This window comes from Equus caballus, chromosome 1, assembly GCF_041296265.1.
Source record: "Equus caballus isolate H_3958 breed thoroughbred chromosome 1, TB-T2T, whole genome shotgun sequence".
Classification (NCBI taxonomy): Eukaryota; Metazoa; Chordata; class Mammalia; order Perissodactyla; family Equidae; genus Equus; species Equus caballus.
The window spans coordinates 1,002,643-1,273,809 of record NC_091684.1 but is presented as its reverse complement, the minus strand read 5'-3'; the positions used below and the strand labels follow the sequence as shown (position 1 = coordinate 1,273,809).

The 271,167-nt window shown below is 53.1% G+C and overlaps 13 protein-coding genes, 3 long non-coding RNA genes and 3 pseudogenes across 59 annotated transcripts; 10 read left to right on the top strand and 9 right to left on the bottom strand.

Moving 5' to 3' along the window:
- The first annotated feature begins 31,101 nt into the window (after positions 1-31,101).
- LOC106782066 (uncharacterized) lies at positions 31,102-37,090 on the top strand. 2 transcript variants are annotated; one of them, XM_014733432.3, is made up of 2 exons: positions 31,102-31,412; positions 33,049-37,090. In XM_014733432.3, exon 2 carries the CDS (start codon positions 33,110-33,112, stop codon positions 34,355-34,357), a length of 1,248 nt encoding a protein of 415 aa, XP_014588918.1. In that variant the 5' UTR covers positions 31,102-31,412; positions 33,049-33,109; the 3' UTR covers positions 34,358-37,090. The 2 variants fall into 2 exon arrangements, with proteins under 2 accessions (XP_014588918.1, XP_070131418.1); XM_070275317.1 differs by having other exon boundaries at positions 31,176-31,412; positions 33,077-37,090.
- Positions 37,091-44,991: 7,901 nt separating this feature from the next.
- CALY (calcyon neuron specific vesicular protein) lies at positions 44,992-55,467 on the bottom strand. 13 transcript variants are annotated; one of them, XM_023636411.2, is made up of 6 exons: positions 54,982-55,467; positions 48,231-48,385; positions 47,064-47,177; positions 46,237-46,350; positions 45,436-45,749; positions 44,992-45,125 (listed from the first exon to the last, which is right to left on the bottom strand). In XM_023636411.2, exons 2-5 carry the CDS (start codon positions 48,363-48,365, stop codon positions 45,459-45,461), a joined length of 654 nt encoding a protein of 217 aa, XP_023492179.1. In that variant the 5' UTR covers positions 48,366-48,385; positions 54,982-55,467; the 3' UTR covers positions 44,992-45,125; positions 45,436-45,458. The 13 variants fall into 13 exon arrangements, with proteins under 13 accessions (XP_023492179.1, XP_070131483.1, XP_023492204.1 ...); XM_070275382.1 differs by having other exon boundaries at positions 45,432-45,746; positions 54,982-55,385; XM_023636436.2 differs by having other exon boundaries at positions 45,436-45,746; positions 54,982-55,345.
- LOC138925341 (uncharacterized) lies at positions 52,877-61,558 on the top strand. The gene is made up of 3 exons (XR_011441363.1): positions 52,877-53,013; positions 59,315-59,514; positions 60,373-61,558. It is a non-coding gene; the product is annotated as an uncharacterized lncRNA (long non-coding RNA).
- Positions 61,559-62,473: 915 nt separating this feature from the next.
- On the top strand, positions 62,474-67,102 carry PRAP1 (proline rich acidic protein 1). 2 transcript variants are annotated; one of them, XM_023636446.2, is made up of 5 exons: positions 62,474-62,610; positions 64,883-64,949; positions 65,773-65,825; positions 66,596-66,696; positions 66,826-67,102. In XM_023636446.2, the coding sequence occupies exons 1-5, from the start codon at positions 62,603-62,605 to the stop codon at positions 67,038-67,040; spliced, it is 444 nt and encodes a 147-aa protein (XP_023492214.1). In that variant the 5' UTR covers positions 62,474-62,602; the 3' UTR covers positions 67,041-67,102. The 2 variants fall into 2 exon arrangements, with proteins under 2 accessions (XP_023492214.1, XP_070131536.1); XM_070275435.1 differs by lacking the exon at positions 66,826-67,102 and adding an exon at positions 65,297-65,490 and having other exon boundaries at positions 66,596-66,682.
- Positions 63,783-75,931, bottom strand: FUOM (fucose mutarotase). Of its 10 annotated transcripts, none has more exons than XR_011440265.1 (8): positions 75,601-75,873; positions 75,170-75,264; positions 74,427-74,495; positions 72,385-72,455; positions 72,071-72,169; positions 71,351-71,424; positions 65,239-65,805; positions 63,783-64,725 (listed from the first exon to the last, which is right to left on the bottom strand). XR_011440265.1 is itself a non-coding variant. In XM_070271946.1 (8 exons), exons 2-8 carry the CDS (start codon positions 75,252-75,254, stop codon positions 64,420-64,422), a joined length of 699 nt encoding a protein of 232 aa, XP_070128047.1. In that variant the 5' UTR covers positions 75,255-75,264; positions 75,601-75,736; the 3' UTR covers positions 63,783-64,419. The 10 variants fall into 10 exon arrangements, 9 of the variants coding, with proteins under 9 accessions (XP_070128047.1, XP_070128093.1, XP_070128228.1 ...); XM_070271946.1 differs by having other exon boundaries at positions 65,754-65,805; positions 72,385-72,438; positions 74,427-74,455; positions 75,601-75,736; XM_070272127.1 differs by lacking the exons at positions 63,783-64,725; positions 65,239-65,805 and adding an exon at positions 69,317-71,071 and having other exon boundaries at positions 75,170-75,282; positions 75,601-75,647; positions 75,767-75,928.
- A 1,876-nt stretch (positions 75,932-77,807) lies between these two features.
- On the bottom strand, positions 77,808-85,178 carry ECHS1 (enoyl-CoA hydratase, short chain 1). The gene is made up of 8 exons (XM_023636400.2): positions 85,019-85,178; positions 83,736-83,933; positions 83,113-83,240; positions 81,943-82,042; positions 80,845-80,949; positions 80,228-80,347; positions 78,765-78,832; positions 77,808-77,967 (listed from the first exon to the last, which is right to left on the bottom strand). Exons 1-8 carry the CDS (start codon positions 85,104-85,106, stop codon positions 77,902-77,904), a joined length of 873 nt encoding a protein of 290 aa, XP_023492168.1. The 5' UTR covers positions 85,107-85,178; the 3' UTR covers positions 77,808-77,901.
- A 4,030-nt stretch (positions 85,179-89,208) lies between these two features.
- On the bottom strand, positions 89,209-91,851 carry LOC138925343 (uncharacterized). The gene is made up of 3 exons (XR_011441365.1): positions 91,737-91,851; positions 89,942-90,268; positions 89,209-89,557 (listed from the first exon to the last, which is right to left on the bottom strand). It is a non-coding gene; the product is annotated as an uncharacterized lncRNA (long non-coding RNA).
- On the top strand, positions 89,942-99,723 carry PAOX (polyamine oxidase). The gene is made up of 7 exons (XM_014733411.3): positions 89,942-90,168; positions 90,696-91,182; positions 92,201-92,400; positions 93,538-93,790; positions 96,086-96,198; positions 96,727-96,884; positions 99,320-99,723. The coding sequence occupies exons 1-7, from the start codon at positions 89,985-89,987 to the stop codon at positions 99,461-99,463; spliced, it is 1,539 nt and encodes a 512-aa protein (XP_014588897.2). The 5' UTR covers positions 89,942-89,984; the 3' UTR covers positions 99,464-99,723.
- Positions 99,724-101,781: 2,058 nt separating this feature from the next.
- MTG1 (mitochondrial ribosome associated GTPase 1) lies at positions 101,782-116,098 on the top strand. Of its 6 annotated transcripts, none has more exons than XM_023636335.2 (11): positions 101,782-102,059; positions 102,684-102,748; positions 105,416-105,520; positions 107,588-107,668; positions 108,152-108,208; positions 108,569-108,659; positions 110,230-110,291; positions 110,861-110,957; positions 111,358-111,439; positions 115,209-115,321; positions 115,553-116,098. In XM_023636335.2, the coding sequence occupies exons 1-11, from the start codon at positions 101,948-101,950 to the stop codon at positions 115,714-115,716; spliced, it is 1,029 nt and encodes a 342-aa protein (XP_023492103.1). In that variant the 5' UTR covers positions 101,782-101,947; the 3' UTR covers positions 115,717-116,098. The 6 variants fall into 6 exon arrangements, with proteins under 6 accessions (XP_023492103.1, XP_070131332.1, XP_070131329.1 ...); XM_070275247.1 differs by having other exon boundaries at positions 101,808-102,059; positions 102,684-102,750; positions 105,418-105,520; positions 110,212-110,291; XM_070275238.1 differs by lacking the exon at positions 101,782-102,059 and adding an exon at positions 102,070-102,569.
- Positions 116,099-116,242: 144 nt separating this feature from the next.
- SPRN (shadow of prion protein) lies at positions 116,243-120,421 on the bottom strand. Its single transcript, XM_023636358.2, has 2 exons — positions 120,294-120,421; positions 116,243-119,428 (listed from the first exon to the last, which is right to left on the bottom strand). Exon 2 carries the CDS (start codon positions 119,410-119,412, stop codon positions 118,969-118,971), a length of 444 nt encoding a protein of 147 aa, XP_023492126.1. The 5' UTR covers positions 119,413-119,428; positions 120,294-120,421; the 3' UTR covers positions 116,243-118,968.
- On the top strand, positions 119,331-161,309 carry LOC138925318 (uncharacterized). The gene is made up of 3 exons (XR_011441292.1): positions 119,331-119,462; positions 122,843-123,002; positions 160,687-161,309. It is a non-coding gene; the product is annotated as an uncharacterized lncRNA (long non-coding RNA).
- On the bottom strand, positions 131,370-132,340 carry OR13A30P (olfactory receptor family 13 subfamily A member 30, pseudogene; annotated as a pseudogene).
- On the bottom strand, positions 138,670-143,231 carry OR6AE1 (olfactory receptor family 6 subfamily AE member 1). Of its 2 annotated transcripts, none has more exons than XM_023636271.2 (2): positions 141,410-143,231; positions 138,670-140,736 (listed from the first exon to the last, which is right to left on the bottom strand). In XM_023636271.2, exons 1-2 carry the CDS (start codon positions 141,492-141,494, stop codon positions 139,766-139,768), a joined length of 1,056 nt encoding a protein of 351 aa, XP_023492039.1. In that variant the 5' UTR covers positions 141,495-143,231; the 3' UTR covers positions 138,670-139,765. The 2 variants fall into 2 exon arrangements, with proteins under 2 accessions (XP_023492039.1, XP_070131305.1); XM_070275204.1 differs by having other exon boundaries at positions 141,302-143,206.
- A 1,892-nt stretch (positions 161,310-163,201) lies between the features above and the next one.
- On the top strand, positions 163,202-168,184 carry LOC100066831 (olfactory receptor 287-like). Of its 3 annotated transcripts, none has more exons than XM_070275253.1 (3): positions 163,202-163,342; positions 165,074-165,233; positions 165,356-168,180. In XM_070275253.1, the coding sequence occupies exon 3, from the start codon at positions 165,361-165,363 to the stop codon at positions 166,294-166,296; it is 936 nt and encodes a 311-aa protein (XP_070131354.1). In that variant the 5' UTR covers positions 163,202-163,342; positions 165,074-165,233; positions 165,356-165,360; the 3' UTR covers positions 166,297-168,180. The 3 variants fall into 3 exon arrangements, with proteins under 3 accessions (XP_070131354.1, XP_070131352.1, XP_070131357.1); XM_070275251.1 differs by lacking the exon at positions 163,202-163,342 and adding an exon at positions 164,133-164,233 and having other exon boundaries at positions 165,356-168,184; XM_070275256.1 differs by lacking the exon at positions 163,202-163,342 and adding an exon at positions 164,140-164,233 and having other exon boundaries at positions 165,580-168,180.
- Positions 168,185-203,960: 35,776 nt separating this feature from the next.
- Positions 203,961-204,917, bottom strand: OR6B13 (olfactory receptor family 6 subfamily B member 13). The gene has a single exon (NM_001391251.1). The coding sequence runs from the start codon at positions 204,915-204,917 to the stop codon at positions 203,961-203,963; it is 957 nt and encodes a 318-aa protein (NP_001378180.1).
- Positions 204,918-220,897: 15,980 nt separating this feature from the next.
- SCART1 (scavenger receptor family member expressed on T cells 1) lies at positions 220,898-232,099 on the top strand. Of its 13 annotated transcripts, none has more exons than XM_023636299.2 (14): positions 220,898-221,152; positions 223,170-223,487; positions 224,194-224,490; positions 225,357-225,665; positions 226,053-226,358; positions 226,504-226,821; positions 226,892-227,206; positions 228,625-228,942; positions 229,122-229,190; positions 229,264-229,578; positions 229,848-229,883; positions 230,599-230,736; positions 231,255-231,449; positions 231,908-232,099. In XM_023636299.2, exons 1-14 carry the CDS (start codon positions 221,086-221,088, stop codon positions 231,982-231,984), a joined length of 3,078 nt encoding a protein of 1,025 aa, XP_023492067.1. In that variant the 5' UTR covers positions 220,898-221,085; the 3' UTR covers positions 231,985-232,099. The 13 variants fall into 13 exon arrangements, 8 of the variants coding, with proteins under 8 accessions (XP_023492067.1, XP_070131286.1, XP_023492063.1 ...); XR_011441267.1 differs by having other exon boundaries at positions 220,904-221,152; positions 230,599-230,740; positions 231,255-231,445; XR_011441266.1 differs by having other exon boundaries at positions 220,904-221,152; positions 230,599-230,740.
- A 6,106-nt stretch (positions 232,100-238,205) lies between these two features.
- On the top strand, positions 238,206-239,676 carry OR13A32P (olfactory receptor family 13 subfamily A member 32, pseudogene; annotated as a pseudogene).
- LOC119645420 (olfactory receptor family 13 subfamily A member 32, pseudogene) lies at positions 238,556-239,525 on the bottom strand (annotated as a pseudogene).
- Positions 239,677-261,536: 21,860 nt separating the features above from the next.
- OR12J2 (olfactory receptor family 12 subfamily J member 2) lies at positions 261,537-267,391 on the top strand. Its single transcript, XM_070275133.1, has 2 exons — positions 261,537-261,610; positions 262,511-267,391. The coding sequence occupies exon 2, from the start codon at positions 262,992-262,994 to the stop codon at positions 263,997-263,999; it is 1,008 nt and encodes a 335-aa protein (XP_070131234.1). The 5' UTR covers positions 261,537-261,610; positions 262,511-262,991; the 3' UTR covers positions 264,000-267,391.
- The last annotated feature ends 3,776 nt before the right edge of the window (positions 267,392-271,167 follow it).

The window sequence follows — 271,167 nt, the reverse complement described above, 5'->3', positions numbered from 1 at the left end:
TCACTCCAGGGCAGGACCACCAGCTCCCGGCCTCCTCCAAAGACTGCACTTCCCAGACAGTGCAATCTCCAAGGAAAAGCCGAGCTGGAAACCACCAATTTATGCCTCATCCTCTTACATCATTGCTGTCAGCTTCGGCCCCAGACAGCCTCCCATTCATCCTGAAAGGCCAGGGCTGCTCCCCTCCCCAAAGGCATTTATTCATGTTGGAGTCTTTGACATTTTCCTTCTCAACTTACTGGAAAATTGTCCAAACACAAGAGGCACTTTACCCATAACTCTGGACAGAGAGGGACCAGTTAACAAGAGCTCCAGCAGCTGGCAGGTATGATAAAGCAGGGCAGGTGGGCCGTGGGTGGGCTCCAGGTGGGACATGAGGTCCTCCAGCTGAGACATGAGGTCCACCTGGGGATGCTTTGGCATCACTCAGGAGAGGAGCTGCTCTCATCAGACGAGGCCTGTGAGACGCGAGAGGCTCAGATGCAGGTTCATCCTGTGGCCCCCGTCCCTTCATGGCATCTCCTCCCTTCTTTCCTTCTCCTGCTCACCTTCTCATTTTTCTGCCAGTTTACTTTCATACTTACTCTTTACCAAACTTCCTGAAGGGGGTAATCAGAGGAGAAGCCCGTCTGTATTGAGCGACCCCCTATCCAGAGAGGCATGTGCATATAAGTATGTCCAGTACAGAATGAACCCCAGGACGTCCACAGCCTAATCCCCAGGCCCTGGGAAGATGTCAGGGTCTATGGCAAAGGCAGGATTAGGCCTGTTAATCAGGTGGCCTCAAGATGGGGAAGTCATCCTGGCTTTCCAGGTGGACCCAATCGAATCAGAGGGTCCTTGAAGAGGAGGGAGAGTCGGAAAGAAGAGTGAGAGAAGGACTCAGCCTCCAGTGCTGGCTTTTGTGGGCAGCCTCTGGGAGCGAGGAACTGGGTTTCCCCTGGAGCCTCCAGCAGAAACCAGCAGCTGACAACCTTGACTTTAGCCCAGGGAGGCCCCTTGGACTTCTGACCGCCAGAACTGTGTGACATAAACCTCTGCTATTTCAGTCACTCAGTCGTAGCAACTTGCTACAGCTGCAACAGGAAGCCGACCCACCCTCCGAGGCACCTGTCCTCACCCCCTCTTTGTGGGAGAGGGAATTGAGGCTCAGAGACACAGGTGACTCGGCGGGGGTCAGGCAGAATGGGCCCGCCCTGTGTGCCTCTGAAGTCAGTGCTGTTTCCTCCATACACTGCCCGATGGGGAGGTGGACCTGGCGCTGTCTCTGGAGCTCAGCTCTCCTCCCAGCTTCTCCCCTATGGCTTAGCCACAAGTCAGAGGTAGGAGGGAGCAAGGGCCTGTGGCACACTGGGACCTTTGCTCTGGCACCAGCCCTCCTGGGAGCCCAGGCCTCCGTGGCGTGTCCTGGAGGCTCCCTCCCGGCCTCCCTCACTCTGCCTGCCCAGCCCCATCTCCACAGCCCCTTAGGTGGGATGTGCTTCAGGTGCCTCCACTCTGCTAAACCAAGCCCAGGGTGCTGGCTGACCCACTCCGGTGACAGAGGGCAGGTGGCGGGTGGTCTGTGTCTTTGTGAGGGCCTGGCACATCTGCTGCTGTCCACTCCGAGACCAGCTGGGTGCCTCCTGGACTTAAATGCCCTGGGCCCAGGCCTCAGGACCCCAGGGCTGGGGCAGGGGCTTGGTCCCCTGAGGATGGATGCTGGCTGCTCAGAGGGGTGGAGTGGGACTCCCTCCTGGTTTGCCAGCCCCAGAAGCTGCTTCTGTGCACCTGTCTGTGTGTCTAACTGTCTGATAATCTCTCTCTCTGTCTTTCTCATTGCCCTGATCCATGGTGTGGCACTGGCTGAGCTGATGAACAGATGTGGTAGGATGTGCACGTGGGGCCTGGGCACAGGGTCAGGGCCTGGGGCTTTCCGAGCACATGCCTTGCCCCTCTACTGCTCCCCATTTCTCTGGAGGCCTTTCTCCGGTCCCTCTCAGAACCCCAGGGTTCTGGCCCCTGCCCAAGGCTCCTTGGACAGTCACTCAGTCCTTCCAGCAGTGGGAAGCACTACCACAAATTCTCACTTGCCAGGCAGTCGTCCCCTTAAACGCGGATTCCTGGGCTGTGATGCCCAGCTGGGTCAGACGTCTGCAAGGCCAGGGGGCCATGGCTTTGGGTGGCTGGTGGGCAGCAGTCCTGCAGCCAGCTCACCACATACACGGTGGTCACTGTGGTGAGGCCAGAGAGAAGTGGGGAGTGTAACAGATCCAGGGGACGGGCAGCTCTGTGGGCCCTGGGCATCCAGGGATGTGGAACCTCATCCAGGTCTGAGGGACATCTGCCCAGTGCTCACCTCACCACCCATGCTCAAGAAGCTGCTCTGCGTGCCCCTCGCCACACCCCTTGCTCGGCCACGAGGCCCCGGGAGCCTGGCACTGAAGGCTGTGTGCAGCCCAGCCACAGCTCAGCCCTCCCGCCTCCCTCCCTCCCTGGACACGCCAGCAAACTGAAAAACAGCCTCACTTTCTGGAGGGGTGAGGGTCTGGGGCTTGAACCCCAATTTCTCTTCTCATGTCCTCCTACTCTTTTCTTCATATCCTGGGGGGCTTGGGCCTTCCCCAACCCTGACTGGGGCAGCTCAGTGCTGCGCCCCCAGCCACCTCTTTATCTGTGGAGTGGTGACTGGCTCTGCCCTGCTTGGGGTGCAGGTAACCTGGCCTCCTGAGCTGGCGTCTGAGGTGAGAGGTCCGTCCTGCTCCTTCTGGGCCTCCTGTCTGGCAGAGCTGAGTGTTGAGGGGTGGCCACCGGGCCGATTGCCTGTGTCCAGCAGGGGTGGGGCTCCGTCTCCTGGGGGAACTGGCTGTTGGGGGTCCGATTGCAGAGACCAGGCAGGGCTGGGGGGCCTTGAGTGGGCACAAGCAGAGTGGCAGACCAGCCAAAGCCACCCCTGTGCAGAAAGAGCATCCACCTGGCGTCCCACCCAAGGACAGGGCTCATGGCACAGTCCCAGGTGTGGGACGGAGCTCCGCAGATATTTATGGGATGTTTTTTTGTGATTACTGAGTTGTAAATATTTGTTTTATTTTCGGGATTAACAACTTTGCTTTGGAGATGCTTGAAAACAAGGGGTTGGGAGGCCAAGACCATTCAAGAAGAGACAAGAATGAATACAGGATGGTTCGGAAACAGGCACAGCCAAGCTGCCGCTCCAGGCTCGGTGCTTTGGCTCTGAGGCCCCAGAGGGGACAGTAGTTAGACCCAGGGCTTTGGGCACATGTGCCGTGGGCCCCTGCTCTAAGGCATGCTGGACAGGCAGGACTGTGGCATGAAGGTGAACAGAGAACCCATGGAGCCCGCTGGCCCAGCTCTGTGGGCAGCCGGGGTCTTGTCAGTGCTGCTGGTCCCAGTGACCAGTGCTCAGGGTCACTGACGTCATTGGTTCCTTTCCTCTGCTTAGTTTGGGTTCTGTTTGCTCTTCTTTTCCAAATTTCCAAATGTGGAAGCGCATCACTGATTTTTAAACTTTCCTTGTTTTGTAATACAGCATTCAGTGCTATGAATTTTACTGCTTTAGTGGCATCTCACAAGTTTGATATGTCTTCATTTTCACTCAGTTCAAAATACTAGTTTCCTATTTGGTTTCTTATTTGACCCAGGGTCACACAGAAGTGCGTTATTTAGTTTCCAAGTATTGGGGGATTTTCCAGGGATTTTGATTTTATGTTGATTTTCAGTTTACTTCCATTGTGGGCAGAGAACACACTGTCTGACATGAGACCTTTTACATTGATTGAGACTCGTGTCATGGCCCAGAATACGGTCTGTCTCAGTCAGTGTTCTGTTGTCCTTGAAAAGAACATGGTTCTTCTGTTGCTGGGCAGAGTTGTCAGTAAAGGCCAGCTGGGTCGAATCGGTTGATACACACCTGTCCACTGTATCCTTGCTGATTTTCTGCCTCCTTGTTCCATCAATTATTGAGAGAGTGGTATTGAAATCTTCAGCAGTAATTGTGGATTTGCCTATTTCTCTTTGTGGTGGTACCAATTTTTACTTCAAGTATTTTAAAGCTGTCTTATTAGGTATAATAAATATTTATTTATGGGTTATTTGGATAAACGTTTAAGATTTCTATGTCCTCTTGAAAAATTGACTCCTTTATCAATACGAAATGATCTTTACATCTGTACTTTCTCGGCTTTCAAGTCAACTTTGTCTAAGGCTAGTAGAGAGACTCAAGCTTTATTCTGACCGGTGTTAGCATGGTCTATCTTTTCCATGCTTTCACTTTTAGCATAGTTTGTCTTTCTCTTGTTTTTTTTCCTCCCCAAAGCCCCAGTACATAGCTGTAGATTCTAGTTGTAAGTTCTTCTAATTCTTCTATGTGAGCTGCCGCCACAACATGGCTACTGACAGACGGGTGGTGTGGTTCTGCAACCAGGAACCAAACCCGGGCTGCTGGAGTGGAGCGGGCTGAACTTTAACCATTAGGCCATCAGGGCTGGGTCAAGTTTGTCTTTATCTTTAAGGAGTGCTTTGTGTAGGCTGCATGTAGTTGAGTCTGGCTCCTTTATCCATTCAGACGGCCTCTGCCTCTTAATAGGTATTTAGGGCATTTACATTTGGTGTACTTATTGATATAGTTAGGTTTAAATCTATTATATTACTAATTATTTTATAAATGCCCATCTGTTCTTTGCTCCATTTTTTCTTTCTTTTGGATCAATTGAATATTTTTAAATTATCCAACCTATCTCCTTTCTTGGCTTATTAGCTATACGTCTTTTATTATTATTTTAGTGGCTGCTTTAGGGTTGACAGTAAAGATCTTCAATTTACCACAATCTACCTCCTGGCGATATCATCCCACTTTGTGTGTAGTGTAAGAATTCACAAGAGTGTCGGGTGTCCCCATTTCTCCCTCCAGCCCCAGGTGCTGCCGTCGCGATACTTTTTACTTCTATGTGTTATACACCCCACACTGCACTGAAATCATTTCTGTTTAAATGGTCAGTTATCTTTTAAAGAGATTTAAATAATAAGAAAAAATCTTTTCCATTCCTCTATGTAGTTACAATTTCTGGTGCTCTTTATTTGGTTGTACACTCATATTTCCCTCTGGTATCACTTTCCTTCTTTCTTTAATATTTTTTGCAGTGCAAGTCTGCTGATAAATTCTTTTAGGTTTTGTATGTCTGAAAAAGAGTTTATTTCTCCTTCAATTTTTAAAGATATTTCCTGGGCATAGAATTGTAAGTTGACAGGTTTTAGTATTTTGAAGATGTTGCTCTACTGTCTTCTCATTTGCACTGTTCCCAACAAGAAATCTGCTCGGTCTTTATCTTTGTTCCTGTGGCCATGAGCTGCCTTTTCTCTCTGGTTACTTTTAAAATTTTATCTTTCCTGTTGGTTATGAGCAGTTTGTTTATGACAGGTCTTGGTGTAATTTTATTCACGTTTCTCGTGCTTGCTTTTTGTGGAACTTCTTGGATCTGTGATTTAGAGTTTTCATCCAATTTGGGAAATTATCAGCCATTATTCAAACACTTTTTATGATTTCCTCCTCGTCTGGGGATGCTCTTTACATGTATCTTGAGCCTGTTAAAGTGGCTCCGCTCATGCTCTTTTCACTTTTTAAAAAACTGTCTTTTCTTTCTGTGTTGTATTTTGGGCAGCTCTTACCACTGTGTCTTCAAGTTCACTAATCTTTTCTTCTGTGAGGTCTACTCTGCTATTGATCTTACTCAGTGTGTTTCTGACCTCAGACATTGTAGTTTTCACCTCTAGAAGTTCTATTTGGGTCTTTTTTATATCTTCCTTGTCTCCACTTAACATTTTTAACAATGGAATATTGTTATAATAACTTTTTGCTAAGTCTATCATCCATTTCAGTTCTTGGTCAATTTTGACTGAATTTTTTTCTTTTCATTAAGGGTCCTATCTTCTGCTTCTTTGGTTCTTTGTAATTTTTGATTGGATGTTACACTTTATGAATTCACCTTGTTAGGTGCCCGTTTCACATTCCTATGACCGTCCTTGAGCTTTGTTTGGGGTAAGTTCCTGGGAACTTGAAGACACTCGGTGCTCCGAGTCTTTTTGATAAGAGATGGCGGGTGGGGGAGGGTCTGCAGCAGTGCTCAGCTGGGGCTAATTACTCCCCGCCTAAGGCAGGGCCTTCCATCCCCTCCCTAAGCCCACGGATCAAGGAGTTTTCCGTCTGGCTCTTGGGAACAGGCACTGTTCCCAGGCCTGACTGAGCACCAGGCTTGCCACTCTAACCCTTTTGGATGTTGTCACCCACTACCTGGCTGGTCTCCTCACACGTGTACACCGGTCAGTCCTCAGCTGAATCTCAGAGGGGCCTCGGAAGAAGCCCAGAGTCCTTGCCCTGTGCAGCTCTGCCCTCTGGTCCTCTGTCCTGCTGACCCAGGCTCCTCTGTCTCCCCAGACTCTCAGCTCCATCTCCTCACCCAGGGAGCCCATCAAACTCCACCTGGCTCCCTGCATGCACCCCAGCCGTGAGCCAGGGTGATCATAGGGCTTACCTTGTTTGTTTTCTGTCTCTGAGTAACCACGGTCTTTCATGGCCTGATGTCCAGTCTCTGTAAAACTGTAGTTGCATATATCTTGTCTGCTTCTTGGTTGTTTCAGGCAGGAGAATAAATCCTGTCTCTGTTCCTCTGTGTTGGCCAGAAGTGGAGTCACCTAGACTGTGTTCTAGGTTGGCACCCACATGGGTGAGTCCAGGGAGCAGGCAGCCAGAGCTTGTTGGGACTACACCCCAGCATGGCACAGTGACACCTGGCAGGCATCTCCCATGTGTTTTCTAAGAGATTCTAGCTTTGGGGGGGTCAGATAGATGCTCTGCAAACTGGAGTGGGAGAAACTGCTTAGCAGGTGCTGACAAGTCCCCGAGGGTTGGATCTCTGCAGGTTTCCGCAGACACACCCAGTAGTGTGGGAGCCAGCCAGGGGTGCCAGCTCACGTGGTCTCGCTTCCTGCCCTGCAGTCGGGCCTGTGCATCCACCTGTCCTGGCTCCTTCCCAGCTCATCACAGGCCACCCAGGCGTCTTCAAATTATGTCACTCTTGCTGACCAGCCCCTGATACACTGGAAGTTTAAGAAAATTGTCAGTGCAATTCCTGGGTCTGTGTAGTTTAAGCTCAAAAAGTAGCCATTTTTTGAGGTGTTGCAAAGAAAACAATTATGATTGGGACTTGAAATGTGGGAGCAAGAACTGAGGCCAGGGTTGGAACAATGGTCAAGCCGTGGGTGCTTCAGCCAGTGAGGAGACAGAGGAGAAGGTCCTGGGGGCTGGGCCCCTGAAGGGTGTCCCGGGGTCCCCCATCACCAGGGATAGGGCAATGGCACAACCTCTGAGTGCTGGGGACCCTGGACAGGCAGCTGGGGGTACCCTCATGGTGGGCCCCCACCATCCTGCATGGAGCAGCCCCCATGGGGCCCTGAGGTGCCAGCTGGTCTTAGCCCCCACCCCGCGCCCTCCTGTTTCCTCCCATCTTAGCAGAGAGCTGGCCTGAAAACTGGGTCTGCCTCCCGTTTCAGTGGGTCCCACAAGAGCAAGGAAGCCCTCGTGACGGGTAGGAATGCCGCGAGCGTCACGTTTCTGGCACGGGATTTATTATAAACATCTCTGCCCCGAAGAGTCACCAGAGGTTGTGGGAAACTCCTCCCTGGGGTGAGTGTGCTGAGTTCTTGCCATGAAATCCCGTCCTGCCCTTTCACCTGCACTGCTCAGAGCAGAAACTGCAAGGAGGCCAGCACGGCGGGCGCTCACTCCCACCTGCGCCCAGGCTGAGCGTCCGTCCTGAGGGGCCAGGACGTGCAGTGCAGCCTTTGTACAGGCATTGGCTTGGGCAGAGGAGAGGGGATGCGGGAGCACAGAGAGCGTTGAAGGAAGAGGCCAGGCCACGGTGCTCAGAGAGGCGGGGCCAGAGGATCCACAGGGGAGGGGCCACGAGCTCCAGCGGGGCGGGGCCAGAGTGCTCAGAGAGGTGGGGCCACGGGATCCAGGGAGAGGGGCTACAGTGCTCAGAGGGGAAGAGCAGGTGGTAGCTCAGAAGCCTGTCGAGGCTCTCGATCAGTGTTCTCCTGGGAGTTAAAAAGGGCTCCCAGAGTGTAGGGGACAGAAGAGCGCGTGTTGTCCTGGCCATCTCTGGACAATGCAGTCCACCACGGACAGTCTCTCTGGGGGAGAGTCCTCCCTCGAGACCCTCTGCTGAGAAGGGGCTGATGGGAGCAGCCTGGAAATGTCGGAGCAGCAGGAGGCCCTGTGGCCAGAGTGTAGGGAGTGAGGGGAAAGCGGGCGCTGGGGCAGGGCGCGTCCTGGGGCTGCCCCGGCCAGGTCAGGGCTCTGTTCTGGAAGCACGTGGAGGGACGTTGCAGGCCTGCCTCGAGGACCCTGTGAAGTCCAGGGAAATGTGCGTGGCATCTGGCAGAGGGATGGTGCTGCCCGGGGTGAGGGTAGAGGAAGTAACAGCCTAGAGTACGAGGCAGCCCCCACCTCGGGGAAGGAGAGGGGAAGTGGTCGGAGGCCTCACTGCGTTTCTTTTCTCGGCGCTGCAGGAAGAACCGGCAGGGTCACCCCCTGCTGCCTGAACCAGAGCTCAGCACCCCCGTCCGGCCTGCCCCGGCCTGCCCCTGTGCGTGAGCGCGTGACAGGTGGTCCGGGGTCTGCGTGGGGATCGGCGGCTGCCTCTTGGGAGAGGGGAGGGGAAGCGATGTGGGCGGCAGCGTTTCGGGTGGCCCCCCAGCCATCTCACTGTGGAAGGGACGCCCATGAGCCCTTCGGACCGTGGACGGAAGCGCCCTGGACGGGGCCAGCTCCGGCGCGTGGGTGGGGAAGATAGAGACCAGGGGTCCTCCTGGGCCTGGCCCCGCTCCTGGGAAGTGAGAAGATCGGTTCGTGCCCCCATCCCCCAAGCTGTCCGGAGCACGCCCCCGACCCCGGACACGGCGGCCAGGACCCCGGCGCCCGGCACCTCTCCTAGAGAAGTTTGCCTCCGAGCTTCTGCCGAGGCGTCCAGCCCCTTAAACATGGCCGGCCGGCCGAGGCGGGACTCCCCCGGGCGTGCCCCACAATGCGGGAGGAGTGTTCAAAGGGCCGGGTAAACAGGCGGCGCGTCCCGGACAATGGGCGGCCGGGTCTCCAGGCGGGGAGGGCCCGGTGGAATCCGCGTCGGGCTGCCGACGAGGCGCCGCGCTCGGCCCGGACGCGCTTTGTGCTCCGGTTAATGAGCTGGAAACTGCCGTCGCGCTTCCCGGCTGTGAAAATCGCTTCAGGAGCAGCGGAGTCACTTAGCTGCTGCGAGGCCGCGGAACTGATTTCCTTTGTTGTCCGAGGGCCCAGCGCTTCCCCGTGGGCCAGGGGCTGGGCCTCCTCCCAGAAAGACCCCAAGCAGCCCGGCTTCCGAGGGACTGCGAACACAGCCAGGAGCTCCGCGAATGAGAAGGCTTTCCAAACAAAGAGAACAGCAGACGCCTTTCCCCTGCCTCCCCATTTTCCAGAGCCGCCCCTGCCCCAACTTCTGGCCGGAGTAACATGTCCCTCCCTGTCTGGAGGCTTGTGGCCCGGTCCTGGGAGGACGGCACCTGGCCCTGGACAGACTCCCAGCACTGCGCCTGCTCTGGCCCCTGGGTCTGGACACTGCGGGAGGCCCCAGGTGGCCTGGCCCTTTCCAAGGGGATCAGTTGGGCCAGCCCCATGGAGAGGCCAGGAGAACATGGTCATGCAGCCCTGCCTCTCGCCCGGCCAAGCGCCACGTTCACTGCAACAGACTCCCCAGCCCACAGGGCGTGTTGTTCTGGATGGACCTCGGGGGAAGTTTCCTAACCACTTCCGAGATTCGGGGTGGTGAATGTTGAATGGGTTTCTGAGTGGTGCAGAAGGTGCCTGACACCTCTGTGATGGCTGCCTCCCATCTTTCAGGCTGACCCAGGGTTTGGCTTTAGATGTTTATGAGTTTCGAGGGCTGGTTTCTGTGGATGACTTGAAAGAACATGTTCTGGAAGAAGTCTGTCCATGTGATGTGGACAGGGCAGGGGGCTTCAGAATTCTCGGTGGGCTTGCTGGTGGTCTGTGGACCAGCCAGGCTGAGCCCTGGCGTGGTGGGCTGTGCTCGGGGGATGGTCCCCAGGGCCTTCACCTCTCTCTGCTGCAGAGAGGCTGGACGCCAGACCATGCCACAGAGGGGCCACCAAAAGCAGTTGACTCAGGTCTTCACGTAGAGTCCAGAGGGCCAGTTGGTCATTTTCTTCTTGAGCCTGGAATTTGGAGCTGAGACCCTGATTCCAGAGCCTCGTTCCTGTGATTTCCAGAAGCTCAGAGAAGCTAAAGGTAGTTTGAGGCCTGCAAGGGTCAGGGGAGGGAGTGGGGGGTGTTGAGGGGCCTCAGCAGGGCGGGGCGTGGAGTAGGACACATGGAGGGCGGGAGTGCAACCCCTCACAATTCCCTGACCACGGGAAGAGGGAACCCCACAGCCCTGGGGACCAGCATTCCCTTGTTGACGTTCAAAACCAGGTAGTTTCAGACAAATGCAGACATAATTTTGGCATTTTCATTTCCTTCCAAGGTTTTCCATGTCCCTCTGCCTCCACCCGAGGGGAAGATCTCTTTTTCCTCAGTAATCAGCAACATGAGACTGCTGGAAAGCAGCCGGAAGCCTGAGCTGGGGGATGTGCTGGGAGGCCCTGCAGAACTGCCCTCCGCCCAGCTGCCCAGGCTCCAGGCCGGATGCCAAGCGCCTCGCAGCACCTGGGACAGGCGCAAGGTTCTAGCTGCTGAGGCCTGTGGGCATGAGTCAAATTGGACGGGGTGCCCACATCTCAGACCCCCACCCACCTACCCTGAGCCCCACTCTCCTGCATCACCCAGCACTGTGCTGCCTCTGGTCACCGTCACCTCCTGGAGCACAGAGCTGATCCAGGCAGAGGCCAGGCGCTGGTTACAGATGGGACTCAGAGCGGGTAGGAAGGGGATGAGGGGAGGTGCATGTGGCCTCTGGACTGCGGTTGCATACTTGGTTCTAGTCCTGGCTCTGCTGAGGGGCTATGCCACCTGACCTGGCATCTTAACCTCTCTGGGCCTCAGTGTCCTGTTTGGTCTCCCCCACGTAAGCCGAAGCAGACTTACAAAGAATTCCATTTGGTCATGAAGGTCCCTGTCCACTTCCCTCCCTTCTGCTCAACCAGGCCCAGAGGCACTGTGGGAAGGCGGGCAGCCAGCGACAGACAGCAGCAAGTGGCCAGAGGGAGAAGACACAGGGGCTGTTCGGTCCTGCTGCTCAGAGGGAGGGAAAAGTGTAGCTATTCCTGACCTGGCCCTTGGTGCCACTGGTGCTCTCTCCGGCTGCCCGGGCCTTGAGTGAGGAATGCACCAATGGCTGGTCTCTGGGTCAGCAGGCCAATGAGTCTGCTCTGTAGACAGAGGCTCTCTGCCCACCGAGAAGTGGCGGCCCCAAAAAGGTGCCCCCTGTCCCGCTGACCCGCCCTGCAGTAGGGACTGCTCCAGCCAGGATGGGTGGGCTGCTCACCCTCTGAGCTTCTGCAGGGCAAGGCTTCTGGGGCTTGTAATCCGGCCTAATCCTGTCAGGCCTCAGATCCCTGCAGGCGCGGAGGAGGGCCACACGCAGCAGTCTCAGGCTGATCCAGGCCTGGCCCTGGTGACAGGCTGGAGGAGCAGCTCCCTCCCAGCCTGAGGGTCTGGATCCAGGACCAGCGCACACAGCACTGGGCACATGCATGGGCCAGCCTGCCTCTCTGTGGCGGACCCTCAACCCTGGTGAGGTCACACTTTTGCGAAAGGCAACACTGGCTGGCCTGGCCTAGGTCCAGGGCCTAAATAAACCAAAGCTGGGACCTCCCCAGCCACCTTGCTTGGGTGGGTCAGCCCTGGCAGGGAGGCGCTGAGGACGTTCTGGCGTGTTCCTTCACACTGAGCAATCCACCTCAGAAAGTACGCAAAGAGGAGTGTGGACTCTGCTCCTGAAAATGGCCAAGTTGGAGGCACTGACATGGTGTGAGAGCCAAACAGCCCAGCCCAGAAAGGGCTAGCCGTCCCAGCCCACCCCACCCCACCCCACCCCACCCGAGCCCACGGGCAGTCAAGGGGAAGGAGGGCCTTGGGCTGCTTGGGCCCTGTCCACCCTCCATAGTGGCCACTGGGCAAGTGCCTCGACCTCTCCAGGGACAAAGTAAATGAGGGGCAGTGAGGGGCCAGACGGTCACACCAGCACACTCCCCAAACACGGGGAAGTGTTAGGGCGAGAACGTGGCCCCCAGCAGCCCTCCCGCCATGATGGCAGAGAAACGAGAGGGACAGTCAGGTAGTGTGGTCAGGGAGACCCGAAGAGGGAGATCTGAGCAGACCAAATGCAGGAGTGCTGTGGGGACAGAGGCAAGGCTGACGGGGAGGGACAGGATGCAGTCATGAAAACCATGGACTTTGAGTTTGTGGCAAGTTGGGGGTGGGCAGTACAGGGCCAGGCACGAAGCTCCAGATGCTCCCTCTGGCCTCAGATCAGAGGCTCTAGCAGCCATCTAGTCCTGCCCAACACACCCGGAACCCTCCCCGTCCCCCACCCCGCCCTGCTGGTCCCCTCAGTGGGTGGGAAGCAGAGGGGGCTGCCATCAGGAGCTCCACCAAAACTAGGGGCCACTTAGGGCCTGGTGAGCCTGTGGAACTCCTCTTCTAGATCAAAGAGGGCAAGGAAGTAACTCCTGTGCATCTGTGGACAACTCAACAGCCCAAGGCTTGTTATGTTTGAAAACAATCATCTAAGATAGAGGGTAATTAACCATGGAGCATCTAATTCAATCCTGGTCTGAAAGACCACTTAGGATGACCAGCTGAGCGAACATTTCCACAGTGGGTCTGACCACCCACGTTTCTTCCCCAGTCCTGGGGGAGGGAGTCTGGGCCCTGGGCCTCAGTCAGGAGGGAGCCGAGTGGGGCACACTGTGGTGCTCCCAGACCCCAGACAGGACGAGACGACAGGCACACAGCGCCAGGAGCTCACTACCAGGCCTGCACGGAGGGCAGCACCTGCCTGCCAGAGTTTAGTTCCCAGATGGACGGCCATCCTGAGTCCTAGACCTGGACCCACACATGTGGCCTCTGTGTCGGGCCTACCTTGGATGGTGGGGTCTTGTGTGGAACCTGGGATCTGGATTGCTCTTTACTTCCTTGGTGGCCAAGCCTGAGTGGGGATCCCATTCTGTGCGCCCTTGTTAGACTGTCACCCCTGGACCCAGCACCAAGTCACTGGACTGTCTCTGAGGCACATGTGAAACCTTGGAGGTGCTTATCCACCCAAAAGCTGGCAGCAAGGGGCCTGGGATGCTGGGGAGCCAGCAGGGTGGAGGCCGAGGGCTCCCTGTGCTCTGACGGCTGGGGAGACTTGCTGGGGGTCGCGGGCAGGTGCGGGACTCTCAGCCACGGTTCACAAAGGGGCTGAGGCAAAAGCTAAGGGATGTCCCAGGCTTGAAGGCTCTAAGAGCCTAGGCCTTGCGGCCATGTGACCCTCCGTCACCTAGGACGAGCCTGCCCTCTTCACCCAGCCAGGGCAGGACTAGGTGGTCTGCAGCCACGCATGATCCAAAGAAGGACAACGCTTCCTAGGTTCTTGCCTGCGAGGTGTGCTGAGCCCCAGGAGGCAGGCAGCCACTCCTCTGCAGCCCCACGGCCTCGGGGCTACAAAGTGCACCCCCCTGACCAGGATGGGGTGCAGACAGCCCAGCTCAGGCAGCAAGCTGAGGCTGGGTCCCAGATCCCTGGGCAGTGCAAACACACTCAGATGTCCCTCCCCAACGCCCCCAACCATGTCCTCAGCAAAAACACCTTGGTGAGGAGCATTTCTACTGTCCTGCCTCTCCCCAGAGGGCCCCCCCCCCCAGGTCAGGAGGTGCTGCCTCCACCTGGTGTGGGGTTAGGAGGCAGTGGCTGCTGAGCTTTGGGAGGACAGTGACCCTGAGCAGGTCCTGCACCTCTGGGTCTGTTAAGCTGCTGGGGAGGGCGGCTGTGAGTGATGCTTTTGCCTCCCCCAGGCTCAAACCCTGGACTTGCAGAAGAGTGTTCAGCCCTTTGGACCTCAGGGTTGGGGTGGGGAAGCGGCTGCTTGTCCGGTGCTCCCACTGGCAGTTTCAGGGAACAGTGAAGGAAAACCAGGCTCCCTGCTTCAGGGATGCTGTGGATCCCCAGCCTCAAATTCTCCTTTGTGGGTCCTGAACAGGCAGCTCTGGTTTCGGCAAACACACGGTGCTGACGGCTCTGGCCCAGATGAGGCACTCTCGGGAGAGCCGGAGCCCTCGACCCTCGACCCTTGGCTTCCCAGCAGGAGCGCCTGGGGTGCAGGACCGGGAGAAGCGCCCGGAGAGGCCCGGACTCCACCACAGGGTGGACCGGCCACAGTCGACTGCACCGGCCGCCCTGCGCACGCCCTGCCGGGACTGTTGGCCTGGCGGCCCGAGCTCGCGGCCCCTTTGTCATGCACATGAGGGCGCCGAGGCTGAGAAAGGGTCCCCTTCAAACACTGAGTCACCAATGAAGAGCACTTTTCTTTCCCTGTCTGCGGGCTTGGCACATGCCTGCTGTTTCCAAGTGGCCTCTCATTCAAAGGGCCGGGTCCCCCATTCTTCGTCCCCCTAGGTGCCCGGCCGACAGCCCCTGGCAGCTGCTGCGCTTTCAAAGGCTCTATAGAGCGTCTCTGCAGGTGAGCCCTCCTGCCAGGGAGTCCCGTCAAAGGCTCTTTGAGACGGCGCCAGGGAGCGGGCTCTGAGCGGGTCGCTGCTCACAGCGCGGGCACAATGGCCGCGCCACTCAACGGGCGACCCGCCGCGCCCCGCCCGCGCTTCCGCGGGGGCCGGTCCCGGGTGGAGCGCGCCGGCTCCCCAGCTTCCCGGGCCTCCCGCTCCTTCCTCCCCCTCCGCAGCCTCCCGCCCGCGTCCTCTCCCCTCCCCCACCCGCCCCTCCCCACCTCGCCGCGACTGCCTCTCCCCGCGCCTCTCCCAGCCTCCCGCTGCCCGCCTCGGGTAATGGCTCCTTTGAAGCCCCGGCCGGCGTCGCAGACCCTGCGCGCTCCCACCCTGCGCGCGGGGATGCCGTCCGGACGCTCCTTTCAGCTCCTTTTCATCCTTTCCTTTTCAACTTTATTAAAACCAGCACCGGGCTCCGGGCGGCCGCTGAGCGGGCAGGGCGGCCGGCTGGAGGGCCAAACATGAGCTCCGGACAAGCCCCGCCCCCGGCCCCGCCCCACGCGCAACCAGAGCCCCCGCCCCTGGCCCCGCCCCAACCCCCCACCTCGCCCCAGGCCCTGCTACGCCTCAGGCCACGCTACGCCTCAGGCCACGCCCCCAGACAAGGCCACGCCCTCAGCTCCAGAATGCACGGGCAGTTTTCCTGCCTTGGGGTTTTGGATTGGGGATCAGTCCTCAGGGGCTCTGGGAGGTCAGGCACCACTGTCCACGGACTGGGTTGTGTGGTGAAGACCACAGGGGGCACCTCCTGGCCCTTGAGGGGTGTGAGTGGGCACCTCAGACCGCCACGCTGCAAGCCCGATGGCCCCTTGTCAGAAGCATGAGCACTCGGCTTCCCCATCAGACCAAACATGGAGCGCTGGTTTGCAGGAACACAGTGAGGTTTGATGCTTATAAAAACCGTCTATTTTTATTGTTTTGAGGAAGATTAGCACTGAGCCAACGTCTGCTGCCAATCCTCCTCCTTTTTTTTTTGATGAGGAAGACTGGCCCTGAGCCAACATCCACATCCATCTTCCTCCACCTTACATGTGGGACGCCTACCACAGCATGGCCCGCCAAGCAGTGCCGTGTCTACACCCGGGATCCAAACTGGCGAGCCCGGGCCACTGAAGCGGAACATGCGAACTTAACTGCTGTGCCACCAGGCCGGCCCCCCCCAAAAAACATCTATTTTTAGAGTAGTTTTAGACTACAGGAGGTTGCAAAGGTGGTACAGAGGGTTCTGTGGGTTCCCGGACACCCTGCACCTGCGAAATGTACTTTTAAAGATTATTTGTTCAAACTTGGGAGCTTGGCCCCCCTGCAGGGAGGAGGGGGCCAGGATGGAAGGTGACCTGAGGCCTCAGAGAGCAGGGTCCTGTTTGTTACATGAGGCTGCTGGTGGCCCAAGGTGGGGAGGGGGTGGGAACCCTGCAGTGTCCAGATCCAGCAAGGCAGGCCTGGCCTGGCCATGCTCTGGAGAAGCCCAGGGGTGGCGCTGCTGTAAGAGCTGCCGGAGGATGCTAAAGAGCTGGCTACTCAGACCTGTGCCTTGTCCTAGTGAGGTCCCATCCTCGCCTGCCCCTGGGCAGGCAGCCACGGGCAGGCCCAGGGGACTCTGTCCTTGCTGGCCAGGCCCCTTGCCTGGGAGCATGTCCAGGCTGTGCAGCCTGGCGGGGGCAGCATCCAGGACCAGGTGTGCAGGCAGCACTGGCAGGGTCCAGCCCCTCGGCCTCCAGCCCACCAGGATTCCCTGGGGCCTTCCCACAGCGGCTGCCCCAGAAGCTTCTGCACAAGTGTGGTCACTCCCAGCACCTCTGCTCCCTGGCCCAGGAGACAGCTGCCTCTTGTTAGCTCAAGGAATGAGGGTTTCCCAGGCTGATCCTAGATCCCTGCCTGCCCTCTCCTCTGAGCATCACCTGCCCGACCCACTCCCCCTCACCCTGCTCTCCTCCTCGCAGCCCCTAAACCCTGGCCGCACCCCCTGCAGGCTGCCATTCCCCTTGCCCTGCATGCTGGGCTCGGGCTCCAGTGACTACCTGGGTGAGCATGAGCTCCCAGGGCTTGCTCGGCTGCCCACTCAGACCACTCAGAACAGCCCCTTATGGCCAAGTGAGTGATGGTCAGGACCCAGACACCCACCTTCCCGGTCAGAGCCAGCCCGTCTCCCTTCATGGACCCAAGATGAACACCGTCCAGACACTGAGCCCCGGGTGGGCTTGAGTGCTGGGCTGCGTGGCCAGTGTGGGGTGAGCAGCCTGGTTATGCCCCACTTCCCCATGTCCAGGCCCTGCAAAGACTGACCCGGATGTGGTTCCTTTGTACTCTGCTGTGTGGTCATCATCCCAGACCCTGGAGCCACCAGCCTTGATAGGCAGTCTGTGTCTGTTGGACCAGTGTGGGCAGCTGACAGAGCAGAAGCCCCTTGGGCCCAGATGTGTTAGCCAGCAGCTGGCTCTCGTTTGCTGTGTCTAGCAGGCTGGCCACAGCGGGTCCTGAGGGAGGTGAGGCAGGAGCAAGGCCAGCTTGTGTGTCTCTTGGTCCTGGTGTGCCACCCATTTAGAGGCCTTGGCTGTGGGCACGGCTCCCATTTGAAGCTCTTTGGGAGGCTCGTACCAAGCCCCTTGTCTGCATCAGGGCTATTGGATGCCTCTCTCAAATTTCCTCAGCTCGCTCCTGTTTGTCATGGCCCTCAGGGTTGGGCCTGTGGGACCGATGGTGCCATTAGGCTGAAAAGGCCCAGGCGACATCCACTGCTGGCAGCCCCTCAGCAGCCTGCACCTGACTAGGCTCGTGGGAACAAGGATGAGAAGCCAGCCCCCGATCACTCCTTCTCTCCCTGGCCCCTCGGTGCCTTCCAAGAGGCCCTGCAGAGAGGAGCCCCCTCCCAGGCCTGACGTCTCGGTGTTGCTCCTGCAGCAGCGTCTTGCTTCCTTTTCCCCTGGGCCTTGTTCACCCTCCAGGGGTCGGGATTCTTCTTTCTCTCCCTTTTTCCTGCAGTTGGGCATCACAGAACTTCATTTCAGGTCACTGGGAAGGCCTCTCGGACCGTGGCTTTCCCCCTCTCCACACACACCACACACCTGTGTGCATATGCAGACACACACCACACACACCCACAGCTCCTGGGAGCCTGAGGACCCAGGGCAGGGACCACCGCACAGAGCTCCTAGGAGGTAGTCTTGGGAATGTGGCCCTTGGGTCTGGCACTGGCCTCCACCTTGTGATGGGACCCAGGCAGAGGACAAGGAGGGGCCACTTGGCCACAGGCATTTCTTCTAAATCTGGGACCGTGGATGCGAAGACATCATCTGACTGGGGCACGCCTCCATCGGCGAACTTCAGGCTGTCTAGATGAGGGGGCAGGGCAGATGCGGGCACTGACCACCACCCTGGCCTCCCGTGGGGCCTCAGCTGGGACTGTGGCAGCACCCAGCAGGGGAGGACCACCCATGTCTCACATGCCAGAACGCATAACTGGAACCCGGGGTTCCCCTTAGTCCCCACAGCACCCACGGTCCCCTCTCAGGTCCCTTCATGTGCACAGCCCTTCCCCGCGTCACCTTCCCAGCAGGGTCTCCCCTGACCACCAGTCCTGGCAGCCACACCCTCCTGACCTTCCCAGCCCTTAGGACCACTATAGGATAACCCCTCCCTTTTGTCTGTCTCCTGATTAGAATGGACACTCATGTGCTTGTTGGGTGCCCCTTGGTGGAGAGCTGGGAGGTGCTCAGCAAACATCTGTTGATGAATGCCTTTGTGTAGACAGTGGGTGCTTAGAACATGCTGGGCTTGGGCACCTGCTCCCTGTGCACACCCTTGGGAACCAACTGGGTAGTGGGAAGCACAGCCCACTGGTGAGTTCAAAGGATGTCCAGACGCCTGTCACCGGGGCTCCTTGTCCCCAGGGACACCCCATCCCAGCATCTGTTGGAGCTTCTCTCAGAGGCAGCCATGACTGGGAGCTGCTCCAACACTGCTGCCCCTGTGCATCTCAGCCCCCTCCCGGCCCGCTGAGACAGTTACCAGGCTGGTGGCTTGCTGACCAGCTGTCCTTGTGGGTGCAGGGGTGTGGTGGGGGGCAAACCCCGCCACCCCTTCTCTATTCCCTCTGGGGTCAGCTGTGCCCCCCAGGGGTGACATGGCAGCTGCCTCGCCATCCCTGGTTCCTTCTCACTATGCTCCTGACCCTGACTGCCATCTGACCCCTGTGCCATGAGGCCCTTCCTCCCACGGAGCCCCCCCCCAGCCCCCAACCCTGGTCAGGGCCAGGGAGCAGCAGGGGGCTTTGTGACCAGGCCTGGCCCACTCCCACCAGGTTCAGGTGTGAGGCCTCAGTCCAGCTTCCTGAGCGCCTGGGGGACACTGGAGTGCAGCAGACCATCACCAAGGCCTCCTGACTCAAGCGGGGAGAGCTCATGGGCTCCTGGGGTCCCAGGTCAGGCCCCTCCCTTGCTGGAGGCTCTCCCAGCAATGGCTGCTGAAGGGCCAAGGGTCTTGCTCAGGCCCTGAGCCCCTCCTCGCTCAGAGGTGGAACCATTCTGTTTAAGGGGAACTTCCCAGGCTCCTGCTACCAGACCCTTGTGAAACGAGAGCGAGAAACCTCCACTCAACTGGATGGGAGGCCTGCAGGGGGAGCCGTCCCCCCATCCCATATCCTTATGGCACCAAACAGGTACAGAGGACACTGCATCTCCGCCAGGAAGTACAACTACTTTACTATGAAGGAAGATTTCTCTCCACGAGGCAACAGCCCAGCCAATGAGAAATGCCACAGCTCAGCCAATGAAAAAGGCTGCAGCTCAGCCAATGAGAAACGCCACAGCTCTGCCAATGAGAAATGCTGCAGCTCAGCCAATCAGAAACACCACAGCTCAGCCACTAAAAAATGCCACAGTTCAGCCAATGAAAAAGGCTGCAGCTCAGCCAATGAGAAACACTGCAGCTCAACCAATCAGTAATGCCACAGCTCAGCCAATGAGAAACACTGCAGCTCAGCCAATGAGAAATGTCACAGCTCAGCCAATCAGAAACACTGCAGCTCAGCCAACAGAAGCTAATGCCGCCCTAATCTGTTACTCTCTCCCAATGGACTTTCCCTAGAACAGCCCCTCCCTCTCCCCCTTTTCTCTATAAAAGCAGCTCCCTTCTTTATTTTCTAGATTTATCTATGGTTCACCATTGCATGCGCATCCTGAATTGTAATTATTTTGGCTAGTCCCAAAAAACTCATTTTAAGGGTAAAATAACAGGTGAATTTGCTTTTTAAGTTGAAATCCTGTTGGGAGGTGCCAAGGCTACCAAACTTCCCTGTGGATGCAGCCTCAACTGGCCTGTGTGGACAGCCGTATAACATCCACATTTGCTCTAATGAGAGTCAATTCTATCTCACATGTATCTAGAACACATGTGGCAATAAGCATGTTACATTAAACAATAATGTTGTAAAGTCTGCCCGGCTTATGATGCGGAACGTGTGCAGCATGGCATGGCTGGACTTTCAGTGTATGGCTCATGCTCGCGGTCAGCCCCACCCATGTATAGACACGCCTTCCTGTGGGTCTTGCTCACGCCCTGGCAAAAGGCCACACTGGAGGCTGCACACCCTGCTGAAGGGGTGCTGCAGCCCTTGTGTCAGGTGTGCCCTCCAGCTCCGGGCTGCCCAGCGGCCACTACACTCTGGCCCCTTCCTCAGCAGGGCGGCGGGCACGTGACTGAGAGTCTCAGTTCCCCCTGACAATCAGCTAGGATGCAGCTCAGGTGGGGTTGCCTCGGACTCCACCTGAGGCTTGGAGACACAGGCTCACATGCTGCTTCTGCATGTCTCAAGTGGAAGTAACTTAGCTTATGTTAAATAAATGATTTCCTTTGAGGTGGAGCAAGACTGGGCCACCCTGCTGTGGGTGCCAACCAGCATCAGGTCACCAGCAAGAGCAGTCGACATCCTCCGGTGGGGCGTCATGTCCTGGTCTGGGGGCCAGTCCCCTGCCTGCTGGGCAGTGACCCTGAGGCCCACCCCAGCCCTGCGTTTGCTCTGAGATCCTGAGCTGCCATGCCTGAGGGTACTTGGCCTCCACTCCTCGCCTGAGTGTCCAGCTGCAGGCCTGGCTGGGCAGGGCAAGTGAGGTATCCTGAGGGCCTTGGATCCTGGACAGACAGACAGACCCAAAGGGACACAGATGGAGCACCTGGAGCTGGCCTCAGCACCCATCTGTCCTGGGCTGGGGAACAATCCAGCAAGGGGGGCTCTGCCCCTCTACCTTGGCCTGAGTCTGGAGGCTTCCCTTGGCCACGGCATCTGCAGGCCCTACTCCCCGCCTGGCGGGGATGGCTCAAAGCTGGGCCTGTTTCCAAACCCATTTCAGGGAACAAACAGGGGAAGAATGGAACATCATGTGTCTGCAGCAAATTAGCGAATTACAGCTTGGATCACATGAGTGACTGATGCCTTCAGGAGCCCTACTGTGCAGCTGCCTGGCTCGGAGACCAATTAACATTGACACAAAGTTTCTCACAATTCCCATCAGTTCCAACCATAACTATGTGCAAAACGAGCTCCACAGCAGGGTTTCTGTTTTCTGTGTGAGCCGTTGTTCTCGGTCTGGAAAGAGGTCGGACGCAGTGTTTTGATGAGCACCGAGCAGATGTGATCTTGCCCTCTGGCTTCAGACCTGGGTGTGAGGGCCGGCTGGGCGCCCTGGGGCCAGGACCTGTGCGGCCGGAGCTGCAGCTTCAGGTCTGACTCACACATCTTCTGGCTCAGTGAAGAGACCTCAGAGCGTGTTGCTTCCAGCCACAGTGAACACTGTCGGCAAGGAGGGGCCTGGCCTTGGCCACTGGGGTGAGCTGGAGACACTGCTGGCCTTTGACCTCATGAGGGCTTGGCAGAAGGAGGAGGGTGCTGGGAGCAGACAGGGTTGTTTGGGTGCCTTCGCCCCCAACTTGGGGGACAGGAGCCCCAGGAGCCCCATCTGTGCAGTGGGGTGGCGGGGGAGAGTCAGCGACAGGCCCTGGCCCAGAGTCTAAGGACATGCAGCCCTTATGGGGACACTGAGCCCAGAGAGAGCACTTGTCCAGCTCAGCCAGAATGGGGACGGGACCCAGCTTCCTCCGACTACAGAGTCGTCCCAGTCTTTAGAGTGACATGCACGGTGGGGTCGGGACCAAATCTGGGCTTGGGCACAAGGCAGGTGACCTGGTGTGGTGGAGCTCCACTGGGAGGTCGGTGGAGGCTGTTGCTGGGGTGGGGGTCCCCGGCAGGGGTGTGTCGCCAGCGCTGGCCCGCCCTCGCGTCCCGACTGAGCCCGCATCACAGGCTCGTCGGCCCTAAGATCAGCTTCCCAGGAGGTAGACATGTTTCCCTGTCGCTAGCTTTGGGGAAGGGGCAGAAACACCACAGGGTGGTGGGCACTGGGCTCCCTGAGGGCACTGCCCCGCCAGGGTCTCGGGCAGGGCTGTGCTTAGTCTGTTTGCAGTGGACGCTTTCTGTGTAACTCTCCTCCCAGGAGGAGCCGTGTCGGGACCAGCCGGGATCCTGCAGCTGGAAGCTGCCTGGCACCCAGTGATGGCCTCAGCAGCTGCACCAGGCAGGGTGTCCTCAGCCCTTTCTCTGGCTTTTCTCAAATCGCATTCAGACTTGACCTTGACCAGGGCGAGCAGCCCCCTCGTGGGTTCCTGCCCTGCCACTGGCCTAAGGTGCCAAGCAGTCTAGTCAGCACCAAACGGCCCAGGGGTGTGTCAGGATGGCACTGGGGCCACTGAAAAGGAACCCCTCACGTCCTTTCCGCCCTCTGACCTCACGGCCACCTGGGCCCGACCTCCTCCTAGTCCCACCCTCACACATGGGGCCACAGAAATTCTCGTGCACCTTGGTGGGGCAGTGGACGTCCTTCAATCCCTGGAGTGAATCCTTTGCAAGGATTGCCCAGGAAGGACCAGAGGCCAGTGCCTGGAGGGACACCCCAATCGCAGGCCTCCCCCTGCTCCCCAGGGCCTCAGGGCTGTGACCACGTGGTGCCTCCTCTTCCCTTTTGGTTGTGACTGATGAGGACACCTGGCCCTTGAGTGACCCCAACAACCTCCGCCACACCAGCCCGGGCTGTGGGCAGCGCACTCTTGTGGAAATTAGTAAAGAGAAACCTCATTTAAAATGGAATCAGGGGGCCAGAAGGGAGAGCTCCCAGCAGCACCACTGGAGGTCTGTTACAGGAAAGACAGTCACTCACCAACCCCAACAGAAGTCGTCAACAGGAAAGAATCATCAATTACAGGGAGAAATGTACATTGCATCCCAAACAGAAATCAATGACCCAGCAACTCAGCCAATGAGAAACCATAACTGCGAGAACTCTGACGGACTTCTGTTCAAAACAACCCCTGCGAACTGCCTCCTTTTTCTCCATAAAATAACGTTCTTCTCCCTGTTTGCTGGATTTGCCTATAGTCTGCCACAGCACGCACGTCCTGAAATGCAATTCTTTGGCTATTCCCAAATAAACTCATTTTGTTGGTAAAATAACTGGCTGCTTTATTTTTAAGGTTGACACTCACGACAGGCCACTGGAGGAGAGCCCAGTGCCTGCTCCTCCAGTTGACAGGAAGCTGAAGCCGTGCTGACTCGCCCACTGGCTGCCCGACAGGAAATGCAGGACCCGGGGCAGCATCCTGCTGCAGCCTTGAACAGAGAGGAGGCCAGTGCCTGCTGCCCACGGTGTGAGCTCCTCAGGAGCTGAAAGTGAGGGGCAGTGCTCCATCGGGGGTGACACATGCCCCCCAAGCCTGCTGTGTGGACGTGGGGGCTTCCTTCCCTCCAGGATCTGGGAGGATCCAAGCCCCCTGTGTTCTGGGGCACAGCTCAGCATGGAGCAGGGCACCAGGCACAGCTTCTGACCATGGGCCCGCCTCTCTCCACCTGCCCTCACTTGGACTGGGCCTCCCTGGGCTGCGCAGGGCCCAGGGTCCCCTGCTGCCTCTCGGAGGGCTTGGAGGCACAGGACCGCTTCTACGGGGTCTGGGGGTGTGGGGAGTTGTGGGGGGCTAGGCCCTGGCCCAGGGGGATGGGGCTGCAGCCCACCTAAGGCCTTCCCTGGGCCTGGAGCTACACAGGTGCGGACACAGCTGACCACTGGCCGGATCATGGCAGGGGAGCCTGTCACAGGTAGAGCTGCCCCCAGCGTGGTTTTCCCTCTGTCCCCAAACACATCCCTGCTCGGCAGGCTGGGCCAGGCAGGGCTGGGGCTGGGCACACTGCAGCGGCTATGTCCCCCTCATGGAGCCCAGCCACGCAGGACCAGTGGGCTGGGACACAGTGCCTGTGCTGGGGGCTGTTGGGGAGGGGAGAGATGTCGTGGGGGCTAACTCAGAGGCTGAACCAGGGATCTGGAAGCAAAGAGGACAAGGACGTCCGGCAGAGGGAACAGAGGCTTGGCAGAGCAGGTGGACTTGAGTGGAGTGATTGTCATGGCCAGAGCCCTGGGAGTGAGGGGCACCGAGGAGGAGGGGGCCATGGGAGCCTGGGAGGAGCCCAATCTGGGGACTCCACAGGCCAGCAGAGTCCCGATAACCCCTCAGGCAGTGCCCTTGGCATCCTGACACTGTTCAGAGGCTCAGACAGCAGCAGACTGAGGTCATCCAGTCCAGCCTTAACGGGAGGGAAGGAGAGGAGCCGCCCCGTGTCCCAGGAGCTGTGCCGGCCAGCCTCAGGAGGGGGAGAGATTCGGGGGGTTCAGGATCTGTCTGAGGGCCACGTGGAGAGTCGGGGCAGAGCTGGGTCACACCCTTAAAACTTCCGTTCTTCTTCAGCCCTGCTTGCCCTGCCTCAGACCTTGACAGCCACGGACTGAGAAACGGTGTGGCCACCAAGTGACCAGTCACCTGGTGCTGGGTGGGGCCACCCCGAGGGGACAGAACTCACCTCTTGTGTCCAGCCCTACACATCCTGATCTCAATGTTGGGAGCACAGTCTTGCTGTCCAGCCTCTGTCCTCACTAACCCGAGCCAGGGAGCCCTGGATGACCCGGCAGGAGGTCAGGCGTGGACACAGCTTCCCCACCAGGCAGGGACCAGCTGAGAGGTGGCCTCCCTGTTAGCCCCCTGGCTCCAGGGAGTCCCGCCAGGCTCCTCCCAGGGATCCGACTTCCTCCTTAACCCTGCGGCTCCTGCAGCTGCCTGTCCTCCGAATTCCAGGCCTATGGAGAGCACGTCTGCCCTGCTGGCCCCACGTGGCATCCCACAGGCACCTCACCAGCTTGCTCCAAACAGACCCAATCTTCTCCCCCGCGAAGCCCACGTGCCCCAGCTAGGCTTTCCCGACCCAGGACAGGCTCATGTGGACCCTCCAGCTGCCTGACAGCCCGTCTCCTCCTCCCACATCTGACCATGCCCAGACCCGAGACCGTCCTGTCCCTCCAGGCCCCATGTGTGACCAACTGCCCACATGCTGGCAAACCAGGCGTGTGGTCCCAGCTCCTGGCCAGCACCTGGCCCAGGTCCACCTTCTCACCTGGCCCAGCATGGCCTCCACCACGCTCCCCTCTCCTGATCCCTCCCCCACCTCATCACGCCTGTTTCCTGTTAAGGCATTTTTATTATGAAAAGTTCCAAACACACACAGAGCACAGCCTCGTGTGTGTGTGTGTTAGGGCCAGACGTGGCAGTGGTTGCCCCAACCCGCCAATGCGATCCACGCCGGCACACCGCAGCCAACTCCAGACCTGGCGCCCACAGCAGGTCTTTCCCTGGAGAGCCCCCAGCACCCAGACTGCTCGAGGGCACCAAAAGCCCTGGTGGGAGGGACGAGGGGACAGAGTCACATGGGACTGCATGGCCCTGGGGGCTTCTGGGTCATTTCAGGATGCAGTTGGAGACCTCTGCTGCGCCCCAGGCACAGATGGGGGACAGGTGTGGCTCAGGAGAACCAGGGACAAGTTGCTGGGTCCTCACCACCCGCTCTCCTGGCTGCAGTGTTTACCCAGCGCCCTCTAGCGGCCTGGCCCCGCAGACCCCAGCCACTGGGACCACACCTCTGCACAGCGACCCAAGAAGGGGCTCCCACAACACCCCATGTGCATATCCCAGGGCCAAGGGCCCAGAGCTTCCCCTGAATCGTGTCCCTGGGACCAGATGGGTCCACACTGCTACTTTCAGGCAGATTCACAGGGGGATGGCCCAGAACGTGCCCACCTGCAGCCCTGGGCCTCACTGGGCGTCCACTGTCAGGCACAGGGCTTACCAGCTGCCTTGCTGAGAGATGCTGTGACCCCAAAGAGATGGTCCAGGGGTCAGGGTGTGCAAGGGCCAGTGGCCCTCGGACTCTCCCAGGACTCGGGAGACCCAGAGCCAGCCTGGCTGGAAGGGCAGGCGGGGGTCAATGCTGAGCAGGAGGCCCCAACTCTGGCCAGCAGCCTGGAGATCACCAGGAGCTGTCTCAAAGCACCGGCCTGCCTTCCTGGCACTCTCCTCCCACGTGGCTTCCTTCCCCCACCATCCTCCGCTCTCCTTTCCTGCCACCAGCACATTTAGGATGACCAGGGCCTGGGCCTGCCCAGCCTGTGAGAGGGATGGGCCGGCCCATGGCTGCCCTCAAGAGGCGGCTGCCCACTGCTGACTAGAACTCGCTCAGAGCCGCTCCTGAGGTTCAGCAGGGACTCACAACCCAGTGGCAAGGCCCTGTCCAGGCTGAGTTCTCCAGGAGGCCAACGAGGAGAAGACAACATATGCTAAAGTCCTGCAGCAAGAAGATCCCAGAGGCTATGTTGGGGTGGGGTGGCCGGAGAGGTGGGCAGGGAGGAGTAGAAAGTGGGTGACACCCCAAGTGCCCCCTGAGAACTCACTCTGAGTGGGAATGTGCTGACCTGGCAGGAGCACCTGTCCCAGGAGAGGAGGCAACTCAGACAGGGCTGGAGTGGGGGGGACAGCTGTCCAGGAGGGTCGAGGGAGGGGAGAGGCTGCACAGGGGGATGGGAGAGGGGCCTGGGAACCCACGTGGGAGCCTGGAGGGAGGTACCAGCCAGGTTCCATCAAGGATACGCAGATTTTTTCTTTTTTTAGTGAAGAAGATTTGCCCCGAGCTAACATCCATGCTAATCTTTCTCTATTTTCTAGTACGTGGGTCACCAACACAGCGTGGCAGCTAACAGAGCAATGTAGGTCCACACCTGGGAACCGAACCAGGGCCACCAAAGCTGAGCAGGCGGAACTTAACCAGTAGGCCACCAGGGCTGGCCCAAGGATATGCAGATTTGAACCCACCTCTGCAGGCATCTTCTTGGGGATGCTCCAGGACACACCCCACCCTGACCCCCATCCCTGTCCTGGGCCTGTGGTCATTACAGGAGGAGACAGAGGAGGACATAGAAATGAGTCACATGTCCCCTCATGCCCACTCAGCCCTCACCCAGCCCTGGGACCCTTCCCTTAATTCAAAACAGACTGGGGCACAGCAGGCGATTTCCTTTCTCTTCCTACAAAGCCCCTTCTGATCTTAGGGGCGAAGAGCCCAATGCAGCGATCCAGGCACACATCAGATCAGCAGACAAGCTCAGAGGGCAGTTTCCAGTCCTGGAGATGTTTCTTCCTGTGCCCTTAGAGCCCTGGTGCATTCTGCCCCTCAGGCACAGGATTAATTTTGCATTGTTCCAACTCCGGGCCAGGATTCTTGTCTCCCTGGAACCTGCTGCTGCATAGGGGGCATCTTCTCACGTCACCTGCCTGGGGAGGAGTTTTGTCTCCATGGCCCCTAGCAGCTTCATGTGTCTCCAGTGGGACAAGGCCCCTGGGACTCACGTGCAATTGTTCTTGAAGAGAAAACAAAATTTTTACTTACCTCACTGAAACTATTAATAGCTAATGTTTTCACTAAACCCCGTTAAAAGGCAGAAGAGCTACTGTCGGTGTCACAATCCAATGTACACATCAGGATAGATGTGGAGAGGGCTGATGGCCACTCTGAGTTTATTATAACCAGCGTTTCAATATATACATAGTTTACAGCTGTTGAACATACACAGGTGTTCTGGACAATGTAATTATCGAACGCCAAGAATTCTTAGTGATTTCTCAAGGAACCTTCCCTCGGCCTCTGTTTTGACATTATCATGTTATTTCTGTGCTCGTATATTTTTATCTCGGAGCATGCAAGGCCTCCTAGGCAACGGCCCCTCCTGCTCCCGATATCTCGTTGTCTCCATCTGTGCCCCCAGGAGACCATGCCAGGCTTAGGTTGCCCCGCCCTGGAGGTCTTACCCTTCATTGGCTAACCGGCCTTCTCACCTCTGGGTCACAGTTTGTTGGCAAGCCTTTTCCAGTGATTATTAAGCCTTCCTGCGTCAGGGGCGGCTACAGCCACGTGGGCGGCTCCTTGAGTCAGGAGAAAGCCAGGCGGGGCAAAGAGCTCCAGCACCACCCCCTGCATCATGGGGCCCAGACTCCCTCCTCAAACCAGTTGTGGGACCTGCTCTGTAGGTCATGGCCTCCCCAGGGTCCCTGAGGGAACCCACTGAAGACACTGGGGGAGCATGGAGTCCTTGCCAGAAAACTCCTGAGAACAGTGGGCGGCTCATCAACCACAGGACACTTTCTGGGCTGACCGTGGGAGGCCTGGCCACCTTCTGGGGAAACAGGAGTGGGTAGGCAAAGGGCGCTATGGGGTCAGGAGGGTCCCTCAGCTCTTGAGTGAGCCCCCAGGAATCCAAAATCCAGAGGAGAGCTCAATGCAACCTCCCCACCATGCCCCAGGCCAGGAGGGTGAGTGCTGTTGCACCTGAGCTGGGGTCCCGGGTGGGCAATGACTGGAACAGGGGGCCTGGCCTCAGTGGCTCCCAAATTCCCCAATCCAGGGCTTGCCCCCAGTCATGACCCCCACCATCGCAGGCAATCACCGTTTTCTTGGATTTTTCTTTTCAAATTACACACAGCCCCAGAGTCTGACCTCCCCAAACACCCAAGATGACCAGATCCTGTGGGAGGAGCAGGGTCTTCTTTGGAGAAAAAGAGCAGCCAGATCCCCTTACACTGCCTGGGCAGTCAGCACAGCCCCCTCCCCACCTCTCCCCTTGCTCCCTCCTCCCTTCCCCTTCCCCCCTCCCCATCCTCCCCCCACCTCAATTCCCAAAAACTGCCTGTCCTGAGAACAGACTTTGATAATCAATAAACTGTCAAATGGTAGGGAGGCAGGAACAGGATGCAGAGACCCAAAAGGCAGGAGCCTTGTTGTCTGATCGGGTTGAGGGACACTGGACTCAGAGAAGGGGGGACAGGCCTCCAGAGCATCACAACCCACTGGGAACTGGTAACTTAAAAAGAAAATTCACCTGTTATTTTACCCTTAAAATGAGTTTTTTGGGGAATAGCCAAAATAATTACAATGCAGGATGTGCATGCAATGGTGAACCATAAACAAATCTAGAAAATAAAAGAGGGAACTGCTTTTATAGAGAAAAGAGGGGAGAGGAAGCAGCTGTTCTAAAGGAAAGTCCAGTGGGGGAGAGTAACAGTTCAGGGTGGCAACAGCTTCTCATTGGCTGGGCTGCGGCATTTCTCATTGGCTGAGCTGTGGTGTTTCTCATTGGCTGGGCTGTGGTGTTTCTCATTGGCTGAGCTGTGGCATTTCTCATTGGCTGAGCTGTGGTGTTTCTCATTGGCTGGGCTGCTGCCAGGTAGGAGAGAAATCTTCCTTCACAGTAAAATGATCGTGCTTCCTGTGGGAGATGCAGTGTCCTCTCTTCCTGTTTGGTGTAGTTGACATGTGGGATGGGGGTGACAGCTCCCCCTGCAGGCCTCCCACCGACCTGAGGTTTAGCTGAGGTTTCTGTCATTCACTTCCTCAGAACCTTCTGGAGTGCTGTCCCAGGGGGCTGCCTGGGTGGGCGAGGGCAGGAGTTGGGGACAAGAAGGCAGTGCCTCTCAGGGCCCTGAGTTCTGGGGCCTAAGCTGAGTGGGGCACAGGTGGCAGACGTGCCCTGAGAGTGCTGACCAGGTGTGTCAGGAGCCAGGTGTGGGCTGGGTCCCAACTGGCCGGGTGCCTGGACTGCTGCCGGCCCGCCCACCCAGCCAGCGTCCCAGTGACCTGCGCCTGGTGGGGGTGTCTTCCTGCGGCTGAGCACTCGGAGGAGGGGGAACAGTGGGCCAAGGAGGGTTGGGGCTCCGACTCCCCCACAGGCAGGCGGGACCCTGGGGGAGTGTGGCGGGGAGGGGGCAGGAGCTGATGCCCAGGCCCCTGGCCGTGGCCCTCAGACCCGGCCAGCCCCAAACTGGAATCAGAGCATGGGCAACACCAGCGAGGAGGACTAGGGGTCGGGGTGCTTGCAGCCGGAGGGACCCTGGACCCCCCAGGGCGCTGATCGATCAGGTGGGGAACCAGAGCGCTTTGCAAAGAGCAGAGTTATTGACCTCGGAGGGGAGTTACTGGGGTATGTGTGGGAGGGGCATAGGGAGTCAGCATCCAGGCCTCACTCTGCCCGCTCCCCCCATTCTGCCTATGGCAGGTACCTGTCCCTAAGCTGGGCCTGAGGAGGCCGTGTGTGTGTGTGTGTGTGTGTGTGAGTATATGAGTGTGTGGGTGTCTTGTGAAGTCCTCTGCGGTGCCCCTGAGTCTCCCAGTGGCTCCTGCAGGGAGATGAGGTCTGGGGTCACACCTGCAGAATTGGGTGAGTGTGACCCCCGGGCAAAGGGGCAAGTGGTGTGTATTGGGGAGGGATCCAGGGTGGTGTGCAGAGGAAAATCGGGGTCCCCAGGTGCTGCACCCTGAGCCAGGAGTGGGGTTGTGCAGCCAGGAAGGGCTGTGATTGGCAGACTGACCTGCCCAGCCCCTGGGGTTGGGCTCCCCAGGCTGTGGGTGTTAGGACTGCCCTCCAATGTTGCCCCTGCCCGTGGGGCACCCTGGAGTTTTATGTCCTGGCGCAGGTACCAGGAGCAAAGAGCAGTGGAGCTGGAGTGTGGCTGTTTGAGGAGGGTCTCGCAGCAGCTGGGGTCTTCCCTTGGAGGGTGCTGCCAGCCCCGCGGATGTTGAGAGTGCACTCCTACCCCTGACCCCAGCTAGGCCTGCCCTGCTAAACCCAACCAGGAGCTGTGCCAGCCACCTGCGGCCCCTCCTGTCACTTCTTACAGCTGGAGGGCCTGGCCCAGTGTCCAGCAAGCTGCAGGGCTCCAGCCAAGACGCTCTGTGAGGGCCCAGCATCACCATCAGACGGATTTCGAGAGCTTCCCAGCCATCTTGCTTCCAGTTTGTAGACCTGCTGGGTCAGTCGGCGTCTTTCCCAGCAGGGGCATCAATTGCCACTTGTTCCACTCAAACACATCCCCATCTGGTGCTCGGTGACTTCCTCAATCTGGTTCCTTCTTTTATTTTCCCACTTAGCAGAGATCCTTCTAGAAAGTGTTGGCCACAAACTTCCTTCTGTCTGGGGGCAGCTCTGGGCTCCCTGGCTGCGCCCTGGGCCTCCTCTGAGGACTGGAGTGAGGAGCAGGCAGTGTGGGTGGCCAGTACTGGCCACCGACAGCCTGTGATATTCAGGCCCTTGGTGCCCAGAACAGGGCCTGAGTCACCGTGCGCAAGGACCCAGTGAACAAGCTCCACACGCCTTGTCAGCGGGAGATTCGGTGGAGAAGGAGCAGGCAGCTGCCTCGAGTAGGCCAGGACACAGCAGAAGGAGCGCACTCCCGTACCCGTTTGGAGCGTGCCGGTGAGAGATGTGGGGGCCCCGAAAGACCAGGCTTTCCAACTGTGTCCCCCACAGCCTCACCCATCTGACTCTTAGCTGCCACCTCCTGGAAGGGACGGGGTGGGGGGCTTGGGATGGCGTCCAGGGCACGTGGGCTTCCTGGGCAGGACGGGCAGGCAACGTAGCTTCTTCCAAAGGCTCCAGCTGGGCTTTTCTGGGCTGGCTACGGGGCAAGCACCCTCTCTGTCACCACTGGTGCTGGAGCCTTCCTTGCGGCTGCCGGGCAGAGGAGGTGGGGCCCCAGAGTCCTCGTGGAAGTGGCAGTGGGCATTCAGGCTTCCTCCTCTGACATTTCCCAGAGGTGCTGCTAGAGGGCATGGGGGCCTTGCAGGGCTGGCCTGGCCCCCATGACCCTGTCCCTGCTCACCCAAGTGGGGAAGGTTCTCAGCCGGGGGCCACGGGGTAGAGTGACAGCACAGCCTGCTTTCTGCCTGCGGAGCCAGCTGCATGGGGTTTGCAGGGCTCCAGCAGGCAGGGCCGCTTGCTGGGGCCACTACAGCTGGTTGTGGGCACACGAGGAAGCCCCCAGCAATGAGTCCTGGGGAGCTGGTGCTCACAAGCTTTCCTAGAAACAAGCAGACAGACCCCACATGGCAGCAGTTCAAGCTCAGCCCTCAATCCACAGAGTATGAGCAGCTGGATCTTGATGTGAGGGTCTTGAGAAAGTTCTAGTGCTTTCTGGAAAGTGTGACTGCCCTTCCTGGAGCAAGCATTTCGGAGGAAGACCCCTCTTAGTTTGCTCAGGCCCCATAACAACAGCACAGGCTGGGGCTGAAACAGCAGTCACACGTTTCTCACAGTTGTCGTGTTGGGGGTCCGAGCTCAGGTGTCCTGTGTCGGGTTCTGGTGAGGGCTCTCTTCCTGGCTTGCGGACTGCCTCCTTCTCACTGTCCCTCACAGTGTGCAGAGGGTGGGGGAGCTCTCTAGGGTTTCTTGTATGAGGACACTAATACTGTCATGAGGACTCCACCCTCTCGATGTAATCATGCCCCAAGGGCCCACCTCAAACTCTATGACCTTGGGGGTTAGGGCTTCAGCATACGTATTTTAGGGGGACACGGTCATTCAGTCTATAACAATCCCTCATGAGTGACCACATGAACCGCATCTGATGAGAGAGAAAGGAGTGGAAGGTGTGGCCACCGTGTGCCCCCACCCTTTCAAAGCCAGATGTCTTGTGGACATCACCGAAGTCCCCCAGATGAGAACAGTGGAGGCCGAATCCTCAAGTGCACTGGAGCAGGGGGTCCCTGTCACTTGGGTTTGGTAGAGACCCAAAGGCGGGCAGAGGAGTGAAGATTCATAGAGGAAAGTGGGGCTCAGGGCTGCCCTGATGGGGGCTGGGGGCCCAGGAGGCTGGGACGGGATCTAGAAGCACGGTGTCCTATGATGGGTTCAGGGAACATTTTGACTTTCTCGGGTGGGTCCTGAGTTGGAAGGGGAAGCTGTAACCAGGGGAAGCTGGCGGTCACTGATGGTGTCCTGGGGGTTTCGGCTGGTTGCTGCAGGGGTCCTTTGCAGCTTCCTGGACTGGTTGCTGCAGGTTGTGGACCTGCTTCCATCTTTATCGGTGGTCTGTCCTTGTCCGTCTGTCCAGTCTGTCTGTCTGTCCTGATCTCTTGCAGCCTGAGGGCAGTTTTCTCTGAGACCAGAGGCAGATGCCGGGGGCAGCGCCCATGGATTCCTGTCCCGGGGAGGAGGGTGAGGCTCTGACCATCCCTCCACTGAGGCTGAGCGAGAAGTTCCACCTGTTTGTGAGTTATAGCAGCGTGGACGCCACGTGGACCCACGGGCTCATCAGCCGCCTGGAAGCAGACCACATGGGGCTGAGGGTCTGCCTGCACGAGCGGGACTTCACCCCGGGCAGGAACGTCCTGGAGAACATGGCGGAGTGCATCCACCAGAGCCAGAAGGTGCTGCTGGTGCTGAGCCAGGATTTCGTGCAGAGCCGGTGGTGCCTCCTAGAGGCCGACCTGTCACTCTTTGGTTCCTGCCTTGAGAGGAAGCCGGTCGTCCCGATCCTGCTGAGGCCCTGCCGGGTCCCGCTGCACCTCAGCCACCTCACCTACCTGGAGGCCACAGACAGCCGCTTCTACAACAAGCTGGTGCAGCTCCTGTGCACGCCCAACCACCAGGTGGCAAGCTCCCCGCGGGCCCTGCGCCCTACCTCCCCCCTCTACAGCGGCAAGCCCCTGCTGACCCTCAACTGCATCAACAGGGACAGCCTGCCCTCCTGGAGGGTGGGCACCTTCAGCACCCTGGTCGTCCCGGACCCCTTGAAGGAGGTGTTGGAGGACCCTGAGGTGTACAGGCGTGCCGTGGGCATCCTGAATGGGGTGCAGTCCCCCAGGTCCTGCCTCCGGTATGTGGGCTGCAGAGTCACGCTCGGCATTCTCCTCATCTTTCTCTCCATGGGATCGATTATTCCCCCCCTGATTTTGGGGCTCCGTCCAAACCCTCCAGCTCAGCACCTCCTCTTAATCGCCGCCAATATATTTTTCTGTCCCCTCCTCCTGGTCCTAGCAGTCAGCACCCTGTGCTGGTTCAGAAGGTTTTCTAAGAGGAAGATGCGGGAGGTGGTCCTCAGAGTCGGGGAAGCCAACCTCCTGCTGGCGGGCCACTCGGTGCTGATGGGCTGTGAGACCCTCAACAAGCTGCACTTTGTGTACGTGCTGCTGGGGGACTGCAGGCGGGTCTTCCTGCAGGCCTCCGATGGCGAGGCCCTGTTCCGGGAGGCCCTCTTGCAGTTCTCCTGCAGCTATGCCTGCTGCCTTGCCCACGCACACTTCCCCCTGTGCAAGGACGTCGCGGGAGCACGGGGCCACCAGGAACTGGGCCTGTGCTTCTGCCAGTTCGTCTCTCTGCAGTTGAAGAGACGTGGGGGGCTCGGGGTCAACCCTGTCTGATGGCGGGAGGGGCCCCAGAGCGGCACCTTCTGTTGGATGTCCAGCTGCCCCTCGGCTGGCCCTGCGGACATGGCTGCCATGAGGCCTGGATGATGGGCCTCTCGCCTCTGTTGACTGTGCCAAGCAGGCGGCCTCAGCCCCCGACCACCCAGAGGACCCCACAGCCTGCTCTGAGGGCAGAGGTGACCGCCCACAGCCCACCAGGCCTGTGTCCTGCTCCGGCCTGACAGCTTGGGGAGGGGCTTTGGTCAAACCACCTGAGCATGGGCTGGGGAAGCAGCAGGCTCAACTCGGGACCCTTCAGGTCCCCTTAGAAACTGGCCCACTCCTTGGCAGAGGACAGTCACTGCCCCTCTCTGGATGGCCGGTTAGCAACCAGGGGGCCGGGGCGGAACGCCCTCTCTGGGCAGCTCCTCCAGGCTCCTGCCCCTCATGCTGGAACACGGGGACAGGGAGAACAGGCCAACCCCGAGGGACTGGGCCGCTCACCCTCAGCCTTCTGGGCGCCGACACTCACACACCCCCCGTGTGCCCCCGCCGTCCACGCTGAGCCCTCAAGGTGCCGGCCACAGCTGGCCTTGGCTGGAAATGGGGAAGCTTGCATTTGCCTCAGCTTCGACACCCCTTCAGACCTCGGTCTGCATGTGGCCGCTGACTGCTCGCCACTCCTGCTCCTGCCCTGCTCCCTGCGGCCTGGCTCCACCCTGCCCCGGAGGGAGGAGGTGTGCCTGGGGCTGGAGGCTGGCGGGGTGTCCTCTGTCCTCCTTTCTGAGCTCAGGTCTCAGCATTTCTGCTGACGCTGCTCAGAACAGAGGGGCGTCTGTGGGATGTGGACGTGGATGGGTCCTGGATGCTGGAGACACAGCAGCGAGCAGCACGAGGCTGAGCTGTGTGGCCCCGCAGGGCTCTGTCCCACAGGGGCGGGGGGAGTGAGGCCCCCACACCTCATACCTGTGCCCAGTGGGCTCCACTCGGGATCCCCAGAGACCCCCTCAGCTCCAGCCCTAAGCATCAGGGCAGGACCTTGGAGGTGAGGGGTGGCCCTGGGGCTCTGCCTTGGGCCTCAGTTTACCTGTCTGTGAACAAGCAGTGGCAGACTTGAGGTCTATGCTACCGATGCTCCCTGCACCCTCAGGGAGTCCTCGGGCCCTGGCCTGGTGCTGCGTTGGCGAGAGTTTAGCTCAGCTTCTGTGGTTTTGCTGCCCTGCATCCATTTTGTGTGGCCAAGTGGCCTGCAGGGGCCTTAAACCAACCAACCCCCTCCACAACCACCCGCCTGCAAGTGCAGGCCCAGAGGGGAGCCACATGGTCACAGTGGGTCCGCTTCCTGATGTGACTTCCCCAAGAGCCCTCATGAGCAAATTTCCCCCTCCCACGACCTTGCCCTTGTGCGCCCCTTAGATGAGACCCCGTGGGGCTCGCCAGACCTACTCTTTTGGTTTGAATTGATGGATCCAGCCCTGGCCCGGGAACCCCAAAGCACTCCACCCCCAGACCTACTATAGGCATGTGCTCTGTCTGCCCGCTCTGTCTGCACCCTGCCATGGCCCCCCCACCAGTGGCCTTCTGAGGCACAGCATGTTCCTCTGTAGGACTCGTGAGCAACAGACTTCTCTACTTCCATTCCTCTTGTGGTCTGTTGTTGAACCGCGGCTCACATCTGGCACCCTGCACCCTACTTAGCAAGAGTTCATTGAGCAAAGCCTCATGCCGGCATCCTGCTGGAAGCTGGCACAGAGGCTGGACCTTGTCCCCGGGCCAGGGCTGCAGGGGGAGGGTCTCCCTTGGAGGAGACTGACCAGCAGGCAGGAGTGTGAGAGGCAGATAAGGGGGACTCTGGGCAGGGGACAGTGTGAGCACTGGTGTCAGGGAGGAGCCCAGACCCTCAAGGACCCCCAAGGATGGGTCCTGACATGGCGTTCTCCTGTAGCCGATAGGGCCCAGCTCCCCTGCACACTTAAGTGTTGGAAGCTGACTGGGAGCCAGCATGGCCAGGAGGTGGACACTGCCAAGTGGGCAGAACATCCTGTGAGCCCTGGGGCTTGCTGGGCAGCTTCGGGTGCTGGAACTTTCTTGGGGGCAGTGCTCGGCACCAGGGCCCACCCCAAGGGGTCCTATATCTGGTCTGTGAGATATAAGGGGCACCATCTGGGCCCCACATGGAGAGGGAGCGTCACGGGAGCAGTGGGGGCTCCTGCTGCCTTCCAGGGCCCGCTTGGACTCCACTGGGTCCTCCATCCCCAGGAAAAGTCATGGCGCAGGGCGAGGACCCCAACAGGCCCACCCACACTCACTCTGGGCCGGGGCCAAGCTCGGAGACAACACAGTGGTGTCCATAGACACAGAGAGGCTGGCGTGGCCTAGAGTCCTTGAGAGTCCACTCGGTGCCCAGAATGTGGCTGTGCCAGAGAGCGCCAGAGCGCCAGGCACAGAGCTGGGCAACTGGCCAGGCCTTTTGGGTCCTGGGGTCCTGGCTGCAGCCCTGGGAGGCCTGGGGGAAGTACCCAGGGGTCTGGGGGCCGAGGCCTAGCTGTGTGCACACACTCACACACACGGCCCCACGGCCCCTTGGGCAAGGCGCATGGTGACAGTGGCATTCCTGCCCCGTAGCGCAGCCGAGAGATGGTAGGATAGACAAAAAGGAGGCCACAGTCTGTTACTTCAAAGGGCTGAGCTTTTTAAGTCATGAAATAACACATTTGTGCACACAATAAAGGGAAAACATCTAAATGAGCCATTTCATGGGATGGTTGGTCTTCCGTGCAGCTGTGGGGAACCCAAGTCCCTTTCATCTTGTTCCCGGGACATGACACCAAGGAGGCTGTGTCTGCAGGACCCTCATCCGTCCCTCGGCCTGAAGCCCCGCCTCAGCCAGCCCCTTCTCCAGCTCCCCATGTGGCGTCTGGTTGCCCCCGATTCCTGCGCAGATTCCCCTCCTGGGGCTGGGCAGTGTCGGGCTGTGGGGGATGCTGGACCTCAAGGGGTGGTCTCCTCAGAGTGCAAGGTCTGGAGTGAGGGTCTCTGGGGCCCCCAAGCACCCGCCCAAGGGCTGTGTGACCCAGGCCTGTGGCTCCAGAATGCCGGGACCCCAGCCCAGCTCCCAGCAGCGTGGACACAGGGCTGCCCCAAGTCACACCACCTGCCCTGACCCCTCAGCCTCACAACCCGCACCAGCAGTCAGCATTTGGGGGTCTGGAGGGTCCCTGTCCTCAGGCTGCTGGAGTCCCTGCCCCCAGGAACACCTGCTACATCCAGGAGCAGCAGCCTGCAGAGGGGAGTGGGGAACAGAGGCCACTGTGTGCCCAACCTCAGCTGTCAGCCCCAGGCCAGCCCCCTATCCCTGACCCAGGAGAGCCCCCAAATGCACTGCCCTGGGCAGGTGAGGAAGGAAGGACCTTGGGAGCTCCACCTTCCTCCGACGTCCTGGGAAGCACCTCTGGTCCTGGGCTGGGTCTCAGCAGGCTGGGGCCTGTGGGCCCCAGGGAGGGGCTGAGGTTCTGACCAGCCCTGGGAGCCCCTCATGAGGCTAGGGGTCATAGATGCCACCAGGGCTCCCTAGGCCCCTCCACTGACCCCCCCTGGCTGGCCTCTGCCCTGTGGGTCAGGTGAGCCTCACCATGGACAGTGGGATGGGCCAGAGCTGCCCTCACTGCAGTCCCCCCGGGGGGTCAGAAGAAGGCTGTTCTGGACCTGCCCTGGATGGCCTGGGCGTGGGGTCTGAGGCCACGTGCAGAGTCGTCTCCTTATAGGTCCACCCTGCAGACCTGGGCGGGACTGTGGAGAGGCCGGCAGTTGAGCACCAGGCCCAGCCGGGAACAGAGCGTGAAGGTGGCCCCAGCTGCCTCGCTGAGAAGCCAGGGGCTCTCCAGATGCAGAAGTAGCTGAGGGCCATGTTGGCCAAGGAGACACCTGGAGCCACCTGCTGCTGTGAGAGGACCGGCACAGGGGACAGGGCGGTGAGCACCCTCATCAGGGTGCCCTCAGCAGACGACACTGAGGAGCTGATGGGCGTTGGCACTTCTGGCCGAGCCTTGCTGGCCTCAGGGGCCTTGGAAACCCTGCTGCTGGGTGAGCGGCAGAAACCCTTCACTGACCAAGGCGGAGGGTCCACCTGGGGACGCAGCCCAGCGGGTGCTGGAGGCTGGCTCTGCCGGGAGTCCATTCAAAACACACACAGGTCAGACTCTGCAGTTCAACGAGCCCCCGTTCAACCTCCAGGACAGCTGCCACCGCCTGCTGGCCCACCTACCACCCCTCCTGGGGAGGGTCTCCACCCCAGGAGAACATGAATCTGGATGCATGTGTGGAGGGACATCTGGGGAGGAGGGAGAGTGAGAGCTCGTGTGCATGTGTGTGTGCATGCATATATATGACTGTGCATGTGTGTGTGTGCGCACAAGAGTGCAGAGGGGATCCTGGGAGGGTCACCACATCCTCGGACGCCTGGGTGAAGAGTGTGTGTGTCCTGGCTCCTGCATCCCACTGTCTTCCTCAAGCTGCAACTCCTCGGAGTCACACCTTGGGCTCATGCCAAGGGTCACAGTGTGGGTCACCTTGGGAGGCGACACTGCCAGGTCACACAGGAACCTGAATTTCTAAGAGGCCCCAGGGTGCCATGGCCCAGACGCAGCGGGGAGCCGACCCTGGAGCTGAGTCCCCTCTCGCCGCCCCGCACAGCCCCGTGTCTGGTGTTAGAACCCCAGGCTCAGCTTTCTTCCCTGGGGCTCCTGATGGGTGCCTGGCAGGGAGAAGGTGCTCTGTGCTCCCGGAACCGATGTGGCTCAATTTCTGGGACGGTCCCATTGGCGAGGGGCTGTGATGACCAACTTGAGTAGGGGTCTTCCACCTGCTGAATGTGTCCCTGTGCCCACAGGCCTGGTCCTTAGTCAGGGAGTGTTTACCTGACGGGGGAGGGCACTTAACCTTGAAACCACTGTGAGGACCTGGGCTCCTGGGGCCGTGCTTGTGAGTTACTGTGAAGAGGGGGGAGGAGGTGGGGGAAGTCATGGCTGGAGGTTGTCCTGTGTGGCCACTGACAGGGTGTCTGTGGGCACGTGCATGTGTGTGCGCGTGAGTGTATGGCATGCACGTGTTTGCATGCGTGTACCCCTAGCCGAGTGCCCTGCTCTGTGTTAGCCTAGCATTTCTCACCATGGAAACCACGCCTAACCAAGCAAAATTCATGTTCTGCTCAAATTGCTCCAAATACCTCAGTCACATGGAAACGCATTTTCAGAGAACAAGTGTTGCAGCCAAGCTGGCTGTGCAGCTGACCGTAGGACCGATCAAGGCCTGGAATGAGGGAACTCATCAAGGATGGAGACGTTGCCGTCTGCCCAGTGAAAGCACGGCCCCAAAGGCCGCCGTTCCCCTTGTGTGATGCAGGCTGGTAGCTGAGGGTCCAGGGTCTGTTTTCCCGCTGAGACTGACATGGTGTTAGCGTCACCCCCCATGAGGGCAGAGCCTGAGATGGGACTGCCAGCGGGCCGAGTCGGGGGGCTGGCCTGGTGCTGGGTCCAGGGTGGCGCCCACCTTTGCAGACCATGCTGCACTCTTCCTACGATGACCCACCTCAAGGAACCCAGCGAGGGTTCCACCCCAGGGCATCCGCATTGTGAAATTTTTTGCAAGAGGCTTCTGTAAAATTTGGGTGGGAACAAAATTTAAAGGACGCCTGGAGGATGCGTGGGACCCTGGGTTACAAACCAGAGCCCAACTCTGACAAAGGGGCCAGGCCGACTGCAGGGTCCTGGCAGGGACCCCCAGAGCCGGAGGCTCACCCCACACCCTGACCCAGCTAGAACCCACAACCCCCCCGCTGTGAGTCAGTCCCAGAGGCGGTCACAGCACCAGCCAGCGCCTCTGCCCTCCTGAGGGCGCAGGCAGGTGAGGGAGGGCAGGGAGCCCTGCTCTTGCTGCCTCAGGGTAGGTTCAACCAGAAGCCACAGGAGCCCCCACACGAGCCCCGTAAACCCCTGCTGCTCACTGCTGGAAGCGTGTGAAGCTCTTATGAGGGTGTAGCGCACGTGACTTGTTTTAATTTGAAACGGCTTGAATTTCATCTCGATGACCGTGGGTTTTAGTGTTAGAATGTGAGAGGGTCTCAGTTTACGACGTTCCCGTGGTGTTGGATGTGAGTCATGCACAAACGCTCGGGGAGGTTTTGTCAGAGGGTCTGTGGGTCTGCGCCGTCCAAGGTTCCAGAGCTCAGGAGGGTCAGCTGTGTCAACGCGTGAATATAGCTTGAAATGCCAGGGAATCGAATTCATCAAGCTTGTCACATTTGTGAAATGTCTTAAAAAGTTTAGAGAGACTGAATATGTCAAATGTATAAGTTAGCAGAATGTTAAAGAATAAGTGAAGACATACACTAACACGGAAGTTACTAGATTTATTAGTAAGCTTTTAATTGAGCTTTAAAGCTTGAGAAAAGCTGGTTTTAAATTTATAATGATAAATTATAAAACTGCATAATTTTATAAATTAAAAAATTTTAACACAGCAATTCCACTTCTAGGAATTTGCCCTGAAGGTAAATCTCTAACAATGAAAAATACATATGCATAAATTATTCATTACAGCATTGTCTTTATTGCAAAAATATTGTGAACAGTTTAAACACCCATATGTGGGAGAGGGTTGAGTAAACAGGGTCCATCTGCCGAGGACTGCTACACAGCTGTGACGAGGAGTGAGGAAAATCCCTGTGCACCCATGTGCGTATGTTGTGTACGGATGTGGAATGGCCTCCAGCGAATGCTGTGAAGCGAATGTAGTGAAATTAAAAAGATATTGGGCCTTTGTCCCGGGTTCCTGTGCAGAGCTCCTAAAACCCTTGGGATTTCTTGAGGGACAGGTGTATTTTGTTTCTCATAACCACATCTGAGTTCATGCTAATAAGATGACTCAGGTGGAGCCCCTGGGTAGCTCCAGGGTGGGGGGCTGGTCTCCAGAAAGACCAGAGCATAGTCTGACCTCTGGGTGGGGAGGGGCTGCACACTGGGTTACAGAAACTCCTGAGGGAGGCGGTCTGGCGAACCAGCTCGTAGGTTGGTGAACACATCAGGAGCTGGGAGGATGGGGCCAGGAGAGGCCGTGGAGGCCCCCAGCCCCCACCCCCATACCTTGCCCTGCGGGTGGCCTGGGGCCCGGATCCTTGTGAGGGTGTCTGAGGTGGGGGCAGTCTCGTGGGACTGAGCCCTTAACCTGTGGGGTCTGCACCAACTCTGTGCAGTCGGTGTCAGGTAGGACTGAATTGTAGGACACCCAGCTGGTGTTGGAGAATTGGTTGTCGTTGGTGTGAAAAAACTCCCTTCGGGTGGAAAATGTAAAGCAGAAGAAATAAGAAAATGCACATACATCTGCTTATCTTTGCAAAAAGATACCCTGGAAGGCTGGCCTGGAAACCAATAAGATTGATTTCCTTCAGGGGTTGGGGGGGGAGGGGAACTGACCTCCCGGACACACCTGTATGATTTGCCTTTTGGCACAATGTGTTAATGTTTTACATACTAAAAAATGATAGACTAGAATCAACAGAAGTTGGGGGAGGACCCTAAGATGGAGTGCAAGCAATGATAAGTGACTCCATATATTTCAAAGGAATGAAGCAACCACGCTGACGTGAAGAGAGAGCCCACACCACTTGTGCACGTAGCATTTTGACTCTGTCTCCTCAGATCAAAGACAAGAAGAACTCCACACAAACACCGAACTCCAGTGTGTCGGCTGGTTCTCGTGGTGCGGGTCCCCAGTTCCAGGACGAATTTCAGAGTCTTCTAAGACTCAGCAAATAAATATGTCGAGGATAATAGGAACCAGGTTCCTCCCTGTTGGAGAAGGGAGGTATCCATATGGGAAGGGGGAAGACGAGAAGAAACCCTGCAGTTTGGGGTTGAAACTGGAAGCATCGCTGTGAACTCACGGCGGTTCATGTGCACTGTATACGCATACTCGGCGTGCACACGGCCTGTGGATCTAGTGTATGCATTTATGTGGATTGTGTCTACGTGTGTATGTATTTACTCATGCACACGCATACACACTCACAGAGAGGAGGTGTACCTGTATATATATCCCACCCCCAACCCCAATCCACTGGGAGGGCCTAGCCAGCAGCAGATCCCGGCAGGGCAAGATGAGCCTCGGAGCATCTTTGTGCTCAGAGAATGAGGCGGACATGTCAAAAGGACGACTCCCACCAGCCAAATATGGAACAAGGTGAACATAAAAATAAATAATGACAGTAACAGATTGTAACCCACTGAATAAAACAGGAATCCATGGGTCACACTGATAGAAATAAATGACTCAATAAATAAAGAGTGAGAAGGGAAAGCTTTTGTTACAATCTACTAATACAACATCGACTAGTAAGTGCAGGAGAAATGATGAATTTAGAAAATCACCACTTGGAAAAGACAGTATTATTGATTCGGACAAGAACCGCCAATGGACGCTGCAACTGGGTGGGGCGTTTGGTGAGGAATGAGATAGTCAGATAATCTCAAAGTATCTTCCCACAAAAAGGGAAGAATGGTAACTTTACAGGAAAAAAACCCTGTCAGAAGCCACCTTAGCCAAGCCATCCAAGTTAATGTCACCAGGAATGCACAAGCAGACCTCATGGGCCCCTCCTGTGACACTGAGGAGGACACAGCATCACTTCTGGGGACGTGGATCCTGACGCATCTCTCCAGCTGATTACGAAAACACATCGCGGGGGTCCAAGATGAGGCCAGGCTACACAAATCCTGGCCTGTGTGCTTCAAAACTGTCTTGGTCGTGACAAATAGGCTGAGCTGCCCCAGGCAGAAGGAGGGTCAAGAGAGAAGGCGACATGGGGCCCTGGGCCAGATTTTTCACTTTGCTCAAAAGGACGTTAGTGAGACATCTAGCCAAATATTAATAAGGTCTGAAGATTAGATAATAGTATTGTCTCAAAGTTAAATTCCTGATTTTGACCCCTGCATGGAAGTGATGTAAGAAAACACCCTTGATCTTGGGAATCCACGCTGAGGTATCTAAGGGGGACGAGGCACCTTCCTCTCAAGGGCTCAGAAAACACTTTATACCGAAGATGGCTGGAGAGATGATGTGCTCTGTAGACAGACAGATGGACAGATAATGATAGATAAGTAAACAGAGAAATAGATGATAGATATTGAGTGGTAAGTTGAGGGAGGGATGGATGGATGGACAGACAGGAGCCAAGTGATGAAGGGCAGTGTGCACAGCCAAGCCTTCCCTGACCCCTCCCCCACCCTCCCCCTCGACCCCCACCTTTGCTCCCACCCCCTTGTCCACCTCACCTCCAGTGTGCTCACAGCTTCCCTCGCACACCCATCTCACTCACTTCCTGGGCAAGACCTGCTATTCCAAAGCTGTCCAGACCCCCCATCTTGCCACCCAGGCCTGGAGGCTGGATGGTGTGGGTCCTACCCTGGGTCTGAGTACCAGCCCCATGTCCCCCAGCAGGTCTCTGGAAACCACTGGGCCCCACCACCCTCTGCAGGTCGTACTGGCTGACGCTGGCCCTGGAGGGGGCCCTGATGTCATGGAGACGCTTTGGGCTCTCGTCCAAGTCAGGGGGCTCTGCACTGGGGCCAGGGGGCCTCCCCAGGGACTCTGACCCATGTGTGGCAGGCACCTGCACTGTCGGGCACGGTCACCCTCCATGGAGCAGCACAGGAAACAGAGGCCTGTCCTGCCTGAAGCTGTGTCCCCTGGCCTCATGAGTTCTGTAGGCTCTGTCACCACCACCCTCAAAGCCAGCCCTTAGTGCCAAGGCCTGAGCTCCCCTCCCACTAGGCAGGGTGTCTGACTGGGATCAAAGCCATCGGAGGAGCACAGGTGCCGGGGTGGGGGTAGGCAGGTGAGGGCAGGGATGGCTCACCAGGTGGGAGCAGACATGGGGCCCGCCCAAATTGGAAGGAGAGGGGGAGAGGAAGGGGGAGGGGAGAGGGAAGGGGAGGAGGGGTGGGGTGGCCTGCGTTGCCTGAGGTGAGCCACCATGTGGGAGCTGCCCCAGGGGATGAGGAGACTCTGGGCAGCTCCGGGTGTCCATGGGCCCCCAGACCTGGGGAAACAGGAGGCAGGGTGCTCCTGGAGCGTGGGGCCTACGCTCCCTCCCCAGAGGCCCCAAGTGTCCCTCGGATCAACGCCTTCACTCCTTTCTTCACTCAATCACTCATGTCCGTGGGCACCGCTGCTGGGGGCAGGAGCCGTATGGGGTACCGCCTGGAGCCAGGACGGTCAGATACTCCAGTTGGACCCAGGAGGCAGGCCCAACCTGGGAGACGGGGTGGACACGCTGGGGTGGGGCTGGGCAGAGATCAGGGATGGACCCCAAGACCCGGGGGGCCCCTTGGGTGGGGATGAACGTATTCCAGCCAAGCAATGGACCAGACAAGACCCTGTGCGCGCGGGGCTCTGGCCCTCAGGCTGCCCTACACGGTGGCTCCGGACTCCCAGGGCCCACCCACTGTCCCTCTGCGGCCGCTGCTGCCTCCCCGGCTCCTTCATGGGTCCCTCTGGGCGGGGGGTGGAGGGGGGGGCGCCATGCGGGCGCTCACCCACGTGGGGGGCGGTGCAGGAAAAAGGCCGGCGGGACCAAGGATGCTCAGGACACTGGATACCCGTGGATGTGAATCTTTACTTAGAGAAAAGCGACAGAGCGAGGCTCACGAGGGGGACGTCAGCAGGGAGCCGAGAGCAGGGGCGCGGCCACAGCGGGGGCGGCGAGGCGGTATCGGGGGCCGGCGGGGCGCTGCGGAGACAGAGGCCGGGGTGAAAGCGGGCCAACACGCGACCCCCACCGCCCACCCGCGCGGGAAGACAGGGAGGCTGAGCCCGCCTTCCTCCCCTGCCCGTCACACGCTCCGTCCCCGTCCCCAGGCCCCGCCCCTTGTCCCCGCCCAAGCCCCTCAGGCGCTCAGACGCTGTCCGGGGGCGGCGCGGAGGGACCCCGCCCCCGAGTAAGGCTCTGGCCTGCAGGGCCGGCGCCCCCAGGACCGGGCAGGGAGAAGGGACCCCGGTTCGGAGGCATCGGCAGGGGCTGGGCCCGGGGACGCACCTACCCGGGCTTCGGGCGCGGATCCTGTCACTGGGGTGCCGGAGGCGGCGCGCTGCCCGCCGCCTTCTGCGCCGCCTCCTCTCCCGGCGCCGAGGGCTTCCCGGGGGGCTGAGTGGCTGCCGCCGCGCCCGCCTGGGTGGGCGCCTTGGGCGCCTCCTTGCTGGCGCGGTAGCTCCCCGCCCAGGCCGAGGGCGGCTCGGTGCCGTGCTTGCGGCTCAGTGGGTACGCCCCGATGGCCGCCAGGATGCTGCGGTGGCGCTCGGGGTCCATCTCGGTGTAGTACATCTCCAGGGTCAGCGGGGTGCAGATCTTGTGCTGCTGGAGGGGGACGGGTCAGGGCCGGGGCGGGGACGCGAGGAGGTGGGAGGGGCGCAGAGGTTGGGACGGGAAGGGGGCGCGCGGCGGGTGGAGGGGCCGGAGGAGCTCGGGCCGGAAGAGGCTGGGGCTGCCTCTGCGCTCAGATGTGCGAAAGGCGTGAGTTCTGAATGGAATGGCATCGGCCACGACGTGGGAGCCACGTTCGTGTGCCACACGCGGGGAGGGCGGTCACTTCTGGGGCTTCCTGTCCTTTCTGCTTTTGAACAGTTCAATAGTATTGTAGACAATGTCCCTAAATACGTTTATTCTCCAGAGATTTCAAGTCACCACAGGAGCGGGAAACATCCTGGTGGCCTCTGGAGGTGCCGCTGGATAGGGAAAGGAGGCGCGGCGCCCCCATTCTTCCACAGGGAGACCCCGTGGGACCCTCCCTGGCGCTCTGGCCGGAGGCCTTCCCCACCCGGTGCCCAGGCCTGTGCAGCCTTACCCGAAGCAGGAAGCCGTCGGGGCAGGTGAACTGGTCGTACCAGATGGCCTTGTACATGATCAGGACGCAGCCCAGGAGCGCCATGGCAAAGGCGATCATCCGCGCCGTGGGCAGCTGCGGGCCGAGGAAGGGAGAGGAGCACAGGGCGCAGTGAGGGGAGGCTGCCGCAGGGGCTGGGCGCCGAGCTGGGCCAAGGGGGAAGCTGGGGGCGGAGGCTGGGCAGCCCTCAGCTCCCAGGCTTCTGTCGGGGGCGCCCTTCCATCTCAGAAACCACGGGCAAAGGGACAGATTTTATGCTGAAAAATGAAAGGCTTCAGACATAGTACACTAAAAATGATAAAAGCCATCATTAGTGAAGTTAAGAGCTAAAAAAAAGATGGGAGCAAACATTTGCCAGAGATACTGCAGGAAAAGTACCTTTCCACAGTACCTAGAAAGCCCACGCATCACAAGACTGTGACCACGGGGAAGACTGCACACAACGTGAGGTCCTGCCCGGCCAGAGCAGCCATGGCTGGAACCCTCTGCACACCTCCCGCTCTCGCCCCACATCACAGGGGAGGAAGGCGGGGGGCACGGCCGGCGCTGAAGGCTGGCACCTGGCCTGGGGCTGGCCGGCCCCAAGTCCCTGGAGCCACCCAGACCCCTCCCTGGGCCTCTGGATGGGTGACTCCCTGTCCAGGTCTCCTGGGAGCAGGAGCCTGGGCCAGGGTCCCGCCCGTGGCCCCGAGCCTGGGTGCCCACGGCCTGCGCCACCTGTCCCCCTACTCTGCCCTGACTCCCCGAGGGGCGGATGGAGGTGGCCCGGGACCGGGAGAGTCCGTTACCCTGCGCCCCTCCTCCGGGTGGCTGCAGGTCAGCTTCTGGGCCTCCAGGTCGGGGAACTTCTTCGGCTGGTCCGGGGAGGACAGCTGGTATTCGGTCTGCGTCTTGATGACCACCTGAGGAAAGAGATGAGCCGGGAGGACCCTGGGCTGGGAGGGCTGGGAGGGGAGGGGCCAGGGGTCAGCTGCCCTGCAGTGGTGTGGGTGCTGACCATGTGCCAGGACTGTCTAGTGGCCGGGCTCCAACTGCTACAAGCTGAGGGTGAGGGAATGTGGACGCTGAGATTCTGCTGAGCCCATGGCAGCCCTGGGGCCTGGCCAGGCAATGGATGGAGTCCCTCAGTCTCATGGCTGCCTTCAACTCTTGAGGGTGCCAGCTCTCCCTGCCAGGAGCTTACCCTTCAGTGGCTCCATAGCTGCCCTGACTTCTCCTCTGATCCCAGAGTCTTGAGGCCCTACCACAGGGGGCATAGGCAGGTGCAGTCCTGTGCTCTGTGCTCCTGATGGGCAAGGGCTGAGCCTTCCCAAAAATGGAGTCAATTCTTCCCCTGAGAATCGGGTCCAGAACTGTAGTACATGCAGCGGAGCCTACCCAGATCCTCTGCCAACAGGAGCGGCACAACTGGCAGTGCCTGGGAGGCACCCTGGCCCCACGGTTGGTCCCCAGCGAGTGGCTGACTCACGTGGGACAGGTGGCCACCCCTCCCCTCCACGGGGACAATGCTTGGTGCTCTTCACACTCCAGAGCTCCCGGGGGGTCAGCAGGGCTGGAGCTGAGCTCTGCTCTCACAGGCTCCTGCTGAAAGCTCCCTGTCCATCGATCACCTGCCCCAGGGCCCCTCAGGCCCTGACCCAAGACGGCGACCCCGCCGGGAGGGTGGGCAGTTTTGCTTGCTGGGTCCCTGCTGGGCAGCTCCATGGGCTGGGTGCTGTCTGCAAGACAGCATGTGAATTGTCAAGGTTGCCAGTTCACCCTGGTTTACAGATGAGGAGGGAGCTGCCCAGGGCACGGGGATTGCTTGCGGCTGACTGGGCCTCCGGCTGGCCCAGTCCTTCCTCCACCTGCCCTCCTGCACCTTGGAGGAGGCCACGTCCGAGTAACCCTCCCCCCACCCCTCTGTTCCCAGGGCAGGCAGAGAAGGGCCCCTCATGCTGGCCCAGGCTCCTCACCTGGTCAGGGAATGGTGGCTGGAGCTGGCTGACGTCCAGGGGGCTGATCAGGGGGACGCTGTCCGTGGTAGCCCCATCCTGGTCCCCGGGGTCTTTGCCCGGCTTCCCGGAGAAGCTGCAGCCCAGCTTCACCATGGTGGATGCGGGTCCTCGTCCTGTCCAGAGGCAGACACAGGGTCACTGCCCACTGGCCACCCAGCAGACGTCCATGCCGGCTGGCTCTGGAGTGAGAGGGTCCTGGGGTGGACCCGATGCTCATCACCCAGAGCCAGGATAGGCCATGGGTGACCAGGCCAACCTTCCCAGGGCAGACTAGGTGAGTCCAGTCACAGGTTTCTAGTCCCTTCCTGCTCCTGGGCTCCCTCTTGGCCCCACAGCCACACAGGGGATGGCGCCTCTGACCAGTGACGACCGAGACACACAACTCTGGCAGAATTTTCCACCGGTTGACCTGCTCTAGACGATGTTACAAGGGCAACTGGTCCAGTCAACAGGAAATGATCCCAGATAGAGGGCTGGAGAGTAGGGTGGCCAGATTTAGCAGATGGAAATAGAGGACACTCAGTTAACTCTGAATCAGAGAAGCAACGAATACTTTTTTTTTAGTATAAGTACGCACCATGTAATATGCAGTATAGGACATACTTAAACTAAAAATTCATTCATTGTCCATCTGAAATTCATCTGGGTTTTACGTGGAAACCCCAGTGGAGACGCAGGACATCACAGAGCTACAGAAAGAGGCTGTCGGTGAATGGATCCAAACAGAACAGCAGGAATGGTGTACACGGGGCTAGACCGTCCGGAGAGCTGGATGCCCGACCAGAGCCAGAGCTGGGAGGACATGGAGGGGGAGGACACGGAGGATGTGGAGGGGCCCCAAGGCCTGGAGGAGGACGAGATTTCCCCCAACACCTGGAAGGTGAAGGCGATTTCACCTCTAGACTGACTGCTAAGGGAAAAGGAATGCAGCAAATGACTTCCAAACGCAAGAAGGAGGAAACCAAACATCCTCACTTGAGCCAAAGAAGAAAGAAAAGTCCTGTGTCAGGAGCACAACGACTCTTCCGGCAAAGGGCTCCAGGCCCAGGCGCCATCACCACCGACTTCCACTGATGATGGCCAAGGAGGAAATAATGCAAATTCCACACAAAACTCTTCTGACAAAAGAATAAGGGGGCATGCCCTGGCTCATGAGGCCAACACAACCTTGATCTCAAACCTGGCATGGACACTGTGAGAGGGGACGGTGCAGGCCACCCCACCCTCAAGCATCCAGGCAAAGGCCCCAAATGCAGCACAAGCAGGTGGAATCCAGCAAGACACAAAGAAGTTACATGGTACGACGGGCAGGTTGGGCGTATTCTGGAAATGAAGCTTAGTTTACCATCTGAAAAACAATCAGTATTTTCACCATGTGAACAGAATAAAGGAGAAAAAGCACCGATCAATTTCAACAGCAGCTCAAAAGGTACTTAATAAGATTCAACATTTGTTTACTATTCAAAAAAATCTATTAGCATGCTAAGAGCAGAAAGAAATTCTGTAATCTGATAAAAGGTATCCACAAAAATCCCTACAGCAAAACTTACTGAGCATGAACAGTGAAAGTAAGATCAGGAAGAGGACAAAGAGGCCCTTTACGGTCAGGTCCATAAGTCACGGTGCGAGAGGTCCCAGCCACGCTGCAGGGCAGGAAAAAGAAATGAGAGCCACAGGGCCTGGAGAGGGAGGGTAATATTCTCCTTACTCACAGAGAAAACACCTTTTGTGTATGGAAAATCCAAAAGAATCTACAGATGAGTTCCGCAACTTGAAAAGTGAGTTCAGCAAGGTTGATGGGTTTATGGTATCAGAAATCAATTATATTTCTATTAGTGACAAAAAATTAGAAAATAATTTTTTGAAAGATTCCATTTAAACAGTATCAAGTGCTCAAGAATAGTTCCAACGAGAGGAGAAGGACCTCCACGTGAAAAACCTCAGTTAAAACCTTACAGACCGAGACCAAAGACCTAAACTCCTTAATGGGGACCTAAACTTCCCCTAGATGGGGAAGGATACGGCCATGGATTTTGGAAGGTTCCATGTTTAAAATAGCACTTCCTCCTAAAATATATCTGTAGAATCAATAAATCCCAATCAAAATTCTAACAGGATTTTTTCGTGTGAACTTGACCAGCACTGTAAGTTCTATGGAAGGTGGGGAGACACGAACACACGTGACATCTTGAGAAAGAACAAAGCTGTCCAGCTTGTTACACAGCAGCAGAAACTAAGTCACGTGGTATTGATGTGTGGTAGACAAAGACCCACGTGAAACACCCTACACACATGGACCACGGGTTTATGACAGAGATGATGCTGCAAAGTTGGGGATGGCCAGCTTTCAATAAACAGATGTCCACATGGGAAACAGTGAACCCGATCCCTGCCTTACACCACACGGAGAAACTCCTCCAGGCAGATAATCCTAAATTAGAAAAGCATCTTGAAGATAATATGGGGGAGTATTTTCCTGGTGTCAGGGAGGGAAAGAGCTCCTCAATATAACAAATAAATACTAACCATAAAAGGAAATATTGATAAAAGGACTACATTAAAATTAAGAAATTCTACTCATCAAAACACAGCCTTCAAAGAATGGAAACAGAAACCCAGACACGGAGAAGACATTTGCAATCCATAAATGACAGGGGGCTTGTTGCGGGTCCGACAAGAAGACATGCCCAAGTCCTAACCCCCAGGAGCTGTGAACGAGACCTTATTTGGAAACAGGGGCTTTGCAGCTGGCATCAGGTTAAGATGGGGCTGTACTGGATTAGGGTGGGCACTAATCCAAAGACTGGTGTGCTCATAAGAAGGGGGAAATTTGGGCACAGACACACACAGGCAGGAGGCCGTGTGAAGATGGAGGAAGAGACTGGAGTGAGGTAGCCACAAGCCAAGGGACACCTGGAGCCACCAGAAGCTGGAAGAAGCAAGCAGAGCCTCCCCACAGAGCCTCGAAGGGAGCGTGGTCCTTCCGACATCCTGATTTGTGACTTCAGGCCTCCAGAGCTGTGAGAGAAGACATGCCTGTGGTTTAAGCCCCCAGTCGTGGTGATTTGGTACAGCAGCCCAAGGAAGCCAGCATATGGCAGATATCTAAAACGCACAAAGAACATCTCAAGTTGGTAAAGAAAAAGACAGATAACCCAAAAGAAGAATGGACAGACAGGATTTCAGATGGCCACGGATACTGACAAGGTGCTCACCCTCATTAGGAACCTTCCTCCTTGAGGAAGACAAATTAGAACCAGCATGAGGACACTCTTTGAAGCCCACCAGAACCAGGACAGCACAGGGAGCAAAGACGCCACGTGGGAGGGCAACTTGCTCTGTCTACTGACAGCAAGCCTGGGACCAGCCCCGCTCCTGTGGACACCCAGTGGAAAGGTGGGCGTGCACGAGCGTGTGCAGCAGCACTGCTCCCGCAGAAGTGCACACCACGACGTCATCCAGCATCGAACAAGTAAACGGCATTCCTACACCTGAGTCCGCTGGAGCGACGGAGGTGAGCCAACTCCAGCTATAAACAGGAACATCCCTGAATCTCACAAAAACAGCATTGGTGGAAAGAAGCAAGGCATGAAGGAAGGTTCCAGAACAGGCAAACACCAGCCGCGGCGTTTAGGAACCAGTCGCCCTGTTAGGGGCGTGCGCTCCGTGGGTCCAGGCCAAGGGGAGACTGGGTGGCCCTGCCCTGGGAGGAGGGGAACAGCTTCAGGGCGGGGATGGGGTTTTAGTCTTCACCGGGATGGCCGATGTCTGGAGATTCTTATGACAAATCATTAGGCTGTATGTTTGTTTTATGTTCTCTTCTGAATATTCATTATATTTCAAAACAAAAATAGATTAAAAACAAAACCAACACCCAAAGGACAGCAGGCTGGCAGCAGAGGCACAGCCGCCCCACGCCCTCCCCCAGGACGACCTGATGTTCTGCTGAGCACAGCCGGGTTGCGGCTGGGCAGTGGGGCTGTCTCCCACCACTTCCTTGTGGGGTGAAGAGTAAAGCCCCAAGGCTTGTGCTTCTGCCCTGGCCTCTGAATGTGGCCGCTCCGCACCACTGCCTGCAACCTGCCCCCCTCAGCAAAGACTGCTGTGCTCCTGAACCCCCAAACTCCTCTCCTAGAGTGACCTCACCATGCCCAAGCACCTCCCACTGTAAGGGCCCGCTGGCAGGGACCACTCTCACCCGGCGGCCAGGCCCGCTTCCGGCTCCAGGTGTGGGTGGGCCGGTGGGGATGCAGAGCGGGAGCCCTGCCCAGCGGCCAAGAAATGCACAGGAGAGAGAGTGGAAGGCGCTGAGCAGGCAAGCCAGGGCTGTGTAGGGCGCGTGGGATGGGGTGGAGCTGGCCACTGTGCGGCAGGCAGCAAGCAGCCGCCCGCTGCTCCCTGGAGGAGGGTCCTCTTGGGGCCTGAGCTGAGCCCTTCCTTGGATGTGCGCACCTGACCCGGGCCCTTACAGACCAGCAAAGCACCCCCCACTCCCACCCCTCAGGCTGAGGCTCTTCCTGAGGTGGGCCAGGCCCGGGCGGCCTGGGCTCAGCCTGGAGAAGATGCGCGGGCATCTCGGCGCCTGCCCCAGGCGGGCGGGCAATCGGGCAGTCATTCTTCACGCCGCCTTGCAGACGAAGCCCGCGCTCGGTGAGGCGGAGACAGACGGGCAGCCATCAGAACACCAATGTAAAAAGGTCGGGGGTCCAGTGCGGGAAGACAGGAGAGCTCGACAGCGCAGGTGAGGGGCGGGGGGGGGGGGGGGGGGCGCGGCAAGTACCCCGGCTTGAGGGGAGCTTGCCGGGGGTGGGAGGGGTGTGCCATCCGGGGGGAGGGGGCTGGAGCGGACCCGCACCACTCACAAACCCAGACTGTGGCTTACAGACGAGAGCGCGGAGGGGCGGGGGTGGGTGCAGAGCCGTCAGTCTCAGGCTGGTGGTTTCGCCCGCTGGAGGGCCAAGGGCCGGGGTCTCCCCCCACCCTTCCACAGGAGGCCCCTCCCGATAAGTAGCTCCACCTCTGGGGTCCCCTTTGAGCCAAACGTAAGCTCCAAGTCCTCTGACACGACGTGACGTCCGTGTGACATCATCGCGGGTTTCCATGGCAACGGAGATGGGCCGGAGATGACACGTTTCCACGAAGAAAAGGAGCCTTTTGGGGCCCTCTGGATCCTCTGCGTCTGGCTCCAGGCAGAATGCTGGGGGAGGTGCTGGACAGCATGTGGGACCCCTCCCCCAGAACATTCCTGTCCCTCGCTGAGTCATGCGGACCCCCTGGGGAGGCTGGCTAGGCTCGTTCACTCAACAGAAACAGAGCTCGTGGAATGGGGGGAGGAGGCGGGGGTCGTTCCCACTCCTCCCACTGGTCCCCCTCCCTCCACCCTGCGCTGTAATTGTGTCCTCTCCAGCGGGTCACCCACTCCCCAGGACCCGTTCAACTGCTGGGGTCGGGAGGCGGTGCAAGTCTCCTCTCCGAGGCTTGGGGAGGGGACACAGGATGAGCAGCGAGGCTGTGCGGATGGATGGATTGGGGGGAGGGGACGCAGGATGAGCGGCGACACTGTGCGGATGGCTGGATGGCTGGACGGATGGCTGGATGGATTGCGGATGGGGGGCTGGACCCTTAGCTGAAAGCCCACGGAAGCTCGGCTGCAGGTCACATCACAGACTCGCTTTCACACACACCCCCAACCTGGGATGCTGCGTCACGCGGAGAGGTGCGGGCACAAGCGTCCTGCGCGCGTCTGGCGTGCGTGTGACTGTGGAGCCCAGGGGCCCGCGCACTTTGCAGAAACCCAGCATAGCCCCCGCCCCACACCCCCCGCCGCAGCCCCCACCCAGGTGCGCTCCCGCCCTCGCCCTGCAGGCTCGTCTTGGGTTTGGCTGCTGCTTGAAAGGCAGGTATACTGCGGGCGTCACCAGCCCAGCCCGGAGAGGCCCAGGGATGGGGCCCAGTGGGGGCAGGTGCAGAGCTGCACCCCGCTTCGGCGTCCCGCGTACCAGCCACCTGTGGCCCCGCGTCTACAGCCTGCAGCAGGTGGTTCTAGAGAAATGCCCTCTCCTAGCCTCCCGGCCACCTCTCGCCTGCCACGCAACCGCCCCCACCAGGGCCACCACGCGCTCCCGGTGCCGGCAGCGCGTCCCGGTGCTTTGGTCCGTCCGACGCCCCTTCTGCCTCCCCTCTTCTCCCCTCACCCCCCCTGCACCCCCTCTCCACCTCGGGACTCAAGGCTCCCACTGGTTCTCTTGGATCTGCAGGGGTGGAGCCGGTTCACGGGGAGGGGGCTGCAGTCAGAGAGGGGGGTGATGTCCAGCAGTCCCACCCCCACCCGACCTGCCGCGCTCTGCCGAGGACCCAGGATCCGGGCAGCACGTCGGGTCTCTGCAGGGCTGGGCACCCACTGCCCTTCTGGAACGTCCAGGCGGCGACTGGCCCCATGGAACCCCCCGATCGTCCCGGAGGCCTGGGGACAGTAACCCCTCTCCGCTTAGCAGAGACCCCAAGGGAGGACCCCGGCTCGGTCTGGCCGCCATCGGGTCAGCCGCAGTGCCCCCCTACATTCCCCTACCCCTGCACACGCACCTGCACACGCACCGGCACACTCTCCTGCGCACCCGCGCACACGCACCGGCACACTCTGCGGCACACCCGCGCACACACTCGGCCCCCTCGCCCCCGCTCCACAAGCAGAAATGTGGAAATGGCTCACAGGCGGCTCCGGCAGCTGCAGCAGGACGCGGTGGCAGGGCGAGGATGCGGAGGAAGGATGCGGTTCCAGACGCTTCGCAGTCGCGGGGGCGGGGCGGGGGAGGGGCCGGCCGAGACCGAGGCTGCTGTTGCCAGGAGACGCGGGCCGGGGGAGGGGAGCGCTGCGGCTGCCGCCGCCCCCACTGCGCCCCTCCAGCCGTGCCCTGGGCGCCGCGGCCTCCTGCGCACCTCACACGCGCACCGCACACACACCACACATACGCATACAGCTCACACACTTCACACGCACACCGCACACGCACACCTCACACACACCACACATACGCATACAGCTCACACACTTCACACACACCTCACATACGCATACAGCTCACACACCTCACATGCACACAGCTCACACACTTCACACACACCCCTCACACGCACGCCTCACACACACACCTCACACACACCACACATACGTGTACAGCTCACACACTTCACACACACACACCTCACACACACACCTCATACACATGCCTCACACATACGCCTCACACACAAGCCTCACACATATGCATATAGCTCACACACTTCACACGCACACCTCACACACACACTTCATGCACACCTCACGCACACCTCACGCACACCTCACACACACCACACATACACATACAGCTCACACACCTCACACACACCTCCCACATACACACCGCACATACTCATACACCTCACACGCACACTGCACACACACTGCACATACGCCTATACCTCACACACAACCACACATACGCATACAGCTCACACACTTCACACACACACACCTCACACACATGCCTCACATACACACGGCACATGTACACCTCACACAATCTCACACACACCTCACATATGCATACACCTCACACAAACACCTCACACACACATACCTCATATATGCGTACACCTTACACACACACCTCACACACACCCTGCACATATGCATACACCTCACAGACACACCTCACACACACCTCACATACACACACTGCACATATGCATACACCTGACAGATACACCTGACACACCTCACATATGCACGCACCTCACACATACACCTCACACACACTTCGCACACACACCTCACACATACACACCTCACATATGCATACACCTCACACACACCCTACATATGCATACACCTGACACACATACCTCACACACACCTCACATATGCACACACAGCACACACACATACCTCACACAGACACACCCTTGTCACACACATACACCTCACACACACACCCCTCACTCACCTATACCTTGTCACACACACCTCTCACATATGCATACATCTCATACATATACCTCTCACACACACCTCATATACACATACCCCTCACACACACATGCACACTTCACACACACACCTCGCACACACACACCTCGTATATGCATACGCTTCACATATACACATATGCTTCTCACAGGCACACCTCACACACCTCACAGACACACCCCTCACACACATTGTGCACACCTCACACACACTCACCACCTCATTGTGGGGATGGTGGGGGCAGACAGCCTGGCCAGCTGAGCGCTGGCTACTCTTTGGCCTGGGGATGTCCAGGCTCTGGGACACGACCTTGGTTGCCTGCCCAGACTTTCCATCTCGCCGCGTTTGGGCGGCTGGGTTCATGCACAGCTTGTTTGGCCCCCTCCCACCCAGGGGAGGGCCTCCTCCAGGCTCAGTGTGTAATGCTCCTGGGGCAAGCCTGTCATTCTTGGTCCTGTGCACAGTGCCTGCACAGTGCCCAGCACAGAGAAGGTGCTCAGCAGGCATTTGCTGAGTGAGTGAGTGCCGTGGTGGACGTGACCTTCCAGGCTCAGCCTGGCTGGGGTCAGGGTTCCATATCTTGGTCTCTCAGCTGGTGGAGAACAGCAATGACAGCAGCATGTGTCAGGGGTTCATCCCTTTTTGCTGTTGAATAGTGTCCCACGGCGTGCGTATGCCCTGTTTTATCCATTCACCCACTGACGGGCATCTGGACTGTTTCCAGTTTTGTGTGTTGTTGACAAGGTTGCTACGAACGCTCTTGTACAGGTCTTTGTGTGGACACAGCTTGCATTTCTCTTGGATAGGTACCTAGGAGTGGAATTGCTAGGTTGGATGGTAGATTACATTTAACTTTTTAAGAAAATGCTAAACTTTTTTCCAAAGTGGCTGCATCATTTTACCTTCCCAGCAGCAATGTGTGTGAGCGCTCAGTTTCTTGACATCCTCATCAACACTTGTTGTTGTCTCTCTTTTTTATCGTGGCCGTCTGTGCTAGTCTGCTAGGGCCGCCATGACAGACCACCACAGGCTTAAACAACAGGGATGTGTCTCTTCACAGTTCTGAAGCCTAGAAGCCTGACGTCAGGCGTCAGCAGCATTGGTCTCCTCTGAGGCCTCTCTCCTTGGCATGTGGACGGCCGTCTTCTCCCTGTGTCTTCACATGGTCGTGCCTCTGTGTGTGTCTGTGTCCTAATCTCCTATTCTTATAAAGACACTAGTCAGAATTGATTAGGGCGCACCCATGTGACCTCATTTTAACTTATTTATCTCTTTAAAGATCTTATCTCCAAATGCAGTCACATTCTGAGGTACGGGGGTTAGGACACCAACATAGGAGTTCTGGGGGGAACAGTTCTGCCCACCATCTGGCCTGGTGGATGTGTAGTGATATCTCACTGTGGTTTGACTCTGCATCCCTAATAGCTAATGATGCTAACTAAGCATCTCTTGGTGGGTTTATTAGCCACTTGTATATCTTTGGTGAAATGTCTGTTCAAAGGTTCTGAACATTTTTCAGTTGAGTTCTTGTCTTGTTATTGAGTTGTAAGAACTCTTTGTATGTTCTGGACACAAGTCCCTTATAAGATATATGATTTGCAAAAGTCTCTTCCAGTCTGTGACTTATCCTTTCACTCTCTTGATGGTGTGTTTTGAAGTGCAAAAGTTTGTAATTTTGATGAAGTCCAATGTATCCAAAAAATTTTGTTATCTATCATGCTTTTTTTTTTCCTTCCTGCCCTCCCCCGACAAGTACATGGTTGTATATAGTTGCATGTTCTTCTGGTTCTTCTGTGTAAGCCACCACCACAGCATGGCTACTGACAGATGAGTGGTGTGGATCTGTGCTTGGTAACCAAACCTGGGCTGCTGAAGAGGAGCGTGCCGAACTTAACCGCTAGGCCATCAGAGCTGGTTCTTATGTATCATGCTTTTGGTGTTGCATTTAAGAACTCTTTGCCTAACCCAGGGCTGTGAAAATTTTCTCATTTTTTTCTTCCAGAGGTTTTATAATTTTAACTTTTATGTTTAAGTCTATGATGCATTTTTTTTTTAAGATTGGCACCTGAGCTAACAACTGTTGCCAGTCTTCCTTTTTTTTTCTTTCTGCTTTTTCTCCCCAAATCCCCCCAGTGCATAGTTGTATATTTTAGTTGTGAGTCCTTCTAGTTGTGGCATGTGGGATGCCACCTCAGCGTGGCCTGGCAAGTGCCATGTCCGTGCCCAGGATCCAAACCAGTGAAACCCTGGGCCGCCACAGCAGAGTGTGCAAACTTAACCACTCTGCCACGGGGCCGGCCCCCTATGATGCATTTTGAGTTAACTTTCATGTACCATATAAGTTATAGGTCTAAGTCCTTTTTTTTACATATGGTATCCAACTGTTTCAGCACCTTTTGTTGAAAACACTAACGTTTCCATATTGAATTGTCTTGACATCTTTGCCAAAAATCAGTTATCCGTATATGTGTGGGTTTATTCCTGGCTCTTAATTCCATTTCACTGATCTATGTCTCAATCATTGTGCCTACGGCATATCCTTTTTCACTGTGGTTTTATAGCAAGTTTCGAAATGGGGTAGTGTATGTCTTCCAATTTTGCTCTTCTTTTAGAAAATTGTTTTGGCTTTTCTGAGTTCTTTTCATTTCTTATAAATTTTAGGATCAGCTTCTCGAGTTCCACAAAGAATCCTGATAGGAATTTGGTAGGAATTGCATTGAATCTACAGGTCAATTTTGGGAGAATTACTATCTTAACAAAATTGAGTCTTACAATCCATGAACGTGGAATAGTTCTCCATTTATTTAGGTCTTCTGTAATTTTTCTCAGCATGTCTTGTGCTTCTTTTGTTAAATTTGTCCCTAGGTATTTTATTATTTTCAATGCTATTATGTATGAAATTTTTTTCTGAGTTTCATTTCAAATTGTTCATTGTTAGTATATAGAAACAACTGATTTTTGTATGTTGATCTTATATCCTGAGATCTTGTTCAACTCCTTTATTATCTCTGGTAATTTCTTTTTGGTTCCTTAGAACTTTCCAAGAACGGGATCATGTCACCTGCAAATAAAGACAGCTTTACTTTTCCATTCCAACTCAAGCATCGTTTTCTTTATTTCTTGCCTTGTTGCCCTGGCTGGACTCTCCAGTATGATGTTGAATAGCAGTGGTGAGAGGAGATGCCCCTTTCAGCCCCAGCCTCAAGGAGAGAACGCTCAGTCTTTCAACATCAGGTACGATGTTTGCTGCAGGTTTTGGTTCATGCCTTTTCACCAAGTTTATGAAGTTCCCTTCCATTCCTAGTTTGTTGAACGTTTTTTATCATAAATATTGAATTTCGTCAGATTCTTTTTCCATGTCAATTAAAATGGTTGTCAATACAATAATCAATAATCATTCTATAATAAAGAGAAGAAGAGAGTTCTATTTGAGCCAAACTGAGGACTGTAGCCCAGGAGTGGCAGACTTCCAAGGGAAAAATGTGCTCCTTAAAATTTTTAGCACAGTTATATACCATTTCAAAACAAAGATACATACATCAAGGATGACAGGGGTCCATTCCTTCAAGGGTTCAAGGAGCTGTTTGTTACGGATTAACGTGTGCACAACGGGTCAACATGCCCCTGGCATTGTGGGAAGGGAGACGTTTTCAAAGAGCACTGGCACTGTGAGAAGGGAGGCGTCGATTCTCCTCTTCGAGGAGCACATTCTTTCCTTTAGGGCAACGGCTGAAGCAGATGTACCATGTATGTCTGTATGTCTGACAGGCTGTAAGTCAGGCATCTTAGTTTCAAATAAAATTCAGGTCAAATCAAGTGCAAACCAGGATGGCTTCCCCATACACCTCAATATGTAAGAATTTCCTAATATCGTGGTCATGTGTCTTTGTCCTTCTTTCCATCAGTATAGCATAGTATATTAATTCATTTTTTGAATATTAAACCAACTCTGCATTCCTGGGATAAATTCCTCCTTATGTGTTGCTGGATTTAGGTACTATTTTGTTGAGGATTTTCGTGTCAGTGCTTGTGAGGAATACTAGTCTGTGGTTTTCTCTTCCTCTCAATGGTTTTGTCTGCCTCTGGAATCAGGGTGACACTGGCCTCGTGGCAGGAGTGTTCTCGCCCCCCCTCGCTCTTGTTGTGAAGACTGATGTCACTGCTCACACATTTCCTGCCGGCCTCCGGCGCTCCCCAGAAGAAGTCAGCTGTTGACCGCGTTGCTGGTGCTCTGCGCAGCAGACTAGATCTTCTCTTGATACTTTCAGGATTTTCTCTTTATTGTTGGGTTTCAACAGTTTAACTATGATATGTCTTTGTTTTATCCTACTTGGGGCTCACTGAGCTTATTGGATCTGGAAACAAATGCTACAGATTTGGAATGGTTTTAGCCATTATTTATGGGAATATTTTTTTCTGTCCCTTTCTTTCGTCTCCTTCTAGGATTGTGCATGTATGTGTGGTGGGTGTATGTGTGTGTTTGTGGTTTGCGTGTGTGCGGTGTGTGTATTTGAATGTATGAGGCTTGTGTGTATAGAGTGTGTGGTGTGTGTATGTGGTTTGTGTGTGTGGTGTGGACACACGTGTGTATCTAGTTTGTGTGAGGGGTGTGTGTATGTAAGTGTGTATGTGTCTGTATGTGGCTTGTGTGTGTGGTGTGTGTGGTACGTCTATGTGTGTGTGTGCTTGACACGTGTTATCTCACAGGTCTCAGAGATGCTATTCAATTTTGTTCTCTTTTTTCTCTTTTCTTTAGATTGGACAATTTCCATTGATCTTCCTTTGAGTGCTGATCTAATGTAAAGATAGTACACACTTACACACGTCTTCCAGTAAGCCCGCTAGTGAATTTTTAAATTTTAGTTACTGTTTTTTTCAGTTCCTGAATTTCCATGTGATTCTTTTAAAAATTCTGTTTATTAAGATTACTTAGTTAAGTCATTTCCTCACACTTACCTTTAATTCTTTACACATGGTTTCCATTAATTTTTGTCTACTAAGTCCAACACTTGGGTCCACTCAGAGAGAGTTTCTATTACCTGCTTCTCTCTGAATGTTGATCACACTTTTCCTGTTTCTTTGCCTGTCTTATAATTTGGGGTTGAAAACACTTTTTAATTGGCCGTCAATTATGACAGATGTGCCACCTAACGCAAGCTGTTAATCGCAGGGGAGCAGGCTCGGGGTGAGGGTATGTGGGAACTCTGTACTTTCTGCTTAGTTTCTCTCTAAACCTAAAATTGCTCAAAAAATAAAGACTGTCAATTAAAAAAACAAAGCTAGATGTCTTAGACTGTATATGGTACGGTCTGATTCTGACATTTTTCCCCTGAGAGTGGTGGTGGTTTGTTTGTTCGGCAATTTCCCTGGACTGACTCTGTGGACCCTTGTGGTGTGGGGACCTGATCTCTGCCCAGTCTTCCTTCTCCTGCTCCTTGCTGTCAGCCTGGCTTCCCAGGGGTCACCAGCGTCTGCACAGGTCAAGGCTGTGCTCGCCTCAGGCAGCTTGGGGATCCCACCCTCTGCCAGCCCTGTGCGGCTGGGGAGCCCACTCTCCGCAGTTGGGGACCCTGTCGATGTCAGGGCAGTTTCTGAGGCCGCCCAGGCTTTCACTTCCGTGGGGCCCTCTCCCATCTCCTCTGCAGGTGTGCCCAGGCTTGTGGTGACCCAGGTGTGGAGCTGGCCCGTGCCCCCTCTTGCAGTCAGCCAAGGGCACCAAGGAAGCCAAAGCCCCGCCCCCTGCCCCCTCACCCTGACTGACCCATTCCCAGTCAGGGCTGGGGGCCACCAGGGCTCCAAACCCTCCTTCCGGAGCCACTGGTCTTCCTGCTGCCTGCCCTGTGGAGCTACTGTGCCCACTGACCTAGGGTTGGGGTGGGAGCAGCCCCCCAAAAGAAAGCCACTCGTGTCCTCTGTTGTCCCCCAAGGCTCCGGAGCTCATCTGAGCACTCTGTTCTCAATTGCTCCTGTGCTGTGGGTCACCTTCTGGAGCTCTGCAATGGTTGCGGGGTGCCTGGAGTGGGCGCAGGCGTGTGTGGGGTGATGGGGGAGGTAGAGCTGAGTCAGCTCTGTGCTGAAGTGGGTGGTAGACGGGTCAAGGGGCAGGTTGTGGGTGTGACAGACAGGTAGGGTGGGGCCCGCTGGGTGGACTCAGTCACCTGGCCCCTGACCTCTGTCCGGACACGCCCACATGGGGGCCATAAAACCCAGAGAGGCCTGGGCAGGGCAGTGCAGGCCAGGCGTTTAGATTCCTGGGCGCCAGCTGCCTGGACCTGGAACTACGGCCCCCCAAGCACCCTCTGCACTGAGAAGCGCTTCCAACATGAGCAGGTAACGCTGTGCTCCCGAGGCCAGACTCCCCACCCAAACCCGCCTGCTGTGTGGGCATGTGTCTCAGAGAGCAGCCCCGGGGCTGCTGTGTCCCCAGCCCTGGCTGCTCCAGAGGAGAGAGAGTGGGGGAGGGAGAAGGGGGCTCTGTCCACAGACCCGTGTTTGGCTGGGGTCCCCACGAGTGCTCCGGCTCCCCTGGGGGTGCACAGGGCTCTCCCTCCCGAGTCGCCATGTGGTGTCTGTGTCTGGGCTCCAGCTCTGAGGCCCACCCGTGTGGCTCCCATGAGAGAGTAAGAATGTGTACCTGTCGTTGGGGTCCCCTGACCTGGCGGGGAATCACCCAGGAGCCCCCGCAAGCAGGAGGTGGGAGGCTCAAAGGAGGCAGGTCTGTGACTGCCCAAAGGAAAGGGGGTCAAGAAGATGAGATGAGCCTGGGGCTGGCGACAGGGGCAGGTGCTGCCCTGAGGGGACGTCACACTGGAAGCTGGGGTATGAGGCTCAGGAAGCACTGGGGCTCCTGTTGGACCCTGGGAGGCTGTCCTCCTCCTGTGAGGGCCCCCTCCTTCTGTGGGAGTCCCTCCTCCTCCAAGCCAGAGCTCACTGCTGGCCTTCCTGTCCTTGGGACCCCCCAGCTTGGACCAGAGGTCATGCCTCCCTGTAGAGAGGTGGGCCACTGGTGGCTTGGGGGCCTTGGGGACCCCTTGGTTTCCAGAACTTTCTGCCTGCAGAGGGGCCTACAGGGGGGCCCACAGCCAGGCTGCCCTATGCTCCCCACTGCTGTCCCGCTCCCCGTGCCCAGCAGCACCCCGTCCTGTGAAGTCTTTTCCCAGGCATGGCTGGGCAGTGTGGCGGTGGGTGTGGTATCCAGACACATGTGCACAGGTTCCCAGTTCAGCCTCTGCCCTTTGGCTCTTGTGGTGTGCATGGAACCCCCACTCCAAAGTACTGAGTCACCAGAGAAGGAGTGAAGGTCTCTGTGTGGCTGGAATCCAGGGCCACGGGCCAGCGTGTAGGAAGCCTTGATCCGAGGCCCCTGTGGACCCCTGCGCTCCCCTGCCTCCCCCAGCCTGGGGCCAGCCTGGACCTACCCCGCCGGCTGCAGAGACAGACACCTTCTCTCCAGGACCTGAGGAACCGTGTGTGCACATGGACTGTTACAAGATAAACTGAAGTGCACGAAACATTTTGAGTTTACTTGAGCAAAAATCAGTTCAAATCGGGCAGCATCTGATCTGGCAGATAGAAAGGAGCTCTGAGGAGCTGTACAAAATGAGAGACTTTCGTAGGCAGAAAGTGGCGGAACAAGGAAGTTACACTGGCAAAAGCAGGTGGTCATTCAAGGTGACTTCCTGGAGGGGCTGGCGGGTTGGGTCAGGCGGGTGACCTCACTGGTGCTGGGCCTGGGCTTCCAGACCAGCTGGTTTCCAGTTCCATTTCTGGGACAGTGGAGCTGTGACCAACTCGTCTCCGTCTCCCGATGTGGGGCTTGGTATAGCGACCCATTCTGGGCCTGTTGTCTGTTTTTTTAATAATGCAAACACACACACTCAGATACAGGCGCACCAGTCAGCCTCCTGTCCTCTGCCCTCCTGACACCGTCTTAGACGAGGCCTCCAGGGCCTTTTGCTGCCGAGCCCATCAGTCACCTTCCATCCTGTGTGTCTCTTTGTGTCTCCTGCCTTGGGCCATGGCTCCTCAGGCCCCCTGTGGGGGCCTGGTCCTGGACCTCCTCCCCTTGTGGGCCGCGGCCTCCCCAGAGGTCAGGCTGGCTGTGAGCAGGCACCATCCTTCCCGCCTCCTCCTGGGCTTCTAGCCCAGGTGATGGTACCACCATCCACCACAGCTCTGGGACAGAGAGACATGCGGCCTGGCCCTGAGGGAGCCATGTGCACAGCTGCTCTGCCCCCCTGAGAGGTGCATGTGTGTCCCTGTGCAGCAGCCAGGACAGACGCCAGAAGCTGGAAGATCCACGTGGGCGGCTGGTGCCTGCAGCGTGGGATCTGACCAGAACGTGGGGTGCAGTGGCTGAGGGTGGGGAGCAGCCCCTGGTCTGAGGGCCCGGGAGCAGGTGTGGGCCTGTGGCAGTCCCACCTCTCTGTGGCTGTGTGTCCTGGTCTGTGAGATGAGGAGAAGATAAAATGACCTGCGGACCCGGTCCCAGGCCTCCCTGCTGGGACCCAGGTCTCTGGCTGCACCAGGCTGCACATCCGGCGTCCTGTCTGGAGGTACCTGCCTCTCACTCTCCTCTCGCTCCCCCCCCCCGCCCCCCCAGGCTCCTCCTGGTCACCATCCTGGTGGCTGTGCTGCTGCAGGAGGCAGGCACGGCCTCAGTATCCCAGGTATGTATGGGCTACTCCACCCGGGCCCCACCATGGCTCTCCCTGTTGACCCAGCCAGCAGGCGGGGGGGGGGGGGGGCGGGGGGGGGGCTGGGGGGGTGGTGGAGCAAGCTGGAATAGGACAGAGAAGACGGGGCACCAACGTGACTGCAGGTCCCTGTGCACCAGGGGATGCTGTGGGCGTGGGGGGAACCCTCAGGATGGGAGGAGCGGGCCCCTCTGTGCAGCCTGGTGGGCCAGCCTCGATGACACCAGGTGGCTGCAGATGGAGGGGCCTTGATGGTGCTCACTTGTGCCGTGAAGCCTGGGCACCTCCTCGTGCAGGCCCCTCAGCTGCTCTTCTTGCAGATTACTGGTGTCCGGGGCCAGGACTGTGCGTGGAGCTGTGTCCTCCCCCAACCCTGGGACAAGGCCACTCAGCCCTGCACACCTGGGAGTGACCAGGGGAACAGGGAGGCCCGCCCTTTCCTGGCCAGAGGCACAGGAGGACAGGCACAGCTGCCCCACAGCTGCCAGGCGCTGATGCTCCACTGCGGTCACTGGTTTCATTTGCACCCCTGTCCCCAACTGCCCCACAAGGAGGGCTGGGCTCGGAGGAAGCAGCTCCCCTTCCTCAGGCCACCAGCCAGGGTGGGGGGTGCAGGTGTAGCCCCAACCATCTTCCCTGGTGTCCCCAGAAATCACGAGGCCTCCAGCCAGAACCCAGAGGGCCTGGGAGGGGTGGGCGGGGGTGGGCTGGAGTTGGCAGAGGGTCTCCCTGGGTGTCCTTGACCCTGGACCCCGGTGGAGCGTGTTGAGCCCATACCTGTGACCTCACTCTCCAGGTCCTCTTCAAGACCAAAGGCAGAGGCAGGGCCCTGGAGCAGCACACAGAGGTGTGAGTGTCCCGGCAGCTCCGCCCAAGCCCCCTGCTATCCTCCCTCCCGGGCCCTCCCTGAGCTGGGGCATCAAGGGTGGAGGGGAAACACTGCCCAGCAGCCTTGAGGAGGGGGCAACACTCCAGCCAGCACGGGAGCCCACAGGATCCGTCAGCAATGAGCAGGGAATGGGGCCTGGGCATTCCAGGCTGACCCCTGAGCGGCCCCGCTCTGCTGGCAGCCTCCAGGTGGCTCCTGCCCATGTCCCTGGGTCATGGACAGAGCCGCCTCTGAACTATGGCCCCTTCCCTGCACCCACAAGGCATCCTGGCTGATTTTTACCTGGCTGATTTTAGCTGCCAGGACAGAGGATGCAGCGCCAGTCCCAGCCTGTGTGGCCTGGGCTCCCAATGACACTGGAATTGGAGGGAGTCCTCCCCAAGCTCACGGGGTCCCCGTGGCCCAGTGCCGGTACCATATCCGTCACTGGGGAGCACCCTGGGCTGCAGCCAGGGCAACCTCAGTCTTGGCCTGGAGGATTTTTCCTCACGTCCTTCACCCTCAGGGTTACCCCCCAAGGGAGGCTCCGAACTTCCTAGCGCCCCTCGACCCCTGCAGCTCAGGGACGTGGTAGGGACACTTGGCCCGTGGGTCTGGGTTCCATGGAGGCTGCTTGGCTGTAGTTCTTGAGGGAGAGGCAGCTGTTGGGTGATGGACTGGAGCCTCTGAGGACTCTGGCGGGGAGCCGCCTCCCGCTCTGCATGTGGACCTGACCCGGCTGCGCTCGCAGGGTCTGGGGCGCCCGAGCCGTGGAGCCTCCGGAGGAAGATGACCAGCTCACGCGACTGCTCCTCTCACTGACACTGTCCCCCATCCAGGAAAAGCAGCAAGGTGAGGGCAAGCGCCCCCTCACCCCCCGAGGGGAAAGAGGCCACAGCAGGGGAACCCCTTGGAGTTGACTTGGATGGATGAGGCCTTGGGAGGGAAACTGAGGCTGCACCTCCATCTATCTGTCCCTAGGCACCAAGGGCCGGGCAGGAACGAAGGATATCCTGGGTGGCCTCCGGAGCCCCAGGAGGGGCCCTGAGCCCGACTATGACAGCTTGTACCATCCCCCACCTGAGGAGGCCCAGGAGGAGGCAGGGCCCCGGTCTCAGGTGCTGCTGTCGCGCCAGGTGCTTCGGGGGCCAGAGGAGGATCGAGACCACATCTACCACACTAGCGGGGACTCCTGAGGGTGCTGACTCCTCCCCAATGGGAAAAATAAACTGCAAAGAGGCCAAGTGTTTCTTATGAACAGTGAGCATGGCCCTGGCCTGCTTTGTCTAGGAGACGGGGGTCGTGTCCTACACATCCAGAGCCCCCAGGGCAGCACACGGCTGACTCTTGGCTCCCCATACCCAAGTCCATGTTCCCAGAACTATCTACTCCCCCTAGGCCTTCTCCTGGCATGCTGGGATGGGGCCAGGGGTGTGGCAGAGGTCAGTGGTTGGGACCAGAGAAATGGAGCCGTGGTGGGCTCCCCACAGATGGGACCTGAGAACAGAAAGGACTTAAGAGGGGGAAGCAGAGACAATGGGTGCTCAGCTGGACAGGTGAACAATGGACAGGTTCCCAAGTGAACTAGTGGACAGGTGCACAATGAACGGGTGCTCAAGTGAACTAGTGGACAGGTGCACAGGTGAACGAGTGAACAGGCGCTCAAGTGAACTAGTGGACAGGTGCTCAGGTGCTCAGATGCACAGATGAACAAATGGACAAGTGCTTAGGTGCACAGGTGAACCCAGGTTTGTCCAGGTGACCTCTGGTGTCCTAGAGCTTCCTGAGTCCCCCAGCAGGTCCCAAACTCCCTGGAGGAGTAGAGCGGCAGGCCTCATCCTGAGATGCGCTGCTGGACAGGTTACATGGTCATGGCCTCAGAGCACCCCACAAGGCAGGAGCTTTGTCACCCCCACGTTACCTATGCGGAGACTGAGGTCTGGACAGTGACCTGCTCGGGGTCCTGCCCCCACAGGGGCAGAGTGGGTCCCAGCCTCATCAGTGTGCACCCCACCTGCCATCCTGCTAAGAACAGGGTGGGCATGCTGAACACGCATGGCCCTGCTCCTGCCCTGGATCCAAGGAGCAGCATCTATGCAGAGGCCCCAGAATCGTGTCCAGGTCTCAGGCTGCCCGAGTCCTGCATGGCACATGCAGAGCTCACAGCCCCACCAAGTCATTCCTCTGCCAGGTCAGGGATGGCCACCCCTGAGCAATTCAGGTCCAGATGGTTGGGGACCAGGGAGCCCTGAGGAGCTCAGACCCAGGGTGGTGTTTGTGGCCAAGTCTCTCTCTGGCCTTGGAGGAGCCAGGATCCCCCGTCGGCATTTCCTCAGACCTGAGGGCACAGCTGTGTGGCAGAGTGCACAAGGAGAGGCAGAATGAGCTGGGGGTACACTCTGTGCCTTGTGAGGAGGAGGCACAGCAGAGGCCACAACCAGCTCAGCTGCCTGCGACCTGAGACCCCGGGGCACAGCCCGAAGGGGCCGGGGAGGTCTGTCACCAACATTGGGTGTGGCTCCTTCGGGCCCTTTAGGGAAGTCTGGAGTTGGAGAGGCAAGGCTGAGGCCCACGAGGCTGGCGCCCCCCCCTGCAAAGCCCCTCCCCTAAGCTCTCCCCCCTGACTCTCCCTGTCTCTAGAGGGAAACACACCCTTTGGACAGCCCTGAGCTTGGGTTACCCTCTCTGCTCCCCGTGTCACTAGGCAACACTGCTTATGCAGAGTGACCGCTGGTGGGCGGGTGATGTTGACTAGGAGGGCAGAATTGCTTGGTGTGGGCACCCGCCCCCCAGCCCAACACATTGAATTGGTGACCAGAATCACTAAAGGCCCTGGTGCCAAGAGAAAATGGGCAAGAGATTGAGCATTCGTGTCACCAGAGAGAACAGACGGAAGGCAAATAAGCCCAGGAGAAGATGCTCAGCATCATTAATCATCAGGGAACACAAACTAAAACCAGAGGGACACTGCGACAGGCCCGCCCGTTAGAGCAGCCGACAGGAAAGACCAGCATGGCGGGACTCTGGTTCCCTGCGGGCAGGGACGTAAACTAGGACAGCTACTTGGAAAACTGTTTCGCAGTTTCTTAGAAAATTATGGGTACACTTAACGTATGGCCCAGCCGTTCCACTCCTATGTGTTCATCCAAGAAATGAAGGTTCGCGTCCACACAGGCTTGTGTGTGCTCATCTGTGACGGCCCAAACCCGAAACAGCCCAGCGCCCGCCCACAGGTGAACGCATAGAACATTGTGGCATGTCTGCATGATGGAATACCGCTGGGCAACAATGGGAAGTTATCGATGTGGGCAACAGACACAAGTCCCAGATGGTCACGCTGAGGGAAAGGAGCCAGAGAGGAGCACGCCCGGTACTCCATTCATGCAAAATTCTACCCTTAGTGACAGAAAGCAGACTACGGGGTGGGGGTGCTGCCTGCATGGTTGGGGAGTGTAGACAATACCTAAATGTATTTCGCTGGGCATTGTAAGCGTACTGTTTATTAAGCATCAATTAGACCTCAACAAAGCTGTTTAAAGAAAGGCCTTCGGGTGGCTAGAAATGGCCACGGGGTCAGGGTCTGAGGTAAGACCCTGGCAGTGACAGGCCCAGAATAGGGTCGCTTCCCCAGGCTGAGCCCCAGATGTCCACGTGGTGGGCTTGCCTGCCCCGCAGGATCCTTGATGTCAGGGACGCCTCCCCCAGGCCCTGAGGGATCCAGAGGCTGGGAGCCCCGGTCATCCCAGCTCCTGCACCCATGTGTCCGTAGGAAGGTCTGGAGGGGCGGGGGGGGAGGCCCTCAGAGAGACTTTGGGGTCAGAGACAATGGCGGGTGGAAATCCCTCCCCAGTCAGAGCAGTCCAAGCCTCATGCCGGGAAGCTGTCGCAGCCTTGCAGGCACCCCTCCTGGCTGGCCCTCCACCTGGGCACTGGGTGTTCTCCTGTCCTTGATCCCTGTTTCCCAAGACAGTTCAGGCTCTTGGGCATTCGGGAGGAACTCAGCCACCAGGCAGCTCAAGCCCTACACCCCGCCCTTGCTAGCACCCCGACACACGGTCACCTCCCAGAGCATCCAGACCAGCAGTCACCACCTGCCCTCCTGCCTCTGGGGCTGAAGGAACAGCCTAGGGCCCTCTTCAAGGACCATCTGAGTGTCTGCAGCCCAGGGGACTGATGCAGAAGCCCCACCCCACTCAGAGCTGCCTGGGCAACCACTGTACCCACTCCTGGCCTCCTGCAGTACCCTGTGTGGCCACACCCCCGCCCAGGCCCTCAGGTCACAGCCCAGGCCCTCAGGTCACAGCCCAGGTCCCCAGGTCACTGCCCAGGCCCCTAGGTCACAGCCCAGGTCCCCAGGTCACAGCCCAGGCCCCTAGGTCACAGCCCAGGCCCCCAGGTCACAGCCCAGGCCCCCAGGTCACAGCCCAGGTCCTCAGCTCACTGCCCAGGCCCCCAGGTCACAGCCCAGGCCCTCAGGTCACAGCCCAGGCCCCCAGGTCACTGCCCAGGTCTTCGGGTCACAGCCCAGGTCCTCAGGTCACTGCCCAGGCCCCCAGGTCACAGCCCAGGCCCTCAGGTCACAGCCCAGGCCCTCAGGTCACAGCTCAAGCCCCCAGGTCACAGCCCAGGTCTTCGGGTCACAGCCCAGGTCCTCAGCTCACTGCCCAGGCCCCCAGGTCACAGCCCAGGCCCTCAGGTCACAGCCCATGCCCCCAGGTCACTGCCCAGGTCCTCTGCAGATTTCCTCAGGTGAGGGTCTCTACCTGTGAGGGTCTCATCCCAAGCCCAGGGACTCGCTGGCTCAGGGAGCCCAAACCTACTGGGAAGAGGGACGCCTGACTTCCCACCTGAGGTTCAGGGCTCACGGGGGCTGCTCTCTGGGGAGCCCACAGCCTCCCTGTGCTCAGCACCAAACAAGCCTTTGTGAGTGAGAAGAAGCTGTTGTTTAAACCTTTGGATGGAAGGATGACAATCACTACCCTTTGCCATTGTTATCATAAATTGGGAGGATCTCAGCCTGGTCAGCAGGGCTCCCCAGGACCCGCCACCCCCGGAGCCCCCGCTGGGTGAGGTCTTTGTGCTGCGGGCAGGCCTGCTGGTGGCATTGTTGGGCTCAGGGGTCCAGATCCCTCTCTGGGCCCGGGGCGGTCTTCGCCAGGCCTAGAGCAGCGCATCAGGGGCAAGCACCCCCTTCTTGAGGATGAGGTTTCCGTAGAGGGCCGTCTCCCTGCGTAAGGAGCTGAGCTGAGCACCGAGGTGGGTGGGAAGGCCAGGGCGCCCAGGCTCCTGCTCTGCCACCCGCTGGACAGGCCCAGGGACAGCCCTCAGGCAACCCCCGTGTCCCCTCCCCTGTGGGACATCTAGTCTCAGCCAGGGCAGAGGCTGAGTGGGAGTGGGGCGGGGACGGGCCCCACAATCGGCCCAGACCAACCCGACCTACCCACCCAGGCGGACCCCGGCGGACCCCGTGAACCCGGCGGACCCAGTTGTCCCAGCCAGAACTCACCCAGTTGCTACAACAGCAAAAGCCTTTTTGGCCCGCTCATAAAACTCAAACCTCTCTATCTTTGCCAGGGTGCTCTGTAAGGCAAAATGGCACGGTGCAAGACCCTCGCGGCCCCGCAGGGCAGGGGCACCAGCAGGCGCGGCCTCTTTCAGCTCCATTTCTCTGGTTCTCCTGGTCGGGGGCCTGAGGACACCCGGCCTCTGACCTTCGAGGACCAGATGAGCAGGGACAAGGGGGGCTGTGGTGGGTGAGGCGCCTGCTGGGGGCCCTTGCGTCCTCTGAGCTGCCCTGGAGGAGTGGGGGCCGCTGTGCAGGACGGAAGCCCAAGGTGTTCTCTCCTCAGGTGGGTCCTGCCCAAGACCTCCAGTGGGTGGGCCCAGGAGGGCAGGCCCGTCCCCTCGAAGGGTGGAGGGTCACACGTAGCCTCGGACCAGGCTTCTGACCACAAGACAGGGGCCGGGGGTACCCTGCTTCCCCTGGCTCCACTAGGACAGGCTGGGCGGGTGAGGGCCCCGAGGCAGACAGGGCAGGATCCTGGGAGGGAGGCTGGGGAAGGGCCCGGGCAGGGCCAGCCACACCCCCAGGGTCACTCTTCCGTGGCAGGTGAGCAGGCACCTGCATAACTGTGGGGCGGAGTTTGGGGCCCTTGCTGGGCCCCCCTGGGCCTCCAAGAGGTGCAGAAGATCCCCAGCTCCCTTCCAGTCGGGGCCATGGGCTCACCGTGCAGCCGGCCATGAAGAGGATGGACTCATAGCTTCTCCATACGGGGGTCTGGAGGCCTCTCTCCCAGTCACTGGGCTCTAGCTCCATGACAGCAGCCTGGGGACAGACAGGATCACCCCTGCGGCCTACCCATCTAGCTGCCCTGGGCGCCTCAGGCCCCCTTGTTGGGGGACGTCTCAGGGCTCATCTGATCAGGGTCAGGGCCCTTTGGGGACATATTCCCCCCCAAGGCAAGTGGCCCTCTGAGGTCTGGCAAGGGGAAAACTGAGGCCCGAGCAGTGAGGCGGCAGCACAGTGATGAGGGTCCTCACCGGGCTCTCCACGTAGGTGTCCAGTGGCAGCAGCTTCAGCACGGCCTCCAGGAGCTGTGGGATGCCCAAGCCTGAGGGCAGAGTGCCAGCTTCAGACCCCTGCCCTCTTCCACCCGGCCGCGGACAGAGCCCTCTGCCTGCTGGCCTGTCCACACCTTTCACATTGGGCCTCGCGAAACCGGCCAGCAAGGACAGACTGGGGCCCAGGACAGATGGGGAGCTGCAGGCACCTGTTTGACTGCCTGGTGACACTTATCGAGGTCACACTGGCGCCTCCTTGCCCTGGCCACAGCACCTGTCACTGTCCCAGCACTCGCCATCCCATTCACTCTGCACCACGCATATTGCTGGTGGTGACCCGTCCACCAGGAGGGGCCACCTCCTTGACCCAAGAAGGTCCCTGAGATGACCCTGGGGTTACCACCTTTATCCTGTGATGAGGACATTCGGGGCTGGGAAGAGGCCTCTCTTGCCCAAGGCTGCTCCCAAAGGCTCCACTGGGCTCCGAGGCCCCCCAAACACCCCACTGGGCTCTGAGGCCCCCCAAACACTTCACTGGGCTCCCAGGACCCCCCAAATGCCCCACTGGACTCAGAGGCCCCCCAAATGTCCCACTGGGCTCTGAGGCCCCCCAAATGCCTCACTGGGCTCCGAGGCCCCCCAAATGCCTCACTGGGCTCCGAGGCCTCCCAAACGCCCCACTGGGCTCTGAGGGCCCCCAAATGCCCCACTTGGCTCCGAGGCCCCCCAAACACCCTACTGGGCTCTGAGGCCCCCCAAACACCCCACTGGGCTCCGAGGTCCATGCTCTCCTGGAAAGCTGGTTTCTGAGTGTTGAAGTGGCGCACACTTGCTGTACAAGATCAGGAAACACAGACCCGACGAAGATGAACACCTGGCTGTGGTCTCAGGGCGTGAAGCAAGCCCTGCCACCGTCCGCGTGCAGTTCATTCTGCCTTTGCCTCTGCATTTCTGCATGGTCAGGCCTTTCTGCATACATACAGTTAGCCCTCTGTGTCCGGGTATGAAACCCTCGGAAACTGATGGATGACTGAGGGACATGAGCATCTGTGGATTTTGGCATCTGCAGGGGTCCTGCACCCAATCCCCTGCGGATACCAAGGGACGACTGTATTGACTCTGAACCCTAACAGCTTGTTTTCCACTGATGAGCAGGGTGTGTGCATCACTTTTGGTGGCTGTGGTGTGATTTACTTAAACACTCCTTATCATCCTTTCCCACAGCCCACCTTGTCCCACCTCCTTGGGGAGGAGAGCACCTGGGGTTACCTAGCCCAAGGTGTAAACTGAGGCATGGCTGGCTCAGCTCCCTGAGCAGGGGGTGGAAGCCCAGGCCACTGGGTGGGGAGGGAGCAGCCCACTGTTCAGGCCTGGGACCACTGGCTGGCTCTGTCCAGAGGAGGTGGGTTTACCCCACATCGCACATCTCTGTGCCTTGGTGGCCTCAACTTTGCAGGGAGAGTCCTGTTCCTGCTTCACAGCATCACTGGGGTGGGGTGGGGCAGCCAGGCACAGCTGGAGTCCAGCGCCCATCCAGGTAGGATGTGACTAGGTAGGGTGCCTGTGCCCTCACCCCACATTCCCCGTTACCCTCGGTACTGCTAACTCTGCTCCTACTATCCCCTCAGTCTCACCTCCCATCCATCCCCAAGGGTCAGAGTATCTCAGAAACCAAGTGTGTGGACATCGGGAGCCTGTGAGGCCAGGTCACCAGTGCTGGGATTTCTATAGCACTGTAAGGGCTGAACACTTGATGGGGGTGAGCGGGGGCACCACTGCTCAGCCAACTGACAAGGTACCAGGCCTGTTTCTCCACTTGCAAGAAGTCACCAAGTGGAGTCTGAGATGGAGCAGGAGGCCCAGGCTCACCTCTGGGGCTGGGGGCTGCAGGGAGGGTCTCCAGGGTCTGGCACTGGGATTTCCTGGGTCACTGGTGGGTGCTTGGGGAATGGATGGGGAGCTCGGAGCCAGGACCACTGCCCACCCTCCCCAACCCCACCGGGCAGGAGGTGGCAGCTCACCGTCGGCGCGGATCTCCTCGGGGCCACACCTGCAGATGGAGGAGGTGGGGAAGTTCACGTCTGCAAGAACTGAACAGCCGCCCGGGTTAGGCACTCTCCCCACTGCTGGTGGGTCCGCGCAGCCTAACTTCCCACCGCGCCGGTAGGGGCCGCCCGTGGGTCACTGGACAACGCGACAGACCACACCCACTGCCCTCCCCAGACACGCCGGTCAGAGAGAGGGGAAGAGGAGAAGCCGCTAGGTGCAGAAGAGTCTGCAGGTGTTGCCGGGACCAGGGCGGAGCTCGAACCGCGGCCTCCACCCCAGGTCGGCCCCGCAGCCCCCGCCCCAGGCCCATGGCCCCCGGGAAAGAAATCGCTGCAAACGTTGCGGGGCAGCCCCGGGCACCAGCGCAGGTGGTCCTCGGGGCCGTCTTGGGGAGGGGTCTGCAGTCCGGGCCGCACGCAGGGCCGGGACCTGGACCTGCCTGGACGCAGCCCCGCCCAGACCACGGGCCTCCGCCTTGGTGACCACCTGGGGCCGAGTGAGGCCCGGGAGGGCCTGGCCCCCCGCCCGGGCCTCGGTGTCCTAAGGAATGCGGCCGGGGCGGCCGGAGCGATGCCGCCACCCCAGGACCCGGTTCTTCCCGGGACCCGGCGAGGAGACAGCCTGGGCCAGGCCCCGCGCGCCCGCCCGACTTCTGCCCCCGGGTGGGCGTCCCCGAGGCCCCGCGGCCTCGCCCCCCCGCCCCCGCCGCGCTCACCGATCTCGTCTCCGTGCCCCATCCGCGCCAGGGCGAAGAGCAGCTCAGGGGAAAGTAGCGCGGGGACGCCCTTCAGCACCACCATGCTCTCGGGCCTGGGGGGGGGGCGGGGCCTTGGAGAGGGAGCGGGGCCTCGTGGAGGGCGGGGCCTGGAGGAGGCAGACCCGCGGGAGGAGCCGGGCGGGGACGCGCGCGGGTCCCTTCGCGGTGCGCGAGAACATCGCGTAGCGCAGGCTAAACCGCGGCTGGGGCGACTCCTGGCCCAGCCCCGCAGGCACCTTTCGGGTCTCCCGCCCCTCGCCGGGTGCGAGCCGCATGTGCTTGTGGTTTGGGCTTCCCAGCGCCCCTCCCTGCGCCGACCCGCGCCCCGCCGGGTCCCCGCTGTCACAGGGTGGCTGTGTGGGGCGGGGGCCGGGACAGCGCGGACTTACTCCTTCAGTTAGCATTCTTGACCCGGCCGGAGAAAGCAGCACACCTCCTGGAGGGCCCCGGCAGGCAGGCAGGCAGTCAGGCGCGGCCTCTGGGCTCAGCTGGTGTGCTGGGGACACCCGGCAGGCCTCCCCTCCCTGTCCCCTAGGCGCCACGTCCCTCATGTACCTGGCCAGGTAGCAGCGCCCTGACCTCTGACCCAGGGGCCCCGGCTGCCTGCCCTCCTCAGGGCCGACCCCCTGCTCCACGGGTGTCCAGATGGGCGGGCGAATGCCTCCGAAGTTCCTTCCCCTGAAGAGGGAGCAGCTCGAGGTCAGCTGCCCAGTCTCCTCCCCCTCTGATCTGGCCCCTAGAGGCCTGGAATCTGGGATGCTCCGCTTCCGGTTAACCCCTTCAGAGCCCAGACCACCAACCACACTGTGCTTCCGGTTCAGGGCGCGGCCCCATCCCACGTACTCCCAGCCAGGAGAACATGCCCACCACTCAAAAGGGGCAGCCACAGCCTCTCCATGTCCAGGGCTGTCAGGATGGTGGTTCTCTAGCCTCATCCTGGTTGGAGTATTTAGAAGATTGTGTTTTCCAAAAATGGCGGCAGCACTGTATCTGCCATCCCACAGTGACCTGGACACACCTCCACTGAGAGGTGGGGTCTGTCCCCTTCCCTTGAACCAGGTGGACTCTTGTAACTGCCTCCACCAACAGAATATGCTGGAAATGGTGTGGCCTGGCTTCTGAGGTTAGGTCACAAAAGGCAGTATGGCTTCTTCCTGATTCTCTCTTCAGGACACTCGCCCTGGGAACCGGGAGAAGGTATGGGCAGGGAACTCAGGGCACAGAGAGAGCCCTCCTGGGGGCATTTCAGCTCATGTCCCCAGCTGGTGCAGCATCAACCACCACCAGTGAGTGATCAGTCAGGGGGTCTTGGAGACTCAGCCAGCGTGCAGCGAGGAGAACTGAAGAGGCTGTGCCCACCTACTGCTGATGGGACAGGGCGGGCAGTCCCCACAGCCCGTGCTCCCACACATGCGGCCCTGTGGCTCACTTCTTCAAATTTAACTGACATGGTCGCGCTGAAGTGCGAGGATTCACGCACAGAATGTTCACCACAGTGCTGTTCACGACAGCTGTGATAACAAGGAACTGGCCGCAGTCTAAATATCCAATATCATGGGAATCAGTAAATTACGATACACCCATATCATAAAATACTTCAGGGCCACTGAAAAGACTGCTGGTAGGAAGGTTATTCAGCAATGAAAAGAAATGAAAGTCTACTGCATGCTACAACCTGGGTGAACCTCGATTTACTAAATTCAGAGACAGGAAGAAATTAGAACAGAGGGTTCCAGGGGCCTGGAGAGGGAGGACCAGGGACTTAGTGTTGAATGGGGACAGACTTTCTGTTTGAGAAGATGACACGGATTGGAGATGGATGGTGGGGATGGTTGCAGGACAATGTGAATACACTTACTGCCACTGACCTGTACATTTAAAATGGATTAAAATGGGCAATTTTGTGTTACATATATTTTACCACAATAAAAAAGAATGCTAGACAACAGGGTGCGTTTATACACACCTGTAAGTAGAAAGACAACCAGCACACTTCGCAGAAGTGTGTACTTGGGATACCATTTTTGTAAAAAGAAAACTGAACTACATACCTGTGCATGTGTGCACATGGGCACAGAAAAATCTCTAGACGCTACATAACCTGTTAATGGTGGGTGCCCTGGGAGTGTGACAGAGTGGCCTACTTTAAGGACTTCTGTCTGTTTGAATGTTGTCATTTATAATGACAAAACAAAAGTTTTAAAAAAGTGATAGAACATTCAACTCTAGAGATGATTAAGGATGATGTGATCTCACATTGTCACTCAGGCAGCAACGCATCCCTTTAAGGTGCCTCAGCGAAGCCTTCCCCAAAGGTCACATTCCCAGGCTGCGACCCACATGCCAGCCGACCACATGTGTTCTGTCTGAACACCACGTGCTGTACCGAATGCTGTGTTTGGCATCGAAACTTCCCTCTGTTCCTGAAATGAAGTAAAAACTCAAACACACCGAAGGCTCATGAGCAGTTTCTGATTAGGAATATGCCCAGGTCAAAATGAGAATGTGCTTGATAGCGCTTCTCACAACTGCTGGGTGAGGACCGCCTGCTATGCACAGCCCCGCGTAGGCCGAGGAAAACTGTGTGTCACTTTACTGCCCTTTAAAAGAGAAAGATTTATTTGCCTCTAAAGTTGACAGATTACATTTTCCTCTTCAGAGAGAGGCTTCGAGGCAGAGGCAGCCAGTGCTCACTGGTCTCTGAAGGTGGCCTTCCGCTTCTCCACGAACGCCGCCATCCCTTCCTTCCGGTCCTCCTGTGGGAAAGGGACAGAGCAGAGGCAGACACTCACACATCGCTACTGAGCCGGGGTGTGGGGCTGCCTGTGTCCAGGGTGTGCTGTCGCTGGCCTCCCCCTGCTCTTGGCCCTCACGCTCAAAGGGTGGTCGGGGGGATGGGTGGGAGCTGCAGCGGGATCACCTGGAAAGCTGGGAATGATCTGGATTCCCTGACCAGTTAGGGCCAGCCTGGGAATTGGTATCCTAATGGACGCCCTGCCGGGTGATGGTCACTCAGGAACCACTAACATCCTTTCCTGTGCGCACACACCCATACGCACATACACACGCATCTTCACTTCCTCAAGAGCCAAAGCTATTTGTAATCTTCCTTTTATAAAACATCTAGATAGGACTTTCTAATAAAAGACATGAATTTTAATGACTACTAGAAGAATTATTTCCTTTAAGTTACCGGCAGAAATCCTAGAAAATAATGCTTTGAAGCTTCAGATTATAGTAGTATAATACACTTGAACCCCATTCCAAGTAATTGGAATGATCCAGGAACATTATGGGGGAATGGATCCCATGTAAATACAGGAGCTTGCTGATTAAGGGCCCGATCCATGAGACCTTTTCTAAGTTTATGCACTTTTGAACTTTATTTGCAGAAGTCCAGGCTTGCTGATAGAACACAGGTGACCCAGCTACAGGGAAAGCTACCCTTCTGACCAAAAGGAAATGTACTTAACCATGAAACCTACAAGGAAATTCCCAGGAAGTTCTAGGGCTGGAACCTAACTGATTCTCCATCTGGATGTTGTTTACTCACAGTAGCAAAAGTTGAATAGAAGAGTTTCTTCTCCAGCTTATTTCCCTCTGTTAATGTCATCTCGAAAGCTGAGAAAGAAAACCCTGAGTCATGAACTGAGATGCTTGAATGTGGGAAGGCAGAACGCCTTCCTATGGTGAAAGGAACAGTCCCCAACTCGCACATAGTTTAATTTCACCCTGATTTAACACACAGCCTGGGAAGCGCCATCCCTGCGCATGGCTTCTGGGCCTGCTCCTTTGACTCCCTTTTCTCACGCACCACCCCACAGAGAGACCAGTGAAGCAAACAGCTCAGAGGGCCTCCCACTCCCGGGTCCCCCAAGTGTCACGCAATGGTGGCCTTGAGATGGGAGAGACATGAGGAATTGGATGAGAAGGTGGAACAGCAAACTCTGTCCAACCACAAAAGGATTTGAGACGGCTCGCAAAATTGTATGAAAAAAGTATAAACAATAATAATTGAGGAAGAAAGCCAGAACAGGGAACATCGTGCCAGGACAAAGGTCGGGGCAGTAAGAAAGGCCACTGCTGTGGGCCTGTCCTTCTGCGAAGCAGCAGCAGTGTGCTGCTCTTAGGAAGCAGTGCCCGTGGTCCGAGCCCCTGCAGTGGGGAGTCCTCTGGGTGATGGGTGGAGCAAAAGCAGGGGCCTTCGATTCGACTGTGGGTCAGCAACCCCTTAGTCACAGCAGCGTCCACCTCTCCAATGTGTGCTTGCCCCGTGTCGATGCTTCACAAACATTAGCTCACTCAAGTAAGGCTGGCAGCAACCCAGGGGGCATGACTGTGCTTTCCTGCAGATAACCACGGACTCGAAGAGGCAAAGTGGCTGCCTGAGGACATGTCTGTCCCAGGACAATCCTACTCCAATGCTGAGAATAAACTGCTATGTTAAACTCAAGCCAACTGTGAGGAGGGGGAGGTCAGAGCCGCAGTGCTGGCAGAGAGAGGACACAGAGGCCAGAGCAACAGTGAGCAGCGTGAACTCTGCCCCGGCTCCATGGGTGTTTAGTGAGCCTGCACCATCCCTCAGGGGCAGGCTGCTGACCACTTGCACAGCTCCCTGCCCAGTACGGGCTGAGCTGCCGCTGACAAGATGAGTGTCTTCACCTAGGCTCTGGGAGGTGAGCCAAGTTTCTCAGGACCAGACTTGCTTCCTTCAGGGACTGTCCTGCCCTTCTCGGCTCTTGCCCTGCATGCCAGCGCTTCCACCGTCTGTCCCCAGCGCTGGCCCTGTTCTCGGGTTCTGGCAACAAGGGGAGCTTGGAACATTTCAACAGAATTTGTGAGCGAGCAACTAGAAACTAGAACTCCACAAAGAGCCAAAATCGAAATAGTGAGAATCCTAATTTTTGTCCAGGATGAGGTTAGGATGCGTAATTCAGAGCCCAAAACTTGAAGCCTCACAGCTACCCCTCTGCAGTCCTGGGGGCCCTCTGCACTGTCTCCTGGCAGGATCCCTACCGGCATTCACTGACTCTTTGGCCATCGCTGCGACAATTTTAGAATTGCTGGCAATTTTTTCTGCGCACTGGATGGCTTCTTCGACCAGTGTCTCAACAGGGAAAATTTTGCTGACAAGACCTAAAAAACAGACAGGTGAACACTGTGTGAAAACAGCACTGGCACATTTCTCTTTGAGTCACAAGGACGTTCTGAGAGAGGAGGTCTCTTGGGTGCTAAGGGGGCTGCAGTGACACAGGGAAGGCTCCACACAGTCCCCGAGGCAGCCGATGCCCTTGGCTACCACGGCCACTGGGCTCTTACAGATGCACGAACGGGAAGAAGGGCAGTCACGGGGGTGATGGTGCAGGTGTGCCTGCAGAGGGCCCTGGGGACCCCTCAAGGCTTACGCTGGGCTTTGGTGAAACGTTGTTTTATTATTACTCTTTAACCCACACGTACGTTTTAGTTACCCTTTAGTACATGTGGCATTTCAAATAAGAAAACAAAGGCAGTCAGTCCCCTGGGTCCTCCGGACACCTGACAGTGCTGTGCTGATCTCCCCGGAAGTACCTAGATGCAGCTCTTGCCCCCAATCGGCCCCCTGCGAGGTGGCTCCAGGGGCGCCCTGGCCCTACCTGCTTGCTTGGCATCCTGGGCTGAGATCCGGTCGCCGGTGAGAATCATCTCCATGGCCAAGGACTTTCCGACGGCGCGGGTCAGTCTCTGGGTACCCCCTGCACCTGAGGGCAGAGGGCTGCTGGGCACAGCTGGCTCTGTGGCCAGTGCCAGCCAACATGCCACAGACACACTACTGGCAAGTTCCAGGGGCTGAAGATGGTCCCTCTGGGGGTGTGTGTGGGTAAAACTGAGGCAGCCAGCAGGTGGGGAAGTAGGAGGAGACCTGAGAAACCCCGGGGCTATCAGAGCGAGCCAAGGGGACCACCTGGGGGAGACGCCCACAATCCAGCAGACTCAGGAGTTGCCTCAATGAAGCGGAGACCTTGAGCATTGGTACGGGAAGAGCCCGCAGTCCGCGAAAGTCATATAGGGCTTCCCTTGCTCTCGGCTGACCCAGACATCCTCTTCTGACCCCACAGCTGCTCTCTGCCCACCCTGACTGGCTCAGGTGATGCTCTGGGTTCTGGGTGCCACAGACCCCATAGGGACATAAGCCCAGAGCGCTCATCAGGTGGACCCCAGGGGGCAGAGGTGTCACTGCCCCTGCTCTTGGTGCCCTCCCTGTGGGGGGTCTGAGTTCCTGCTCTGCTAAACTTGGGTGAGGCCATGGGACTTGCTCTGGCCTTGCAAGACATGTGGCCAGACATCTCATGTCTGGGCACAAGCTCTCAGCACTGGCCCATGGTCACCATGTTCTCTTTCCTGAGCTTCTGACCTACAAGGACCACCACAGATGCAGCTCCTGAGCAAAAATCACTGCGGTTATAAGCTACCACATTGCCAGCCTTTCGAAATGGTGTCTGACATGGGATCTGGCTGTCATCAAGGAACTGGCACTGCTCCAAGGCCCCCAGGGCCACTCTGAGCCCGGTGTCCCTTGGGCTTAGTGAGCTGTCGGCAGCCAGAGTGATGTGCGCAGACAGGCAGCCCTGAGCTCCTCCTCAGATGCAGGTCACATGCCTTCGTCTTCTACTGGAGGCCCGAGAGCCCCTAAGATGTGGGCAGATCATGGGAACTACCTGAGGAGTTTCTGCTAGAGATGTCATCACCCTTACCTGGGATGGTTCCTATCAGGATTTCTGGCTGCCCAAACTGGGCTTTCTCTCCTGCATAAATGATGTCACACATCATGGCAAGTTCACAGCCGCCACCAAGCTGAAAAACAACAGGAGACATCACCAGTGGAATGTCAGAAAATCACTCTATTTGCTTATCTAAATTTTATATTAAAATGAAACACACTCCAGGGTAGAGGAGACATTAACGCAGAAGCACAAAATTAGTCATATTCCCATAAATTACCTACAGATGGGTGATGCTAGCAAACTTTTTCTGTAAAGGGCCAGACGGGAAACACTTCTGGCTCTGGGGGTCGTACAGTCTCTGCTTTGGGGGCCCAAAGGCAGCCACAGGGACTGTGAGAACCAATGGCGTGGCTGTGCTCCAGTAAACATCACTGGCTGACCCTGGCTACTGCAGGGAGCTTTATTTTTTTTATTTATTTTTTTTTTTTAAGATTTTATTTTTTCCTTTTTCTCCCCAAAGCCCCCTGGTACATAGTTGTGTATTCTTCGTTGTGGGTTCCTCTAGTTGTGGCATGTGGGACGCTGCCTCAGCGTGGTCTGACGAGCAGTGCCATGTCCGCGCCCAGGATTCGAACCGACGAAACACTGGGCCGCCTGCAGCGGAGCGCGCGAACTTAACCACTCGGCCACGGGGCCAGCCCCTGCAGGGAGCTTTATTACACAATCGCAAACTGAAACACTGTCACCACTTCTTACAGGCCACGACCAGCACCTGCATCTGTGAGCAGCCCACGTGCCTGCATGTGCCCTGATGCACAGAGGACATGGACCTTTCCACGGTGGCAGAAGAGGCTGGTTTACAGGTGCAGCACAGGCTGGAAAATCATTAAACTGCACAAAAACACCAACACCTGCACCTTAACTAGTGGTGGGGAGAATGTACCCAGGGTCCACGGGGTCACGGTGAGGACTGGGGTGGGGGCTTCACTAACAAAAGGATCTGAAAGCCAAGAGCAGAGCACCTGCCGACAAAAGCAGATGCTGAAGTGCCTTCTCTCTGTCGGTCCTTGCTTCTTCAACCCCATTCGGTAGGAAAGGCCTGCTGGCCTGGGAGCCAGACTGAGGCCTTTTCAAGGTAACAATTGCACAAGTGCGGCTCCTTCTAGCATCCAGAGTGAGAGGAGACCGGCCGACACTCACAGCATAACCATTGACAGCAGCTATGACTGGCTTCTTGACCCGGGTGAGTTGGTCCCAGTGGCTCAAGAACTTGCTGGAGTAACAGTCCTGGAACGTGTGGTTCTGCATTTCCTTGATATCAGCTCCAGCTAGGGGGTGAAAAGAGGTCCCGGTTACCAAAGAGCAGGGACTGCACTACTGTCATATCCCCCAAACCAAACAGTGTGCAGGCACTGGGGGCTGCTGGGATTGGGTGAGGCAGGGCCCCCCTCTCAAGGGGCCTGTGAGGGGATGGCCACGTGGACACGTAGCTGGGCAGCGGGCACAGTGGCAATATGCTGTGATGCGTGTGGATAAAGGTGACACAGAGGTACCACAGGACAGACTTGAGGTGGACTCAGAGAAGGCTGGGCTCTCAGCTGTCACCTAAGTCCCCAGCACACACAACACCTGGCCACAGAGGATGGAATCACTCCTCTTTTGCTGGTGGAGCACACACGGATGTCAGATATGCAGAGAGCCTCATCCCAGCAGTTCCCCTGCCCCCTTTACATGTGACCAAACCACAACACCACACGCCCCGCGGGCCGGTACAGACTGCCCCCTGCACACCTGGGCCACCTGCCACCACGTGCCCCCCACACCTGCAAATGCCTTCTCCCCGCCTGTGAGGACAATGGCCCCCACAGCCGGGTCCTTCTCGAAGGCCTCCAGCGCCTGGTTGAGCTCGACTATGAGGCCATTGCAGAGTGCATTGAGCGCCTTGGGGCGGTTCAGTCGGATCAGCCCCACAGTGCTGTTCTTCCCCTTCTTCTCTGCGATGATGTACTCAAAGTTAGTGCCTAGGGAGAAGGAAAAAGGATTTCCATTTATGTAGGCATCTAACCGGGGGGACGTACCCCTCTGAGGGGACAGTGACTCCTGCTCAGTTCTTGGTGGCTGCGGCATGCAGCTTTCAGCCACACGGGTGGCCTTTGTACGACTCTCTGCTTTCATGGGTGTTTAAACAGTTCCTTCAGTTAAACACTCCAGCAGTGAACAGCAGCCTTCCTTCTCCTGAATGCCTCGGTCAGCACTTCCCAGAAGGTGCCCTAGAGGCGGCCTGTGATCCTGCAGAAAGAGGGACTGGGAAATTCTTTCTTTGAATAAGTGCCAACTAGGTGAGGAGAATAGAGCCGGAGCAGAACAGAATCCCGCCATGCTGGGCAGCCAGCTCAGACTGTGGGGGTCAGTAAGAGCTGGAGAGGAAAAAGGCGAAGCTGAGGAGACAAAGGCGCGGGTCTGCGCGTTGGGGTGGTTGCTTTCTCCAACGATACAAGGACCACAGCACCTGCCCCGCGGGCTTGCTTGGGAGGGACAAAAATGACACGAGTGAAGTGTTCAGCAGCAGACACCTGTCACATACGACTAGGACGCGACTGCTGAGTGCAGGCCCGGACGCAGGGAGGGGGTCAGAGAACTCGGAACGGCGGCGCCTCTTGGCGGCGGGGTAGTTAAGTGGACACACGAGCGACGCAGAGGACGCAGGGATTCTCCCCAGCTCAGGGACCGGGCTGGACGCTGCAGGCGCGTGGAGGGGGCGCCGCTGGCGGGGAGGCAGGGAGCCCAGGGCGGACCGGGGGGAAGCAGTGGACACGGGCAGGCCTGTGCAGGAGGCCCCGCCGGAGAAGACGCGCCACCCTCTGCAATTCCAGGGCCCCAACTGTGCGTCCCCTTAAAGTCGTGTCAGCCCGGCGCAATCCCCCGACCGGCCCCTACCGCGGGGCCGGCCGCAGAGCAGAGGCGAGAACAGAGACCCAGGGATCGGCCAGCCCCGGCAGCGGCGCCGGGAGCGGGTCAGGGCGCCCCGCACAGGAGTCCGGGGTCAGGCCCGGGGGTCCCGCGGCGGCCGCAGTGCCAGACCCCCACCCCCCAGCCCGGCAGTCACCCGAGGCGAAGCGGCGCGGCGCGGGCCAGCCGGGCCGGAGGAGCAGCGGCGCACGGACCCAGGACAGCAGCGCGCGTAGGGCGGCCATGGCTTCTGCGGACTCGCCCCGCCCGCCCGCGGAGCCGCCCCCGGCCGCGCCAGTCAGCGCCCGCCCCGCCCCGGCCGGCCGGCGTCGCGAGACCGCGCAGGCATCGCGAGAGCAGCCTGGTGGCGGAAGGGGCCGTGCCTCCCGGGGTCGGGGCGGGGACGGCGCCGCGCGCTCCCACGTGCCCGGTGTGGCGGCCCCAGTTAGGCCAGAGCCCAGCGGCTGTCTTCGGGGTTCGGGGCCCAGAGCGTCTTTACCTGCCAGCTGGCGCCCCAGTGGTGGACCAGACGTCTGGGACCTTCTCAGCGGCCAAGGGGGCTTCAGCTTCACCGACCCTGGGGAAGCGGCCCAGGCACGCGGGGACCTCCGAGCGGGAGCCCCGAGGCCGGCAGCTCCGCGTCAGGCGGCAGAGGGGGAGAGTTTCCCGAAGGGAGAGCTGCCCCTCTGCAGACACGTGACCCCGGTGCACCCCAAACACGCTGTCCCAGTGGACTTGCCAGGGCGGTTGGCCCTTTCCTCGGTAGTCGAGGGATGAGGGCTGCGCGACAAGCCAGGGGTCGGGCAGATAGCTATCTGGAGAACCGCCCTGGGCCCCGCGCTCGAGCTGGAAGTGGCGCTGCTGCCTCCGGGTCCCCGCGGCCCCCGCCACTGGCGCGACCCTCCGGTTTCTTCCCGGGGCTGCGTGCTGCCCCCGCTCCGCCCAGGGACCTGCAGCGCTCTGGCGGGAGCCTCGGGCCTCGGAGAGCCTCAAGGCACCAGCACGCAGCACGCCCGGAGGCCCCTGCCCATTCTCGAGCCGCGCGCTTTCCATGCGGGACTGCGACGCCGTGGACGCGGCCTCCTGTGGAGGTTAGAGGGCAGGGGGTGAGGAAGGGGGCGCGGCATCGGGGAGTGCGCAGCCCAGGGCCGTGGGCCCAGCAGGCTTAACGCTGTGGCAGGCAGTACACGCGCCGCCGTCCGCCCCGCCGTCCTGGCAGCGGGCGCCCTGACCGGCTTGGTTGCCTGTAGGACCAGCTTGAGACCGCTCAGGGTCCAGGAGAGGGGCGGCCTGCAGCCCGAGCTCTGCAGGGATTTTTCAAAGATTGCTTCGGGCCCACGGCAACACCTGTCCCAACATCATCCTTTTAAAGTGCGCGCATCCCTCTCACGCACATTTCACTGGAGAAAACCTACATATATTTGTGTCTCCTTTCTACCTCCCCCCGCGGAACTCCATGGGTGCTGGGGTTTTGCCCGTTACTCAGGGATGAGTCCTCAGCACCTTGAATTATCTGAATGAATAGGTACTGTATTCTCAGGCCTAGGAGACGGTTAGATTCCTGACCCCCTTCTCACATTCCAGGGAGTGGCACTGGTGACTGTCCGGTCCTCCTGCAGCAGCCTGGAAGTCTATTCTCTGCAGAGGGGTTCCAGGAGGGGCACAGCAGTTGAGGGCGAGTCTACCTCTCCACTGCACCCACTCTTTGGACATACCGGGAGCCGGGTCTCTGTGCTCCAGGAAGGAGACTGAAAGACTCTGACTAGCCCGAGGAAGGACCTAAGATAACCTAAGATACCCACGGAGGGTCCCTAACCAACAGCTCCTCTGGAGTCAAGCTCACGTTTGATGGGCCCCACTCACAGACCTGATGTTTCCAGACAGCCCCTATCATTCCTCCTCATGAGCAGACAGAGAAACATTACCTGACATCTTGGAAAGCTGCTTCCTAGAAGACCGAGCCAAAAGAAACAGGAAAGAGATAATTTGGAGCAATGCTAAGCAGGAGAATAGCTTCAGTGTCTCTCATCCTATTCTCAGAGAAGTGAGGACATTGCTTCTGTGAAATGAGAGAGAGAAACCTCAAGTAACTGGGTGGGAGGTCTGCAGGGGGAGCCGTCATCCCCATCCTACATCATCAGCTACACCAAACAGGTACAGAGGACACTGTATCTCCGCCAGGAAGTACAACTACTTTACTAGGAAGGAAGATTTCTCTCCCGCGGGCAATAGCCCAGCCAATCAGGAACACCACAGCTCAGCCAATGAGAAACGCTGCAGCTCAGCCAATGAGAAACGCTGCAGCTCAGCCAATGAGAAACGCTGCAGCTCAGCCAATGAGAAACACTGCAGCCCAGCCAATGAGGAGCGTAGTGCCCTGACCTGTTACTCTCCCCCAATGGACTTTCCTTTAGAACAGGCCCTGGCGCTTTACCTCTTCCTCTATAAAAGCAGCTCCCTCGTTTGTTCTCTGGATTTGCTTGTGTTACTCTATAGCAGGCATATCCTGAACTGCAATTCTTTTGGCTATTTCTGAATAAGCTTGTTTTGAGGGTAAAATTACAGGCAAATTTGCTTTTTAAGTTGACACTTCCATGAAGTGTCTCTTCTCTAAAAGTAAACATTTGTAGAAGAAAGAGCTCTTGGAAATTAAACACTATGACAGCAGAAACGAAAGCCTTGATGGAAGGAATTCCTCAGAAAGCAGAGCAAAAAGATAAAGATGAAAAATGGGAGAGAATACATTTCGATATTTAAGCGCCAATTTCAAAGGTCTGACATCCTAAAATAGGAATTCTGGAAAGAGGTAATAGCAAACTGGGGAGGTGCCATTGGTAGAAACAACTGATTACTGAAATTATCAATGAAATCACTGTCCAGGGCTGAAGGACAGGAGTTTCCAGATTGAGGACCCTCTGAGTGCCCAACACAGTGAATGAAAATCAAGGCACATGGAGTCACCGCATGGTGAAATTTCAAGAGAAGATCCTGAAAACTTCCAGGGAGGAAAAAGCCTCCACTATGTGTAAAGGCTTAGAAATTAGAACGGCTGTGAATTTCTTAACAGCACTAAAAGGGAGGAGACAAGGAAGCAAGGCCTTCCTAGTCTGAAGGAGGAGGTTTCTCACCTAGAGCCCCATGCCCAGGCGAACTACAAATCAAGTGTGAGCACAAAATGAAGACATTTTCAGGTTTGTACTATGTTTAAAAGAACTATCTCCCAGACACCTCGGCTTCACCAAAAACAGGAGAGTGAATCAAAGAAAAAGAATATATGGCTGAGGAGTGCCAACACAAGGAGAGAGAAGGGGTCCTCTGGGAGGTGGAGAGGGAGCTAACGCAAGAGTGTGTGGCTGTGGTCTGCAGGGCCCCCATGCCTGGCCACCCTCACCCCAGAGGGAAGAGGTGGCCCCAGAGAGTCCACAGAGGCATCGCCAGGTGGGTCAGAGCAGCAGAGCCCAGTGTGTGGCTGAGAAGTATGATGCGCCCTAACAGGGTTTACAGGGAAGCCTGATGATCTTTTTAGTATAAGGCAGGACCTTTCCAATCCCTGAAAAGCACTAGAGCACAGACCTGCCTGAATCAGGGGAAGTCCAGAAACGCCTGCATTGCTGGGCGGGAGGAGGGGTATGAGGGACGTTTCTCCTTCACGTCTTGTTTATCCTGAACTTTGTTTTGTGAAAATTAACACAGGGAAACCTCATTTAAAATGGAGTTGAGCAGGGTTGGGTGGGGGCGGCAGTCGCCCTGTGGCTAAGTGGTTAAGCTCACACGCTCCACGTCAGTGGCACCTGGTCGGGTCCTGGGCTTGGACTTACACACGGCAGCTCATCAAGCCATGCTGTGGCTCCGTCCCACATGGAAGAACTAGAATGGCTTACAAGTATGATATACAACTATGTGCTGGGACTTTGGGATGAAAAAAACAAGAGGAGAATTGGGAGCAGATGTTAGCTCAGGGCCAATCTTCCCAAAAAAGCAGGGAAAAAAAATGGACTTAGGGGGCCAGAAGCGAGAGTTCCCAGCAGCACCACTTGAGGTCAATTACAGGAAAGACAGTTACTTACAGATCCCAGGAGAAGTCGTCGGCAGGAAAGAATCATCAATTACAGGGAGAAATGTCCATTGCATCCCAAACAGAAATCAATGACCCAGCAACTCAGCCAATGAGAAACCATCACTGCGGGAAGTCTGACGGACTTCTGTTCAAGATAACCCCTCCCAAGTTTCTCCTTTTTGTCCATGAACTAACGTTCCTCTCCTTGTTTGTTGGATTTGCATGTGGTTCACCATAGCACGTGCATCCCGAATTGCAATTCTTCAGTTACTAGCAAATAAACTCGTTTTGCTGGTAAAATAACTGGCTGTTTTATTTTGAAGGTTGACAAGTACCTCGTGTGTATCACGTCCTTTGGTTATGTAGACATGTGACTACACATACACACATACATACCCCCACATACACAAGTATACACACTACGGAGCACACTGTCATCCCCTGGAGGCTGCCTCACACAGCCACTTTGGACATCTTAAGCTCTCCCCCGTCCCACCCCGACACCACAGCAACCACCAGACCGCTCCTCGGACTTCCATCCATGGGCTCCATGGGGTCCCAAGGTGAAGGCGCTTGCCCGCTTATCCGAGGCAGGAGGGAGGCGCCTCCTCCGCTTTCTGGTCGCCGTCCCCACGCCGCCTTTGGAAGTAAAAACGACACGCCTGGCCGGCCTGCCGATTCTCCCTCCGTCGGGACACTTGCCCACACCGCCTGGCAGAGGGGTACACACACCGACCCCTCCCCGCTTGCCCTCGCCCTCCCGGGGGCGTCCGCTGAGCCCGCAGAACTCCGCCACCATCCTGGGCCCTGGGCTGCGCCTCCAGGGGAAGCCCCAAGCCGGACCCAGAGGGGCGCGCGGAGCCGGGAGGGGCTGACGCGGAGGCCGGCTCCGCCCCGCATCCCTCGCTCCACCTCTCGTCCTTCTCCCCGCGCCTCCTCCCCGAGCCTCTCGCTCCGCCTCCCGCGCCCCCGCCCCGCGCCCGGCCCGCCTCCCGCCTCCCGCCTCCTCGGTGCGCTCCTCACCTCCTAGCTGCGGGGACGCGCGGCGACCGTCCCGGCCGGCGCGATGGAGCCAAGCGGCGGCAGCGTGGAGGCCCCGGGCCGCGGCCTGCGGGTGCTGGTGGTGGGCGGCGGCATCGCGGGGCTGGGCGCGGTGCAGAGACTTTGCCGCCACCCGGCCTCCCCGCACCTTCGGGTCCTGGAGGCCACGGCCCGCGCCGGCGGCCGCATCCGCTCCGAGCGCAGCTTCGGTAACGGCCTCTCCCGGAACTCCTTCGCGGAACCCCTTCCTGGCACTACTTCCCGGAGCCCAACCGGTGCTGCCCGAGCTCTGCCGTCTCCTGGCCCGGCCTGCGCCCGGGTTAACCCTGAGTCAGTCTCTGCCCCACCGCTCTTAACCAGCAGAAGTTCACTGGTCCCCGAAGCTCAGCTGCCCGCAGTTAGCAGGGCCCGCCCCTCCGGGGAAGGGGAGCTGTGGCTGTACACAGTTGCCCCTGGTCCACCCCTGCAGGTAGCTCTCCATTCAGGTCTCCCGGGCCGTCTCCCCACGTGTCCTCCTAAGGCAGGCGCAGGCCCCTACTCCTGCTCAGGTGTTCCCTTAGCCTGGATCTTACCAGGCCCCCCTGCCTGAGGGACTGTGGCCCTCAGGGACCAGGTGGCCCTGGCGCGGGTTTTCAGAGCGTGTTTGGGAAGGGCAGGGCTGAGTGTGGTCCAGAAGGCTCAGGGCTGCCATTTGTGGGGAGAGAATCTCAAGGTGGCATTTCCTGTCCCCTCCCAGGTGGCGTGGTGGAGGTGGGCGCCCACTGGATCCATGGGCCCTCCCAGGGCAACCCTGTCTTCCAGCTGGCTGCCAAGTACGGGCTACTGGGGGAGAAGGAGCTGTCCGAGGAAAACCAGCTGGTGGAGACCGGGGGTCACGTGGGCCTGCCCTCTGTGTCCTTTGCCAGCTCTGGGAGAACTGTGAGCCTTGAGCTGGTGGTGGAGTTGGCCACTCTGTTCCATGGCCTCATAGACCGGGCCCGGGAGTTCCTGCATGCAGCCGAGACTCCAGTCCCCAGTGTCGGGGAGTACCTCAAGCAGGAGGTCAGCCGGCACATGGCCCGCTGGGCAGAGGATGAGGAGACCAAGAAGCTCAAGCTGGCTGTGCTGAACAGCTTCTTCAATGTGGAATGCTGTGTGAGCGGGACCCACAGCATGGACCTGGTGGCCCTTGCGCCCTTCGGAGAGTACACTGTGCTGCCCGGGCTAGACTGCACCTTTCCTGGGTATGTGTGTGATGCTGCACCCAGTCAGCCCACCGTGTGCACGGAGTCCTTCCCTGCACACAGGGGGACCCTCCGTGTGCCCCAGACGCCCCCATCCACCGCAGGCCCCCTACATGCTCACAGGCCTCCTCCATGCACCCAGGTCCTCTCCATGCACACTGACCACCCTCCATGCACCCCGACCTCCCTCCATGTACCCTGACCCCCCTCCATGCACCCCAGGCCCCCTCCAGGTACCCCAACCTCTCACCATGCACCCCGACCTCCCTCCATGCACCCTGACCCCCTTCCATGCACTCCGACCTCCCTCTACGCATCCAGGCCCCGCCATGCACCTCAGACCCTCTCCATGCATCCCAGGCCCCCTCCATGCACCCCGGAGGTCCATTGATCTCAGGTCAAGCTTTGGGAGGCAGGGGAGAGGTGGGAGGGACTCAGGGCCTTTTGTCTTCCCTGTTTTAGAGAGATTGGTTGGTTGTTTCTCTAGTTTGGCTAATTTTAGAAAAAGAAAAGAATTATTTTCAAGAAAAAGTGATTAAAAGAAGGGAATGCACCTCATAATGCTTTCTTCCTCTCTTGGTTCCGAGGCCTCTTATGTGCTAAGCATGTCAACCTCAGATATGGGAAGGCAGGCTCTCTCCTGTGGCTGGCAGCTGTCCCCTCACTGGCACTGTCTAATGGGCTCTACCGGGTGTCCCCCTGGTGTGGTCACTCCAGGCTCCTGCACAGGGGCGGGCACTTGTGACTCAGGAAGCGCTCGGAACTGGAGTGCCGGGCGGTGAGGAGGGGGCCCTGATCACCTTGGGAGCTTCGGTCCATTAGCTCTTTTAATCCTCCTGTTAGCCCTGGAGGCAGGAGGCAGGTGTTCAAATTCCCGTGGTCGACTCCGGAAGCCACAGGGGGAGCCCACTCCCTTCTTGCCCTCCTTCCCAGCGCGCCTCCTGCGGCTGAGCACAGCCAGAGGGCCTATTTCAGTGTCTTGTTCTCTGAACAGTGCCAACAACTTTGTCTCTCCCAGGGGCTACCAAGGACTCACAAACCACATAATGGCCTCCCTACCCAGGGACACGATGGTTTTTAACAAGCCCGTGAAGACTATTCACTGGAGTGGGTCCTTCCAGGAAGCCGCGTCCCCCGGGGAGACGTTTCCAGTGTTGGTGGAGTGCGAGGACGGAGCCCGCTTCCCAGCGCATCACGTCCTGGTCACCGTGCCCTTAGGCAAGTCTATCTTTCGTGTCAGGTTTTCCTCCAGTCCTCATTCCAAGGGCCCCTGGCATCTGGCTTCCTTCTCCCTCAGTTGGTTCTGGGGCGTTGCTTGGCCACTAAGCTTACATTCTCCTCTAAGTCTGGGAGCACATCGTTTTGTTGTGTTTTGTGGCAGTTGCGTGCTTTGGAATTAAGTTTCACACTAAGAGAAAACCTAGGTCAGTGTCCTGCTCCTTTGGAGGTAATTTATGGAAAGGTGGGGCTGCCTCTGGAGGGTCTCCAAACTGTGCTTTCTTGGAGGCGGGAGAGGGCGAGAGCCCAGTCTCAAGGTTAGGTCCTGGCGGAAATCGAGGAAGGAGTCATGTGTACAAGCCTATTTAACTCTAGATCTGAGACTTTAGACAGAGGTCTTTGAGTAGGGGATGGCACTTTGATGAAAGACGGGGAAGGTTGAAAGCCATGTTATGCCTGTGTTACCTTATTGCCCCTCAGGCAGCCTGGGAATGCATCTGTCCACATCCCCCGCCTGACAAATGAGAATAGCGATAAGTCGCTTAATGGCTCAAGTTCACAAAGCTGGACAGACAGGGACTGCTGTGGAGGGCATGGTGAGCCCTCCATGGACCCCATGCCTCATGCCATGGAGCCTCATTTCCTGTTGGGCTGTTCATCCTTTTCTGCCTGATACTCGAGATATCTGTGTCGCAAGGAGATTGGCATGAGCTGTGCAGATTTCATCCCATGTTTGACTTTGGACTAGGTTTATCTTTTTTCCGTACAGATTAATGTTTACGTAGCTTCTAGATAAAGTCTGTATATTTCAGTGCTACCCCAAACTGTCCTGAGCAGTGTGGCCTGCGGAGGGTGGAGGCGGAGGACTCTGGAGCCAGAAACGGTCTCTACAGAGCAGTTTGCGTGGGGTGTTCGCATTGTCCTTGACTGACCATGTGGCCCCGTGGCTTTCATGTCCCTTTACAGTGGTGCTGGTCACCTGAGGCTGAGTTCCGACAGTGGGTCCCTACTGGACAGCGTGTGTTTAGAGGCATCTGTCTCTGACTCCTCTAACAGGGGTCTGGGCGGGTCCCTGTTGCTGTCGATTCCAGTTTAAGAAATTTATGTGGTGTCAGTTGATCCATTCATGAATTCCAGGTTTCCTTAAAGAGCACCTGGACACCTTCTTTGAGCCTCCACTGCCTGCTGAGAAGGCAGAAGCAATCAGGAAAATCGGCTTTGGGACCAGCAATAAAATCTTCTTGGAGTTTGAGGAGCCCTTCTGGGAGCCGGACTGCCAGCACATCCAGGTGGTGTGGGAGGACACATCGCCCCTGGAGGACACTGCCCCTGAGCTGCCGGCCACCTGGTTCAAGAAGCTTATTGGGTTTTTTGTCCTGCCTTCCTTTGGGTATGTATGCCCTCAGGTTTCTCTGAGGAAGCCTCAGGTGTGAGCTCTGAGTGGGGGCTGGTTCGTGGGCCTTGGTTTGGTTGAGGACCCAGCAGTGTGTCAGTTTACCGCGAGGTGTTTCTGGAGGGTTTCATGGGTGGGGACCCCAAGGGCACCCACAGTACTGGTGACAGACACCTTGGGCCTGACCCCTGTAAGGACAGACAGAAGCTTCCTGTGTGCAACCTGTTGGCATCTGTGGGGCCAAGAATGTGCGGTGGACCAGAAGGTGTGTTCAGTTGTGAGGAGGTATTCACTGAAATTCTCACGAAGCTGGGCTGGTAGGTTGCAGAAGAAATTGGAAACAGGGATGTGTCTATAACCGGGAGACAATACTTGAACCCAATGCAATCATTGGACAGAACATCCTTATAAGTCGTGGACTCACAGACCCATAAATGGAAGGCTAATTATATGGCCCAGCTATTTAGCATGAATAAAGTGGCGTGTGGGCTTGGTGCTGACTCAGACAGCAAGACCACGTGCACCTTAGGGAGGGAGGGACTGATCTTCCCAGCAAGAGTTAGACACAGCGTGTTGTGGTCAGTTGACAGATGTGACTCCAGGTTTCTGTGCAGAGATGTGGCAGGATTGGGACCATGTTGGCTGCCTGGAGGACTCAGGATGAGAAGGGAGGTGCGAGGGGCTTGCCAGAGCGCTCGTCCCCAGCACCGCGAGAGCAGGATGGCTGGGGCTGTCTCGCCTGCTCCTCCAGCCCGTGGATGGGGCCCCATGTGTCTCCTTTGCACTGAAGGTAGAGCTGGCATCCAGGGGTTCGGAGACATGCCTAGGGTCTCGGGTGGGCAGTGGAGTGGTGACTGGGTGTGCTCGGCCACCTGCTCCAGGCCCAGCTCTGCAAGCTGTGCTCTGTGCACAGGATGTTGGTGGGGACGACGGTCCCGGGAACACTGGGCACCCTTGTGGGACACTGTGGCCCGGGGCAGTGGCTCTCACACTTTTTGGTCTCAGGACCCCCTTTTATAGTCTTAAAAATTATTGAGGATCCCACAAAGCTTTTGTTTATGTGCATTGTATCTGTACATTCACCACGTTAGAAATTAAAACTGAGAAATTTAAAGACATTTATTCTTTAAAATGATAGTAAACCTATTCTGTGTTGGCATAAATAACATTTGTAGTGAAAAATAACTATGTTTCTAAAACAAAATACACTGAGGAGAGTGGCAGTGTCATGACTTTCTGCAGAGCTCTGTGACGTCTGGCTTTGGGGAAGACGGCTGCATTCTCACGGCTGCTCCTGCATTCTGGTTGAAGTACATGAAGTGTATGTGTAGTTGGGAAAAGGAGTAGTATTTAAATACTGTAGTTTTCAGATAATTGTGGGTATTGTTTGATATTTCACCAAAACTCAAGAAGTAGTAGTTTCTTAAAGGTGGAATGTGGAGTCTGAGCCACATCAGTGCGTGTCGGAACGTGGTTACACGCAGATCCCTCTGTCCATCTCGCACTTTGAGTAGATCTCTTGCCCATCCGTGTTTTGGTCACTTGGAAAATAATGGTTCATGCAGTCTTCCAAATGTTGATACAGTTCATTGTACAATATCAAAAAATTACATTAATAATACCACCACTGATCTCGGAAAAGTCTCTCAGTATTGGGACCTCGTCGAGCTGCTGGTGGCTGATAACAGGTTTTCTGAAATTCTCACTTTTGCTGGAGAGCTTAAATTGTGTCACGAGCAATGAGTCCTCGTGGTAGTTTTCCATACGATGGACACACTTTGCTCATTTTTGAGACAGTGTCTGCTAGACCCGGAGCCGGAACCCCGCAGCCCGGCCGGCCGTTGTCTTTCCAGGGAGATGGTGTCTGAGCGGCCATTCGCAGAGGAGCTTCCTGCCCCTTCTTATCCCATCACATGGAATGTCGGTTAACAACCTAATGCTCCCTCAGGGACCTTCTCAACCGATGCTGGCATCTTTACTGCTTGTCTGTGGCGGGAAGAACACTGTGTTTGCTGTATGGTTTGTGTCGTGGCCTCGATTCTGCTGACGGACAGCAGCTCACCCGTCAGTACAAATGCTGACAAGTGGACACGGCAAATATCCTCTTGGTGTTAGGAAGAGGGTTCTGTCCTCACAGATCCCCTGGGTCTCGGGGCCCACACTTGCAGAACTGCTGACCTGGGTGGTGTTGGGAGCTCCCTGCATGTCACTGGGTCTTTACCCAGAGACCCGGGTGACCGGGGGAGAGCTGGGCGGGAACGTGGCCGTCGCAGTGGTGTTCTCTCCACGCAGGTCTTCCCACGTCCTCTGCGGGTTCATCGCTGGGCTCGAGTCCGAGTTCATGGAGACTCTGTCGGATGAGGAGCTGCTTCGGTCTCTGACCCAAGTGCTTCGCAGGGTGACAGGTACTGAGCACGTGTGGCCACGGCACCACCTCGTGCTCCTTGCTGGCCAATCTCGAAACAGGAACCCAACCTTTCCTAGCAGAGAAGAGCTGAGTTTGGCTCTGAACCTCCAGGGACTTTCCTTCCTTATATTGGGGGTCGCTGAGAGTTCTTGTCTTTGGGGAACTGAAATGGCTTTGCTAACACTTTCAAATTCTCTTTTCTAAACTCTGCCACCAAAATAGATGTGGCTTTTCTGAGAGCTTCACAGATGAAGCAACTTCTGCTCAGGAGAGCACAGTGGCACCCTGGGTCATGCGTGGTCACTCAGCACTCAGCCCCCAGGTGGTGCTCCCTGTTGGGGAGGCTGCCTCTCAGGGTGTTCCCAGTCGAGTGGAGGGGATGAGAGCCTCTTATTCATACCCTCCATGGCTTGGTTTTCTTCCCGGTAGCTCTTTTCATTTTAAACTGCTCAGACTTTATGATGAAAGACCAGCTGCAGACATGGACAGGAGGACTGGGTTAACATGTGGCCTCTCTGTGGTTCAGGAAACCCGCAGCTCCCGGCACCCAGGAGCGTGCTGAGGTCATGCTGGCACAGTGCCCCATACACCAGGGGCTCCTACAGCTATGTGGCCGTGGGCAGTACCGGGGACGACATTGACCTGCTGGCTCAGCCCCTCCCTATGGACGGCAAGGAGGCCCAGGTATGGTGATTCTTGAGAATAATTGTAAAATATTATTCTTTTCAGAATTATACATACACATAGCTTAAAGCGTCAGAGCTTTCTACAGTGCTGGCTAAGAAAATAAAACGAGTCACAGTGGCTGCTGGAGGGCACCCCCAGCGCCTGCTGCCTGCTCTTCAGCTGGGTCTGGTCTCTGCACTGACCATGACTCTGAAGGACACTGCTGTGCTGCCACTTTTTACAAACAGCTACTTTTGGAAAACTCAGATGTACAGAGAAGTGGGCGGAGCCTCTGGCTGAGGTCCAGCTTCATGGCTGCCTCCCCACGTCTCTCCCGCACCTGTGGTTATGAGCACGTCCACAGGGGACTGCGCTTTATCTGCACATGGGTCAGTGAACGTCTCTGAAAGATAAAGGACACCCTCTTAAGATGTGTAACTAGAGTCCTGTCATCACGCTTAAAATTCACAACTTGGCTAAAGAGGAACATATTCCCAACCCGTGGCGCTCAGTCTCCAGGGGCTCTTTTGGTTGGCTTGTTCGATGACATCCCTCCCTGGGCTTTCAGGTGAGGCGTCACCGATCAACTCCTCACCGTGGCAGCTGAGGTTTGAACGTTCTCCCGCCTCTGCCCACCAGCTTGCCCATCTCTCGTCCTCCCTGGGTGGGAGGGGATGACTTTGGGGAGGCCGGTGGGCAGTGTGCACAAAGTCTTTGCTCCAGGGCCATCCACACCGGAGCTGCCAGCGGCCAGGGTTTTTTCTGCCTGTTTGTAGATGTGAGTGTGGGTGTGTCTGTGAGTGTGAACCAGTGTGTCTGTGTGGGTGTGTGCGGGGCTCAGTGTTCTGTGTGCTTCTCTGTCTGGGCTCCACTGGTTGTCTCTGTCATCTCTCCTGCCCCTTCCTGTGCACAGGTGTCTGAGCTTCAGCTTCTGGGGGTGCAGCTGGAGCTTGCCCTGCACCTTTCACGCCTGCCAGGCCCTCAACCAGGACCTTCTTCCGCCACCACTGTCCTGGCACTCCCTGTGCCTTGCTCCTGCTCTGGACCCTGCTCTCTGTTTGATGTCATCTCTTGGTTTGCTGCCTTGCTTTGTGAGAGCGTTTATTCCAAAAGCTTCCTTAGAAAGGGGTGCATGGGAGATAAATTCTTAGAGAAAGTTTGCATGTGTGAAAATGGCCTTTTTTCTACCCAAAGTGCAACTTCAGGTGTTCCAATCCTGATTGCTATGTAACTAACCACCCCAAAACCCAGTGGTGGAAACAACTCCTTTGTTATGCTGACAGATTCTGTAGGTGGGCACAGTGGGATGGCTTGTTTCTGCCCCGTGACACCTGGGGTCTCAGCGGGGAAGACTTGACCACTGGCAGTGACTCGGGGCTGGGGCCGGGTCACCTGAGGTGGCTTCTCTCACGTGGCTGGCCCTGGGCTGGGTGCCTCAAGGGCTGCGCTTGGCTGGGAAGTTGACTGGAGCACCTGCCTTGGCTTCTCTGTGTGGCTAGCTTCCTCAGACCATAGTGGCCTCAGTGCGGTTGCGCTGCTCGTTGCCGCCTGGGGCTTCGGCGCGGACGTCCCAGTGGGGTGAGAAGCCACACTGCCGCCTATCTCTGAGCTAGAGACTCAGCAAGTGCCACTTCTGCCACACTCCACTGGCCGAAGCCGTCACAAGCCTGCCAGACGCAAGGGGGACGCAGACCCCACCTTTCTGTGGGAGCAGTGTCCAAGAATGAGTGCCACGTGAAAGCCCCACATTGCGTCTAAGATCCTGGTTTGAGTCCCGTCCCTCCGGTGAAGACGTTCTTCAGGGTTGTGGTGGGGAAGTGCACAGCCATTCAGGTCCCTTTCCTCCTTGTGTCATCAATGTTCATATCCCTTGGAAGCTCGGGAGAGCATCAGGCCCCAGGCTAGCTGTTGCTCCCTGGGTCCGCTCTCACTGTGTGCCTCACGCTCCAGCACACGGTCCCTCTTCTCACATCTCCCCTGGGCCATGGCTTCCCTGGGAGCCAAGCACTTGGTCGGCGGGAAATTCTCTTGGATTATGTTATCTTCTGTTGTCTTTTTTTTCTTTTCTCTTTTTCTGGGATTTCTGTTGTTTGGATGTTGGACTGCTGGATTGGTCCTCAAGTGTTCTTATCTTTTCCCTCCCAATTTCCATCTCTTGATTTTCGCTCTGCATTTTGGGTGATGTTCTCCACATTGTCTCCCAAACCGTCTGCAGAGTCTTCCACTTTCGGTCGTGTTTAATCCAGGGGTGCTGCTGTCTGCCGCATCCTCGCTGTCATGCTGCTTTCTGTGGTGCCTGCAGCCAGGCCTGCTCTTGTTTCCTGACCACATCAGGCTGTGGGATTAAGGGAAGAACAAAGCCACACCCACCATCAGCTCTGTAGCCACAAGGGACAGGTGTATGCCTTGCACTCGACCCTTGGCGCCCGTTCTAACCCTGCCCGTCTTTGCAGCTCCAGATCCTGTTTGCAGGAGAAGCCACACATCGGACGTTTTACTCCACCACGCACGGCGCTCTGCTGTCTGGCTGGAGGGAGGCTGACCGGCTCATCGCTCTGTGGGACCCACAGGTGCAACCACCTGGGACCAAGCTCTGAGCCCTCTCCCTCGAGCTCTGAGCCCAACTCTGCTCCTCCTGTGCCAGGGGGAGGCCGCACCACCCTTTTCCTGACAGACAGTGTTCAGCCTGGCTTGAGATGTGGGGATGTTCACGTAAGCAGGGATCAGCTCTCTCCTGTCTCACGTCTGTCACTGGAGTCCGGCTAGGGCCGAGCTGGAGCTGGGCGCACAGTCTTCCTGGAGAAGGGAGACCTGGGACACTGACGCTGGCAGCGTGCACATAAAGTATTTTAAATCCTCCTGTGTCCAGAGTCATGCTTATGCCTCAGCGCTACAGCACCTGTCCCTTCTGTCTTCGTCTTTGCCCAAGTCATCACAGGGCCCTATGTCTCCATGTGTGTGGCCCACCTCCCCTGGGTGCTGTGGCTGCCCTGCGCCCCGGGCATCTTCCAGTGTCCCCGAGTTCTCATTGCTGATGCCTGGACTGCAGCGTAGCTGACAGACCTCCCGTTGTCATTGACAGAAGCTTCGTCAGCACCTGCTGTGTGGTGGGATGGGCGAGGGCCAGTGGGTGGGGACACGTGTATGCAGAGCAGCAACTGTCCTGACCTGGGGGCCAGGGCTTTCTGGGGGAAGTGAACAGTGAGGCCTTGAGTGCAGAGGAGCTGGTGGCTGGGTGTGGTGGGGTGAGCGTATCAGGGCGTGCTGGGCAGTGGTGTTGGGGTGAGCTTGTTGGGGCACGCCGGATGGTTTTGGGGTGAGCGTGTCAGGGTGCCCTGGGTGCTATGCTCAGCTGCCCCCATCTTACCTCAGTGCATCCTCAGTGTCCCAGAGAAAGAGTTGCACTGGCCCCGTTTCCCGGCTCAGGAGAGGACAGAATGTCCAGAGGTCAGGTTAGTGATGGCCCAGTCTCACGGCTGACGGCGCAGGGCTGGGGCGTCTTTCCAGAACGGGCCCCGGGGAGGCTGGTGCCACTGCGGGGCAGTGCTCCGGAGAAAGGCGCAGGAGCCGCAGAGGCCGGAGCTCCACGCTGCAGGCAGTGGGGCTGCTGGCCTGGTGCCACCTTGAGGTCAGTGGCTCCTGTCCCTCCTGGTATCTCAGGCTGCAGTCTGCATCCTGTTCCAGGTGGGGGACCCTGGCTCCAGGGTGACTGTGTGCATGCTTGGAGGAAGGGCCTCTGGCCAGGTGGTCTGGGCTCCTCTCCTGCCCCACATGGCAGGCTGTCGCCCATGGTGCCGACACTCGCTCCGCCCCAGCACTCCAGCCCAGCAGCTTCTCATCCTTCCCAGCTCCTTTCAAATCACCCCTCCAAGGGGGCTTCCCTGTCCCTGCCCCAGAGTTCTTAAGGTGTGTCCACTGCTTTGTGTCCCTGGAGTGGTTCTGCTTGGGGCACCTGCTGGTCAGACGGCTGTGAGAGAAATTCAGAATTCAGCACGGTTTTATTTTAGTTTATGGTCCTAGGGCTACGAGAGTGCAGCTTCATCAGGTGCAAAGGGCTGTATTGTTGACATCCAAGGTGACATCTCTGTATCCAGAGACAAAGGCACTTGGGACCCAGGCTGCCCTCTGGGTGGGAGGGTGGCTCTGCCGGCAGGGGCTGGGGCCTCACTCGTGTTTGACTGGTCAGAAGGCTCAGGTGGCGTCACTCAGCTGGTCTTGCTGGTCTCATGTCGGAGGGACTTGTCCCTCATCCCCAGGAACGTTGAGCGCTGAGGATCAGGACGTCCAAGACCAGTGAGACCACAGTAATGATAGTTTTGTGCTAAGAATCCAAACATGCTTGAATTCTAGGAGCTTGTTTCAAGAATTCCATTAGAGTAGCACTCTCATAACCTGATGTGCAGTGGCGTAGCTGCTTAAACGCCTGTTTAAAGTTAAAATTGGACGTCTATCCAGAGAATGGGGGCAGTGAGAATTTCAGACTCATTGTAACAGTAGGTTTAATTTAGCAGAACTGCAGGGTATTTGGAACTGCAGGGTATTTGGAAAGGGTTTGTTTGTTACATTGAAACCTGGAGAACTTGAAAAAAGAAGAGGATGTCATGTTTATAAGATAAATTTAAAATATTTGAAAATTTTAACCAGGTCTGTAAAAAGTGACCAAACAGTGACGGGGGGCTGCTAAGTTTTGTTATACTTAGGATATGCTTAAGGAAGAAGTAGGTTTTTTTAATCTAATGAATGTTAATGTATCTGAATTCCTTAAAAAATCCCGGTGAACTCCGGGCCCCTGAGAACTCCCTGGACTGCGCAGGTCCCTGGTCGGCTCGTAGCCCCGCCTCCGAGTTGTGCCCCCGCCCACTAGGCTCCCAGCCCCACCCCCCACGGCGCCAGGCTCCGCCCCCAACCCGGGGCACCGCCCCCTAGGCTCCGCCCACCGCCCCAGGCAGCGTCGTGCTCACGCGCAGGCCGCGACCTGGAACGCCCGAGAGCCGGAACGGCTGGGCCGGGTCGCGGGCTGGGCGGAGAGGTCCGTCACGGGAGCGTTCCCCCGCGCTGCGCTGCGCTCGGGAAGCCGCGCCATGAGGCTGATCCCGCGCGCGCTGTGCGGCGCCGCCCGGGCCGCCTGGCGGGAGAGCTTCCCCCTGGGCGGCCACGCCGTGGCGCGCTGGTTCCCCGGTCACATGGCCAAGGGTGAGTCCGCGGGGCGCGGGCCGCTGGTCTCGGTCTGGGGCCGGTCCCGTCCGGGCCGCCCACCGCCGCCCCTTCCAGAAGCCGCCCGTCCCTGACTGTTCCTGCGGGGCTTCAGCCTCGGCCGAGGGCGCAGCTGCTGTCACCCCCTCATCCGCGCGGTGTCCCCCGCGCCAGCCTTGGGGCCCTTCCTGCTCGCTCGCCCGCGCGGGCCCGGGAGGGCGCGGGGACGACGGGCCGGGGCGGGGTCGCCGCGGGAAGGGCCGCTCTGCGCTCTTGGCTGCAGCGTCGCCGCCACACCGCTGGGAGCCCAGTGGGTCGTCCGTCGCGTTCCCTCCCTTGTAGCCGAGACCGCGATCCAAGCGGGTGTTACAGACTCCCGCGCAGGCGTCCGGCGGTGGAGACGGGAGCTGGCTGTCCCCGTGGCCTGTGCCGCCTCGGGTGGGCCTCCCGCGTCTCTGCACTGACCCGCCGGGGGGTACCAGCTCTCGTGGCTCAGAGCCCCTCGCTTAGGTGCTTTTTCAGGTTGTGCGTGGTGCTGTGTCATTTTTGACGGTTCAACCTAAATCCTTTACTTCTCTAAGGTCATCGACCCCGTCCCTTAGTTGTCCGTCTTCTGTTTTCCAGGGCTGAAGAAGATGCAGAGCAGCCTAAAGCTGGTCGACTGTATCATCGAGGTCCATGATGCCCGGATATCCTTTGGTGGTTGTGGTATGGGATTTATTGTAAGAAATATGTACTTGGGTTTTGCCCCTGTTCCTGCCACAGAGCTCCTGGAACCCTTGGAATTTCTCGAGATGGGAGTGAAAAAGGTGTCTTTTGTTATGTTAATGAGATGACTTTTTGGAAAGGCCCCAGGTCAGTAAGGGTAGGGGCTGCTTGCCACAGGAACAGACCCTGATATCCGGACCCTGATGTCCGAGGGTTGGAACTTTCAGTTTTACCCCCTGACCTCTGGGAGGGGATGGGGCTGGAGTCTGAATTGATAGCCAGTGGCCATGATTTAATCAATCATACCTGTGTAATGAAGCCTCCGTTAAAACCCAAAAGGATGGGGTTCGAAGAGCTTCCAAAGGGGTGAACAGGTGGAGATTCTGCACATGGAGATTGGGCTGCACCTGGAGAGGGCATGGAGGCTTGGAGCCCTTTCCCACATGCCTTGCCCTATATGCTCTTCCATTTGGCTATTTCTGAGTTATATCCTTTTATAATAAACTGGTAGTCTAGTAAGTAAAATGTTTCTCTGAGTTTTGTGTGCTGCTCTAGCAAATTAATTGAATTTGAGGAGAGGGTCATGGGGACCCCCAATTTATAGCTAGTTGGTCTGAACGCACAGGTGATCACCTGGACCTGGGATTGGTGTCTGAAGTGGGATGGGAGGTAGTCTTGGGGGACTGAGCCCTTCACCTGTGGGATTCAGCTCCATCTCCAGGTTGATAGTGTCAGAATTGAGTTGAATTATAGGTCGCCCAGCCTACTGGGATTAGGTGCAGAGTTGTAGTGGTGCAGGGGAAGCCTTTCTTTCTGAATCAGGCAGAGCTCAAGGAGCAGGAATCATTCCTGGCTTGTCACCTTGTTTCCATCCACCTCCTCCATCTGGTCCCAGCTCTGTTCCAGTCAGCCTCCACAGTGGCCAGCAGCCTCACCTGTCGTCGTTGGCATTTAAAGCAGTGGTTCTCAACCCTCATTACACGTTAGAATTCCCTCGGGAGGCTTTTAAAAATGCTGGTGCCTGGGCGCCTTTCCGGACCAGTTAATTGAAATTTCTGTATGGGGTCCAGGCCTGGTGTGTTTTGAAGCTCTGCATTGATATGTAGGTAGCCTCGTTCATCTGCCTGGCATGCCCAAGCCTTCAAACCCAGTCCAGCAGTAGGATTTTGTAGGTGGGATAGGAAACCTTGATTTAAGTGTTCCTGCCCACTGGGCTTTCCTCCCGTGCTGGAAGTATGATGCGATGACCGCGCTCGTTAGCAAGTGTGCTTTTCAGACCCTGTTTGTGTTGTATTGAGCTACGTTTAGATTCTCCGTATATGATGAAGGTGTTGGTTTGAAAGTTGTTATCATTTCTAGGATGGAGAATGAAAAGCCATTTTCATGATTTCAAAAGCTTGTTGGAACTTCTGCAATAAAGTATTGTTTCTTTTTTTCTTCTTTTTTTTTTTTGCTGAGGTAGATTAGCCCTGAGCTAACATCTGTGCCCATCTTCCTCTACTTTATATGTGGATTGCCGCCACAGCATGGCTTAAGAGTGGTATAGGTCTGTGCCTGGGATCTGAACTCATGAATCTGGGCTGCCAAAGCGGAGCACACACACTTAACCACGAAGCCATTGGGCTGGCTCCTCAAGTTTCTTTACTGTAGGCTGAATATATCAATTCACACAACATCTCATGCTGGTTGAAAGTTTACTGGCAATCACACGTCTGATTATTCAAGAGTAATAAAACCTGTAGTTATTATTCAGTGTATGTGATGAGAAGACCTCTCTTCTCTTGGTCTCTAGACTTCTTATCTAGGACGTGGCAGGACAGCGGCCTGTGAGGGAGTCTGGGGGCTTTTGTGTTCTGAATCAGCACAGGATCCGTTAACCTCCGAGGGAAGGGTCTGATTTATGGACAGTGCCTTTGTTGTGTGCCTGGACACAGGGCACGCTGGAGGCCTCGGGAATTTCACAGCTGGGGTGGGACAGGAGACGAAGCACCAGGAAGGCTGAGTGCTCAGAGGATAAAGATAAAGGCCTCCACTCCTGCCTGTGCTAGTGCCACAGGAGGTGGGACCCTACATTGAGCCCCGGGGCTTCCTGGCGGAGGGAAGAAGGGCCTGACATGGGAGTCAGGAGGCTGAACCCCCATGACGGTCTCCGTGCGGAGCCCTCGTCGCCTCTGTGGTCTCCAGTGGTGGCAGTGGTGGTTTGAGATATGTTGGTTAGGACTTCTTGAGGGATCAGGTCATTCATTTTGAACTCTGGTACCTTGGCAGCTAAACAAGGATTTAGTTATAAAACCTTCTGAGCTTTGTGTTTTTTTTTTGCCACCACCGTTCCTGTTTGAGAAGCCGTGTGAGAGCCGCAGCCCTGCCTGTCCACCTCTTGTCCACAGGAAGCAGCGCGTGGCCTGCAGGGGCACTGAGGCAGTGGGGAGAGGCGCAGGCCTTCCCCCGAGGGAGGGCAGCACTGGGGGGCGGTTTCACAGCATTGAGGCGGAGCTGGCAGCGGACACTTGCTTTGAGACTGGCTTCTTCCTCTGTGCGTCAGTTCCTTCTAGACCTTCTGGCTGAGGAGCTGCTCTGCATGAGGAGAAAGGCAAACTAAATTACCTGCTGGGAAAGCTCTGAAGGAATTTTTCCCTTAATTCCACCACATCCCACTTTCAGGCCGCAACCCTCTGTTTCAGGAAACCCTCGGGCTTAAGCCTCACTTGCTTGTCCTCAACAAAATGGACTTGGCAGATCTGAAAGAACGGCAGGTGAGGCCCCTCTGCAGACGCCTTCAGCACCAGGGTCGCTGGTGTCTAGAGCCTCACTGGTGCAAACACATGGTGTCAGCACGCCCAGGCAGGCTTGCCTAGCAGACCACATTGTGTTTGCAGAGGGCTGCAGCATGGCTTCTCACACTGGCGCTTCCCTCTAACCTTGAACGTGTGACCCAAATGATCCATATGCATACTCCCAAGGGAAGATGGCTGGGATGTGCCGCCAGAGCCAAGGGCCCCATGTGGTAGCCTCTGGCCCCATGTGGCTGCCAGCACTTGAAATGTGGCTACTGCTGCTGCAAAACTGCCTTTTGCTTTCATTAGTTTAATCTTCAGTGGCCGCATGAGGCTGCTGGCTACACACCTAGACAGCGCTGGCCTTGAGGTCTCCTGTGATGGCCTCATTTGTCCCCAGCTGTCCCTGCTGACCAGATCCACAGCCTCCCAGACCCCTGCCTGTCCTGCGGGCTGCCCTCTGCACACAAAGTGTGATCTGGAAGCTGGAAGACCGGGGGAGGCCCAGAGGAGCTAACGAGGTTCTCCAAAGCCAGGCAGGATTGGGGACACAAGTGACCAAGTACAGGCTGTCCCCTCGTGCCTGGAGGTGAAAGGACATGAGGATCCTGGAAGTGTTTCTCTCTGCTCTGCTTGTTCTGCTGTCACACCCTCGCAGAGAGGGCGTCAGAGTCTTGTGCTGCCGCCAGTTTTGCTCAGGTTGTCAGTGCTGAGGGCTTTTCCTTGTGTTGCCCCAGTGAGGGTGCATTTCAGGTTTCCCACTCAACTGTGGTATGTCTGAGTTACTTAAACCCCAACCACAAGCCTCCGCCACAGGTTCTAGGGAACAGCAGGCACTAAGGCTGGGAGACTTTGTTCACTGGGATCCCAGCAGAACGCCCCTCCCCCGCCACCCGCGCCGCCTCATTTGAGTCCCTCCTGCTGTGGGAATGAGGCAGTTCTGTCCTCGGAGAACAAGATGTTCCTGGTTTTCACTGCATTCACAGTCATAGTATTTATTATCACAAACTTTCAATTGATTTTATTAGTTGAGACTTGAGTTATCAGCAGCTGCTCTGCCCTTCAATGCAGATTTTTGTGGCATGGTGGGCACATCGAAGTGGCCTGACACAGGGACTCAGTGGTGTCCCCTGGTTGGGAGGCAGTCAGAGCTTCTCTGAGGTGCTGCTGCGGCCCAGGTTTTCAAGACTGGAGGAGATGGGAGGCCCTCGTGATGGTCCCCCCGCGTCTGCGTCTGCACAGTGGGGACCCATCCTGTGTGAGTTTGCACATTTCAAAGTGTGGCTTCAAACATGCCTTTGTTGTGGTCTGTATCCTAATCTGCATCATCAAAGAAAATAACCAGAATAGGTAACTGAAACAACTGAATCGATGCATGACTGTTCTGTTTGTTGAAGCATCGATCATATTTAGCTGATCGAATAATACAATACTGGTTTTGAAAAGTGTGATTCACATGCTTTCACTTAATGTGAAGACCACTAAATTCATATTAACCTTAGTTTACTTTTGGGCTTTTAAATTATTACAATTACTTTGTAATTGGATTGGGTTCAACCTTAGTTTAAAGTGGAGTTGATTTTGTGAGAACTAGTCAGGATACACAGGAGTGATGAGATTACTAAATGAAGACCAAATCCGTGTAATTTCTGTGCTGGAAGTGGCTTCAGAATAGCCTAGTTCAGCCTCATTTTTCATGACAGTCCTGGCATCCTGAGAGGGCATGCTGTGTCTCTGCTGAGCCCTCGCCCCTGGTGGCGCCGCACGAGGCCTAAGGACCAGCTTGACCACCCCTGCCCCAGGGCCCTTGCCTCCTGTCCTCGTGCAAGAGCCAGCTATCCTCTCGTGTGCCTGTGCTCAGTGCTCTGTGGCCTGTGCCTGCATCTGCCCCTCCTGCTGCCTGGCTCTTCCTGGTCCCCGGACGAGTGGCTCTGAGCCACGAGCACGCCTGGCAGAGCGGAGCCTTCAGCCTCAGATCTTTGGATTTTTGCAAATCACAACACACATGTTTTCATTTAGTATTTAAAATGAAAATATCTCTTTCAGAAAATTATACGACACTTAGAAGGAGAAGGCCTGAAAAATGTTATTTTTACCAACTGTGTGAAGGATGAGAATGTCAAGCAGGTGGGCCTCTCTATTTTGTACTATGATGCTTCTGTTTCAGTATGTTCAAGGGGTACTATAACTTACTCCGTGCTTTCACAAGGAGCAGAGTTTTGGAGACGACCCACGGATTTTAGGGGGTTTCTGGGGATACTCGTTTCCTGGTGCCGAGAGCACAGTGGGCACGGGGTCAGGCTGTAAAACATTCTGGGCTTAGGAGCAGGAAGAGACTTGGGAGAGTCTGGTGTCTTATTTTTCCCAGTCGTGTGGGGGAATTTCACTGGCTGACGTGCATCTTTGTTGGAAGGTGTTTGCTGTCACGGCTGTCGCCCTCATTTGTGTTAGAGGGTCGAGATGGGGCGCAGATGAACCCCACCATAGGGCAGTGTCAATCCGTGATGTGGACAGAATCCCGGTGCTGGAGACTGGCACGTGCCATCTCCAGAAACTGGGGAAGCAGCCAGGCTCCCCTGTGAAAGTGCCTGTGTGGCTCGTTTGTTGCAGATCGTCCCTATGGTCACGGAATTGATTGGGAGCAGCTACCGCTATCACCGAGGAGAGGTTGGTTGGTGGGCCCAGTGCTGGCCGAGGGACAGTCCCTCCTCCTGAGGAGCCCGAGGCTCACCCGCCAAGCAGCAACTGAGCCCCAGGACTACTGGGGCCTCAGCACAAACAGGGGCCTCTCACCTCTGCGCACCGTTGCAGGCACGGAGGAGGGGATGCTGCCTAGCCTGAGGAGCCACCTTGTCCTCCCATTACCCCAGTAGAAAGGGCCGGCAGCCCTGGCGAGGTGGGCATGGCCTCTGCAGTGAGCCCTGACTCACTTCCTTCCCCTAAGCTGGCCTGGGCTTGTGGGTCCGTTGTGTGGGCCCGGTGGGGGTCTCGGGGGTCTCCTGACTCCCTGCTCTCCCGCCTCTGCAGAGCCTGGAGTACTGCATCATGGTCATCGGGGTCCCCAACGTGGGCAAGTCCTCACTCATCAACTCCCTGCGGAGACAGCACCTCAGGAAAGGTACTGCGGGCACGTGCAGAGGCGGACGCTTCGTCTTCCCTGGCCAGCAGCCCCTCTTAGTGTCGTTCTGAGACGGAACTTCACAGCCCACAGCCCCACAGCTCCTTGGGGTGCCTCTTTCCACCAGAAGGACCCAATTAATGGCCTGACGCTGAGTTGAATGGCAAGACACAGTCATCCTGTTAGACATTTTATGCTTCGTTTGTTCTCTCTCTTAAAATATTGAAAGGTTAAGATATTTAATACGTGGGCGGCTTTACTAAACTTTGGTGATGTCGTCTTTGCGTTTGCTTAAGCCCCTTTTGTCATTGTGCCCAAGCTTTGGGCAGTGGATGGGGTCTGATGGGTCAGGCAGGAGGCCGTCGTGACTCAGGAGAGGGCGTGCTTGTCTTGGCAAGCGGGGGCACCGAAAGGCTTTCCACGCCCGCGTGGGGTCGCGCTGGGAGCCCCACCACCTGCCTCCTTGGTTCATGCTGTTCTCCGACTTGGAGTCTCAGGCACCCACGCCACTTGCTCACTGTGCATCCACTCTCTCCTCTTCAGTGTTTGAACATTTAACACCAAGGCTGTCGGCTTCATTCTCCACGTCAGCATGAGTCTCTAGTAACAAACCCATTTCCAGGGCGCAGGCTGCGGGCTGTGAACCACGTGGAACCAGCACGTTGCAGGCGGTGTTTCTGGTGCTCGTTGGAGAGTTGTTACAGTCATCTATTTTTTAAGTTTATTTTTCTTTAATTGTGGCTTTAAAGAGAATCACTGATGTTAAGTACATTCAGTGATGTGCAACCATCATGCATCTATTTCCAGACTTTTCCATCATCTCAAACTGAAACTCTGTAAACGTAACTGCCGACTCCCCCTGCCCCTGCGAGCCTCCAATCTGCCTTCTGTGTCTGGGTCTGTCACGATGTAGTGCTTCATGAGAGTGGAGTCACAGCGTTTGTCCTTGTGTGTAGGCTTATTCCCCTGAGCATCGTGTTCTCCAGGTTCAGCCGTGTCGTAGCCTGTGTCAGAATACCCTTCCTTTTTAAGGCTGAGTGACATTCCATTGTATGGATCGACCACATTTCTTGTCTGTTCTTCTGCCAGTGGACACATGCGCCCCTTTCCTCGAGCTGATTCTGCAGGGGGGAGAATCTGCTTGGGACGCACCCTGAGCAGGGTCCCAGAGCAGCCAGTGTTAGAGCACAGGCCAGCAGCTCCGTGGGGAGGTCAGCCCACAGACGGGCCTGTCACCGGCAGTGCTGGGGGGCAGATTCGCAGGGTGTGGGCTGGGCCTCGGGGCGCAGGGTCACGTCTGGGAGGGAGGAAGGCGACTATGCTGGAAGGAGCAACTCTGGTCTGGCCTTCACGGCCCCCAGCAGGTCTTGGGCCCCTTTCCACACACTAGGAGGTACGTTCTGGTGCCTGGCGTGGAGAGTCCCTGCCGTGAGCTGGTTTGGGGCTGAACACTGAATGCAGGCTCACTGGGGCCTTCGCGGGTTTCCCTGTGTTTCATTGCTAATTCTGTGGCTTGTGTGCCGGCCTTGTGTGTTTAATGCACATCCGACAGCCCCCTTCTGTCCTGCAGGAAAAGCTACCAGGGTGGGCGGCGAGCCTGGGATCACCAGGGCTGTGATGTCCAGAATTCAGGTAGGAGTCCTCAGCTCCTGGGCCCAGAGCTGCACTCACGGACACTGCACTTCCTGATGGCTCGTGAGGTGCCCGCCTCTGTCCGTGCTGTCCCTTCCCTTGCTCTGCGTTCTCACTGAGCGCTCACCACAGGCCAGGCACTGCACCAGCTCTGACACCAAACCTATGGGAGGGCACACTTATGCCTCTTTAACAGATGAGGAAACTGAGGCACAGAGGAGTTACATCACTCACCTGAAGTTGCACAGTGGTCAGGGCAGAGCCGAGCTGAGCCTGTTCTCTCAGCCACAGTCCAGCGTCTGCACACATTCCCTTTTCTCCCTGGGAGAAGATGGGGGCTGTGGGCGCCTGTTGCTTTTATTTATTCTCCCAATTAAATGGGGATCAAATGCTATGGGAAGCTAAGAGCTTGGTAAAAACAGTGACACCCCTTGAGGCAGGTTCCTGGGGCCTCCTTGGAGCCCCAGGAACCCAATATGAGGCTTGAGGGGCTACCCAGCAGAAGGCGCAGTGGGAGGGGCTGCTTTTGGCTTCCTGGGAGCCCAGCCCGACACCCTCTGTGTCCACAGGTGTGTGAGCGGCCGCTGATGTTCCTGCTGGACACCCCTGGGGTGCTGGCGCCCCGGATCGAAAGCGTGGAGACAGGCCTAAAGCTGGCCCTGTGTGGTGAGCGGGCTGCACCCTTAGGGCCTACACCGGGCAGGTGGAGACAGGCCTAGAGCTGGCCCTGTGTGGTGAGCAGGCTGCACTGGGTGGGCTGTGCCTGCCTTTGCCTGGCTGCTGCAGACACTCCCATGGCTGTTGGGAGAGGCTGTCTCAAGCAGCGTCGTACAGTCCTGTCTGACGGCTGACATGTGCCAGGCGTGCTCTGACCCCCCCAACCCTCACAGGTGTTCTTGGAGAGAGTGCCTCTCTTCTCCCAGTTTGCAGAGAGGGCAGAGAGGTCAGGTCAGACAGCCATGGCATGGCTGTCCCTTAGCAGCACCTCTGGCTAAGACCAGGAGGGGCACGCTTGAGGGCACATGCGGGCTGTCTGGGGGTGCTCACCCTGCCTGTCTGTCTGCAGGAACTGTGTTGGACCACCTGGTCGGGGAGGAGACCCTGGCTGACTACCTCCTCTACACCCTCAACCGGCATGAGCTCTTTGGGTGAGTGAGGATGTGGGGCGGGTGGCCCTTCCTCTCTCTCGTCCAGCCTGATGTCGTTAAGAGAAAGCGGCATCGTTGGTATTGAGACCAACAACAGTCTGCACCTCCTGGCTCCTTTACACAGGGAAGGATTCACCCTGAGCTAACATCTGTTGCCAATCTTCCTCTTCCTTTTTTTTCCTCCCCAAAGCCCCAGTGCATGGTTGTATATCCTAGTTGTAAGTCCTTCTAGTCAACTAACAGACGGGTGATGTGGTTCTGTGACCGGGAAATGAACCCGGGCTGCTGAAGCAGTGAAAGCCCAGAACTTTAACCACCAGGCCATCAGGGCTAGCTCTGTACCTTCTTTACAGTGTACAGTCAGAAACATTTCAACACATGGATACATCTGTGACACTGTTAGGCAGTCAAGAAAACCCCTACATTCCTGGTGCTGCTTTGTAACCCCTCTTTGTACCCTTCCTGCCCCTGCCCTGCACCCCGTAGCCACCTGCTCTGTTGTTCTTTGCAGCTTCTGTGCTGGAGTCGTGCAGTGTGTGCTCCATCATTTGGCTTTGTTCCCTCTGCTTGATTGTCTTCAGACTCTTCTGAGTTGTAAGGTGTGTCACCTTGTCATTCCTGTCACTGGCAAGCAGTATTTTGCATACAGATACATGTGGTTTGTTTGTTCTCACCACTGAGTGTGATGTGGGCTGGGGGTGTTGCATCGATGTCCTTTGTCACTTTGAGGACATCAGTCTGGCTAGAAGTTTATCAGTTTTATTGATTTTCCCCTAAGAACCAGCTTTCGGTCACTTCATCATGGCTTTTCATTGACTTTATCATCTTCCTGTTTCTTATTTCACTGTTTACTGTTCAGTCTTTATTATTTCCCTGTTTCTACTTTGCTCACTTTCTCTCTGTTTTTACTATCATTTATTGAGAGAAAGGTATTGAAATCTCCAACTCTAACTGTGGATTTGTCTATTCTTCCTTGCAGTTCTGTCAGTTTTTGCTTCATGTATTTTGAAGCTTTGTTGGGTGTAGAACATTGGGGAGATTGTGTCCTCTTGATGATCTGGTGCCTTTGTCGTATGCAGTGACCTTCATCCTTAGAACACTCTGCTTGGATGTACACCTTGTGTGGTATTTGTATAGCCAGCCTCCTGCTGCTTGGTGTTAATATGGCATATTGTCTTTTATTCTTTTACTTTACTTTTTATTTCTATCCTTCTACTTTGTTTGTGTGGGTATATTTAAAATGTGCTTCTCATAGGCTGCATATAGTTGGGTCTTATTTCTTATCTAATCTGACAGTTTCTGTCTTTCATTTTAGGTATTTAGATCATTTACATTTAGTGTGATTATTGATGTTAGCTTTACATTCGTCACCCTGCTGTTTGTCCTGTCTATGTTGTTTTTCCTCCCTCTCTGTCTCTCTCTGTCTCTCTGGCTGTCTCTCTCTCTTTGGCCTTTTTTAGATTAGTTGGATACTTTTTATGATTCCACTTTCTCCCCTTTGTTAGCTTGTCATCTCTGACTTTGGGAGGAGGTTGCCCTAGGGTTTATAGAGCTCTTTCCAGGATATTATAACACATTGCGTGTAGCGTAAGCTGCTTACAGTAGTATATTTCCATTTTTCTCATCCTGACCCTTGGGCTGTTGTCCTGTCTTACTTTTATGTAGTTTATAAACCCCAGATACGCTCTTCCTGTTTTCTTTGTGTAGATCCCAGTTTGCATCTGATGATGTCTTCCTTTGTCTGAGTACTTGCTTTAACATTCGTTGTCATGCTGGTGACGAAGTCTGGGATTTGCGTGTCTGGAGATGTCTTGATCTCGCCTTCGTTCTTGGAAGATACCTGCCGTGTGTGTGTGCTCCTGGACTGGCAGTCTTGGTCAGCGCTGGATCATCCTCTTCTGCAGTGTCTCGTCTACTGTTCACCCTTCCAGAGTGTGTTTCATGGTGTCCCCTTTGGAGGTTCTGTTTGGGTCATTTTTTTTATATCTTCTGTATCTCTACTTAACTTTGTAACCACATGGAATATTTAATGTCTTTGTCTTGTGATCTAACATCTGGGGCAGTTTCCATTGATTGATTTTCCCTCATGACAAGTCTGTTTTCCTACTGTGCAGGCCTGATAATTTTTGCTTGGATGCTAGGCATTTGGAATTTTGCCTTTTTTGGTAATGGGTAATTTTATATTCCTGTAAAAATCCCTGAGTGATGTTCTGGGACAGCTTTTTGGAAACGGATTGGCCCTTTCAGGCCTGTGGGTCTGGAGCAGTTCCCACGGAGGCCCCCATCCCGTCCCCAGTGCCCTGTGGGTCATGAGGTTCCATCTGTTCCCGGCTCTGAGCAGTGCTTGCCACTCCCCCCTGTCCTCCTGGGGGGTTCTTTTGGTTCTGTCCTTGGGGAGTTTCCTCTGTCATTATCCCTCCTCTGCTGAATATCTGAGGGCGGCTCACTGCAGATTTCCAGAATTCTCTTTTTGGACAGCCTGTCCCCTCTGGTTCTCCCACATGACCTGTAGCCGCCTTGGTCTCCCAGAGCCACTTCTCCAGCCACAGTCATCCGGCTCGGCAGGCTCCCTCCTGGCCTCGTGGCCTGAAGCTCTCAGGGTACCGAGTGGGCCACTCCTAGGTCCCTTGTTCATGTTCTTCGTGCCTGATGGATGATGCCTTGAAAACGTTTGTTTTGTGTATTTTTGGTTGTTTCAGATGGGGTTAAATCCAGTCCCTGTTATCTGTTTTGCATGGAAGTGGAATTTCAAAGGTCGCTTTTTGGCTTCATTTTCGTGGGGGTCAGTTTGGATCTCCACGGTTCCGCAGTGTTTCTGCAGGGTGCAGTGGCCACGAGCTGGCAGGTACAGCTCTTGGGGCATGTGCTAGCAAGTCCTCCTCAGGCCTGTCGCCTCCTGGGACAGCTTCTCGCGATTGCCAGGACACAGGGACCTGTGGGGCTGCTGTTCTGGGAAGTCTGATTTAGGACCTGCATTCCTCAGGATTCAGATGTCCCCTGAGAGGGGGCTTGACGCTCACGCGGGGCCTGGGCCTGTGTCTGAGGGGTGTGTAGCGTGAGGCCAGTCCGAGCCCCTGGCCTCCGTGTGGGGCCATGAGCAGACCCTGCCACTCTGTCTACCGGTCAGGAGGCTCCAAGTGGAGATGTAAGCGACTTGCTGTGTCCCCTGGCAGGCGCGTTGGTCCAGGTGTCCCCGGCTCCCGAGGTTCAGGGAGGGGCTTGTCTGTAGATGACGTTTGTCTTCTTCAGCCACTCGGCCTCAGACGTGCCTGTGCCGGTGCTGGCCTTTCCCATCAGGCCCAGACCTGCATCCTGTGAGGCCGGGGTCCCTGAGAGTCGCTGGGCAGTTCTCAGCAGCGGTGGGGGTGGAGTTAAACCCTGCCGCCACGGGCTACAGAAAATGCTAGTCCGACAGAACTGCCCGTTCTCCAGCCAGCTGGACAGAGTGCGGTGATCCTGGCTGTCCTGACCTGCGTCCTCAGCAGCAAACTGAGCGTGTCTGCTGTGCTGACTGTGGGCCCCGCTGCTGCTCAGGGACGGGTGGATGATGCTTGTGGACAGCCAAGGGCTCTGGTGGGGCGCTGCCCTCAGGGCAGCTGGCCATGGCCACGCAGGACAGACGTCAGCAACTCTGCAGTGGGGCCCCCTGCCCCACGCCCACGCTGTGGTCACTCACACCCACATGCAGAGGGGTCATTTGTGGAGCCGGGCCTGACCTCGCAGGGGCCTGGCCCTGGCCCACGCTGGCTGACCGGCGGTCTGTGTGCAGGTACGTGCAGCACTACGGCCTGGGCGAGGCCTGTGATGACATCGTGAGTGTGCTGAAGCGCGTGGCCGTGAAGCTGGGGAAGACGCAGAAGGTGAAGGTGCTGACAGGCACAGGTGAGACGCGGGCCGGCTGGCGGGTTAGGACACCGTGGGGACATGCGGCAGCCCTGGGAGCAAAGGTCCTGGAGAGGAAGGGGCTCTGTGTGCAGCTGCAGGTGCCGCTCCAGTGCCCGAGCTCCACAGACACCTGCCCAAGGGTCCTTGGGGGGGGGGGGAGGGGTGTGTGCAAACCCTGGGCCTGCCCTGTGTGGAGGCCCCTCCCTCACCAGATCCTCCCCTCACCAGGTGACGTGAATGTCATCCAGCCAAACTACCCCGCGGCAGCCCGTGACTTCCTCCGCACCTTCCGCAGTGGGCTGCTTGGCCCGGTGATGCTGGACCGGGACACTCTGCAGAGCCACCCCTCGGCAGGGGCCCAGGGCCACCGCCCTGCTGAGACGGACCCCTGAACTGGCCCAGCCAGCGAGGGCCTCACTCCTGCCCAGTCCTCGGCACCAGAGATGTGTGGTGTCCAGACCTTCGTGGCCAGAGGTCTGAACTCAGGACTCCCTTTCCAGAAGCTCCGCGCTGGTCACTGTACACCCAGGTCTCCGCTCCAGGAAGGAGCCAGCTCTCCTGTTGCGCCATGGCTGGGCTAGCTCCTGGGTACGGGGGACTGTGCCTGGGTGTGGACGTCAGGGTGGCTGACGTCCCTGAGTGGTCCCACAGCCTGGCCTGGCAGGGAGGCTGTCTCATGCTCAGTGTCCCTTAAGGAGAACTGATGTCGTCTCAGAAAGAGTTGAAGCTATAATCTGTAATTTTTAAAATTTAAATTAAAAGACCTGTCTGTGCTGTTGGCCCATTCATTGCACCAGGAGCACCTGGGACTGTCTTAAGGCCCCTTCCCAAGGGAGAACAGGGTGTGGACTGGTTAGTAAGTAGGGCTCGTGTCCAGTTCCCCATACAGTGTCCTGGGTCCTGCAAGAAGGAACAGTCTTGTTGTCTGCGGAGTGTTTATTTCACAACACTACTAAATGTGCACACAGAGAGGGACAAGAAGTTCCACATAGCCGTGGCAGCACCTGGGGGCCGCCTGCTCATGGCCCAGCTGCCTACAGGCGGGAGGGTCGCTGGTGTGGTCAGGTGAGACCTCCAGGGCTTCACACCGCCTCTGAGCACCTTTAATGGGACCGTCCCAGAGGCCCCTCCCAGCACTGTCGTAATCAGTGCACCTGACAGTCCAGGGATGTCACCCTCCAACCTGCGTTCTGAAGAAGGGCAGAGGAAGGAAAGGTGCTATGTGGAGGCTGCACCTTGTCAGGAGCTCCGGCTCACCTGTGGCCAGTGGTCTCATTGGGCACCTCCCCTCCTGTGGCCCCTCGAGGTCCTCTTATCCCGTGTGGTTGCCCCACGGCTGTGCACACGTACCAGCCCCTCCTGAGAGTACCCACCCCAAGTGCTGGAACCCTGACCAGCAGGGCGGGGAGTATTCGGAGATTCATGGTTGTGCCAAATGCCAGACCCGCTCCTGGAGTCGGGCTGCTGTGTGCAGTCAGCTCCCCACTTAGCATGATGTTTCCATCTCGTCCCAAGTGCTGGCGGCCCCCATGGTGCCCAGCAGTGTGTGAGAGTCTGGTCCGGCCACAGCCCAGTATCCAGTGGTGTAGGAGAGGCTGAGTGCAGCCAGGCCGGCCCCCATGCTCCTGGGCCTTCAGAGCCACCTGGATGCGTCTCTTTGGGCAAGATTCCGACTTCTGCCACCTGCAGATAAAGTGGTAGACTGGTCACACTGCCTCTGGGGCCCTGGGCAGGGCCTGACCACGGCCTGCTGGTCTTTGTTAGCATCGAGCTTGGTCCAGAATGGACAGAGGAGCATCTGGGCTCGCTGTACCCCGAGAATGCTGGCAGCTTAGTGTCCCTCTGGAAAAAAAGGCTTGCTCCAGGGTCTGAGTGATAGCTTGAAGACCCTCACCCTAAGCAGAGGCACGTGCCAGCTGTGGAGAGCAGAGGTGGCAGGGCCCCCTGGGCGGGGCTGGGCTTGGCACTGGTGCTCATCAGCTGAGTTGGAAGGCCCCATGGTCCAGGGGGTGAGGGCAGATTCCGGGATATAGCCCAGTGGCGGGCGAGGCCCCTGCCGAGCACCGAAGGAGGGCGGGATCCTGAGGAGCTGGCCTAGGAAGCGGGCCTACTGTGGGATAAGGGGCATTGGAGCTGGAGGATGTGGTGAAGAGCTGAGGCCCCTGGGAAGCAGGCCTGCCATGGGATAAGGGGCGTTGGAGCCGGAGGACGTGGTGAAGAGCCGAGGCCCCAGGCTGAGCTCGTGGACACAGAACCAGGCTGGCAGCTCAAGGGAAGTGGGCTGCTGGGCACCTGAGAGGCGGAGGGCCGGCCCTAGGCACAGGGGTGTTGGGATCCAAAGACAAACCCTTGTAAGGATCTGCCCGGCTTTCCTTACAGGCTACCTTGGGCGTGGCCTGTCCTCGGAACACCCTCGGAGGTTCAGACAGCCTCCGTGGTGGTGGAGGGAACTCAGCCTCTCACGCTTTCTTCTGTTGAGCCAAGGCGCTTGCTGGCTTCCTCCACAGACCTGCCAGGGGGCTGGTCAGGTGGCTGGGGGTCTAACAAGCTCCTGGCTTCCTTTGTTCGCACCATGCCCTCACCTTCTGAGGGAGGCTGCCCACTGGGAGACGCTGCTGCCTGGGGCAAACCTGCTGGGGGCACGGTGGGCTGTGGCCGGAGGGCTCTTCAGTGGGGTGGCAGTTGTTGCACCTGAGTACAGGGGAGGTCTCTGAGCCTGGACGTGAACCTAAAGTTCAATGGAAATGGGAAGCTCTTGAAGTTTAAACAATGTTGGTTTTTTTTTCAAAATAGGTCTCAAGAAGGGTTAAGTGACTTGTTTCAAGTCGAGCAAAGTGCCTCCAAGGGAGCCCCTGGCAGTGGGTCTCACAGAGCATCTGCCTAGAGAGGAGGATGCGGCCTTGGGACCGAGGGCAGGGGCAAGCTGCGGGCAACCCTTGTGGGCAGGGAGTGCTCTGGGAACCGTGCAGAGAACCGCTATGGGCATGCCTGGGCTCTGAAGTCCGCAGACCATCTCTTCTGGACACATGCTCAGCACCTACAACCCGTGAGGGAAACCTGTCCTCTCTCTTTTCCCTGGGAAACCTCAAGTCCTTTGTTCCACTCTGGCAGCTTCTGTGGGGGAGGCCACCATGGTCCTCAGGGCTGGTGCAGAACCAGCCCAGCCTGATGGCCGCCTCTCCACCTGGTGGTCAGTACTGTCACACCTCTCAGGTGTCCAGGGTGGGGTCGGGGAGCTAGAGTGGCCTGAACAGCCTGGTCTTGGCACCTCTCTTTGAGCAGCTCTGGAGAGATGGTGGGCAGCTGACCAGGATGGTCCAGAAACCACAAGACCCCTGCCTTTTGATGGGGAGGACCCTAGACCCTAACCTCCAAGTGGAAGTTGGGGCATGGGTGGCGGGTGCTGGCGAGGGTGGGAGATGGGGAGGCTGGGGAGGGGCTTGGGCAGAGGGTGAACAGAAGTCGCCTCAGGGCCACAGCTAGGAGAGGCTGCAGCTCCTGCCAGGGTGGCGAGAATCGTCCAGGCAGCGCCTCTGGGCTCGAAGGCTGTGGGCAGCAGACGAAGAGGTGTGGGGTGGCCTCTGGGGTGGGCCTGCGGGGAGGGCGCGGGCTGGGGGCTGAAGTGACCCCAAGCCCAGCTGGGCCTAGGGCCGCAGCAGCCCCAGCGCGCCCAGGGCACCGCCCAGCAGCAGGCAGAGGCACAGGCCGCGCGTGGGCTCCGTGCCCGAAGTCCAGGCGCTGTAGCTGTAGACGCCTTGGCCGGTCCCGTTGCCGCCGGGGGACCCGTCCTCGTCGTCGTCCAGTCCGCGCACCCCCGGCCCCGCGGCCCCACTCCAGCGCGAGCCGGCGGCCAGGCCCACCGCCCCCGCCGCCCCAGCCGCCGCCCCTGCTGCCGCCACGCGCAGGGAAGAGCCCGCGTACCGGGGCGCCGGCCTCACCCGCACCCTCGGGGCCCCGCGCGCGCCCCCGCGCAGCCCTCCCCGGGCGCTGCCGCGAGCCCCCCCACGGCCGCCCTTGGCTGCGCCGCTGTCGCAGAGGAAGGCGGCCGCCAGCAGCAGAGCCCAGCACGTCGCCGCCGTCCAGTTCATCTTTGTGGGGCAGGACCTGCGGGAAGATGGAGGAAGGGACCTCAGCTTCTGTGAGGACCAGGGGGCCTAGGGCCTGGGGCCAGCGGTTCTGACCCTAGGGACAGGGGCCCCAGGGGCGGGGACAGAAGCTTAGCATTTGGCGGTACCTGGGGGCTCCAGCATCTTGGAGGACTGCTGCTCAGGGCTGGGGTGGGCTGGGAGGAGGGGTTCGAGCGCTTGAGGATTAGGGGCCCAGTCCTGGGGAGGGGGTAGGGTCTCTTCAGTAACTGGAAAGGGGTGGGTGGAGGTGAGAAGGTTCAGCACCTGGGGGTTATTCCGTGCCTGGGCGTGGAGTAGGGGCATGAACGGGGCGGGGTGGGGAGTGAGGCCCTGCCGTAAGGGACTCGGGCCTGGGGAAGGGCTCCTTGGCTGTTTTGCAAGGACCAACCCCGGCCTCCAGGGCGCCGGCGAGGCCACGGGGATGGAGGTTGTGTTTGAAGGACGCAGTCTCAGGGACCGAGGCCCCCCAAGGACCCAGACTGGGGTGTGGAGAAGGGATCAACCGTGTGCTTCGGCCCGGCTCTCCCGGACCCCTCGGAGCGGTGCGCACCGGGCGCGGGGCGAGAGCCGGGGGTCCGGGCCTCACGGGCTGGGGTCACTGTGCAGACCCCGCCCCTGCAGGCCGGGACCCAGGGGATGGTCCTTGCCCGCCCCACCCCTCCCTCGACTCCACCCCTCCCCGACCGCCGGGGACGCGGCCGTTCCGGGTGCAGCGATCTGGGCGGCGGCTCGACCCTCCTCCCAGGCCCGCCGGTCTCCCCTCGCGGCTCCTCCATGCCCGGCCCCGCGGATGCCCGCCCCAGCCGCCCGATCCGGGCCTGGATCCCGCCGCTCGGCCTTACCCGCCACGGGCCTCGGTCGGAACCGCGGGCTGGAGTGGCCGCTCCAGGGGCCAGGCGGAGCGGGAAGGGCGGGCTGGGGCGGAGACCCTCCACCCAGCGCAGAGCCTGGATTTTGCGCGAGGCCTCCGCCCTAGGATTAGGGGCGGGCAGACGCGGAGGCTCGTCCCCCGGGAGACGGAAGGGAGGAGATAAAGGCAGGCCCCGCGGAGCGCAGCCCCTCTGCCTTCCCAGCCCCCCCGCCGTCCTCGCTGCGCCTGGTCCTCCTCCCCCCACCCCTCCGTCACCCCTCCCTCACCCCCCTCAGTCCCCATCCTATCTCCCGCTTCCACACGCGTCCGCCCGACTCTGTCTCCATCACGCAGTCCGCACCCAACACTTTCCCATCCCCGCCCCCGTGCACGTGGTGCCCCACCGCATCTCGCCTCACCCCACCCCTCCTCCTCCATCCCACCTTCCCATACTCCATGGCAGTCCTGCCTGCCCCAAACCGTAACCTCTCCCACCCCACCCTCTCCCATTCCTCATCTTCATCCCTACCCCAGGTGGCTGTGTCCCAGACTCAGGGACCACAGGATGCCATGTCAGACCCTGAGCTCCAGATCATGGTGTTCAGGGCTCTGCATTCCAGGCCCAGAGAGGACAGGATGGCTGTCCTGGGCCACAGTAACCGAGGTCCCAGGGCAGCAGCCCCCTCCCCCCTCCCTTTTTTTCTTTTTGAGGAAGATTAGCCCTGAGATAACATCTGCCACCAATCCTCCTCTTTTTGCTGAGGAAGACTGGTCCTGAGCTAACATCCATGCCTATCTTCCTCTGCTTTATGTGTGGGATGCCTGCCACAGCATGGCTTGTCAAGCAGTGTGTAGGTCCGCACCCAGGATCCGAACCTGGGAACCCTGGGCCACCGAAGCAGCAGGCCCTTTTCTGGGCACCTAGCACAGCAGGCCCCCTTTGCAGGTCTGGGAAAGGACGTCTTGGCCCCCGTCCTGCCCTGCAGTGCCCACCATTCAGGTCCCTCCAGGGGGGGCCCTCCAGGTGGCCCCTCCATGGCAAGGTCACCTGTAGCCCCACTGCCCAAGCCAAGCCAGACCCTGCTGAAGTGGACTCTGGGACCCCTTCTTGAAATGGTTTGTCTTGCCACTGGGACCTCTCACCTCCCAACATGTACACTAGGCCATCACCACAGCCCTCTGCCTGGGGACACCAGGTCCTCTTGATGGTTTTAGGGATGTACGTGGGAAGCTCCCCAGCTGCACGAGATTGTTTAATGTGATATGATCTCTCTTAGCTTCCGTCAGATCCTCACCATCCGCTGAGAAACGCCCCCCACACTGGGCAACCTCACTCCCTCTCCGTTTCAAATGCCACATGGGCCACTGGCCTCTCCTGGCCAGGCCGCTGGTCTGCTGCACCCCAGAGTCGGCGGGCACCTCATGATTTCTCAGCTACGGGCCCTTGGCCTTGAGTGCAGGACCTGCTTGGTGACTCCTGTTTTCTAAGAACTTAGCCAGCCACATGGGAGGCCCAGCAAATATTTGATGAATAAATATATTAATATCTTTCTGTCTTCTAACCTTCTGGATAACTTAGAAGGAAACATTCTGGGAATAGAAACCAAGCCTATTCTTTTAAATTATAACTACTGTTAAGAATTGGTGAGGGGCTGGCCCCATGCCTGAGTGGTTAGGTTTGTGCACTCTGCTTTGGTGGCCCAGGGTTTCGCCGGTTCGGGCCCGGACCGGGCACCACTCATCAAGCCATGCTGAGGCAGCGTCCCACAGAGCACAAACAGAAGGACCTACAACTAGAATATACAACTATGTACTGGGGGGCTTCGGGGAGAAGAAGAAGAAGAAGAAGAAAAGAACTGGTGAGAACGCTCCTTGTATCTTAGCCTTTGTAGGGGACAAGTCAACAATGTTTTCCAAACTCCTGCCAAGTAAGGGCTGGAAAAAACTGGTATTTGAAAGAGAGACAGGTCTGCTGGCTCTAGGTCCACCCAGCTCCCTCCCTTCTGAGGCCTGATGGCAATCACAGGAAATAAGTTCACAAGGAGAATGGGAGGGGCCCTCAGGAGATTCGCAGGAGGGTGCTGGCTCATTAGGCACAGGAGGAATCCCCCTGGAACAGAGGGGCAGTGGCCAGGGAGAGAGCTGCACAGCCTCGGGAATTGGGAGTATGATGATGGGTGGTTGGGAGAGATGAGGGCAGAAATGCGGGGGGGTCAGCCAAGATTTGCATTCTCTGGTTGAGCCCCTCCCTGGTCCCACACACAGAAGAGCCCCCAGCAAGCTGCTCACCCCAAGGAAACAAGGAAGTTTCTCTGAAGAAATCAGGGTGAGCCGGGCTGCCTTAACACTTGGTTGGGGCCTGCGGTGGACCGCTGCTGCTTCTGCCACTCAGCATCCATTTTCCCTTGTTCTGGTCAAGGAATCTGTGCGTGTCCTCTGGGGAGCTAGCCCTCTCTTATTTTTGGTCCATGAGGTCAGGCTGTGACCGCCCCCTCTCCTGGCCCTATGAGGCGACGTGATGTGCCGTGTGGTTCTTTCCAGTGCAGGCCGAGGACCACATTCTGAGTGGCTGGGAGACAGCTCGCTCTCCTCCTGTGACCCTGAAGGCTTGAGGCTGAGTGTGGAGCCGTCGCACATGTGGAGCTGTCCCACGGAACCTGAGACGAGCCACCCCGATGGGGCAGGACCGAGGGGAACAGAGGTGGGTCCTGACCCAGTTTTGTCTCCTGGATCAGGCAGTGCCAGAGCCGGCATCTCGGACCTTCTTTAGATGCGTGCTGCATCACCTGCAATGAGGCTCCAGCTGGTGGCTGGTTCACTGCCCCTCGTGGTAAAGGGCCCTGCCACACACACACAGAGCTGCCAGGCAGTCTTCCCCCTGCTGCGTTTTAAAGTACGAATGACAAGGGGTGTTTGTCAGAGTTTCAGGGAGAGCGTCTAGGCAGACAAGGAAGACAGAGAAAAGAAAATGGATCAGGGAGTCTGAGGAGTCAGAGGAAAACCTAACACACAAACATGAGGAAAATACTCTAATTCAGACTTGGGAAGACTGAGGGAGACAGTGTATTTATATAAGAACAGGATGCTGTGAAAAAGGAATAGGTAGGCACTAAGAAAGAACTTTTGACAAAATGAGGTTGAAAAAACCCAACAGGAGAATTGTGTTATAAAGTTAAGGAAGTCTCTGCATGAATAGCAGAGACAGCTGGGAGAAAAGGACATCAACTTGAAATATGGCCAGAGGATCGGCTTCTGGGCCCCCAGCGAGCAGAGAGGAAGGAGAGCCAGTGACAGCATAGGACGAGTGGAGGACGCAGGCCCCCGCTGACTTTGTGAGACCCTAAACCTTTTATCCCAAGATACGTGAGGGAGCACAAGACACAATTTAGACTATTTCATATTTGAACATCAGCATGAAACTCTAAATGAAATATTAGCGCAGTGACCCCAACAGCACCTCCAAAAAGCATCACGTGAGGTCAGCTCAGTTCAGGTGGTTTCCCGTCATGAAATCCATCCACGCACCTTAGTCACTAGTGCCCCAAGGGAGGAAATACTTGTGATCCTCTCAAAACAGGAAGGCAAAGCGTTTGCTTCTTCCTTATTTTGTTAAGTTTTTTAGTTGAAATATATTTGCCATATGACGTTGTATGAATTTAAAGTGTACCGCATGTTGGTTTGATGCATTTGGGTGCTGTGATGTGATTGCCACTGTCAGAGCGTTTGATTCCAGTCAACACTCATTTGTAGGGGCAAGATGCCAAGAAAAGTAGTCATAGACGTGAATTTTTAACTTGATAAAGGCCATATTTCAAAAAGTCTCAGCTGATATTATACTTAACGGAGAGCCTTTAGATGTACTCCTTTCAAAAAATATAAACAAGAAAAGATGGCCTGCCCTCATCACTTCTGTTAACAAGGTATTGGCAGAACAGCTAAGAGGAAGAAAATGCTGCATTGAGGAGCGGCGGGCCCTGCAGACTGGCGGCCCTGACACTCATTCCCGCACACAGACGCTGAGCACCCCACATTACTCAGGGAAGCTGATCCACAGCCCTGCCCTCTGAGGAACACAGCCTCCAACCCCCACACAAGAAACCTAACCAGAGCTCTCGGGATCTCGGTAGCCCACCCTCAGACCCAGTCACAGGGGCATTGAGCAGAGAGCCCAGCCAGAGGCTGTGCATGTGCAGAGACAAGGAGTCACCTCATCTGTCCAGGGAGCTCAGCACACGGGTCTGATTTGATTCCAACACAAAAAGCCCTGCCAGCCCTGGGGCCTGTTCTACAGCCTCAAACGGGCAAGGAGGCTAATTTGCAGCTCCAGTCAAAGCGGAATAGAGGGGCTGGCCCTGTGGCCGAGTGGTTAAGTTCACGGACTCCACTTCGGCAGCCCAGGGTTTCGCCAGTTTGGATCCTGGGCGTGGACGTGGCACTGCTCATCAGGCCACGCTGTGGCAGTGTCCCACATAGCAGCACTAGCAGGACCTGTAACTAGGATGTGCAACTCTGCACTGGGGAGCTTTGGGGAGAAGAAAAAGAAGCCAAATAGAGCCTGCAGTCCGACTCGCTGAGGAAACCTAAGCAGAGCCCCAGGCCTCTCTGCAGCCCACCACACGCCTCCAATGACAGTAGCACTTGAGGAGGGAACCTGGCCTGCAGCAGCAGTCGTCCTCAAAGCTAGGACTGCGGCGCATCAGCCCAGGGAAATGGTGCACAGTTCCACCCAATTTGATCCCAAACAAGAGGCTTGCTGGCCTTGGGCCTACGTGGGGGCCCCGCCCAGTCAGGGAAACTAACTGGGTGCCCTGCCCAGCGCAGAAGACAGCCTTCATCCTGCCCCAGCGGGAAACTAAGCAGAGCGCACAGGAAGCCCCGGAGCCCATCCCACGGTCCTGCTGATGGTGGCGCTTGAAGGGAGCATGCCCGGGGCTTTCCCCATCTGCACAGCCAAACTCGTGGCCCTGTCTGACCAGAGAAATCATTGCAGGGTCTCACCTGATTCAGGTCCCCAAAGCAAGCTGTGCGGTCCTTGGGCACATTCTGCTGACTCCTCAGGGAGAAAGCTTATTCATAGCCCCACTTACTGCTGTGTGTAGCACCCGCTTCCAACCGTGGAGGAAGCCAGACCAAAACCCAAGCAACTGCAGGACTCATCCTACAGCCACACTTGGGGAAGGAGGCAAGCCAGCAGTTGTACCTGACTCTTCTCAGCCAGCGGCAGCCCTGCCAACCTGAGGGCTCGGGCAGTGGCCTCACTCACAATTAGATCCTGATAGCAAGCCCAAGGACATTGCCGGCCGACACATCCAGAACCCCAAGCTGAGTGGACTGGTGAAGAACACAACATAAAAACATGTAAACAGTAACATCAAAAAGCAAAAATGCAAGGGGGAGAGGTAAAAGTGTGAAGATTAGGAACGCTATCAAAGTGAAGTTGTTGTCAGTTTAAAGTAGGGCGCTATAACTTTAGAGTATTCTCTGTAAGCCTCACGGTAACCACGAGGGAAAAACAGAGTAGTTACACAAACAGATGTGACACAGAAGTGGAGCATGAGGATACCACAAGTTATCAAGTCACAACAGAAGACAGCAAGAGAGGAAGCAAGGAACAATGGCTCCCCCAAGCAGTCAGAAAATAACTAACAAAATGGTGATAGTAAGTCCTTACCTATCAATCATTACATGATCAATAATTACTTTATATGTAAATAGATTAAATTCTCTAAGGAAAAGACATAAAAGGGCTGAGTGAATGGATTAGAAAACAGTATGCTGCCTACAAGAAACTCACTTTAGCCTCTTTAAAGGCACACAGAGACTGACAGTTAAGGGATGGGAAATGATATTTCAAGCACATGGTAACCAGAAACGTAGGGGAAGCTATACTTATATCAGACAAAATAGACTTTATACTAAAAACAGGAAAAGAGAGATAAAGAAGGTCATTATGTAACGATAAGGGGGTAACGGCATCAAGAAGATATAACAATTGTAAATATTTATGCACTCAAGATAAGAGAACCTAGGGGCCAGCCCTGTGGCTGAGTGGTTAAGTTTGCGTGCTCTGCTGCAGCGGCCCAGGGTTTCGCTGGTTCGGATTCTGGGTGCGAACATGGGACTGCTCATCAGGCCACATTGAGGCGGTGTCCCACATGCCACAACTAGAGACACTCACAACTAGAATATACAACTATATACTGGGGGGATTTGGGGGAGATAAAGCAGAAAAAAAAAAGATTGGCAGCAGTTGTTAGCGCAGGTGTCAAACTTTAAAAAAAACCCAAACCTAAATATATGAGGCAAAAACTAGCAGAACTAAAAGGAGAAATAAACAGTAATACAATAATAGTTGGAGATTTTAATATCCCACTCTCAACAATGGATAGATCATCCAGATAGAGAATCGATATGAAAACGGAATTGAGCACCATGATAGACAAAATGAACCTAATAGAAATATACACTACATTCTATCCTGCAACAGCAGAATACACATTCTTGTGCACATATGATACATACGTTATATAGATCATATAGATCATATGTTAAGCCACAAAACAAGTGTTAGCAAATTTAAGAAGACTGAAATCATACCAAGTAACTTCTCTGACCACAATGGTATGAAACTCAAAATCAGTAACTGGAGAAAACCTGGAAAACTCACAAATATGTGGAAATGAAAAAACACTTTCCTGGATGACCAACAGACCAAAAATAAAGGGTAAATAAAAAAGTAGCTTGAGACAAACGAAAATGGAAACACAGCACACCAAAACTTATGGAATGCAGAAAAAGCAGTTCTAAGAGGGAAGCTGATAGCTATCAACTCCGACATCAAGAAAATGAGAGTCCTCAAATAGATCACCTAACTTTACGCCTCCAGGAATTAGAAAAAGAAGATCAGATTGAGCCCACAGTTAGAAGAAGGAGGAAATAATAAAGATTAGGGCAGAAATAAATGAAATGCAGTATAGAAAAATAATTGACAACATTAACAAAACTAGGAGCTGATTCTTTGAAAAGATAAGCAAAATTGACAAACCATTAGCAAGACTAACCAAGACAAAAGAGAGAGGATCCAAACCAACAAAATTATAAGTGAAACAGGAGACTTTACAATTTATACCACAGAAATACAAAGGGTCATAAGAGGATACTATGAAGAATTATATACCAAAAGACTGACCAACACAGAAGAAATGGATAAATTCTCAGAAATATACAACTGACTAAGATTGAATCAGGAATAGAAAATCTGAAAGACCATTACTAGGAAGGAGACTGAATCGGTAATCAAAAATCTCCCAATAAAGAAAAGCCTAGGACCAGATGACTTCACTGGTGAGTTTTACCAAACACTTAGAGAAGAATTAAGGCCAGTGCCTCTCAGACTCTTCCAAAAGATTGAAGAGGATGGAACACTCACAAACTTATTTTGAGAGGCCAGGGTTATCCTGAACCCAAGCCAGAAAAGGACTCTTCAAGAGAAGAAAACTCCAGGCCAATATCTCCGATGAATATAGATGGACAAATTCTCAATAAATACTCACACCACAAATTCAGCAGCATCCTGAAAGATCATTTACCATGACGAATTGGGATTCATCACTGGGATGCAAGGATGGTTCAACATACACAAATCAATAAATGTGATACATCACAGTGATAGAAAGAAAAAAATCATATGATCATCTCAATCGACGCAGAAAAAGCATTTGACAACATTCAACATCCTTTCATGACAAAAACTCTGAACAAATTATGTGTAGAGAGAATGTACTTCAACACAACAAAGGCCATATATGTGGAACCCACAGCTAACATCATACTCAACGTGAAAGGTTTAAAGCTTTTCCTCTAACATCAGGAACAAGACAAGGGCGCCCACACTCACCACTCCTATTCAACATGGTCCTGGAAGTCCTAGCCAGAGCAACCAGGAAAGAAAAAGAAATAACAGGTGACAGAACATGAAGGGCAGAAGTAAAATGGTCTCTATTTGCAGATGACATGATTTTATACATAGAAAATCCTAGAGATTCCACCAAAATAATGTTAGACCTAACAACAAATTCAGTCAAGTTTCAGGATACAAAATTAATATAGAAAAATTGGTAGTGTTTCTATATGTGAATGACAAACTGCCTGAAAAAGAAATCAATCAAACGATCCCATTTACAATAGCATCAAAAACAATAAAATACTTAGGAATAAATTTAAGCAAGGAGGTGAAAGAAGTGTACAATGAAAACTACAAGATATTGATGAAAGACATCAAAGAAGACACAAATAAATGGAAAGGTATCTGATGGTCATGGGTTGGAAGAATTAACGTGGTTAGAATGTCAATACTACAGAAGTCATCTATGGATTCAATGCGATCCCCATCAAGTTTCCAGTGGCATTTCTTACAGAACTAGAAAAAGGAATCCTAAAATTTATATGGAACAACAAAAGACCCCGATTAACTGAAGCAATCCTGAGAAAGAAGAACAAAGCAGGAAACAAAACACTTCTTGATTTCAAGCTATATTCTAAAGCTAGAGTAATCAAAGCAGTATGGTACTGGCATAAAAATACACCTTTACCACTGGGACAGAATCAAGAGCCCTGAAATTATCGCAGCATATACGGTCAACTAATATTTGACAAAGGAGCCAAGAATACTCAAAGGAGAAGACAGTCTCCTCAAAAAATGGTGCTGGGGAAACTGGACAGCCACATGCAAAAGGAAGAAACTGGATCTCTATCATATACCACTCACAAAAATTAACTTGAAATGGATTGAAGACTTAGATGTAAGACCTTAAGCCTACAGTTCCTAGAGGAAATATAGGAAAAAAGCCCCTGAACATGGATCTTGGCAACAATTTTTCAGATATGACAATTAACCACAAACAGCACAATCAAAAATAAACAAGTCGGACTACATCAAACTAAAAAGCTTCTGTACAGCAAAAGAAATGATCAACGAAATGAAAAGACAACCTACAGAATGGAAGGAAACATTTGTAAATCATCGATCTGATAAGGGGTTAATAGCCAAGATCTATAAAGAGCAGATGCAACTCAATAGCAGAAAAACAAATATCCAATTAAAAAATGGATATTTTAATTCAAAGGACTTGAATAGATATTTTTCTAAAGAAGATATTCAAATGGCCAACAGGTGTGTGAAAAGGTGCTTCAACATCACTGGTCATTAGGGAAACTCAAATCAAAACCACAGCGAGTTATCACCTCACACCTGTTAGAGTGACTCATCAGAAAGACAAGAAGTGTTAGTGAGGCTGCGGAGAAAGGGAATGCTTGTGCGCTGTTAGTAGGAATGTAAATTGGCACAGCCACTATGGAAAACAGGATGGAGTTTCCTCAGAAAGTTAAAAGTAGACCTACCCTCTGATCCAGCAATTCCACTTCCAGGGGAAATGAAATCGCTATGTCAAAGAGACACCTGCACCCTGCGATCAGCGCAGCATTATTCACAACAGCCAAGGCATGGAAACAACCTCAATGTCCATCAAGAGATGAATGGATGCAGAAAACACACGCACACACGGCAATACCATTCAGCCATAAAAAGATGGAAATCTTGCCATTGCAACAAAATAGATGGACCTGAGGGCATTACGCTAAGTGAAATAAGTCAGAAAGAGAAAGACATATACTGTAAAACCTCAGTTATATGTGGAATCTAAAAAAAAAACAAAAAACCCAAACTCATAGAAAAAGAGATCAGATTAGAGGTTCCCAGAGTCATGGGGTAAGAGGTGGGGAATTGTGTGAAGGTGATCAAAAGGTACGAACTTCCAGTTGTAAGATAAAAAGTACTGGGGATGTGACGTACAACATGGTGACTATAGCCGCCACTGGAGTATGGTATAGAGGAAAGTTGCTAAGAGAGTAGATCCTGTGTTGTCATCACAAGGAAAGACAATATAGTTTTTTCTTCTTTTCTTGTATCTCTAAGAGGTATTGATACAATAAGATAAACTTATTGTGGTAATCCTTTCACAAGGTAAGTCAAGTCATTATGCCGCACACCTTACACTGAGACAGTGCTTATGTCAATTACATCTCAACAAAACTGGAAGGAAGAATACATAAACATACTCTTAAATATAAAAGAAGAAGTTTTCCATCATTGGCTCTCACAACTGGATGGGGCTGGAGGGCTGAGGCAGGTGGCTTTGACTGTTCAGCAAGGTCCAAGGAGGACCCCCGGGCAGCTTCCCACGTCCGCTCAGCATGAGCTCGGCAGTTCCAGCAACGCGTCTGTGCTCCAGGGGAGGCACCAGCTGTCGCTGCACATTTGGATGTCCCTGCAAATGTTAATGAGTGAGAGCTTCGTGCAGATTGAGAATCAAAGAGAACTCTTTCCTGCCACGGCAAAGTTTCTTGGGTGAAGGATGAAGGCGCCCTTTTTGGAGAGGAAAGAAAGCAAGCAAGCCACACCTTTCTGCAGGTCAGTGAATGGAAGGCTGGGTCACATCCTCTCCCACCCTCCCTGTGGTGCCAGGACCATGAAACGTCACACACACAGGGAAGCAGCCACCTTGTGTTTTCCCAGACCTCACACGAAGACGAGTTGGGTCAGAGGATCAGGATGTGGGTGAGGCGTCCAGGGTGAGGGTATCAGGAGACCCCAGTCAGAACGAACCAGGCCATGTGCACACCGGGCAAGTCTGACTCTTGGATCTTTCCTGAACATGGACCCCCTACTCTGAGAGGGGAGGTGGCCAGCAGCGCCATGCAGCTGCAGGGTCCAGCGTTGCTCCAGGTGCCAGGTGCTGGGGAAAACTCATCAGCAGGATGCTGGAGGGGAGGGAGTTGAGTGGGCCCTGCTGGATCTCCTGCTCTTCCCCTCGCCCCTGGCTCTCCCCGGCCTCCCGGCCCCCCTGCAATCCTGACAGCATCCACCCTTCGGGCCTCAGGCACTTGGTTAAAGGGCCACGTGGAACGCAGGCAGCTCCCTGGGGAGGCACATCCTGCATACACCCATCCCATTAGCACCTTCCTGCTCTGGGCTATTGCAGCACACTCTCCAAGTCCTATCTTGAAGTTAGCTGGTTGACACCTGCAAATTCCACCTGGGCCTTTCCCTTCCTTTGCCGGACGCAGGAAGCACCCTCCTGAGGGCCACTTTGACGTCCTTGTTCTGCAGAGAGTAGATGAGGGGGTTCAGGGTGGGGCTGACTGCTGTGTACAGCAAGGCAACCACTTTGCCGTTTTCCATGGAGGAGCCAGAGCCCGGGAGGATGGAGGTGTAGACGACGGTGGAGTAGCACAAGGTGACCACCAGGAGGTGCGAGGAGCAGGTGGAGAAGGCCCGCCGCCGGCCCGCGGCTGAGCGGACGCGCAGGATGCTGGCGATGATGCAGCCGTAGGACGCCAGGGTGAGCAGGAAGTTGACCACGCCAAAGTAGACGTCTGCGATGACGATCGTGATGTCATTCAGGGTCGTTGGGCTGCAGGAGAGCAGCAGCAGCGTGGGGACTTCACACAGAAAGTGACAGATCTGATTAGGGCCACAGAAACTCAGCCTTGTCATCAGGCCAGTGTGCAAGAGGTGCTGAATGCACTGACCGTCCACACACCGCCCACCAGCAGGGCGCAGACGGGCCAGCTCATCAGCCTGCGGTAGTGCAGCGGGCGGCAGATGGCCACGTAGCAGTCATAGGCCATGAGCATGAGCAGCAGGAGCTCGGCCCCCAGAAACCACGTCAGGAAGAAGAGCTGGGTCATGCAGCCCCCATAGGAGATGGTGCCTCCCTTCTCCACCAGGTTCTCCAGCAATCTGGGGAGAACAGTCGACGTGCAGACAATGTCCAGGACGGCCAGGTTGGTGAGGAAGAAGTACATCGGGGTGTGGAGGCCCGGGTGCAGGCTGATGGCCACGACAATGAGCGTGTTTCCTGCGAGAGCCCCTAGGTACAGGGGGAGGAACAAGGCCAAGAAGAGACCCTGCAGCCCAGGGGCCTGTGAGAAGCTCTGCAGGACAAACTCCTCCACGGCCGTGCGGTTGTCTGTGGCCATCGTGAGGCTGGGTGTCTGGACACAGCCGCCCGGCAGAGGGAGGCATGGGGCGGCGGACGGCCTCTGCGGGGGTGCTGGCTCTCCGCACCTTGCTGCAGGAGCACAAAATCAGGGGTCTGCAAGGGTCCTGCTCCCAGGGAGACAGTCAGAGAACAGCATCCACCCCAGAGCCCTGGGCCCTCCCAGGCATGCAGGTACCTCCCCCCTGAGACAACCTGGTTGTTGCCGGGTCAGCACCACCCCGTAAATCACACAGAAGGGTCAGCGTGACCTGTCCTCACTGACTGTGAATGTTTCCTGTGGCACCCAGCGGGGAGGAGCTGCTTGCTGTGCTCGGTCTTGCCTCAGAGTGCGGAGGGCCCCGTCGGCAAGCCGGAAGGACCCAGGTTCCCAAAGGAAACCCAGTCATCAGGGGGCTGGACATCAGGGACAGGAGGGCGTTTTCACTGTGGGGGCTGCGAGGTGGGCACTCAGGGGGCACAGGGTGTTGGAGGGAGGGGGGCCTGGGCACCAGAGGGCTCGGGTGCTCCTGGGAAGGTCGCCCTCGGCTGCCAGAGTCGGCTGTGGATCGACCCGGCCACAGTCCTTTAGTGGAAGCCACAGCTGCCTTCCCCTTCCCCCCACTCCCCTGCAGAGAGGGCAGACCCCAAGAGAGGGGCAGGGGTGCGGATCAGCCGACCTCCTGGTTCTAACCCATCCCATGCCCGGGCTGGGCGGCAAGCTTGTCTCCTCAACGGGGTCAGCTGGGCCAGGGGCCAGGGGCCAGTGTTCAGGGAGGAAAGGCAGAGTCCCAGCTCAGTGCAGCCCTGTGGCCTCTGCTGACATACCCATCAGCCCCCAGGACAGGGGTTCCCGAGCGCTGGTCACTGCTGGCACCGCCCAGTGCCACATGCACCCCTTCTCAACAGTTGGCCAGGCCTGCCCTGTGCAAGCGTGAATCCCACAGACCCTCGACTGCAGCATCTGAGCCACTGGGCCCCCCTCACACACCCCAGGTGCCTGTGTCTGCTGCCCAGCGAGTCTTGCAGCAGATTCACTGGAACCCGGGCTGTGGGCTCCCCGCTGGGGAGCGGCATCAGGCTGTGGCGTCCCTGAAAGCCTCCGACTTACTTAGAGACCAGGCCACGCTGCTGGGGTCTCCTTTGCTCTGATCTGCGCAGACAGGCGGCAGCCCAGCAGACGCGCGGAGCTCCCTGGGGGCTCTGCCACCTCAAACTGAAGCCGCAAAGGCCACCAGCAAAGCGAGTTGAATGTCATTTTCCCACCATAAAACAGCTCAGGGCACAAGCAAATGTCCGTTCAGAACCAGCAAAGGGAAAATTAGGGCAGGCAGTCCAAAGGGCAGGGGCGAGGCCGTGATGGACAGCTGCTCACTGGGAATGAAGGGGCTGCCCGCTCGGCTCCCGGCTACACGTGAGATGCCCACATCTTCACGAAAAGACGGGATGTTCTTACTCTGGTGGAAACGAGACGCAGTGTGAGGCTGCAGCCGTCTCTCCCAGGTCAGTGTCTCCTTTGTGTGCTGCGGACCTTTAAGTGGAGTCCGTCCCCTTGGGTGGACCTGAGGTGCTGGGGAGCTCGGAGCCCCCCCAGGCCCAGCTCTAGGGGATTAATTACCCCCACCTGGAGGTAAACAGGGGCCTTGTGGGCACAGAAGGGCCAGGGCGCCTGTGGCCCCAGGGGTCAGGATCCCAGGTGGCCGCCTCCATGTGAACGCGTGAGCTGACAGCTCCTCTGCCAAGGGTCTCTCCCCCGGCGGATCTCAGAGGAGAGCTGAGTGCACCAATCCCTGCAGGAAGGACGCGATTCGTTTGAAACAGACTTCAGTTTTTAGAACAGCTGTTAGATTTCCGTAAATTTGGAGAAGACGGCATGGAGAGTCCCTGAGGCCCCACACCCAGTTTCCCGACTTTCGACATGGGACAGAGTGTGATGTGTTGGTTGTCATTAATGAACCAATATTGATATGTTTGTTGGCTAAAGTCCATGGTTTGTGCAGATTGCCTTAGTTTTCACCCAGTGTCCCTTCTCTGTCCGGGCTGCCATCTGGACTCCACGGGACAGTCAGGGTCCTCTAGCTGGCGGTTTCTCAGACTTCCCGTGGTTGTGTCGACCCTGCCAGCTTTGTGGAGAGCTGGTCAGGTGTTCTGCAGAGTGGCCCTCATGGGGATTTGTCCGCTGTTTTTCTCACGATCACACCAGGGGGTGGGTTTTGGGAGACACACTACAGAGGTGCGCTGCCGTCCTCATCTCGTCCTATCAGGAGACACATGGTCCCCCTGACTTTCGCCGCTGATGTTGGCCTGATGAGGTGGGTTTTTCCACCACCGGTTTCAAGTGCTGAGCCTGCTGCTGGGCGCCCAGGGTCAAGGGACACACCGTCCCGCCCTTGAGGACAGAGAGTCTGAGAGAGTCAGCGCTGGCAGTCCCCACCCCAACCCGAGCCTCAGCGGGGCCCCTGGCAGTGGGTGACGAGGCGCGGAGAGCTCACTTTAGCTGACACCTTCCCCTGCGGGGTCAAAGGCCCACAACGGATGGACAGGGCACCTGCTGGGGCTCTGTTTCCAACGTGCCCAGCATGTAGAGCTGAGAAAACATCACGCACAAGGAGAGTCTCACTATTTATCTTAGTGACCAAGTTCAGAATGTGACACATAGAAATTAGTCTTAGAAATTGCAAGGGAACCAACAGAGGGGCCGTGGTTAATTTACAGTGGTCCTTAACTTCACAGAAGAAACAGCCACTGGTCCCAAGCCTCCAACTCAATCAGTCAGCACGTATTTTCAACTTCTGACCAATAATCATCTGTCTCATGGGACAGTCAACGCAGTAGAGTGTCAGCAGCTCAAGACTGGAACAATTCTTCTGATTTATTCAGACGCGACGTAACTTCAGCTGTGTCTGATTTTCCTGATTGACACACAGTTTTCTGAAAGGGATGATGTTGATTCATATAAATAACAAGTGGTCAAGGGGCCCTGCAACCCTAGTTTATCTCAAGGCCCGTGACACGTAGCCATATTTGTAGCGCAGAAGCCTCAATATCTGTGCAAATCATTGGTTAATAACAACCAGCGAGCACCTGCCACATGAGTAGACTGGCCTCAGGGCTGTGAGGATGCTCACAACAGTGCAGGAGTCTCTCTCCTCTGGGGGTTTCCAGATCCACAGGGCAGCAGGCGGCCCACCAGCGAGGCTCAGCAGGATGCTGACGGACCCAATGACACACTTCCTGACTTCAAACTTCCTGCAGAGCTACAGTAATCAAGACAGTGCGGCACTGGCAAAAGGACAGACATATGGATCAATGGAACATAACCGAGAGTCCAGAAATAAATCCACATAACTATGGCCAACTGACTTTGACAAAGCTACCAAGACGATTCATTGAGGAAGGAATAATCTTTTCAACAAGTGGTGTTGGGACAACTGGACATCCACATGGAAAAGAATGAAGTCAGATCCACACCTCACACCATGTACACGAATTAACTAAAAAGGGTCAAAAACCAAAGAACTAAAACCATAAAACCCTTAGAAGAAAATGTAGGGGTATATCATCATGACTTCAGAGTTGGCAATGGTTTCTTTGATGTAACAAGAAAAGGACTGGCAAATAAAAGAAAAATAGATTAATTGGACTTCAAAATTTAAAACCTTCAGTGTTAAAGGACACTACAAAAAATTGAAAAGACAGGCAACCAAATAGGAGAAAATATTTGCAAATCATACATCTGATAAGAGACTTATATCTAGAATTTTAAAAAAGCTATTACGATTGAATAATATAAACATGAACAACTCGATTATAAAACAAGGTGAAGGATCTGAATAGAAATTTCTCCAAAGAAGATACATAAGCAGCCAATAAGTATATGAAAAGAGCCAAGCTCTTTTGTGGGGGAGAAACGCCAAGAAAAGTAGTCATAGAAGTGAATTTTTTTTTTTAAAGATTGGCACCTGAGCTACCAACTGTTGCCAATCTTCTTTTTTTTCCTTTTCCCCAAAGGCCCCCAGTACATAGTTGTATATTATAGTTGTGAGTGCCTCTGGTTGTGCTATGTGGGGACGCCGCCTCAATGTGGCCTGATGAGCGGTGCCGTGTCCCTGCCTGGGATCTGAACTGTTGAAACCCCGGGCCGCCGAAGTGGAGCATGCAAACTTTAACCACTTGGCCACAGGGCAAGCCCCAGAAGTGAATTTTTAACTTGATAAAGGCCATATTTTAAAAAGCCTCAGACAATGTTATACTTAATGGAAAGCCTTTAGATGTACTCCCTTCAAAAATATGAACAAGAAAGGATGGCCTGCTCTCACTGCTTCTGTTAACAAGATATTGGCAGAACGGCTAAGAGGAAGAAAATGCTGCATCGAAGAGTGGCAGACTCTGCAGACTGGCGGCCCTGACAGTCATGCCTGCCCACAGACGCTCAGCACTTGACACTGACTTCTCACCTGCCACCCAAAGCGGGGGGATACAGAGAGGGTGCTTGGGAGAGGTTTAGCTCCTGAAAAAGAGGGCTACGCAGAACGTGCGTGATCTTCTCCTAGGCTGTGGACTCAGTGCCAGGAGTTGCCGCTGCCCTGTGAAGACTGCAGGGTGCTGAATATGCAGGCTGAGTGGGTGGAAGAAGGGAAGATCCAGGCCAGACTCACCACTAGGCTGCTCCACGGCCCCTGCACCGCCACTGCCTGACTCTTCCCCTGTTTGTGTAGCGACTGCTACCTGGAGGCTCTGACTTGCAGCCACATGTGTATCTTAGACTTGATAAAATAAAATTTCTGTACCCGAACAAGAAATAGCTAGAAAACATATACTAAAATGCCATTCACAGTAGCAACCAACACTATAAGTAACCTTCCACAATGCAAAAGATCTCTATGGCAAAAAAATTATTAAAGAACATGAAGCTGCATAAACGGAGGAGTAAACAAGGGTAGTACTTGTATTGGGAACTTAATATTGTGAAGGTGACAATTTTGTGTGAAAATTCTCCACAAATTATCCCATAAATTCAAAAAAATTCCAATAAAAATGTCTGCGGAAGTTTTAAAGGAACCTGCTCTAGGCTGAATTGTGAATTGTATTTCCCTCCTCCTCATTGATATGTTGAAGTCCTGACCCCCAGGACCTCAGGATGTGGCTGTATTTGGAGATGGGGTCTTTACCAAGGAAATTAGGGTAAAATGAAGTCATTGGGGTGCGCCCTAATCCAGTCTGACTGGTGTCTTTATAAGAGCCAGGGACACACACGGGGACAAACGTGTGAAGACGCAGGGAGAAGACGGCATTTACACGCCAAGGAGAGAGGCCTCAGGAGGAACCAAGCCTGCGACGCCTAGTCTCAGACTTCCAGCCTCCAGGACTATGAGAGGATGAATGCCTGTTGTTTAAGCTCCTGGGCTGGGGACTTAGTCATGGCAGCCCTAGTGGACTAATACAGAACCCGAGGGATCTGAAGCCATATGGAAAAATAAAGGTCTAGCATAACTAATTTTGAAAAAGAAGATCAAAGACATGGGACTCACCCTGTCAGATATGAAGATGGTGTGGAAAAGCCACAGTGAACTACCCAGTCTTGGCGAGGAACAGAGACACCAGTACAAGAGAAGAAGTGCATCGCCAACAGACTGTGGGAGCTTGTTCATGTCTACAGGAAGAAAACAAGTTGAGAATTTTGATGGAGAATGGGAAACTGTAAGAAGAACCAAAAGGAAATGTAGAACTAAAAAAAAAATACGTTTAAGAACACAGCGGATTAGATATGACTAGAGAGAATTCGTAACCTGGAAGATCAGAAGAAAATATCCAGAAGAAAGCACAGAGAGGAAAAAAATCATACAGCACACAGAACAGGCTAATAGAAGGCAGAGGGGACACTACAAAAAGATCTTGACATCCACGTACTATTGGAACCAAAAGGAGAGGAGAGAAAGAATGAGGCAGATGCAGTCTTTACGGAAACAATGGTGGTAATTTTCAAAAACTGATGAGAGGGAGCGAGTCATGAATTCTAGAAGCATTACAGACTCCAAGTATGACAAACCCAAAGAGAAACATACCCTGGAAACCAAACACAAGAAGAAAATGTTAAAAGCTTCCAGAAGTGTGGGAAATGCAATTATCTAAAAAGAGTAAAAATAAAACAAACAGCTGACTTCTCAACAGAAACAGGGAGCAGCTGGCAAAGCAGAAATGTGGTTTGCAGAGTTCCAGCTCCAGCATCACAGAACTGACAATAGAAGGGTGGTTAGAAGGTAAGAGACAACAGATGAATAACCAGCGCAGATAGAAATATATATTATGCAAATAAATACTAACAAAAGGGAAGCTGATGTAGCTGTATTGTCAGAGAAAGTAGACTTTAAGCCTTACAGATTATGGCAAAAAGCATTACTGGACACAAAGAGCAACACTTCATAATGATAAAAGGTTAAATTGACCAAGATGATAATTCTAAATTTCATGTACCTAATGACATAACCTCAAAATATATAAAGTAAAATAGTAAGAAAGAGAAGATTTGCAGGGCAAAATCATTTACACGAATTTAAACCTCTCACACACAAAGCACAGGACACATCTATTGATAACGCATGCATGTCTCCAGGGACATATACTAAACCTATTACTTGGATGGCTGTGATGAAGGGAATGGGATGGGAATGTGGGCAAAAAAGATGAAATCAAGTGAGAGAAGTGCTCGCCCTGACCAATGGCAATGGCCAATAAGAAGGGAAGTGCTGCATTAGCCTAATTTCTGTCCCCAAGCACCAGAGAAGAGAGAAAAGGCAGAAAAGCCAGGAATGGTTTGCCATCTATTCGTTAGACCCATCAGGTTTTAGATAAAGCAAAATTCTTGTTTCTGAGGAAAGGTGGCAAATGTGTGGCCAATGGCGCTGCCTGGACTCGCCTGGAGCCCTTAGTCCACTGTCCAGCTGGCTGGGGTTGGTCGCAGGGTCTGCTCTGACAAGCTGGGACCTCAGGCAAAGGAGGCCATCCCAGTGGGCTCTGGGACAAGGTACGCAGGGCCCAGGAGGGCCAGGCAGAGGGTCTGGCCACCGCAGAACCTGAGCAGACCCCAGGTGGTCGGGAAGGGACAGTGCAGAGGGACCCTCCTATGAGCTTGAGACCAAGTTCTTCCTGGGCTGAGGGCGCTGCTGGGAGCTGAGGAGCTGTCCCCGGGTCTGGTGCTGATGCTGCCTGGGAGAGGCTGGAGCCTTTGGCATTTCCACTGCTCGCCCAGATGCTCTCAGGGCCACTCTGTGCTCTTGGCAGCTCCTTCCCAGGTGAGGTGAGGTGGGGAAGAGAGGAGGTTGCCCCTGCGCTGGCGGGAGGGAGCCATGGCCTGCCTGGTGGTGGGCCAGTGACTGAGCAGATGAGAGGGGAGGGATCCAGAAGTTCTTCCTCCTGCAGCTGGTGCTCAGGAGGGGCCAGGGGCCTGGAGGAGTCTGGCCAGAGCCTCCCTGATGTCACGGTTCCGCAGGCAGTAGATGATGGGGTTGAGCAGGGGGGTCACAACCGAGTAGATCACGGACACCAGCTTGTTGAGGTCGAAGGAGCTGATGGCGTGAGGGCGGGCGTACATGAAGATGGTGGTGGTGTAGAAGATGGCCACCACCACCAGGTGGGAGGCACAGGTGGAGAAGGCCTTCCTGCGGCCGGCCGCCCCGGGGATCCTCAGCACTGTGGCCAGGATGTAGCCATAGGACACCATGGTCACCAGCAGGGAGGTTGAGAGCACAGCCAGGGCTGCTGCGAAGTCCACGACTTCGATGGCGGTGGTGTCGGAGCAGGAGAGCTGCAGCAGGGGCGAGATGTCACAGAAGAAGTGGTTGAGGACGTTGGGGCCACAGAACCTGAGGCGGGAGATGAGAGCCGTGGACACAAAGGAGGCCAGGAAGCCGCCCAGCCAGGCAGTGAGGGCCAGGTGCAGGCACAGCCTTGAGTCCATGATGGCTGGGTAGTGCAGCGGGCGACAGATGGCCAGGTACCGGTCACAGGCCATAGTGGCCAGGAGGAAGCACTCAGAGGAGCCGAGTGAGAGGAAGAGGAACAGCTGGGTCAGGCATCCTGAGAAGGAGATGGTCCTTGCCCATGCCAGGAGGCCAGCCAGCAACTTGGGGACGGTGACTGAGGTGTAGACGGTCTCCAGCACTGACAGGTTGGCCAGGAAGAAGTACATGGGCGTGTGCAGTTGGCGGCTGGCTCGGACTGTCACCACGATGACCAGGTTCTCCAGGACGGTCACCACGTAGACGATGAGGAATGACCCGAACAGCAGCCCTCGCAGGTGGCACAGCTCCAGGAAGCCCAGCAGAATGAACTCCGTCACCAAGGTCTCAGTGGAGTTGCTCATGGCCCTCCCTGGCAGAGAGGTCACTTGTGGGCACCCTGAAAGGCAGAGAGACATGAGTGTGATGTGTGATGGTCCAGGCCCGCTGCCTCACTGGGCAGCAGGGCCGGGTCGTGAGAGCTGGGTGGGTGGACTGTGCCCTCCTCAAAGGGGTCTCAGAGGTGCCGCAGGGCTTCCTTGTGGTCCCCCCCTCAGTCCAACACATGGTTCCTCAGAGCTGACGACAGCAAGGGGGCTGTGGGCTCACACCCACCAGTCTGTGCAGATACTCGTCTCACCTGCACACTCATAGACATTCAGGTGCACACTCTTCTGTGCCCAGCACACAGGTGCATGGCCAGGCGTGTGCTTAGCACACCCCCTCATCCACCGAGGTGCACATGCACACACAGGTACACGCGTACACACACACAGGTGCACACATACATACACACAGGTGCATGCACACACACCCAGGCGTGCACACATACACACAGGTGCATGCACACACACCCAGGCATGCACACACAGAAGTCCATGCACACACACAGGTGCACACATGCATACACACAGGTGCATGCGCGCACACCCAGGTGCAGGCACACAGCATGAGAGAAAACCCACTCTGCCCGGTGCCCCTTCCCCTGCTGTGTCCTGGCACTTTCCTGGCCTCACCCCTGTGGGCCCCCAGGGTTCTGCTCCTCCAGCTGCTCTCTGGCCAGGGCCTCTCACCCCTCGGGAAGGACACCACTTCTGTCAGCTGTCCAGGGGTGAGCAAAGCGTGGGCCAGGGGTCTGCAGAGGGGGCGGAAGCTCATCCCCGCCTTTTTATGTCCCCACGTGGACCTGGCCGAGATCCAGCCTTGGTCTTTGCCTGTGTTTTCTGAGCAGCAAAGTGGCCTTTGGCGGATGGGCGGCAGCGGTCTACGCAGAGCCTCTGAGGGGCCGCGCTGTTTGGACTCTCATGCCAGGACATCCCTGGAGTTGGGTGTCTGAGGGGTGGCGGGTCTCAGGAGGGGGTGGGCTGGGCCAGGGCTCCGCGCAGACGGATCCGGGGCTCCTCGGGCTCTCCCGCCCCTCCTAGAGGCGGTGGAGCCTCAGGGCCTCCCCTCACGCCGCCGTCGGGTCTGCGGAGCGCGGCAGGGGTCGCGCTGCAGGCGGAGGGAGATCCCCGTGGACGGAGTGGTTCGTCCGGTCGACTGGGATTTGGCCCCTCCTCTGGCGGCGCCGGGCTGAGCTGACGGCTGCTCCGGGCTCACCCGGGAGGGGAACTCGCTGGGTGAGCCGGGGCTCCGGAGACCCCGCGGCCTGAGACGCGCTCAGCCCTGCGGGGAGGGGGCTGCGGGGATGCTCAGAGCTGGTGGGGCACAGGCCGGGGTGCGCAGGGCACTGAGGCCCGTCCCCCAAGTCCCTGGTGAAGCGAGACCTGTCAGCAACGCAGAGGAGGAGGCTGGGCCTGCGAAGGGTGTGCAGAGCCTCGGTCGGTGGCCAGCTTGGATCCCCAGCTGAGGGCGCGGGCTGAGGGCTCGGGAGCCCGTACCCGGCGTCTGTGCCGCCCAGCCTGGCGACGGGTTTTGGCAGCCCCCCGAAAGTGCGGTCCTCGTGGCCTCCCCAGGTCCTTTGCCTCAAGACTCAGGTCCGGGGAGCCGAACCTCCCCTCGCAGAAGGTGTGAGGCCTCGGCCGGTCTCTGCATCTCTCTGAGCCGGGGTCTGTGGGGAGCACGGCGCGTCTCGCAGGGTCCCGCTGCCTCTGGACCCAGGTGGCTTTTATCGGGCTCGTTAGTGGCCTTGTCCCCACCCCCGTCTTCTGCTCCGAGTCTGGAGGGCTCTAATCGCAAACTGTCACCCCCGCGGGGCTCAGAGCACTTGGTGGAGGCGCACTGCAGGGTCCGTGGAGGGAAGGTGTCGCCGGCGCCCCGCTCTGGGGCTCCCCACTGTCTCCTCAGCCACAAACAGCGCGCTGCCTGTCACCGGCCCTCCGGGAGCGCTGGCCCCTCCGGGCCTCAAAGCCCCTCCTCTGGGGTCCAGGGGCGGGGTGGGGCGGGGGGGTGAATGCTGCTCGGTAGCTTCGTGGCCCTCCCGCTTCATTCTGTGTCTTTCCATGGACGGCGTTTATTATCCATTCAGTTATAAAATGACGTGCTGAACACTTGTAAACCTCCCCTCAGCCCAAGAGGATCGCTGACGAATGCCCTCAGCTCCTTCCCTCTCCGGCCCGCCGCTCAGAGGACCGCCCGCGGGCTCCCTGCTGCTCACAGCGTTTTAAGCGTAGACAAGGGCTGCTCAGCGCGGCTGTTTCAGACCTTGCGGCAGAGGCGTCTGCTCTGAGCCGTCTTCTGGGTCTCCTTTGTGTTACTGTGACGCTTGCTCCCCGCAGCTGGCTGCGTTTATTCTGACCCTGTGTCACGTTCCCTGGAGCGACCACCTCACACTTCCTGGTTCGTTCTGGGTGCTGGCCAGCGTTCCTCTTGGAGCCACCTCTAGGCTCAGGAATGTCGGGTTGAACTCGACAAGAAAATGCCCAGTTCTTTCCCCAAAGCGGCTCCACCGTTTACACTCCCACCGTTCAGCCGCGTCATCCCAGCGGGAGCTGTGGGGATTCTCAGTCTTTGCCCATCTAGCGGGTAAAAGCAGGCCTCCTGCGGTGCATTTGCTTTTCCTCTTCTCTAATCTGTTGGAATCCACGTGGTCTCTGCTTCTCTGGGCTGCCTGTGTGTCTTCCCCCATGGCCCACTCTTTTCCTTAGGATTTGCAGGACTTCTTTCACATTCTTCCTGAGTTTCCTTATTGATGTGATTTACACAGTAAAGTGCACAGACCTTGCTGTTAGGTCTGATGAGTTTTGACAAATGCACATGGCACGGAGCTGACACCTCCTCAAGACACAAAATCCTTTCACTTCAGAACCCCCCAGCCGCCTCTTCCCGGATGACCCCTGGTCCCCCACTTCGAGGCAGCCACTGTTTGGCCTCTTTTCTTTGTACATCAGTTTTGTTTTTCTGAATGTGAGGTAAATGGGACCACAGGGCATCCCCTCTTGTCTCCAGCTCCTGCTCAGCATGATTGTGAGGCAGGTCCAGGGGGTCGTCTCCATTATATCCACAGACCATGGGTTATCTGGACGTGTGTTATTTAATTTCCAAATATTTGGAGATTTTCCAGAGATATTTCTCTGTTATCGATTTCCGTTTTAACTTCATTGTGATCAGAAAATATGCTTTGTGTAACTTTGAATCTTTTAAAATTTGAGATTTATTTTGACCTACAATGTGGGTCTACATTGGTAAATGACTGTGTTCACCCAGAAAGAATGCGCATTCACTGTCGATGTGGGGTGTCGATCAGGTCAGGCTGGTTGACAGTGGTGTTGAATCTCCTATATCTTTGCAGATTTTGTCTCCTTGTTCTGAAATCTATGGCTGTGATTGTGGATTTGAGGTTCTGTTGGTTTTTGTTTCCTGCATTTTCGGGCTGTTATTAGGTGCATACATATTTAGGGTTGTTTTGTCCTCCTAAAGAATTGATCTCTTTATTGTTTTGAAATGATTTCCTTTGTCCCTAATATTTGTTGCTCTGAAATCTATTTCGTCTGATATTACTTAATTCTAGCTTTCTTTGGGTAGTGTGAGCATTGTTTATCTTTTACCATTCTTTTACTTTAAATCCATGTGCATCTTTCTGTTTAACTTCTGTTTCTTGTAGGCAGCATTTAGTTGGGTCTTGCCTTTGCATCCAACCTGACAGCCTCTCCCTTTTGTGTGAGGTATTCATCCATTTACATTTAATGTGATTAGTGATGTGGTTAAGTTTAAATCTACTATATTGCTCTTGGTTCGCTATTTACCTGTCTGGTTTGTGTTTCTTTTGTTATCTTTTTCTACTCTCATTGTGATTACTTTTTATCGCCTTTGCTCACTTGCTATCTTTGACTCTTTGTTTTGTTACTGTAGTGGTTGTTTAGGGTTAGCATACATCTTCAACCTGTCACAGTCCACCTTCAGGTGATACTTGCTCCTTCGTGTGTGAGAGCCGTACAAGAGCGTGCCTCCACCCCTCTCCTCCTAGCTTTCGCGCTATTGTTGTCAAGCACTTTATTGTCACATGTTATAAATCTCATAATACATTGTTATTTTTGTTTGTACAATTATCTTTAAAAGAGATTTTAAAAATAAGAAAAATACTGTTTATGTATGAAATTTCCATTCACTGTGCTCTTCATTCGTTTGTGTAGATTTGTATTTCCATTGCAATCATTTTCTTTCTCCTTGAAAGATTTCCTTTAATATTTCATGCAGTGCTGATCTGCTGGTAATATAGTCTTTCAATTTTTGTTTGTATAAAAAAGCCTTATTTTCTTTTTGTCTTTGAAACATATTTTCCTTCTGTATAGGATTCTAGGTTTACAGGTTTTCTTTTCAGTACTTAACAGACGTTGCTTCAGTGTCTTCTCACTTGTGCTGTTTTTGGTGAGATACCTGCTGTCATATTTCTCTTGATTCCTCTTTATGTAGTGCTGTTCTGGATGCTGGTGTTTGACTGCGATGTGCCTTGGTGTGGCTCTCTCTGTGTTTCTCGTGTTGGGCTCATTGAGCAACTTGGACTTATGTGATTGATTATAGTTTTCACCAAAGTTGGAAAAATTTTGGCCATTGTTCCTTTGAATATCTTTTCTGTCTCCACTTTCTTGGGGATTCAATTACATGTCCAGGCACACCTTGGAGATATTATGGGTTCAATTCCAGATCACTAAAGTGAATAGCACAATAAAGTGAGTCACACAACTTTTTGGTATCCCAATGCATATCAAAGCTAAGTTCACACTATGCTGTAGTCTATTTAGTGCACGATAGCATTATGTCTAAAAAGACAATGCATGTACCTTAATTAAAAATACTCTATTGCTAAAAAATGCTAACCATCATCCAAGCCTTCAACGTGTCATAAATTTTTCACTGATGGAGGGTCTTGCCTCAGTGTTGATGGCTGTTGATTGATCATGAAGGTGGTTGCTGAAAATTCAGGTGGCTGTAGAAATTTAAAGATTGCCGCATCGACTGACTGTTCCTTTCATTGAACGATTTCTCTGTAGCATGCGATGCTGTTTGATAGCATTTTACCCACAGCAGAACATCTTTCAAAATTGGAGTCAATCCTCTCAAATCCTGCCACTGCTTTAGGGACTAAGTTTATGCAATATTCTAAATCCCTTGTTGTCATTTCATCAGCCTTCACAACATCTTCACGAGGAGTAGATTCCATCTCAAGAAACTGCTTTCTATGCCCTCCTCCGTAAGAAGCAGCTCCTCATTCATTAAAGTTTTATCATGAGATCACAACAATTCAGTCACACCCTCAGGCTCCACTTCTAATTCTAGTTCTCTTGCTCTTTCCACCACATCTGCAGTTACTTCCTCCACTGAAGTCTTGAGCCCCTCAAAGTCATCCCTGAGAGTTGGAATCAACTTCCGGCAAACTCCTGTTAATGTTGACATCTTGGCCTCTTCCCATGAATCACGATTGTTCCTAATGGCACCTAAAACGATGAATCCTTTCCAGAAGGTTTTCAGTTTACTTTGTCCAGATCCATCAGAGGAATCACTGTCTGTGGCAGCTACAGCCTCACAAAATGTACTTCTTGCATAATAAAACCTGAAGTTGGAAGTCGCTCCTTGATCCATGGACTGCAGAATGGATGCTGTGTTAGCAGGCGTGAAAACAGCATTAATCTGGTTGTACATCTCCATCAGAGCTCTTGGGGGACCAGGTGTGTTGTCAATGAGCAGTAAGATTTTGAAAGGAATCTTTTTTCTGGGAAGTAGGTCTCAACAGTGGGCTTAAAAGATTCAGTAAACCGTGTTGTAAACAGATGTGCTGTCATCCAGATGTTGTTGTTCCATTTATAGAGCACGGGCAGAGCAGATTTAGCATAATTCTTAAGGGCCCTGGGATTTTCAGAATGGTAAATGAACACTGGCTTCAACTGAAAGTCACCAGCTGCATGAGCCCCTAACAAGAGAGTCAGCCTGCCCTTTGAAGCTTTGAAGCCAGGCATTGACTTCTCCTCTCCAGCTCTGAAAGTCCTAGATGGCATCTTCTTCCAATAGAAGGTTGTTTCGTCTACACTGAAAGTCTGTTGTTTAGTGCAGCCACCTTAATTACTTCTGTCAGCTGATCTTCTGGATAACTTACCGCAGCTTCGCCGGCAGCACTTGCTGTCTCACCCTGTGCTTTCATATTATGGAAATGGTGTCTGTCCTTACCTTCATGAACCAACCTCTACCAGCTTCAACTTTTCCTTTTGCAGCCTCTTCACCTCTCTCAGGCTTCACAGAGCTGAAGAGTTAGGGCCTTGCCCTGGATTAGGCTTTTGCTTAAGGGAATGTTGTGGCTGTTTGACCTTCTATCCACATCACTAAAACTCGCTCCATATCAGCAATAAGGCTGTTTCGCTTTCTTATCATTGGTGTGTTCACTGGAGTACCACTTTTAATTTCCCTCAAGAACTTTTCTTTGCATTCACAACTTGGCTAACTGGCACAAGAGGCCTAGTTTTTGGCTCAGCTCTACTTTCGACATGCCTTCCTCACTAAGCTCAATCATTTCCAGCTTTTGATTTAAAGCGAGAGATGTGTGAATTTTCTTTTCACCTGAACACTTAGAGGCCACTGTAGGATTATTAACTGGCCTAATTTCAATATTTTTTGTCTCAGGGAATAGAGAGGCCTGGGTAGAGGGAGAGAGGTGGGTGAATGGCCGGTCAGTGGAGCAGTCAGAAGACACACAACATTCATCGATTAAGTTCACCCTCTTTTGGGCATGGTTTGAGAAATAATTACAACGATAACCTCAAAGATCACTGATCACAGATCCCCATAACAAATGTAATAATAATGAAAAGGTTTGAAATATTGTCAGAATGACCAAAAAGGTGACACAGAGAAACCAAGTGAGCAAATGCTGTTGGAAAAATGGCACCGAAAGTCTTGCTCAACACACAGTTGCCGCAAACGTTCCATTAGTGAAAATCACAATATCCACGAAGCGCAATCACAGGAAGGAGCCGGGCCATAAATCTGCCTGTTTTCCCACAGCTCTGTTAACTCAAGAATTACCCTCCCTTCTCTTTGTTCTGTGCTTTGATGGTTTCTGTTGCTGTCTTGCATTTCTCTCGCCTTTTCTACAATCTCTAATCTGCTGCCGACCCCATCCAGTGCATTTTCCGTCTCAGACAGCATAGTTTCTGTGTTTAGAAGTTTGATTTGAGTCTTTTAAAATGTCTTCCACGTCTCCACTTCACTGTGTGAATATGCGGAATACAGTGTAACAACTATTTTAAAGTCCCTGTCTACCAGTTCTAACGTCCATGTCAGTTCTGAGTTGGTTTTGATGGATCGATTATTCTCCTTGTGATGAGTCGTGTTTTCCTGCTTTTTGCATGACTGATGACTGTGCCTGGTTGCCAGACGTGGTGCATCTTACTTTTCGGTGGATGGACATGTTTGTATTTCTGTAAATGTCCTCGACCTCCGTCCTGGGGCAGGAAGTCACGTAGCGGCAGCTGGTCCTCTCAGGTCCTCCTTGTGAGGCGTCTGGAGCCGGGCTCATCCAGGCTGGGTGACCCCAGCCGAGACAGGCCCTCTCTCTGCTCTGCCAGCTCCCTGCATCGTGAGGTCGTCCCATCTGGCTGGTGGAGCAGGTGCTGCCTGGCACTGGTGAGTCCCTGGCACAGTATTTTCTTGTCCTTTTGGGTGATTCTTTCCTAGAACCCAGATAGTTTTCTCACCTGCGTGGGCTGGTCAATACTCTGATCAACTCTGAGGGCAGCCTCTGCCGACCTCTGGGACCCTCTCTGTTCAGATCTGCCCAGCCCCGTATTTTGTCCTGAAACTCGAGCTGCCATGGTCTCCGGGACTCTCACGGGCTCCAGCTGCTTCTGCCTGGTCCGCTCCCTGTGTTGCGGCTCAAGAACTCTCCCAAGGCGATCAGCTGGGGCAGTTGTAGGCTTCTCTCCTTCACGTCCATCTCTCAGGGTCACTGACCTTCATTGCCTCATGTCCAGTGTCTGGACAACCACTTTTTCTTATATTTCGTCTGTTTCCCTTCAGGTGGGAGGATAAGTCCAGCCCCTGTATTCCATCCTGGCCAGAAGTGGGCGTCTCTAAGTTCCGTGGTCTCCAGTACTTACAGCGGCCTCGGTATCCCTGACCTCTGATCTGTGTCCTCCCTCGGTGAGACCACACTCCACGCCTGGCTCCCAAACCCTGCACTGAGGCCCAGAACTGCAGCCAGTGTGCCGGGAGTTCATGCTGCCCATTTCCCTTCTCTCCAGGATAGAGTCCTGCATTGCCTCTTGTCAAACATCCGAAAACAGGCGTTAAAAGTCCTTTTATAGTATTACATTTTATAATTATAGTGTAGTATTTATATAATTATGGTACAGCATTACATATCATTATAATCACATTATTTTATATATTTTATCTAATTTTGTCATTGTGGTGGAGTGCTACCCTGTGCCAGCTAGTTTTTTGCGGCTGGAAGCCTCCGTACACAGTCTCAGTATTAATTGTGTGTCTCCTGTATGTTGCAACATCTCATGTTGGTTTTCAACCTTTATTTTTCATTTTCTTTAAGGTATCTTTTGATGAACAGATGTTCTTAAATATTTTCACGTTCTTTTTATTAAGGTATAATTTAAATAAAGTGAAACCCACTCTTTTTAGTGTATAGTTCTTCAAATTTTGAGAAATGTATATAATTGTGTAACCACCACCACAATAAAAGTATAGAGCAGTTCCATCACTCCACAAATTTCCCTGTGCTGCCCTCAGTAGATAATCCTGCTCCCCAACCCCTGGCCCAGCAGTCTGTCTTCCGTGCCTATAATTTTGACTTTCCCAGAGTGTTACATAAATGGTATCAGAAGAGTTTGTCTTTTGAGTCCTTTACTCAGCAGAAAAGGTTTGAGATTCATCGTGTTGCATATGTCAGCTGTCTGCTTCTTCCTGTTGTTGGGGATGTTCCATTGTATGGATGGGCCACAGTCTCTTTCCCCATTCCTCAGCTGCAGGACATTTGGATTGTTGATTATGCACTAAATCACTCTAAATATTTGCTTACACTTTTCTTGTGTGAATACAAGTCCTGGGTTATGTGATAAGGGTGTGTTTAACCTTATAAGAAGCTGCCAAACTGTTTCCCAAAGTGGCTGTACCACTTTACACTTGGTATTGACAGGTTTTAGAAACGTTATTCTAAAAGGTTTGGGTTGGTGTCTCCTTGTGGTTTCCATTGCACTTTCCTACTGACTCCTGAGATGAATATCCCCTCAAGTGCTCATTACCCATCCTTTGGTGAAATGCATGCTCAAGTTTCTACCCATTTGTATATTGGGTTGATTGTCTCTTTACCATTGAATTTTGAGAATTTTAAATTCTGAATAGAAACCTTTTATCAGATAGTTAATTTGCAAGTTTTTAAAGAAATCATCGCTTCCATTTTGATTCTATTAATAGCGTCCCTTGAAGATCAGAAGTTCTTAATTTGATGAGGTTGTTTTTTTTACATTTATGGCTTGTGCTTTTGGTGTTGAATCTGAGAAACCTTGCCTTACTCAAGGTCACAAAGTTTTTTTTCCCTGACGTTTTCTTCTAGAGGTTTTCTCGTTCAAGGTTTTACATTTAGGTGTCTAACCTATTTTGAGTTAAGTTGTATATAAGTATGAGATATGGATTGAAGTTCAGTTTTCACGTATGGATATTTGATTTTTCCAGCACAGTTTGTTGCTAATTGAATGGCCTTTTCGTCTTTACCAGAATCCATCATGTGTGGGTCTATTTCTGGATTCTCTGTGTTGTTTCATTTGTCTCTGTGTTTATTCTTTCTCTGGTACCACACCGTCTCGGTTACTACAGCTTTATAGGTCATGAAAGCAGGTAGATTGAGTCCTCTTATTTTGTCCTTTTTTCAGAATAGTTTTGGCTATTTTAGTTCCTTTGCCTTTCCATAAATTTTAGAATCAGCTTGTTGATTTCTATAAAAAACTTCTGCTGGGGTTTGTTGAGTCTAGAGATCAGTTTGGGGAGAATTAACGTGTTTACAATATTGAATTCTCCAATCCACAGACATGGCACATCTCCCCATTTATTTAGATCACCTTTGATTCCTTTCATCAGTGTTTGTAATTTTTAGCATGTTTTGCAAATGTCGTTCCCAGTTTATGGCTTATCTTTTTCAGTTCTTTTAAGATGTGTTTTGATGAACAGAAGTTCTAATTTTTCAAAATTATTTTAGAACAGTTTCAGATTTACGGGAAAGTTGCAAAGACAGTACAGACGGTTCCTGTGTACACCATACCCAGTTTTTCCGAATGCTAACATCTTATATTACTGTGGTACATAGGTTACATTGATGAAACAGTATTGATACTTTATTATCAATGAAATTCCTTACATTATTGGGATATTCTTGGTTTTTACCCAGTGCCCTTTTCTATTCCAGGATCCCATCCAGGACACCACATGACATTCAGTTGTCTTGCTTCTTTAGGCTCCTCCTGGCTGTGAGTTTCTCATACTTTCTTTGTTTTTTTTTTTTTTTTTTTCATGACCTCAACAGTTTTGAGGAGTTCTGGTCATCATTTTGTAGAATGTCCCTCAACTGGGATTTGTCTCACGGGTTTCTCATGATTAGACTGAGGTTTCGGGTCTTTTGGAGGAAGACCATGGAGACAAAGTGCCATTTTCATCACATCATATAAGGGTGCGTACTATTGACATGGCTTATCACTGTTGACCTTGTTGGTGATGACCTTGGTCACCTGGCTGAGGTAGTGCATCAGATTTCTCTGCTGTAAGGTCACCCTCCTCCCCGGGCTGTCACTCTGGAAGAAAGTCATTACATACAGCCACTTATGGAGGAGGAAGTGCTTTCCCTCCGCGAGAGGGGAATGTGCACACAAGCTATTGGAATTCTCCATGGAGACTTGTCTATTCTCCCCATTTATTTATTTATCCAGTCATTTCTTTATGCCGGTATAGACTCATGGGTATTTATCCTATACTTTGGGTTATACTCAAATACTGTTCTATTTATTATATTGCTCAAACTCTCCTGGTTTTGGCTATTGGGGGCTCTCAGTTGTTTCCTGGGCCCCTTTGACACACCCCATCGTTGCGTTTTTTTTTTTTTTTGAACATTTACTAGTTTTCTGGCACTATGAGATGCTCCAGGCTCATCTTGTATATTTCTTGGCCAGGCCTAGAATCACTCATTTCTCCAAGGAGCCTTGGTGCCGTTATTAGACAATGAGATTAGAAATCAACAACTGTGCACTAGGTGTGCTGGTTGCTACTGGGGTGTTGTTACTTCTAGGCGCTCTCAGCTGACAGAGCAAGGAGGACTGTGTGCATATGCTAACCTGTGTATGTACACACATCTACGAATATTTCCATAGGTAGCTGTTTGTATCTCCACTAAGCTACCCATGAGGTCTTACTGTGTCTCCACATCTGGTCCGTTACCACATGGATCATTCTAGCTCCCGCCCCGTGTTTCTCTGTAAATGTCCACTCCAACAGTGAGAACCCTGCTCCCAGGGTCCACTCTCCATTTACTTAATTGTTAAATTCTGGTGCACATGCTGAGTGGTGTCAGAATTGTGAACCTGTACCTCATGAGGAGAAAACTTTGTCCACTAGGGTATAAAGTTCGTGTGCTTTCTCTTGCCAATAGCCGTACAGACTCCACCCGTTTCCGAGTTCACTTAGATCAGCACCTTTACAATCCACTCCCCCTCCAGTGACGTCGTGGTTCATCACGTTTGCAGTACAGTTAGATTGTTTGCCACCTCCTGCATTCCATCCCGAAATCTCCAAACCTCCAAAATGATTCCTTGAAAACTTGCATTGAAATGAACTCCCTGTGTGGTGAGTTCCGTGGTGCTAACACGTCCTGCATCCACCAGTACAGCATCACACGGAGGAGTCTCACTCCCCACATCCGCTGAGCTTCACTTATTAAACCCCCCCTCCCCTCAGCTGACCCCTGGCAACCGACCTTTTTCCTGCCTCCATGGCTGTGGCTTTTCCAGACTATCGTATAGTCGGCAGCACACAGCACGGAGCCTTTCAGATTCGTGTCTTTTATTAGCAATATGGGTTTAAGGTTCTTCTGTGTCTTTTTGTGGCTTGATAACTCATTTCTTTTTAGTGCTGAATAACATTTAATTGTAAGGATTTGCCACAGTTTGTTTATCCATTCACCAGCTGAAGGGTATTTTGGTTGTTGCCAGTTTTTGGTGATTATCAATAAAGCTGCTATAATCATTCATGTGTAGATTTTTGTGTGTTTTCAAATCAGTTGGTTAAATACCTGGGAGTATGATTGCTAGATACTGTGGCAAGACTATGTTTAGCTGTTTTAAGAAACTGCCAAATCATCTTCCAAAGTGGCTGCATCATTTTGCTTTCCTAGTAGCAATGAATAAGAGTTTCTGCATCCTTTTCAGCATTTGATATTGTCGGGTTTTTGGATTTTAGCCATTCTTATAGGTGTGTAGTGGTATATCATTGTTGTTTTAATATGCAATTTTCTAGCAACAAATTATGTGGTCGATCTTTTCATACGCTTATTTTCCATCTGTGTATCTTTGATGAGGTGTTTAACATCTTAATTTTAACTGAGTCAAAATTTTCAACATTTTCTTTTATGATGCACATTCTTTTTAAGGAAATTCCTGGCTACTCTGAGGTCAGAATAATATTCATCCATAATCCATGGAAATGTTTTGAAGGATTTCCTTCTTTTTTGACTTTCTTCTATAGTTTTATTGAGGCGAAATTCACATTACATAAAATGAACCATTTGAAGTACACAATTCAGAGGTATTTAGTATATTCACAGTGTTGTGCAATTGTCATTTCTATCCAGTTTTAGAACATTTCATCATCCCGAAAGAAAACCCTGTACCCATTAAGCAGTCACTCCCCCGTCTTTCTTTCTCCCTCCCCAGCACCAGGCAACCACCAGTTTGCTCTCTGTGGATTTACCTATCCTAGATATATCATATAAATGGAATTATACAATATGTAGCATACTGTGTCTGACTTCTTTCATTTGGCATAATGTTTTCAAGGTTCATCTACCTTATAGCATGTATTTGTCCTTCATTCCTTTCTATGACTGAATAGGATTCTATTGTATGGATAGGCCACATTTTATTTCTCCATTTATCTGTTGATAGACATTAGCCTTGTTTCTGCCTTTTGGCTACTGTGAATGGTGCTGCTGTGCGCATTCATGCACAAGTATTTGTGTGGCGCTTCTCAGTCCTCTCGCATATCTACCTAGGAGTGGAATTGTTGGGTCATGTGGTAAGCCTCTGTTTAACTTTTTGAGGAACTGTTAAACTGTTTTCCACAGAGGCTGCACCATTTTACATTCCTACCAGCAATGTACAGGGTTCCAATGTCTCCATATTCTCACCAATACTTGTTATTTCCCATTTTTAGAAAAGTTATAGCCAACCTAGTGGGTATGAAGTGATATCTCACTGTGGTTTTGATTTGCTTTTCCCTAACGACTGACACGGAACATCTTTTCCTGTGCTTGTCAGCCATTTGTATATCTTCTTTGAAGAAGTGTCTCTTTAGATCCTTTGCCCATTTTTAAATTAGATTGTTTGTCTTTTAGTTGTCGAGTTGTAAGAGTTCTTTGTATGTTCTGGATACTAGACCCTTTCCAGGTATGTGATTTTCAAATACTTTATCCCATTTTGTGAGTTATCTTTTCAATTTCTTGATAGTGTTCTTCAATGCACAGAAATTTTTAATTTTTATGAACTCCAATTCATCTATTTTTTTCTTTGTTTTTGTTGCTGTTGCTTTTGGTGTTGTATCTAAGAATCCTTTGGCAAATCCAAGGTCATGAAGATTTACTCCTATGTTTTCTTTTAAGAGTTTTATAATTTCAACTCTCAAATTGATATCATTGGCCCATTTTGAGTTAGTGCTTGTGTATGGTGTGAGGTAGGGGTCCAACTCCATTCTTCTGCAGGTGAGCATCTAGTGGTTCCAGCACCATCTGTTGAAGAGACTGATCTTTCCCCATTGAATGGACTTTGGCACCCTTGTGGGAAATCAATTGGCCGCAGATGTATGGATTTTTTTATTGACTCTCAATTCTATTCCATCAATCTGTATGTCTATCCTTATGCCAGTACCACACTGTTTTGATTACTATAGGCTTGTAGCAAGTTTTCAAATCAAGAGGTGTGAGTCCTACAACCCTTTTCTTTCTCTAGATTGTTTTCACTATTCTGGGCCCATCACTATTCCATATTAATTTAAGGATCAGCTTTTCCGATTTTGCAAAAATGGCCATTGGAATTGTGATAGGGATTGCATTGAGTCTGTGAATCACTTTGGGTAATATCGCCATGTTAACAATATTAAGTTGTCTAATCCATGAACACAGGATATCTTTCCATTTATTTAGGTCTTGATTAATTTTTTTCCATAATGTTTTGTAGTTTTCAGGGTACAAGTGTTTTCCCTCTTTGGTTAAATTTATTCCTAGATATTTTATTCTTTTTGATGCTATTGTAAATGGAATTGTTTTCTTAATTTTTGTCTAGAATTGTTTGTTGCTAGCATATTCAGAAACACGATTGGTTCTGTGTGTTGATCTTGCTCTCTGAAACTTTGCTGAATTCATTTATTAGTTCTAGTAATTTTTTTGGTATGGGTCCTTTGGGATTTTGTATATAAAGGATCGTGCCATCTGGGAATAAAGATAATTTTATTTCTTCCTTTCTAATTTGGATGCCTTTATTTTTTTTCCTGCATAATTGCTCTGGCCGGAACTTACAGTACATGTTAACAGCAGTGTGAAAGCTGGCATTCTCATCCTGCTGCTGTTCTTAGCAGGAAGGCTTTCAGTCTTTTACCATCTGGGATGATGCCAAATGTGGGTTTTCATAAATGCTCTTTATTATGTTGAAGAAGTTTCTTTCTATATCTAGTTTCCTGAGTGTTTTTATCATGAAAGGATGTTGAATTTTGTCAAATGGTTTTCCTATGTTAATTCAGTTGTTTCCTACCCTTCATTCTATTAATGTTGTGTATTAGATTGATTTTTGTATTTTGAATAACCCTTGCATTCCTGGGATAAATCCAACTGGCCATGGTGTATAATTCTTTTAATATATCATTAGATTCAGTTTTCTAGTATTTTGTTGGGGATTTTTGCATCTATATTGGTAGATATAGGTCTGTAGTTTTCTTTACTTGCTGTGTTTTTGTCTGGGCTTCTTATCAGGTAATGCTGGCCTTATAGAATGCATTATGAAATGTTCTACTCATTCTATTTTCTGGAAGATTTTGAGAAGGATTGATACCGATTTTTCTTTAATCATTTGTCAGAATTCGTTAGTGAAGTTATCTGGTCCTGGGCTTTTCTCTGTTGGGAGGTTTGCGATTACTGATTCAATTTCTTTTTCTCAGAGGTCTGTTCAGATTTTCTATTTCTTCTTGAGTCAATTTTGGCATTTGTGCATCTAGGAATTTGTGCATCTCATCTATATAATCTAATTTGTTGGCATAGCATTGTTCACAGTATTCTCTTATAATCTTTTTATTTCTGTAAGATCAATAATAATATCCTCGTTTTCATTTCTGATTCCATTATTTGTATCTCTCCTTTTTCTTGGCCAGTCTACCTAAAGGTTTGTCAATTTTGTTGATCTTTTTGAAGAACCAACTTTTGGTTTTGTTGATTCCCTCTACCGTTTCTTGGTTCCCTATTTAATTTGTCTCTGCTCTAATTGTATTATTTCTTCCCTTCTACTGGCTTTGAGTTCAGTTTGCTCTTCTTTTTCTAGTTTCTTAAGGTGTTTTTATTTTATTGGCTTGAGATTTTTCTTCTTTTAAAAATGTAGGCATTTACACTTATATATTTCCCTTTATGCACACTGCTTTTCCTGCACCCCATAAGTTGGTATGTTGTGTTTTCATTTTCTAAGGCTTCCATCTTTCATAAAAAAATTTATATCTGGAGTTTGTTATTGTGCATGGTTTGAGTTAAGCATCAGTTTCACATCAATTCTCCGTTATTTGAACGGTGCTTTCCTTTCCCAGGTAGCTGCTCTGCCGCCTCTGTTCTCTAAATAGTCAGCTCTGTTTCCCAAAGTTCTGCTTTAGAGATAGTGCTCGTGAATGAGCACTTGAGTGCGAACTCCTTTTACATAGAGGCACGTCTTTAGTCACTAATTCTAATCAGCTTTGATCTTTAATTTTTCACTTCTTGAAAAACTTGTGGTTTTCCCAAACTGAGGTTTCTTGGTGATAAGTTTCTGACATCTTCTCCACCAGTCCGAGCCCTGCTGATCCCACAGTTTGTCTTTAATATACCACTGTTCGCAAAGACGGTGGGCCTCCTCCTGCTGGCTGCAGGGCACTCCCCGTCCTGCTCCCTCTGTCCTTTCCTCCTTTATCCCTGCCTGGACGTCTCAGGGAAGGGGCTGGGCTCGGGGAGGGGAGGCCCAGGACCATCCAGCCTGGAGGAAGCCAGGAGCTGTGCTCCCAGCCGTTGCTGTTGCTCTTTCAGCTGTGCAGCGTCCCGAGGGAGACACCTTGCTACAGGCAGCTGGAGGCTACAGGGTGCCCTTCAACTCTCTGAGGTTCTCAGGTAAGGGGTCAGCAGGGAAGCTGGGCTGGGCCAGAGGGTAGTTCTGCCAGGACTGGACTCCCAAACTGAGGAGAAAGCTGGGTGTGGGGCAACCACGTCCCTGGGGTCTCAGGGGTCTCAGGTGAGAGTCAGGGCACCAGAGTCTAGGTGTTCCCTGGGGCGAGATGGAACCAGGCAGGTGGCCCTGGGCCTGGCCCAGCCCTGAGCCTGCCATCAGCTGGGGGGCCCTGAAGGCGGGCCTGGGAGGCACTCGGTCAGTGCTGGTGGTCAGAGCCACCAGCACCGAGGACAGCGTCTCCCTGCTGGGGCCCTGGGTCACCAGGAGGGGGCCAGTTCAGGCGTGAACCAATTCGTCAAGATGTGCACATTGCGCTCGCCCTCACACACAGATACGCACACATCTGATCCCGGACTCACAAGGACACAGACACAGACACACACGGACGCGGAAACACAGTTGCGCACACACAGATAACATCTTCATAGCCAGTGACACGCTGGACCCAGCTACAGATGGACAATCTCACACGCAGACGGGTCCAATTCACTGCAAGTCACTGCACTTAAAGTGAATTTCCTGAAACACACGCGTACACAAACATGCCTCTGATGATATTTGCCTAAACTAGATGAATACCAACTACTTTAGTGATCAATTTACCCAGTGACTAAGAATCTAAAATACACATTTTAGAATGATAGTGGCACAAGTTATGGTATGGTTTCAGTACACTTTGAGTTTGAAAAATCACATTGTGTTTTCCTCCTATTTTGCCTACTTTAGGGAGTTAGTCCATTTACGAAGGGCAAGTTCTGCCTAAAGTTTACGCATCCGGCAAATGTGTTCCAAAGAAACCTGTCATGGTGGCTAGGCACCGATAGTATTTCTGGCATCTTTTTAACAGGCATTTCCCAGTTTTATCCACCCTTGAGTACTTCAGGGATTGGGGTCCTCTGGTTTGATCTCTGCACTTTAGTGACCGGCTGCGTGTTCGAAGTGCATCAAGAGAACCCGTCAGCACTCTCCCTGCAGGGTCTCCCCTTCCCGCTGCGCCCGGCTGTGCCTTTCAGATGCACACCCCGGCTCGCTGGGCCGCAGTGCTTGCTCCTTTCAGAGAAGGATTGCAGATTTGATGGTGAGAACAAGAGGGTGTGATGGAGATGACAGAACATGGTTTTCATCAGTCAACTTTCTCAAGATGTCAAAATTGGAAAGGAATACTGTGCTGCAGAAACTTTCAGAGGGCAAATGGTGGTATCATTATTTTTGACCCAGAAATTCCACGTCTCATGCTGCTTCACAAGGAGACACATACAAATATCTTCGCAACACCACTGTTTGTAATCAGACAGATTGGAGGCAGCCCGAACACCGGCCAATGGAGAGGCGCTGGCCTTGGTGGGGCCGATGCGTGCAGAGAAAGTCGGCATGTAGGACCTGGAAGCGCATTCCTAGGGTGCCAAGGAAAGAGACAGGCATGTCCTAGGATAGTGTGAGCACGTCGGTGTTAAAACTAAACACATCTACAGAAAACTTCTGAAAAGGTTTGCACCAAACTGTTCTAAGGGGCGACCTCTGAGTAGGTCGTAGGACTTCCACTCTTCATATACTTCTGTATGGTTAAATTTTCCCACAGAGAGTGTATATTTATGCATTACTGAAAAAAATAAACCAAACACTCATGACATAATATGGAATCATAAACACCAATTATGACACAGAAGTGTTTTTTGCATGACTGCTTAAAAGTAGATCATTTCATCACAGCTGTCAGTCATAATGAAAGCATTGCTCCATTTTGTCTCCAACTGTTCCTTAAAGCACATTCAGACAGGAAAGCTATTTCCAAGTTGCTGACTTTTCTGACAGCTCTCAGACAACATAAGTCCACTGTCACTTCTAGCCACGGAACACAGACTGCCCCTGGAATCAGGGTGTCTGGACAAGACACTCCCCAGATGCCCCCTCCACCGGCTCTTCCCCTGGAATCAGTGTCTAGACAAGATGCTCCCCAGATGCCTCCTCCACTGGCTCTGCCGCATCCGTCTGTGGTCAGCAGAAGATGTCCACGTCACAATCCCCAGAACCTGTGAAGATGTCACATTGCATGGAAAAGGGGAACGGAGGTTGCAGATGGCATTAAGGCTGCCAAAACAGGGAGGTCATCTGGATCATCTGAGTGGGTCCAACATCGTCACAGAGGTGGGAGAAGGAGGAGGAGGGACAGTCAGAGGAGGTGTGTCTGAGATGTGGGGTCAGGGATATACTGCATGGCTGGCTGTGGAAAAGGAGGACAGGGCCACCAGCTGACGGATGCAGGCACCGTCTAGAAACTGGAAGAGGCAAGAAAATGGATTCTCCCCTGGAGCCTCGGAAGGAACCAGCCCCCGCCCTGACACACACACCTGGATCTAGTGCAGGGAGAAGGGTATGGAGCTTCTAACCTGCACGTAGTGTGATAAATGTGTGCTGTTCTAGGCCACTGAGTGTGTAGTGATTGGCTCCTGCAGCCACAGGAAACTCACGCTGTCTGATCTCCTCCCCACAGGGAGCTGCTCTGGGCTCCTTGGAGGGAGGGGAGGGATGGGGGAAGGGGGGGCCCTTGGAGGGAGGGGGAAGGATTGGGGAGGGGGTCCCTGGGAGCTGTTCTGGGCCTCTTGGAGGGAGGGGGCCCTGGGAGCTAGATTTGCACAACTGGGGCCTGGCAGGGGGACGTGACCCTCCTGGGCTGTTTCCTGATCTTCCCGGGCTCTGCTGTGGACCACTTCCTGCAGCCCTGCGATGCCATGAGGTGCATCCACCCACAGCCACTGTCCTCCCAGGTGTCCTGGTGCCCCAGTGGCTGCATCTGGCCCAGAGGAGCTGCCGCCTCCCTTTCCTGGTGAACTCCAGGGCACTGCAGATCCTTGGGCAGCCGCGCCTCTTTCCCTGTCAGCCACCCTGAGGCCGCTCAGGGACCCAGGAGTAGGCACGGCCCTCCTTGCGCCCCAACTCCAGGGCTCCCACCGAAGAAGCCGCTCTTGGCTTGAAGGAAGCTTGTCGCAGAGCTCCTCCCTCTCCAGAGGAATGTCTGCACAAATCCTCCCCTCGGGGCTCTTTCTCAGCCCTAACCAAGGCCACAGCCGGGCTAGAGGCCCAGACTCACAGACTTGGTTCTCGGACACCATTTAGAAACTGCATTTCTTCTGGTGCCTCATTTTGGTGCCATCACAGTGTCTCAGATGGAATGGAGTTAGGAGAAGTCCCATTTTAACACCATGTGGATGTTTTCATTCTGCTTTTTAAAAAACATTGCTGCAAAGCATTTACTTCTACGATTGCAGGTCACAAGAACAGAAACCGCTTTACTCGTGAGCCCCCAGCATCCCACCGCACATCATCACATTCATTCCAGGCAGGGGGAGCCGGGAGAGACCATCAACCTCAACGCGGAGAACGAGGGAGTCCGAGAGCGGATGGCCTGCTCAGGCCGGTGGCCGGTCAGCAGCCCACAGGGAGCCAGGCCTGCAGAGGAGCTGGGTGGTACCCAGCTCATCATCCTGCTCCTCCTTTCCGGGGCCGAGCCCCCTGGGCCTCATCACCTCTTGGGTGGTCTTGTCAGTGGGAAATTATGGATTTGACCTGGCCTTCATTATCATAAGGAAATTATCAGGAATGTGGAAAACACTTTTGGTCCACATACATCTGTAGGAGCAGTAGTTACAGTAGGACGAGCTGGAGATCCAACCGTCCAATGTGGAGAGGCTGAGGGAAGTCACTCAGAGAGCCTGCAAACTCGGCGAACGCCGGGTGTGTGGCGCTAAGTAGCATAGATCTTGTGTGAAGTGCTCTTGTCACACAAAAGGAGGGGACTGTTGTGGTGATGGTGAAGTTTGTGGTGACCGTTTCATGAGTGTTACTTACTTTCAAGCTCATCAAGGTATGTGCATTAAATGTGTACACTTTTTTTTGTGTTGGCCAATCTCAATTAAGAATAAAAAGAAACAAGAGCTTAGAAGGGCGTCCGTGGCATGAGCCCTGAAGGTCGACACGAGTGGAGGACGTGACACACCGCATCTCCACACTGAGCTGTGCTTTCAAAAACTTTCCTTCTATTTGTATATCTTCCAGATTCCTAGAGTGTTATATTTGGGAAAACAGGGTTTGAAGCACACAGAAAGCAGCCGTATTTTCCCAGACAAGCCCTGCAGTGGGTGGTAATTGACGAGGCCATTCTCCTGCCTCAGGGGAACTCCTGCACCAACTTTTAATGAGCTCCCAGTGAGGGCAGCTCAGACACCTGTGTGGCCGTGGCCCTGTAGTGGCCCTGGAGTCCCCCGTGTGGTGTGACAGTTGAGGTCAGAGCATGCTGTCTGGGGTCACCCTCTTACTGGCTGCCATGGTGCCCCTTTTCCCCGGGGCCTCGTCAGGACCTGCTCTGGCTGCCAGCCACTCCCAACGTGCTAATGGGGGAAACAGGCTGAGGGTAGGGGTCACACTCCCACCACTTCCCAGGACCCCCACCCCAGGCAGCAGAGTCCCTGCCACCCAGGCCCAGGCCCCGTGTGACTGTGCGCAGCCCTGCCCATGGCCATGAGCCCAACTCCACGTCCCCGAGCGGGCCCCACAGGTGTGCTCTGGAGCCCCTGGGCCAATGCTCACGGAGCCCAGAGGATGGGCTCTCAGATAAAGCCACCTGGCCGACAGCAGTTCCTCCCGTTTGTCACAGCTTCCTCCTGTCCACACTGGGCTGGGCGGGTCCCCACCTAGGGGAGCAGCCCAGGGGACACCAGGAAGGAAACAGCCGCAGGCTCAGCTCTTGCTGGAGCAGCATTTCTGGAAGGTTTGAGCAGGGTGAGAATGGGGGCAGCCTATCAACCTGTGGGGGGCATCATCACCCTGTTTACAAGGGGTAAGTGAGGCGCAGAGCACCTGCTGACAGCGCCAGCATGCAGTGGACAGCCGGATGGCGCCCTGGGGTGCTCTCACAGTGGGGGCTCGCAGTGCAGGACGCGGCCCCTGGAGACAGGCCCGGCTTGGGGCAGGCACACTTGGGTTGTAGGTGAAAAGTGACCTCTAGGCACTGCCCGAGGGCAGGAGGCCCCACTCGGGATGCTGGGCGCTGCCCCAGGACCACCCTAGGGCCCCTCCCCACTCCCAGGCCAGGCTCTTGTCAGCTGTGTAATCGGCAAGATGGTCCTGGCAGGCCTGAGCCCGAGGGAGGTGGGTGGAGGGCAGGAGTAACCTGAGTGTTGGAGGGGCGCCCCCCGGGCACAGGGCTCACCCTGCTGCTCCCTCTGTTGGTGGGCGGGCAGGCCGGGCGCTGTCCAGGGTGGGGAATCTCCCTCCCTACTCTGTATCAGATGCATTTGCTGCCTGGGCCAGGAGCTACACAGCCAGTGGCCTGGGGTCTGGGCTCCTGGCCAGCCTGTTAGCCAAGGGCCAGTGGGGCTTGGTGAAGACGCTGCCCTGAGGGAGGTGGGGCGGCAGGTGCTGCATGGCCACCATTTGAGACAAGGACTCAGCCTGAGGAGCAACAGCAGAGGCGCCACCCGCTTCCTTCTCCTGAGGTGCGGCTGGGGCAGACTCTACGCCCCTGCCCTGGCGTCTGCACCGAGCTGGGCCAGTGCTGGCCACTCCGAGCGACCAGTCAGGGTCACTGGGCAGAGCAGTCTTGCAGACCAGGGGCAAGGGCAGTGGTCTGAGGGACTGCACTCAGGTCCAGTGTTGCTGGACAGTCAGGCGCCTTGCTGGGCAACTGAAATCTGCCTCCCGTCCATTGCTGTGGACGTGCTGGAGCAGCAGAGGGTCCGGAGCAGCCAGTGACCCTCACACCCATTCCTCTTGCTGCGTCTCCAGGAGGTGGGCAGCAGACAGCAAGTGCTCAGTCAACGGGGGACCCTCATCAGCAAGTCAGAGAGTCAGCCGGCCAGAAGGTCATCCAGACCCCTTGGATGACTGACCCCCAACCACACTGAGTCCCCACGAGCTGACCTGCAGGTAGATTTCCCCACACCCCTCCCCCACGAAGAGCTGGGCACCTGGCAGGGGGAATCTCGCCATGATGGTGGGACCCCCTTTTAGTCCTGTCTTATCCTCTGAGTCTCAGGGGGTCCTTGCAAGATGGGGAGGATTCAGCAGGATCTGGGTGCTCTCATCACCCCCCCACACCACTGGCACTTGGGGGAGCAGGCCAGCTATCCTCATGTCCAGGGCAGGGAGGAACTGCTCATCAGCGGCAGCACCGGACGTTTGGGACAGAGAGGGCAGGCCGGGCCGAGGTTTCTTTTCCTTTGAGCCCTGCAGCCAAAATCTTTAACAGGGACAGTTTTCTAAAGGAGAGGCTTGTCCAGAGTCAGAGCTGAGAAAACAGCCCCCACCCTGGTCCGGACCCATCATCACAGGCAGGGCGGCTACCCCTGCAGCACCGCTTCCCATGGCTGCACTGGGGGCGCCTGGAGGCCCGGTGCAGCCGGGCTGGGGTCCGTGCCCCGTGGCTTTCAGTAGAGGGGGCAGGAGCAACCGGCCTCCAGGAGGCAGGGGAGGGTGGGGTATGACGGAGGGACCCGGGACGGGATGCTTTGTTGAAAGGACAGCTCCTTCCAGGAGGGCCCACCGTGGCCCCCTCCTGGGGCCTAGGGGTTGGGGGTCACTGGCCTTGTCTGCGCTGCCAAGACCCCCTGGGGAGTTCTGTTTCTGTCTGAACGCCGGCTGCGGGGTTGGGCAGCCATGAGAGACACCCCTCGCAGCCGGCGCAGGTGTCTTGGGGACGTGGCCACAGCGTGGGCTGTTTTGTTACTCATTGGGGCTGACAGACAGTTGCAGAGACTGCACTGTGGGGCTGGCAAGGGGATGCAGCCAAGGGACGCCTCAAGTCTGCTAGGAATAGGGGTGAGTGCTCCAGAGGGGCAGAGGGCTGGCCCAGGTAGTGTGTGTGTGCACGCACGTGTGAGCAGAGGCCCGTGAGTGTGTATGCTGTGCCCACGTGTGAGTGGGCACAGGCACGTGCGGTTTTGGCACGTGCGCACGGCAAGGGAGAGGAGGCGGGGATGGAAAACTGCGTGGGGTCGTGGGGGCCCCGGAGCGCGGTCTGCCTGAGCCGGTCCGGCGTCTGGACAATGTTCGGGCTTCGCCGGCCGGGCCCTTCCGACCTCACTGAGGCTGCTGGTTCTCGGCTCCATGTCCGTGGGATCGCCGTCCCCCTTGGCGCGGCCACCCCCTCAGACACTCATCGGGCGCCGTGGGCCCAGAGCAGCCAGCGCGAGGGTTGCAGGAAGGGACCGGGGAGGGTGTTGCTGAGGGGCTGAGTGCGCCTCCCACTACCCCCTCCCCTCGCGCCGCAGCCCCGCACTCTGGCGCCTGCCTTCGGGCTGCCTGTCTTCCCTGTGGGCGCCGCCCTCGCGCCCCGCCCTGTCTTGTCCCCGTCCCCCCAGCACCACCCCCACCTCCAGCCTCTGGACAGAGACAGCTGTTTGCGATTTCCCATTGCGGGGTGGCAGGGGTGGGGGGAGGGACGCCTGTCTGCCTCAGTTCCCAGCTGAGAAATATCCGGGGTGACAGCCCCACGGGCTACTTCTGGAGGTTGCCGTCCTGGGGGGGGCGGGGGCGGTTACCGGGCACAGTGATAAGAATGTTCTAGGAAATCAACCTGGTTTGTTGTAGGAAAATGCTACAAATAGGACCATACATAATTTCATTTGTGAAAACTCGACACTTTCTGTCCTCTCCCAGGCTTCTTGAGTCTGAGAATAAGGACCGCCCCCCCCCCCCCAACCGCCAGGTGGGGAGCAACCGCTCACCAGCGCTCTGAGCCACTTCCCTTGTGGATCACTGTCCACTCGCTCCCACGGGGATGCTAGGCCTGGCTGGGGTCCTGGGATTCTCGGACAAGGTGAGTAGACCCCAAAGGGAGTGGGGAAGGGCCGGCCCCTACTTTCCTGAGCCCCCAGTGCGGGCCTCGGGTGGGAGGCCCCTCTTCCCGGCTGCTCCCACTCGGTGGTCTGTGTCTCCCAGGCTTCATGACTTGGGGCCGCGGCTGGAACCTCTCCGTGCAGGGGCCGTTTGTCCTGCTGGGCTTCCCGGGGCCGCGGGGACTACACGCGGGGCTCTTCCTGCTCTTCCTGGTCCTGTATGTGCTCACGGTGGCCGGGAACCTGGCCATCATGTCCCTGGTCGGCGCGCACAGGCGCCTTCAGACGCCCATGTACTTCTTCCTCTGCAACCTCTCCTTCCTGGAGATCTGGTTCACCACGGCCTGCGTGCCCAAGGCCCTGGCCACCTTCGCCTCGCAGAGCGGAGCCATCTCCTTCGCCGGCTGCGCTGCGCAGATGTACTTCGTCTTCTCGCTGGGCTGCACCGAGTACTTCCTGCTGGCGGTGATGGCCTTCGACCGCTACCTGGCCATCTGCTTGCCGCTGCGCTATGGCGTCATCATGACGCCAGGCCTCTCTGCCCGCCTCGCCCTGGGCGCCTGGCTGTGTGGCTTCTCCGCCATCGCTGTACCCGCAGCCCTCATCACCCGCCTCTCCTTCTGTGGCTCACGCGTCATAAACCACTTCTTCTGCGACATCGCACCCTGGATTGCGCTGGCTTGCAGCGACAGGCGGGTGGTGGAGCTGGTGTTCTTCGGCATCGCCTTCTGCGTCATCCTGGGCTCCTGCTTCATCACGCTCATCTCCTACACCTGCATCATCGCCACCATCGTCAGGATCCCCTCTGCCCAGGGCCGGCACAGGGCCTTCTCCACCTGCTCCTCCCACCTTACAGTGGTCCTCATCTGGTACGGCTCCACCATCTTCCTGCACGTGAGGACCTCGGTGGAGAGCTCGCTGGACCTGACCAAGGCAGTCACGGTGCTCAACACCGTCATCACCCCGGTGCTGAACCCGTTCATATACACCCTGAGGAACAAGGACGTCAAGGAGGCTCTGCGGAGGTGGGTGCAGGGAAATTGAGCTCCGAGCCGGCTCTGCGGGGCTTGGCCACCCGATTCTCCCGGCCAGGCCTCAGTTCTCGGCACCACTCTCTCTGCGTGGCTGGAAACGATGCCTGATATCACTGTGTGGACGGGCGGCCCCCAGCCTGGCCCCGCGGAGTTTCCATTCTTCTACAGGCCTTGCCAAACTGTACTCAGACCCTCAGGGTTCCAGGCGTGGATTCCGGAAGAGAAATGGGGACACATAGCCCCCAAGAAGCACCATACATACTGCAGACTCCCACAGCCCTCTGGGCCCCAGGCACTGGACAGCCCGTGAGCCCCAGACCTGGTGAGGTGTGGGCTGTCGTGCCCTTAGAACTCCTCCCCCGTCAACACCTCAGTGATGTGTCCTGAGTGGTCCCTCACTGGAGGCAGGGGTTGTTGGTGGCAGGGGTCGTTGGTAGGGGGAGGTTAACCATGGAGGTGAGAACTCAGAGAAAGATGTGAGTAGATGTCTTCGAGGAAGCCTGGCAGTGTGTGGGGCTGTTTGGGGTCAGTGTGTGGGTTTGCCTCTGTTCGGGGGGCCTCGGAGCACACCCACCAGATCTCTCCCCCTCCAGGGGCCTGGACTGCAGAACCTGTGGTGTCAGAGGGAGGGACTTGGTGTGGCCTCTGAGTGGGTCCTGCCCGCACCATCTGAGGGGTCTGAAACTTCTGTGAGAGGCCTGGTCCGTCCTGACTGTCATGTTTATTCTCGGAGCAGCGCACGTGGGGTTAGAAGCCCAGGCTCCGAAGCTGGGTGTCTGGATCCAGCCTTCTGCCAGCACGATGCTGGAACCTCTGGTCTTCACTGGTCTGTACATGGGGATCGTGACCGTGTGGTCTTGAGGCCTCTGAGCACTGAGTGAGGTAACTAACGCGTCTCCAGTGCTTAGCACAGGGCCTGACGGGAGCATGCGCTCCGGGCATGTTGTTGTACTATTATTTTCATGCTCAGCAGATAAAATAGTGCACAGGCTGTCCCCTTGCCTCCCTCCTGTCACTTCACACAGCGGTCAGACAGAACCGATGGATGCCGTGTCCTCGGCCCAGTGTCTACCCTGATTGCCCAGCCACCAGGGACCTCGATAGAACTGGAGCCTCTCCTGCAACCTGGACCAAGAATGAGGCGGCTGCCTGGACTTGGCAGGGCTGTGTGGCACTGAGTGAGTTTTGGTCACGAGTCAGCCAGGAGCTGTGGCCACCGTATCCATCCAGGTCTCCAGACCCAGCCCCACTTCTCACCCAGGGACAGACACGAGATAAGCCGATTAAGCCAGCCCAGTGTGGCAGTAGGCTGAACCCAGCACTGCCGTGCAGAGGGTCCGCAAGCCCAGCCTGCCTGGTGATGCTGGCCGTGCTCAAGAGGGGTCTGTGGGGCATCCTGGGGGGTTTTTGGAGCTCACTACAGCTGGAGCCTACAGGGTCCGGCCCCTCTGGTGGGTGTGCTGCCCCCTCAGTCTTGGCTCAAGCACCACGTCTTGAGTTCCTGGAAGAGCTGCCCTCACCAGCAGCCTTGCTGGCTCCCCTGTGCACTGTGAGGGTCTGACGCCCAGGTCCTCATCACCCTGTCCTGCTCTCTTCTCCAGAAGGAAGCCCCGCAGGGCAGGGGATGGTTTATTCTCTGCAGTGACCTGATGCCTAGATCAGGGCAGGCTCCCACAGGTGAACATCAGCCCAGAGGGTCAAGGAGCCATTTCCCACCAGTGGGAAGAAGTCGGGCTTCCTGGAGGCCCCCCTTTCCCGGAGCCAGAACAAGAAGACACATTTATGTCTCTTGGACTTGTACACTCAGTTATCTACAGCTAATGACAGTTGTGTCATCTTTGTGCTTTTGTGAAGTTATTTTCCAAATAATGAATTAAAGAGCATCCACTTTTAATGGGTTCATGTTTTGCTAAGCTGACAGGGTAAGTTATGAACACCCCACATTAGCATAGCTGTTTTGCTCACGGCCACACTTGAGCTCACAGCTCACAGTGACTTGGAGGACCTGGCGTGGGGCAGCGGAGGGAGGGAGGCGAGGGAGGGTCTGGTAACTTTATTGCTGTGGCCCCAGAGCCCAAAGAGGCTGACTGACTCCCTCGAGGCCACACCGAGGAGGCAGCACAGCCGAGCCCGCCTCAGTCCGCTGGCCTCTCAAGCGGAGGCTCTGCGTTCCCACCGACCCCTCACTCTAGGTTCCTCTCCTGGGAGATGGAGGCCAGTGCAGTGGGTGACCCCGAGGGCCCCTCTGCACCCCTTGGTCTCACGTCCTCAGCCTAGCGTGGAGGAGATCTCCCAAGGCTCCTCGACTCTGGGGGGTGGGCTCCGGCCCCTCCCTGCCCCCCTTAGTACAGGTTAGGGTCCCAGGGCAGCGGGCAGGCGTCCTTGTCTGTCCTGGCCCTGAGTGTGGCCTCAGGGCAGAGGTCGTCGCCCACGTAGACTTGACCTGACCAAGCCACCTCCGAATGCCTCGTGCCCCTGCGCACGTCAAGGGTTTTCCTGGGCTGAGGACCGAGCGCGCACAGCGGCCACAGCTCAGTTCCCTCCCGCCTCTCCGGGTCTGGAGGAAAACCGCGCGCGCTCTGGACACATTTTTTCCGCGCGCGTCGGGCTCCGCGGAGCGGGTCCTGGAGGACTCGAGCCCCTCTGCCGGGACCCGCCGCCTCCAGGCCACCGGCCGTGGGTGCCGCGGCCCTGGGCTTCCTCCCCCTTCTTCCCGAGGGAAGGCGAGTCCCACAGGGGACGTGGGGCCGCGCGTCTCAGGAGGCGCCTCTCCTCCCAGGGCAGGGCCGCGCGCGCCATGGGCTTCCCTTTTGGGAAGGCGGCCATTACTCGGTGTTGCTTCTGAGGTTTAGGAGTTAGGTCGTTTTTGAAAGCCGAAAGGGAAGGCCATCTACTTATCATTTAGTGTGAGTGCAGGATGCTGAGAACCGCAGCCGCCCCGGGACGCGGCGGGGGCGCGTCTTTGCGGACGCTGGGCCTGGGAGGAGGGAAGCCCTGTAGCGATTCCTTCCGGGGAGCGGGGCCCGGAGCCGGGTCTGCGGACCAGGGAGGCGGCCAGGGCGGGCGGCGTCCCCGTCTAGCTGTTGACCTCCCCAAGCCCCCGTTTCTCACGCGGGTGGGGCGAGGATCACCGTGTGTGAATATCTGAGAGGCGCCCGGGGTAGCGCTTGCCCCAAAGCGTTTTTCCTCCAAGGATCTCTGTGTAGATTTTGTGACTCAACAAGTCACGTGAAGACAAGGCCTCGGTGACCCGATGCTGGACGCGGATCTTCCTTTGTAAAGTTTGGGCTCTGAAACAGGCAATCCTAGAAAGAGCAGGGAAAAGCCACAAATTAGAGAGCTGGTACGTCACGCACCCTGCACCTGAGTGCTGCTGTCAGCCTGGGTCTTCTCGGGCTGAGCTGACTCACCGGCTGCTCCTTGGCATCGAGTGCTTGGCTCCTGCCGGCGCAGAATCCCAGGCCTGTGAGCCCCGCCCGTCCAGCTCCGGCGGTTTTCTGGGTCCTCAGTAAGTCAGTGAAGAACAAGACCTGGCACTGCCTGCTGTTTTCATACTTCTCTTTCTTGTTAGGTGAAAAAAGTTTTAATGGTGATGTTGACTTTATTATAAAGGCAGTTTTAGGTTTTGTGTGGAAAGTACGGAGAGTTCTCACCCAGCACATCGTCCCGTTTCTCCTTGTGAATATCTTGTGTTAGCGTGGCGTCCATTTGTTACAGCTGATGAAACAATTGTTAACTAAAGTCCGTCATTCACACTAGAGTCGCTCTGAGTGCTGTGCATTCTATGCGTTTTGACAAATGCGTGTGTCGTGTACCCCCCGCTACCGTGTCCCACAGAGCATCCACTGCCCTGACACCCCGCGTGCTCCACCTGCTCATCCTTCCTCCGGGCCTCGCGCAGCCCCTGGCAACCTGTCAGCTTTTTATTGTCTCTACAGTTTTGTCTTTTCCAAAATGTCATGTAGGTGGAAGCACACAGTGCTCAGCCTTTCACTAAGCAATGTGCATTCAAGCTCCCTCCGTGTCTTTTTGTGACTTGATAGCCATTTCTTTGTTATTACTGAATAATGTTCCATTGTCTGGGTGTCCCACACTTAATTTATCCATTCACTTATTGAGGTTACCAGGTTTTGGCAATTATAAATAAAGCTGCTATAATCATTTGTGTGCAGAATTTAAAAAATTTGAAATTTCTTTTCTTTTATTCTTTTTTTTATTGCAGTAACAGTGCTTCCTAGCATTATATAAATTTTGGGTGTACATCATTATACATTTCAATTTCTGTGTAGATTACAACATGTTCACCACCCAAAGACTAATTACAATCCATCACCACACACATGTGCCCAGTCACCCTTTTCACCCTTGCTCTTCCCCGCTTCCCCTCTGTGTGCAGGTTTCTGTGTGGAAATAAGTTTTCAGCTTATTTAGGTAAATAACTTGGAGTGTGATTGCTGGATCATATGGTAAGACCGTGTTTAATTTTGTAAGAAACTCCAAACTGTTCTCCAAAGCGGCTGCACCATTTTGCACTCCTGCCGGCGATGCATGAGTGCATGTTGCTCCCCATCTTCCCCAGCAGTTGGCATTGTCAATGTTTTGGATTTTAGTCCTACTATGTGTGTAGTGCTATCTCATGGTTGCTTTAATTTGCAGCCCTGAATAGTCACCTTGTCATATGCTTAGTTGCCATCTGTGTATCTTCTTTGGTGGGGCGTCTGTTCAGATCTTCCATTTTTAAAGTGGGCTGTCTGTTTTCTTATTGTTGAGTTTTAAGACTTCTTTGTGTGTTTTGGATGAAAGTTCTTTATCAGATATGTGTTTTGAAAATATTTTCTCCTAGTCTGTAGTTTGTTTTTCTCATTCTTTTAACTGTGTCTTTTGCAGAGCTGAAGTTTTTAGTTTTAATGAAATCCACTCGTTCAGCTTTGTATCTTATGGATTGTGCTTTTGGTGTTGTATCTGAAAAAGTCATCACCAAAGCCAAGGTCACCTCAATTTCCTCTTATGTTACCTCCTGGAAGTTTTATAGTTTTGCATTTTACATTTAGTTCTTGGATCTATTTTGAATTAATTTTTCAGCAAAAGGTGTAATGTCACTGTCTAGATTATTTGTTTTTGAATTTTTTTTGTTAAGGTTATGCTAGTTTGCAGCATTATGAAATTTCAGTTGTACATTATTATTTGTCAGTTACCTTATAGGTGCGTCCTTTCACCCTTTGTGCCCACCCCCACCCCCCTTCCGCCTGGTAACCTCTAAATAGTTCTCTTTGTCCATGTGTTTGTCTATCTTCCACAAATGAGTGGAATCGTACAGTGTTTGTCTTTCTCTATGTGGCTTATTTCTCTTAACATGATACCCTCAAGGTCCATCTATGTTGTTGCTAATGGGACGATTTTGTCATTTTTTATGGCTGAGTAGTATTCCATTGTGTGTGTGTGTGTGTGTGTGTGTGTGTGTGTGTATACCACATCTTCTTTACCCAGTCATCAGTCGATGGGCACTTCAGTTACTTCCACATCTTGACTATTGTGAATAATGCTGCAACGAACATAGGGGTGCATAAGTCTCTTTGAATTGTTTTCTTTTTTTCTTTGAATTGTTGATTTCAAGTTCTTTTGATAGATACCCAGTAGTGGGATAGCTTGGTCATATGGTATTTCTATTATTAGTTTTTTGAGAACTCTCCATACTGTTTTCCATAGTGCCTGAACCAGTTTGCATTCCCACCAGCAGTGTATGAGGGTTCCCTTTTCTCCACAGCCTTTCCAATATTTGTTATTTTTTGTCTTGGTGATTATAGCCATTCTAATGGATGTAAGGTGATATTTTAGTGTAGTTTCGATTTGTATTTCCCTTATGATCAGTGATGTTGAGCATCATTTCATGTGCCTCTTGGCCATCTGTATATGTTCTTTGGAGAAATGTCTGTTCACATCCTCTGCCCCCTTTTTTTTTTTTTTTTTTGAGGAAGATTAGCCCTGAGCTAACTACTGCCAGTCCTCCTCCTTTTCGCTGAGGAAGCCTGGAAGCCTGACCCTGAGCTAACATCCATGCCCATCTTCCTCTACTTTGTATGTGGGATGCCTACCCCAGCATGGCGTGCCAAGCAGTGCCATGTCTGCACCTGGGATCCAAACCCGCAAACCCTGGGCCGCCGAGAAGCGGAACGTGCGAACTTAACTGCTGCACTACCAGGCGGGTCCCCTCTGTCCATTTTTTGATCGAGTTGTTTGATTTGCTGTTGTTGAGTTGTGTGAGTTCTTTATATATTATGGAGATTAACCCTTTGTTGGATATATGATTTGCAAATATTTTTTCTCAGTTGGTGAGTTGTCTTTTCATTTCTGTCCTGGTTTCCCTTGCCTTATAGAAGCTCTTTAGTCGGATGAAGTCCCACTTGTTTATTTTTCCTTTTGTTTCCCTTGTCTGAGAAGACCTGGTATCTGAAAAGATCCTTTTAAGACTGATGTCAAAGAGTGTACTGCCTATATTTTCATCTAGAAGTTTTATGGTTTCAGGTCTTACCTTCAAGCCTTTGATCCATTTTGAGTTTATTTTTGTGTATGGTGTAAGAGAATGGTCTACTTTCATTCTTTTGCATGTGACTGTCCAGTTTTCCCAACATTGTTTGTAGAAGAGACTTTCTTTTCTCCATTGTATGTTCTCAACTCTTTTGTTGAAGATTAGCTGTCCATAGGTGTGTGGTTTTATTTCTGGGCTTTCAATTCTGTTCCATTGATCTATGTGTCTGTTTTTGTGCCAGTACCATGCTGTTTTGATTACTATAGCTTTCCAGTATATTTTGAAGTCAGGGATTGTGATGCCTCCAGCTTGTTCTTTTTCCTCAAGACTGCTTTAACAATTTAGAGTCTCTGGTTGCTCCATAAAAATTTTAGGATTCTTTGCTCTATTTCCATGAAGAATGTCATTGGTATTCTGATTGGGATTGCATTGAATCTGTAGATTGCTTAATGTAGTATGGACGTTTTAACTATGTTTATTCTTCTGATCCATGGGCATGGAATGTCTTTCCATCTCTTTATGTCGTCATCAATTTCTTTCAGGGAAGTCTTGTAGTTTTCATTGTATAGGTCTTTCACTTGCTTGGTTAAATTTATTCCAAGATATTTTATTCTTTTTGTTGTGATTGTAAATGGGATTGTATTCTTGAGTTCTCTTTCTGTTAGTTCATTACTAGAGTATAGAAATGCATCTGGTTTTTGTAAGTTGATTTTGTACCCTGCAACTTTGCTGTAATTGTTGATTATTTCTAACAGCTTTCTGATGGAATTTTTAGGGTTTTCTATATATAAAATCATGTTGTCTGCAAACAGCGAGAGTTTTACTTCTTCCTTGCCTATTTGGACTCTTTTAATATTTTCTTGCCTAATTGCTCTGGCCAAAACCACCAGTACTATGTTGAATAAGAGTCTTCAGAGTGGGCACCCTTGTCTTGTTCCTGTTCTCAGAGGGATGGCTTTCAGTTTTTCCCCATTGAGTATGACGCTGGCTGTGGGTTTGTCATATATGGACTTTATTATGTTGAGGTACTTTCCTTCTATACCCATTTTATTGAGAGTTTTTATCGTGAATGATGTTGGAGCTTGTGGAATGCTTTCTCTGCATCTCTTGAGATGATCATGTGATTTTTATTCCTCATTTTGTTAATGTGGTGTATCACGTTGACTGATTTGCAGATGTTGGACCATCCCTGTGTCCCTGGTGTAAATCCCACTTGATCGTGGTGTATGATCTTTTTAATGTATTGCTGTATTCAGTTTGCCAATAGTTTGTTGAGGATTGTCTTTTTTGAGGAAGATTAGCACTGAGCTAACATCTGCTGCCAATCCTTCTCTTTTTGCTGAGGAAGACTGGCCCTGACCTAGCATCTGTGCCCATCTTTCTCTACTTTATATGTGGGACGCCTACCACAGCATGGCGTGCCAAGCGGTGCCATGTCTGCACCCAGGATCCGAACTGGCGAACCCTGGGCTGCTGAAGCAGAACATGTGCACTTAACTGCTGTGCCACCAGCCTGGCCCCTTATTGAAGATTTTTGCATCTATGTTCATCAGTGATATTGGCCTGTAGTTTTCCTTATTTGTGTTGTCCTTGTCTGGCTTTGGTATCAGTGTGATGTGGGTCTCGTAGAATGTGTTAGGAAGTGTTCCATCTTCCTCAATTTTCTGGAATAGTTTGAGAAGGATAGGTATTAAATCTTCTTTGAATGTTTGCTAGAATTCTCCAGAGAAGCTGTCTGGTCCTGGACTTTTATTGTTGGGGAGGTTTTTGATTACTGTTTCATTCTCTTACTTGTGATTTTTCTTGTTTGTTGAGGTGAGCCTGTATGGCCATGAATTTCCCTCTTAGAACCACTTTTGCTGCATCCCAGATGAGTTGGTATGGTGTATTTTCATTTTCATTTCTCTCCAGATAATATTTGATTTCTCCTTTGATTTCTTCAATGATCCATTGGTCGTTCAGTAGCATGTTGTTTAGTCTGCACATCTTTGTCTCTTTCTCAGCCTTTTTTCCTGTAATTGACTTCTAGTTTCATAGCATTGTGGTCGGAAAAGATGCTTGATATTATTTCAGTCCTCTTAAATTTACTGAAGCTTGCTTTGTTTCCTGACATATGGTATCCTTGAGAACATGGTATGCGCGCTTGAGAAGAATGTGTGACCTGCTGTTTGTGGATGGAGTGTTCTCTATGTATCTATTAAGTCCCTCTGGTCTAGTTTGTCACTTAATTCTACAATTTCCTTGTTGACTTTATGTCTGGATGATCTATCTACTGATGCAAGTGGGGTGTTTAGGTTCCCTACTGTTACTGCGTTGTTGTTAATGTCTCCTTTTAGGTTTGTTAGTAGTTGCTTTATGTACTTTGGTACTCCCGTGTTGGGTACGTATATATTTATAAGTGTTATATCTTCTTGGTGGAGTGTCCCTTTTACCATTATATACTGCCCCTCTTTGTCTCTCTTTACCTGTTTTATCTTGAAGTCTACTTTGTCTGATATAAGTATAATGACACCTACTTTCTTTCGTTTGCCATTAACTTGGAGTATCTTCTTCCATCCCTTCACTCTGAATCTGTGTTTGTCTTTGGGGCTGAGATGTGTTTCCTAGAGGCAGCATATTGTTGGGTCTTGTTTTTTAATTCATCCTGCCACTCTGTATCTTTTGATTGGAGAGCTCAATCAATTTACATTTAGAGTGGTTATTGATATATGAGTGCCCAATGTGCCATTTTATCACTCGTTTTCTGGTTATCCTGCATTCCCTTCATTTCTTGTCCCATGTATTTCAGACTACCAATTCAGTTAGGTAGTTTTCTATGCTGGTTTTCTTAGTTTTCTCCTTATTTATAATTTTAGACTCTGTTCTAATTATTTGTTTAGTGGGTACCATGTGGTTTGTATAAAAAATCTCATAGATGAGATAGTCCATTCTCTGATAGCCTCTTATTTCCTTAGACTAAGTCAGTTCCATCTCTTTCCTCCTCCCCTTCTAAGTTGTTATTGTCACATCTTGTTTCATCTTGTGTTGTGAGTTTGTGGTTAAAATGACAAGATTATATTTATTCTTGGTGTTTTTCTTTGCTGTATCTTTTATGTTATAATTAAGCATTTGCTAATCTATTGTGATGGAGAGCTGCAATTTTCTGATTTTTTCTGTCTACTTATCTCCTTGCTCAGGTTTTGAAACCTCTTTCCTTTTTTTTTTTTTTTTTGGATATGAAGGCCTTCCTGAGGATTTCTTGTAGGGGGGTCTTGTGGCGATGAACTCCCTTAACTTGTTTATCTGGGAAAGTTTTTATTTCTCCATCATATCTGAAGGATATTTTTGCTGGATAGAGTATTCTTGGCTGAAAGTTTTTGTCTTTCAGAAATTTGAATAAATCATCCCTCTCTCTCCAATCTGTAAAGTTTCTGCTGGGAAATCCACTGACAGCATGATAGGGGTTCCTTTGCAGGTTATTTTCTTCTGCCTTGCTGCCCTTAGCACTTTTTCTTTGTCCTTGACTTTTGCCAGCTTTACTGCTATATGCCTTGGCATTGGTCTTTTTACATTGATAAAGTTTGGAGATCTATTGGCTTCTGTCACATAGATTTCTAGCTCCTTCCCAGGTTTGGGAAGTTATCAGCTATTATTTCTTTGAACAAGCTTTCTGCTCCATTCTCCTTCTCTTCTCCCTCTTGGATACCTATAATCCTGATGTTGCATTTCCTAATTGAGTCAGATATTTCTCAGAGAGTTTCTTCATTTCTTTTTAGTCTTAGTTCTCTCTCCTCCTCTATCTGAAGCATGTCTATATTCCTGTCCTCCAGACTGCTAATTCTGTCCTCCATAATATCAGCCCTACTGTTCAGGGAGTCCAGATTTTTCTTTATCTCATCCATTGTGATTTTCATCTCCAACATTTCTGATTGGTTCTTCTTTATAGTTTCAAGCTCTTTTGTGATGCAGCTCCTGAACTCATTGAGTTGTCTATCTGTATTCTTTTTTAACTCATTGAGTTTTTAATGATAGCTATTTTGAATTCTTTGTCATTTAGGTTGTATATTTCTGTCTCTTCAGGATTGACTTCTGGGTCCTCGTCATTTTCCTTCTGTTCTGGAGATTTAGTATATTTTTTCATACTGCTTGACAGTGTGGATTTGTGCGTCTGCATAGAGATAGAATTTTGTCACAGCTTCCATTTGCTGCCAGTATGGGGAGGGGGCAGGAGCTGTGTAATCTGCACCCACCAGGATCCCCGTCAGCTGTTCCTATCTGAGCCTGGGCCACTCCTTGGGATCACTGTGGCCCTGTGGGGTCTTCCACCAACTGTGGGACAATCACACAGGGGCTCCAGGTTGCTGCCACCTGCTCCCACAGACCTGCCTAGACATGCTCCCTGCTCAAGGACTGCAGGGATGTTATGGGCTTTCAAGGCAGCCAGGAGCTTGTTCACCCAGACTTGCAGCTCCACTGCCATCTGGTCCTAGGTTGTACCAGCTGTTGCTTAGTGGGTGGGGCTTCCCTGCTGGGTCTGAGTCTGTGCCACTCCCTGGGATGTGGTGGAATTGTGGACTCTCCCACCAGTTGAGAGAATGATCACACAGTGGCTCAGTACTGCTGTTGCCTGCTCCCACAGTCCTGACAGTCCTACTGCCCCTTCGGGGCTGCTGTGATACTGTAGACGTTTGTGGTAGGTGGGGGCACTTTCAACCAGGCTGCAGATACAGCGCCGTCTGTTCCTAGGTCACACCAGCCTTTGTGCTTGGGGAGTGGGGCCTCCACACTGGGATGGAGCCTGAGTCATTCCCTAGGGCTGCAATGGGACTGTGGGTTTTCCTGCTGGACCTAGGAGTGATCACATTAAGGCACAGGGTTGTCACCACCCACTCCCAAGGCCCCGCTGGGTTGCGCTTGCCCCTTCAGGGCTGCAGCAGAACTATAGGCATTTAAGGCAGCCAGTGGTTTGTCCACCTGGACTTGCAGCTGTGCCACTTCTACTCCTAGGTCACCCCAGCCTTTGTGTTTGGTGGGCAGGGCCTCTCCACTGGGTCTGAGCCCGTCTCTGCCTAGGGCCACTGTGGGACTGTGGATTTTCCCACTGGACCAACGAGTAATCATGGGGGGCTCAGGGCTGCCAGCACCTGTTTCCACAGACATGCGAGGTGCTCGCCCACTCTCTAGGCCACAGCAGTGTTATGAGTGCTTCAGCCAGGAGAGCAGTTGCTCACCCGTCCTGGGCTGTCTGGGGACAGAGAGTGCTCGTGTATCTCCACCTCCTCCCTGTGGGTAGTCCATCCATCTGGCAGTGTATAGCAGAGTGGGTCTCCCAGGCATCCTGTTGTGCTGTGTGGGTCTGTTGTCGATGAATGTCCATTTAGTTGTACTTCGAAGGGGGAGAGATAAAGGGAACAGCTTACTCTGCCATGTTGCTGATGTCACTCTTTTGTGTTTTTTTTTTGCGTGTGGATTTCCAGTTGTTCCAGTGTCATTTGTTGAAAAGACTACCATTTCTCCATTGAATTTTCATTGCTCCTTTATCAAAGAACTGTTGACTACATTTGTGTGAGTCTATTTTGGGGCCCCTTATTCTGCTTCATTGATCTGTTAGTCTATTCTCTCACCAAGGCCACACTGTCTTGATACTGCAGCCTTACAGGGAGTCTTGAAGTTGGCTAGCGTCAATCCCCCAACTTTGTTTTTCTGAGCACTGTGATGGCTAAACTTTAGAACTGGTTTGTTGATATCCATACATTTACTTGCTGGGATTTTGATTGGGATTACATTGAATTTATAGGTAAAATTGGGAAGTATTGAAATTTTAAGAATATTGAGTCTCCCTGTCCACAAACATGGAATATCTCTACATTTATTTAGATTTTCTTTGATTCCTTTCATTAGAGTTTTGTGGTTTTCCCTTATATAGATTTTGTACATATTTTGTTAGATTTATACCTAAGTATTTCACTTTTGTCTGCTAATTTAAATGGTGTTGTGTTTTTAGTTTCAAATTCTAATTTAGGCAAAATGTAAAAGCAATTGGCTTTTGTATATTAACCTTGTATCCTGCAACTTGCTCTAATTACATACTAGTTACAGGAATTTTTGGTCAATTTTTAAAAATTTTCTACATAGACAATCATGTCATTTGAGAACAAAGACCATTTTGATTATTCCTTCTCAGTCTATGTACTTTATGTTCTTTTCTTGTCTATTACATTAGCCAGGACTTCCAGTATGATGTTGAATGTAAATGGTGAGAGGGGACGTCCTTACATTTTTCCCAGTCTCGGGATGGAAAGCATCATTTCCCACCAGTAAGTATGACATTAGCTATATGTTTTTGCAGTTGTCATTTATTAAGTTGAGGAAGTTCCCCTCCATTCCTAGTTTGGTGAGAATTTTTTATTATAAATGAGTGTTGGATTTTCTCAAGTGTTTTTTCTGCATCTATTGATACCATCATGTGATTTTTTTTCGAGCCTGCTGATGTGATGGATTACATTTAATTGATTTTTCAGTTGTCCAGCCTCGCACACCTGGAGTAAATTCTACTTGTTATGGTGTATAATTTTTTAAAGACTTTGTTGGATTTGATTTGCTAATATTTTGTTGAGGATTTTTGCATCTATGTTCATGAGAGATATTGTTCTGTAGATTTCCTTTCTTGCAATGTCTCTGTCTGGTTTTGGTATTAGGGTAGTGCTGGGCTCATTGAATGAGGTAGGAAGTGTTCTCTTTGCTTCTAGCTTCTGTAAGACCTTGTAGAGAGCTGGTATCATTTCTTTCTTAAATATTTGGTAGAACTTATCAGTGAAACCCTCTGAACCTGGGGCTTTCTCTTCTGGATGGTTATTAATAGTGATTCAGTTTCTTTAATAAATATATGAAAGTTTTTTTAAGGAGAGAAATTACACTATTTTCCCTCATTATTAAAGTATATATCTTTATTGTAAGGGTGGTTAAGAAAGAACTACATTAATGGTTTACTGTGTTTCTAGATTGTTTGGAATGCTTTGCTGGGTATATGCTTACTCTTATAAAAATATGATCATAGGACACCAAAAGTTTGTAATCAGAATTTCCATTTAATATACTAATATATATTTTTCATGTTAACAAGTAGAGTTCTGAGCCTCATTTTTTAATTAGCAGTTATTATTCAAGTAAGCGGATATACTATCACTTATTTCACCAGCATCCTGCTGATAGGATCCACTGATAGTGGATCTCAGTGTTTTCCCATTACAGACAATACTGCCAAGAATGTGCCTCAATAAGCATCTTGCACCGTTGCCTGATTCTTTGTCAAGTTGCATCAAAAGGCCAAGCTAATTTGCACCCACATGTGAGGGGGTTTATCTCCCACCCTGTGCTCTCGGGCACAGTGAGTGTGAGCAACAATAACTCCTTACAGTCGAGCTGGTCTCCACATTTTATAGGTCACTTCCTCTCATTGCATGCACACAGCTTCCCTGAAAAGTAGACCAGGCAAGTTTTATCATCTTGTTTTGCAGACAAAGTAAGAACCGGCAGAGGTCACCGTGGGCCACTGGTCTGCAGAGTTGCAGCCAGAGCTTCGCCCCATGGCTCTGTCACCACCTTGCGCTCCTCCTGAGATGAAAGAGATCTGCACAATTCAGTGTGGATGCTTGTGCTGGAGAGGAGACGTTCTGACCTGGACATGAGTCCCGCCCTGCTAGATGAGAGTCGGGAGATAGGGAGGGACAGGGCTTTCCCCATGGTGAGTTAATCCACCGACATGTGTAGTCCAAATGTCCCCTGCGCTGTGTGAGCTTTTGGACATAGCTCTTGTTAGATGTTTTTCTTTTAATTCAGAGAGATATGAAGATGAAGATAAAAAATGGGCCATCAGTGCTTAGCTCACTCCCCTCACTATTTTTCTTTTTTTTTGAGGAAGATTAGCCCTGAGGTAACATCTGCTGCCAATCCTCCTCTTTTTGCTGAGGAAGACTGGCCCCGAGCTAACATCATGCCCTACTTTACATGTGGGACGCCTACCACAGTGTGGCTTTTGCCAAGCGGTACCTTGTCCGCACCTGGGATCTGAACCGGCAAACCCTGGGCCGCCGAACTGGAACGTGTGAACTTAACCACCGCGCCACCAGGCCGGCCCCTCCCCTCACTGTTGTAGGAAACAAACAAACCTGGTCAAAGTTCACACAATCAAGGGCACAGTGAAAGCGGGACCTCCCTCCCCCCCACTGCTCCTGGTCCCCAGCGCCCCTCCTAACGGCCCCTGTCTGCAGCTCCACGGATCTGGGGAGAACCCCCTCCCTCCCCTCCATTCTCAGAAGCCCACTGGGCCCACGCAGCCAGCCGAGGCCTTCTCCAGTGAGCGGCCATGTTGCCTAAGGCCTGGGGCCTCTTTATCTGCCCCTGACCTCTTCCCCCCTCCCAGGAAGCCCCTCGGATATGGAGGAGCCCATGTGAGTGGGGGAGCACCGGGTGCTTCTAGACCATCCAGGTCCCATCCAGTGCAGAAGCCCCGCGCTCTCCTGCACGCACCTCGGCGGCTCTCGCTGTGCCCCCGAGGTCTAGTCACATCACAGGGTCTGTCTTCTGACCCGAGTGTATCCTCCTGTGTTGCCATCTAGCCCAGAAGCTTCCAGCTTCTTCCTGGTCACTGACGATTCCCAACACCTCAGGTTCCCACCTCCTTTTGGAATCCTAGACTTACATATCCAGCTGCCTGGTGGAATGTTCAGTTGGATTTGAAATTCAACAGTTCCAAAATGGAACTCACTCTTCCCTCCAATTGGCTTATTCTGCTGTATTTCCAGTCCTCAGGGCATGGAGCATGGAGCATGGTGGACTCCACATGCCATGAAATGTTTTGGTCCCCTCCTGTCTTACCAGTGCTAGCCGGGCCTGGGGAGACACCAGGGACACATTAGACAGGGCTCCTGCCTTTTGTAGGGCCAGGAGTGCAGGCAGTTAGGACATATTGTGGGAAATACCGAGACCAACAGCACTAAGGTGCCGTGGGGACGTTAGGGAGTGTGATATTCAAGCCGAGGCTGGAAGGTGGAGCACGGACGACCAGCACATGGTCGCAAGAACCTTCACACGTGGCCTCATCCTTCTTCACTGCACCGTGGGAGGCAGCTACCGTTTCAGTCCCACGTTACAGATGAGACCACAGCACAGGGAGGCCGAATGATGCTGGGGTTTGGCCAGCAGGATCTGGTCTAGGGGGAGCTCAGAGCTCTACCTGGAAGCTTCCTGCCTCTGGAGGGAGGAGCAAGTGAAGTTTGAGGGAACCTGAGCTTTAAAAGTTGCTCTGGCCTTGTCTGGAAGGCAGACGGGGGCCCAGGTGGACACAGGACCCAGAGGGAGGCTCCTGGATCATCTTGATGAGATGGTGGCAGCAGAGATGCGGAGGAGCAGTGAGACTGGGGGCAAGCGCTTAGGAGGGAGATCTGAGGGGTGCGGACACGTCGCATGTGGATCGAGGAGAGGAGTCGGGGTGGCTCTTGAGTTGCTGGCTGGGGGCCGGTGGGTGGCTCTGAGTGTTCTGCAAACCCATCCTCTCCCATCACTTTGGCCGCCCTGGCACGCACATGCACTGTGATGCCACTGCCCCAAGTCCTGGCTCCTCTCTGTGGTCCAAGTTTCCTCATCTCCCTGTGTCCTTGGCGTGATGTTGCCACTCTTGGGAATACCCTTCTCTTTTCTGCTGACTCCTCATCCTTTTCAAGCCACAGCTCTTGGGTTGCCTCCCCCAGCCTGTGCTCCCAGGAGCTCCATGTCCCTTTCCTGGGCACCTGAGTACCCACAAAGCCTCAGGGTCACTCATGCCCACGACTTGCCCATTGCTTCCCCAGGTTCCCCCAATGGTCAGCCTGTGATGCAGGAATTTGCTGGCTTTTGAGGCACAAGCCTCCCCCCACCAGTGCAACTTGGTGGCCTAGGTCTTGAGCTGGACCCTTTGGCTTGTGGATTCGGCTGCTTCTGAACTTGGTTTCTGTTTGGACCATCTGGTCAGGATGGCCATTTCTGAGCCTGTGATTAAGACCCTCCTCATCCCCTAAGCTGTTCTGGGTGACTCCCGATTCCATCCCAAGCCACCTGTTGGGAGGGAAGTAACACTCACTGCATCTTCCTGGCAAGAGGATGTCACAGTGTTTATCTGCAAGTGTTGATTCTCCCTAGACTGAGCTCCTTAATGGCAGAGGTCAGTAGCTCTTATCTGTGTCTCTACCACCAGCACTGTCATACACCTACCCACCAGCCCAGTCACCGACCCATTCATCTTCCTATCTACCTGCTCACCTATTATCCATCCAGCCATCCAGCATCCACCCATTTACCCACCCACTCACCCATAAATCCACCCATCTACTCACCCACCCTCCCACTCACTCATCCATCCATTTATCCACCCATCCACCCATCCACCCATCCATCCATCCATCCATCCATCCATCTATTCATTCATCCACCCACCCATTCACCCATCCACCCATCCATTCACCCACCCACTCATCCACCCATCCATTCACCCACCCACCCATCCACCCATCCATTCACCCACCCACCCATTCATTCATCCACCCATCCACCTATCCATATCCACTCATTCATCAATCCATCCATCCATCCACCCATCAATCTGTCTGTCTATCCATCAGTCAATCCACCCATCCATTCACCCATCCACCCATCCACCCACCCGTTTGCCCATCCACCCATCCATTCATCCACCCATTTATCCACCCATCCATCCATCCATTCATTCATCTGTCCATCCATCCATCAATTCATTCATCTTTCCATCCATCCATCCATGCATCCATCCATCCACTCATTCATCTGTCCATCCATCCATCCATCCATCCATCCATCTATCCATCGGTCTGTCTATTCATCCACCCAGCCATCCATTCCCTCCTCTTCTTCCACTTTTTGTGACTCTTTCCCCTTCCCCTCCCCGCTTTGCTCCTCCATGTGGGGCAAGAGTGTTTCCAGGGTGTTTGAAGAAGAGTTGTGAAGCCTGCGTGTCTGGAGTGAGGTGACTGAGGAGAACAGCAGGGTGGAGGGGACTTAGGTTATGTATGACCTTGCAGTCCTGATAAGGGCCTTAGCTGTGCTCTGAATGGGATGGGAGACTTTGGGGCTTATGAGTGGAGGAGTGATGTGATCTATCTTGTGTTTGAAAGGATCCCTCTGACAGCTATGTTGAGAAGACATTGTAGGATGAAGGCAGGGAGACCAGTTGGGAATCCACTGTAAAAATCAAAATGAGAGGTGGAGGTGGTATGGGGGTACGATGGCAGCAATGGAGGAAGAAGTCACCAGGTTCTGGATATATTCTGAAAGTAGATCCAACAGGACTGCTAATGGGTTGACTGTGGGATGTGAGAGAAAAAGAAGAGCCAAGGATGACCCAGGATTTTGGCTTGAGCAACTAGAAGGATGGGCTCCATTAATAGAGTTGTGAAAAGCTGTAGGTAGAGTAGGTTTTGGGAGGAATTTCAAGTCTTTCTTTGAACACATTAAGTCTGAGAGATCAGGAGACATCTGAAGAGATGGTTAGTGAGCAGCTGGACATAGCTGTGGACTTTAAGGGAGAACCTGGGTGGTGGCATTCATTTGAGGGTGTCACAATGTAAGTCATGGGACTGTTGAGATCCCAAAGGAGGGAATAGAGAGAGAAAGGAGAAGTTGGATGATGGGCCTGGGCCTCTGATGCTAAGAGATCAGGACTTTGAGATGGCACTAGCCCAGGAGACTGAGGGCAGCAGCCACCAGGGAGATGGAAAACCAAGGCCAGTTGCTCTGGAAGCCAAGAGAAGGAGGTGCTGCTGATGGCACTTTCCCACCCTCATCTTGGCCTTTGGCTTAGCCCTGGGGGAGGTCACATGACTGTGACAGAGTTGTTTTGGTGAATGGTAGGGGCAGAGGCTTGTGGGAAGGTGAGCAGAGAGAACACACTGAGACCCCATCAAGGAGCCAGGGAGTGGTGATGGCTGGAGGAGTCAATGGGGTGAACCTGTGGGGTGGCATCACATTTGATGGAAGTGCCCTGTAAGGAGGGCAACCTCGGTGCAGCAGGAACAAGAGGAGATAATTGCTGAAGTGACCTTGTGTCAAGTAGGAGCGGCCATTAGGTGAGGAGCTCCATGGGCATGTCCGGGAGTCACTCCCCAGCCCTGGGTTGAGGGTGAGATTGTTACTGCACCAAACGTGTGTTGCTTCTTGGGAGTTAAATCAAACTATGCCAGAAGTAGTTGTCTCACAAAGTAGAAATTTTATTTGCGGCATGCAGCAAAGAAAAATGGAGACCATCGGGAATAATTTCACAAAGCTGTGGCCCCCAAGCACAGGCCTTTCACAATGCCTTTATTTGGGGTGGGAAACGAACATTCAAAGGGGAAGTGTCATCATCACATAGAGAGGTGGGCACAAGCTTGAGCATGCGTGGATTGAAATCATGCTTCTACGTACATTGCATGACCTAAAAATGGCTGTTTCTGCCCCAACACCCCACCCCCAGAGGAGGAGATTCACGATGTAAATGAGGGCAGGTTACTTTAGTACAACTCTTTGCCCATCTCTGCAGGCGTCAGCTTCGTGGTCACGGTCTGGGCCAGTCTGGTCTCGTTCAGAGTGGCGGGGTCCAGGGCAGTTGTGGCTTAGAGCTTCTTCCTGGAACAGCTGAAAACTGCTTAAGTTCAAGGCCCCAAGGAGTTACATTAAGGAACACCTGCACCTTGCAAAATGATGAGAGAATTAAGTCAAACACAGGAGTCGGAGTTTAGGCAGGACAAGAGAAGTGGGTTGGGGTGCATGTCTGGTGGCAAGATGTTTGAGGCTTTTGGAATATTTCAGTAATTCCCCCAGGGCCAGGGGGAAATATGGGGCCTATTTCCCCCGGCTCTGTGGACTCAGAGTGGGCAGCTCCAAGTCCACAGGCTGGAGCCCAGCTGCTGTTTCCTCCCTGGGCAGGTGCTGGCCTGGAGATGCCTGCTGGGCCAGGAGGCACCTGCTGAGGACACACCTGCTGAGCCAGGAGGCAGCAGCTCCTTGCTGGCAGCAAGGGCCCTGGGCACTCCTGGGTCTCTGTCCGTAATGGATTTCCAGGCCCTGGAACCTCAGCCTTCCTGGCAGACATGTGTTGCCAACTGCCCCAACAAGGCCTCTGTAGGCAGCAGGATGGCTGCCGTTTCCAGCTGTAAGGAGCCGCGGTCCGACGGCGGCTCTGCTCCTGCTGGGCTGTTCTTCAACACAGTGCAGGGCTCACGCAGCCGCGCCCTGGCCCTCTGCCCATCCTTTGCCTCTTCCCTGACCTGCTTCACCCCAGGGAACGTCTTTGATTCTGAGCTCTGTTTCTGAGAAAAAGTTTGTGTTCTTCAGGCAATTGGGGAATCATTCATAAACCTCTTGGTACCCAATCAAATTTACAGTTTATGGAGATTCCAGCCAACTTTGATGGGAGAAGTTTCAAGAACTGGGGGACCGATCTGCTGCCTTCCCTGAGGCATTGTTATAAAGAAGGCAGGCGCGTTGCTAGCCCAGTGGGGGAGGCACCTTGCCAGACCCTGGGTCAATTAGCAAGTTGGGTGGTTCTGGCTCGTTAGGCACGGGGAGAGGCAGAGCGGGAGACGCTCCAGGCGTCATCAGGAGGATGGTGAGGACTATCCCAGTTAATGACATCAAATTCCCTGCAGGGTTTGGCTCCAAGGAGTCAATTAATTTCAAATAAGCAGTTATGTATCAGGCCATGCGTCCTCCTGAGAGCTGGGCTGTCTGCAGCTGGAGGTAGAGCAGTTAGGAGGGAGAGCCAAAGTGGAGCCTCCTGGAGGAGGTTTCCTCCTCCCATAATTGGACTAGGAGGGGCCTTGGGAGATGAGGCATGCTGAGCGCTTCCCGGCCTCCGCAGCCCTCTGATTTCCTGGTCTCTGTGGAATTTCCTGCAGAGCCAGGCTACTCCACCAAGCTCCGGCAGGGTCTTTGGGCTACACCCGAGCTCTCTGCAGTCTGTCTTCATCACACGTCTAAGATATGGAGACACCAATGAGCCAAAAATCCTGCCGGGACGTCAGCATTTCCTCCGCCTGTCACCAGGACAGTCAAGTCGTGTAGAGGGCCACTGGACCATCTCATTTTGTGGTGCATTGATTTTTAGCCATTTCTGCATTCTCTCACTGTCTATATTTCAAAGGGATTAGATGCTTTTTTGTGTTTAGAAATTTTAAAAAATTTCTAGTAGGCTATTTGTTATAAGCAAATATGTGACAACACAAAACTTTGGTGGTCCTTTGCATTTTTATTTATTTATACTGAGATATATAACATTCTATTAGTTTCAGAGGTATGATATGGTGATTTGATATTTGTATATATTCTGAAATGATCACAATAAGTCTAGTTAACATCCATCATTGATACCGACCCTAATATCAGTTTCCCCACATTAAACCCAGCATATATGGGGTTAAAACCAAAGCACTCTTTCCCTGCTTACTCCCTGGCTTCCCGGCTCCAGAATCCACTCTCCTCCATGGAGACAGACACCGTCCATGACAAGCACCTGGATTATCTCCTCCTCACAAAGAGATACTGACTGGTGGGAAAGCTGCTGACCAGCAAGGTCACAGGCTCCCTCCTCTCTGTGTCTCAAGGCCAAAGACAGGCTGGGGGGAAAGCTCGGACCAGCAAGGCCATATGCTCCCCCTCCCCTACCTAAAACCCCAAATAAAAACCCTTCCTTTTAGCTTTTCGGGGAGTTTGGGATTTCAGCGTTAGCTGCCCTCTCTCCTTGCTCAGCGCTGTACAAAAATAAAATTCCTACTTTCTTCCACCACACCCGATGTCAGAGATTGGCTTGCTGCACAATGGGTGAGTGAACTCTTTCCAGGTTCGGTAACATCATCACACATAGCTACAAACTGTTTTTCTTATAATGAGAACTTTTAAGATCTACTCTTAGCAGTTTTCAAGTATACAATAAGTATTATTAACTATACTCGTCATGCTGTACACTACATCCAGTGTGCAAACGTTTTACTGAAGTATAAAATACAAATAGAAAAGTGCCCAAGTCTTAAGTGTATAATTTGATGAATTTTCATGAGTTGCTCACCCAGAAACCGGCACCCGAGCAAGAACTCGACGTGGCTAGAACCCGAGAGCCCATTGCTCCCTTCTCCCCGTGGCCCCCAAGGGTGACCACCATCTTGACAACCTTACGCCACAGATTAGTTTTGCCAGCTTTTTATCTTTATATAAGTGGACTCACACAGAATGTGCTGTTTCGTGCCTGGAATTTTCATTCAACATCATGTTTGTGAGATTCTCCCACCGTGCTGTGTGTGGTTGAAGTTCACTAATTCTCACTATGGTTGTACTCCATTGCGTGAATAGACCAAAGTTCATCCATTCAACTGTCCATGGACATCTGTGTTGTTTCCATCCTTTGGTTGTTATAAATCATGCTGTCCCGGTCATTCTTGTACGTGTCTTTCGGGGCGACTGTGCATGCCTTTCTGTTGGGCATGTATCCAGAAGTGGAATTGCTGGGTGATGGACGTGTGTGTGCTCAGCTTTAGCAGGAAACAGTCTTCCCAACCTGGCTGTGCTGTCCAGGCACTTGAGAGGGCAGGTTGGCTCTCCATCCTTGTCAAGATGCAGTATTGTCTGTCTTTATTTTAGCCACCCTGGAGGGTGTGCATCACATTGCGAGTTCAATTTGCATTTTCCTGATGACTAATGAAGTTGGGCATTTCTTCTTGCTTGTTTTCCATTGGGATGTGAATCAGATCCCCCTTGATCTTGGATTCAGGGAAGCAGGATAGGGCTTCTGTGGGAACCTGTTTATTCTCACTGGCCCAAAAGGACTACCATCAGACGGTCCCACTGATGCTCAGCGGTTCCCGGGCTGAATGTCGCCTTGGAACTGGTGGACCAGGCCATCATCTCTGTTCCCAACACGTCCCCCAAGACCTCTCCACTTGAAATGCACGTGGTCGGCTAACAACTTCCTCTGAAATCTGAGATGTGTTTGTGGGGTCACAGAGTTGCCATGAGCCGCTCGTGTCTTACTGTGAGTGCCCGCTCTGTGCCAGCCACTGGGAGTCACTTCTCAGCAGGTCCACTTGAGGCAACACAGCCTTGGCCAAGGGTCGGGGTGGGATCCTGCTCCTCCTCCCAGCTGCTCCGTGAACCAGTGCTCAGGCCCCACGCACAATGGGTGTGACCACCACGCCTGCTCTGTAGCACCGGGAGGACTTGGTGCGGTATCTCCTTGTCCTCTTGGCAGGACGGCGCAGGGATAGAACCCCACCCTGCAGAAGAGACTCATGGTCACATGGGGAGCCCATCGCCGTCCCAGGATCTGAGCTCTGTCCATCCCGCCTCCTCTCATTGCAATGAACAGCTCAGCCTGGCTGCTGTGGGGCAGCCGGGAGGACATGTGGCTCCTGCTGGGGAGAGGGGCCACCACGATGGGCTGGGGGCACCATGAGGGGTGAGCCAGAGTGCTTTCTGTGGGAAGGTTACGGGCGGCCCCGCCTGCTTAGCTGTTTCTGCTGCTGCTGGGGATGCTGTCCACAGTGATTTCTATTCTAAAGACCACCGGGCTGCTCTTGACATAATTCTTTAGGGAAAAGCTCCTTTTGGCATAAAGCATCCTTTCCTCTCTGATTATTACTTTAGTCATTGCAATCACTATCACCACGAATTCATTCCTGCCAATGTGAAGGGGAGGTTTGTATGTTGCTGGGTGCTGGGCCCTCATTTGCTGAATGAGCACATGGTGAGCCTGGTCCTGGGCTGGAGGTCTGCCAATGTGGATGGGAACATGGTCACAGGTGTGCCAGCCAGCTGGGTCATGGCAGGTGCCAACAACCTCTCACGGGCAGTGGAGAAACCCCCACTTATCCCCCGTTGCTCTGATGTCAGCTTATGCACTGCTGACGTGACACGTAGGTCAGCCAGTCCTACAGTGAGCTGCGTAACAAACCCCTTCAAACCTCAATGACTGACTTTGGAAAACAGCACAGCAGCATCTTGTCAAGTTAAACATATACCTACCATGAGACCCAACACTTCCACTCCTAGGTGTTTACCCCCCAAAATGGAACCATATGTCCACACAGAGACACTTTTGGGTATTTTTATGGCAACATTGTCCATAATAACTCAAATTGGACATAACCCAAGGTCCATCAACTGGATGAACAGTGGCGGGATCTTTACATTATGGAGTACCACCCAGCAGTAAGAAGAAACGAGATGGTGATACACACAACACGATGGAACTCAAAACATCATGCTCAGCGAGAGGGGTGAAACCCACAAGACTAGGTGTTGTGCGACCCACTGTGTGACAGTCTAGGAAAGGCAAGTCTAGAGCCACAAGGGAACTTTTCAGGCTGAGGACACTGTGCTCTATCTTGATGGTAGTGGTGGTCACACTATTTTGTGCAGTTACCGGGACGCATCAAGCTGCACACTTTACATGAGTGAATTTTATCATATGCACATAGTACGTTAGTAAAGACCTCAGTGGCTTAACATTACCATTGCAATTGCATCAAATAAAAGCCCTCTATTACTCCGTGTGAGTCTGCAGGTTGCTGCAGTTTTCCGGGGTGGCTGTGTTTGCTGAGGCATCTGTGAGCGGCTGTGGGTTGGCTGTCTCTCTTGCAGGTTTGCGGGTGGCTGTCGTCTGGGATGGCCTTGCTTCCCTCCAGAGCTGAGACTGTTTATGATCCAGCATTTTGTAAGATGACAGCAGGTGGTTGTTATGAGGATTTTTATCCTTCGTTTTTTAATGTGTTATATCACATTAATTGGTTTTTGTGTTTTCTTTTCTTGTAGTCCTTGTCTGGCTTTGGTATCAGGGTAATCCTAAAATTCATATGGAACCACAGAAGATTCTGAGCAGCCAAAACAATATTGAGAAAGAAGAATAAACCTGGAGGCATCGTGCTTCCTGATTTCAAAATATATTACAAAGCTACAGTAATTAAAACAGAAAGGTACTGACAAAAAACCCAGACATATAGACCAATCAAATAGAGTAGAGAGCCCAGAAATACACTCATGCATATGCGGTCAACTGAACTGATCTTTAACAAGGGTGCCAAGAATACACAATGGGGAAAGGATAGTCTCTTCAACAAATGGTTTGGGAAAACTGGATATCCACATGCAAAAAAAAGTGAAATTAGACCCTATCTTACACCATATACATAAATGAATTCAAAATAGATTAAAGATTTAAATATAAGACTTGAAACTATACAACTTCTAGAAGAAAACATAGGGGAAAAGCTTCTTGACATTGGTCTAAGCAATGATTTCTTGGAAGTGACACCAAAAGCACAAGCGACAAAAGTAGATGACTGGAATGACATGAAATTGAAAACCTTCTGCACGGGAAAGGAAACAATCAACAGAATGAAAAGGCACAATGAGACACAATGTCTGCAAACTATGTATCTGGTAAGAGTTCAATATCCAAAATATATGAGGCACTCATGCAGCTCAATAACGAAAAATCAAATAACCTGATTAAAAAATGGGCGAAGGACTTGAATGGACATTTCTCCAAAGAAGACACACAAATGGCCAACAGGCACATGAAAAGATGCTCAACATCACTAATCATCAGGGAAATGCAAATTAAAATCTCAATGAGATACCACCTCACACCTGTCAGAATGGCTGTTATTAAAAAAGCAAAATAACTGTCGGCGAAGCTGTGGAGAAAGGGGCCCTTATGCACTGTTGGTGGGAATGTGAGTTGGTGCAGCCACTATGGAAAACAGGATGGAGACTCTTTGAAAAATTAAAATTAGAAGTACCGTATGATCCAACTATTCCACTTCTGGATATATATCCGAAGGCAATGAAATCAGAATCTTGAAATGGTAGCTTCACTCTCATCTTCATTGCATGTTGACTGCAATAACAGAGACACAGAAACAACCTACGTGTCTATCAACAGATGGATAGTTAAAGGAGATGCGGTGTATATATCCAATGGAATATTAGCCAGCCTTAAAAAATAAGGAAATCCTGCCGTATGCGACAACATGGACAAACCCAGAAGCCGTTATGCTAAGTGACATAAGCCAGACACAGAAGGACAAATACTGCTGATTCCACTTATATGAGGCATTTAAAAGAGTCAAACTCATAGAAACAGAGTAGAATGGTAGTTGCCAGGACCTGGGGGAAATGGGGAATTGTGGTTCAATGGGTACAAAGTTCCAGTTACCCAAGATGAGTAAGTTCCAGAGTTCACAGTGCTGTGCAACACCGTGCTTATAGCTAACCCTACTGTATTGTGCACTTGAAGTTTTAAGAAGGGAAGTACGGTGGGGTGACAGCACCTGGGGTGGCCCGGCGTTCCCATGCTGTGTAAGTATTGAAAGTGGATGGAACCTTTCTTTCCCCTCCTCCAAAGCAAGTTCTTTATTGTCCAACCAATCAACGTGTTGAATGAGGCAGAGCCCTGTGCTAGGGTACATGACACGAGGCATAAATACAAAAGTATAAAACAGTCCCTGTCAATTTGTGGCATATAATCTAAATATTTCTCAGGAATTACTCCATGGTTAAAAATAAAATCTGGATTTAGTTGCCAGTATTGCAACGAATGTTCCTTGAAGTCAATATTTTGAAGGAAAACATCACACTCTGCATTTATCATGGTATGAAATTTCTCCCTAGTAATACAACTTCATTGTTATCAGTAATACAACTTCATTGTTAAAATTCATTTTCCAGGGGCTGGCCCCACGGCCGAGTGGTTAAGTTCGCGTGCTCCGCTGCAGGCGGCCCAGTGTTTCATTGGTTTGAATCCTGGGTGCGGACATGGCACTGCTCATCAAACCACGCTGAGGCAGCGTCCCACATGCCACCGCTAGAAGGACCCACAACGAAGAATATACAACTAGGTACTGGGGAGCTTTGGGGAGAAAAAAGAAAAAAATAAAATCTTTAAAAAAAAAAATTCATTTTCCATTCCCCTCCTCTGTAATTTGAATACAGATTTTTCAGAAAAGGTATGGGAAAGTTTAAGTAGCAGAAGTGCTTAGGTACAAATTTGGCCAACAGTTGTCTGGGCAGAGGAGCTCTAGACGGCTGAGTGAACCTTGCTCATCTCCAGGCCACTTTCGTTAATATTTTGAGGGCAACATGATGGGAACCAGCAATATGCAAAGGTGAAGGGAGGTCACTCCCATGACGACGTTGGGTTGTGTACGACTCATCTGAGCGTGGCCCTCCTGGCCTTGAGGAAGCATGCTGCCGTGTTGTGAGAGGGCCTGTGGGGAGCACCGCGTGGCGGGGGGCTGCAGCTGGCTCTAGGAGTTGAGAGCAGCTAGAAAGAAAAGGGGGAGCTGGGTCTTACAGCTGCAAGGAGATGAATTCCGCCAAGAACCCGAGGGAGTATGGAAGTGGGTCCTTCCCTAGTTGAGCCTCAGATGAGAGCTCAGCCCTGACTGACAGCTGACTGCAGCCTGGTGAGCCCCGAGCAGAGGACCAAGAACTCCAACCCACAGAAACTATGAGGTAATATATGTGTGTTGTTTTGAACTGCCAGGTCTGTGATAACTGGTTACACAGCAATAGAAAACTAATATAGACGATGAAGGGAAGGATGGGGGATGTAAGGTTGAAATAAGGAACCGTCTAAAAGGCTTTCATGTATGGACACTGGCAGGTCTTCTCTGAGACTATTTAATTAGCACCTTCCGGCCACACAGGTGCTCCTGATCTCGGCACGTGATAAGAGCAGCGGCCAGGCCAAGGGGCACGGAGGAGGCTGTCCCCTCCAGCCACACTTGGGAACTTCTTAGGGACCTTCTTCAGGGTCTGTGCCAGTTGAATCTGAACATCTGCAGTAGTGGCCAATCTCCACATTAGCTGGTGACTTTGACTATTTAGGAAAACCGACAGTCTCTGTGTGCTCCTTTCCCCAAGGACAGGATTCTAGTGGGGGAGGCAGGTGTCCTCAGCACCCCGCAGGCATCACCTCACTGCTCCCACGGCTGCTGCTGCAAACCAGCTTCTGGCTCCTTGGGTGGTCTGCCTTTCCCTGGCTGCTCTCAGGAGCTCCTCTTTGTCTTAGTGTCTGTATTTTCAGTATAATGTGTCTAGGTGTTGCTTCTGTTCATTCTGCTCAGGACCCAATGACTTTCTTGGGACCTATAGATTTCTGGGTTATTTTTTTCACTTCTGGAATATTCTCAACCATGGTCTCATCAAGTACTGCTCTATACCAGGGACAGAGCTTTTCTGTGAAAAGTCAGAGAGTAAACATTCCTGGCTTTGCATGTCTCTGCCACAACTACTCAATTCTGCCATTATGGCGTGACGCAAGACGTGGATGACACAGGAAGGGAGGAGTGTGGCCGTGGCAGGACAGGCTGGCCTGTGGGCGATGCCGTCCTGTTCCTTTCTGCTGTGTCTCGTTAACTTAGGCTGACCTTCTCACTCTGTACCCTCTCTATATCCTTCCCTCTATTCCACTTTCCATCTGTTTGTTTCCCTGTGCTTATTTTGAACTTTTAAATGGAACATGGAGGTGTAAATCACACACTATAAAACTGCACGTTTAAGGTGTGCACACTAAGTTTTGACAGACGTACCCATCTGTGAAATTATCACCACCATCAGGATAATGAACATATCCACCTCCCAAAGTTTAATCACAACCCTTTGTAATTCTTTCCTTTTCTTCCTGCTTACCCCTTCCTGATGCATCACAGGCAACACTGACCTGCTTTCTGTCACTACCGATCAATTTACATTTTCGAGAATATTCTGTATAAATTTCTATATAAATGGAATTATACACTATGAACTTTTTCATGTCAGACTTTCTTCATTCCACAAAGCTATTTTGAGATTCATCTAGGTTGTTGCATGCATCAATGTTCATTCCTCTTTATTGCGGAATGTCCAGTACATGGATACATCATAATTTATTTATCTGTTCACCTTTTGATGGACATTTGAGTTGTTTCTATTTTGGGGCTATTCCAAATAAAGCTTCTATGAACATACACTTACAAATCTCTGCAAGGACATGCACTTTGCTTTCTCTCGGGGAAATACCTGGGAGTGAAATGGCTGGGTTATAAGGTGGGCGGACATTTAACTTTTTAGGAAACTCCCAGCTTGTTTTCCAAAGCGGTTGGCATTCCCACCAACAGTTGGGGGTTCCAGCTCCTCCGCATGCTCACCTCGCTATGCTCAGTTTTTCTAACATTAGCCATTCTGTTAGGTGTGTGGTGGTATCTCATCGTGGTTTTAATTTGCATCATTAGCTAATGGTGTTCAGCATCTTTTCATGTGTTTATTCGTCATTTATACCTGTTCTTTAGTAAAGTGTCTGTTCAAATCATTTGCCCATTAAAAAAAGTTTGAGTTGTTTGTATTATCATTGAGTTTTGGATATAAGTTATTGAGTTAAAGAGGGCTCTATTAGACACATGACTCGAAAATATTTTCTCCCAGTCTGTGGCTTGTCTTTTCATTATTTTAATTGTGTCTTTTGAAGAGCAGAAGATTTTAATTTTGATAAAGTCTAATTGTTGAATTTTTCTTTTATGGGTTTTGGTTTTAGTTTCATATCTAAGAAATTTTTGCCTAACTCAAAGTAAAAAAGATTTTCTCATATGTTTTCTTCCAGAAGTTGTATATTTTATATTTAGGTCTATGATTTCTTTTGAGTTTACGTTTATATAACGTGAGGTATGGATCAAAGCCCATTTTTGGGAATCTGGATATCCAGTTTTTCCAGCACTATTTGTTGGAAAGATTTCTTTCTCCACTAAATTGCCTTTGTACTTTTGTCAGAAATCAGTTGTGCTTATACGTGTGGATCTATCTCACTGATTTATTTGTCCATCTTGATGCCAATACCACATGTCTTGATTACTATAATTTTACAAGATGATTTGAAATCTGATGGTCTTAGTTTTCCAACTTTGTTGCTCTTTTTCAAAGTTGTTTTGAATGCCCCAGGTCCTTTGCCGTCCATATAAGCTTTGGAACTGTCTTGGCAGTTTCTAAGAGAAGCCTGCTTAGACTGGGATGGAGGTTGCATTGAGCCCATACATCAATTTGGGGAATTTGGCATCTCAACAACATGGAGTTTTTCAACCAGTTAACATGGTTTCTATCGCTACCTGTTTAGTCTTTTAAAATTTTCTCAGCAACATTTTGTAGTTTTCAGTGTATGGTTCTTGTATGGTTTTGCAAGATTTGCACTTAGCTATTTTATATTTTTTGATACTACTGAAAATGGTATTTTAAAAATGTTTCCATTTCCTATTGTTTGTTGCCAGTATATAGAAATACAATTTCTTTTTATTGTGTCTATATGAGAAGATGGATGTTAGCTGAACCTACAGTGGCAATCATTCCACAATGTGTGTAAATCAAACCATCATGCTGTATGCTTAAACCTATACAGTGATGTATGCCAATTATGTCTCCGTAAACCTGGGGGGAAAGATCAGAGCAGAAATCAATGAAATAGAACACAGGAAAAACAGCAGAGAAAATCAATGAAACCAAAAGCTGGTTTTCTGAGAGTATCAATAAAGTTGATCTATCTCTAGTTAGACTGATCAGGAAGATAGGATAAGACACAAACCACCAATATCAAGAATGAGGGGGGTAAGATTTCTACAGATTTTACAGATCTTAAAAGGATAACAAGAAAATGTCGTGAACAGCTTTATGCCAATAAATTTGACAGCTTAGATTAAATAGACAAGTTGCTTGAAAGACACAAACTGTCAGAGCTTACTCAAGAAGAAACAGGGAACACAAATGCCCAGTATCTATTAAATTTAAATATAAAAACTCTGTCCCCACACGACTTCAGGAGATGGCTTCACTGGTGAATTCCACAAAACATGTAAGGCAAAAATAATACCCAAACTCTTCCTGTTGGCCATCTGTATGTTTTCTTTGGAGAAATGTCTATTCAAGTCCTCTGCCCATTTTTTAATTGGGTTATTTTGTTTTTTGCTATTGAGTTCTATGAGTTCTTTATGTATTTTGGATATTAACCCCTTATCACATATATGGTTTACAAATATTTCCTCCCAGTCCATAGGCTGCCCTTTCACCCTGTGGATGGTCTCCTCTGGTGTGCAGAATCTTTTTAGTTTGATGTTGTCCCACCTGTTTATTTTGATTTTGTTGCTCCAATCTTTATTATTTCCTTTATTCTTATTTTGTGCTTAATTTGTTGTTATATTTCTAGTTTCTCAATACGGAAGCTGATGCTGTTGATTTATGGCCCTTCTTCCTCTGACGCAGGTCTGTGGTGCTGTGAACTCGCCTCTGAGGCTGTGTTGGCAGAATCCCACCAATTTTGATATGCTGTGTTTTCATATTCATTTAAAAACATTTTCTTATTTCTATTTTGATTTCTTCTTTAACTAATAGGTTATTTAGAAGTGTATTGTTTCCAAATATTTGGAAGTTTTCCAGAGGTCTAACTTTTATTGATTTCCATCTTAATTCTGTTCTGGCCAGAAAACACGCTCTGCATTGCTTTTACTTCTTTTGAGTCTGAGGCATGTTTTATGGCCTAGCATACGTGTTTATCTTGGCAAACGTTCCACGTGCACCTGAGGAGGAGGTGTGTTCTTCTGCATGGGGTGGAGTGTCCTCTAGACGCCAGCTGGCTCAAGCTGGCCTGTGGGTCAAGGCTCTGTCCCCTACTTTCCGCTGTCTGTCCCCCGGGTCTTGGAAGGACAGTCGTGTTCAAGTTTGCTTCTGGTAAGTCAACTGCCTGCGCTCGCTCCTCACCTTTATTTCTTCCCGCGCCTTGTCTGTGACCGTGTGCATCTGCAGGAAGGACTGGAGTGGGCTCTGATGCTATCTTCCTCCAGAAGGGATTTTTTGTGTGTTTTTACTTCTTCCAGACACAGGGTGGTGATAGTTGTCTAGACTCACGTGACTCCAAGTTCAAAGTCTGCCTTTTATGTTCCAACTGATGACTCGAGGTTGTCCAGTTCACCCTCATTCCTGGGGTGCAGCCCCCCAGGCAGGGTGTGGGTTTCCGGGGTCCCCCTGTCAGTGGGGTTTGAGGCTAACGGGGCCCTTTTCTCTGCGAGGCTCAGCTGGCCCCCGGCCGAGCCTGGGTTCATCTCTCTGGGCACAATCATCTCCTGACCCTCAGCCTGGCACCTCCTCCCTCACTCTTGTCCCTTTGCTGTTTAGAGAAGATGCAAACACACCTCACTCCCGTGTCTGCTGACCTCCGGGAAAGGGTTAACCTGGATCACTCGCTTCTCCGAGATGGGCAGGAGCCTGCTCACTGTTCCCTCTGAACTCTGTAGAACTCTTGGTTAGGTGGTGGGTCTCCCGGGCTAGTCCTCTGATCTTGAAGCATATTGGGTGTCCATTTTCCACATCACTTTTTGGTTTGACTTTCTGAGTGACTCCTTCAACTCATTTCCAGTCCTTACCTTGTTTTTATTTCTGCCTTCATTGTTCCTATTTGCAAGAGTTTTCTCTCTCTGTCTCTCTGAATGTTCTCCTTCTTTCTCTCTTTCTTTTCTTTTAGTGTTCTATCGTTTCAAGGATGCAGTCCACATTCCGTATGTCCGTGGGGGATGTTCATGGCGTGTCTCCTCCCTTCCGGCTCTGCTCGCTCCGCATCCCCTCTCTCTCACTTTCAGCCCATCATCCTTGATGGAGGTTCTCATCAGAGGTCTGGTGACTCGCACTGGAGAGACCCAAAATGCTGACTATGGCTGGCACAGTTGCTCAGTGGGAGGACCCCCCGCTGCCAGTGTCCTTAGTCTTTGAGTGTGGGATGCCCAGGTTCCTCAGAGAAGTATTGTCCAAGCTCCCGTCTGGGAGTCATGCGGGGGCCTGGGGCCTCACATTCAGTACAGGGGCCTTTCCACGTTGCCCAGTGTCTGTCCCTCTGCCCTCAGGTGTCTGGGTGTGCCCTAGTCCCGGATCCTCCCGGCTTCCCCCCGGTTCACATCTCCGTCTCCAGAGTTCCAGCGGGGTCGGCTGGGCTTTGCCGCCTCCACAAATCTCCACTTTCAGCCTCACTGGCATCTCTCTTTCAGAGGTACCTGGTGCCACTGCCAAATTTGAGCCTCGAGCAGGTAACTTCTTGCTGCTGGGCTTCGCCAACCATGGGCTTGTGCTCCAGCCCTCTGCTCACCCCACTCTTGTATCCAGTTTCTGAAATCATGTTGCTGTTGCCCCCTCTGTCGTTCTCATTACATGCGCGGGATTTAAGGAGCGAGCAGGTTGTGCTCAGTTCACTGCATTTAGTAGAAACCGCGTCCTCTTTGGGGGGAGGGGGAGGAGGAAGACAGAGGAGACCTCCGCTGGGACCTGGGGCAGTCAACAGGTCCGAGGGTGGCAGGGGTCGCAGGGTGAGCCTCAGTGCACGGAGCTCGTGTCCTCACCCGCTAATGGGCGTCCTGCCTCATGGGGCTCTGGGGCATGCGGCAGGTCTGGCTGGGCGCTGCAGGCCTAGGGCGCTCTGGCTTCCTGCCGCCGCCCAGACAAGCCGGGTGGGCGCCTCTTCCTTCCCGCCGCAGTAGTCCCCACCTTCCCAGTGTGGAAAGAAGGGCGCAGCCGCTGGAAGTACACGTCTTCCAAGGCCGGGAAATAGACACGTGGAGCCTCAGAGAGGCGGAGAGTGCGCCCTGCAGCTCAGCCAGCAAGAGCTGAGTGGGGCACTCGCCGGCCCTCCAGTCCCAGGGGGTGGTGGGACCTGGAACAAATGAATAAACAGACGGACAGACAGTCTGGACAGCCCTGGGAGCTGGGGCGGCTTAGCCTCTCTGTGCCACCCTGCTTGGAGACAGGCTGGTGGGAGGGGTCCGGGCAGAGGAGGACTCCCTCCTCAGCGTCCTCGGCTGACAGGAGCAGACAGGGATGCGCTGGCGATTGGCCAGGGATGGGACGCAGCATGGGGGACCCAGGCAGCGAGACTGGTGAGGGCTGGGTCCCAAGGTCCTGATAAGGATTTGACAATTTATCTTATGAACAGCAAGCATTTGATGGCAGGATCAGCTGAGTTGGGGGAGGAGCGGGGAACCAGGGTGTCCCACAGGCATGGCTCAGAGGGGTAGGTGGGCAGCCCTGCAGGGCTGGAGATGTGGCCTGAGCCACGGAGGATGCCAGGAGCATAGCCATGGGGCGGAGGCACGGCTCTCTGTCCTGCCTGCAGGAGGAAGTGCTCACTGTTGGGTGGGAGAGGGGGGCCAGCAGCTGGGTGTGCCGTATGGAGTGAGGGCTTGTGACACCCGTGGTGGGCTGTGGAGGGGCAGCTGTGGGTCTGGAGACCAGAGGAGGGTCCTGCTGGTGTCTCAGGGAGGTGCTGGGCTGGGAGTGGGGACTAGGATGAGAATCGTCCTGGACAGAGTCCCATGAACCCCGGGCATGGCCTGGAGAGGAGGGGCCGCATAGATGCGGCCGGGCGGTGCTCCCTCCCTCGGGAGAGTTCGGTGGGGAGACCCCCGCCAGGGTGCCCAGGCTGGAAGCCGAGAGGACGTCGAGGCCTCAAGAGCGGTTGGGGCCTGGGCCACCACCCGGGTGTCTTCCTTCCCGGCTGAGGCTGATCCGCCGGGCCTGGACCTCGCTCCGCCCCCCGAGCGGGGTCCGTGCTGCCCTCCAGTCTCAGCTCCTCCTCCAGGAGGCCAAGGGGCCGCCTCCGAGACGGCATTCCCGCAGCCCCGCCCTCCGCTTCCCCCTCCAGCTGTGCCCTGGACGCCGCTATCCCTTAGCTGGTGTCTGACCTGCCGACAAACCCGGCGGACGCTGTCGGCCTTCTTCCCGCTCGGCGCACGCCTCTCGCAGCCTCTCCCGGTGCGGGCTCCGAGTCGCCCCCTCTCGTCCCCGGCGTTCCTTCTCTGGGGGCCTCTGGCCTCCTCTCTTCTCGCTCCACCCGTCCTGGCGGGTCTGGCATGCTCCTGACTGTGACTACTCGCTGTTTGCTGGTGACCCCGAAAGGTTCATCCACTGCCCACTTTCCTCTCAGCTCCAGACCCAGGCATCGAGCTCCCTATTGGACGTCCCGAGCTGAACTCGGCGTCTTCCTTAGACCTGCCGTAGGGCGCCGGGAGCCCCATCCTCATGGTCCTGGGCCCCACACCAGGGCCTCTGGGAGGTGCTGGGGTCCCGGAGTATCTGGGATGTGCCTCAGCACATCCAAGATCTTGGGTTCCAGCTCCTGAGTGTCTGTTTAACCCAGACCTGCACCAGCCTCTCACCTGGGCCTCCCCGGCTCCCTCGTTCCCGGATTCCTGCTTTCATCTTGTGCTCCTACATGCAGCGTCCTCTCTGAAGTCAGAACAATCTTAAAAGCTCAGATGTGAGTTTACGCCTGCCACGCTCAAAGCCTCTCACTAGCTCCCCTACGCGCTGAGGTCCACAGCCTCGCCCGGGCGGGAGGCCCAGCATCAGGCCCCTGCCTGCCATTGGCCCATCTCTGCTCCAGGGACTGTTTCTTCTTTCAGTCCTCAGTTTGGGGCAGCTGCCCTCCAACCCAAGCCAATATCGGGGCTTGTCCCTGGTCCCCAGATTTTGCTTCTTCCCAGCATCCAGCCAGACACCTGACTGGGCTGCGTTCACCTGCTCCCTGTCCGCCCGTCACCCACCAGCCTCGTCTTCTCCCTCAGGCTTGTGATGGGCTCTTACCTCGTCCCCTGACCCCCTCCCGCCCTCTGGGCCCCTCTCTCCACAGTGGCAGAGTGGTCTTTCTAAGATGAAAATCTGAGCACGTCACTGCCCTGCTTAGAGCTCTTCAGTGGCTTCCATCTCCATAGAAGGACGTTCACATAGCACCTTGTCAGCCCCACTCGTCGTCCCGGGGCCCGGCTGGCCCTACACCTCGGCTCCTTCTGGTTTCCGGATTCGCTTTCCCCTCTCTGCCTCCCGTCATTACTGTTCTCCTGCAGGGCTCTCCACTCCCGCTGGGACTAATTCTCAAATGCATCCCCATCCCACAAAAGCATCCCTGTCCCCCGGACAGACCCTGTGTGCCCCCGCGCCCCGCCGAGGAGGCCTCCCTGTGTGGCAGGACTGACCGGAGCGGCACCTGTTGCTTCCAGGTGTCTGAGCCAGCTGTGGGCCCTTGGCGAGGGGCTGGCCCTCAACATGAGTTTTGTTAATTAAATGACAGATCTGTGAGCCAGTATTTTCACTCTGCTTCTTTAAATGGTCAATTTACAGAAGGACAATCTGGAAGTACGTCCATTCTGAAAAAGGGCCGTGTCCGTAATTTCTGATTAAAGGCGCTGTCCACAGAACGTTTGTTCCACTGTAGAGCCTGCCATGGTGGCTGGGCGGTGGCCTGCGCCAGGACTCTCCAAGCCTCGTGCTGACCCAGTGATGGGTCAGCTGGTGCCAGGTCCGTCCAGCAGGAGGCCCCTTGGTTAGCTCTGCCTACAGTCCTGGCTGGAGGGGCGAGGCCAGGATCCAGCCCCTCCCCTGCAGTGCTGGGCTCTGCTCCTGCTCATCCTTCCTCATGGATGGCGGAGAGACGCTGGGGCTGCCCAGCACCACCTCCCGGGGCAGCGGAGCAGGCCTCTCTGGCCTGGACGCTGCTGCCCTCACTCACTCCCCTGGCTCCTAAGCCCACACCACCCGAGTTCTTGTCCTCGTCCTCTATAATGCCCTCTTCCGGGGGGGCCTGGTCCCACACGCTTTGGGTCACTGATCAGCATGGGGCCTGTCACATGAATGCTGAGTGGGTGGCTGTGACCTCAGTCTCTAGTGTGTTTCTGTGGTGGCCCTGTGAGTGAAGCTCAAATCCCGATTGTCCATTGCACAGGGTGAATATTCCATATTTCCCCAACCCTGCCAGCTCGACTGGCAATTAGCTGAAGTCCTGCAGACGCCACGCGATTTCTGGCTGGCATGCAGGCCGCAGCTGCAGCACAGGCTCGGCTGGGCCCTGGTGACTCTGGAAGTCACGCAGAAAACTGACGCTGTCATCACAGTGACACATGGCTCAGGGCCCTCGAGCATCAGGCAGTGGATGGAGCTCTTTCCGAAGCTGAGGGCACTGATCATGGGGGTCTGGGGCCCTCACAGCCTCTCAGGAGAGCAGGCGAGGGATTCCTCCAGGGGAGACCGAGGCACTGCACTCCCAAGTGGTGGGTGTGGACACCCCGTCACCATCTCCCATCAGTGACAATGTGCTTGGGTCGAGGGGTCTTGGCTGGGGTGGGTGGTCGGCCTTCTGCAGACGCCTGCTCCATAGTGAGGCCGAAGCAGGTCAGCTGGGACAGGGCTCCTTGTGCCAGGTCCTCAGAGCGGCAAGGCCACTGCCAGGTGGACGGTCAGGAAGGGGACAGGAAGGGGCCTGAAGGCCAGGGTGCTGCCGTGCGTCCTTGGTGGGAGGACCCCCAGCCTGCGGGTCATCTGTGAGCTCGGGTCCCACAGGCCCTCTGGCCTGGTCTTGTTCGCACCACCTGCTTCTAAAAGAGGAGAAGCTGGCCCAGGGGCCGCTGGTCGTGGGCGGGCAGCTCTGCTCTCTGTTTGGGAACATTCTCTCCGGAGTCTCATTTCCTCTGCTGCTTTGTCAGCATGCCAACCCTTTACCTTCCCTCGTTGGGAACCAAGCTGTGTGGCCCCAGACTCTCCCCCACGACCTTGCATGGAGTTGTGACACTGCAGCTAACCTGGCCCCTGAGGGCCTGGCTGGAGGAGGGAGCACCCAGCAGAGGCTGCCCAGGGCTGGGGCCTCACAGGAAGTCAGCAGGGAGGTGGGGGCCAGGACTGCACCCCGGCCACACTGCCTCCTACACCTGTGTGGGGCCAGAGGATGTCGCGCCTGGAACAGGGGTGTCGGTCTCTGATCTGCTCACTCGGGGCAGCAATTGGAAAGTGCCCAGGATAATTCCCCTGTGGAGCTGCAGGGTCAGGCTGAGGGGGCTCCGAGAGGGGTGGATGGCCCAGCCTGCGAGGGGTGGGCCAGGTCGGGGCGGCCACCCTGTGTGATCACCAACAGGCCTGAGTCCTGAGCAGGCCCTGCTTGGAGGAGGGGCAGGGACGGGGATATGTGCTGACTGCATCTTCGGTCGCTCACGCCGGCCCCTGGCCGCCTGGTACAGCTGGTGAGGGGACAAATGAGAGAGCTGCAGGGGTCTGGAGCGCCTGAGCGAGCGCAGGGTCCTGGGAGACCCCTAGGAGGAGGCGCTCAGGGCCTGGGCCGCCCGCTGCCCTGCCCTGCGCAGCGCCTCCTTGACCTCCCGGTTCCGCAGGCAGTAGATGATGGGGTTGAGCAGGGGCGTGAGCACCGTGTAGACCACGGACACCAGCTTGTTGAGGTCAAAGGAGTAGATGGCACGCGGCCGGGCGTAGATGAAGAGGGAGGCGGAGTAGAAGATGACCACCACGGCCAGGTGGGAGGCGCAGGTGGAGAAGGCCTTGTGCCGGCCGGGGACGGACTGGATGTGCAGCACGGTGCCAAGGATGGCGCTGTAAGAGAAGACGGTGAGCAGCAGCGGCCCCAGGAGGATGAGCAGCGCCAGGAGAAAGTCCACAAGCTCGGCCACAGACATGTCAGAGCACGCCAGGTTCAGCAGGGGGGACACGTCACAGAAGAAGTGGTTCATGATGTTGGGGCCGCAGTAGCCCAGGCGTGAGATGAAGAAGACCTTCCCCAGGGAGATGGTGAAGCCTGAGAGCCAGGAGCCGGCCGCCAGGAGGCTGCAGAGGCCAGGACTCATGACGATTGGGTAGCGCAGGGGACTGCAGATGGCCACGTAGCGGTCGAAGGCCATGACGCCCAGGAGCGCACACTCGGTGCAGGCCAGCGCCAGGAAGAAGTACAGCTGCGCCATGCAGCCTGAGAAGGAGATGTGGCGGAACTTGGGCCCCGCCAGGCTGAGCAGCATCTTGGGCACGGTGACAGAGATGTACCACACCTCCAGGAAGGACAGGTTGCTGAGGAAGACGTACATGGGCTTGTGCAGCGGGGGGCTGGCGCGGATCACGGCGACAATAACCACGTTCTCTGTGATGGTCAGCGTATAGACCAGCAGGAACAGCACCAGCAGGCACATGTGGAGGCCCCTCGAGCCCGGGAAGCCCACCAGGATGAACTCGGTCACTTCCGAGTGGTTGTCCCTGGCTGACATGGGGGCATGGCCCCTCCTGAGGGCAGAGGCTGCACGTTAGATGCAGATGGGGTCGGGGAGAGGTCGGGGGTGGGGTGGAGAGGCCGAGCCCCCACTTTGCTGTGTGTGAGGAGCTCCCCACCATGGGAAGGGGGCCTGGTCCTCTCTGTGTTTCCCCAGACAGACTGTGGCCGGCCCACTGCATCCTCCAGTTTCCCACCAGGCATTTGGTGGGAGCTGGGCGGATGTGGGCTCTGCTCTGGGGCCATAAGCCTGGTCTGGCTACAGACGTTGGACAGGCACTATTGTTTCATGGGAGGACCTGCAGAGTGCCACAACAGCGGCTTGGGGGCCGACTTGAACCTGCAAACAGGCTTGCATGAGGCCTGAGCTGCATCACAGTACCCACAGCTGAGCAAGAAGGTTCTGGGGCCGGATGCCCTGTGCCCTCTGATCCCAGCCCCTTCAGTGATGGTCAGGGGGCTGCGAGGGGGCAGGGCTGGTGGCGGCTTGCTCCTGCTACAAGGAATTGCTTTCATGGGCTTGAACGGACCAGATCCTGAGGACAGAAGTCGGCTCCCTCTGCCCCGCCCGGCTGTGGCAGCCTGGGTGTCCTCCTTCCTGCTGGCCTGTGGGTTTGCGGGCTCAGGTGCTCCCCAAAATGTGGCTGAGCCACATCCAGGGCCCCCTGCACCCTGCCTCACATCCACCTGTCCTCTTCATTCCAGGAATGGGCCCCTCAGAATGTTTCCATGGACCACGGACCATGTGGCCCCTGTCCTGCATCTCACCACCAGGAGCCCTCAGAGGGCACCCATGCAGGCCTCAGCCCACCCCGAGCCCTCAGAGCTGAGCCCAGGGCAGGCCCTCCACTCATGGAGCAGATGCTCCCTGGACCGCCCCTTCTTCAGGAGGCCCTTGTGCCCAGAACCCTGCAGCGTGGGCTCCCCCCATCCCCGGGTCTGGGCTCCAGTCCCCGTCGCAGTGCCACCTCCTCCTGGAGCCCCAGGTCTCCCGAGCCTCCCCCACCTCTGCCTGCCCAAGGTGGCGCATTTGGGAGGCGGCATAGCCCAGGGCTCCAGCATGTGGGACCCTCCTCCAGCCACCTGTGCCTCGGACAGGACCCCTGCCCTCTCTGTGCCTTGCATGTCGAAGCTGTCCCAAGGTCATGGTAGGACCCTTTCTGGGCTGACAGGAGGGTGTGGGGGCGCACGAGGTCCTGGGACCACAGGTGGTCTGCACACTCGCTGCACTCACTCTGGGGCGTCCAGTGGCCTGTGGCATGGCGGTGACGCTGAGCTGCAGGAGGGATCCTGGGCGGATGTCAGTGGGGTTGTCCCTCTGTGTGGCAGGGCCCTGGGTAAAATGACCTCTGGGCCCCTCTATCTCTATCCTCCCACCGTGGTTCCTGGTGACCCCCACGACCAGTGTCTGCTCAGATCTGTGAGACTTGGAACAAATGTCGATCCTTGTCCAGTCCCCTATCTGAGAGATGAGCAGAAGTGTCGCCTTGTCTGACGGGAGGGGAGGGAGGCACAGCAGCAGGAAACTGCGTCCTCGTCACACAGACACGTGCAGACAGTGGAAGCTCCCTGACTCCGCTGAGACGCACCAGTCAACACGCACACTCCCCAAACCTGACACGATGCAGAAGCACACACGCTCGTCCCCCAAACTCAGATTCACACCCAGGCACCCAGGCACCCCGAGTCCAAGCTACATCCACCTCCACACCCGGACATGCACCCCCAACAGATCCAGACCCTGCACACGGACATTAGCACCCAGGCCTCAGACAGACACACAGACGTCCGTGTCTGCCCAGGAGACAGACAGCCTCACCAGCCACACACTCTCCACAGAAATATGTGAACAAACACAGCTCTGTCACACAGATAAACCCCAAACCACAGACCCGGCCCCTTATGCAGACACAGCCCTGTTCATCAACAGACCCCAGACAGGCTTGCCGCCCAACGTTATCCACGCATGGGCGCTCACAGGTGTGCTCATGGAAATAGGTACACACAAGTGCCTACCCAAGAACACACGGGCGTACACAGACACACAGGTGCACATGTACACACACAGGTGCACACACAGGCACACACATAGACACAGGTGCACACACAGACACAAGTGCACACACAGACACAGGTGCACACGCAGGCAGGCTCTCAAACACAGACACACAAGCCCTTCAACTCTCGCCTATGGGAGGCTAACAAGGTTTTAGGTGGCAGATCTGGGTTTAAGCCCCAGCCCCGCCCCACGCTGTGCCCTGACCCACCAGCCCCAACTCCTCACCTGTGGAGGGGCAGGTCTGACAGTTCTCTGATTTCTGGAGGACTCAGTGCCACTCGGGGCAGGGACCTGGCAAATGTGGGTCCTTATCTGGTCCTTGAGCACTCAGAGGGGCTCAGTGTGAGAGAAACAGCTAGCATGGCTCTGCAGGAATCCCAGGGCCAGGTCAGGGCTGCCAGAGGCTGACCACGGGCTCTGACAAGGCCACATCTTGCCCTCAGCTGAAACCAGCCCTGGGCGCTGGACCCCAGGATCTCTCCGTCCCAGGGCTGCCGAGTTCCCCGTGACCATCCAGGTCCGTTCCAGCCAGAACAGAGCTGGGAGGATGCACAGAGAGGAACCTGGCTGCAAAGACCCCCTCACAGTAGAAGAGGCCCCTCTAGTTGGAGACAGCACTCCATGCCGAGGTGGATGGAAGCAGAGCTCCTCAGTGTCTGCACTGCACAGGGGCAGGAGTCAAGTTCTAGGGGGAAAGCAGGAGGGACCCCGGTCTCCTGCTGCTGGGCACGTCCCCTGTGCGTGGGGGGAACGGCCAAGGGCCCCGAGGACTGGGCAGCCCGGGAGCCTGCGTGCCCCCCTTCCCAGCCCAGAAGTGTGTTTCTGCAGGATAATCCTGTGTAAATGGGAAGCTGACCTCAGCCCTCACTCACTCCCTCCTGGCAGGAAAAGAGCTCGCAGGAGAGGAGGAGCTGGAGCCAGGTGGGGGGAGCCAGCTCCTTCCCCCTCCCTGCTGCCCCAGGGGCCGGCCACAGGCAGCTCCTCCAGGGAGGCCCCGCAGGCCTCCGCCAGGGACCAGCTTCCACCGTGACCAGCCCTGTTGGACAAAGTGGCCCAACTCAGAGGCCAAATGGACACGTGCCCCTGCCCTGCTGTCCTTGTGGGGGCAGGGCAGGTATGGTCTGGACGGCAGCGGGGATCTGGGATCAGGTGCAGGTGCAGGTGCACCCTCACCCCCCAGCAGTGGGGCCGGGTAGAAACCAGCCCCGACCCCAGCCAGGCCCTGCCCTCCTGGGGGCTCCACGCTAGCGCTCAGAGAGGTTGGGCTGAGGCTCCTCCCTGGCACATATGGCCCAGTGTCTGTCCACACTGTCCTGTCAGCCTCTGTCTGTACTCCATCTGAGAAGGGGCCCCATGGGCCACAGGGGACAGCTGACCAGCCCCTTTGAGGTGTCTGGAGCTGCCCACCTGGCCTGGGGTCCTGGCCCCAGCAGAGCCTAGACCTCTGGGGCTGCTCTGTCCCAGGACCTCAGGTGGGGGTAGGTTATCACTTTACAGAAGTCACCTGCCCCCCGGTTCATCATTCAGCCACATTTGCAGGTTCTTCACCGCATCTCCGGCAGTGCTCTCGGGACACAGCATCCAGCAGACGAGCTCCTGCAGTGTGGAGAAGTGAGGGTCCAAGGCCCTGGGAGCAGGGGCTTTGCAGGGCTGGGGAGAGGTCGGGAGCAAGTCTCCGTGAGATAAAGAGACAGGTGGAGACGTGAACATGTGAGCCTGGAGTTCAGAGCTGGGCTGGAGGTGGGCGTTTGGGGTCGGCCAGGGCATGAGGGCATTTCATCATGAGGCTGAGAAGAAGACCAAGGACTGGGGCCTGGAGGATGAGGGTGGGGATGAGAAAGGAGCCCGGGCAGGCCGGGGAAGGAGGGTCGATGAGTCAGCCGTGTGAGGCTGGCTCTCTGCTGTGGGCGGCAGCCTTACTCGGCCTAGTTTGGGGCCTTCTGAGGACGCTCTAGTCTATTGAGGCTGTAATTTAGGAGACTGAGAACGGATGTGGCCAGCGCTGATGGCCAAGGGAGGGCTCTCAGACGTGTGGGTGTGCGCCACATGTCCCTTCTCTCGGTCCCACACCATCTCTCCCCCGCTGGGCCTGGAGGCAGGGGAGCAGCTGGGGGCTCCGGAGCAGGGCTGCCCACCCTCTGGGCCTTTGTCCCCAGCACCTTGGCCCTTGGCTCCCCTCAGCTCAGCCTGTGCCAACCAGGCAGCTTTGCAGAATGGCAGCCAGAACCTTCCAGGGGACGTAGCTCTCAGCCCCACCTTAGCGCCCCCAGCCTCCCCCTGGTCTGCTCATGACTCCCTCGCCCTCGTGCAAATCTCCCCACCCCTGTGCCCTCCCAGGAGCCCAACACCACAGGCCCTCGGGGGTCCTGGGGTCCGATGGGTCCTGGAGACTCTTCAGGCACCGAGAATCTCAGGCTGCAGAACTGCTAGGACTTCTGGCTCTTGTGTTGAAGACCGGTTGAAGGGTTCTTCGTGGGAACCCCAGCACCCGTGGACAGCCCTCCTGATTCGAGACCCCTGGTTCCCCAACCTCCTGCTTCAGGGCCCTGCCGTTTCAGCCCCTCTGCACCCGCACCCCGGCTTCCCATCACCCCGAACTTCACCTCTGGGTCTGAGACATGAGGACCAAGGTGCTGCCTGTTGCTCAGGGTCAGCCCAAACTCCCCTTGTCCCACCTCAGTCAGCACCACCCCCTCCCCGGCCTGCAGGGTCAGTACTTGCCCTGCCCCCTGCAGAGCCTGGCAGCTCCAAGCGAGCGCCCCCAACCCTCCCCCGGCTGCTGCCTTCCCTGCAGGCTTCGTACACTCTAGCCACCCCCACCCTTCTCAGAAAGCCAGCCACCTGGCAGGGGTACCAACTTCCTGCTTCCCCCCAGAGACCTTATCTTTGTCCTCACACATCCTGGGGGCCCTCCTGCCAGCACAGCAGGCAAGCTCTCTGTCCCAGCCCCCACCCCTTAAGGGCCCTTCCTGGGCTTCCCTCCTAGGTCTTCACCTTCTTTCTCCTCTCGCTTCTCACCTCAGCCTGGAAACAGGCTCCGGCCTCCTGTCTTATAAGCAGAAGGGAAGGAAGCCCCAGCCTCTCGGCCCTTGGTAGCCAGCATCCTCACCTCGTTCATGCCCACGTGCGTGTTCCCGGCAGCTGGCAGAAGGCCTCCTCAGCTCCGGCATGTGACCGGCCCTTGGAGGCGCCCAGTGGTGTCTGTGGGAAGGAGAGACTCCGCTCCCAGCCCTGCTCTCTGCTTCATCCCAGGTTGCCCGCCAGCACTGTGGGACCCCAACCAGCACGTCTGTGGTCCAGACGGTCCAGATGGGGCTGCTCAGTCCTGCTGTACTGACTGGGATGCTGGTTCCTGCCCACCGGGATGTCCAAGTAAATTTTAGAATCATTTTGTCAAGTCCAGTCCCCCTCCTTCGAAAGTTTAATTTGGGCAAAGTTTACATCTTTGCAAGATAGAGCCTTCCGGCCTGTAAACTTGGTTCATTTCCGCACTCAAACTTTCCGTTAACATCTCTCAGTTTTCTGCGTATAAAGTCTTCCACATTTTTCATTAGAGTAATTCCTAGATATTTAATATTTCTGTTCCTTTGTAAGTGGTAACTATTGAGAAGAATTCATTTTCTGTTTATTGCTCTTGTGTCAAAAGACAAGTGACTTTCGTTTATTGACTATGCCCAGTACGCTTGCCAAGCTTTCTGACGAATTCTACTGACTTATCTGTAGATTCTTCTGGATTTTTTACATTCCCAGTGGCCTTGTCTCTGAGTAATGATGGCTTCACTCTCGTTTCCAGCCCTTTCGACTTCTACTTCTCGTAACCTCCTGTCCTGGTTGGGACGTCCGGGCAAAGTTGGGCAGAAGTGGTGAGGGCAGCCCCCTGTGCTGTCTCTGGTTTCAGAAAGTAGGACGTCTGCTGTGAGTTGTGTTTTGATCATATCTGCTATCAGATTAAGGAAGTTTCCTCCTATTTCTAGTTTGCAAAGACTTTATTTATCTATTATCACAAATGGATACTGAATTTTATACATTTTTTGCTTCTGTTCAGATGATATGATTTTTCTCCCTTGGTATTTCAGTGTGGCACATTACAGAGGTTAGTTTTGTGGTGTTAAACCCACTTTGAACTCCTGGGGAAGAGCCAGTGTGGGCGAATTAGGTGGCTTTGCACGCATTGCCCATTCTACTGGCTCTGGGCCTGGGTTTTCTTTGTGGGAGGTTTATCTTTCGTTCAAAACAGCATTATTGAGGTCTAACTGACATACGATAAATAGTACACATTTGAAGTGTACAATAGTACATACTTGAGTGTTTTGACATACGTGTATCCTTGTGAAACTGTCACCACAGTTAGGAGAATGTGCTTTTCTGTCACCCCAACAGCTTCTCCTTCCTGTCGTTTCCACACCCACCTCCAGGAAACCACTGACCTGCTTTCTGTCCCGGTAGGTTAGTTTGCATTTCCTAGAAATTTATATAAATGACATCACACAGCGTGTCCCCTTTTAAGTCTGGCTTTCTTCACTCAGTGTTATTCTGAGATCCATCCACGTTGTGCTCCATAGTTCACTCATTTTTTAAAAAAAAATTGTATTTTTTATTTATTTTATTTATTTTTTTTCTTTTTCTCATCAAAGCCCCCTCGTACACAGTTGTGCATTTGTAGTTGTGGGTCCTTCTAGTTGTGGCATGTGTGATGCCGCCTCAGCATGGCTTGATGAGCCGTGCCATGTCTGCGCCCAGGATGCGAACGGGCGAAACCCTGGGCCGCTGAAGTGGAGCGTGCGAACTTAACCACTCGGCCCGGGGCCGGCCTATAATTCACTCTTTTTATTTATCACATCCATAGTGTGGATGTCCGCAATCTGTTTGTCATTCACGTGTTGATGGACATTCTGGTTGTTTGTAGTTTTTGGCTATTATCAATGATACGCTATGAGGATTCATGTAGAAGTCTTTTTAGACACACGTGTTGTAATTCTCTTGGGTAAATACCTCAGAGTAGAACGGCTGGATCAGAGAGGAGTATGTGAACTTATGAAGCCCGAACTGTTTTCCAAAGTGGTCGTGCGATTCTGAGCTCTGACTCCTCCATATCCTCTCCAACAATTCAAGTGCTGAGAGTTTTAATTTTAGTCGTTTTCCGTGTGTAGCGCTATTACCTTGTGGTTTTACCTGGCGTTTCCCTAACAAGTTATTTGCCATCCATGTTTCTTCTTCACTGAAGTTCAGATATTTTACCTCTGATTTTATTGGGTTGTTTGTTTGCTTATTCTTGAGTATGAGTATCTTTTGGATATAAGTGCTTTTTTAGATACATGATTTTCAAATACTGCTTCCCGGTCTACAGCTTGTCTTTCTGTTCTCTTAACAGTCTATTTCAAGGATAAGTTTTTAATTTTGATGAAGTCCAATTTATCTATTGGCTCTTTTATATCTCATATTTTTGTTGTCATAGCTAAGAAATATTTTCATAATCCAAGGTGACAAAGAGTTTTTCCTGTGTTTTCTTCTAGAAGTTTTATAACTTTAGGTTTTACATTTAGGTCTATGATGCATTTCGAGTTAATTTTTGCATATAGTCTGAGGTATGGATCAAAGTTCATTTTTTTCTACTGGATTGCCTTTGACAGAAATCAGTTATCCATATATTTGTGAGTCTTTCTATTCAGTTCCACTGATCTATTTGTTTATCTTGACACCAACACCACATTTTCTTGATTACTACAGCTTTATAATAAATCTTGAAATCAGGTGGTGTTAGTCCTCTAAATTTCTTACTCTTTTCCAAAATTGTTCTGGCTCTTCTAGGTCTTTTGAATTTCCATATGAATTTTAGCATAAGTTTGTCGATTTCTACAAAAATGTTTTCTGGAGGTGTGATTGAGATTGCATTGCGTCTCCAGATCAGTTTGCTGAGAACTCACGTATTAACAACACTGAGTCTTCTGGTCCATGAACACGGAATATGTGTCAATTTATTTAGGTCGTTTTAATTTGTCTTAGCAGCCATTTGTGGGTTTCAGTGTATAGGTCTTTCATTTCTTTTGTTGGATATATTCCTAAGTAATTCATATTTTTGGCGATATTGTAAATGCCATTTTCAAGTTTTAATTTGTAATTGTTTGTTACTAGTATATATAAATAGAGTTGATTTTTGTGTGTTGATCTTCCGTCCTGCAGCATTGCTAAACTCACTTATTAGTTCAAAAAGTTAAGTAGAGACATGGAAGATATAAAAAAAGACCCAAATCAAACTTCTAGAAATGAAAGCTACAATGTGTGTGATGAAAATTGTACTGGACAGGATAATATATATATGTTAAATAATTACAAAAGAAGATGAGTATAATGAATAAGGAGAACTTTAGTAAGACAGGGATAATCCAGAAAAAGTCAAAGGAAAATCTTAGAACTGAAAAATACAGTATCTGCTATAAAAAAATCATTGGACAGAATTAAAATCAGATAGGACATGAAATCAAAGGATCACGTGGAATGATATCATAGTACTCAAGGTGGCCTGCAGTGAGTTAGGAATGCCTATTGTGCTAGCAGCATAGCTGAAAGCCAATCGCAATAAAACGGAATTCTGAAAAAATAATTAAGCCAAAAGAAGTTAGGAAAAGAGGAACAAGGAGTCGATGGGCAAACAGAAAACAAACAGCAAAGTGGCAAACAAACTCTGCCACGCCAACATGCATCTTATACAAATGAGCTGAGCAAGCTAATGAGATGGCAGACTGGATAAAGAACGAGGCCAAGTTCTACACCATTTATAAGAGATGTGCTTTAAATATAATGACACATATAGGATAAAAATAAAAAGATGTTAAAAATACATACCATGTGATTAGTAATTACATGAAAGCTGATATGGCTACGTGAATGAGAGACAAAATAGACTTCAAGACAAGGAGCATCACTGAGACTCATGATCATCTTCCAAGGACAACAGAGCCAGTTCCCCAGAAGGACAAGGTAGTCTTAAAAGTGAGTGCAATTATTAACAGTTTCAAAATACGCGAAGCAAAAATTGACATAACTACGAGCAGAAATAGACAAAATCATATTATAGTTGGAGGATTTACCATTCCAACTCAGTCATTGATAGAATATATAGACAAAAGATTCAGTTATTCATAGAAAATGTAAATAACGCTATCAACCAAAGCGACCTAATAAAAATTCGTAAACATTCACAGAACAATTGCACACTACACATGCTTTTCAAAAGCACGTGGGAAATTCACCAACATAGCCTGTATGTGGGCCATACAGCAAATGTCAACACATTTGAAAGGACTGAAATCATAGGAGTGTTTTCTCAGGCCACACAGAATTAACCTAGAAATCAATAACAGAAATATATCTGGAACCTCCCCGATATATTTGGAAATTAAGCAACACATTTCTCAATAATCCAAGGGGCAAAGAGTAAATAACAAAGAAAATGAGAAAATATTTCAAATTGAATGATGATAAATACAAAACAAACCTTCCCACAAAGAAAAATCAAGACCCAGATGACTTCAAACATTTGAGGAAGAATAATGCCAGTCGTACACAAACTGGAGAGGAGAAACAGAGAAGGAAATGCTCTCCACATGCATTCCGCTGAGGCCGGCGCAGCCCTGACATTGAACACTGTTAGGAAGCTGCAGGACAGTAGACTTTATGTGCTTCGGGTCCCTCGCAGAGCATTCGCAGTGAGGTTTCCGCAACGCATACAAAGGGCAAAGTATCACAGCCAGGCTCAGGTTGGCCCAGGAATGGAAGGCTAGGGTGACATCCAAAATCATCAAGTAACTGACGACACTAACTGAATAAAGGGGGAATTATGTGCTTATCACCATAGAGGCAGACATCCATCTGACCAAGTTCAACGCTTATCACCATAGAGGCAGACATCCATCTGACCAAGTTCAATGCTTATTCATGCCAAATCCAACATCTATATGGACACACAAAGGACTTTGAATGGCCACAGAAAAATCTTGGAAAAGAGAAAAATGTCAGGATTATAATATTCAATTTCGTTCTATAGCCACAATAAGTAATGGCAGTGGGTTGGCGTGAGGATAGACAAGTAGACCGATGGACAAATGGACAGTCTGGAAATAAGCCCACACACGTACACTCGGTTGATTTCAGTCAGAGTGCAAAGGCATTTTAATGGGAGAGGGAAGCCTTCAGCCAGTTGTGTCAGATACCAACTTGGGAGAAGCAAAAACCCTGGCATTTCCCTCACACTACACACAAAAATGGACTTGAGATGGTCCTAGACCTAAATGTGAGGGCTAAAATGATAAAGTGTCTAGAAGAAAACATGGGAAATATCTTTACAACTTCGGGGAGGCAAAGTTTTCTTAAAGAGAATACAAAAAGGAAAAAATTGATAAATTGGACTTCCTAAGAATTAAAACCTCTTTGGTTTCATCAAAAGACACCACAATGAAAAGGAAAGCCAGAGACTTGGAGAAAATTGCCAAGAACTTGTACCCAGAAAACATAAAGAACTCCTACAAATCAGTCATAAAAAGACATAACAAGAATAACAAAAAGTCAATGCCAACAGATGATTCTCAAAAGATACATGATTGGCTAAGAAGCACAGAAAAGATGCTCAACATCATTAGTCATCAGGGAAATGCAGATCAATACCATCTCAAGACAATGCTCCACACACACAAGAACGCATAAAATTAGAAACATTGAGGTCAGCTGCTGGAGAGGAGGTGCGGGAACTGGAACTCGGAACTTTGGAAAAGAGTTTGGGCTTCCAAATAAGTTCACGTACTCCTACCCTCTGATCCAGCCGTTCTCCTCCAAGTTATTTACTCAAGAGAAATGAAAATATCTGTCCACCAAAGTCTCCTACAAGAAGGTCCATAATAGCTTTATTTATAATAGCCCCCAACTGTAAACGATCCAGGAAATCAACACTGGTACAATGTGTAGAGTTTGTTCAGATTTCACTGGTTATAGAAGCACCCATTTGTGTGTAACTCACAATTTTCTCACGTGTAGCTTCATGTGACCACCACAGCAATGAAGTTAACTGTGTCCGTACCACAAGCTCCCTGGAGCCGCCCCTTTACAGTGAGCCCCTCCATCCCCACGTACCTAACCCCAGAAAACCACTAATCTGTTCTTCACTCCTATAATTATCTTATTTCAAAAATGTTGTATAAATGGAATTATGTACAGTTCCCCTCCATATCTGGTAGGTTCCACACCCACAGCTACGGAGGGCCGGTATCCGCGGCGGGTCCTGGAACCGATCCCCTGCAGATGCGGAGGGATGCGGAGGGATGACTGTAGAATGTACCCTTCTGAGACTGGCTTTCTTCGTTCAGCATAATTTCCTTGAGGTTCATACAAATCGTTGCATTTGTATCAATGCAACGTGTCAGTGGTTCATTCCTTTTTATTGCTGAGTCATATTCATGGTATGGATGCACCACAGTTTATTTAGCTGTTTACCCATTGAAGGACATTTAAGTAGTTTCCAGTTTCTGGCTACTATGAATAAAGCTGCTGTGAGCATTGGTCCACCATTTCTCCATGAAAATGAGTTCTCATTTCTCTGGAATTGCGCAAGAGTGCAATTGTTGAGTCATGTGGTAGGTCTAGTTTTGGGCTTAAAAAGAACTGACAGATTATAGCTGCGCCATTTACATTCCCACCAGCAATGCTGGGTGATTCCATTTCTTGATTTCCTTGCCAGCATTTGGTATCATCACTAATCTTTTGAAAAGCCAGTCTGGTAGCTCTGTAGTGATATCTTACTGTGTTTTTAGTTTGCATTTACCTAACGGCTCATGATGTGGAGCATCTTTCATGTCCTTGTATGACATCCTTATATCCTCTTCTATGAAGTGACTGTGCATGCTTATTTTCTAATTAAATGTTTTAAAATGTTGAGTTTTTACATACTCTGAATACAAGTCCTGTGTTGAGTATATGATTTGCAAATATTTTCTCCCATTTATCATTTTTATGGAATTTTGCCTTTGGTATTAAATCTAAGAATACTTTGCCTCATCTTAGGTCCCAAAGATTTTATTACATTTTTTCTAGAAGTTTTATAGTTTTGCATTTTACATTTAAGTCCATCATCCCTTTTGAGTTAATTTTTGTATAAGGTTTGATGTTTAGGTTGAGGTTCATTTTTCCCCCCACAGATAGCCAATTCTCCCAGCACCATTTATTGAAAAGTCTACCCTTCTTCTGTTTAATTGGCTTTGTTCTTTTGTCAAAAATTAATCGAGTGTATTTGTATGAATCTGTTTCCAGGTTCATTCTGTTCCATTTGTCTATGCGTCTTGATTACTGTAACTATTCAGTCAGTCTTAACATTGGAAACGGTGATTCCTCTCACCTTTTTCCTCCCAAAATATCAGGCTATTCTAGGATCTTTCATTTTCCATATAAACTTTAGAATAGGTTTGTCTATGTCTACAAAAACTCTTGCTGAGATTTTGGGTAGGAATTCCCTTAAATACATACCTCGGTTTAGGGGGAATTGACATCTTTACTACATTGAGGCTTCCAATCCATGAACACATATGTCTCTCCAGGTATTTAGGGAGTATTTGATTTCTTTCATCAGCATTTGGTAATTTTCATCAGACTTATCCCGCAAACGTTTTCTTAGATTTATGCCTAAGTGTTTCATTTTCTTTTACGATTTTTTATTTTTTTGAGGAAGATTACCCCTGAGCTAGTCTTCATCTGCCACTAATCCTCCTCTTTTTGCTGAGGAAAACTGGCCCTGAGCTAATATCCATGACCATCTTCCTATATTTTATATGTGGGATGCCTGCCATAGTATGGCATGCCAAGCGGTGCCATGTCCACACCCAGGATCTGAACCGGTGACCCCCAGGCTGTCAAAGCAGAACATGCAAACTTAACTGCTGTGCCACCAGGCTGGCCCCCTAAGTGTTTCATTTTCTTTAGAGAAATTTTAAATTATATTGCATGTTTTATTTTGAGTTCCACCTGTTCATTGTTAGTATAGAGAAATACAACTGAGTTTTGTGTTTTGATCTTACATGCTGTAATCTTACTGAATTCACTTACTAGTTCTAGGAGGTTTTTTTTTGGTGGGGTCCTTGGGATTTTCTACATACATGATTGTCATCTGTAAATAGAGACTTTTAAAAAATTTCTTCTTTTCCCATATGTATGCTTTTATTTATTTCATTTTTTTTGTCTGATTGCAATGGCTAGAACTTCCAGGAATATGTTGAGTAAGAGCAGTGAGAATGCTTGGACTCATTGTACTGGCGCTGATCTTAGAGAGAAAACATTCAGTCTTTCATCATTACATTTGATGTTAATTGTAGGCTTTTTCGTAGATGCTCTTTATGAGGTTGAGGAAGTTCCCCTCATTGCTAGTTTTCTGATTTATCATGAATGGGGTGCGAATTTTGTCAAATGCTTTTTCTGCATCATTTGATATGATAAAGTGATTTGTCTTCTGTAGCCCATTGATGCGGTAGATTACAATGATTGATTTTCAGATCTTGCACCAGCCTTGCATGCCTGGAATTATTACACTTAGTTGTAGTGTCTATTTTTCTTATACATTGGATTATACTTGCTAAAATTCTGTTGGTGATTTTGCATCTAAATTCATTAGGGATATTGGCCTGTGGTTTTCTTTTTCTGTGCTTTGTCTGGCTTTAGTATCAGGCTAATCTTAGTCTTATAAAATGAATTGGGAAGTGTTCCATCTTCTTTTATTTTCTGGAAGAGATTGTGTGGAATTGGTATATTCTTCAGATGTTTGGTAAAATTCTTTAGTGAAACACTCTGGGCCTAAAGATTTCTTTCTCAGGAGTATTTAGACTTTATTTTTTAAAACAGTTTTAGATTTTTACACAAAAATAGAAAAGATAGTACAGTGAGTTACGATACACCCCACGTGCGGTTTTATTATTATTAACATCTTACACTAGTGTGGTACATTCGCTACAATTAATGAAGCAATATTGATACATTATTATAAATTAAAGTGCATAGTTTACTGGGATTTCTTTAGTTTTCCCTGAAGTCCTTTTTCCGTCCCAGGATCCCATCTAGGATGTCCTATTGTGTTTGGCACATCTCCCTAGGCTTCTCTTGGATGTGACAGTTTTTTATACTTCCCTTGTTTTTGATAACCTTGACGTTTTTGAGGATTACTGGTCAGTTTTTTGTAGGATGTCCCTTTTCTGGAATTTGTCTGATCTTTTTCTTACTAGATTGTGGTGATGGGTTTTGGGAGGAGATCGCAGAGGTGAAGTGCCATTGTGATCACATCATATCAAGGGCACATACCATTGCCACCGTGTCAGCGAGGACGCTGACCTCCATCACCTGGCTGAGGGCACGTCTGTCAGGTTTCTCCACTGAAAAGTTACAGTAAAGTTATTCTTTTTCTCCCCTTTCCACACTTTACTCTTTGGAGGGAAGACACTCTGTGTGGCTCACACTTAAGGAGCAGGAGGTTATGCTCTCCCTCCGTGAAAGCAGAGTATCTACACAAATTATTTGGAATTCTTCTGCATGGGAGATTTGCCTCTTCTCTCCATTTATTTGTGTATTCAATCCTTTATTTATATCAGTATGACTCACAGATATTCACTTTACACTTTGAGTTATAACCCAGTGTGGCTTTGTCTACCTTGCTGATCATGCTGTCCCGGCTTTGGCCCTCAGGAGCTCTTGACTTAGCCCCTGTGTGCTTTTGGCAAACCTCCATCAATGTGTTTTGTTTTTCGTTACTGTTTACTTTTTATCACTTCTTTACTTCCTGGCATTACAAGAAGCTCCAGGCTCACCCTGTGCGTTTCCTGCCCAGTCTTAGAAGCAGCCATTTCCCCAAGAAGCCCTGGTGCCTTTTACTGGAGACTGGCATCAGAAACAGGGCTGGGCGTGCTCGCTGCTGCTGCAAGGTCTTTGCTTCTAGGCCTCTCAGCTGACAGAGAAGGAAATACTCACGGCTGTGCACGCATCTGTAAATATTTCTGTTTGTGCCCATCCGTACCTGACGTAAGATAAACGTGAGGTCTCGCTGATGTCTCCACCTCAAGGCCCTCACCAGGCAGTCACTCGCCTCCTCTCCTCACTGAGCTGTGAACATCCACTCCAACAGTGAGGACCCTGGCTTCAGGAGCATCCTGATTTTAACCTCTTTTATAGGACTATTCAGGTTATCTATTGCCTCTTGGCTGAATTTTAGTAGTTTGTGGTTTTCAAGGCGGTTCATTTTTATAACTTCTACTTCTTTGCCAAGATTTTCTATTTTTTAAATTTATCTCAAAAGAATTTGAATTTATTGTGGAAGCATTTTTTATGAAGGCTGTTTTAAAATCCTTGTCAGATAATTCAACATCTAATTCCTATTGGTATTAGCATCAGTTGATGGTCTTTCGCCATCAAACTGTGGTTTTCCTGGTTCTTCCCATGATGAGTGATTTTCAGCTCTGTCCTGGATATTTTGGGTGTGACGTCAGGAGACTGCCAATTCTTTCTGGATCTTCCATTTCGGCAGATAGTCGCCCTGTTTAGGGTTAGGGGATAGGTTCGGCCTTCTCTGGTGGCTTTGGTTCCAACGACAGCGTAGTTTTCAGAGTGCCTGCAGAGCTTCCCTGACTGTCTCATCCTCCTGGTGCTGCAGGGCTCCCACTCAGTCCCTGCTGGTCCCGGGGTGTCCACTGTCACTGCGTGACTGGGTATGGTGGGAGCTGAAGCCACTGGGCCTGGGTGGAGGGTGAGACACACAGGGTTTCACCGCTGCTGTGGCTGTGGGCAGATCAGGCAACCTGCCTGACTGTGGGTCTGAGTGAAGCTACCCTGTCAGCGTCGCCAGCGGGACAGGAAACCCCCAGCCTGGGCCCCTTGCTCACGTCTCACGTCTGGTGATGCTTAGGACCACAGAGGCTATTAGCTGCTCTGCTCACACACCAGAGACAGAGTCACTCTAAGCTCTGGGAAGTCCCTCACTGTTCCCATTGATCCGGCTCCTGCTTCTGTGTATTTGACTCTGGACTGTGATCTCTGCCACTGCCCCAGCTGAGTGGCAGGAGCAGGCTGAGGCCCTGGGGGCTGCAAGGCCATGAGGGCCGCTCTCTGGGCCTTGATACTCGGGCCCCTTCTCCTGTCTCTCAGGGCAGTCCCCACTGGTAAGTCTCTCCTTCTCCATCCACAGGAACTTCTGGAAGTAGCAGCTTGTAGATGCCCAGGCTCTGGTCATGAGGGTCTCCTGCTGTGACCGGTTGTCTGCCTGGGTCTCACGCAGCCCAGAGATGGGTGGCGCTTCCTGGGGCAGGAGGGCATGTGGGCTGCAAAGTACCAACCCCCAGAGATTCTTGTGCTAGCCCTGACAGAGCAGGTCCAGTCCCAGGGTGAGCCCAGGGCCCCCAGCCGCACTGCTCTGAGCCGGGCATGGGGCTGGTCAGAGCCAGATGGAATGAGGGGACTCGGCTAGCATCTGGTCCCAGTGACCCAGTCAACAGGTGCTGACGAGTCCTGCTGCTCCACCTGCTGTCTCTGGGGCAGGGCTGGGGGCGGACGGGGGCATGGGAAAGCCGGCTGCACCCGGCAGTGAGGGTGAGTGTTGGGCTTGGCACTGGGACAAGGAGGGAGCCACAGTCCCAGGGACATGCCACACCAGGTTGGGGGGCACAGATGTGCGGGAGGCTGCTGAGTTCAGACGGCAAGAGGCCCAGTCATGGGCAGGAAGCTGCGGAGAGGGGTCCTGCCAAAAGGAACTGCACAGAGAGGCGGGAGGCGAGAGCGTGGGCCCCCAGTGTCATGGATCTACGAGCGGGTGGGTGTGTGCCAGTGTGAGAGGAAGAGTGTGCACATGTGAAGGTGTGAGCATGAGTGTGTGCATGTGCAAGTGTGTGTCAGGGAGGGGACGCAGGAGAGAGCAGGTGCGCGTGGTTCCTGGAAGCAGACAGCAGGAAACTTTACTGGGCAGGCTGATCCAGGGCTCTGGCCAGGAGGTGACCACCCAGCTGGACAGAAGGGCCCCAGGTAGTGGGGGTGGGAACCTGTGGGCAGTGATGGTGCAGCGGGAGTGACATGGCACACTGGCGGGGGTCTTGTTTTGTGTTAAAGAGGCAGATGCTGCTGCTCGTCTACATCCCAAGAAGAGCAGGTCTGGAGGGCGACGACGAGGCTAGGGGTGGGGAGGCGGGGGCAGTGACAAACCCCTGGGCAGGGGGTGGGAGAGACGTGCCTTCCTCTGGGCCATAGGGGGTCTGCCCTCTATCTCCTCCCCAGTCAGCCCAGGACGGGCCCTTTAGGAGGTCTGGGGTGGCCCAGGCTGTGGCCACAGGCGCCATCCACATAGATGTCCCCATGGCAGCTGTTTTCTTTCACCTGCACCAGCCCACGAGGGGGCGAGAGGATGGGGGGTCAAGGGGCTGAGATGAGGTGGGCTGCCAGGGGCTGTGTGGGGAAGACCAGGCTGCAGAGGCCTAGACAGGGCATAGTGAGGGGGATGCGGCTGTGGTCTTGGTGGGACTAGAAGGTCCAGGGGGCACTAAGACCCTCGGAGACTGAAGGGGGCCAGATGCCTGCTGTTGGAGCACTCAGAGGCCAGCACTGTGGAGAGTGAGCCAGAAGGATGGCGTGTGGTTAGGGGGAACGGACACTGGAGTCTTCCTAGATGCTGGGCTGCTGTGGACAGGGAAGAGTGAAGGGGACACTGGACAATGCGGTGGGGGACAGTCAGGCGGGTGGAGCTGGGTGAGGGGGGAAGAGTTGGGGGAGGGGCGCAGTGGGCTCCAGGGCCTGCAGGGCCTGGAGTGGAAGTGGGAAAATAATGTTTGGGAGGCAGAGTGGGACGGTGGCAGGAGCCCCCCAGCTTTAGGCAGAGGAGGACAAGGGGAATTCCTTGCCTAGGGGTTAGGGTCACCCACAACGTGGGGGCTCCAGAGGGCCAGGAGGGAAGTGGCTGTGGAGCTGAGGACACTGGGCTGTGCGGTGCCAGGGGCCAGAGGCTGGCCTGTGTGACCCCGCATCACCTTTCTGGACTGGTTTTGCTGAGTGTGGGCGGGGGGGACATCTGGCTTTGCGCTGAGGCCTCGAAGCAAGGCCTTGGAGGCATCCTTACTACCCAGCTCGCGCCCGTGGATGTCCCGCCAGGCACCAACGGTCTGTTCCATCTAAGGCCCCTGGTGCCATTCGCAGGTGGACCCGGCGACCTGAGGCTGGCGTACAGACCCAGCCCGTGTGACGGAGTGGTGCTGGTCCAACGCGAGGGGAAGTGGGGACACGTGTGCAACCGGGAGTGGACACAGAGGGAGGCGTCCGTGGTCTGCAGGCAGCTGGGCTGTGGAGATGCGGTGGGGGCCCCCAAGTACGTCCCACTGCCTGGGGAGATGCAGCTGCCCTGGCTCCACAACGTGTCCTGCAGCGGAGAGGAGTCCTCCCTGTGGGAGTGCAGCCTCGGGGCATGGACGCGGAGCAAGTGCCCCCACGAGTGGGTGGTGGTGGCTCTGTGCAAGAGTAAGTCAGGGCAGGAGAGGTGCTGGGGGGACGGAGGGTAGGTGGGGGAGGGGGAAGGGGATGAGAGAGAGGGAGGAGGAGGATAGGTGGGGAAAGGGGGAAGGGGAGGAGGGCAGGTGAGGAGGAGGGCGGGTCTGGGGGTGGGGCCAGGACCACCTTGTCTTCTGGACATCTGAGGTGGTCTGAAGACCCCTGCAGTATCTAATCACGATTTCTTACACAGACTGCTGGAGGCAGGTGCTTTCCCTTTGAGGTCTGCCTTGAGGGTCTTCAGCTGTCTCTGGCACTTTTCCTGGTGGAGGGCCTGTGAGGCCCCTCATAGCATCCTGTCTCTGAGGCTGACCCACTGCATGGTTCCTCTGGCTCTTGTTCAGAAACTGTTCAGATTTTTAAGAGCGTGACAGCAGAGCATCAAACCAGGCATGGGCCCTCTGAGCGGGACCTTCTGAGTGGGGTCCCCTTTGTGGCTGCCTGTTCAGAAAGGCCCCGCCCCTCAGAAGGGGCCCTGCTCACCCAGTACCCACCCCCTTGAAGAAGGGCAGGGCCACTTTCGGCTGCGACCCCCTGGCAGGCCCTCAGGCACAATGCCCGGCGGGGACTGCCATGCCCAAATGGAGGCGTCTGGTCGTTGAGGCAGGCCGCAGGCTCCAAGTGGCCATATGGCCCCCAGGACCCGCACCTTTGTAACGCAGCCTGTGCTTCGCAGGCGGCACTTTTCGGGAGATCCGGCTGGTGCAGGGCCGCAGCCCCTGCGCGGGGCTCCCCGAGATCAGGAACGTGAACGGGGTGGATCGCCTCTGTGGCCTGCACCAGGAGGAGGCCACGGTGTTCTGCCAAGAGCTGAGGTGCGGCCCCGCGCTCCAGGCCTCCCGCCAGGGTTTGGGCGTCGTCGGGAAGTATATGACCTGCCGGGGCACCGAGAAGACCATCCGGGACTGCAGGCTCAACAACAACCTTCGCAGCGGCTGCGACTTCCAGCAGGATGCAGAGGTGGTCTGCTCAGGTGAGGCGGCCCTGCCTGCTCTGGCCCCCACAGGCCCAGTCCCGCCTGGGGCATTGCCTGCAGGCCATCTGAGAGTGGCCAGAGGGAAAGGCTCGGCTCTCACAGTGGTTCTCCTGTGGACACCGGGGCAGCTCTCTGTATAGGGGAAAGAAGAGCAGGCTGGGAGGTGAGGGAGAGAGGAGAGGAAAGAGCTCTTTGAAAATCTGACACTCTCGAATTACTCTGAGACCTAGAGGTGGAACTGAGGAAGTGTCCTTAGACGGCTTGGCAGGTGCCACACTGAGCGGGCTGCAGGTGTGCCCAGGTCTGTGTGCACGTCTCTGGGTTTCTGGCGTCCTAGCAGAGGTGTCCCTGCTTAGAACCCCCAGGCTGGTTGGGGTCCTGGCTGTCACTGCAGCAGCTGCACTGTTTCAGCTGTGGTTGTTGTGTGTCTAACACTCGTCAGTCACTGCCTACCAGCCCCGTCCCGAGTGTGTGAGGGTGCGCCGGCCCTCATAGATCCTGGCTGTGTTCTGGGAATTAGCACAGGCTACAATGAGGTGGACAATGGTCTGTGGCCCGAGGGGTGCCTTGACTTTGCCTCTGAGATTAAACAGGGCTTTGATGCCACCACTTTGGGCAGGCAGAGGCTGTGTGACACACACAGGCACCTGCTGCAGATGACCCTGACCTCTGACCTTGGGGATGTGACCAGGGACCCCTGCTCTGTTCTGGTGCAGGGCGGATGTGCCCTGTGCTTGGAGGACCCACTGCCTGGATACAGGTGACCCCACCTGGCTGGAGCCTCTTGTGGTCCAGGGCGGTGGCTCCAGGCTCAGCCATTCACCCAAGAACACCTGTCCCTAACAGAGTTTGTCTGCTCCCAGGACACACTGAGGCCCGGCTGGTGGGCGGTGAGCACCCCTGTGCTGGGCGCCTGGAGGTGAGGCGTGGCCTGGCCTGGGGTGCCATCTGCGACTCTGACCTGGACCAGGCTACGGCCCACGTGGTGTGCCGAGAGCTGCAGTGTGGTGTGGCCGTGTCCATGCCCAGGGGCACCCACTTCGGCCGTGGCTCTGGGCTCATATGGACGGAGGCCTTCCACTGTGCAGGCAACGAGTCCCTGCTGTTCCACTGCCCTCGGGGGCCCGGGCACCAGTGTGGGCACGACCAAGACGCCGGGCTGAGGTGCTCAGGTGAGGCCAGCAAGGTGGACTCTGTGCTGGCCCTGCCTCCGTCCCTCTGTGACTCTCTCTGGGGCTCTGAGCCCAGCTGACACAGGCGCGTCCAGCCGAGAGGGTGTGCGGGTTCCCAGCGGAGAAAGTCTTGCTTCTGCTGGTTGAGGGAAGGGGAAAGAGGGAGCCAAGAGTTCTGGTCACAGAGGCACGTGCCCCCAAGGCCGCACCACGAAGTGTGGGCTCCTCTGCTGAGATGTATGGGGTGGATGCTGAGGCTGAGGTGGGTGGGGAGCTGGTGGGAGCAAGGGCACATCTCTATGGCCACCACACTGGGTACAAAAGAAAGGAATTGCCACGTGCTGGGTCTGCGGCTCAGAGGGACGCTGACACCCCCACTTTCCTCAGAGTTCCGGCTGGTCAACGGCAGCAGCAGCTGCGAGGGGCGCTTGGAACTCCAGGTTCAGGGGGCCTGGAAGCCCCTCTGTGCCGCCCACTGGGACTTAGCAGATGCCACCGTCCTCTGTCACCAGCTCAACTGTGGCAACGCGGTGGTCACTCCCCAAGGAGGCCATTTTGGGGACGGAGATGCTCCCATCTGGCCCGACGTGTTTCACTGCACAGGGACAGAGCCCTACTTGTGGAATTGCCCAGTTAGCACTCTGGGGGCCCCAGCCTGTGCCCTGGGAAACGCAGCCGCCGTGGTCTGCTCAGGTGTGTCACCCAGCCCTGGGCAGAGGGAGGCAGAGAGCAGAGAGGGCTCTGCGCCGAGACGGTGGTCCTCTCCCCTTTACAAGCCCAGCGAGGGTCCCTCCCTGATGCCCTGCCGGCCCCTCCCGCGTCCCGCCTCCCTCCCCAGGTCTCCCTGACGCCCTGCGACTAAGAGACGGGCAGAGCCGCTGCGATGGCCGAGTGGAGATATCCCTGGACGGGGTGTGGGGCCGCGTCCTGGACGACGGGTGGGACCTGCACGGCGCGGCCGTCGTGTGCCGGCAGCTGGGGTGCGGAGGCGCCGAGCGAGCCTACGACGCGCCTGCACCCCGGCGCGGGGCCGTCCCGGTGCGGCTGAGCCGTGCGCGCTGTCTGGGCACCGAGAGCCGCCTGACCCAGTGCAACGTGTCCGCGGCCCTGCTGGTGTCCGCGGGGACCTCGAGGGACGCGGGTGTCCTGTGCTCCGGTGAGTAAGGCCCCAGCGGCCGCCCCTCCGCCCCCCTGGGGCCGGCCGCCCTGACTCGGTCTCCCCGCAGGGAGCCGCCGGGTACGGCTGGCCGCGGGCCCGGGCCGCTGTGCAGGGCGTGTGGAGGTGCTCCACGGCGGCGCGTGGGGCACCGTGTGCGACGACGGCTGGGACCTGCGGGACGCCCACGTGGTCTGCCGGCAGCTGGGCTGCGGCGCCGCCCTCAGCGCCCCAGGGGCCGCGCACTTCGGGGCTGGGGCCGGGCGCATCTGGATGGACGAGCTGGGCTGCGGGGGCCAGGAGTCTGCGCTGTGGCAGTGCCCGTCGGAGGGCTGGGGCCGGCACGACTGTGGACACAAGGAGGACGCCGGCGTCTTCTGCTCAGGTCGGTCCTGTGGCTGCGTCGCTTCGTGGGGCAGCTGGGTATCGAATGGCCGTGCTGTCTCAGGGTAGAACAACGCGCACTTCTTTCCGAGGTTCCGTAATGTCTCCAGGGACCCTCCCGGTATCCGTGTGCTCTTGCTGCTGTGCTGCCGCCAACGGAGACCTTTGGGGGTCTGTGCCCTGCGCGGGGCAGGGGTCTCTGGAGTAGGGGGGGCTCATGTCTGCTCAGATGTGCTCTGGTCCTGGACCAGCGCTGCCTGGGGTCTGTCTCCCCTGCTCACAAGGTCATCTCACGTTTGTGCCTAAACTTCTCCGGTCTCAAATTCTTAATTTTGATCCATATTTTAGTGTGCGGGAGAGCCTTCCAGAGTATTTTTAAGGCGGTGTATGAGGGGGTATTTGGTCTGTTCTTTAGCTCAGACATACCTGAGGCTCTTTATGGTGATCTGTCTGGGTGTGACTATTCTGGAGTGATGGAATTTTGTCATTTATTGGGGTGTGAGCCTGTGGGGGTCTGGGTGGGACTGCCTCCCTGGCATCTCCAGGCAGCCCCCCCGGGGGGCTTGGGCATCTGCTTGTGGTCTCTTCTCATTGATTTTGGTTCTTGTTTTTGCTTTAGGAAAGTTTTCTTCAACTGTGTCTTAGATGATCGCATTTGTTTCAGTCTCCGTGTTTCTTAAGTAAAGGCTCATTCTTTTGGGTCTTCCCATCCTTTTCTCCCTTTCTCGCTCTCACGCGTTCTAGGTGAGTTTCTCGGGGGCAGGCCACATCACTGACCTGCCTTTCTGTCAGTTCTGGTCTTTGTGTTCCTGGATGTGCATCTTGCCCTCGTGTTTTCGTTGTCCTTGAAGTCCTTCCTTCACTCTGTCCCGTGGGCTCCTCAGGCAGCTGTGGTCACATTGGGCTGACAGGACCCTGAACTGGGGACCAGCTGCTGGCTGACAGCACCCTGCGTGGGGACTGGCTGCTGGCAGGGCTGGGACGTTCCCTTTCTCTCATGGCTCAGCCTGGCAGCTTCTCACTTCAAAAGCGAGAGCAGAGGCGGGGGGTCCCCCCCACCCAAACTCCTTCAGTTGGCTGAGGTCCTGAGGCGAGCCCAGACTCAGGGGTGGCGATAGACTCATTACAAGGGGCATCGATACAGGCAGGAGATCTTTGTGGCCACTTTTATAATCTATCACTGATGCTTGCTGACTAAGATGTTCCAACTGGGGATTAAACCTGGTTACCTGTGGTTAACTGCTACCTGCATCCTTGTGGTGGGAGATGGCTATGGGGATGTGTGATCCATGTGAGGTTGAGGCCAGGGGCTCACTGGGTCAGATGTCATTGAGTGGCATCGAGGTTGGCACTGGAACCCCCTCCTTTTGGCCTCTTCTTTCAGAGATTTCCCTTGGCCTGACTGTGCTTGTCTTCCAGAATCGGTGGCCCTGAGGCTGCGAGGCGGCACCCACCACTGCACTGGGTGGCTGGACGTGTTCTACAATGGGACATGGGGCGCTGTGTGCAGTAACACCCTGAAGGACACCTCCATGTCCATCATCTGCAAGCAGCTGGGCTGTGGGGAGCAGGGCTGGCTGGAGAACAGGCCCGTCCACGCTGCAGGCTTGGGCGTCTCCTGGGTGGACAACATTGAGTGCCGCAGGCTGCGAAACTCCACGCTGTGGCAGTGCCCCTCAGCCCCGTGGAACCCACGCTCCTGTACCCGCGGAGAGGAGGTCTGGATCACCTGTGCAGGTGGGTCCCTGGTGGCCTGGGGGTGTAGTGGGCTGGAGGCAGCTGACATATCCCAAGTCCCCGGCAGGGGCTGCTGTTGACCCATAGCTCGGGGCTTGGGGGTCACTGGGCTCCACAGACTTCATTCTGAAGCTTTTCAGGGCAATTTACGTCGGAACGCTGGCTGTTTATTCCAATAGGATCATCAGAGCAAACGCCCCAGGATTCCACGGAGACTCTCAACTGCTTATCCACCCACAGCTGCCCAGGTACCCCTCTGTCGTCTCCCTTTCCGCTCCCCATGCCGGCCCTGCCCCACAGTGACCACAGCCCCTCCTCCAGAGGAGGGCGCGCTGCGCGTGCGCGGGGGAGAGGACGACTGCTCCGGTCGCGTGGAGCTCTGGCACGTCGGCTCCTGGGGCACCGTGTGCGACGATTCCTGGGACCTGGCGGACGCGGAGGTCGTGTGCCGCCAGCTGGGCTGTGGGCGGGCCCTGAGCGCCCTGGCGGGGGCCGCCTTCGGGCCGGGCTCGGGGCCCGTGTGGCTGGACGAGGTGCAGTGCCGGGGCAGCGAGGCGTCCCTGCGGAGCTGCCCCGCGGAGCCGTGGGGACGTGGAGACTGCGCGCACAAAGAGGACGCGGGCGTGCGCTGCTCCCGTGAGTGGGAGGCGGCGGGGGGCCTGGGAAGGGGGTACCAGGAGGGTTCCTAGAGAGGACACCTTATCCTGGGTGCTTGGGGTGCTGCCCTGCGCTGCATCCCTCTGGGTGCAGGGGCACCAGCTGCCTTGTGGCAGGTGGGCAACCCGCCAGGCTCGGGCTGGGCGGGGGTGGGGCGCTGCTCCCAGGGTCTGGGTGAGGGTCTGGGCTGCTCAGGGCTGTGGGCGCCTCGCCTTCCTTGCACCGAGGTCTCACAATTTCTGCTGCAGGTGACAAGGGGACCACTGCCCTACCGGAGGCATCTGGTGTGTGTGCTCTTCCTCAAGCTTCAGCTCATGCCCTCCTGCCTGGCCAGGACCCAGAGGGGCCCTTCGGTGGGCTCTGCCGGAGGAACCCCCCTGGAGTCTCCTGTGGGCTGGTGCCTCAGGCACCGCCTCCTTAGGTGGGCCGGCGAGGTCAGCAAGACCACGACCAGGGCTCCTGAGACACCTCCTTCTCTGAGGGAAACTGCTGTGCATTCCCCTGTGCCAACCTGAGTGGAGAGCCATGGGTGGGGCAGGGGGGACAGCGGGCCCAGGCCCTGCCCAGCCATTTCTCTGAGGTCTTTCCCTTGCCTCCTGGGGGATTTGGCCCTGGTATGCTGTGGCCTCTTGGACACTGTGGCTCTGTGTCCACACACAGCTGAGGGCAGTGGGCAGTCAGGACCATAAGAGCTGCCCTGCTGGCCCCCTGCCTCCTGACCCCCTGCCTCCTGGACCCCTCCCTCCTGGCCCCCTGGCTCCTGACCCTCTGGCTCCTGGACCCCTGCCTCCTGGCCCCTCCCTCTGGCCTCTCCCTTCTGGGCTCGTCCTCCTGACCCTCAGCCCTGTGACCTCAGGGCCATCTTTGGAGAAGGAGCAGTATAAGGCCCATCTCTCCTCTCCGTGCCCCTCCCCCTCCCTGAGAGGCTTGGGTGGTCCAGGCCCAAGGTCACAATACCCCAGGCCACAGGGAAGACCCCGCCTCTCACTGTCCATATAGGCTCTACCCTGGTTCCTCTACCTGCCCTCAAGGCTGGGAGCCTGCCCGTGACCTTCTGCTTCATCCTGGGCACCCTCCTGGGCATTGTCTTGCTGGTCCTGGGGACGAAGTGGTGCCACGACAGAGGAGCCTGCAGGGGTAGGTAGGCGTGGCTGGCAAGGTTAAGACAGGGCCCTGGGGATGGGGCAGCTAGGGGGCAGCTCTGAGACCCCAACCCATCGCAGGCCCCCTCTGTCCTGGTCATTGCCCTGTGTGCCAGGTCCAAGCCCGATCCCGCATGGCTACTTCTCATGATCCTCCATGGACCCATGAGTTGTCAGGCTCTGCTCTGCTTCTGCCATGGGCTAAAAGAGAAGATCCCTGTCCCGGAGCTCCCAGGGCTCCAGGTCCCCATCCCTGATCCCTCGTCTGGGGAGCTGGGAGCTCTGTGGGGTGTGCTCAGGGCCCGGGACCAACAAGTCTCACCCAGGCCCGCCTGCCTGGGTGCTCCGGAAGGGTGTGGCCCCCCCATGGGGGATGCTGCTCTCGGTGGGGAACTGTGGCAGAGGAGCCAAGGTTCCGAGAGCCCTGGCCTGCTTGAGAGACCCGGTGGGCCTGAGGGTGGGCATAGACTGCGGGAGCGTGTCTCCTGGAAGGTTCTGCTGTGGCCTTTGCAGATTCCAGAATGTCGGGGAGTCTGCACTCAGAAGGTGTCTATGAGGACATCGCAGCCATCCCTGTGGAGGAGAAAGACAACAGCCCAGGGGGGTCTCAGGACCTGATGCTGGAGGAGGAGTACGACGATGCCCAGGAGCTGGAGCAGGACCCCGAGGACGAGGGAGCAGAGGAGGGGGCGCCCCTGAGCTCCGTGGGTGTGCACCTCTGCGCCTTGGCCTCCCTCGCACTCTTTCTGCTGTACCGGTCTTATGTCCAGTGCTCTGCTCTGACTAGTGCCTACATTTAAAGATCCTGATGGCCGCCTTTTTGTGTCTGTGATCCTCACTTCTGTCACAGGCTTGTGTGTTAGGATGTTCAGCCGCCCCTTCAAAGCTGCTTGTTAGACTGGAGTCTTCTCATGGGGAGACGTGGAGTTTAGGGAGGGTCCTAGGTTTTCATTTGGGTTTCTTTTTGTGGCTGTGCACAAGAGTGCTTCTAGTACCTTGTCTGTGGTCAGCTGCGGGGGCACGGTCAGTTCACTGCCGCCCTGACACGTGCCGTTCAGTTCTTGTCTAACCTGGCTTCGTGGTGCAGCAAGAAACCAGGGCCGCAGAGTTCTGGGGGCCCTGAGGAATTACTGAGGGTCCAGTGCATGTCTTTCTCCTTAAACCAGGTGGGGCTCTTCACAGCCTGGGCCCAGAAGTTCGGGCTGGGACGGAAGACCAGGGTGGCCGGTGCCCCAGGACGTGATGACCCTGAGCTGAGAATGGGGGACATCAGCGAGACCAGAGGGTGGGAGAGAACCCAGGTGCATGGGGGCTTTCATTTTCCTCGTAAGATGCTATTAAACTCACTTTGAACTCGCTCATTCATCCGTTAATCCATCTCAGAAACATCCACCAGACACCCACCTGGCCCCGGTTCTGTGTTGGGCTCCCTCCTGCCTCACCATGGTCTGGTGTAGGCTCTGAGCGTTTCATCGGTCCTCATCCTCGGCCTCCTGCCCACACCTTTCCCCCAGTGTGTGGGGCACCCTGATGACCAGCTCCTGGTCACCCCTCCTTTCATCTGCAGGCAGCACTCAGCCTGGCTCGGGTGTGCCAGAATCCCTGGCACTCGGGGCTGTCCTGATTCCTGCTCTGATTCCTCTGACACAGGCCCTTTTGTGACCACATACACACAACCACATTCCCCGCCCCCCCCCCCCCATGCCTCCCGACCGCCCCCTCCCCATCTATACCCTTTCTGGGAAATAAGTTTCTCTGAATTCTCTTCCCTGTGTGATTCTGGGCTAGGTTTGCAATGACCACACCCCATATCTAGTCTTTCTGGGCTCCCACTCTCCCTTCTCAGCATCCTGGGAAATACTGGGTTTAGTTGTCCTGTGGTCCTCTCGTCTATGGGGTCTGCCCACTGGTGCCCCCAGTTGCCACCTGCTTCTCAATGTTTACCTTCAGAATCTGGCCAGCTTGCTGTGGCCATCACTGGTGCTGGCTCTGTGAGCAATGAGGACTCCACCCAGGCCCTTGGGGTCTCTCTGAGCACTGCCTCCCACCCCCAGTCCTCCCCCTGTGCCCTCTCCCTCTGGGCTGTGAGAGAGACACTGCTGGTGGTCTCAAGGACCAGTCTGCTGAGGAAGGTGAACTTGAAGGTCCTTCTTGGACATGAAGCCTTGATGAGGGAGCGAGGGTGACATTCAGAGAGGCTGGGCTGGGGCCTGTGGGGTGAAATGGGGCGAAGTGGGCGAGAAGGGCGAGTGGCAAGATTCTGAGGTTGTGCTGGAGCAGCTCTTGACAGAGCCTTGGGGGGAGAGGAGGGGTTTCCTGGACATCTGAGCTCACCTGGCACCGCAAACCTGTGTACACGCAGGGCCTGCCTTCTGACCTCAGGAGTTGGCCAGCCAGCCTGGCTTGACGGTGTCCCCTGGATGTCCCTGGGGCCTGGGGGTGGGAGAAGGTGTGCAGGTGGGAGGGCGTCCCTGGGGTCAGGGGCGAGAGAATCGGGCTGGCAGGAAACGGGGTGGGAGCCTGAGCATGGGACAGGGGACCTGGAAGACACACGGGGAGCAGAGTAAGGATGTCAGACCCACAGTTGGGGAGGGTGGGGCTGTAGGAGGAGGAGGCAGGGCTCCTTCTGCACATGCGCTTTCCCTGCACGGCTCTCCTTTCGCCTGCCCCAGGCGGCACCCCTAAGGGCTGAGTGCCGAGCTGGTTCTCCATGGCGCCTGGCCCTCTCAGTCCATTCGGGGTGCTGACTGGGCACCTTGCAGGCAAAGGGCACTGGGCAACCCCCCTGAGGCAGCTGCAGGTCCCGGTGCCCCTGAGGCCCGTCTGGGAGTGTGGGTCAGGGCCCGGCGCAGGCTGCAGGGTGGAGGTGCTGGAGCTACTGACAGAGGTCCTGCTGTGACGGGGTCCTCCTGCCTTCTCTCCTCACCCTTGCAATCCAGGTCTGAAAGCCCAGGCTGCCCTCTCTTAAACTGGTTCTCTGGCAAATCTTTTGGAAAGTAGCCTTTATTTATCTTTCCCACTTCAAAAATAATACGCGTTACTGTAAATTTAAAAACTCATGGCACCAAGAAGGAAAATGAAACACACTTATTCTGTCACTCAGAAGTGAATACCTCAGTGCCTCAGCATCACTGAGAACTTTTTTTGCACAGATACGCAGACATGAGCGTGATTTACGATGATGCATTGCATGCTCGTCCTGCTGCCTGTGCTTCCCACCTCACACTGACCCCGTCTGTACTGTCACTTTAAATGGCCACCGGACATCCCTTCATGTGCATCTTCCATCACATATTTACTCCTCACCTGCTGTTGGCTGCTTTTCAAGGACACCATCCTCACGGAGGGGTGTGCATCTTTATGGCTGCTGGCCTCAGGTCATGCGCGTCATTAAGGGTTTAGATCAAAGTGCTATCTGTTCAGACACACTGGAGCTGGGAGTGACCTTTGTTCTTCAACTCTCCTTTTCTGAGAGGCAGAGATGGCGTATCTCCCAGAGCCCTGGTCCCTGCCCCAGGCCAGTGGCTCCCCCTGAGCCTCTGCCTCACCACACCCTGCTGGCACTGTCTGGGCTCAGGCCTGAGCTCCTGCTCTGCTGACAGCTGAGGCTCTGATACTGCCAGGCTGCGGGCTGGGGCTCCCCGGCTTCCTTCTCGCAACTGCAACCGCCACCCCGCTGCTGAGTAGGAGTCCACCCTGGCCAGGCGGGCGGAGCACACTGGTGTGTGCCTGGTGCGGCAGCGCAGAGGTGACCACGGATGGTGGTGTCCCCTCTGAGGCTGTGGCCCCTCCTCTGGCCTGCTGGACACTCCCTCCAGGTGACCGCTGCCATCTGCAGGGCTCCGGGCTCCGAGGACGAGGACAGTCTGCAGGGGAAGAGATGGCATGCCCCGGGGGTGTGAATCCTGAGAGACCTGCTGAGGCCCCAGGGGGCTGGCTGAGCGCTCTGCAGGCTGGGTGACGATGAGCCATCATGTGCTGCAAAGGGCCCAGACTTTAACTCTGAGATTCCCCAGAAAATGGCCCATAAGCACTCATCTTTGGTCACATTTTACTTCATTAATGTCATTGACACCATGAACATAAAGTGTGAGAAAACTTGGGGGAATCGCAGTTGAGGGTGCAAATTCACTTGAAGGTGAAAATTAGATTTTTAATTTTTGAAAGTTCTGGACGAGAATTTCCTGGACGCATCTGTGCCATGAACGACCTACCTGTGTTCCTACCATGAAGGGAAGGGGCCCGGGGAAGGCTCTGCAGACGGTGGGACCCACGCAGGGCTAGAGCTGGTCGGGCCCGTGGGCGGCCCTCTGGGATGGGCCCTGAGGCAGCTTGGCTCCTGACCCCTTTTAGTTAATTCTTGTACATGGTGTGAGGTGTGGATCCGACTTCATTCTTTTCCATGTGGATGTCCAGTTGTCCCAACACCTCTTGTTGAAAAGACTATTCCTTCCTCACTGAATCGTCTTGGTAGCTTTGTCAAAGTCAGTTGGCCATAGTTATGTGGGTTTATTTCTGGACTCTCGGTTATGTTCCATTGATCCATATATCTGTCCTTTTGCCACTGCCGCACTGTCTTGATTACTGTAGCTTTGCAGGAAGTTTGAAGTCAGGAAGTGTGTGGTTGAGTTCATCAGCATCGTGCTGAGCCTCGCTGGTGGGCCGCCTGCTGCCCTGTGGATCTGGAAACCCCCAGAAGAGAGAGACTCCTGCACTGTTGTGAGCATCCTCACAGCCCTGAGGCCAGTCTACCCATGTGGCAGGTGCTCGCTGGTTGTTATTAACCAATGATTCGCACAGATACTGAGGCTCCTGCGTTACAAATATGGCTACGTGTCACGGGCCTTGAGATAAACTAGGGTTGCAGGGCCCCTTGACCACTGGTTATTTATATGAATCAACGTCATCCCTTTCAGAAAACCGTGTGTCAATCAGGAAAATCAGACACAGCTGAAGTTACATTGAGTGTGAATAAATCAGAAGAATTGTTCCAGTCTTGAGCTGCTGACACTACTGCGTTGACTGTCCCATGAGACAGAGGATTATTGGTCAGAGGTTAAAAATACGTGCTGACTGATTGAGTTGGAGGCTTGGGACCAGTGGCTGTTTCTTCTGTGAAGTTAAGGACCACTGTAAATTAACCACAGCCCCTCTGTTGGTTCCCTTGCAATTTCTAAGACTAATTTCTATGTGTCACATTCTGAACTCGGTCACTAAGATAAACGGTGAGACTCTCCTTGTGCGTGATGTTTTCTCAGCTCTACATGCTGGGCACGTTGGAAACAGAGCCCCAGCAGGTGCCCTGTCCATCCGTTGTGGGCCTTTGACCCCGCAGGGGAAGGTGTCAGCTAAAGTGAGCTCTCCGCACCTCGTCACCCACTGCCAGGGGCCCCGCTGAGGCTCGGGTTGGGGTGGGGACTGCCAGCACTGACTCTCTCAGACTCTCTGTCCTCAAGGGCGGGACGGTGTGTCCCTTGACCCTGGGCGCCCAGCAGCAGGCTCAGCACTTGAAACCGGTGGTGGAAAAACCCACCTCATCAGGCCAACATCAGCGGCGAAAGTCAGGGGGACCATGTGTCTCCTGATAGGACGAGATGAGGACGGCAGCGCACCTCTGTAGTGTGTCTCCCAAAACCCACCCCCTGGTGTGATCGTGAGAAAAACAGCGGACAAATCCCCATGAGAGCCACTCTGCAGAACACCTGACCAGCTCTCCACAAAGCTGGCAGGGTCGACACAACCACGGGAAGTCTGAGAAACTGCCAGCTAGAGGACCCTGACTGTCCCATGGAGTCCAGACGGGAGCCCGGACAGAGAAGGGACGCTGGGTGAAAACTAAGGCAATCTGCACAAACCATGGACTTTAGCCGACAAACATATCAATATTGGTTCATTAATGACAACCAGCACATCACACTCTGTCCCATGTCGAAAGTCAGGAAACTGGGTGTGGGGCCTCTCCGTGCTGTCTTCTCCAAATTTACGTAAATCTAAAAGCTGTTCTAAAAACTGAAGTCTGTTTCAAATGAATCGCGTCCTTCCTGCAGGGATCGGCGCACTCAGCTCTCGTCTGAGATCCGCCCGTGGAGAGACCCTCGGCAGAGGAGCTGTCCGCTCACGCGTTCATGTGGAGGCAGCCACCCGGGATCCCGACCCCTGGGGCCATAGGCGCCCTGGCCCTTCTGTGCCCACAGGGCCCCTGTTTACCTCCAGCTGGGGGTAATTGATCCCCAATAGCTGGGCCTGGGGGGCTCCGAGCTCCCCAGCACCTCAGGTCTGCCCAAGGGGACGGACTCCACTTAAAGGTCCACAGCACACAAAGGAGCCACTGACTTGGGAGAGACGGCTGCAGCCTCACACTGCCTCTCATTTCCACCAGAGGAAGAACTTCCCGTCTTTCTGTGAAAATGTGGGTATCTCACGTGTAGCTGGGAGCCGAGCGGGCAGCCCCTTCATTCCCAGTGAGCAGCTGTCCCTCACGGCCTCTCCCCTGCCTTTTGGACTGCCTGCCCTAATTTTCCCTTTGCTGGTTCTGAACAGACATTTGCTTGTGCCCTGAGCTGTTTTATGGTGGGAAAATGACACTCAACTCGCTTTGCTGGTGGCCTTTGTGGCTTCAGTTTGAGGTGGCAGAGCCCCCAGGGAGCTCCGTGCATCTGCTGGGCTGCCGCCTGTCTGCGCAGATCAGAGCAAAGGAGACCCCAGCAGCGTGGCCTGGTCTCTAAGTAGGTCGGGGGCTTTCAGGGAAGCCACAACCTGAGGTCCCTCCGCAGCGGGGAGCCCGCAGCCCGGGTTCCAGTGAATCTGCTGCAAGCCTCGCTGGGCAGCAGACACAGGCACCTGGGGTGTGTGAGGGGGGCCCAGTGGCTCAGATGCTGCAGCTGAGGGTCTGTGGGATTCATGCTTGCACAGGGCAGGTCCGGCCGACTGCTGAGAAGGGGTGCGTGTGGCACTGGGCGGTACCAGCAGTGACCAGTGCTCGGGAATCCCTGTCCTGGGGGCTGATGGGTGTGTCAGCTGAGGCCACAGGGCTGCACTGAGCTGGGACTCTGCCTTTCCTCCCTGAACCCTGGCCCCTGGCCCAGCTGACCCCGTTGAGGAGACAAGCTTGCCGCCCAGCCCGGGCATGGGATGGGTTAGAATCAGGAGGTCGGCTGATCCGCACCCCTGCCCCTCTCTTGGGGTCTGCCCTCTCTGCAGGGGAGTGGGGGGAAGGGGAAGGCAGCTGTGGCTTCCACTAAAGGACTGTGGCCGGGCCGATCCACAGCCGACTCTGGCAGCCGAGGGCGACCTTCCCAGGAGTGCCCGAGCCCTCTGGTGCCCAGACTCCCCTACCTCCAACACCCTGTGCCCCCTGAGTGCCCACCTCGCAGCCCCCACAGTGAAAATGCCCTCCTGTCCCTGATGCCCAGCCCCCTGATGATTGGGTTTCTTTTGGGAACCTGGGTCCTTCCGGCTTGCCGACAGGGCCCTCCACACTCTGAGGCAAGACCGAGCACAGCAAGGAGCTCCTCCCCACAGGACACATTCACAGTCAGTGAGACAGGTCATGCTGACCCTTCTGTGTGATTTACGGGGTGGTGCAGACCTGGCCACAACCAGGTTGTCGCGGGGGTGCGGTGCCTGCATGGCTGGGAGGGCCCAGGGCTCTGGGGTGGACACTGTTCTCTGACTGTCTCCCTGGGAGCAGGACCCTCGCTGACCCCTGATTTTGTGCTCCTGCAGCGAGGTGCGGAGAGCCAGCACCCCCGCAGAGGCCGTCCGCCGCCCCGTGCCTCCCTCTGCCGGGCGGCTGTGTCCAGACACCCAGCCTCACGATGGCCACAGACAACCGCACGGCCGTGGAGGAGTTTGTCCTGCAGAGCTTCTCACAGGCCCCTGGGCTGGGGGTCTCTTCTTGGCCTTGTTCCTCCCCCTGTACCTAGGGGCTCTCGCAGGAAACACGCTCATTGTCGTGGCCATCAGCCTGCACCCGGGCCTCCACACCCCGATGTACTTCTTCCTCACCAACCTGGCCGTCCTGGACATTGTCTGCACATCGACTGTTCTCCCCAGATTGCTGGAGAACCTGGTGGAGAAGGGTGGCACCATCTCCTATGGGGGCTGCATGACCCAGCTCTTCTTCCTGACGTGGTTTCTGGGGGCCGAGCTCCTGCTGCTCATGCTCATGGCCTATGACTGCTACGTGGCCATCTGCCACCCGCTGCACTACCGCAGGCTGATGAGCTGGCCTGTCTGCGCCCTGCTGGCGGGCAGCGTGTGGACGGTCAGTGCATTCAGCACCTCTTGCACACTGGCCTGATGACAAGGCTGAGTTTCTGTGGCCCTAATCAGATCTGTCACTTTCTGTGTGAAGTCCCCACGCTGCTGCTGCTCTCCTGCAGCCCAACGACCCTGAATGACATCATGATCGTCATAGCAGACGTCTACTTTGGCGTGGTCAACTTCCTGCTCACCCTGGCGTCCTACGGCTGCATCATCGCCAGCATCCTGCGCGTCCGCTCAGCCGCGGGCCGGCGGCGGGCCTTCTCCACCTGCTCCTCGCACCTCCTGGTGGTCACCTTGTGCTACTCCACCGTCGTCTACACCTCCATCCTCCCGGGCTCTGGCTCCTCCATGGAAAATGCCAAAGTGGTTGCCTTGCTGTACACAGCAGTCAGCCCCACCCTGAACCCCCTCATCTACTCTCTGCGGAACAAGGACATCAAAGTGGCCCTCAGGAGGGTGCTTCCTGCGTCCGGCAAAGGAAGGGAAAGGCCCAGGTGGAATTTGCAGGTGTCAACCAGCTAACTTCAAGATAGGACTTGGAGAGTGTGCTGCAATAGCCCAGAGCAGGAAGGTGCTAATGGGATGGGTGTATGCAGGATGTGCCTCCCCAGGGAGCTGCCTGCGTTCCACGTGGCCCTTTAACCAAGTGCCTGAGGCCCGAAGGGTGGATGCTGTCAGGACTGCAGGGGGGCCGGGTGGCCGGGTAGAGCCAGGGGCAAGGGGAAGAGCAGGAGATCCAGTGGGGCCCACTCAACTCCCTCCCCTCCAGCGTCCTGCTGACGAGTTTTCCCCAGCACCTGGCACCTGGAGCAACGCTGGACCCTGCAGCCGCAGGGCGCTGCTGGCCACCTCCCCTCTCAGAGTCGGGGGTCCACGTTCAGGGGAGATCTGAGAGTCAGACTTGCCCGGTGTGCACATGGCCTGGTTCGTTCTGACTGGGGTCTCCTGATACCCCGCTGTGGACACCTCTCCCACATCCGGATCCTCCAACCCAACTCGTCCTGGTGTGAGGTCTGGGAAAACACAAGGTGGCTGCTTCCCTGTGTCTGTGAGGTTTCGTGGTTCTGGCACCACAGGGAGGGTGGGAGAGGATGTGGCCCAGCCTTCCATTCACTGACCTGCAGAAAGGAGGTGTGGCTTTCTTTCTTTCTTCCCCAAAAAGGGCAGCTTCATCCTTACCCAAGAAACTTTGCCATGGCAGGAAAGAGTTCTCCTTGGTTCTTCAATTTACACGAAGCCCCGAGAGCATTGCTTAGGGTGCATTTCTTCTCAGTCTGGTTATTGTCGTCCTTTGTTTGCCCTCTGCACTGGCCTCTGACTGCTGGTGTTCCTCACGGCTTCACCCGAGGCTCTCTTGTCTTCCTCCCTGGTAATTTCACCTGTGCCGACGATAAACTCTGCTTGTACCATTAACATTTGCAAGGACATCCAAATGTGCAGCGACAGCTGGTGCCTCCCCTGGAGCACAGACGCGTTGCTGGAGCTGCCGAGCTCACGCTGAGCTGACGTGGGAAGCTGCCCGGGGGTCCTCCTCAAACCTTGCTCAACAGTCAAAGCCACCTGCCTCAGCCCTTCCGCCCCATCCAGTTGTGAGAGCCACAATTATGGAAAACTGCTTCTTTTATATTTAAGAGTATGTTTATGTATTCTTCCTTCCAGCTTTATTGAGATGTAATTGACATAAGCAATATCTCAGTGTAAGGTGTGCAGCGTAATGACTTGACTTACATACCTTGTGAAAGGATTACCACAATAAGTTTATCTCATTGTATCAATATCTCTTAGAGATACAAGAAAAAAAGAAAAGAAAATATTGTCTTTCCTTGTGATGACAACACAGGATCTACTCTCTTAGCAACTTTCCTCTATACCATACTCCAGTGGCGGCTATAGTCACCATGTTGTACGTCACATCCCCAGTACTTTTTATCGTACAACTGGAAGTTCGTACCTTTTGATCACCTTCACACAATTCTCCACCTCTTACCCCATGACTCTGGGAACCTCTAATCTGATCTCTTTTTCTATGAGCATGAGGTGTTTTTTAGATTCCACATATAACTGAGGTTTTACAGTAAATGTCTTTCTCTTTCTGACTTATTTCTCTTAGCATAATGCCCTCAGGCCCATCTATTTTGTTGCAATGGCAAGATTTCCATCTTTTTATGGCTGAATGGTATTGCCGTGTGTACGTGTGTTCTCTGCATTCATTCATCTCTTGGTGAACACTAAGGTCATTTCCATGCCTTGGCTGTTGTGAATAATGCTACGCTGATCACAGGGTGCAGGTGTCTCTTTGACATAGTGATTTCGTTTCTGCTGGAAGTGGAATTGCTGGATCAGAGGGTAGGTCTACTTTTAACTTTCTGAGGAAACTCCATCCTGTTTTCCATAGTGGCTGCGCCAATTTACATTCCTACTAACAGCGCACAAGCGTTCCCTTTCTCCGCAGCCTCACTAACACTTCTTCTCTTTCCGACACGAGTCACTCTAACAGGTGTGAGGTGATAACTTGCTGTGGTTTTGATGTGCATTTCCCTAGTGACTAGTGATGTTGAGCACCTTTTCACACACCTGTCGGCCATCTGAATATCTTCTTTGGAAAAATATTCAAGTCCTTTGCCCATTCTTTAATTGGATATGTTTTTCTGCTATTAAGTTGTATCTGCTCTTTATAGATCTTGGCTATTAACCCCTTATCAGATCGATGATTTACAAATGTTTCCTTCCATTCTGTAGGTTGTCTTTTCATTTTGTTGATCATTTCTTTTGCTGTGCAGAAGCTTTTTAGTTTGATGTAGTCCGACTTGTTTATTTTTTATTGCATTGTTTGTGGTTAATTGTCATATCTGAAAAATTGTTGCTAAGCCCCATGTTCAGGGTTTTTTTTCCTATATTTCTTCTAGGAGCTATAGGCTTAAGGTCTTACATCTAAGTCTTCAATCCATTTCAAGTTAATTTTTGTGAGTGGTATATGATAGAGATCCAGTTTCTTCCTTTTGCATGTGGCTGTCCAGTTTCCCCAGCACCATTTTTTGAGGAGACTGTCTTCTCCTTTGAGTATTCTTGGCTCCTTTGTCAAATATTAGTTGACCGTATATGCTGCGATAATTTCAGGGCTCTTGATTCTGTCCCAGTGGTAAAGGTGTATTTTTATGCCAGTACCATACTGCTTTGATTACTCTGGCTTTAGACTATAGCTTGAAATCAGGAAGTGTTTTGCCTCCTGCTTTGTTCTTCTTTCTCAGGATTGCTTCAGTTAATCGGGGTCTTTTGTTGTTCCATATAAATTTTGGGATTCCTTTTTCTAGTTCTGTAAGAAATGCCACTGGAAACTTGATAGGGATTGCATTGAATCTATAGATGACTTTTGTAGTATTGACATTCTAACCATGTTAATTCTTCCAACCCATGACCATCAGATACCTTTCCATTTATTTGTGTCTTTGATTTCTTTCATCAATATCTTGTAGTTTTCATTGTACACTTCTTTCACCTCCTTGCTTAAATTTATTCCTAAGTATTTTATTGTTTTTGATGCTATTGTAAATGGGATCATTTGATTGATTCCTTTTTCAGGCAATTTGTCATTCACATACAGAAGCACTACCAATTTTTGTATGTTAATTTTGTATCCTGAAACTTGACTGAATTTGTTGTTAGGTCTAATATTATTTTGGTGGAATCTCTAGGATTTTCTATGTATAAAATCATGTCATCTGCAAATAGAGACCATTTTACTTCTGCCCTTCATGTTCTGTCACCTGTTATTTCTTTTTCTTTCCTGGTTGCTCTGGCTAGGACTTCCAGGACCGTGTTGAATAGGAGTGGTGAGTGTGGGCACCCTTGTCTTGTTCCTGATGTTAGAGGAAAAGCTTTCAACCTTTCACGTTGAGTATGATGTTAGCTGTGGGCTCCACATATATGGCCTTTGTTGTGTTGAAGTACATTCTCTGTATACATAATTTGTTCAGAGTTTTTGTCATGAAAGGATGTTGAATGTTGTCAAATGCTTTTTCTGCGTCAATTGAGATGATCATATGATTTTTTTTCTTTCTATCAATGTGATGTATCATATTTATTGATTTGTGTATGTTGAACCATCCTTGCATCCCAGTGATGAATCCCAATTCATCATGGTAAATGATCTTTCAGGATGCTGCTGGATTTGTTGTATGAGTATTTATTGAGAATTTGTCCATCTATATTCATAGATATCTATATTCGGAGATATTGGCCTGTAGTTTTCTTCTCTTGGAGAGTCCTTTTCTGGCTTGGGTTCAGGATAACCCTGGCCTCTCAAAATAAGTTCGTGAGTGTTCCATCCTCTTCAGTCTTTTGGAAGAGTCTGAGAAGAATTGGCCTTAATTCTTCTCTAAGCGTTTGGTAAAATTCACCAGTGAAGTCTTCTGGTCCTAGGCTTTTCTTCATTGGGAGATTTTTGATTACCAATTCAGTCTCCTTCCTAGTAATGGTCTTTCAGATTTTCTATTCCTGATTCAATCTTAGTCGGTTGTGTATTTCTGAGAATTTATCCATTTCTTCTGTGTTGTTCAGTCTTTTGGCATATAATTCTTCATAGTATCCTCTTATGACCCTTTGTATTTCTGTAGTATAAATTGTAAAGTCTCCTATTTCACTTATAATTTTGTTGGTTTGGATCCTTTCTCTTTTGTCTTCATTAGTCTTGCTAATGGTTTGTCAATTTTGCTTATCTTTTCAAAGAATCAGCTCCTAGTTTTGTTAATGTTATCAATTATTTTTCTATACTGCATTTCATTTATTTCTGCCCTAATCTTTATTATTTCCTCCCTTCTTCTAACTGTGGGCTCAATCTGATCTTCTTTTTCTAATTCCTGGAGGTGTAAAGTGATCTATTTGAGAACTTTCCATTTTCTTGATGTAGGAGTTTATAGCTATCAACTTCCCTCTTAGAACTGCTTTTTCTGCATTCCATAAGTTTTGGTGTGTTGTGTTTCCATTTTCATTTGTCTCAAGATACTTTTTTATTTACCCTTTATTTTTGGTCTATTGGTCATCCAGGAAAGTGTTTTTTCATTTCCACGTATTTGTGAGTTTTCCAGTTTTTCTCCAGTTACCGATTTCAAGTTTCATACCATGTGGTTAGAGAAGATGCTTGGTATGATTTCAATCTTCTTGAATTTGCTAACACTTGTTTTGTGGTTTAACATATGATCTATCACAGAAACTCCTTGTGCACAAGAATGTGTATTCTGCTGTTGCAGGATAGAATGTAGTGTGTATTTCTATTAGGTTCATTTTGTCTATCATGGTGCTCAATTCCGTTTTCATATTGATTCTCTATCTGGATGGTCTATCCATTGTTGAGAGTGGGATATTAAAGTCTCCAACTATTATTGTATTACTGTTTGTTTCTCCTTTTAGTTCTGCTAGTATTTGCCTTATATATTTAGGTTCTCTTATGTTGAGTGCATAAATATTTACAAATGTTAAGTCTTCTTGATGCCTTTACCCCCTGTATCATTACATAATGACCTTCTTTATCTCTCTTTTCCCGTTTTTAGTATAAAGTCTATTTTGTCTGATATAAGTATAGCTTCCCCTACTTTTCTGGTTACCATGTGCTTGAAATATCTTTTCCCATCCCTTAACTGTCAGTCTGTGTGTGCCTTTAAAGAAGCTAAAGTGAGTTTCTTGTAGGCAGCATATTGTTTTCTAATCCATTCACTCAGCCCTTTTATGTCTTTTGATTGGAGAATTTAATCCATTTACATATAAAGTAATTATTGATCAAGTAATGATTGATAGGTAAGGACTTACTATTGCCATTTTGTTAGTTATTTTCTAACTGTTTTCTGAAGCCGTTGTTCCTTGCTTCCTCTCTTGCTGTCTTCTGTTGTGACTTGATGACTTGTGGTATCCTCATGCTCCACTTCTGTGTCACATCCGTTTGTGTAACTACTCTGTTTTTCCCTCGTGGTTACCATGAGGCTTACATAGAACACCCTCAAGTTATAATGCCCTACTTTAAACTGACAACAACTTCACTTTTGATAGCGTTCCTAAACTTCACATTTTTACCTCTCCCCCTTGCATTTTTGCTTTTTGATGTTACTGTTTACATGTTTTTGTATTGTGTTCTTCACCAGTCCACTCAGCTTGGGGTTCTGGATGTGTCGGCCGGCAATGTCCTTGGGCTTGCTATCAGGATCTAATTGTGAGTGAGGCCACTGCCCAAGCCCTCAGGTTGGCAGGGTTGCCGCTGGCTGAGAAGAGTCGGGTACAACTGCTGGCTTGCCTCCTTCCCCAAGTGTGGCTGTAGGATGAGTCCTGCAGTTGCTTGGGTTTTGGTCTGGCTTCCTCCACGGTTGGAAGCGGGTGCTACACACAGCAGTAAGTGGGGCTATGAATAAGCTTTCTCCCTGAGGAGTCAGCAGAATGTGCCCAAGGACCGCACAGCTTGCTTTGGGGACCTGAATCAGGCGAGACTCTACAATGATTTCTCTGGTCAGACAGGACCACGAGTTTGGCTGTGCAGATGGGGAAAGCCCCGGGCATGCTCCCTTCAAGCGCCACCATCAGCAGGACCGTGGGACGGGCTCCGGGGCTTCCTGTGCGCTCTGCTTAGTTTCCCGCTGGGGCAGGATGAAGCCTGTCTTCTGCGCTGGGCAGGGTACCCAGTTAGTTTCCCTGACTGGGCGGGGCCCCCACGTAGGCCCAAGGCCAGCAAGCCTCTTGTTTGGGATCAAATTGGGTGGAACTGTGCACCATTTCCCTGGGCTGATGCGCCGCAGTCCTAGCTTTGAGGACGACTGCTGCTGCAGGCCAGGTTCCCTCCTCAAGTGCTACTGTCATTGGAGGCGTGTGGTGGGCTGCAGAGAGGCCTGGGGCTCTGCTTAGGTTTCCTCAGCGAGTCGGACTGCAGGCTCTATTTGGCTTTTTTTTTCTTCTCCCCAAAGCTCCCCAGTGCAGAGTTGCACATCCTAGTTACAGGTCCTGCTAGTGCTGCTATGTGGGATGCTGCCACAGCGTGGCCTGATGAGCAGTGCCACATCCACGCCCAGGATCCAAACTGGTGAAACCCTGGGCTGCCGAAGTGGAGTCCGCGAACTTAACCACTCGGCCACGGGGCCAGCCTCTCTATTCCGCTTTGACTGGAGCTGCAAATTAGCCTCCTTGCCCGTTTGAGGCTGTAGAACAGGCCCCAGGGCTGGCAGGGCTTTTTGTGTTGGAATCAAATCAGACCCGTGTGCTGAGCTCCCTGGACAGATGAGGCGACTCCTTGTCTCTGCACATGCACAGCCTCTGGCTGGGCTCTCTGCTCAATGCCCCTGTGACTGGGTCTGAGGGTGGGCTACCGAGATCCCGAGAACTTTGGTTAGGTTTCTTGTGTGGGGGTTGCAGGCTGTGTTCCTCAAAGGGCAGGGCTGTGGATCAGCTTCCCTGCCTATGGGGATGGTCCACAGAGCAGGCCCCAAGGCTGGCAAGACTGTGGTTGAGGAGCTAATCAGGCAGAACTGTGCACCAAAACACCTTGCTGGATGGGGCTACTGGCCGGGCTCTGCAGATGGGCAGGGTCACTGGCTGGGCTCCCTGCTCCGGTGCCACTGGGCCAACCAGTTTCCCAGGTGCTGGGCCAGGCTTCCTGGTCGAGTGGGTCTGGGAACTAGCCTGAGAAATGCGTGGGGCTACGAATTAGCTCCCCTGCCTGGGTGTGGAGGCAGAACATGTTCCAAGGCTCGAAAGTCTCTTTGTTTGGGGTCTTAACTCAAGCGGAACCATGATTCAGGTTTCTTGGTCAAATGAGGATGCCTCTTTTGCTCTGTGGATGATCAGCTCTGTCTATCCAGTACCCCACTCAAGTGTTGCTGGGATAAGCAGCTTCCCCGATGCTCCAGCCAGGCTTTCTGGCGGGTGGTCTGGGAGCTGGACTCACCCATGGGCAGGGCTACGAATTAGCTCCTCAGTCTGGGCAGAGTGGGATGCAGAGTGGGATAGCCAGCTCCATGCAGGTTCTCAGGTGTTGCAGGCAGGATTTCTGGTCAGGCGAGGCTGAGAGCTACACTTCGCTATAGGACGGCTTATGACTTAGCTTCCCTGCCTGGGCAGAGGGGCAGACCAGGCACAGGGTTAGCAAGGCTCTTTGTTTGAGGACCCAAATCAGGCAGACCTGCACCCCCGAGTCCCCTGGTCAGACTGCACCACCATCTTGGCTCTGCAGATGAGCAAAGTCACTGGTTGGGATTACAGCTTGAGCACTGAGGGTAGGAACTTCAACTGCCAAGATCCGAGCACTGGTGGCAGCAAGCCCCTTCCCCTTCCGTGTCACGATCTGATTCCCAGTGGTCGAGCCCTGCTGATTCCCCTGCGATTCCCCATGAGTCAAGACTGAAAACTGTGGAGGAGCTGGTGTCTACTCACGGGAGCCCTCCTGATTCAGTGCTGAATCAGCCTGGCCGAAGGGTGATGCAGTCAGCGTGGAGCCACTCCTATCACCCTTCTAACATGGTCCATCTTGGTCTCTGTGGTACAGGGGGGCTCTAGGTGTCCTAGGACTTTCACAGTGGAGTCTTGTCCGTGAATAGTTGTTAGTTGTTCTTCTTTTGAGGGGAGCAAAGTCAGGAATGACTTGTGAAACCATCTTGGTGGTGTTGCTCCATGAAAAGGTCTTGACTCTCTTTTCTAGTTGCTGTATCCAAAGGGTCTTCAAATCCTCTTGAATTACCAGGAACACCTCTGACATCTGCCCCTCTCTCATCTCTGAAGACTCCCCATGATGCCTTAGCTACTCAACGACTGGATACCTTGTACTCAGCCTCCCACTTCGTGAAAATTATTTTCTACCTTGTGTGTGGAGTTATAATTTTCACATTTACTGTGAAAGGTTTCAAACTTATAGAGAAATTGAAAGAATTTTACAGTGAACATCCATGTACCTAATATCTATATTCTACCATTAACTTGCTATTACATTTGTCTTTGTTATGTATCTATCAATCTTTCCATTCATCAATCTATCCTATTTTATGCATTCCAAAGCAAGTTGCAAAGACGAGTACATTACTCTTTAAGTACTTCCACATATGTATTATTAGAGTTCAACTTTATTTACAGGGGTTTTCTCCTCTTTGAGGTAAAAAAGTCAAATAATGAAATGCATTAAAATGTATATACATTTTCCGAGTTTTGACAGATGCACTCGGCTGTGTAACTCAAACCATATCAAGTTGTAGAACATGACCATCACCCCAGAAGTTTTCATCTTTTCCCTTCCCACTCAGACCCATACTACCTCCTCCTGAGGTCATCACTGTTTTGATTTTTTCCACCATAGATCAGTTTTACATGTTCTAGAACTTCATGTAAATGGAATCATACACTACCAATTCTTTCCAATTATTTGCATGAGTCCTCGTTCATATAGCATGATAGTTTTTGAGTTTCGTTTATGTTGTGTGTATCAGTAGTTTGTTCCTTTTTATTTTTGATTAGTGTTACAGTCTATGAATATAGGGCATTTTATTTATCTATTTGCCTGTTGATTTGTATTGTTTCTAACTTTTGGCTATTAGGAATAGAGCTCTGATGAACATTTGTGTACAAGTCCTTTTTAGAACCTGTTTTTAATTCTCTTGAGCAGATAACTAGGAGTGGAATTGCTGGGTCATAGGGTATGTGTTTCTTAGTTTTATAAGAAATTGCCAGGCTTTTCTTCATTTATTTATTTATTTTTTATCTTTTGGATGTACGTCATACCAGCCTTTCTTTCAAAGTGGTTGTACCTTTTTATGCTCCCACCAACAATGGATGATTGTTTGGTTGCTTCATATCTTCACCAACATTTAGTGTTAGAAAGATATTTAAACAACTGAAATCTGATTATGTCATTCCCCTTCTTAGAACACTTGAGTAGCTTCCTACTGCTCATAGGATGAAATTAGAAATGTTCCTCACTTCTACACTGGTATAGTGCTGTAAACTTCCCCTTATCTACTGCTGTGGCGGCATCCCACAAATTCTGATATGTTTTGTTTTCATTTTCTTTAAGTTCAGAATGTTCTCTAATTTCCTCTTTGATTTCTTATTTCACCCGTATGTTATTCAGAAGTGCATTATGTAGTTTCAAGATATTTGGGTATTTTCCAGATATCTATCTATTATTGTCTTCCAATTTAATTTCATTGTGGTCCGTGTGCATAATTTCTATGGATTCAATCCTTTAAAATTTTTGAGACTTATGTTAAGGTCTCATAAATGGTCTTTCATGGTAGGTTTCCTGTGTGCCCTTACAAGGATGTGCACTCTGTGGTTCTTTGGTGGAGCATTTTACAAGTATCAATGAGGCCAAATTGTTGTTCAGTTACCATATCCTTCTTGAGGTGCTATCTACTTTTCCTATCGATTACTGAGAGAGGAAGTTTGAAATATCCCTTTATAATTGTGGATTTGTCTATTTCTCCTTGTAAGTGTATCAATTTTTGCTTCATGTAATTTGAAGCTCTGTAATTAGGTGCAAAAACACTTAAGGTTCTTATGTCATATTGATTATTTCCAACTTTATTCTAACACTTTGTTAGTAGATGACCTTCTTTATCCCTGGCAATATTTTTGCTCTGAAATTAACACTATCTGACATCAGTATCATCACTCCACTTTTTTTTTAGACCGTTGTTAGCATGGCATATCTTTTTCCATTCTTTACTTATAATGTACTTGAGTCTTCATATTTAAAGTGCTTTTTTTTTCAATATGGGCAGCATAGAGTTAAGTCTTGTTTTTCACTCCAATCTAAAAATCCCTGCCTTTTAGTTGGAGTCTTTAGACCATTTACATTTAACGTGATTATTTCACCTTCATTCCTGAGAGATATTTTTGCAAGCTATGGAATTCTAGGGTGACAGATTTTTTTGTTCAGTATTTTAACGATGTTGCTCCTTTTCTTTCCAGCTTTCATTCAACAAGAATTCTGCTATTATGGTTTTTTCCTCTGTACAAAACATATACTTTATAATTTGGAATTGATAATTTAGAGAATAACTTGGATAATACTATAATAATTATAATTTGGAATTTATTTGAGTGATTCTTTGATTAATGTGCTTCTGTTCCAGTAGGCACCACTATAGGTAGGGGCTATGTTTGTTCTCTCCTAATGTTATATCTCCAACAGGTACCACAGACTCTGGTACATAATAGAGACCCAATAAATACTGCTGAATGCGTGAATACATTCACAGTAATTAATGGCCTACACAGTCTATTCAGGTGCTCAGCAGTGAGAAAGTGCAGTTCAGGAGGAAAAGTACATTCTGTGAAAGGAAAATATCCCTTTATAGAAACTTTCTTTTTTTCTTATTCTTAAGGTTCTAAGGAATATTTGGCAGGGAAGGTAGGAATTTTGAGAGCAAAACCTAGTGACCTACCGGATGGGGAAGCCCATGTTCTTTTGTGTGAGACACTGAGCAGAAGTGATAGAGGAAAGTGGAGCTGGACGTCTCCTTGTGTCCCTGGTTGGATCATGAAATTAACTCTGGAAGCCTCATCTCCTCTCCTTTCCCACATTGGTCCTGTCAGGTGATTAAAAAGAAATGCCTAAATTGACTTCCTTCAAGCAGAATGGGTGGAGACTGTCCAGTAAAAGGAGAGGTTTGTGGCCAAAATTTTTAGGAAATAGGCTGAATTCTTTGTTCAACTGTTGGAGAGACAGTGTGAGGGCTAGGTTCTGAAAAGTCCTGTGGTAAGGACACATGTCTACACATCTGAGGCAATGTTTTCCAGACTTCATGGAGAAGGGAAGCACCACTAGATGCATTGCCCACCAGCAACGACTGAGTGCATTTGGGGAGTCTGTGGTCCAGAGAGTCCCACGCATCCTCTGGGGTCTGACATGTGCTCTGGGGGCTGCAGTAAGGAAGGAAATGGGTGGGTTCTGAAACCCAGCTCCCCTCTCATCCAGTCAGATTTCCTTGGTGAATCTGGCTGGAATTGGATCCATGCAGAGGGATTCAGGTAAGCATGCAACTACTATGAACTTTGCCCACCCACTTGGCTTGAGCGTCAATGGGACATTGAGAGAAGTGGAACATGCATACAAATATGGCCCTGCCATTGCTGGACTCCAAGATGAGTCCAGAGGGAGGCATGACCCAGAGTGTAAAGAAAGAGATTGGAGATCAGCAAATTGCTCCCCAGCCATCTTCCTCCTTTTCCCCAGATCTCCATCTAAAATACAGACTGTGCAATTGTTTCTTATCACAATCTGAATAAAAGTCAGACTCCTTGCTGAAGTCTGTGGGCTCTCATGTGATTCAGCTGCACCCTCTTCTAATCTCGCTTCCCCACTCTCCCCTCACCTCTGTCCCCACCACACCACCCAGCTCTCTGTATGTAAAACATGTTCCAGGTTCCTTCATTGTCCTGCCTCTTCACCTGGCTTGAGCGTTGATCTCATTCAGATCTCAGATGAAATGTCACTCACAGAGTCTTTCTTTGTCCTTTATCTGAAGGTTCTTCTCCAGCTATTCACACTATATAATTCTCCTTATTTTTGGAAAGTATATTGTTCATTTATTTACCCCTGTATATTTTCCTAGAACATGAGCTCCATGATGACATAGGGTTTTGTCTGGTCATTTCAATGTTGTATTCCAAGCATCTAGGACCGTAACAGGCATGCATGAGGCATTTAGTAGATGTCAGTTGAACGCATGGATGTCTCAAACACTAGAATACAGATACTATGTCGCTGAAGCCTTCATCTGCTTTATTCAAGCTGAGCATGACACAGAATTCCCAGCACATTGTAAGTGCTCAGTAAACATTTCTTGAGTGAATGGCATGCCCAAGCTCTTCAGGGAAACTTTGGTGACAGACTAAAGACTGTAAATGTGATTTTGTAGGAGTTTAGAATTGGGCCGCACAACTGTGTGATGTTTTAGGACCACGGGCAAGGTTTGCCTATAACTAAGAAGTCAAAGCACAGTTTCCAAAGCCTGAACTACATATCCAGATGCTCCTCCACCCAGGCCTGTAAAAGGAGACCCGCCCCCAGCCAGCTTCAGTGGACAGAGAGGGTTAACAGTGGCACGTGAAGGGTAGAGATAAAGAGGGGACATTTTCTGAAAGCAAGACTGAAAAATCCTGTGCATCCCTTTAAACGGACTTCCCAAGAGGGATGCAGTTGAGAGGATCAGATAAGATGTTTGTGAAAGTCCTTGGAAGTGCTGAGACCATCTTGATCCATGGTAAGCTAGGCTGCTCTCCTTGCACCAGGGACAGGCAGCCCCTGAGGGTCTCCCTCCAGAAGTCCACTGTTGCCTGTAACAAGTGCTCCCCACTGATGTTCCTGTTCATTTGAGTTGTAAGTTGTTTCTCAACTGGAACACCTATCAGTCAGCCATTACCAGCCATTGGCTGACTGTCCTGGGGTGGCGGGGGGCTTCCTGGAAGCACACCCTGAGATAACACTTTGTGTAAGTGATTTATTAAGAAGATGATCCAGGGAAGCCAGAGTAGAGATGGAGACAAAGCCAAACATGAGTGTGATTGATGTTAGATGTTGCAGCCTCAGCCTGACCCCACGGGGAACTCTGGAGCAGAAAGTCGACAGATGTCAGGGAAGTGAGCTTTCATTCTCCCCCACCAGCCAGTCACTGTCCCCTGGCCCTGGGGCAGGAGTGTAAATGAGCAGCACATCCCTGGTCTCACATCCAGTGATGTGGCACCAGCAGCTGAAATGCAGGCTTTGGATGGAGGTCAATGTGCTGTCAGGAGTGAAGTGTTCAGGAGTGGATGCACAGAGGGAACGAGGCAGAGCTGCTGCCGCATCTGGTGCAGCACCAATTGATAACTGCACGTGCCATGTGTAGGCTGTGTAAATGTTTCAGGAGTGTCTTAGGAAGGGCACAGGTATGGCCAGTCCACCACTGCATCCCTGAGGCCAAACTGGGGCCTGGTGCTGGGCTACGATCTACAAATTTCTAATGAATGTGGACTAACTTCTAATGAATGGTTGGACCCCCTGCTGGAAGAAAATTAGTTGAAGATCAAGGAGGCCTGGCTTGGATGATTATGTGTATTGGGGAATTAAATATAATACAGAGAAGACACAGAGGTGGGCAGAGGCGAGGTCAGAGATTAAAGGGGAGGGGAATGAACTAACAAACCTGGGTCCCCACTGGAACACACGAGTGTCTGTGCCTCTGAAGCAGGCCCTTTAACCTTGGTCTGACTACAGATCCTGTAAGGGCCTTGTAACTCAGCTACTCCCCCCCAGCTGCAGGCTGGGTGTGCTCCTGCCTGCCCTGGGACCCATAAGGAGACACACCTGTATGTGTCTCTTGAGGAAGGCCTGCTGGCATTAGTTCAACTGCAGATTCTGAAGCAGCCCTGTGACCTGGTTCCAGCCCTGCTCATTGCAGGAGAGGGCAGTCCTGTCTGCACTGGAACCTGGCAGGAGCACACCCATCTGTTCCCAGGAAGCCAGTTTGCAGACTTCAGTCTCAGCTGTGGACCCTGAAGCAGCCTTGTGACTCAGTACCAGCTCCTCTCAGCTGCATCTGGGGCCAATCCTGCCTGTCCAATGACCAGCCCAGTGACCTGTCAGAAGCCACACCCATCCATGTAGCTGGTAACAAACCCACTATCTGAAGACCATGAAAAGATCCTTGTTTCAGTGTTATCTCTACTGACCAAAATCCTGCCGGCAGTCTCACCCACTCAAAAATCTATGCCCACCTGGGACCCTGTTAACAGGACCACCAACCATGTTCTCTACTGTGGACCCAGCAGCAGCCATGTGACCAGGCTCCAACCTCAATCACCTGAGGTCCCAGAAACAACACTGTCATCCCTGGGACCCGAAAGGAGGTGTTTAGCTGCCAAAATCAGTCTGTAAAGGCCGGAAGAGGTGTTTGCTCCTTCAAATGCACAGATACCAACGCAAGGCTACACAGAACATGAAGAGCAGAGCAAACACGACACCACCAGAGGAAACTAATAAAGCTCCAGAAACTGACTCCAAAGAAATGGAGATCTATGAATTGCCTGAGGAAGATTTCAAAATAATAATCTTAAAGAAGCTCAATGAGATACAAGAGCACACTGATACACAGTTATCTGAAATCAGGAGAACAATGCATGAACAAAATGAGAAGTTTAACAAAGAAATAGAATTCATAAAAAACATCAAACAGAAATCCTGGAGCTAAAGAATACAATGACAGAACTGAGAAATTCAATAGACAGCTTCAACAGCAGAGTTGATATTGCAGAAGAAGGAATCAGTAAACTTAAAGATCATTTGAAATTAGCCAGTTAGAGGAACAAAAAGAGAAAAAGACTGAAAACGCATATAAGAACTATGGGAAAGCATCAAGTGAACAGATGTATGCATTATGGGAGTCCCAGGAGAAGAAGAGAGAGAGAAAGCAGCAGAAAGTTTATTAAAGAAATAATGGCTGAAAGCATCCCAAATCTTGGGAGGGATGGATGGACATCCAGATACATGAAGCTCAAAGGATCCCAAGCAATATCAACCCAAAGGTCATCCCGAGACACACTGTAATCAAATTGTCAAAAGTCAAATACAAAGAGAGAATTTTGAGAGCAGCAAGAGAAAAGCAACTGGTCATGTACACGTGCCCTCCCCACCTCCCATAAGGCGATCAGTGGATTTTTCAGCAGAAATGTTGCAGGCTTAGAAGGGAGTGGGATGATAGATTCAAAGTCCTCAAAGAAAAACGGCCAACCAAGCACACGACAGCAGTCCTTCAGAAATGAAGGAAAGATACGACTCCCAGACAAACAATAGTGGAGGGAGTTCATCAGCACTACACCTGCCTTACAAGAAGGCTAAGTGGAGTTCATCAAGTTTAAATGAGAGGGACCAAGTAACAGCATGACATTTCATGAAAGTATACAACTGTCAAAGGTGGAGGATTCTGGGAAGATGGCAGCGTAGGAGGACTCTGAACTCACCACCTCCCATGGACACAACAAATTTACTGCGACTATGGAACAATTACCTCTGAGAGAGATCTGGAAACTGGATAGAAAGAACCCCACAACAAGAGTTTACACTGAAAGGGGTGGGAGAGGCAGAAATACACCTCTGCTGAGGCAAAAACCACATCCTAGCCACAGCACTTCACAGCCAGGAGCAATCTTGAAGGTACGGAGCTTTTCCCAGAAGAGCGGAGTGAATCTGAGCAGGGGACCTCTAGAGCACCATTTTAATCCAGGGCAACCAAGGCAGACAGCCTGTCCCAGGTACTGGCCCTAGCCCACAAGCAAGCCCACAGTGAATTTGTGCACCTGTGTAGGTGGAGTGTGTGGGACCTCTGCAGTGGAGCAAGTGGGTCTGCCTCACTGGGGCATGCATGCATTTGCAAGGGGATGTGAGCACACAGAAGGGGTGCATATCAGCAGGGGCAGACTTGTGGCCCCCACCATCTCAAACAGCCACACAAGGGATCTGCTCCACATTCCAACATGTGAAACAATTGTGTGCTGCTGTCCCTGGCCGGCCCCATCCATCTACACTCCTGAGAGAGCCAACAATAGCTGTGCACTGCAGAGCCGCACCAGAGGCCTGAGCATTTGTGAGCCCCTGAGCCTAGCAACCAGCCCCACTGGGGCCTGACTCACTTAACAGCAAACAGCAGTAGTTGTGTGCTATTAGACCTGTCAGCTAGCCTGGCCAGGGCTTGCCCCACCCAATAAAGTGATCATAGTAGCCACACATGCCTGAGTCTTACAACCTGCCAGCCTGGCAGCCAACCTAGATGACCCATGCAAGAGCAGCCCCACCAGAACAGAAGGGCACATGTAGCCCACACAGGGGACACCCCTGGAACATTTGGAATGTGTGATGAGAGGGAAGCACACTGCTGGGCCCCATAAGGCATCTCTTACATCAGGTGACATTTCCAAGATTGGGAGACATAGCTGATCTACCTAATACATAGATATAAACACAGAGAAGTAGGCAAAATGAAGAGACGAATGAATAGTTCCAAATAAGGGAACAGGACAAATTCTCTGAAAAAGAACTAAGCAAAATAGAGACAAACAATGTACCTAATAAAGAGTGCAAACTAACAGTCATAAGGATGTCCACTGATCTTGGGAGAAGCATAGATGGGCATAGTTAGAACTTTAACAAAGAACTGAAAAATATAAAAAAAAAAGAACCAATCAGAACTGAAGAACACGATACTGGAAATGAAAAATTCACTAGAGGGACTCAACAACAGAGTAGATGACACAGAAGTACAGATCAGTGATTGATGAAAGAGTAGAGGAAATCTCCCAAGAAGAACAGAAAAAAGAATGAAAAAGAATGATGATAGTCTAAGGGACCTCTGGGACAACCTCAAGTGTACTAATATCCATATTATAGATGTCCCAGAAGGAGACGAGAGAGACAAAAGGGCAGAGAATCTATTTGAAGAAATAATAGCTGAAAACTTCCCTAACCTGGGGAAGGAAACAGACATCCAGGTGCAGCGCCAAACAAGATAAGCCCAAAGATGCCCACACCAAGACGCATTATAATTAAAATGTCCAAAATTGAAGATAAAAAGAGAATCCTGAAAGCTGGAAGAGAAAAGATACATACAAAGGAACACCCATAAGACGATCAGCTGGCTTCTCAGCATAAACCTTACAGCCTAGAGGGAGTGGCATGATATATTCACAGTGGTGAAAGGAAAAACCTACAGCCAATAATACTCTACCCAGCAAGGGTATCACTCCAAATGGAAGGAGAGATAAAGAGTTTTCCAGACAAGCGAAAACTACAGTAAACCAGCCTTTAGAGAATATTAAAGGGCCTTGTTTAAGTGGAAAATACAAGACAACAAATAGGAATGAGAAAATTATGAAAGAAAAAGTATCAGTGGTAAAGGCATACACACTGTAAATGTAGTAGATCAACCACCTATAAAGCTAATATGAAGGTCAAAAGACAAAAGTACTAAAAATATCTATCTCCATGATAGGAGGTTAAGGGATGCAAACACACACACAAAGAGGTAAAATATGATATCAGAAACAAAAGGGGGAGTAAATGCGTAGGAGTTTTAGTAAAACTGTTAAAGGTAAATATATAGTCAAATTCAGAATACTCTAATGCTGCAATGGTGGTGCAAAGGTTACTTCTAACTGTAGTATAAATGTTAAAAGACGAAAGTATTAAAAATAAGTATAGCTACAATAATTTGTTAATGGATTCACAATATAAAAAGATGTAAAGTGTGACATCAATAGCATAAAATCTAGGAGGGGAGAAATTAAAAGTGTAGAGTTTTTGTATGCTATAGAAGGTAAGTTGTTATCAGCTTAAAATAGACTTTTATAACTACAAGATGTTTTATGTAAATCTTATGGTAAACAAAATGCAGAAACGGCTAGTAGATACACAAAAGAGAAAGAGAAAGAAATCAAAGCATACCACTACAAAAAAATCAACAAATCACAAAATAAGACAGCAAGAGAGGAAGAATGGACCAAAGGAACTACCAGACAGTCATAAAACAATGAAAAAAGTGGCAATAGTAATTCTTTATAGATCAATAATTACTTTAAACGTAAATGGGTTAAATTCTACAATCAAAAGACACAGAGTGGATGAGTGGGTTAAAAACAGGATCTAACAACATGCTGTTTACAACAGACTCCTTCTAACCTTAAGGACACCCATTGGCTGAGAGTGAAGAGAAGGAAAAAGATATTTCAAGCAAATGGTAACCAAAAGGAGCAGAGATGACTATACTCAACACAATAATAGTAGAGGACTTCAAACCCTCAGTTACATAAATGGATAGATCATCAATACAGAAATCACTTAAGAAACCATACTTAAATAGCACTATAGGGCCAGCCCAGTGACACAGAGTTTAAGTTTGCACGTTCCACTTCTCGGTGGCCAGGGGTTTGCCGGTTCGGATCCCAGGTGCGGACATGGCACTACGTGGCAAGCCATGCTGTGGTAGGTGTCCCACATATAAAGTAGAGGATGATGGGCACAGATGTTAGCTCAGGGCCAGGCTTCCTCAGCAAAAAGAGGAGGATTGGCAGCAGTTAGCTCAGGGCTAATCTTCCGCAAAAAAAATAAATAATAGCACTATAGACCAAAAGGCCTTAACAGAAATATTCAGAATATTCCATCCACATTCTTCTCAAGTGCATGCAGAACATTCTCCAGAATAGATCATATATTGGGCCACAAAACAGGTAGTAACAAATCTAAGAAGATTAAAATGATAACAACTATCTTTTCTGACTGCAATGGTATGAAACTAGAAATTAATAACAGGAGGAAAGATGGAAAATTCACAAATGTGCGGGAATTAACATATTCCTGAAGAATCAATGCATCAAGGAGGAAATAAAAATATATGTTGAGATAAACTAAAATGGAAACATAACATACAAAAAAATTATGGGATGCAGCAAAAGCAATTCTAAGAGAGAAGTTTATAGTGATAAATACTTACATTAAGACAAAAGAAAGATGTCAAATAAACAGCCTAACTTTACACCTCAGGAAATAGAAAAGGAACAGACTAATCTCACAGTAACAGAAGGAAGGAAATAAAGATTTGAGCAGAAAAAAACATGAAATACAAACTAGAAACACAATAGAAGAGATAAATGAAATTAACAGCAGGTTTTTTGAAAGGATAAACAAAATTGACAAACATTAGCTAGACTAAGCAAGAAAAAGAGACAGGACTCAAATAAATAAAGGAGGAGACATTACAACTGACATCATAGACATACAGACAATCACAAGAGACTATGATGAACAATTATATCCCGACAAACTGGACAACCTGGAAGAAATGAACACATTCCTAGAAACACACAGTCCACCAAGAGTGAATCATGAAGAAATAGATATATTAACAGACCATTACTAGTAAGGAGACTGAAGCAATAGTCAAAAAGCTCCCAACCTAGAAAATCCCAGGACCAGATGGCTTCCTGGGTGAATTCTACCCAACATGTAAAGATTAACACCAATCCTTCTCAAACTCCTCGGAAATATGAAGAGGAGAGAACACTTCCAAACTCATTTTACTGGGCCAGCATTACCCTATTACCAAAGCCAGACAAGGACACAACAGGAAAAGAAAATTACAGGCAAATATCCTTTATGAACATAGATGTGAAAATCTCAACAAAATACTAGTGAATCAAACGCAACAGCACATTAAAAGGTCTGTACACTGTGATCAAGTGGAATTTATCCCTGGGATGCAAGGATGGTTCAACATAGATGAATCAATGGATGTGACACACAACATGAATAAAATGAAGAATAAAAACCACATGATCATCTCAATAGATGCGGAAAAAGCCTTTGACAAAATTCAACATCCTTTCATGATAAAAATTCTCAACAAACTGGATGTAGAAGGAATGTACCAAACATGATAAAGGCCTTATATGTCAGGCCCACAGCTAACGTCATACTCAACATGAAAAGCTGAAAGCTTTTCCTCCAAGATGAGGAACAAGGCAGGGATGCCCACTCTTACCACTCTTATTCCTCATGCTACTGGAAGTCCTAGCCAGAGCAAACAGGCAAGAAAGAGAAATAAAAGGCATCCAAATGGAAAGAAAGAAATAAAGTTGTCTCTTCAGATGACATGATCTTATATGTAGGAAATACTGAAGACTCCATTGAACAACTCCACAAAAAACATCCTGCCATTTGCAACATGGATGAACCCAGAGCACATTAGTCTAAATGCAATATGCCAGATGAAAATGGCAAATGCTGTATAGTAGTATTCACATGTGGAATCTAAAGAACAATTGAACCCATGGAAGCAGAGTCAACGGTGCTCACCAGGAGCTTGGGTTGTGGGAAATGCAGAGGTGCTGATCACAGGCACAAAATTTCAGTTAACAGATGAATAAGTTCTGAAGGTTGAATATACTGCATGGTGACTGGAGATAAGAATACTGGATTGTATACTTGACATTGCTAAGAGAGGAAATATTAAGGGTTCTCGGGGCTGGCCCCATGGTGTAGCGGTTGAGTTTAGTGTGCTCCACTTTGGCAGTCCAGGTTGCGGTTTTGGATCCTGGGCGCAGACCTATACCACTCACGAGCTGTGCTGTGACAGTGTCCCACATACAAAATAGAGGAAGATTGGCATGGATGTTAGCTCAGAGAATCTTTCTCACCAAAAAGAAAAAGAGAGAGAGAGAGTTCTCATTTAGAAAAAGTAACTTTGTGAGATGACGGATTTGTTATTGACTTTACTGTGATAATCATTCCACAATGTACACACATATCAAATCATCACGTTTTACACCATAAAAAAATCACATTGTACAAATGAAGTAAATACAACTTTTCTTTGTTAATAATACCTCAATAGAACTAGGGAAAGGAAACCTGGGTCCATCTGGAGTCTCCACAAGCACCCCAAGTGAGAAGTTGACCCCTTCTTTGAAACCAAGAAGTAGAGAATTAAGACACAGAACCCCTACGTGAGTCAGGGTGAGTGGAACCTGGATTAGACCCAAAATGATGGGTGCCCTGACCAGGAACTGAAGATGCCCAGCCAAGACCAGCAGTTTGGACGGGTCTGAGAAGAGCAAATGACCAGCCACCCACCCTTTCCACGTGAACTATGCTGGAGGTCTGAAAAGCCACCAGCTGTAAGGTGCGTCTTCCCCAGGAGCAGGGCTTGGGCTTAGCTGCTGCTTAGGGCTGGCCCAGGCTGGCGGGGTTGGCCCAAGGCAGGGCGGTTTCCACTGCCCCCACGTTCGCTAAGCAGCTGGAGAGGAGTTGTTGCCTTGGGTGGATGAAGTGTGCACATGCTCAATGTGTGAGGACGGTCGCATTGGAAGAGCAGAATGCGGCGACATGTCCCCAGTGACCATTGAAATGTGGACGTTAGCCTCCCCAAGGGCTGGAATCTGGTGATGTCCAGCAAGGCCCTGGGCCAATGTCCAGTGGACGGGCATTGGTGTCACATTTGTGTGCTTCTGGTTGGGAAGGAAAGGCACTGTCTGCTCTCAGCAGAAAGGGTGGCTCGTTGGTTCACTGGCTCAGCGCCATGACACCCTCTTTGTCTGATATGTCCGTCAGCTCTGTCTGTCCTTCAGCTAACCCTGCTGCTGCTGCTGGACAACCAGTCCCTGGACGCTTACCGCCAAGCACCAGCCCCTGTTCCAGCCAGGAAACACCCGCAGGTGCCGAGAACGTTGTCAGTTCTCTCTCGGTGGTGATTACATCTGTCCCCCAGGTGCTGGTCAGCCTCTCTGGAGAGTCCTGAGCCCAAGGCTGGTTCCACCTCATCAGGGAGAGCAGGTTCTGTGCTAATTGGCCCCTCAGGCCCTGCAGCACCACCCGGAGTGTGTCTCTGCCTGTTCCCGATGCAAGAGGGCTCCTCGAGCTCCGGCCACAAATCTCCCACTGACCCTGCTCTTGGACACAGCTGGCACCCTCCGTACTTTTGTTTAAAAACAACTCTATTTTGTAACGATTTCTGACAACTCTCTAAAGTTTTTTTTTCTTAGGAACAAGAAGGAAGTTTCTTGAGAAGATACCAGTAATTCCAGAAAGATTTCTCCATCTTTTGTAAGCACCCACTGTAAGTGAATGTGGATTCTGTGTATTGCGTGTATTTTAAACATAAACAGGAATGTTTTGAGAATAGTGGATAATTACATTTGCTCTGTACTAAGAGCTGTGGGACCCCTTTGGATGTCACGTTTAAGGAAGAAGCTTTTCTAGTGATATAAGAAAAGGAAAATGAGCAACATAGACAAAATGTAGTATAAAATTGCTGTCTCTCTCTTTCTCTCTTTTAATGTAACAGATTTTTGTGGAAAATTGTCAGCATTTTCCACACCAATGAGCACATTCCAGTTGTGATCTTCTTGGTCATTCTCGGACACCCTCTCACAGGGACACCTCCTCGTAACATTTAGTGACAGTCGTACATCTCCCGGACACTGACTCTAAAGCAGAAGGACCAGACCTAAGCCTGTGCCAGGAAATAGTGTGCGAAGCCATCAGCTTATGTGAATGTATGAAAGCCTCCCTTTTAATGAAAGGGCTATGGTGTCAATAGAGAAATATCAAGGTGCAGTATTTCAAAATAAGCTCAGTGCCCCCACATTAGAGTAATAATCTACAAGCCATCTGCACTTGCTTCGTCATCCAGAAGCTGGCATGCACGAGCCTCGGCTCCCACTGTCTCAGGTTTGTCCTGGGACATCTTTCCGATTCAGCTGAGGAGTCTGGTGGTGATGTGTCTCTGATTTTGGGGGCCCTGCTGTGGGCCGTGCGGGGCAGACAGCAGCAGGCTCTGGAGTGGAAACAGGGCTCGGGTCCCACCCTGTCCCCGGCATGCAGGCCCGGCCCCTGGCTTCCAGTGCCTGTGTGTCAGTGCCGCTGGATGTGGTCAGTCTAGGCAGGAGTCCTGGGGCTTTTAGAAACAGGCTTTCTCTGATTTATTGAGTTGCTTTTCCCCCGTCTCTGTTCCCAGGCACAGTCCGAGTGTATGACCAGGACGTAAACACAACTGTCACGATTTTCAAATAGTAGATGGAGCTCAGGATACTGGTTTCCCTGTCAGCCCACCACCCCGGCCGCCACGTGCTCAGGGCCCCACGGGAGCCGGGGAAAGATGAGCCCACACTGACCAGGACCCAAGTCCAGTGATTTTTCTGAGTGGCCATCTCAGTCCCACACCTGCCAGGAGAGGGGTGAGGATGGAGCTTCTCTAACCTCAGGGGACAGCTGCTCCCACTGCAGTGATCCTGGTCTCCAAAGCTATCAGGGGCACAAATCTCCATTGTCATTACCAAAGTAGGACCTGAAATTCTCTTTCTAATGGGTCACACAAGCATCTGCAGGATGGAATGTTCAGAACAAGTTAAAACAGTGGGCCCCTCTTTCCTCGACAGCCAGTGTCAGAGCAGCCCCGGGCGCACAGGAGGACTCAGAGCTGCGTCCACCAGGCTGGGATGAACCAGACGCTGGTCACCCAGTTCCTCATTCTGGGATTCTCAGAAACGCCTGGGCTGCAAATGCTGCTCTTCCCCGCATTCCTTCTCCTCTACATGGTGGCCCTCTCTGGAAACCTGCTCATTGTGCTGCTCATCAGCTCCAGCCCTGCCCTGCACACCCCCGTGTACTTCTTCCTGGTCAACCTGGCTGCGGTGGACATCCTCTGCACCTCCACGATCCTACCCAAGCTGCTGGGCAGCATGGTGGCTGGCAGGACCATCTCCTTCGGGGGCTGCATGGCCCAGCTCTTCTTCTTCACCTGGTCCCTGGGGGCTGAGCTGCTGCTCTTCTCTGCTATGGCCTTAGACCGCTATGTGGCCATCTGCCGGCCCCTGCACTACGGTGCCCTCATGGGCCCCAGGGTGTGCGTGCTCTTGGCCTCGGCTGTGTGGGCAGTCAGCCTGACCAACACCACGGTGAACACGGTCCTCACGGGGCGCCTGCCCTTCTGCGGCTCCAACGTGGTTAAGCACTTCTTCTGTGAGATCCCCCCGCTGCTGAAGCTCTCCTGTGCCCCTACTCGCCTGAACGAGGCCATGGCCTTCACTGCGGATGTGGTCCTGGCCCTGGGGAGCTTCTCCGTGACCATGCTCTCCTACGGCTGCATCATCGCCTGCATCAACGCCAGCATCCTGCGCATCCGCTCGGCCGCGGGCAAGCGGCGGGCCTTCTCCACCTGCTCCTCGCACCTCCTGGTGGTGTCCATGTACTACTCCACCGTCGTCTACACCTACTTCCGCCCCGCGTCCAGCTACGCGCTCGACAAGGACAAGGTGGTGTCGGTGGTCTACACTTCAGTGGCGCCCTCCCTGAACCCGCTCATCTACTCGCTGAGGAACACGGACGTCAAGGCCGCCCTCAGGAGAGTGCTCTCCCGCAGCCGCGGTCTGTGCGCCCCACGCGGACCCGCCACCTCCCCCCTGGAGGGTGGGCAGCAGGCACCGCCCAGGGCCAGCCTTCCCTGAGGCGGGGCGTATACTGGCGTCGGGGACCCGGTCCCTGCTTCCTGAGGGCACATCCCGCTGCCCCCTGCAGCGACCACGGAACCGGCTCTGGAGCCGCCGCCCCCTAGGGCCTCGGGAAGCCCCTTACCTTCCCAGACCCTCGGCGTCCTGCTCTGTACCATCAAGGGGTGACCTGCGTGACAGCTGTGTGAACTGAGAAGCAGGAGACGATGCAGGAAATCATCGGTGTGGACGCTCCCTTTCTCTAGCCCTCGCTAGGAATTTCTTCTCCAAGATGCCCGAGTCTCCGGGCTCTGGGCGGAGCGCTCCCCCGGCCCCCGCGCCAGCTCCTTCGGTTCACGCCCGATGCTGCCTCTGCCTTCGTCTGGGCGGAGCAGCGAGCCTGCGGCGAGGAAGGGTGGGGCTTCAGGACGATGGGTTCTCCCTGGAAGGAAAGTCTTCACGAGTGGTCTTCCAAAAAGTTTTGTTACTGTTTAGCGTAATATTTTGACCAGGCCTTTTCTTTTTTTTTCTTTTTATTGAGGTCACCTTGTTTTATACCATTATATAAATTTCAGGTGTACATCATTATATTTCGACTTCAGTATAGGCTGCATCGTGTTCACCACCAGGAGTCTAGCTGTCATCTGTCACCATACACGTGTGCCCCTTTATCCCTTCCGCCCTCCCCTCACCTCTTCCCCTCTGGTAACGACCAATCTGTTCTCTGAATCTATGTGTTTGTTTGTTATTGTTGTTTTTATCTTCCACACATGAGTGAAATAATGTGGTATTTGTCTTTCTTCGCCTGACTTATTTGGCTTAGCATTATGTCCTGAAGGTCCATTCATGTTGTCCCAAATGGCATGATTTCATCTCTTGTCATGGCTGAGCAGTATTCCACGGTGGATATAGACCACATCTTCTTTATCCATTCATCTGTTGGTGGGCACTTAGGTGTTTCCAAGTCTTGGCTATTGTGAATAATGTTGCAGTGGCTATAGGCGTGCATGTATCTTTTCGAATTAGTGTTTTCATGTTCTTTGGATGAATACCCAGAAGTGGGATACCCGGATCATATGGAAGTTCTAGTCTTAATTTTTATCTCCATATTGTTTTCCTTAGTGGCTGCACCAGTTTGCACTCCCACCGGCAGTGTATGAGGGTTCCCTTCTCTCCACATCCTCTCCTTCACTTGTTGTTTCTTGTCTTATTAACTATAGCCATTCTGATGGGCATGAGGTGATATGTCATTGTGGTTTTGATTTGTGTTTCCCTAATAATTAGTGCTGTTGAACATTCTTTCATGTGCCCGTTGGCCATCAGTATGTCTTCCTCGTAAAAATGTCTGTTCAGATCCACTGTCCGTTTTTTAATTGGGTTGTTTGTTTTTTGTTGTTGAGTTGTATGAGTTCTCTATATATTTTGGATATTAACCCTTTATCAGATATATGATTTGCAAATATCTTCTCCCAGGTGGTAGGGCATCTTTTCATTTTGTAGATGATTTCCTTTGCCATGCAGAAACTTTTTATTTTGAAGTAATCCCATTTGATTATTTTTATTTTGTTTCCCTTCCCTGAGGAGACACGATATTCAAAATATACAGCTAATACTGATGTCAGAGAATATACTGCCTATGATTTCTTCGGGGAGTTTTATTGTTCCAGGTCTTACATTCAAGTTTTTAATCCAGTTTGAGTTAGTTTTTGTGTATGGTGTGCATTCATTCTTTTGCACGTCCCTGTCCACTTTTATCAAGACCATTTATTGAAGAGACTTTCTTTTCTGCATTGTATGTTCTTGGCTCCTTTGTCAAAAATTAGCTTGCATAGGTGTGTGGCTTTCTTTCTGGGCTATCGATTCGATCCCCTTGATCTGTGTGTCTGTTTTCTGCAACTCCACACTGTATTGGTTACTGTAGCTTTGAAGTGCACTTTGGCATCAGTAGTGTGATGCCTCCAGCTTTGTTCTTTTTTCTCAGAATTGCTTTGACTATTTGGGGCGTTTTGTTGTTCCATATAAATTTTAGGATTATTTGTTCTACATCTGTGAAAAATGTCTTTGGGACTTTGATAGGGATGGCACCGAAGGACTAGGCGTCTTCAAGTCTCCAATTTAAGGATGTTACAGGCATCAGTGTGGGAAGTGAACTGCGACCACTGATTCCTTTCCTTCTCCCTCCACCACCAACCGGCTTCTCCCTTCACCACCAACCGGCGATCCAGTTGGGCTCTTCCTTGTCAGGCCCTGGCTGCAGGAGGACTTGGGCGTCATTGAAGCTCACGGGGAAGGGCAGCTGGAGCCCCTTCCCTTCCCCTTGAAATTTAACTGTGCAGCACTGGGGACAGGGGTATGGGGTCCGTGTGTGCTTTGGACGGACGTGGGCAGAAAGGGACCCTTTGAGAGAACGAGGCTTCAGGTCTTGTGGGGGCTGCTGTCTTCCCTGAGCAAGTCTGTCCCCCTCCATGTTGGCTGTCTCAGGGACGATGCCTTGTTCACCTTCTTATCCCTGCACCAGAGATTTACTTTTCTAAATTAACTCATTTTGGAAGCATTGTGCACCAGGCCCATGACGGGCCCCCAGTGATCATCAGCTGACTGAGAGAATGAATTCATGGCACAGAGATCATTTCTACCACAATTTCTACCATTACACTTAGTTTTGGAGAGGCTGGGAAGAGGCATTTTTTCACATGGTTAGTCAGGGGATGGGGCATTCTCTTTATTTTTCCCTAATCTGTGACAGACATTATGATTGTGAGGTTTGTAAACCTGTGGAAATTGGGAAGGGGCATTTGAATGGTGGCCAGTAGCAGAGTTTGCAGTGCAATCCGGGAGCCTCTGAGCTTCGCACAGGAGGACGCAGGAGGTGGCTGGTCAGCTGAGTCTTGTTGAGACTGGTAGTGGCCCCCACACCACAGCTTCAACCTCCAGAGATCGGACCTGCCTGGCTGCTCTGACTCCAGAGGAAGAGAGGCTGCAGGAAATGCTCCCAGACATGAATGAACTCTGAAGCCTGAATCGGCATGAGAGCTGCCCGTCCGCCATCCCCCAGCAAGAGGCGCTCTGCTGAGGTGACTGTCCAGAGTCACCATGGAGGACCCCCAGCCAAGGAAGCCCAAGACAGTGCTCTCTCCTAACTCAGGTCCACTCCGAATTTCCGTTACTCTCTGTGTTGCAGGAGTTCCCTGAAGAGGACCATGGGGTTTCTTTTCATAGCAAATGTGAATTTTATGCTAATAAAATTAGAAAATATAGATGTTTAAAAGGAGAAAATAAAAAAGCAAAACACTTGTAATTCCATCCAGAGGTAGCCATTGTTAACATTCTGGTGCAAATCATTTTTCCTGCTTGTGTATATTAACACACATACACAGACTTTAATAAATATAGAACCACTTTGTAATTATTATTTTGTAAACTGCTTCTTTCAGTTTAAAAGAGACCGTGTAATTCTTTACGTGTCATTCCCGGTCATTCTGATCAGTTCATACTGGAAGCATCGTATTTCATTGTCGGCCTGTGTGTGCACTTGTGGGTGGCCCACCAATACCCCAGAAATGTCGAACTTCTTCTTCTCAAGCCCCAATAACCAAATTCTCAGCAATTCCTCTTGTTCTTTTTTTATGTTGGAGTAAATGGATGCATATTAAAAGATTTTTAGAAAAATAGACATTAAAAAGGAGAAAATAGGCTGTTTCTGGTTCTATAATCTTGAAGTAGATTATGTCAGACCAGCCCTCACACAGATAGCAATCATAAACTCCAGAATAAATATTTTTTCGTGCCACAACTATTTCAAGCACCTCAGAGTGACCTAAACCAGCAGAAACTGGATAGGATTCAAACCTTGAGGGAATGGAGTCATCACACGGATTGTTCCCTGTGGAAACTCGAGGGTCAGCTGAGCATAGGGCACCTGCTACTCAACAGAAGGCCGGTGTCTTCTCGGTCTGACGTGTCAAAGGACAGAGATTGCAGCTGCCAAGGCAGAGGGAAATAAAGGATGAATGTCTCAGAAAAAATAGGAAACCACAGGATTGGGAATCTCCCAGTCATTGACTGATACCTGAACTGTGCGTGAAGGGGGGGCCCTTAAAGGAGACAAAGGAAAAGCAATGTCTGGAAGGCTCAGGGGCAGAGATCTCAGTTACAGCCAATCACGGGACAGACTGAGTTTGAACTTCGAGTCCCAAGAAGTTATAGGGGCTTGGTAAACACCTCAGTACCTCCACTAAAACCCAAGAAGGGCCACACCTAGCGAGGAAAGACTGTGTCCCAGGACTAAAGGACTTATCTTAAGGCTAAGGTCACTCAAATACACATCAAAACCACAATGAGATAGCACCTCACGCCTGTTAGAATGGCTGTCATCAAGAAGACAAGAGATGACAAGTGTCGGCAAGGATGTAGAGAAAAGGGAACCCTTGTGCATTGTTGGTGGGAATGCAAATTGTCACAACCACTATAGAAAACAGTATGGAGGTTCCACAAAAAATTAAAAATAGAACTACCTCATGATCCAGCAAGCCCACATCCACGTATATATCTAAAGGAAGTGAATCAGGATCTTGTAGAGCTATCTGCACTCCCACGTACCTTGCAGCATTATTCACAAAGCCAAGATATAGAAACAACCTAAGCATCCGTCAGCGGATGGATGGATAAAGGAAATGTGGTGTATATATATATATATATATATATATATATATATATATATATACCATACCATATATAGATAATAGAATACTGTTCAGCCATGAGAAAGAAGGAAATCTGACATTTGTAAAACTTGGATGAAACTTGAGGGCATTATGCTGAGTGAAATATTCAAAGAAAGACAAATACTGCATGATGTCTCTTACATGTGGAATCTAAAAAGCCAAACTCAGAGAAACAGATAGTAGGGTGGTGTTTACCAGGGGCTGGGGGCTGGGGGAAATGGGGAGATATTGGTCAAATGTGCAAACTTCCAGTTATAAGATTAACAAGTTCTGGAGATCTAAGGTACATCAAGGTCACTATAGCTAAAAATACTGTGTTATATAATTGAGTGTTGCTAAGAGAATAGATCTTAAGTGTTCTTACCACAAAAATGAAGTGGTAATTGACATGATGAAGGTATTAGCTAATGCCAAGATGGTAACAATTTTGCAATACATAAACATATCAAATCAATGTGTTGTACACCTTGTACTCGCACAATGTTATATGTCAATTATATCTCAATAAAACTGGAAAAAATAAATTTAAAAAAAATGGGAAAAAACTGAGATCAAAACCAAAACAGACTCAACCTAACAACGTAAAAATTAAATCCCTAACAAACCATAAAACTAAGCCTGTAAGATCTTGCAGTAATATAACTCTCTGCTAGAACAAAAAATCACCACGCTTCACAGGATGGTGAAAAAATCAGAGTCTTTGTGAGGTATCATTCACAATGTCTACCAGTAAAATATTACAATACAATAAAGCAAGATGTGGCTAAAAGACAAATAGAAAACACAGTTGATAGAAAGAGAGCCAGAGATGATCCACATGTTTCAGTTATCAAATAATTGCTCTAAGTAGCTATTCTAAGTATTTTCAAGGACTTTAAGTATAATATGTTCATAATTAGGGAACAGATGGAGAATTTCAGCCAAAGAATAAAAGCTACAAACAATAACTGAAAGTTTCACCTGATAGGGTTAATTGTAGGTTGGAGGAAAGAGAAGAGGTCAGTGAACTTGAATAAATTTCACTAGAAATTATCTAAAATAAAACATACACAAAAGTGTGAGAAAAGGAGCACAGCCTCAAGAATCTGTGGGACAATATCAACAGATTTAACATACATGTAAATGGAGTATCTAAAGGAGAAGAGAATGAAAACAGGGTAGGCAAAAATATTTAGAGAAAGAATGGCCTAATATTTTCCATAATTGGTGAAAAACATTGGCTTACAGATTCAAGAAGCTCAGCAAAACCATGCCCAGCAAATATGGAGAAGGACATACAGCCGTATCACAGCGAAAGTGCTAAAACCAAAGATAGAGACAACATCCTACAAGCAGGCAGAGAAGAGCAGACACAGCGCACATTGGGCAACAACGATGCGAATGAAGGCTGACTGCTCCTCAGATGCAGTGGAGGCTGCAGACAATGGAAGGACCACCTTAAGGTGCTGAAAGGAAAAACTGTACGTTGAATTCTATATGCAGAAAAACAGATTTTCCAAAAATTAATAGTAAGTGAAGACATGTTCTGATGAATAAAGATTGATAGAATTTGATTCAAGCAGATCTATGATACAAAACCTGATAACGAAGTTATTTAGACTAAGAGAAATGCAGAACATGAAAACTCAGATCTACAAGAAATAGGAGTGTTCATCAGAAATGGTAACTCTGTGAGCAGTCATAAAAGACTATCCTTTCTCTCTTTTTAATTTCTGTAAAATGCCACTTCCTACTTAGTTAAAGGTTATAACACTGTATTGTCATGTATTAAAGGGGCAGATGTAAAATATATTCAGCTGTATCACAAAGGACAGGGATAGGTAAATGGAATTGTGTTTTTTGTAAATCTTTATATTCTGTGTGTTGTGGTATAATATAAACACACACACACAAATATAAAGAGATTAAAACACCAGTAGAGGAATGAAAATGGAGTCTCACAATGGCATTTTGTTATCCTAAAAGGAAGCAGTAAAGAAGAAGGGAAGCACAAGAAATAAACGGTACAAAAAAGTAGTAACATAGGGGATCTAGTCCAAATCTATCAATAATGCTTTAAATATAACTAAACTAAACACTTTGATTAAAAGGATGAAATTGACTTTGCTGATCTTCTCTTTTTTATGTTTTTAAAAATTTCATTAATTTCTTCTCCTATGTTTATTATTTTCTTTCTTCTCTCTTTGTATTTAATTTGCTATTCTTATTACAGCTTGTTGAAGTAGTTTCTTTGATCATGATTTTCTGCCTTTCTTCTTTTCTAATATATGCATCAAGCACTTTAAATTTCCCCATTAAACATGGTTTTAGCTGCTTCCCACTAATTTTGATTAAGTTTACATTATAATTCAGTTCAAAACATTTTCAAATTCTCATTGAGATTTCTTACTGGACCCATGGATTATTTATACGTGTTTTGCTCAATTTCCAAACTCATGGAGATATTTAGTTGTCTTTTTATA

Excerpts from the sequence above, each read along its gene's own strand:
- CALY (XM_070275403.1), bottom strand. The coding sequence starts at position 52,846 with ATGCCCGCGCATCTTCTCCAGGCTGAGCCCAGGCCGCCCGGGCCTGGC. Across the intron at positions 48,386-52,470 it reads GAAGCGGGCCTGGCCGCCGG|GACGAGGACCCGCATCCACC; the intron begins GTGAGAGTGGTC and ends GCCTCTGGACAG. Across the intron at positions 45,747-46,236 it reads CCGACGGCTTCCTGCTTCGG|CACAAGATCTGCACCCCGCT; the intron begins GTAAGGCTGCAC and ends CCCCTCCAGCAG.
- PAOX (XM_014733411.3), top strand. The coding sequence starts at position 89,985 with ATGGAGCCAAGCGGCGGCAGCGTGGAGGCCCCGGGCCGCGGCCTGCGG. Across the intron at positions 92,401-93,537 it reads CCTGGTCACCGTGCCCTTAG|GTTTCCTTAAAGAGCACCTG; the intron begins GCAAGTCTATCT and ends CATGAATTCCAG. Across the intron at positions 96,199-96,726 it reads AGTGCTTCGCAGGGTGACAG|GAAACCCGCAGCTCCCGGCA; the intron begins GTACTGAGCACG and ends TCTGTGGTTCAG.
- FUOM (XM_070271946.1), bottom strand. The coding sequence starts at position 75,254 with ATGGTGGTGCTGAAGGGCGTCCCCGCGCTACTTTCCCCTGAGCTGCTC. Across the intron at positions 72,439-74,426 it reads CGAGGAGATCCGCGCCGACG|CTCCTGGAGGCCGTGCTGAA; the intron begins GTGAGCTGCCAC and ends GGCATCCCACAG. Across the intron at positions 72,170-72,384 it reads ACACCTACGTGGAGAGCCCG|GCTGCTGTCATGGAGCTAGA; the intron begins GTGAGGACCCTC and ends GTCTGTCCCCAG.
- PRAP1 (XM_023636446.2), top strand. Across the intron at positions 64,950-65,772 it reads GCACGGCCTCAGTATCCCAG|GTCCTCTTCAAGACCAAAGG; the intron begins GTATGTATGGGC and ends CTCACTCTCCAG. Across the intron at positions 65,826-66,595 it reads CTGGAGCAGCACACAGAGGT|GGTCTGGGGCGCCCGAGCCG; the intron begins GTGAGTGTCCCG and ends CTGCGCTCGCAG.
- SCART1 (XM_023636295.2), top strand. The coding sequence starts at position 221,086 with ATGAGGGCCGCTCTCTGGGCCTTGATACTCGGGCCCCTTCTCCTGTCT. Across the intron at positions 221,153-223,169 it reads TCTCAGGGCAGTCCCCACTG|GTGGACCCGGCGACCTGAGG; the intron begins GTAAGTCTCTCC and ends TGCCATTCGCAG. Across the intron at positions 227,207-228,624 it reads CGCCGGCGTCTTCTGCTCAG|AATCGGTGGCCCTGAGGCTG; the intron begins GTCGGTCCTGTG and ends CTTGTCTTCCAG.
- LOC100066831 (XM_070275251.1), top strand. The coding sequence starts at position 165,361 with ATGACTTGGGGCCGCGGCTGGAACCTCTCCGTGCAGGGGCCGTTTGTC.
- OR12J2 (XM_070275133.1), top strand. The coding sequence starts at position 262,992 with ATGAACCAGACGCTGGTCACCCAGTTCCTCATTCTGGGATTCTCAGAA.
- LOC106782066 (XM_014733432.3), top strand. The coding sequence starts at position 33,110 with ATGCCGGGGGCAGCGCCCATGGATTCCTGTCCCGGGGAGGAGGGTGAG.
- OR6AE1 (XM_070275204.1), bottom strand. The coding sequence starts at position 141,494 with ATGAGCTTCCGCCCCCTCTGCAGACCCCTGGCCCACGCTTTGCTCACC. Across the intron at positions 140,737-141,301 it reads GGGAAGGGGCACCGGGCAGA|GGTGCCCACAAGTGACCTCT; the intron begins GTGGGTTTTCTC and ends TCTGCCTTTCAG.
- ECHS1 (XM_023636400.2), bottom strand. The coding sequence starts at position 85,106 with ATGGCCGCCCTACGCGCGCTGCTGTCCTGGGTCCGTGCGCCGCTGCTC. Across the intron at positions 82,043-83,112 it reads CTGCTGTCAATGGTTATGCT|CTTGGTGGCGGCTGTGAACT; the intron begins GTGAGTGTCGGC and ends GTTGTTTTTCAG. Across the intron at positions 80,348-80,844 it reads CCAGGATGCCAAGCAAGCAG|GTCTTGTCAGCAAAATTTTC; the intron begins GTAGGGCCAGGG and ends TCTGTTTTTTAG.
- OR6B13 (NM_001391251.1), bottom strand. The coding sequence starts at position 204,917 with ATGTCAGCCAGGGACAACCACTCGGAAGTGACCGAGTTCATCCTGGTG.
- SPRN (XM_023636358.2), bottom strand. The coding sequence starts at position 119,412 with ATGAACTGGACGGCGGCGACGTGCTGGGCTCTGCTGCTGGCGGCCGCC.
- MTG1 (XM_070275247.1), top strand. The coding sequence starts at position 101,948 with ATGAGGCTGATCCCGCGCGCGCTGTGCGGCGCCGCCCGGGCCGCCTGG. Across the intron at positions 108,660-110,211 it reads GAGACAGCACCTCAGGAAAG|CCCCCTTCTGTCCTGCAGGA; the intron begins GTACTGCGGGCA and ends CACATCCGACAG. Across the intron at positions 110,958-111,357 it reads CCTAAAGCTGGCCCTGTGTG|GAACTGTGTTGGACCACCTG; the intron begins GTGAGCGGGCTG and ends GTCTGTCTGCAG.